Consider the following 287,563-nt stretch of genomic DNA (forward strand, 5'->3'; position numbering starts at 1 on the left):
GCTATGATTTATGCCGCAATCTCAGCCATTGACGTAAAATCGAGACGGTCTAAGTTGCACACTAAGTATTATTGGAGTACGAGGACCGTATATATGCCCTCTTTCACGGCTCAGTCAAGAATCACTGTTCTGCAGACTGAGATTCTCGACTTCCTTTTTTCAATTCGATCCTAGTACTTTACAATGTTAGTGATGTAATATCTACATTGCTAGAGTGACACCGCCGCTTAAAGGAAGTCAGAATGACATTTTTCCCCCTCTTTTGAACTTCTGACCATCAAAATGGGGAAAAAGAATCAGTAACAACTCTACTTTTTCTTGAAAATTCTATTGTAGACTGCGGCAATGAACTTGATGTCTCCGTTGTGGCCCTATTAATACAAAATGAATAAAAATTGACATTGATCACAAATTGTGGATGTGATGAAAACACAACACGAATGACTCTGTGAAATGACCAATTTCTGAGATGTGCAAATTTGATGGAGAAAAGGAATTGATAATAAATGTGTCCATTATCTCACAGAGTTCATATCACTAACGTTAATTATCACTTTCACCATTTTTATTTTGAAAAATACAAAATAGAACATGTTCTTCCATTGTTTCTTTTAGATTATATATTGGCAGAATATATGAGATTGTAACATCGCAGTTTTGTTAAAAAATTTACCGATGCTAGTACGAGAATTTGATATTCATTGCTAGAAAATATTGTCCAAAAGTTGTACTAAAGTCAAACCTGAATAGTTGTAAGACAGTATAATGAAATTTGGAAACTCGTGGATGTAAAGCGAGAACGTCCAAACTAAGGCAGACTCCACACCTCAGCTTTTTTTTTGAACCATAAAAATATTTTAAAAGTAATCTGCAGAAAGTTATTGTACCTTTACACAAAAACCCACAAAAGAGACTATTATCCCTTATTTTGGATAACTTTTATAGTTTCCATCTTCTGCCAACAAAAACGGTAGATGAATCTCTTCATGTCATTTACAGACCAAATTACAACCAATTAGTCTGTGGAGAGGTGTTTCGGCTTTGCATGATTTGGACCAAATAGGGCTATCGTGTTGTGCTGAGGCAATTGTTTGTCGACTCTTTCAACGTTTGTATAGATCTCAGCATCTTTGAGTTCCATATCTCCTTCTGGGATGGTATGGGTGGACACTGATGTTTTATATCTTGCCATTGTGAAAGGGCCATTTTTACTGCGAGGTTCATCTGAAATCAGCTGTAGATATTATGAAGATTTATGCTGCTTGTATGGGACAATCGAATATATATATATATGGGTCTATACATATTTGATGATCAACCTTTTTCAAACAATGGCGATTACATGTTTGTATCAAGCAGTGACTATGCCGAACTCAGAATAAACCATGAATTTAATCATTTTTCTTCCACACAAAGATTTATACAGAATTAAGTACATGATCAACATAATAGTGTTAACATGGTGATACTAGTGTATCTGAAGTACAGAATTAAGTACATGATCAACATAATAATGTTAATATGGTGATACTAGTGTATCTCAAGTACAGAATTAAGTAAATGATCAACATAATAGTGTTAACATGGTGATACTAGTGTATCTGAAGTACAGAATTAAGTACATGATCAACATAATAATGTTAACATGGTGATACTAGTGTATATCAAGTGCAGAATTAAGTAAATGATCAACATAATAGTGTTAACATGGTGACAATAGTGAATCTGAAGTATAGAATTAAGTACATGATCAACATAATAGTGTTAATATGGTGATACTAGTGTTATCACAGTGATACTAGTGTTAACATGGTGACAATATTGTTAACACGGTGACAATAGTGTTAACATGGTGATAATAGTGTTAACATGGTGATAATAGTGTTAACATGGTGATAATAGTGTTAACATGGTGATAATAGTGTATCTGAACCTCATGATATTACACAATGCTATCTAAAGACTTGTCAAGATACCGATATGATTTGCAATTATATAATATTTACACAAGCAGAAATAATGCTGATCATCTAGTTTTCCAGAAGAATCCATGTTATATTTATATGTAAGTTTTATGTGACAAGAGCTGTTTATGCCTAAATTCTTGTTTTTGTTTGATTTTGTTTGTTTTTTTTTTGTTTCTTTTGTTGTTGTTGTTTCCTTCTTTTTGGGGGGTAGTATAAGGAAGGCTGCATCGTTGATATGTCTGTAAATAAACCTTGACATTAATTTACGAAAATCGCATAATTTTTGCTGGTATTAAATTTTGATATGCTACTAGGATAGTAGACTAATGATAACATTTCCATCATGTAACGGTTTACCGGATAAAGTTTCTGTGCAAGTCTTGTTCCGGACCTTGAAAGGAATCCATTGCCTGATTTATTCTGGCACTTCCGGAACGCCATATTTATTGTTTCTAGAAACCGTACGCTGTAACTGTAGTCATGAAGTTAAAGCGATTTCTCCTCCGTTACTACCCACCAGGTTTGTTATATGAGTAAACATAGGAATTGATGTGTAAATAGTATATTTTGTATTTTTCAAAACTTGTTATATCTGATCACATACAAATTTGCTGACTTGAGTCTTATCTGCACAGACATGCCCTCATTCAATCAGAGCAGTCCTACAACGTTAGACATTTACCCTGATATTTATGTTTCAAGGGTCGAGGTCTTAATGCCCAATAACATGACTGTGTAACGTGTTTTGATATCGACTAACGTCGGAAAGAGAAGTAAAAGTTACAGGAATATCTCACACACTTGGCAGCCCATAAAGACGCTTTTCTGCAAATTAAATTCGTAATGTCTTTTAGTCAGACTTAGTCTGATGTCTTTCTTATAATAAATTCGAATAGTCACAGAACCAAACAGACGTTTTTTTCAGGTTGCGTTGACTTACATTTCAGTTGGCTAGAATGCAGTGGAAACCGGGAATGCCGAAATCGGATTAATTAAAAGTATGTTTCTTTAATGAAAAAATATAGGTAACAAGCTGATTCGGACCAGGCTTATTCTGTCCAAATTACGGGCTGATTCGGACCAGATTTTTGGTTGATTCGGACCATGTGAAATATCAATAAGTTTCATCTGAGATTTAAATGTGACACATTTGTTTTAGACACGATATTTCTCATTATTTCCCAGGTATGTTGAGCAGTTCAAATATGCATTTAAGGAATAGATCATTAATTTCCGTTTAACTTTAAGGAATCAATCATTAAATTGTATGCAGATTGTTGGGGACAAAAATCGCTAAAACAGTATAGGGCTTCATTTCAGAATAAAATGGGGACATCAGTTATCAGCTCATTAGCAGCTATAACAGCTGTAAAATACGACTTATAAAAATGACTACATTTTATTAGTTTATAGTTCTGAAACCAGGAAAGAAAAGTAATCTTACTGGATACGCCACCTTAGAACATTGAAACCAAGCAGTTTAAACCAAGAAGACTAGAAAAAGACAGCCATGCACAAATAACATTTTCTTTCAAATAATTCTCTAAATTTGCTTAATGGCCTATAATTACTACTATAACAATGAAATATCCTGGATATAATTTGTGCTTACATAAATTTACATAAAATAACAGATGTCATAATGGCTCATCAATTTCTAGGTCAATAAAAATATTTTCCGGTATCCGCAACAAGTTGAAATAAACTAGTTGAAACAATGTAAATTTAAATGTTTAATTCCTGTAGAAACAGCCATGTAAAGTTTTGCAAACATAACCGTTTTTCTGTTTTATTTGTTTGTCTTGTCTATGTTTTGTATTTGCCTTTGAAAAAGACTCATTAAGAGTTGAAAGTGCTAAGGCAAGTTAGATACTAGTTTTAGATACTAGTTTTTCACTGTTTGTTGTCAGTTTATTGCATATATATATATATATATATATATATATATATATATATATATATATATATATATTCTTTATTTTGGTTGAAAAAATCTAAATGCTTTAGTTAATATGGAGGTTCTGATTTCGGTTAGAAATTTTCAACAACTGTCTTACATAAATTTAAAAGCCGAATATCAACGTTTTATATTCTTTTAGTATGTCTGCAAAAACAATAATGACTATTAAACTAAATAATGTGTGTGTTACACGGTTTTTCTTATATAAGTTCACATGGATCGAATCAGCCAGTCATGTGGTCCGAATAAGCCTGTAATTTGGGCCGAATAAGCCACAGTCCAAGTCAGCCAGCATTCAAAATATAAACATATTAATATTAAAGAAAGTGTTTATAGAACAAGTCACACTGGTCATGTAAGCATTAAACACCAACTATTTCAGTAATAGGTGTCATTTTTTAGAATTTAATTGGCAAGTATTCATTTCATTTGGATTTGTATACATCCATATTCCTTTGGAAGGTATTTATTTTGATGCCTTGAGAGGTGCATATGGCAAAATCAATGTTAAAGTATGTAGAAATTTGTGGACAAAATTAACCTAAATGAAATCCTGGCAAACCAAGGGCAGCTGACCATGTTGTACAAGATAGCAAACAACCTAGTGGACATACCAGCGGACAAATACCTGACCCTAGCATATGCCATACTAGGGCAAACCACAGGAAAAAGTTCCATTTAAAGTCAGCATCGACAAATTGTTTCAAGTTCAGCTTTGTCCCATGTACAATAGGGACTTGGAACAAATTAACAACATTAATTGCAGAAGCTCCTGACTTGGTATCTCACAAGTTGGGGCGTTCCAAAATCACATTCTAATGAACTATTCAGCTACAGGTAAGACCTGGTGATTCTCAGGGCTATGCCAGTTGAGGTTCATTGTCTCCTAGCCACTTTGGTCTGAGTATAAAGGGACGAAAATGCACACTGACACTCTTTTACTTATTTCTGTCTTTCCTATCATTACTCTTCCGACTGTCCTATCACTTCTGTCTTTACTTTAATTTTGACCATGCACACCCATTGCTTAATAGTCAAGTGTGACTGCGTCAACGTATTTATAGATAGAAGGTGTGATCCAGTACAGTCCAGATTGATTATCATGTGGTGTGATGTCACAATGAAAGCTGCGCATATTGATAAACAAATTCGCACTACCCTCAATTATGACAATTCCACTTGAGGCAACCTTATTTTGACCCTTGTTTAGTACATGGCCACCATTGTAAAAGTCCATAGCAATATATAAATTTTCATCTGGAAGTTTCTTGGTGACAGTTAAGGTGCAGAGCATTCAGTAATCAGGATTGAATATTTTTAAAGAAAATGAGTGTTAAATTTTAAAGGAACAATGTACAATATTTATTTAAAATGAGTAAATGCGCATACATGACCCATGTACTTGTAATATAATAGATAGCCTCATTTTGTTCCAGATACTTATCCTTTTAACTGATTTCGACATTCCCAGCTTTCATCACTTTACCTATTATTGCACTTTGTGTTAAAAAGAACTCCGCAACAGAATCTAAGTGATAACAACAGAGTATGTTATACTATAAATTTTGTCATGAATAACTCTTTATACAGGAAAGCACTATTTGCATGAGAAATCAGTAAATACATTGGGTCAATTTGCATTACTTTTTGATAGTGTTGATATTGGCCTGATTTATGAAAAGTTAACTTTTATATTTTTGAAAGTTAGTTAGTTTGGTTATAAAGTCCAAATGCAATAGCTCATATCTATTTTGTTCTGAATTCAGCTAGAAATTTGCCACTGACTATCTGATACAAACTGAAAAGCCGAAAATCAACCTTTTACATTCTCATACTATGCAGGCGAAAGCGTTTATTAGTCTTCCATTGTTTTCCTTTTAATATTTCACATGCTCCAAATCAGTTTCACATTTGGATCGAATAAGCCCATAATTTGGGTCAATTCAGCCAGCATTCAACTGTGTTAAGGAGAGCTGTCCTATTATTTGTCGTGCATTTCATTACCATTAGTTTTAAAATGGCCATTTCTAGTGGAGTGTCAGCAACTTCAAGGATTTTATGCACATGCAGGCTTGAGTCATACATGTACTGTGCTGTACAGGCTTTATGAGGTTAAAAACTGTCAAGAGATTTGCTTGACTAAATCCAAAATTTGACAGTTCCATTGAGAAATACACAGGCTGAATTTCCAGCCTGTGCCAGTTTGAGATAACTGCAAAACATCTTTCAATAATAAGAGTTCATGAACACAAGCCATGACCAATTATCAAACCAATGTGACTTAAAATTTCTTTGTCGCTTCTGTTACATTTGATATTTTTGCTGTCATGGAGCCTGACTTGTATCTTGGGAGGAAAAGTTCATTCACACTTTGTGGCAGCCTGATGTTTTATCCTTTCATGTTTACATGAATTTTCCTTTGCTGATTCTTCTTTTAGGTCTTCCAAATATAGTTTAGTAAATTCACTGTATCAAAATAGAAAAGATCGCATCTTTTGAAAACCGCTTAAATGAAAGTGGTCATAACATGCATTTTGTCATTTAAATGCAAGCACATGCCACTCCTTTAGTGTAATATTTTTTGCTTAGGGTGCAATGCCACACTGATAACAACTTTTTGGTCTTAAACTAAGTAACAGAAGAAGCAGGTTTGGTAAAATTCAGTATACAGTTTAATTTCCACGAATACAAAATGAAAATTTAAAAATAACTTACATGATTGTGAATTAAATCCCAAATAATCCTGCAAGTTCTGTCACAAGCCCAGAATTGTAAAGTGTTCTGAGTGAATTCCTAAGGTGTTCTGAATTTGCTGAGGTACCAGTAGTTTCGATGTATCAGAATGATATAATCCAGAATATCTTTGAACAAGTTTTCAATGATTCCAAAACAGTATTTATGTCCAAACATTAATGAGTACTTTGTAATTGAAATGAATAGATTTGGTAAATAATTACTTTCCAAAAGTTAATGAGCACTTTGTAATTCAAATGAATAATTTTGGTAAATAATTACTCTCAAATTATAATTGAACAAAACTAAAATCTCTGACTATAGATTCCCAAAGACTGATATTAAGGTAGGAATAAACAATCTTGTGTACTTCATTCTTTAAACTTCCCCACTGAACCTATATCACAACAGAATTTCCTAAAGGAAACAAATACTCAATCATGTTAATGGAAAATAACACCAACTAGTAAATAAGTTCTCTTCTTGAACCTTCTAATGTCAAAAGGCCATGTCAACATGTTTATAGTTATCTTAAAGTATGATCTACAACCATGGACAAAAGTTAAGCACATAATATATATCCTCATGGGTAAAAGTTAAGCACACTATGTAGATATACATCACAGAATTTTATCATCTATGTCATCAATTAAAATGTTACAGACTTATTGCTGTCATCTAATCAGTTAATAAAGGAAGTGGAAATTCACACCATGTAGAATAAAATGAAATGTACAAAGTATTTCTTTTTTTAAAGGGTTTAACTTTTATCAGGTATCTTATATACTCTATTTCTTTCTCCTGCATGGTAACATCTATACTGCCTTTAGCAAGAACAGGAATGAATTTATACAGCCTTTAGCAAGAACAGGAATGAATTTACTGGGATTCAAGCTTTCCCTAACCTCTTCTCTCAAGACTTTATTAATTGACAGATACAGTTTTTTGCTGCAGGTCTGTTGAGATAATTAGCAATACGTTTACCAATATGCTTTACCTGGAGTATGCACTGCATTTTGCATATCAGAATGGTTTTTCATATTGGGCTAGGTTGTAGGCTGTGTTAAAGAGCACTCTCATTTCATTTTTTTTTCTTCATTTCATTCTCATTTAATTTCAAAATGGCCTTTTCAATTGCAGTTTTAGCAATTATAACATCAAGGATTTTCTGCATATGCTGGATAGTTAGTTTCGTGTATAGACTGTGTTGCTTAGGTTTTGTGAGGTTCAAAACTTATAAGAGTCTGACATGAGTAAACTATGAATTTGTCGGTTACATTGACATGTACAGTGGCTGCATATCCAACCCATGCCAGTTTGGGGTTTGTTTTAAAATATATTCATGTATCGGGCACTAAAAAATGTTTTTTTGACCATATCCTATAATATTTTTTTACCATATTTTATATTCTTTTACCATATCCTATGATATTCTTTTACCATATCCTATAATAGATTCCAGTTTTAGTAGAGTAGTAAAAAAATAAAGTGGCTATGGCTATAAAATATTGACTTAAATTTTGTCACAGAAACCTTTTCAGTTAGTCAAATGCAGAATAATCCCACAAATGCTTGCATTATTTTGATGGTTTAATTTTTGTTGTTGCAGGAATTATATTGGAATATGAGCAAGGTGGGAACCTGAAGAGCAAATCTATAGATCTGTTAGATTTAAAACCAGAGTAAGTTGGTTTGTACTAAGAGAACTGACAAGAACATTAATGTTTTATGTACATTTAATACATAATTTGATTAATTTTCAAGTTATGGTTGTCTCTCTTCAACACTGGATGCATTTTTGATCGACTATAGGATGCAACACTTGCTTGTCAGAATTAGACCTGTTCCGGCTGGCACTATTGCTGCTAGTTGACATTATAAAAGATTGCATAAGATCATAACGATGTACTCAGTCTACTATTGTCTTCTTCCCTGGGAACTGTGCACCTACAGTGTTTGTTGGAGTACATGTATAGCGTCGTCGCCTTTGGCTATGGTACTATACCATACCAAACAACATTATTGTAACAGAACATTTTTCCTGGGCGTAGGTATCAATAGAACAATATATTGTATGCATTTTTGATCTATTTCAGGCAAAACAGTGTTGGTTACCATTTTGGTTTGACCTCCACGCTAATGATATTTTCTTAGAATCTAGAGAAATTTAACTTAATGGAAGTTTGTACCTGTAGAAAATTTAATTTTTGTGTTTATTGATGAATAATACTCAGTTTTGTTAACTTTGCTGATCCGAAAAGAGCTCATGGGATAGTCTCTTTCATCACCTGTCTTCATCTGTTAACACAAGTTTGTTATCACTGCTCCTCTAAACTACTTGGGATTGCCATGCAGTTTTACTCTCCCATTCATCTCAGGGTCTTGTTGTTCCTAAATGAAATGGTCCATCAATGTCAGTATTTGTTACTTCTAGTCAAAAACTGCTAGACCAGTTTCAGTTTGTCTTGGCACGTAGGATCCTCGGAACATGCTCTCCTTGCAGTAATATGGTTTCCTTAGTAATCAAAATGGAAAACTTATTTTTGACTTCTTCAGAACAACTCAGCCAGTTTTGATAAAAGGTTGAAGGAATGTTTTTAGTATATGCTTTATTAAAATAATATGTGTGTTGGCTGTCCAAAGTAATCAGTTAAAATCCTGTTTGACTTTGCTAGAATGGCAGAGTTTGTTTCAGTCAGACTTGGTTGGAATGTTTCATAGGACATGCTCAATACAATTTTTGCCATGGTTCACTTCCCTAGCAATGGTATGGCGTCCACAGCAACCATATGGAAAACCTATTGTCAACATCTTCTCCAGAACAGCTAAGCCAGTTTTCATCAATTTTGGTAAAAATGTTTGTTAGAAATATGCGGTGTCAAAATTGTGTCTTGGGTGGCTTCTCTAGCATTGAGTTGGCTTTGATAGCAATCATATGAAAAACATATTTTCAACTATTTCTCCAGAAGCCAATTTTGACCAATTTCTCCAGGAGCCAATTTTGACCAATTTCTCCAGAAGCCAATTTTGACCAATTTGGTAGAAATGGTTCTAGTACATGCTGTATCAAAATTCTGTATTAGTTTGCCTACCCTAGCAATATTGTGGCTTCCTTTGAGAGGAGGTGGAAAACCTATTTTAAGCGTTTTCTTTTGTTGGCTGATCCAATTTTGAACAGACCTGGTAAGAATGTTAGGACATGCACTATAAAATTTATTTTCAGGATGGCTCCCATAGTAATAGTGTGGCTTCTTTAGCATACAGATTCAAAACTGTTTTTTACCACTTCTGCAAAATGGCTGAGTCAGATTTTGGTAGGAATATTTCTTAGTAGATTCTTTTTAATAATCATGTTCTGTATGGCTCCTGAGCAGTGGTGTGGCTTCTATATAAACATGGAAAACCTTTATTCAGGTTCATTAAAATTGCTTTGCCGATTCTGATCACACTTGGTATGAATGTTTTTAAGACATGTACCCTAAGGTGGCTCCCCATGCAGCAGTTTGGCTTCCATAGCAACTTTGTGGAAAACCTGCATACAAAACTTTTTGTTTTGTCCCATTAATTATGGCTGTTGCTACAAATAGATACATATCTCTCTCTCTATCTCTCTCTCTCTCTCTCTCTCTCTCTCTATATATATATATATATATATATATATATATATATATATATATATATATATATATATATATATATTAGAATGACTTTCTTTCAGAAAGTGTATTACCATATGATACTACATATGGCTGTTAGGTTCCTAACACGAACACCTTTGCTAGTCTAGTTTCCCAAATTAGAACCACAGTTCAAAAATATTTAAAATACAACCAGTTTCTACCAAATATATGGAATTATTTTGACATGGTTAACTTCCAACCCAATATTATTATTGCATTTATCTTTTGGACCTGTGTGAGTAATATAGAGAACATTTTCTTTTCCTATGTTAATACTGGATATATTTCCTCATGCAGTACCAAAAACATGTTATTTTAATGAGATCCAAAGCCACAAGTTAAAATATATCATTTTGAGTACAACAAGATGAAATATATCTGATAATAACATGGGAAAAGAAAATTGTCATTTTACTACTTACTCAACTGACTCTTTAGCATTAAATGCATACTTGCAACCACTTTTTATAAATTCAGATCACTTTCTCTGCCTAGTCATATGACTTAAGAAAGTGATATGATTGGATGAACTAGTCTGTTGCAGTAAATTACATTTTTTGTCCTTTTGTAAACTATTTGACTATTGCAAAATAGTGCACATCTAATTAAGTGATGCACCATAGCAGGTTGGTCATTGTTTTCAAGGAAGTAAGGGGAAATAACTTTGGAGAGATGTGAGTGGCATCTGGTTAAATTTCTTTATCAAAGATTAATTTCCATGTCTGAAATGCAAAGTAGTTTGTATTTATTTGTTCTGGCTCACAAACTACTTGCTCGTTTTTGTTACTGCATGTTCAGTTTTTGTGGGCACACAAAATCGATATTCACATGGCATGACGGGAAACCTTGAATTTTCACATATGAAAATATAAGGATATATTTTTCAAATGTGAGCATAGGATATATTTTTCACATGTGAAAATATAGGAATGAAAAAATATGAAAATTATTTCTGCAATAAGTCTTTTATTTCACACTTAAGTATATAATAAATAATGTTATTTGTTTTAACTGGATTACAAATGATGTAGAATGATGCTTAGTCAGACGTAGATAGAAGGGTAGTTGTTGTCATTAATTAATACTGTCTAACTTTGATTTATTTTAATATAGAGCAACTTTTTTTCATGCTAATTTGAATTGTCTTGAAGTTATTAATTATGTTTGCTCGTCAATGTAAATTTATTTTTATGTTTAGAACCGATGTTGATGCTGTTGTTGATGAGATAACGAAGAAGGAGCCACTAATCACAGCTGCAAAAGCCGAGCAAGTGCGAAAACTTATTGAGAGTATCCTTTTTAAATACAGTGATACAATTTACAGAAAATAATTTCATTTTTTAAGGAATATGGCACAAGACACCAATAAATATTATATCATCATTCATCTTTTTTGTGCAGTTTCCAGATTAAATAGTGGAGATCAAAATCATTTTTGTAAGATTCTCTATCACATACCAGATATTGAATGCAAAGAATAATCATGGCTGCCCAAGCCAGCCTGATATAGTGTAAATAGATGTAAAAGTTTTGCTGGTTGTTGGTTGTTATGGGGTAGTAAAATACAAAGATGAAATGGAGAATGGGGAAGATCACAAGTCTATTTAGGAAGGTGACTATTATTGCAGGTGCCCTGTCATTCAGCAGTTTTTTCAAGTTGAATGTAGCCAAAATAGAAGCAGTTTGAAATATTTTGAAGTTTTTTTATTTTCACTTTTTGGTATATATCTTAGAGGATTTTATTTTTATATTAACTTTGTACTTGTTATTGCCACTGATTATTGTTGTATAAAACTCAGTTTTAAGGCCATAGAGCTTGCAATCATTCAATACATGTCAACTGTGTAGACTGTATAACAGGTAGGAGTGTATTGCTTGTTCATGGGTATATATCAACTCTAGGTTATGAGTATATGTCGACTCTTAGACTTTATAAACAGATAGTAGTGTGTTGCTAGGTTATGGTTATATGTCAACTCTTAGACTGTATAAACAGATAGTAGTGTGTTGCTAGGTTATGGTTATATGTCAACTCTTAGACTGTATAAACAGATAGTAGTGTGTTGCTAGGTTATGAGTATATGTCGACTCTTAGACTGTATAAACAGATAGTAGTGTGTTGCTAGGTTATGGTTATATGTTAACTCTGTAAAGAGTATGTACTTATAGAAGTGTATTGCTAGGCTATGGTGCATTTGCCTGACTTTATTTAAATAGTTGTCATTGATCTTACAAATTGTTATTTCCTACTACACATAGATTTGTAATCAGTGATTATATTTTGCTGTCATTTGTGAATTAAAGATGTAAATCTGCTTTTCATTGTCTCCCTTGATTGTCTTCCATGTTATGAAGCACCAGGTGTTGGTTTATCTTAACCATCATTCTAAATGCATTATGTTATATTTTTTTCATATATAACCACAAGTATGGTATATTTTATAGAAAAGACTGCCATCCATCATAACGTTTTTGCATATGAGTTATTAGAGAAACTGTATGGAAGTTTTATCATAAGATTTTCTTTAACAGTTGAACAGGGTTACAGGAAAAAATAAGTCAGAAAGATGACCACCATTTCTACTTATTCAAGGTAAGAGTTTTACAGTACATCCCTCATTATAATGTTGGCCATGGGAGTCATAGAGTATACTGCCTTATAGTGAATCTGCTTTATCAAGTACTTGACAGTACTCCCTCATTATAACACTGTCCATGGGGGTGATAGAGTATACTGCCTTATAGTGAGACTATCTTATGACTGAAATTGATTCCACTAAGACTGATGTGAAGATGTAGAATTAGTACTACTGATATAAACAACATTTATATACAAAGCTAAGACACACAATAGAACCAGGATGAGGTTCAGATTAGTAAACAACTTGCTTTTAGAACATTCCTAATTTCTATAACAAAATTTGACCTTGAACTCAACAGCGGTAAACAACCTATTCTGTAAACAACCTATTTATAACTTACAAACAAGATAAAAAGATATGAGTAGTGAGATAGGCTTCTACCCTCAATTAAAGACCAAGGTCAACCACAAAATACAAATTAAATATACATAGTTTCTAACCACAGCAAATGCCAGCAAACAATACAAATTAAATATACATGACAAATACATGAAAGACATTTGATTTCTTTCATTTGTGAATTTTCCCTATATCACAGAAATTTCAGGTCATATTTTGGAAGTGTAAATCATCTATTTTCAACAATGAAGTTCATATAAGCATACAAATTTCAAAGGAACCTGTTTGTAGTAAACCAGTATGGACCTTTTAAATTTGTTAGTTTGTTAAAATAGAAATAAATACTTATAATGAAACATAACTATAAGATACACTCAATGGACCACACCCTTTTTGTCCTTTGTAGACATGCTTAGAGGTGAATTGTATAATTGAACTTATGAGCAGTTTTTGCTATGTTGTCTGCTATGAACAGGTGTCTGATATATGAACTTTGCCATTTGTGCATTTTTATTCTATTTGACATGCCTATTGACAGTCATGCTTAAAATCAGTACATGTACATCATTAATGTTCACTTTTATAAAATGTACTCTTCTGCACAGTGCAAAGTGATGTGTACTTTAGTTTAAATTATTCCATTATTGGGGTGGGGATTGGTCGTTTGAGGTTTAACATGATTCTTTAAAACATGATAGGCAGATGGAGGAAGAATCTGGGAAAATCCCTTGAAGAACCACCAACCCACAGGAAACTACTGGCTTGCTTTCTTACAGCCCAAGACTTGAACCCATGCGGACAAAATTGAGATGGCAGTGATTTGTATAGGCGAGTGCTTTTGATCACTCTGGCCACCCTGGCTCCAATGACATTAATGATGTGACATCAGTTGTTACTTAAGTGTATCACAGCACTATAAACTCTGCAATCAGTTTGATGTAAAAGAAAAATTGTGTGGGTTATCTCTTAAATAATGAAGAAGAACTATGGTTATACAATTTTGATAGTTACAGTAATAGCCGTGTGAAGAAAATAGTGAGAAAGTCAATGAAAAGTATTTAAAATCTTAGATAACCTTTTGCAATTTTTGACCTGTCCTAGATCAGCTGTTTAGACTTTCTGTCACTGAGAACTGATATGATCTCAACAACTGTCATACTGAATCACTTGCCAAAATATGATGGGTATTTGAAAAGTTCTGAAGTTTTTGATATAATTTTTTATTCTTTGAATTTGTCAGTAACTTGAATGCCTATAAATAGACTGTGTTCTTCAGCTGCATAGTCAGCAAATATATGCATGTGATGAAACATAGGTAAATGACATCAACTTCAAAATGGTGGAGAGAAATAACAATAGCAAAGAACATATTGTAAAATCTTGGCACTCTCATGGTACTGAAAGGATGACTTGGATAAAGTTTACAGATGTAATTGTCTGTCATATCCAATATTTCGATATTGTTTACTTGTTTCAAAGAAGGGGCCAAATCCATGGAAGAATACCCTTGTTCTGGAAGACCATTGTCTATGATTGGTGACCAGGAAATGGCTGCTATGAAAGGGGCAATGGATGAAGATGCTTGACACAGTGGAGGATATTTCTGTTTTCACTGTCATTAATTCATTGGTATTTTTTAGTATGCTGATGAATCATTTGATGCCCAGAAGGTTTGCTTAAGATGACAACTGATAAAAATGCTTTGGTTGAGATTGCCAAAATAGCTACCAGCGAAACACGATTTTATTGACCAGACATTTTAATGCGATTGTCAATGTTGAAGCATGAATTCACTTTTTTAACCTAATTCAAGAGAAAATAAAGTTTTAATCAAAGAAAATGAGCAGAGACCACTTGACAATGTCAGACTATCAAGTTTTATGTGCATCATTTTTCTACGCAAAAGATCGGTTGTCAAGGTACCTGTGCCTGACTCAGCTAGTGTACCTGAACATGTTATTTCTGCAGAGTATTGCCAAAAGTTGTGAAACCTGAGGGAAAGATGACGACAGCACACCAGCACATGAATCGGCTGTCGTGACAGACTTTCTGATGGAGCATCCTCTCCATACATACAGCCTTGATTTAGCTCCTAGTGATTTTTGGCTGAACCCCATTATCAGTGACTTGTGGGGTGCAGACAGTTTGAAAGCTGCCCATGCAGTTGGATGTGTAGTTTCCTGTGATTGAAAAACATACCAGAAAGTGAATATATAATTGGATAATCAGACTGAGCAATTGTATTGCGGTACATGGGAATACTCTGAATGGTATGCACTGGCATGCTGCTTACTAATGTATAGAACTTGTCAAGTACCTCTAGTACACTTTTCTTGGTGTATTTGATAAAATAATTAAAATATCATAAAGTTCAGATTTAATTTATTTTTAAGGACTCATATCTTTTATTATATGGACAGCTTTTGACAGGATACTCATTCCCACACCTATTTTATGGACCTTGAGCTGTGTGAAAATATCATTTTAAAAAAAAAAAAAATATAAATATAATGTTGTGCAATTAATTGATCATTCTTATATCTGAGAGGGTTTAATTGTATTTGATGCGGAACGTTTTACTGATTACTAGAGTCAATGATTTTGAAATCACCTGTGCAGGAATAATATATTCAACAAACAGTGATGAAAGTTTGTAGGTAGCAATTTTATTTTAGTCCAGTATTTATAGGTTACTGCATTTGTATGGGAAAATATGAATGAGTTTTTCTGATGGAAATACTGCACAACCTTGGCAGTGCAATATATCCATCTGATAAAATGATATTTTCCCATACAAATGCAGTAACCTTTTTATTATTTGCTCATTTTCTAATTCTACCTAAAGACTTAATTATGCAAACAAAAATACACTACATGAAACAAAGTAACTGAATGTATGCCGTATTCTGCACATAACTCTGCCCGGATAAATTTGAAATTAGTCACATACTAGACATACGTTTCGAAAGAAAATGCCATTTTGGTCTACTTAAAAATGAAATTTGGAGTCATATTGTGAATGAATGCCCATTACAGCAACTTTTTCATTCAATCCAGAGTGAATAGATTTTGGTATATTTGTCGTTTCTATGAAATTTCATGATTATGGACTGGATTTTTCTGAGCCAATTCTACATGAAGTACATCAGATTTCAGCAGCGAAGGAGCAGTGTGTTGACATCTGCAAGTGTGTTTCTGTTCTGTCTTTGAATGGTTGAAATTTTAATGTCTTAATGTGAGGAAAATATGAACTCTTTCAATTGCAATTATTAAACAGACATTATGGAATATAATGAATATAATGTTTATTTCATTTTGAGTGCAGTAAGGAGGATGTAAATGTGTTCATTGTTTGTTTACAATAGAAAGTAGTTCGTTTATGAGTGCTCTATGAAGTGCACGTGAGTTCAGTATCGTAAAATACTGAATGGTTCTGACAATGTAAAGTTAATGGAGAAAAAAGTGAGCATATAATAACATGGATTATGGTTTTAAAGCACAGTGGAAAATGTTATCATGGACAGAATTTTCATTTCATGAACAACACAGTTTATTTTATTATTATTTATTTTGTAAATTTTTCAGTTAGACCCTTATTTGCTGTTGACTGATGTTCTAGCAAATCAGGGATATTGTATTTTTTCTACTGTTTATTTATGACAAATTGCATTAACCCTGGTCTGTGTGATTAGGAAAGTACAAGATAGATGTAAGCAACATAAGGTGGTCCCTCACTATAAAGACACTTCATTGTACTACTAACTTGTTTGTGTGTATGTGTGTGATTATGATTGTTAATGTAGCTTTTTTTTTTTTAAATCAGTCATATCACTACAATGTCTGCAGTGTGGCAGTTTATAGTGATGTCTAGCACTGGGGCATCATGCCACAGAGGCATTTAGCATGATGTCCCACCCAGTCACATTATCCTGACACCAGGCTGACCAGTCCTAACACTAACCTCTTAATGCTGAGCACCAAGCAAGGCAGCTGTTAGTACCATTTTTGCACGTCTTTGGTATGATTCGGCTTGGGATTGAACCCACAACCTCCTGCATCAGAGTTGGACGCTGTAATCACTAGGTCACTGGAGCTACTTGTAAAATGCAGGTCCAGTCATGGATTCCATTAAAAAAAAATTAATTTAATTTTATCACTGATACTTGTATTGTTTGACTTCTTTTTATCTCGTGGTTTATAGGAATCAGTTACCGTTTAGACCAGATTAGTCAGATCCAATTACAAATATCATAGACTGTGATCTGCCATCACATATGTACAGGCAGATCAGGTCTTTGCTGCTTGTTCTACTGATTACCCCTGACCAACTGCATAGACCCAGATCTGTCAGTGCATTATGGATCTGTGCGGTTTGACTTGACTTTAAGCAGTATAGGGTATAATGGACTTTAACAACATTAGTTACCTTCTGGTTGTTGGAATACCCTTAAGTACAAGGTTCACTTGTGACACAGACCACTTGTTCTTAAGACTTCCAGAGAAACCATTTTATCTCATGGTAATATTTATTTATGGATTTAATAATTTATTTTATTATACATTTCATAATGAAATTTTGAAAAATATCAGTGGGAGAAAATTGATATTATCACTGAGGTGATACTATTTTTATCACTACAGTTGTGATGTCACTTTCTTCTCCCATTAGGAAATATATTGGCCCCTATGTATGATAGACCTGTATTTCTGTATTTAGACTAATTTCCTTCATTTTTTTCCTTCCTTCCTCTCTCTCTCTCTCTCTCCATCAAGATGAACAGACCTAAAGAAATTTCAAAATGGAATTCATAACAACATAATGTAGGCTTCAAGGAATAACTTTTTTAAAAATAGTTTTCCGCATGAATTGTGCAAATTGTGAGTAATTAAGCGTACATGACCGATTTCTATTTAGTATTCAGTGTTACCCATACACTATTGTATACCCTTTACACTCCACAACAAACAGTAGAGGTTTTTAGGGAAAATGTAATAAAATTGTTTAATTAGAGGTCTTAACTCTCAACACAATCATATCCATGTTTGAAAATGACAAAGAAGCCTGGGATCGAAAGAGTGTTAATTGCAAACCGATATGAAATGACACTTGAAATTTTGGAGCAGCATCTTTCTTTTAACCAGACTGTAAGCTTGCCAAGTCCATACGATTCAGAAAAATACAAAATAAATCCTTATAGCCAACTTACAACCATCTAAATCTTTTGTCGCTCAGTTGTTTCTATAGCACCCTTACCCCAACAATGTTCACTGTAAAAATCTGCTAGAAATGTGTTTACACAAATAAAAATATATTCATTTTCTTTTTAAAGCAATCATTAATTTGAAGAAAAAAATTATACAATTTGAAGCCTTAAATGTACAAGCTATATTTATATAAAGTTGTCCTGGAATTATAGTAATTTTTCAGAACATCTTTTATTGACGTAGTATTGGAACCATTAAATTACAGCTATATACAATGGAAGGAAAAATTCCATTCAAGGCAGTGGATTTTGTCTTAAAAAAATGGGTCATAAAAAGAAAGTCTACATTTCTGTGAGTACATATATTAGGAAATATTTAACTAATGAAGTAGAAACATTCGATGACACAATACAGTGTTTCCACTACACCTGCTTAAAGAATGTAGAAGTCCTCTATGTCTTTACTTTTTCACCTAAGAGAATTACAGTATGCAAACAAATGTTAAATCATTACATGTGTATAACTTGATTACTTATTCCATGTTGCCATATCTTTTAGTAACTTATTGTTATTTTACTTTTTATGTATTTTGCATGTTCCTTCTTTTACTCCAGGTGCTCCGTGCTCATATACTTCCACTTACCAATGTAGCATTCAACAAGTCGGGTTCAAGGTAAGTCCAAGTGTGAAAATTTATTATGTATAATTTTTAAAGACAGTTTACCACCATTTTTTTTCATGTCAATCCAGTTTTTGACAATTTAAAAAAAAATTGTCTATCAATTACATTACCAAATTTCCCCAGATATTATTGTTGAATTGATTGTTGCCAAATTTAATTTGTTCTCTTTTCTGGTATTATTAACAGAATTATGTCAGCCATTATGTATGATATTCAAACTTGTATTTCTATATTTAGGCTTATTTCATTCTCCATTTTCCCTTCCTTCCACTCCTTCTCCATCATGTGGCAAGCAATAAACCTTTGAATATTCAAAGAACTCAAATGAAAAAATGATAATTATTTTCCACTTGCTACAGATGACACTTTCTATACACCAATTCAATTTACATGCTTTAATTTTAATGCCATTTATGTTGCAGAAATAGCATTCAATTTGTGCCACTTTTCTAGTTTTTATTCCATAACTGGTGCCATCTGCCATGACTTGCATGCAACTGACATACTTGCATTTACATTGCTTTAGATTTAAGCCAATCATTATTTACGCCATAACCTCAGGAACACATCTGTAGCATAAATCAGATGTCAACTGTACATTGAGACAAATTAATGAGAAAATATAACCTAATTCAGGTAAAGCTTACCATAAGTTTTATTTCATCTAACAGGCTTGAAATTTCCAAGGATGACGAAAAGGTGGAACTTAGTTTATATTTTCCAGCAATTTCTCAACTGTTATGGATGTGAGTATTAATATGCAGTTAAGTTTTCTAGAGGTACTGGTAATATTTTATTGTAGTCGATTTCTCTTTTAGATTCATCACTGGCAGTTACGACAGGACTTGCAAAGTATGGGATACAGCATCTGGGGAGGAACTACACACCTTGGAAGGACATAGAAATGTAGTTTATGCCATAGCTTTTAACAATCCATATGGGTAAGCTGTTATTCAGAACCTCCTTAAATAAACGGTTTTGTAGGCATATTAATTTTGTTTGTTTGTTCTCACTGTGATTAATCATTATAAATTTTAAAAAATTAACATGCTTAAAGTTTAAATGAGACACTTACCATATATACTTACTTATAAGTTGAGTTCAGCTGCAAAAAGTATAGGTCCTGGTCTTCAGTTCCATAATGCACTGACAGATTATATCTGTATTGTTTGTTCTGCTGATTATTTTTAACAAACTGCATAGACCCAGATGTGATGATGCATTATGCGACAGTAGATCTAGATCTGTGCAGTTTGTAGTTGGACTCCAAGTATAGGTGAGGACAGATAACAGAGACCCATATCTGGTATCACAATATGCACCAGTAGATTAGAGATTGTTTTGTTTGTTATACTGATGGCTCCTAACAAACTAAATAGACCCAGATCTACATGTGCAGATTGCACTGGCATATCAGGATCTTTGCAGTTAGATTTGGCTTTTACTTGAATATATATGGTATGTTCTAATTGTCATATTGCTGGCTGTTTCCATGACTTTGGATTATGCAACATGGTGCTTTGTGATATGCTGTTGTGTGGTATAAGAGGTGTCTTGTATAATTTATAACACAGATACATGTATACTCACTGTTAAACAAAATCATCCCGTGATCCTTCACTGACTGAGGAAACATGTCACTGAATTTTGGAGCATTTCACAGTCTACATGTATACTCACTGTTAAACAAAATCATCCCGTGATCCTTCACTGACTGAGGAAACATGTCACTGAATTTTGGAGCATTTCACAGTCTACATGTATACTCACTGTTAAACAAAATCATCCCATGATCCTTCACTGACTGAGGAAACATGTCACTGAATTTTGGAGCATTTCACAGTCTACATGTATACTCACTGTTAAACAAAATCATCCTGTGATCTTTCAATGACTGAGGAAACATGTCACTGAATTTTGGAGCATTTCACAGTCTACATGTATACTCACTGTTAAACAAAATCATCCCGTGATCCTTCACTGACTGAAGAAACATGTCACTGAATTTTGGAGCATTTCACAGTCTACATGTATACTCACTGTTAAACAAAATCATCCCGTGATCTTTCACTGACTGAGGAAACATGTCACTGAATTTTGGAGCATTTCACAGTCTACATGTATACTCACTGTTAAACAAAATCATCCCGTGATCCTTCACTGACTGAAGAAACATGTCACTGAATTTTGGAGCATTTCACAGTCTACATGTATACTCACTGTTAAACAAAATCATCCCGTGATCTTTCACTGACTGAGGAAACATGTCACTGAATTTTGGAGCATTTCACAGTCTACATGTATACTCACTGTTAAACAAAATCATCCCGTGATCCTTCACTGACTGAAGAAACATGTCACTGAATTTTGGAGCATTTCACAGTCTACATGTATACTCACTGTTAAACAAAATCATCCTGTGATCTTTCAATGACTGAGGAAACATCTCACTGAATTTTGGAGCATTTCACAGTCTCACTTGTTGGGCTAATGTGGGTATGTGAGAAAGCTTGCCAGTAGCTTCTTGTGGGTCGGTGGTTCTTTCTGGGGTTTTCTCGGGTTATTCCTCCACCATTAATACTGGCCACCATGTATAGCCTATCATGTGCTGAAAAATGGGGTTAAACCCTACAACAACAACAACAACAACAACAACTTGTTGGGCTCAGTTTCTCACAGAATGCTAAATTTCTTTTGCTCTGATTTTTCCTTGTTATGTTTTTGAAATTTTTGTAAAATTGCCTGAATTGTATTGCAATAACATCAGGCAGGAACCTAAAGACTGTACTGTGCATTGTCAGGTGTTTTCAGTTTGAGTACACTCTAAGATGGAGTGTAATGACAGTTTGAGTACACTCTAAGATGGTAATACATGTATATCCTGCCATGGCTGATATTTAACAATGCTTGGCATGGAAAAAAATGAAATAATTCCATATTAAGGTATATTTTTAATCTTTTCCAGGGACAAGATTGCAACTGGTTCCTTTGACAAAACCTGTAAGCTGTGGAGTTCAGATACGGGAAAATGTTACCACACATTCAGAGGCCATACGTCAGAAATAGTAAATGATACCAGTCTGTTATTATGTTATTAAAAAAATCCTGTTAATCCCTCATTTCTGACAGATATAGTATCATTCATTTCAAAGGTCATTAATGAAAGTTATCATAATTAGGAATCTTTGTTAATTTCTTCAAAATTTGATGACAATTTAGACAGAGATAATTCAACATGTAGCATATGTATTGTGATGAATTCAGAGAAAAATGTCCAGAATGCTATGTTGTTTTATCTCCATCTATTTGGAATGCTACCATTATTTTTTTCTTCATATACATTACCTAACTATAATATTGTAAGAGATCATGCAGTATTCCAGCCCTTCCAAGTAAAAAAAACTATTTTTCCATTTTCTGGGTTACTTTAGCATTAAAAGGTCTAAAAATTATATATACTGAGACAGATTTCAGATAAGAGTGATCTTCCCTTTGATTGAAGGCGTAGTGGCAAATCTTGTCATTCATCAGTTGCTACATCTGCTCATACTTTAGCAGCACCCCACTTTAGAGCCCTCAGATATATATTTTGTGCCCTTTTTCCAGCCTGAGTCAGACTGCATATCCTTAATTCTTTGTTCTAATAGTCAATAGTACCATATACACAAACAACTGTAAACTGCACATACATCTACTGTCAGTTAATGTGCACCAGAACTAGTGCATGTTGTTTTTAGAAGTAATCAGTAGAACAAACAACATTGACTTTGATTTGCCAATGCATAATGTGCTGGCAGGTCTGGTTCTGTGCTGTTTGCAGTTGGACTCGACTTATAAGTGAATAAATATGGTACTTAAAGTTTAGTAATCAATTGTGTCACATGCTGTTTCAAGTAAATGATCCTTATTAGAAGAAATAACATTTCTGTAAATTAGGGCCCTGCTGGATGAAATTAGTGGAGACCTTTATCTCATCTTTCATTCTGTCCATCGATCCATCGGCAGTTTGATTTCTGAAACATTACTGGGAATTTGTTAGATTTAATTTGATATAAAGCTTTATATTGATGAGATCTCAAAACAGTTCAATTCAGCCTTCATTATTATCCTTTGGAGAAATTAAGGCCCCTGATTGCTCATTTCCTAGCTCTTGTTTCAACAGCTTATCTTGCTTGATTTTAATCAAATTTGGCATGAAGATTTATGTTGTCAAGACTCTGAATGACTTCAATTTCCAGCATTCAGAGACTTGATGGAGAGGAGTTGTGTCCCTTGAATACCCATCATTAGGACTTGGGTTTTACTTGTTCTTAAGACCCTTGCGAAATATTTTTCAATCTCGGTGAAAGCCAGACATCATCAGCTTGACCAAAGGATAAAATGTTCAGATTGCATGAGGTTCCATCTTCGCTTGGCTTATGGAGGCATCCAGTCCTCTTTGTGACGAGGTGGAACACCAAGTTTCCAACCTTTGTCACTCCAGGCGCAGACTTATTCTGATTGCTTCCCTCAGGTGATGGAAACCTAGGGAAAATAATCTCTTGAATCTAGCTGCAGACTCCCAGGAAAATGTTGCCATCTTCATGTCTGCTGAAACAGTGTGTATATAGATTGGCTGTCCTAATTTGGAAAATTCTAAACCCACCTGCCTAACTGATATCAAATATAACCCCCCACCAAAAAAAAACAACAACATTTAAATGTAAAAAAATTGAAATAAAATCTATTTAAACAGCTTATCTTGTTTTAATGCCAAATAAATCAAAGATATGGTTAACATCTTTTCCTTTGCTATATATTCTAATCGGTTAAGTATTATCAAAGAAACCTATTTTACTTTTAAAAGAATTGATTTTACATGTTAACTAGAAATAATGAGAAATGTAACTGATAAAATACCCTGTTGCTTATCCACAGGTATGTCTAAGCTTTAATCCACAGAGTTCTATGATAGCTACAGGCAGTATGGATACAACGGCAAAACTATGGGATATACAGACTGGGCAGGAGGTGGCATCATTAAATGTAAGTAATCCGCATCACCCTGTTCGCAAGTAGCTGACAGAGAGTGGAACTAGATGGCTTCAAATATTTAGAAATCTATACACAGAAAAATTGTTTCCATCTTTTCTTGTTACCAGTGTTTGATTTCCAAAAACTATAAAGGCTTGAGTTTAAAGTTTTCTCAAGCCTACACAGGAAAGGAACCTTATCCTTGTTTATTTAAGGTATGACGTGACTATAGGTGTGTTGATGCCAGTCCTTTGCATGTGAATCATAATCTTACAATTATTTTTTAACCTTATGTGAGGTCAAGTGCTTTGCTACAACAACAATTGTAATGGTGGGACTTGAATCCATGACTGTCAGATACTGATTCTGTAGTACCTGTTGCATGACCATGCTACCTCTAATTAGAAAATAGAACTATCGTAGCTTTTAGAAGTCTTCCGTGATGGAGTTCTTTCTTACTATATTTTTCACCTTTTGTATGCCCACCATAAGGTGGAGCTTATCATGTTATGATATTTTCCACTCCTGTCATCTGTCTGCCTATCCATAAACCTGTTACCTATTTTGTTTAAATACAATGACAGAAAGAAAAAAACTTTCTTTACAGAGACTTGATTTGTATACCAAAAACCTTGGCAAAAGTTGTAAATGACATTAGCATTATAAATAAGAAAGACTTATTGAGTTTGGGGTTTAAAAGTCAAAGTTAAAAGTCACATTGTTTACAAGAAGGAAACATGGTTTCTGAATTATATCTTGAGTTCGTTATCACATACTTTACCCAAACATTGTGACTTGTTTGTATTTAAGACAAGAAGTACAAAATATCAAAGGTCAAGGTAACAGGGAGTGAAAGAAGGAGAAACAATTGTTTCAAAACTATTTAAGTTCTGTACCACATACCTTGAGTAAACTTTCCATATCAGTTACATTTGTGAGAAGGAAGATATATGTTAGGTCTGAGGGATTCTTAGATGGTAGATGCTTCCTACCAAGTGACTAAATTCTGCTACCATGAACAACAGCCAAACTTTATGGGTGGCTTTCATTTGAGACAAGAACTCTAACCCTGTCAATTTTGGCTCAAAGGTCAATGTCACTGAGACTGAAAAGCAAGATGACTTTACATGGTGGACATATCATGTACTATTTATGGTACTTCTATTCAGTCTTGATTTCAGAATGCATTAAATATTGACAGCAATAGATTGGCCCAAAAGGAGTTACCTCATTAGATTATTGAGGTAAATGTGTTTGCATGTGACACAAATATAGTTTTGTGTGACAAACTTTAACAATAAGGTGTCAGTATACTTTGAGAAAATTTCACTCATGGTGTATTTTAACAGAATAAAGAAGTATTTGTTTTGAGGTATTTTCTTGTGTTTGCATGTTCTAATGTCAAGTATAGTCTGGAAATATCAATACACATATTTTGATGCAAAAAAAAAGTTCTTAATATTGGTCTAAAAGGTTCTTTTAGACCTGGGAATGTTTTCTTTCATGATTTTATGGCATTGGAATAAACAGTATAATTAGTGGATACATTGATATTCATGTTATTTATGTTTTGCAGGGCCACTCAGCAGAAATCATATCACTTTCATTCAATACTACTGGATCACAGCTCATTACTGGGTCATTTGATCACACTGTGTCAGTCTGGGATGTCAGGACTGGACAGTAAGTTCACTTTTAAAATTTCTCTAAACAAATTTCACTTTACATTAATAAATCAATGCAATAAATTTCAAGGAACAGTTTTCATTGTCAGATGGTTGGTCAAATGTGGGGCCAAGGTATGAGACAATCATCAGCATTTTTTTCTTCATGAGTCAGAAAATATGCATCATTGGTTCAAATTGTTTTAGAGGGCCTCCTTTAAAAGTTACTGGGAAGTCCAAGGACTCAACTTCTGAAATATTTCTGGCAGTATTTTTACTAAAGGTAAATTGCAAGAGCAGTGATTTAGAATGCTGAAGTAGCCTGAGGGTCTGTGAATCTATTCATCTGAGCAAAGTGGGGGTACTTCCGTCTGGGTCACAAAAAAATTTAGTCATCAGTTTTTATGTGTCCATTCATCTGTCCATTTATTTATTTGTTCCCTAGTTTGTTTCTGCACAATAACTCCAGTTCTTCACCATCTCCCATTCTCAACCTTTAGAGTCAATAAATCAGAGGCCAAGGTCACTGACTGAATGACAAAAAAAGGTTTCTGCTCAGTAATATCTGTTCTACATGACATACCTGGACCTAACTTTGTGAATGGCTTGCACTAGAGTTAAGGAAAAGCTTATCAGTTTTGGCTCCAAGGTTCAGGTTATTGTGGTTGGAAAAAGAAACATGGTTACTTAACAATATCATTTTCATATTACAGACTGGGACCTAACTTTGTGGATGGCTTGAATGTGAGTTAAGGAAAAGTTAATCAATTTTGGCTCCAATGTTCAGGTTACTGTGATAGTCCAAAGAAAAATGATTACTTCACAATATTAGTTTGACACTACAGACTGGAACACACTTTGTGGATGACTTGCACTTGAGTTAAGGAAAAGCTTATCAATTTTGTCTGCAAGGTTCATGTTACTGTGATAGGAAAACGAAAAATGATTACTTCACAATATCAGTTTCACACTACAGACTGGGAACAAACTTTGTGGATGGCTTTGTTACTAAAAATAAATGGGGTGGGGAGGCATTTTGAGCTTGTAGAATATGTACTGCCAGGCCAAGAAGTTCAGTAGGAACGTTGCATAAAAATCTCTTAATATTGACAAATGAAGTGTGGCCATCATATTTATGTGTAGTTAGCTGGTATGATTCGATTTTCAAGCCATTGCTGTAATAACAGTTAATCAATTTTTAGACGTTGTTGGACTTTTCTTGAAAAATTCCAGCTTGTTAGCAAGATTGGGCAGACCCGCTAGATTAATGAAATTTGATAGGCATGTTTTTATGCATATGTAGATGACCTGATGTGATTGTCATATCATAAAGTCCCATTTAAATAAGAGTTTGAATGTTTTGGACTTGGACTATTTTGGGGCATATGTGTTGTACAAACAAATCTAGTTTTTATAACTGGTTTGAATTTTTTAATTTATTTTATGAATCAAATGGAAATATACTATCATTTGAAAAATGTATTCATTTATTGTTTAATCTTTGCAGGCGGGCTCATACATTGATAGGTCACAAAGCAGAAATCAGCAGTGCCCAGTTCAACTGGGACTGTTCCCTGATTGCCACCGGATCCATGGATAAAACCTGTAAAATCTGGGACACAGCCACAGGTACAGTGACATAATAAAACCATTACTGGTAAACATTTTATGAGCCTGGGCAAGTGCCTGGCAATAAGGATAGGGTACATAAGTTGATTAGCGAATAGGATGAGCAAACTTTAGGTTTAATGCTTTTGAAATTCTGTAATCTGTCTTGTACCCATTTTGCTTTGATCCCTCCAAAGTCAATGGCATACATGTACTCATATGTTACTAAAAACAGTTTGCATTTCTAATTATAAGGCACTTTATCAATTTAGCTGTATTAGCCTTTTGGACCTTGAAAGTTCCAGCAGAACTATGTAGAGGGGCATAGCTGATATTATGAACTGAAGAGGAAATTATTACATTCAGTGTGGTTACCTCCCTTAATATGGTTTGACTGCTTATTGTCTTGAATATGGAGTGATTGCAAAAGAAAATATTCATGAATGGTAATAGTTTAAATATTTTGTCCAAATTATTTTGTTTTTAAATTTTAAGAAATAAAGAGAAGGAAAGACTTAAGGTATTCATGTTTCAGATTGCATGTATTTAGAGAGATATTAGAATTGCTTATGGTCATAAAAAACATAAACATGATGATCGATATCTGGCAAATTGTGTTCATTCCTTTGATCAGCTTTAATGTAACATATAAATGGAACCTTCCAGGTCAATAGTACTTGCAATACATTGACTAATATAACAACAGTACCACAATAAATTATCACATGCATGATTTTGTATGATGATGACTATACATTATTCAAGTGTATTCCTCTGTTGCTTGTTTTGTATAAATAGCTATAGGTGTTAATGATTAAGACCTCCACTGGACTAAGTTCATCTGTCCATCCATCCGTCCAACAACAGTTTGGTTTCTGCAGTATAACTTAAAAGGGATTGTCAGATTTCAGCTAAATTTGGTCGTCTGTGTGCAGCTTTGCCAGCCTTCTCTGTCATCATTTTGCAGGAGTTGGAGCCCCTAATTGCATATTTCCTCATCCTTTCCCAACTTAATTAAATATAGGGGAAATTGAATGAAGACATAAAAATAGGGATTGAAAATATAATCTGTAATTTACATGATTTTGGTTCTTTTTGGGCATGGTTTTTGAGAAATCAGCATGAATCCTACAATTGTGAATCAGACACCAAGTTGTCAGGAATGTATTTGTGCTTGGCACATGGCATTTAGTTATTTAAGATATTTGACTAGTTTCTTCTTAAAATTGACCTTACATGAAGAATTTGCCCATTAAATTATATAACCAAGGCAAACCTTTTGCTTGTTGCATTATCTTTTTTCTACATTACCCTCAACTTCATAAGTGTTGCTGTTTTATTGTGCAATGTTCCCAATGTACTTTTATCAGGGTGAGAAATTTTGCTGAAAGCATTGTTTGTTAATCATTGTCTGATCTTGTGATTTAAGCCATTGAAACGTGTTTCTTTGCTCCAGTGGTGTGTTGCTGTAGTATTTATCAATTGTCATGGGGGACCAATTTTTGTGGTTTTTGTTGTTGCCCCGAACCACAAATTTAAATCCCTAACGAAAACTGATCCACATAGGATGATGACCAGCCCCCCCCTTCTTACAGTGTTTCATTCCTGGAGATTACCACAGCTCCTAGTATTGGATAAATCAAGGTCAATACTGTAATCTGGTAATTAAATATTAGCTTTTACATGTGTTTGTTTTATTTTTTATTTTAACCCTTTGAAACAAGAATTATAAATCATTTTATATTGTTTCAATCCGCACGTTCGATAAAGTAGCAGATAGATGTAATTTTACACTCACTGCCTTAAATCGATATGTGAGGTAAGTAAGGAAAGAGAGGAAATAGAGAAAAAGCATAAGGTATTCAAACAATAGTCTATGAAAATTAAATTTAATACTTATTCAAATCGATCCTTCATTTGAGTACAACTATTGTTGAAATGTTCAAATCCTTCTGAAAGCACATTTCATTTTATCCATGCATTTTTAATTGAAAAGAACAACAATCCTGTCAAATACTATAACTATTTCTTCAAACACTATTATTAATGAAACACTGTATATACACAATTACAACAGAGTATTAAAGCTCACACTTCACAGATTTTTCAACAAAGCCACTGTATCAACATCATATCCATCAAGTCTCATGGTACTCACAGATGCTTCTCAGGTAAACAATCCCCAAATTGCTGAATGAAACAAGTCCAGCTTTCTCAAAACCACTGATAATTAGGTCCGATCTTTCACTCATTGTCACATGAGCTGCAATTATCCATTCAGCATGAATTGGCTTGATTAATGAGGTTGCCAGGTTTACTAATACTGTGCACTGGTTGTCACCAGTAACATCTTTTTCCGTAATGGTGTTGATTGCCTGTTTAGCATACCACTCATGTAAGTGTGACTTTAATTCTTCTTTGTGCTCTTTATTTACCATCAAGTCCAGTGGTTGAAGTCGGTGATTACAAAAGGCAGGCACAAACTTTAGCTGCCTGGTAAGCAAGTGCCTGCGCCGTGTTTGCAGCTTCCTATGGGTTAGGAAGTCCATGAACTGAGTGGGGGGGTCTAAGTTGAATTATACCACTCTTAAGCCACCGTGTTAACGCCATGATCGTCAGAAAGTACTGATGGTGCAACTTGATGGACAGTGGTTTAAGTAGCAGATCATTCATATGTACTTTAATATACCGATTGGCCTAGTGTTGTTGGCTGTGTTGGCTTCCTTTGATGTTGAGCACTCAAACAAAAACATGGCAGAAGTGGTTAATCTTGACAGGTGTTTTATTTGTGCTCATATAGATGGAGGTATTGTTTTAGTGTTGCTGGCTTCGAAAACATGGTGTAAGTATTGAACTTATCAGGTCTTTGATTTGTGTCATACAGGTGGTAGTATTGGTTTAAACATTAAATTGGCCGCCGTTGGCATCGGCATAGTTTTATTCTTTTGTATTCTTTATTTTGGATATTTGTAGAGGTTAAACCATGAAATTAAATACCTACTAATATGCAAACTTTGACAGGCAAAACCGCAAACTTAAGTACCGAACAAAAATAAATGATATTTCAGTATCAGATTTATTGTTCTGCATTTTTTTGCCATTCCTAACTGTAGTGCAATTGTAACAAAACACTGTTACTTTGAGTGTGAAAAGCAACATTATGTTACGTAGAAAAATTAATTATCATCAATTGTACAAGGCTTTTAAAAAATTTTACCTATTAGTTTGAAAAAAGTTATATATATAGTGGCTGTGTTTCCAGGAAGATGTATAGGAACATTGAGAGGTCATGAGGATGAGGTACTGGATGTCGCTTTTGACTACACAGGTCAAATGCTTCTCACCGCCTCAGCTGACAGTACAGCACGATGTTATAATGCCCTCACACACTCAGTCATCTCAACCATCACAGGACATGAAGGGGAAATATCAAAGGTTGGTTACCTCCCCAATCATATATCTGTATTCTGCAAATGTATGATATTCTTTTTACTAGGATCAAATGGATAGATTAGAACTATTAACTGTTTATTAAAGAAAAGTCATGATCCACAGCTTATGACTTTGCTTACACAGTAATACTTCCAATTTTTAAATGTCGGCCAAAATGGAGTACATAATGTTTGGATGTTGTCCATCTGTCTACTGTTTTTCTTCCATTCAGTAACTCAATTTTCCACCAACTGATGTTGCTACACTTTGTTAGTAGCTTGCATTTTGTCTAAGGAAAAAACTAATTGATTCTGGGCTTGCTACACTTTGTTGGTAGCTTGCATTTTTTCTAAGGAAAAACTAATTGATTCTGGGCTCAAAATGTCAAAGATCAGGGTCACAATGACTAAAACAGGAAAATTCTTACCATACAACAACTTTTCTTAAAATACCAGATACCTTGACCAGCTTTTGCAGATGTCTTAAATACACCTATTTATTGTTATTTTAGGTTTAACAGTCAAAGGGCAAAGGCAAGGTCACAGTGACTTTAAGAAGAAAAATGGCTGCTGCACAATATTTTTCAGTTCTTTATCACCTACTTTAACAGACTTTGAGGATGTCTTACATTTGAGACAAAGAAGACACCTTTTCCTTTTGGGATAAAAATGTTATAGTTCATGGTCAAATAGACTGCAAGAATTTCCACAAAACTACTTAAAAGAGAACTTGTCAACCTGCTTTGATTAAACTTTGTAAATGGCTTGCATTTGGGACAAAGATGTGTATTGATTTTGGAGTTGAGGACAAAGATCAGAGTCCGAAGAACAGTAAGAAGGAAAATGGTTTCCACAGAATGACTTAGAGAGTCATATGCCATAAAATATAACCATATCTTGTACATGGCTTGAATTAGAGACAAGAAAGACAATTATTGATTTGGGGATTAATATGTCAAAGGTATAAGTCACCAAGACTGAGAGAAAAAAAACTAGTTGCAGCAAAATGATTTGAGTATATACGGTTCTGTTGATGGTATTCTTCTTAACTAACATTGTTGTGATATAATTTATACCTCTTTTGTGAAATATCTTATAGCCCTAGTTGTGCTTTCTTTCTTTAGTTACCTTGGTTTATCATTTCTTTGTACCTCCCTTGGAGACTTTTATCTCCCGTTAAGACTTTTATCTCCATTGCAGCTTTTTTTAAAACTAGAAAGTTGATAACTTTATACTGTAACAGCCATGATTGATCACTTATTGATCTGTTGTGTCCAAAAAAGAATGTTATACATTTGTTCTACCTTTGTTATTAAAAAGTATTATATTAAATAGGCTTGACGGTGCCTGCACACTGAACAGATCTGAATTTCATCCTCAGATTTAGAGTATGGACTTACGTATAGTATCTAGTGATCTGACTCACTGAAATTTAAGTTTGCCTTAAAGTTGATTAAACTAAAATTGCCACAAGAATAAACTTAACCTTGATGTTTTTGTTGGTGACAGGCCAGTATGTTGGTTTGTAATTTGCTGCTTGAAATGCTACTTTGCAATTGTTAGTCTTTGGAATGCAGTTGAATATGGGAAGTCATTGTTTTTACATTTATGACAATGTAAAAATTCTGATTTTAGCACCACTCCCAAGTTAGCACCTTTCCATTTGAACTTGTCAAACGTTTCTTTAATATAGCGGCTTCAAAATTAGAAAATGTTGAACTAAATTATTTTTAAAAAAATATGCATAAACAGTGCATTTAGAATTTCAACATAGCTATGTTATTACAGTTTTTCAATACTGTTTCTAGTTATGTTGGAGATCTTAAGATGTTTTGTCAGCAATTCACTCATTTCTCATTATCAATAATTTAAAATAAGCAGATATCATATAATATTATACATATATTATACATAACATATATACTTATTTATAATTTGAATCCATCTGCAGACAACTTATACCCTGTTTTGCCATTACATATGTGCCATCAGATCAGGGTCTATATTGTTTGTTCTACTGCTGACCTCTAGGAAACTGCAGAGACCTGGATCTGCCAGCACATGCATTTGCAGATCTGGGTCTACGCAGTTTGTAGTATGGTTCAGCTTATAATTGAGCATATATGGTATGTAACTGTTCAAATATTTATTTTAGTTTGCCTGCTGTGTTAATTTAATGAATATTTTTTCACAGAATGTTTTCTTTGTATTATGAATGCAAAAGTATAGATTGACCAAAGAAATTACACATTTTGTCAAATTTAAAAATCTGCAGAAATTGTTAAACAGTTCTGTTATCATTTTTTTTTACCTCAAAAATGGTACTCACTGATCTCATGAAGGTGAAATCTCTAAAGTTGGTACCCTATAAATTTAAATTTTGTAAAAAGAAAAAATGACTATGGACAGTACTCTCACAATTAAAATAGATAAAATGGGCACCTGAATTAAATTACTTGTAGTATTTAGGGGACAGCCATCAAATACTTGAGGGTAGAAATGGTAATTGTACTGCCCGCAAATTGAATTGTACAGATGACACATTAGCAGAGCTGGTAAAATGGATATTTATGACAGTAAAACTTTCAAACACAAGACTGTTATTATCTCTGTTGTAAAATACCTCTAAACTTGCATGCAATTTCAGTCCAGCTGCAAACAACATAGACCATGATCTACCATCAAATAATAATATGCCAGCATATTAGGATCTTGTTTGTTTTTTTTATACTAATTAGTACAAAGAAACTGTATGGACCAAGACATATTGGCACATTATACGATGGTAGATCTAGATCTATGCAGTTTGCAGTTGGGTTTGATCTGTAAGCAACTATACATGGATCTTACAAAAATTCTTTTGAAAAATAACATAAAATGTTATTCTCGGTGATGTTGCATGCCATATCATCACAGAGGTGTCAGTATTTTGGAGAGTATATCCTGGATTTTCTGCAGAAAATATTGATGTTCAGTCATTCAAAATTTGCAGGTGTGTCGGGTAACAATTATCACTTGGATGCACTGCGGTCAGTTTTAAATTACGATATTTCCACAATTTACTAATGTGTTCAAAACATGGACAAATTTACAATCAGTGATGATATTTTGCAGATTTTAATCACAGAACAGAAAGCCTTATTTTACAAGACTGTGAAAAAGTTAATGAATATTTTAGAGTCTAAACCCACCGCTCTAGTGGTTAGAGCATACGCCCTGAATGCAGGAGGTCATGGGTTCAAACCACGACTGAGTCACACCAGAGACATAAAATTGGTACTAACAGCTGCCTTGCTAGGTGCTCAGCTTTAAGAGGTTAGTATTAGGACTGGTCGGCCTGTTGTCAGGACAATGTGACTGGGTGGGACATCATGCTACATGTCTGCGGCATTATGCCCCAGTGCTAGACATCACTTTAAAACTGCCACACTGCAGACATCGTAGCGATCTGACTGGAAAATTGTTAAAGCTACATCAAAAATCTATATCACACACACAGAGTCTAAACTCAGTATTATTTTCATTTCACCAGATTACATTCAATCCTCAAGGAACATCCGTTTTAACAGCAAGTGCAGATAAGACTTCAAGGCTATGGGACCCAGAAGATGGAAAGTGTAAACAAATTTTAGAAGGACATACAGATGAGATATTTAGCTGTGCATTCAATTATGAAGGAAATACAATAATAACAGGTAAATTCTTCAGTTTTTTCATGTTCAGTAATTTTTTTATTTCAGTCAGACTTTCTTATGTGAAATGTATTGTTTTAGAATTTACCCTGCTCATAAGGTAACCCCTTTTTTGTAGTCATCTGCCAAAAACAGCCCATAACAGTAGTCCCTCACTATAATGATGTTTAGGGAAGCCATAAAAGGGCACATCAGTAATAGGAAAGATGGCCTTACACTGAGGTAGACTATAAGCTGAAATGAAGTTCACCCAGTATATGGAATCAATGATTACACATGTGCATATTGGGGACCATGTTATGCTGAAGTGCCATGTATTAAATTACTACTGTACCTTATATTGAATTACCACTGTGCTTTATACTGAATTACCACTGTGCCTTATATTGAATTACCACTGTGCTTTATATTGAATTACCACTGTGCCTTATATTGAATTACCACTGTGCTTTATATTGAATTACCACTGTGCCATATATTGAATTACCACTGTGCTTTATATTGAATTACCACTGTGCCTTATATTGAATTACCACTGTGCTTTATATTGAATTACCACTGTGCCTTATATTGAATTACCACTGTGCTTTATATTGAATTACCACTGTGCCTTATATTGAATTACCACAGTGCCTGTAAATTTATGATAGGTCATTGTTATAGTGCATTGAAGAGGTGGTTTTATCAGAAGGGACTCTTTTTCACAGTAAGGTGAAATTGTAAACATCTGCTACTTTCATGTGGGATAAAGATTGCTTTATATCAAGGTTTGCCTGCCAGTGATCAGAAAAACACATTAGAAATTTTATTGAAGCTGCCAGGGCATATGTGTGTCCATTGTTTACCAAATGACATCACATGACACCACATTGTAACAATGTTCATTATGGCAGTGTATGATTGAGATGATCTGTTGGCTAAAACACTCCTTAGTTTCTCTTTGCAAGTTGCAGTTTACTAGAAAACTTCCTTTCATTATAATTTCATCAATGTATCACAGTCATTTTGACATGGCACTGTTCTTCATAGCATGCTTGGGCATATGACTGAATTCTGTGCCATTTTCACCTTGTTTAAATTGCATCACTTTGTGCATTTTGGTACAAACAGCTTCATTGTTCTGATTGGAGATGCCATGTGATCTGTCTGGAGAGAGTGGTACCATTTTACAGGATGTATTAAACCTGATGTCATGTAGCAGCTGAATATTCTGTTCGGTATTTTGTGTTGAATGAACAATGTTGCTGATGTTTGGTCAATATGGTACTCAAAAGTTTCCCTTGACCCACCCCCACCCCAAGTATATTTGCATCATCAAAATGAATGGGAAAGAAGTGATGGAAATATTAATAGTTATTTAGATACTTTTGATTGTAAATTAAACAAGCCATTGTAGTACTCATGTTAATTATCTCTTTGCAGGTAGTAAAGACAACACCTGTCGAATCTGGAGATGAGGTTTGGAACCATTATCTCACCTTTCCAGTATTACTGCATAATGCATCTTATTCAATACATGGTGCGTAACCTATCAGCTGCTGAAATAAGTGTCTTCAGCCATCATCTTTACGAAAGCTTGTAGTGAAGAATAATTTCAGACATGAAGAGCAGCTTTAAAGTTGATTGTGGAAATTGAAGGTTATGTAAAATATGAATTATGTTATTCAGTATGTTTTCAACAACATAATTTTCAGCTTTAAGATGCTCATTATTTCATGCTTGCTTAGAATACAGCCTTTCCTTGAGAGCAAATTTTTCTGCTTTCCAGGGGAAAAAATTAAATTATTGTTTGTGGTGTAGTTTTATATATTAATGACTACCAGTTAATAATTGATGAAAGAATAATCATTTTGTACCCATCAGAAGCCCATGGCATGCAGTCTTCTCTGCTGGCACATTTCTCTTGTTTGCTCTGTTTGTCCTTTCGCCTTGAAAAATTGGAGTCCAGTTGATGTAATGGAACATAACTCAAAATCTTAACCTGAGGAAAAGGTTATACTCAGTTATCTACCTTGACATTGACCACTTCTGTTTAGACTCATTTTAATACAGAATGTTCATAAAAGGCAATTGTTCAGATATTTTCTGTCGAACTTTTTTCAGTGTTTTATTTTTAAAGCAATTCTGAGATAGGAGCTAATGCAAAGAAAAAACTTAAATAGCACGTGTTTCATAATGATTTTGGTATTTGCTTGTGATGAAAAGAGAGGAATATTATTGTCAGTATTTTATGATTTATGTTTGTCCCTTTGTTGTATATTTACCCAACCCTCCAAGCCATTATTTTGATTTTAGTTTGTCACTTCACTTGTGAATTACATTTTTGGTGAATACAGCACCAGTGGCATTTACATTGCTGTCATTAATATAAAGGTGCTGTTTGAAGCTTTTCCTACATCATTTGCTGTGTTTGTCTGAAACAGTAGGAAAATATTACTGTATGTTTAAAGTTTGTAGCCAGATATGTGCAGAATTCCTGTCTGTCTTGCTTTAGTGGATAGCAATGTCATAATTGTTCATTCACCGGCAAGACATATACCTGTGGAGTACATGTCAGATCTAATTGGGGTTTAATATTTTGACACTCCTCCAAACAGCAACATTCACTAACATGCAGTTCTTTTGTCAGTTACATTTTGTCTGCATTTTCTAATTTGATCCCTGAATTATTTACCAAACAATTCCCCCAGCTGGATATAATTGGAAAATCTGATGAAATCTGGGACTTTTTCTTGAAAGTCTTTAGTTAGAGTAAATTTTTTGTGTTTTTGATATTTTTAGGATTCTGCATAAATTAAACCTAATATTTTTATAATCCAGTGTTTAACGCCTAGGTTTTACACTACAACTGTTTTAGTGCATCCATATGGGTCCATTTTAGCTGTTTGGTGTGGGGAAAATGCTTTTTTTAGTGTCAATTTATGTTTCTTATATTTATTTCAATAATTTGACTAAAAGAATTACAAACAGTTGTCTTATAAGAAATCCAGTTTGGTTTATATCATTGAAGTTTACAAAAATTAAGATAAGAAAATTGGGACTTTGATGACATTAGAACATTCCAGATGAAAGTGCCATTAAAAAAAATCAGCAAAATATTGAATTCTATTCATATTAGTTTTTATGCGTTAGACTTGAATGATTTCTTGCATATGCAAGCAGAGTTGAAAGTGTTATAATATTTTATATATGGTTGTGATCAAAACATTCCCATAATGCACAGTGATTTACCCAGTGTGCATCCATTTCATGATTAAAACAGTTTTTCCTTAATTTGCATTCCACATTTTTGTTTTTTAGAGATTGTTAAGTTATTTAGTGAAGTTTAAAATAATGTATGTCATGTTCTGGACATTGGGACCTGTCAGTACAAGTTTTGGGACTTGCTGGTACAAGTTTTGGGGCCAAGTTAATTAGTATTATCTTTCAAGGGTTAATACAGCTTGATGGAGATCATACTTATTTATTTTAATGATGCTTCAGTCAGTCAAGGGCTTCAACAAGCATTATGTGGCAAATGAGAGTCACAGTTCAGTGCAGCAGCAGCGATTGTAAAACAGTGTATATCAAAGAAAACCACCATGTCTTAGATGCAGTTTGTTTTGTCTTTAGTCATTTCTCTTTTGGCCATCTCTAGCTGACCAGAACTATATCACACTCCCACCATGGGTGTCATGTATGTTTTATCCATACTCCTAGATCATGTATTACATATAGCATTTCCGATTCCCATGCTATTCAGCCTTAAACTTTGTAAATATTATTAATAGTGACAGACTGCTGATGGAGACTGCCCTATTGCGTCAAATTTTAAACATAATAAAGGTTTATTTCTTTATTTCTTGTTGGTGTTGTAAAACAAAAATGTAATTGGTCAAACTATTTGCAGACAACAGAGTACAGATATACATTTGTTAGTTTTCATTTTTATTTATCATTATCTATAAATTGCTGACAGTGCATGTTTAAATGAAAGCTTAAATGAAATACTTTTTATATGTATTAAATTTTTAAGCATAAAATGTAGATTCTGTTTGTTAATATATATATATATATATATATATATATATATATATATGTATCCATCATCATGGAACATGGCTTTTAATGGGTGAACAAATCTTCACATATTTCCCTAACAAGGATAGTAAATATAGTTTGTTAAAAAATGAAATTCAGTCCATGTTGTGTTAGTGTTATACAACCATCAGTCTTGCATACTAGCCTTTTGTTCAGTCTGTCTATGTGCGGTTGAAGTTGTTCATCCATTTAAGCTGACAACCTAAATGTAGAAGTTCAAGAGAATTTACTTGAAAAACCTCAATAAATGAAAATTTTGAATATTTTTGCATAAATGTCCTTTATTTGAAATCCGTCCATATTAGAGGTGACAGTATTTTTTAATTTAAATTTCATGAGATTTTGTATTGAAATGTCTGTCAATTTTTTAAGTTGGCTCTAAACCACCATGAAAGGTTGTTTTGGTTCTGTCGAATGTTTTGGGTCATACTATAAAGACTCATAAGTGAATGCAACTTATATACAATGCCGTCCATGTAGGAAACATTTTATTTGTAATGTAATTTTTTTTCTTCCATTTGCATCTTGATATGTTAATTTTGATGCTGTCAGTAGAATTATGTTGACAGAAGATAATAAAACAATTTGAACTTTATATTCACATCAGCTCAGTGTTTGGTAACAGCTGTTCATTATGATAGTAAGATAAATCTCTCAATGTAAACATTTTCTTTGTTTAATTCATCATTTTTTAATCCTGCATGCTCTTCAAGTAATCTGTAAGAAAAATAATAGCATTAGTTGAAAGGTTTTAAGAGCAATATTGAATTTCCAAACTTGGCACATTAAAGTGTTATTTATCTAGAACACATTTTTTAGATTTGTTGATTACATGGATGAAACAAGTGTTTCCAGATGCACAAATTATTACACTGCCGGATTATCAGCTAATGAAACAGTTTATTATCTACTCCAAATCTAAGTCTACTGCTGGGTCTGAATAATCAAAATATTACTGTCCTTATGGGTCATGATAATTGACATGTTACTGTCCTGATGAGACTTGTGTTACTGTCCTGATGAGACTTGATGTGTTACTGTCCTGATGAGACTTGATGTGTTACTGTTCTGATGAGACTTGACATGTTACTGTCCTGATGAGACTTGATGATGTGTTACTGTCCTGATGAGTCTAGACAATTGATATGTTATTGTCCTAATGGGTTTAGATATTTGACATGTTACAGTCCTGATGTGTCAAGACATTTGACATGTTATTGTCCTGATGGGTTTAGATATTTGACATGTTATTGTCCTGATGTGTCAAGACATTTGACATGTTATTGTCCTGATGGGTTTAGATATTTGACATGTTGTTGTCCTGATGTGTCAAGACATTTGACATATTATTGTCCTGATGGGTTTAGATATTTGACATGTTACTGTCCTGATGTGTCAAGACATTTGACATGTTATTGTCCTGATGGGTTTAGATATTTGACATGTTACTGTCCTGTTGTGTCAAGACATTTGACATGTTATTGTCCTGATGGGTTTAGATATTTGACATACTACTGTCCTGATTGGTGTAGATAATTGACGTATTGCTACATAATTGCTCTTGAACATTTGTCATAAGAAATGTTTTCACATTTCCATCACTTTGAGAAAGATACATTATTTCTTACTGTTTAAGACTGCTGTTGCAAAATTTTATAAATTTCATGCAGTTGTCGTTTAATACGATTCAAATTTGTATTGTAGTTATTTATTTTCTTTGTTATTGTGATCCACATCAGGAGATTTCTGGTTTAAAACAACTGCATAACTTTGCTGTCATATGCATTATGGATGGTGAAAAAGAATTAGTACTTTATTGGAGTATATCTTATACCAATTACTATCGCCAGGTAATGTCAAATACAAAACAGAAAATTTATCTTTTTATAAATTTCATATGAAATGAGCATGCATACAAGATATTTTATTTGTAGTAAGATATTTTATTTATGGAGAAATATATGTAATGATTTATCTGGAGGAATGAGGCAATATATGTCTTTACCTGTATAATTACAGTATGGTTATTTATAATGTGTTATTTAAGCTTACCATTCATTGAGGCAAAGCCAATAATACTTGAATGTTTTACGTACATATTTTAGCTCTACTGATATAAAAACCATGATGCATCTCTCTTGTTATCACTACTCCTGCTTCACAGAGGATCAGGTCATATGGTGTTTTCACTATGAGAAGAAATTTAATATACATACCTTTTATCTGCCATGGTTCTTGTTTCTTGGATGAGTTTATCTACCTCATTATTGAAAAGAAAAAGTTGACATCCACATTTTGAGAATTAAACTTTTAATTGGCACTGTACAGCCAGGATTGTGCTGATGTACCACTAAACCCCGTCCATCCATATATACATACTCACTACCTATGACATGTAGACAGCCTGAAATCAAAAGGTGCCAATATGATATCAAACAAGACCGCAATGGTGACCATCTTTAAAATGTTTAGCACTACTTTGCCTCAATGGATGATATGAAAATAGGATTTTCATTGGAATACTTCTTATGTAGTTGGTCCAAAAAGGTATACGACCTTCCAGAATGGCAGCCATCTTTTTATGACCATACTTTTGGTGGCATTGTCCAGAGTTGTCACTTGAACACCTCTTGCATTATTTAATTGGTCCTGAATAAAAATAAGGCAAATCAGAATACCAGTATGTATGTATGTATGTATGTGTATATATATATATATATATATATATATACACACACACACACATACATACACACTATTGTAAGCAAGTTTGAAAACCAGCCAAGGGTCTCTGCTTGCATTTTTACTTTATTGATTGATCTTGTCAGTACAGTGACTTGTAAAATAAAATTGAATTTTTACCTGACTTTGAATATCATTGTTTATCAAAAGACAAGTTGATACTCAGCACTCAGACATTGGTTTCAAAGACAGAGGTTCTGAATCAGGATTTTATGTTTATTAATGGACAAGTTGATAGTTAGCAGTCAGACATTGGTTTCAAAGTCAGAAATCCTGAATCCAGTTTTTAATCTGATGGGTCGTCAGCATGGTAATGAACATGTATGAAATGGATTTTTGTCAAACCACGTTGTAGATACATGAGAAGAATACCTTAAATGCTGCCAGTAACTTTGATTTTTAAAAGAAACATTAATTTATAACTAAACCAAAACTTAGCTTGTGGATATATCTTGGCAGTATCTCAGATGAATCTATCCACAATATCAGATCAAAGGCCAAACTTTTTCTGTTGTACTGTAAACATGTTAACTCAGATATTTATGACAAAATATTGTGAGAATTCCTCAGGAATGTCTGAGATGATTTTAGTACTTATGAAGGAAAAAAAGGAAAATGGATAGAAGAAAAGAGTTCCCACAAATTCCTACCAATTCTTTTTGACCAGTAGAATATGTCCCATCAGGGGACACTTGTTTATATTAGTTTTAGTTTCAAAACATTTGAGTTTGACTATTCTTTACAGCTACGAGTTAAAAAAATGTGGGTTAGTATTACATTTGGTTCGTAATGAGCAAAATATTCTTTAAGACATTTTTTTAAAATTTCCCTTTCTATTCACATTTGAATGTATTCCAAGTATAGCTAGTAAAAAGCAATAGATTTTAGAAGAATGGAAAATGTCACACTGGAGCATATTGGTAAATGCACCCAGGTATATGTTTATAAGGAATGAATTGTCCCAGAGATGCACAGTCAGCACTTACAGTTTGTGTAATGATGTTTGCTTGAGAATCAGTTGCTTTTAGCAGCAAGTGGCACTTGGTTATGGTCTCGTAAATAAATGTTTTCCGCCAAAATTGTGTGCTTTGTCTTTTGTATTGTAATAAATAGCTCTGACACTGTCATTAAATGGCAGAATATTAAAACTATTTAGCAAGCATCCAGTTCCAGACAGATTAGACCCAACTCTACCATTGCTTGGTGTCCACAAACCAGAATCTACCCTGCACGATTGGCATGAAGTCAGAAAAGTAGCTAATTTTTTAAAAAATTATTGCTAAAGAATATCAGAGATGGCTATTACACTTTGTAGTTAAACGGAAAGAAATGGTCTTAGTTTGAATTCATGGAACAAATATTCAGCTTGTTATCAATAAGCTTTATTAATGCTAAACAATACATGCATCCTATGCAACCTGCTTCATGGGTAATGGTGGGGAAAAAAATGAGTTTCTAATTAACATATTATATTCTTATGCTAACCCAAACCCCTACCTCTACTTTATAGTTAGGTAATTTGGTTAACTGTAAAACCTTTTATTTATTACATAAATTAAAATGTTATAATTTGTGTGCAAGCCTATTGACGGTGACAGTTAATGATACCATTCTGATCTCCTTAACAGTTGGGTAATTTGATTAACTTCCTGACCAGGCATAGGCATCAGGCATTAAACCAGATTCATTGTGGGTTATGGATCAAAGGTTTAAAGGTCAAGGCCACAGGATGAATCGTTTTTATATACCTGTCATAAGACAGAGCATATTATGTTATATTGTGTCAATATACTGTCAACAACTATGTCAGTTGAGATTTTCTAAAAACCTAATTAAGTGCCCACTGGGTTTTGATATCGGACAAGCTGAAGCAATTGTTGTATGGTTGCACTAAATAAAAAGTGGTCCACCTTTTCTACTATCACATTAAGTTTTTTGAATTAAATAAAGGAGGTGGAATAAAAAAAAGTTAAAAGGCATACGAATCCTACATGCTTAAGAACCAATGGTCCCCAGTCGTATTTTGGGTAACTCGGATCAGTTGATCAATTGAACACCGTGATAAATTGTATTGTGTACATAATCTAATTAAATTACTTTAAATTAACCTACTCAATGATAAATGTGATTAAAGATAGCAAGGTAACCAAGCAAAATGAGTACTTTGTAAAATAGAGAGCTTTGTTTCACAGATATGGACCATTGTGGGAAAAACGAGTTTCAAAAAATTCCTGAATTTGCACGTAAAGATATTCTCAAGGATGATAAGAAGTATCACTATTACTTTCAATGAAATCACAGCATCAATAATTTACTAATTGAAAAATACAAAAATTGAGTTTCGACATAGACGATTGTCTCACAAACAAAATGTTGCGTTTTTTTTATAAAAAGGAATCTTGTTTGGAAGTGTGTCAACAGTTAGCCTGCTTCCCTGCTTTGTAGACTTCTAGTTTAGCTGAATACTATTGCATCTCACTCTGGGAAACAAGCAGCAGAGGGGGCGAATCCGACATTTTGTCCAATCGTTATTTTGCTTAATTATTACTTTCTGCACTCAACGGATCCGGTGTAGTCAGCGCTGGTAAAAAAAAAACGACGACGTCGTTGGGGGATCGTCGCGTCGTCATTTGGTTTAATTAACACCTTCTGCGCGTCGATCCCCAGTGTCGTCAGCGTCCGGTAAGCACATCGACGACCGCGTCGATGTCATCGCCCCCTCTGCTGCTTACAATGATCTTACAAACAGAGTGATCACTAACTCCTCCTCCTGTAGATCAATTAGGTTATTTGACTGATCGGTGAGTTTAAAATTAATTCTCGTTAAAAACCGATCATGGCATCGCATATAGACCGGATTAATCGGATTCTCAACGATTAAAAATCCCGGAGGGGCTGTTGGTGAAAATGAATAAAGGATATATCCCTGTTGAGCTTGATTTGATTGATTGGTATCTACCTGGTAACTCCCTTCGATAACATCACACACTAGATTGATTGCTATCACCGATGCGATATTTACGTTGTATGGAGCAATATGCCTACCACCATCTCCGTTATCGTGTCTGAGGATATAAGTTGATGGATCGAGAAAATCATTAAGAGACTTTCTTAGTTCTGGCGCGTTGTATCCTGGAAACTTGAAATCGGGTAAATCGGCTTCTGTGATATTATACCCGGTTAGGAATTTTTGTTTATTATCATCGCTGCTATCGGATATTACTTTAACGATTCGTTCATTGATATATTCCATGTCTGATATAAGTTGATTTAACACCTCAACATGTTTTTGTGCTTTTGTCTCTCGTAGCTGTTCTAGTTGTAATTGGTAATAATGATTAATCTCGGCAAACGCACCAGTGATATCATCTAAACGAACTGTGACCTTGGCTGACAATTCAGGAGTTTTCTTATACGGAAAAAACCATTGCATGGTATTCCTGTCTTGAAATATAAACTCGCTGGGTAATAACGTGTTTCTTATAATAGACAAATCATTCAGATAACTGGGATTAATCTCATGATACGATTGCACATTTGTGTGCAAATCCGCGGGTGGATTCTTAGGCCATCCTAGTATGGTTCTTATTGAACTGTTATAAATATCAACCATATACCCCGGTGTGCTTATTTCAATCGTCGATGATAACGTCGGTTCATGAACCGTAATAGCGATTTTTGATTCCTTTCCTGTGATCGATTTTATTCTGCGTTGAAATTCTTTATTGATTTGCTCTATTTGGTATGACCCAGTTGGTATTGTAACCTCCTCCCAGTCTGGGGTCCCATCGGGTTTATTTTTCCGTGTAAAAACCAGCGAGTTATTAGGTTGTTGTCCGTTAAATGCGTCCGCTCGAATATTAGGCCAACTGTGATATACTCGCAATTTTGCCAGCGCTATTTCCTTCACTGGAACCGGCGACGGGAAGTTCACACTGAATTCGGGTTTCGTTGACGTTATTGATATCATATTTGTTTGTACCGGAGTGGTGTTCTCCGCGATCCGCTGAAGTAATTGAAACCCTTCGGGGTTCAGCGACATTATTATTATTCGTTGTCTTTAGTGTCTAATTTCAGCAACCAGGTGGTTCCGGCTTCCAGTTGAAAATCCTCGATTTTTGACATCGCGGAGCTATACAACTGGACCATTGTGGAGAATTCAACATCGGATACGAACAAATTATCAATTGACAACGAGATCAACCCGGATAATTTCGAGTACGCGTCGGATACTATTTGATGTTTTACTGTATACTCGTTGAGTTTTTTTTGAAAACACGATGATATCTTCCTAGTGATTGCGTTGGCAACTCCAGCAACTGTTGTCATCGCGGAGACAGCGATTGGAACAGCGATCGGGGCTATCGTGGTCATTGTGGATAAAATAACACCGGCGCCAGCTACTATACCCGATACCGAGTACACGACCGCGTCGATGGCGGTTATTTTTCTGCGGTATTTTTTTATTTTTATACGGTATTGTTCGGAAAGCGTTTTCAAATTCGCGGAGAATTCTTTTGCGGTATCGAATCGATATTGATGTGATGTCGGTGATACCTCTGATTCAATTTCCTTGGTGGTCATTTTTATTTTAAAAGAACTAGTGTTTTTAATTACTTAGATTCGCTACAAATTCCACATACCATGTAATGTTCGCCCCGGCTAGATTTCTATCAACGGCATAAATTGTAAACTTTTCAGTTGCGTTCTTGTCTATAATTGTTGATATTGTATTGTTAAACCCGGATGAACTCGACGATAATATATTAAACTGCATCATTGAAATCAGTGTCAATCGATAAATGCCCTTAACAGTTGCGGTGATATTTACTGTATTCTGTGTAGGAGTCCAATCGAATGATCCATGCCGAATTGTGTATACTGTGTTGATGATGTTCTCATGAGGGATTTTTATTTTTTCGAGTTGCTCTGCCATTCTCGGTAGTCTGTCTTTAATCGCTTCAACATCAGTTATAACTATTCCTACTCCCCGCCAACTCGCATCTATATTATTCTTGTTCGCTGCAACATTAGTTTTGATTGTTTCTATTTCCCGTGTATTCTCGGTCATGCTTTTTTTGTTCGCTGCAACATCAAGTTTGATTGTTTCTATTTCATATGTATGTACGTCTATACCTTTTTTATTCGCTGCAACATTAGTTTTGATTGTTTCTATTTCCCGTGTATTCTCGGTCATGCTTTTTTTGTTCGCTGCAACATCAAGTTTGATTGTTTCTATTTCATATGTATGTACGTCTATACCTTTTTTATTCGCTGCAACATCAGTTTTAATTAATCCTATTCCCCGCCAATACGCGTCTACATTTTTTTTGTTCGCTTCGACATCAGTTTTGATTGTTCCTATTTCCTGTGTATGCGCGTCCACACTCTTTTTGTTCGCTTCAATATCAGTTTTGATTATTCCTATTTCCTGTATATGCGCGTCCATATTATTTATGATCGTCGTAACATCAGTTTTGATTGTTTCTATTTTCCGTCCATGCGAGTCTACATTATTTATGATCGTTGCAACATTAGCGCCGATTATTTCTATTTCCCGTTCATGCGCGTCTACACTCCTTTTGTTTGTTGCAACATCAGTTTTGATTGTTTTTATTTCCTGTCCATACGCAATGATATCATTTATAGTTATTGTAATCTCATCCGGCTTGGTATTTTTTTTACCAAAGAATTTATCAAAGTTGTCATCGATCCTGTTAACATTTTTTCGCAACGGGGGTAAATTGGCCGACATCGCCGTAAGTTCCGAAATAGCATTTTTTATTATTACAAGATTTGGTTCGTCTGCCGTCGGGGGTCCCCGAAAAAAACTATTGACAATGTGTCGCATTTCGCTGACGTGCGTTATCATCGACCTGAACTGTTCTCCATGAAAGTTAAATTCACCACGTAAACCTTTTAACGAATTCGACATGGTTATATAACTGTCGCCAAGTATACTTATTTTTCCATCTATCATCGATATATCTTCACCCGGTTTGAGTCGTCCGTCGCTGGTATACAGCGCGATAGCGTTCTCGGCGGCATCACGCTGTCGTATTAAAACGTCATTCAGCGACACATTACTGGATTTCAATTTACCCTGGCGGTCTTGAAACACAACTATTTCACCTGGGTCAACACTTGTTAAATTCAACGTATCAGCGATTTCATCCTCAATTAGTTTTTTTATGTCATCGGTGGCGGCCGTTTCCGTGGGTTTTTTCAGCGCCGAAACCGGTCGTCCCCAAATATCAATCATCGTTATTGTAAATGTTATTCTCTAAAATCCGTTGAGCTTCTACGACCCCACTAGTGTATTCGTTTACAACCACATGAGGTGGTTTCCGCGATGATGAAATCGCCGCGAGTACGTTCAATACCTCGCGGCCACATATCGGTGGGTCACTTAATTGCTGTGTTGGCAGCGTGGAATAAAAAACCCGGGCTGAACACGCCCGGATATACCGCATGAACTCTTTCGGCGGGGCTAACCCGTATGAATCAAAATAGACGATTGCACGCGGATCAATCGCGTATGCAACCCAATGAGTTCCCGCTCCGGAGGACCCATCGAGGTTAATTATGCCTGTTTCAGTATTCCTTGGGGCCGCCGGTAATTGATCCCTCATAAAAACACCTCTGAAGTTTTTTATCGCTAGCGCGTTTGCGGCGTCTATTAAATCAAAATTAGACATTGGAGTTAATAAACGGTTCCCGGTAGTCTTAGACCCTTTCCCGAGTACCATGAATACGGGGTTCCCGGTAGTCTTAGACCCTTTCCGGCCACGGGTCGTTTTTTTTTGTAGCCTTTCCCGGTTGCCTTCTTCAATGCCATCCCCGCCGCGGTACCAACGGCTCCTAACGCCGCCGCCTTAGCCACTGCTGGTGCGGCCGCGGCAATCAACGCTGGAATCGCAGCTAACAGCGGAAATATCCCACCGGTCTTTTCCATGTTTTTAATTGCTGCGGCTGAAAAATCTATTTGAACACCCTTTTTATTCTTCATCGCATCATTGAAATGTTTTATTTGACGCGCCGTCAACGATATCTTATGATTACCACCCGCCATCTGTGACGGCTTCAGCGTTATTGTGGTTCCACATTGTTTAGCCGACTTTGATCGTAATTTCCTGACTTGACCATCAGTCAACTCTACACTGACGACACTATACGACATTTATTGTAAACGCGTTTTGTGCTTTCAATTACATGTTTTCCACTGGCGCATCAACGATTCTCATTCGTCCACCAACACCTTCTAGCAGCATTGATTTATCGCTGAGAATGACAGCGACCGCTCTATAATTAACATTACCCGGGGCTATATGAGCTCGGAAGTGTATATCAACGACGGATTGTCTCGTTAAATCAAGATGTTCCAGCGAAAAATAATAAATCGGATACAGTTTTTTAAAATCAAGTTGTGATATTTGCAAACCGGTGTCGACGTTTTGATCACGACCCATATATGACAGCAATCGATGATACACACGTGCGATATGGTTGTCACCGTAATTAAGCTGTATATCCTCGGATGGTTCCTGTTGTCCGTTTATTCTCAGCGAAACATCCCTGACTCCTAATTGATCAAATATCATATGGCTGTGTTCTTGATTACCCAATCGATTCCTATTCTGTAGCGCTATGAATATATGACGCGGGGCTGAAACACCCTGTTTTGATGCTAGGTGCCATGTAAACGTATCGGCGACGTTATCCTCTTTAGCATCAGTTGTTACCGCTAGCCAACTCAACAACGATTTCCCTCCCTGTTCCATAAATGCTAACAATCGTGCTTCCGTGGTAACTGATGGAGTCAGCACCGGCATCCACAATGCCATTTTAGTTAAAATGACTTTACCGGCAGCGACGCCAGCAGCACGCCATATTGCATTGTTATCATCGCCCCTTCGCGTCAGCGCGATTGTATGCTTAGCCCCATAGACAACTTTTCTAACATTTCTGCAGAATCCAAATATGTGATGGAGTGGAATCGCGCATGAAAACTTTCGGCGTGGCCCTTGCAACATTCCTATTCGTGTTGCAAACCCTAGATTAAAATTATCGTTAGTACTTTTTATGATATTGAACTCAGCACCCGGTCTTGTTCTGCGGTCTGGGTTGTTTGCTTCAGTTTGATTAGGAACTGAAGTATCTCTTTCCACCAGCACGTTAATGTACTGAATATGATCAGCGTTATCGGTGGAGTCCTTTGCGAACATTATAGATGGGCCCGCCGATCTTGTATAATCATCCGAGTATCTTGCTAGCCCAATTATCGTCGTCGCAACATCAACCTCGCGTTCTATTGATTCAATTTCTCGCCCGTCAATAAGATATCTGGCGCTCTCAAATAACGCCATGATACCGTTGTTGACGAAGCCAACTCGAACACGATGGTCATCTGCGTATGGTGCATTATCGGCGGCATTTGTCACGAGTTCTCCCTCGATTTCGATAAACGCTTCACACGGCAAAAAATATTTACTGGTATCTTGGACTTGAAGTTCAATTCGCGATCGTAGGTCGGGTTGCGCTGCATAATAAGAATAATATTGATAATCACGGACAGAATCATCCCTGCGCACTGGGGCGTCCATATCAAACGCGGGATCAGCGGTACGCGCAAACATTCTATTATTTATCATGTTGATGTTTTCAATTGCGATTTTTTCGTCGTAAATTCTTTGAATTTAAACCACTCCACGCTATCGCGTTCATGAGCGCGTTGGTTGCCGCATCGGCGGATGGCGAAGTCGTCGCCAACGACTCTAATTTTTCTTCCACGGCGTTATTTATTACTTTACTGACATTTGCAGGCATCACTGTCGTTGATGGCATTACCGGTGGTTTCTGTTTTTTTCTCCTGGATTTTACCAACGACATTAGTTTGTCTCGTGCGGCAGAAAACGCCCTTCCGGCAACATCTCCAATGGCACTAATACCCTTATCACGAATAACATCAATAGCCTTCATTCCTAATTGTTTGGCTAACGGCGCTACTTTTGGAGCCATTCTTGTAAATAACCCCACAATGGTGCTACCGAGACCATCTCCATAGTACGCGCGGTAAATAGGCAATCGCGAGTTTACCACGTAGACGAGTACTGGTTTATCATGGTTGTAGTGTATGATCATCCTTATTAAAAACACCAGTTTTCCAATTAATCATCCACGAGTTCGTCTATGAGCGTTCGATATGTATTAATGTCTATGATACCGCCTGCAAATAACCGCTTGCAAATATCAGCAGCCTCATTGATTATTTCCGTAGAGTTATTTCCGGCTCGTTTTCCTCCAATTAGTACTTCCAGCCGTGATATATCACTGAGAACACTATTAGGGCAGGTAACGCCGTAGGATTCTTTACCAACAGGGTATCCTTTTCCTTTTTTTGGTGTTCTACTCTTAACTTTCTCGAGGAATTTATCGTAATCGGGATCACCACGATGTGGTAATGCTTCTCTATGTTTACTCGCTAAATACACTATTCTTGCCCAGTTCTCCGTCGAGGTTATTTTTTTCTTGTAACCTTCATTGATATACTCATCTCGAATGCTCTTAGTTGATGTTGTAGCAACAAAATTAACTAATTCTTCATCGTCGTCGATGTCTCTAATTTGATCTATTGCGGACTTTTTAAGAACATTACGGGGTATATTTCCCTCTTTCTTTTTTTCTTTCGATGTTTCTTCGGGTGTTTCTTCGGGTATTTCTTCTTCTGGTTCTTTCGCAGTAGCACCTAATTCTTCCTCGTCGGCCATTGTAACATAAGGTTCTTGTGGTTCGGTTATAGCGAGTGGTGGTGGCCTCCGTGTTGTAGCAGCCGCTATTTTTGCAGGGAGTGTTTCTAAAGACCTTTTTGTTTGTTTTGTCTCTGCCGCTATCTTTTCAAGCGCACCAAGAACGGGTACAGTTGCCGCTGTAACATCCTTAGTCGCTTTAGTTACCGGGGCAAAGAGTTGTTCGCTTCCAACAGTAAAATCGGTTTGCATTTGTTGTCGCGTTTGAAGTTTCTCTCTCACCCTGTCTCGTAACGGTATAAACTTTTTAAGCGCTGCTAGCCGCTCTCTGGCTAGCCGAGTAGTAAGTGATTCACCTACCATTATTGTAAATTGATCCGCAATTTTCTAATTTTCCGCTGAGTGTACCATCGGGGGCTCCACGGAGTTTTCGTCTATAATCCTTCTAATGTTTTTGATCTTACTAGAAATCTCCCGGCGTCGTTCATAAACACGTCCGAGTTTTTTTCGTATTATTTCAACGGCAGTGAATAGTCCAATGAATGCATTTGCGTCATTGTGGTACAGGTTCTCATTAATCGTATGTTGTAATCGTTTTATAAAAAAGTACTCGCGGGCCAGGGTAAAACGCCCCCGTTTCGACTGTTCGTTAATAATCTCATAATCGGATAATATTTTTTCACTGTCGAGACCATCAGATAATTCAATTCCTTGATTTTTTAATTTTGAAATCTCAGTTAATATATTATTGATGTCTTCGATATTCATTATTCTTATAAAACATCTTATTTCTAATATCAAAAATTTTAATAAATTTTAAGTTAAAATTTAATAAAATTATTGGGGGTCATTTTTGACCCCGTTTTTTGTATGGACAGTACAATGCCGTAAATCTCCACTCGAGTGTTGTGGCAGATTACAGGCATACATAGACGGTACAATGCCGTAAATCTCCACTCGAGTGTTGTGGCAGATTACAGGCATACACATATACTTAATTAAGGACATTCACATCTTGGAACCCCAAAGCATACATCTCCGGGAGGGAGGCCTAGGGTGACAAACGTCATCGTAGACCGCCCAGAAGATATGCTTGGGGGACATCACTACATGTACTTAATTAAGGATGAAATGATTGATGGATGATGGGACGGCACAAGACAGCACAAACATAAAACGGCGGGGCGGAACTCTACGGCCAATTCAACCAATCAAAAGCAACCCAATTAAATTAACCCGGTTGCATGATTGTGAACAAAAGACAACCACACGCCCGGGTCAAGAGCGTGGGTTAGTTTTGATTAGTTGAATTGGCTTTCGAAAGCCCCAGGCTTATAACGAGTCATCTTGTATATAAAGTGACTAATACAGCGGCGTCAGTCACAAGGTGTGTGTTAATTTGAATTCCCTTGAATCGTTAAACCCTTAAATACTTATTAATGGTGTTTCACGGCATTTAAATGAAACCAAATACTCAAATAAAACATTAAAAAAAAGAATACAGCTGTTAGATAATAGCGTGTATTTCATTAGTTTTCATCGTAAAATGATTAATTAATCGCAACATTAATTGGACTTCAAGGGACATAACTCTTGTCATGCGACGCTATCACAAAACGAGTTATCTCCCTTTGATGTTATATATGAAAATCGAATTCTGTGACCCGTCTTTTTTGAGATCGCTGTTTTAGTTATATTCTCCGCAACATCTAGAACTGATTTACTACAAATATCGAAGTATTTACCAGCCGCATTCATAGAGCGAAATATTTTTTCCTCGTGCGTTATTGTATCAAATGACTTTACGGGTTTTGCCTTTCTCATCCCTCCTGTTTTTCCAAATTTGGAATTTTGACTCGGTGTAACAGCTCTTAGATTACACAGTCTGTTATTTTGAGGACATCCATCAATGTGATCAATAACGAGACCGTCGTTGATCAGTCCGTTAAACGCTTCATACACCATCCTGTGAATAAGACAGATTTTTTTCCCAGCATTAAATCGCAAGTATCCGTGATTATTTACGGTACCAACCGGCTTCTTCAGTCTGCGGTTTCTAACAATACCGTCGCGAGATGCCTCGTAATTAACAAACACAGGGTGAGGTCTGAACTCTTGGTCCATTTGTATAATAATACTACTTGTCTAATTTATTATTTGGTTTAATTATAAACCTTGCAATGTAGTCCTGAGGAGTTTTGATGACGAAGTCTGCGGTGGGGTCAATGACGGCGTTTTTAATTCGCTTGTCATAATAGCGTTTTAGTTCCCTGTATCGCTTTCCGCCACAATTGATACACAACTGCGATTTTCCTCTTACACCGACGTGGCAAACCAAGCACGGTAGGGGGCCAAGAGAGCCATTACGAACGCTTTGTAAATGATATCCGCAGAATTCACCTCTACATGATTTATTGCACGGGGTTGTCGACCCAATCATCAACCATTTGCATTTATTCATTATACTATATTCTTTCATTTAAATACTTGTTTTAATTATATGGATGAGTTCGAGAGATTAGCAGTAATTAAGCCCCGGAAAAATATTAAGTTCAATCTCGATAGAGTCCTCAAGGACACACCAAAAGCGTTAATAAACGATAGAACCCTGTTGAATAAAATACGCGATTGTATCGATGAATTCAAACGTGATGGTGCATCTCATAGTTGGTCAACATTTCGAATTGATGGCGTTGTTGATGCTACCATGAGCGACAACCGCGCAGCAATGATAATATCACAACTTGACGGTAAAAGGTATTTCTTCAGAGTAAAATTCATTGTCCGGGTGAAATCAGGCGATTGGATCATACGTGATAAATTTGAACCAGTTCTCAGCGACAAGAAAACAGTCACTGTCAGCCGCGACTCCAAGCCGGGGTTGTTAACCGGAATTGATAGACCATACTATGAACGAGCGTATCCTGAAACAGCAGTTGTTTATGGAATATACCCGTTAAATAAGAAACCTGATATCGGAAAACTGAAACCGATGAAACAGTCAACGGGGATAAATTGTGTAGCAGAACGAATAATAGAACATTTTACAAATGCATGTCGAGGAAACAAATTGACTGATTTACGACGTAGCAAAATCAACCAGTGGGAACTAACCGTAAAAGAGCGTGGAGCGACCATCAGCGACATAGCGAGATTAGAAACGTCGTTGAGATTTCCAATAACCGTTACAACGATAACCGGTGAAGTATTATACGAATCAAAGTACAAATCAAATGGGGCCCCAATCAAAATTATTGATCATAACGAACACGCATGGACGCCCGCGATCACAATATTTCCACGGGATAGAACAGTAAAGTATATCCCGGGGGAATTTTTAGGAGAGGACGGTTTTCTCGCGGAGAGGAAACTATTTGATGCTATTGCCTACTTGTGTAAAAACGACCCTGTATCAGTGTGGTTACTTCGCAGCGCTGAAAACGATGCGGATACCTTTGATCAGTTTGTAAGACCAAACGGCGAATTATATCGCACTGAAGCATTTCACAACAGGATGAAAAAAACCGCAATGGAATTTGAAGAGCATGATGAACAACTGCTAACAAATTGTTTTACGATTCCATCGGTTGTAGCTCATGTTGCAGCAAGGAAAAATGCGTGGAGACCAACGCGCAAGGAATTTCTGCCGGATGTACAATCCAGTTGTTTGGAATACTATCACGGTGGACTATGGAACACTGAATACAGCCGCGACGCTATGATCTCGGTTGATATGGTTGCCTGTTATCCAGCGAGTTTTCTCGGGTATGGATCCGCCGCTGAGTATTTCAAACGATTTGGACACCCCAGACATGAAATGACTCGTGTTGCTATTAATGGACCACTGCCTGATTTTGATTTAACCGGATTCGCTCGCATAGTATCATTTGAATTCGCGGCAGGACTCCATCGCTGTTGCTATATTTGGATCGGTAGACACATGGCTGAAAAGAAGTGGCTGCCAATAGCGCTGCTACGGTATATGATTGATTGTAGCATGCTAGTTTCGTTGATTGTCAGTGACGCGATTATATCATACCGGGCGCAGACTGAAGTCTGGTTACCAGAACCGGAGCGTCTAGATAGCATAATTGACGAGTCCAGAAAAAACATTGATGCCGACGAGGAATATATCATCGAATGGTCCAGGAGGATATTTAACCAACGAAACAGAGAAGCAAAAGATCTCGGTAGAAGAATAATTGGTAAGTTTACACAAGGTGGAAAAAACCACGACTACAAACGATATTGCTCACGGCTGATTATAGATGACGCAGAATATGATTTCGTAATCAAGGACGCAGTGGCAAAAAATAGATACGTGAACTGCAAAACAGCTTTCTTGTCCAATGGAACAAGGTTGGGTACAGTTGTTACCTACAGCGACGGAGACAGCCCGGCGTATCCACATTTGAGGGCGTCTATGCTGGGTTATGCCGCTATCAATTTATTCTCGATGATAAATAGATTCCCCGATACCGCGGTTAGAGTAGCCGTTGATTCGTTTTATGTTGACGTAGCGTATAAGGAAAACGTAGCCGAGTTTACTAGTCCGGACGAGAGTTGGGGTACATGGAGAATTAAAAATGAAATACGACGCGATTATTCCCCGTCAGCAGATGTCACCGTTGAGAACAACTACTTACGCGGTGATAAATTGTCAGAATGGTCTAATGCACCATCGTGTTCTGATCCAATTTGTAGACACAAGACGGTTTATTTAAGCGGCTGTGGCGGGTCAGGAAAGACGACTCGGGCAATTGAATTATTTCGAACGCGGGCAAGTATAATCGTGCTTACACCGACCCATAGACTAGCGCGAGAGATAAAACAACGAAATGTTGACGCCGTTACTTATCACAGCTTTTTTCGATACAGCAGCGGTGAGTGGACTCCTGATCGAATGGGTGAAAAATTTATTCCTGAGGTTATCATCTGGGACGAAATATGTACTGTTTCGTTAGATACTTTACAAATGTTTCTTGAGTGGCTGCTGCGCGCGAATACAGCGGTGATCATGTGTGGCGACCATGGCCAACCACCACCATTTGTCGGCGAGGGTCCACATGAGTGGTTGAGCGGGTTCGTAGACTATTATGAAGAAACCGATACTGATTACCGAGCACTTGATGAACAACTGCGCGAGGTTAAAAAACTAATCAGATTACAGCCGGATAGAGTTCAGTGTGAAATAATCCGCGAGGTGATTCCGGAAACGCCGTTGAATGAATTCTGGGAAACATGGAGACCAAACGATTTGATTGTAGCGAGTAGAAAGATAGTCAGAGACACACTTCAGCGGAAGTTGTTTACGTTGCATAAGGAAAAGTTTCCAACGCGTCCAGTGCCGTTATGTTATAGACCCGCTGACACACGGCGGCAGAACATTGAAGTTGAAATTCCAGCCCCGACAGCGTCGGGGACAAAAAAACAAATTCTCGTGCTGAATGATATTGTGCTCGTTGATATCAGCGTCGTCCAGGACGCGCTACGTGCTGATAAATCCCCATGGACGCTAGGATACGCAACAACAATACATTCCTCGCAGGGACTAACCATCACGGACACAATTGTTTGGATAGTTGATAATCGCATCGAATGGTCGAATCTAGTCTATCTTGCAGTGTCCAGAGTACGAAGGATAAATCAGCTTCGAAGAATTGTTATTGACGAAGCCACCGACGAAGCCGGCGACAAAGTCACCATCGATGCAAGCGTCATTGATAGAAAACTCTCGGGTTACCGCCAACAGGATAAAAAAAAACAGCGGCGTTTTGATATTGATGCCGAATTAATAATCTCGCTACGACAACAACAGAATAATCACTGCGCGAGTTGCAATTGTATAATGAGTTGGCGTTATTCGGATAAAGACACTCGCCAATTTACCGTGGATAGGATCGATAACAGTCTCGGTCATGTCAAAAACAATGTGAGGTTGACCTGTCTTGAGTGCAATAGACGCAACGGCGCTAGTTAAGACCACGCGGGGGTAATTGAGTATCGTCAGGTATCACTTGTAGTTGCTCGCGTGTAAATCCGCGCTGAGGAGCAGTTGAATCCAGTCTATAGATCGGTGGTCTACCAGTTGATCGTGTTATCGTTGATATGTTATGTGTGGTAACACTCCAAATAGGATCAGTAGCTCTTTTTTTACCGCCTTCAAGCTCTCCTGGTTCATACAGATATTTGACAGTGACATCGCCGAGAATCGGCTTGGAAACGCTATCTATTTTTGATCTTCCGGGTATATACTCGTATTTAATCGCGTCGCTGGGCTTCATGTTGATTGCTCGGGTAATCTCGTTATTTAACGCTGCAATTACACCTGGCAACCTTTTAACCCATTCACGAGATCGTTTTTCTTGGATGAATTCCTTCGCGTATTGATATCCAAATAACCGTTCAGCGAGAGTCCGATTGAATCGTTCAACAATTGCCTGATCACGATGTAGCGCAGTATGACCTCGTCGTATCGCGACGCTATGATGTTTCAGCGTTGATAAAACAGCGCCGCGAAATTCACTACCGGGATCAACTTGTAATAGATTTGGCCAGCGCAGAGGGCCTCTTCGATAAATTCTTTCAAACGCAGCGGCTACTTCAGTTGCCGACTTTGTTTTTAACGGCTCCGCTTGTTTGTATCGACTCGCAACATCAACTACGGTTAGCGCGTATTTGTAACCGTTGTCATGCGGCAAAAATAGTATATCAGCCTGATGAACTTCATTAGGTACGCTGACATCAAAGCGCGAGAAGTTGATTTGTTTAGGCGGTGGTAGATAGATTTGCCATATAGCCTGTTTGGATAACCAATTAGCCGCAGTGGCCTTTGTTACCTTTGCAGCACTTGCAAGCTTACCAATTGCGGCCTTCCCCTTCCAGTATCCTCTCGGAGAATAATAGATGGATTTCATGTTGTTATTAATTACCAGCGCCCATCATTAATTTACCTTTCATAGCCGATTTTACCAACCATGAGGCCAATTTTTCTTTGACGGATTTATCAGGAATAGCATTTAATGCGTGAATTAATTTTACATCCGCGATATGACGCTGTTGCAGATCGCTACTTTTGTAAGCAACATCATGAGCATGACACGCCTTATCGATAGCGTTTATTGGATACTCACCGGGTCGCGGCTGATTTTGATCATCGAGTCTGATATCTAATCGTGTTCCGGGGCCACAGTAGCTATATCCTGGGAGGTGCTTTTCTCCTGAATACTTTGCCCACGGTGTTCCGGGGAGTTTTGCCAATTTGGCTGCGATGTCACCTCCTCGCTTTTTTTTAAAACATCTCCGGGTCTAATAGAAATAAATCTAAATTTCTTTGTACCGCATTGTACACACTTGCCAGTAAGCGCCGATCTATTATTCCTTGTTGTAACGGTTGTCATATCATTTGTGCCAGTACGCACTCTGCACTTCACACAATATAGATCCATAATTTATGTATAGAGATATGAATATAATTGATTTTTCGGCGACTAAAACAAGAGAACCAGTTAAGCATGTTGCAGCGTTACCAAACTCGATCCGGATGATTATCATCGGACCATCTGGATCCGGCAAGACGCAATTGTTACTCAATTTAATAATGAGATGGATGAAGTGGGATAAGTTGTATTTGGTTGCTCCTAGCGTAGATGATCAACGATGCTACGAGGTGTTGAAAGATTTCAACGAGAATGCATCAGCGATCGCTAAAAAAAATGTTATTGAGTTTATTACGGATATCAATGATGCACCGGGTATTGATGATATTGATGGCGACGTTAACAATCTAGTCGTGTACGATGATGTTATGTTAGATAATCAAAAAAACCCAGCTAGGATATTTTCCAGAGGCAGGCATAAAAACACTGACGTGATATATGTCACTCAACGATACACTCAGATTCCAAAAGTAATTAGAGACAACTGTAATATTCTTGCTGTGTTCAACGGCGTTGATACACACACGCTACGAAATATTTGGCAGACATGGTGCGGCGGTGACATGGACTTTAATGTTTTTCGAAACTTTTTTAGTCATGCTCAGTCGACCCCACATGGATTCGTAACGATAAATTTACATGATCCTCGCACACGATATCGTATCGGACTTGACCAAATATTCGGTTAGTTGTAAATAATTTTCATTGTAAATAACTTCTTAGCAGCAGAGGGGGCGATGACATCGACGCGGTCGTCGATGTGCTTACCGGACGCTGACGACACTGGGGATCGACGCGCAGAAGGTGTTAATTAAACCAAATGACGACGCGACGATCCCCCAACGACGTCGTCGTTTTTTTTTTACCAGCGCCGACTACACCGGATCCGTTGAGTGCAGAAAGTAATAATTAAGCAAAATAACGATTGGACAAAATGTCGGATTCGCCCCCTCTGCTGCTAAACAGACTAATCAACAAACCAAAGAGCCGTGACACATAAACATTTCTGTGAACCATGTTTGCTTGCTGAAATCAGCTGCAATCATGTTATCGATCTTTCAGATATTGGACATTTTAGAAATTATTGTAATTTATAGAGAATAACGAACAACTTCATCAGAAAAAGATGTTTATTGAAAAAATTTCTTGACTCGATAATAAATGGAGGATTCGGCCATTAAACAGCACAGCCTCCCCCCCCATCTGTTTTATGGAAGTCTAGCGGGATTCTTTTTTAGGTCACTCGGTAGCTCACGCCCTCGCTTATAAAAGGCAGCCTGTGTTTTTTGACCCCAATGTGCACGAGCTATCAAGGGAGAGGTATATTTGGAAACTTGGAACCACAGGTAGTCAACATTTACTGATGTATAAAAATATTCTTAATCAGTTTCACATGACCATTTAATTCCGATCTCAGTGTAGAAAATTCAGTCAATTCATAACTTCATAATTGGACTCTCTCTCTCTCTCTTTATATATATATATATATATATATATATATATATATATATATATATATATATATATATATATATATATATATATATATTTGCACACACACACACACACACATACATACACACACTACTCCCTCACAGTAAGATTCTTCATGATAAGAAGTATGCTCATGGACTCAATTTAATTATTATGAATGAAAGCTCAAATGAAATGCGTGTTTGTGTGTATAGATGGAGACAGAGAGAGAATAAATACAAGTTACTCATTTCAAAACAAAGTCCAAAAAGAATTTTAATGTCAATCTTTAATGACAGTATGAAATGATCACAGTTCCTTGTGTTAACTAATATTAATACATGCATATCTTTATCGGACTTGTTTCATTTGGCTAGTCACATGATTCAGCCTATGAAACAAAAAATCTTTTCTTAGCAGTGGTATCTGCTAACCAAGTTAAAATGATTATTCAATGTAGAGGTTGAAAATACTTAGAAACGTTGCACGTAGAATAGTGAAGATTATTCATTTCTATAATAACATAATTTCTTCCTTATGGATGCATTCTTCTTGTCGCTTCCTGAACAACTTATTTCCAAAGTGCAATGCTTATATAGGTAAGATATAGATACAGATAACACATATAATGCAAAAGGTCTTCTACTTTTAGTAAATTATGTCTATACCCAGATATGATATATTGCACTTGTTTTCCTGTGCAACCGATACAAGACCATGGCCTCCACGTGAAGCACATATTCAACTCATGCCCCATAGACAAGGGGTAGTTTGGTATAGTTAAGACGTTATGTTTCTTAGTTATTTTTCTTAGCACTATATTGAGACATCCCAAGATGAGCAGAGTCCATAAATGGTTATGGAAATATATTATGCACACAAAATTATCCACAATAAAGCATATTTTTAAAGCAAATCTGTGATTAAAGGTCAATGGAGCAGGTGTAATGCAGAATAAACTATCCTTGTTCCATAAAGGGACATCCCAAATATGAAACAGAATTCATCCAATGGTTAAGGAAGTAAATGAAATCTTGCCAATATCTGTTTGACAACAACAGTGTTGGTACCATCACTGAAGTGAGAGCTATGTCTTGCTTTTCCATTGATATTGCATGGCAATGAATACACACCATAAGAAAGTGTTTCACAAATACTAGTAAATACACATCTAGTACCACAAAAGTCTTGAATCACATTCCGTGCACAAGGGCAAAAAGCATTGATTTATTATCTCAGGGTAAGAAAGGCAATTAATACACATTAATATATTATTTTCTTTCGAGTTTTATAAGAATTTATATTGAGACATAATACTGCCTTTTCTAACTGTGTAACTTGACTGGAGACAGAAGATCACCTGCTAACCAGGAGAGGCTAATACAATTAATGTAATTATAAATTCTTTGATGGAATAAAAGTGTTAGAAAGCCATCAATCAAACTAAGTTAATACTTCAGATACTATCTGACTTGTTTACAAGTTAGGTCCAACCACAGACAACATAAACGCTAACCTGACCAGCTGTTGAATAATGAGCCAGACAATCAGGGTTTACACTGTTTGATCTAATTATTAATCCTTTTTAATAAAAACGGCATAGACCTGTATATGCCAGTATATTACATAGTGGCATATCTGGATCTATGCAGCTGGAACTAACTTGCATGCACATACATATGGGATTAGTGCATTATATTGTACAAAAGCAACTGATAATGAGCACAGCCCAGAAAAATCTGACAAATGACATGTTAGTTGCAAGATAGACTTGATAGTGAGAGATGGAAGGAATGTGGCTGCTGGCCATTAGCAAGTCTATGTTACATTCATATTCAAAAAACTCCAGTCGACTTGAAGGATGTATATAAATTTTTGAAAAAACATTGAATTATGCAAAGCAAAATGAGAGAGGTCAGTTGCATTTGTGCATTTTGTTCAGTGCTCTAAACACCCTGTGAATATGTATAGCATTTTTACTTCATTACCTAAAAATTATTGAAAATATCTCATTTCAGGCAATAATCATTAAAAAAAGATAAATTTTCAACAAGACCATGGAAGATGAACTTGGTAATTCTATGTAACTTCTATGCAGAATTAGTGCCAAGGTCCATACTTTTTTTAACTCTATTCCACCGGCCTGTTTAACATGTATTCTATTAGGTCGAAAGTCAACATATGCATCTGTACAAATCAAGTCATATAACTGGCAAAATAGATTACACAAAACTAAACCAATATACAAGGTACATGTAAGTCTATGGTTCAATGTTCATACAAAATTGTATCAGAATGATTTCTCAGCTTTGCCAGTTATAAGTAACATCCAGTGTGAAGATACAAGTGAACTGTCAAAGGCCATAGCTCTAATCCCAAATGGAGTTGAGACAAAATGCATACAAGACACATCTAGGTCTAGTCGACAATGTACATATTTATTCCATCAGAATATGCTGGTTCTAAAGATCTGTTATATTAGAGATTTGACACTGACGGAAAAAGACAATAAATCCTTCAAATTGGACCTGAACTAATAAAACCTTTGAAAGGCACATTATGTCTAATAAATTCACATAACAAGTGGCGGAGTCTTTGTGGCTACAAGAAGTGTGAATGTATCTACAGATAGTCTGATGGATGGATAAAAAAGTGATTACTATAGTGCTACTGCATTCCTAATTGCAGCCATGCAAAAATACCCCCCTTGCATGCACAATTTTGAACATAAGGGAAAACAGACATAGTCTTCCAATATTTACAGAGAAATAAGAAATCCACTAATATATGATTATGTTAATGACTGAGGTTAGACTACTATTGGTACATTTACTGGGCAATTTTGTCTCTTTCGAATCCAAGTCTGAAACAGTTTGTGGTCCCTAAAGTTTTGTAAGGATGGGATGAAGGCACTGTAGATAAATACAATGTATGAGCAAATTTCCATCTGGTTTTAAGTTTCACCATGTTGGAAGTACAGTAAAAAACTTTTTTTAAATCTGCCACAATGAAATTCTGAGATAGACTAAAACAATTAACTTGTAAAATTGTAACTTCCATAACAGAACATGAATAATTTTAAGTCCGACTATATAACTTTCCCCATATATGGTATTTCTGAAAGTCAAACATCAAGATTTCATTTGGATAATAACTCAAATTTTGAAAATAATACAACATTTACTATTCATGCATTTTGCTGTGTTCATGTAAAATAAAAAAGCAGCAATTGACAAAAAGAAATAAAAAGCACCTCAAAATCATGTCATTCTACAATGCAGAATATTTTGCTTCAAATTAATATGGAATATTAATATGGAATAAACTCAATATAAAAGACTTTTTGAATTTTCTCTAAATAATATTTTTTTAAATAAATAAAAAATCATCTTGCTTATAAAATTGCTTTCTACAATGCAAGCATTAGAAATGAAAGGAATGGACCAACTTCTTACATCTATATATACAGATAACAAGATAAGACTCAGTTCTTTGAATGTAGATCAAATTACAGTCAAATATTATTTGGGCTTCCTGGAAAACACTTCAAAATGAACTATAGGTCTAGAAGACTTTCTATTGGTCCAGATGAGTAAAATGTATAGATTATTGGAATTGATTCATTACTACATAGTTTTTGTTGATAAAGCAGATAGGAAGACAGGACTAAGCAGCCATATCTGTTAATAGCTACCTGACAACACATGAATAATATCAAGCAATATAACAAAAGCAGTCTTAATATTTCCATACAACTAAGGCTAGCCATTTTTTAATAATTGTTTTTCATAATGTAAGATCTGTAGTATGTAAAAGTCTTTATGCAAAAATAAAATAAGTTTCTTTGTTAAAAAATTCAAATGTTTGATTAATTGTTTTTTTATATTAAAAATGATCATTCTATTATACAATTCCATATTCAACCATTATTATTACACAATACCATTACCACACTTTTGATGTCAATCTAATATGCTGATTTTGTTAAATTAAGGAAAGCCTTCACCAAAAGATATTAGTATTATCATTCAAGTAACGATAAAATTGTCATAAGAAGTTGTCAACAAGATGAGCATAGAATTGTACAGTATAGACACAGGTACACAATTCTTCTAGATTCCTCACATGGCTTTATTTTACTAATAAAATTATAAAGTACAATAAGTCTACAAGAAATCAAGTACAGATTAACAAAAGTTTTTTTAAAAGGTCAGGCTGAAATAGTTTTTCAAATGCAGATTTGATTCAAAAGTTAAAGGCAAATTAACTTTAAAAAAAAAATATAAAATAAATAGGATATATTATGTTTGTGGGTATGTACATAATCTTTTTACAAAATCAAGTTCCTTTAACAAAAAAGTAAAAAAGAAATGAACATATTCATCTTCCTGATAACAGCACACACAGTGTGATGATGGTATGTTCAGAGTGAAAATAAATTCTGGGGAAAAGAAATAAGACATCTTCATAGGTTTTCTTTGGTAATAAATTTTTAAAAATAACTGTATTAAAGCCCAATTAACAACAAGATGTCCAAGTGAATCTAAGACAGCTGACCTGGCTGACATCTACTTAAAACTCAAATGCAAGCCCAGCTGGTCAAGCAATCTGGGTTTTGCTATGATGTATTGTAACATAAAAGATTATTTAAATAATGTTTAGTAATGGAAGCCAGACTGGAATGCTGATAATTGTGCAAACATAAAATACCTTATGCTATTCTTTAAATTTAGTTAATTCTATTCAGTGGTGTTTCATAAAACATCATTAAATGTTTTTTTTTCTATTTTTAGTAACAATGGCCATATTGAATAGTGGATCTGTATCATGTATGCACATCCTTTAAGCAGTTTTTGAGAAGATATTTTAACTGTTGCCTTTTTTTTTTAGTAATGCAGTCTGATTCAATCACAGAATAGTATCATTTGTACATGGGGTTCTTGCCAGAATGTTTTATTTTTATATCATATTCTGTTTGGCAGTTCGTATGCTTCCAGGTACGTCTATTCTTAGTGCCAGTGATCAAATTGGATGCCATATTGGCAACATCTGTAAACTTGAAGTCATAATGCTAGGAAGCTTTCTATCAAATTTGTCAAAATTCTTTTCAGAAGCTTCAAAGACGACGATGATTAATGGTTTATTAAAGTGTCAATAATGCAATCCATATTGATTACAAACTGGTATCATATGTACAAAGATCAAAAGTCTTTTGGACAAGATGCTATATACTAGACTTAGTTGAAACTGATCCTGCAGTTTAGATGAAGGAAAAAAACAAATACAAATTACTAATAGATAATGGACAGAGAAACTGCTGGGCCCATACCACAGCGCACTTGGCCTTATGGCTTTATTAATCAACACTCAAATTTTACCTTCAATTTAAAACTGAATGTGTACCGGATTTAATTTTGTCTTCTGTCATAAATTCATCTGCTGTTTTATCCTCACTCATTTGCAATATATATATATATATATTTACAATCAAGTCCCTAACAAGCTCTGGAAAACCACCAAACAAATTACGGATCATAATGTTGATATATCATGAAAGTAAAAAAAAAAATTGTGTCCAAAGAAGTAATGTGACAGATTATGTACAAAGGCATGAAGCCAGGGTTCGTATTGGTGATAGTTTACTCAAGATATAGTATCTTTTTGTAAGCAAAGAAATTATGCAAATCACTTCACAAATAGTACACAAAAAGAACCATAACACATGTTTTTGTTTCCCTTAAGAAATTAATGTATGAAGGGTTCAACACCACAATAATATAGATACCACTCGTAGAGTGATATCACTTGTATTAAGTACTAATCCATGAACATAATTACAAAGTTGTTCACTACAGTATTGCAAAGTCCCCAGTGATAATAGCTACCTCATTCCTTTTCAGACATTTATTTCATTGTCCATTAACTTAGGATGACTAGCACCCAGTTCTCATGGAATTAAAAAGACTTCTGTTCCTCCATCAAATCTGGTTAGGAATTAAACTTGTTTGTTTTACATTATATGATATGATTATCAATTTTTATGGAGATTGATCGTAAACAACGGAATATACAAAAGGCACATTCTGTTCCCCTTTTGCTTCAAACTTTGTCCACAATTTAAAACTACAAATTAAGGAAATACAACATTTTCCTTTTTTGACAAAGTGTCTAATGAAAAAAAAAGCAGTCTGATATCATGAGGGCATAATTAATCCCCACTGAAATGAACGACAATTACTGAAAGATCACAAAATAAATATTGTTGGTTAAATCGTGCATGTGGTCCCAAGAAGTCTGCAGATCAATATCATGTTCATGTGCACTAAATGAAGAATATGGAAGCTTTTGACAAAAAAGTATTCACAGCCTGATCTGGCAATAATAAATGCTCGCTGGATCACATGTAGACTGACTTTTTCCTTATTTTCACTACAGCAGAAAGCAAGGCAAATATCTATTGCCATGGATGAAGGCAAATAACTGTCTCTTGCCAAAGTTACATCCCCAGTTTGTGTCATACCGCTAATGATCTTGGACTTTTAGATAATACTATCAGAGCAGTTACAGTGGCAGCTATTCGGCTAATTCCCTTTTCTTCTAAGATATCATTAGCAGCACAGATTTGTTCCTGGAAAAGAGGTATAAATCATATAATGATAAGGACATACACAAGATTTAAGTTGCAAGAACAAAAATAATGGAAAGATCAAATGTTTGAGAAAAAAGGGTTATGTAGAACATGGTGTCTAACCTATACTTCAAGCAATGTATTTGATTAATAAAAACTTTAGAGCAATACTTTTAATACATAATCTTAACACTGATACAGCCTCTATCAGAAAACTGATTCCTATATCTTATCTAATTATGCAGTCTAGACAATAAAAAGTAAACATAAATAACCAAGTGGGCCAATGTAAAATAAGTGTATAATAAATCTTGATATAGTTAATAGTTAGTTTAGCAACATAACAAGGTACTGAATAAAGTTCAAGTGCCAATGTACTCTGTTAATCAATGAAATTCACTCGTAAAATAAACTGATTTTCATTTAAAAGGTCCAGTTCAGTAATTATGCATGCAAATAAATAAATGCTTTGTTGCCACTAATGCGACAAGTAGAGGATACTGCATCAGGATTGTCAAAATTTAGAATTTTGTCTTAAATGATTTTTTTAAACGAATTTTATATTTTAAACTCCAACTGACTATACGGTTATCAGACTAACTTTAATTCTTCTCACAAGTTATTGTCTTACAGCAATTTTTACTATATCGTCTGACTACAGTAAAAAGAACTAAATGTATCAGTGCTTGAAAAGTTCTAAGTTGTACTCATCTAAGTGGAACAGAAATAATAACATTACATAAATTCTGTTGATGTATATAACATGTGGCATGCTCACCTGACTTAAATAACATACCAGTTGACCTTTTCTAAGTCATCATACAAAACACGAGGCATACTCACCTGACTTAAATAACAGTTGACTTTTTCTAAGTCATCATACAAAACACAAGGCTTGCTCACCGGACTTAAATAACATAACAGTTCACCATTCTAAGTTGTCATACAGAATATGGGGCATACTCACACAACATAAAGAACGTAACAGTTCATTACTTCTAAGTCACTATACTGAACGTAAGGCATGCTTACCCAACTTACATAATATAACAGTTGACCATTTCTAAGACATTGCACAGAACATGAGGAATGCTTACCTGACTTTAAATAACACACACACACGAGTTAGCCATTTCATTTAAAATTGATTATAACAAAATCCTATGCAGACTATCTCCCAAAATGAATACCAGGTCAATTTGACCTATTTTACTATAAGCAGTGGGAGGCAAATATATCCGCTTGACCTTACCCATTCCGCATTTATCACACACTGAGCTGACCAGCAGAAAGAATGAATTTTAAATGACATAGATATATATGAGGCCATATGGAAAAGATATTCATTCATCAAAGGAAGTGAGTTCTTTCCAAGACCCGGAACAAATCCAGAATTTTGTATTGTATTATCTTTTAATTATGATTATATCCATATACATATAAAAAAACACACACACACAGACATTCACTCTGGTGCATCTAATATTAATAATCCAGCGATATCAATGAAACCACCTAAATACCTCCCAGTCAGATTGTGCAATATGTAACCAAGACAGAGTATTCATAATAAAGACCATATAAACCATGTGAGATTCAATAGCCATGTAATAAATACTTGTATCAAATGCCACATCACCCATGTGAGATAAAATGAGCATGTAGTAAATACCCTTTGTGACTTTTAAGGAGTATCATCTTAATTCAGACATGATGAATCCATGTAATGAGAACATGAAAGTCTCCCCGCCTCTCAGAAACTCATTCTCTGCAATTCTAGGCTTGATGACAGTTCAAACATATCCATGGGTGTGACTCAGAATCTGCTGCACATCCCAGGGTCAGTAGTTTTATCCAGTTTCTGTTTCCCTCTGACACCATTCTATGTAAGGACCTGGCCTTGAATTCATAAAACTTTCAAGACAGACAGGAACTATGTTGGCAGAGTGCTGAGTATGCCCGATTCATGATAAGGATAGTGGGTTTGAATCTTGACCAGATAAAGCAATGTCAGCCACCATACCGTGGACAAGACAATTTACTTAAACTGCCTTAGAGCAATATAATTTTTCATATTAATCACTATAAAGAGTCACAATGTGAAACTGCTCCAAAAATTCAAGATAATATTTTTCCAACTTATTGGTGATAACTTGATCGAATTTATTCTAGTCACTATTATTCATGTGTAACAATATTCTTTGATTTCATTGTCACTATAGTAGATACAATGAATGTAAAGACCTAATAAACAAAGATTATTACAAGGAAGCAGTAACACCCCTTCCCAAGTCCATCAATTTTGAAGAACCACTGAAAATTAAATTTTGTAAAAACTATAAATATTAGTACAAATAAAAAATAAATTAATTCACAGCACTTCTCCCTACAGAATTGTACCTATGCAAAGTTTTGCCACCTTTCGACTGTACACAGATCTGATTCTGCACAATTTAGTTTGTAGATGTTTTTTCTTCTTTTTTTTAAAACCTGAGCCCTCAAGAGTACATCACACAAACTGTCAAAACTTCTTGTACAATACTAACAAAGTAAATAAGGGTTCTTTGGTTGTACATCCATAGGCAGTGCCACTGACTAATGCATGATAGCACAGTGATCTAACAATGACTTCGTCACAAATAATTAATGTATAAACTCACATACAAATCGGGTCCCTCTACAAACTGCACACACCCAGATATGCCATTGCACAATTTGCCAGCATGTCTAGGTCAATGCAATCTGTCATGAATAATCAGTAAAACGAGTAACAAAGACCATAATCAGCCAGCACATTATGCTGAAAATTTCAAAACCAAGATTCTTAATTCAGTCATATTTAAACTGTTGAACTTGGTACATCATCTGTGAATGACGAGTATATATGGTTAATATGTCACATCTCAGCCATGATTCCTATCTCCTAACTAAATCATGGTCCTATATGTCTGTAACATTCAAGAAACTGTATCAATAAATATTAGTTCCAAATAAGGTTGAAGATTAACTTTTATTGCTTCAGAAATGTTTCATCTCCAGAATTTGAAAATTCATAACAGCATTATCCACAAGTTTGTAAACTACATAAAATTAGGAATTACAAGATTAAAAGCAAAAGAAAAGGTGAAAATTTCAAAACCAAGATTCTAAATTCAATCATATTTAAACTGACACGCTTCTGTTGAACTTGGTATGTCATCTGTGAATGACATGCCAATGGCAAGCATAACTGTGTATGCAAATAAGTCATGTGATGCTGACATATAAGGACAACAATTAATATTACTAGTGTATCAAAGCTTCTGTTGAATACAGCAACTACTGTAGAGGTACTTGGCTTTCATAACTCAAACTCGTAACCTTAACATTAAACAACAAGGACACTGTTATAGCAGAACCTGTCTTGAAAGACCACTTCTGCCAAAGTATTACGGTGTCTCAAGATAGATGGTCCACTATTATGGGTAATAACACTATATAATATGTCAATCTGTGTTTTAAGAACTTGTTCTCTCAATGCAGTGCTCAAGACAAGTTTTACTGTTCTACCATAAAGTGATGCCTATGTCTTGAGAAAGACAGGCAAGAGTATATATATTTACCAGCATCTAGCAACAAAGTAAACAATTTCTAGTAACAAACACAGGAAAAGAATAACATGGACAACAACAAAAAAATATAATATCAGTAACATGTTAATACTGCTATATTTAAAGTATCTGCTTCTCAAATACCAAATTGTACATTATACATCTGCCCCATGTTTAAAAGTCCTCCATGCAGGCATTCTTAGGGCAAGGTCAACTCTTGACTTTACTCTCATGTCTCAATGACCTTCTCAAATGCTGGCCATCTATGTAGTTTATTCAAGGCATACGGTCCAGAACTTGAGTAGTGACGTCTGTATAGTTCTTCTTTCTTTCATCCATAACCTGGACCACTTAACAAGAACTAGGTATCAATTACTACCCATCCACCATTCCACAGAGTTTGGTAAAAGTTGGTGATAGAGAACTTAACATACTGTACTGAAACCATTTCTCTTCAGTAGTCAGTGACCTTGACATTTAACCTTTAACCCTAATAATCAAAAGGTGTCTTCTCTCAATTACATGCCGTTTCCAAGGTTTGCTCAAGGTATCTGGTATACATGTCAGGTTACTGAGCATCAATTTTCCTTCTTCCATTCCTTGACCTTTGAATACCAATTTTGATAGGATTCTTCCTTGCCCAAATGCAGGCTGTTTGCAAAGTTTGGTAACAGTAAATGGTGGAATATTTGAGTGTTGTGAAGAGACAAAATGAGAAACAAACAAAAGGACTTGGATTTTTAAAAAATCATAGCTTCAATAATTTTTTCAGCCATATCACTATAATGTCTGCAGTGTGGCAGTTTATAGTGATGTCTAGCACTGGGGCATCATGCTGCAGACATGTAGCATCATGTCCTATCCAGTCACATTATCCTGACACCAGGGCGACCAGTCCTAATACTAACCTCTCATGCTGAACACCTAGTGAGGCAGCTGTTAGTACCATTTTTTAAAGTCTTTGGTATGACTCAGACAGGGTTCGAACCCGTGACCTCTCACATTCTGGGTAGATGCTCTAACCACTAAGCCACTGGAGTGGTCAAACAAACAAAAGAATGGATGGTCTGACAGCATCATAACATAGGGTACGTGTATGAAAATGAAAATTATTTTACAGTGTGAAACTTTATGAATATTATGCTTTATTGGTCCATCACTACCAACAAATAAATGCTAATAAAAATTATTCATAACAGATGACAATTTTGATTTCCAAGTTAACAAAAGGACTTTAATAACAAGAAATGATACAATGCAAATGCAGAATGTAAACAACAAATATCTAAATGCCACATCAAACAAAGTGAATTGATAGTCAAACAATTTTGATTCAAATTAATGTGAAGGATTAAAAGAAACTCAGTCACTATTAAAATATCAGTCCACAACTAGCAAAGTTAACATGAACATTTACTGCAAGCCATACTGAGTGAAGCAAGACTTAATGTGGACTGTTGTTGTTGTATGGTTTTAACGCCATTTTTCAGCACACGATAGGCTATACATGGCGGCCAGTATTAATGGTGGAGGAAGAACCCGGGAAATCCCCAGAAAGAAACACCGACCCTCAAGAAGCTACTGGCAAGCTTTCTCACATACCCACATTGGCCGAATCGGAGACTAGAACCCACGCAGACAGAGGTGAGATGGCAGTGATCCATAACGGAGAGCGCTTTACATCACTCGGCCACTCGGGGCCCCAATGTGGATTGTAATAAGCCATCCTGATTAAAGACTTAATATGGACTGCAATAAGCCATACTGAGTGAAGCAAGACTTAATATGACTGCAATAAGCCATACTGAGTAAAGCAAAGCTTAATGTGGTCTACAATAGGCCATACTAAATAAAGACTTAATATGGACTGCAAAGCCATACTGAGTAAAGCAAGGCTTAATATGGTCTACAATAGGCCACACTAAATAAAGACTTAATATGGACTGCAAAGCCGTACTGAATGAAGCAAGACTTAATATGGTCTGCAATAAGCTATACTGGGTGAAGAAGACTTCATATGGACTGCAATAAGCCATACTGAGTGAAGCAAGACCTAATATAGACTGGAAAGCCATACTTAGTGAAAAGGACTTCATATGGACTGCAATAAGCCAAGAAACATATAAATCAATTGCACACTGCATGAACTGCATTCAACAGAACAGTTCATGTTGTGAGTAATCAATTTTTTAACTTCACGACATCATGAAGCCTTTAAACTAGTGTTCAATTCTTAAAATTTATCATTTAGAATGATTTTTCAATTAATGTACAGCACACATGAATTAGAAATTCAAAACATACTGTATATATTCGCTTATAAGACAAGTCCATATGCATACTGCACAGATCAAGACCTGTTGTCACATAATATACCAGCAGATCTGAGTCTGTGCTGTTTGTTTGGAGTAATCGGTAGAGTAAACAGCATAATCTGAGATCTTCAGGCACATTATGAATCAGAACAGGATCTATGTTGTCTGCAGTTGGACTCGACGTGTGAACAGGTACATATGATATAAAATGGACACCCCTGCCAATATGATGATTATGCAGGGCAAAAGGTCAAACTGGGACTATAACTTCAGAAAACTTTGTTCAAAATTTTGAAATCAAGCTTGATGTAACATGACGTGATGGTTATACACAAGTTACACTATATAGCTAGTCCAAGGACACACCTGTGACATAAAAAAAAGAGTATGCTTAACCACCAAGAAAATTTCGCAAGTAAATGTAATACAAAATGCTCTAGTTTTTGTTTTATATTAAAAATGAAACAAACTTGCAATTAATGGTTGAACAAAAAAGTAAATATGGCTATTTCATTTCAATCATATTTAACAGCATAAATATACAAATCTTGTTGAAAGACTGTTAAAAAATAACACAAAATCAACACTAAAGAACAAAAACAAAAACAACCTTCATTTCTTACAAAAATGAAGAACAAAATCTTAAATATATTTAACTTATACAAAATATTCCATCATCAATACAACAACGCTATAATATTAATCATAATATCAAACACATTTCACAACAACAGCAGTCACAGCTGTATGTTCGATATAATCCCAATTTACTTTCATTAAGTATTCATAAGTACACTCTCCCTCGATATCTTGCGCACAACAGGGTCCACAAACATAGACCGCTCTAATAAGTGTGGTGTGACTTACCGAAGGACCTCCAAAAATTTTAAAAAATCGTTTTGACATAGAAACAACCAGGGGAGGGGCGGTATTAGGGAACTGGGCTGTTTATTGACCGAGTCCTCAATTTACAATCATGTCGATAAAGAATTTTAATAACATTCTTTTTCTAATGAACTTGTTCATTATTCTTTTTCAGTAACATTTATTTTCAAAATATCCAACATTTGAAAGATCTTTCCAACTGGTTTCAACAACCATTATGTGTACGCGAAAAAAATTGTCAATTACGCCACTGCTTTTTGTCCTCTTGATGAGTCTGGTTCCCATACTGGTGTTTAATATTAACCTACCAAACTGGAAGTCCCCAGAGCAGGGATCTAGAGTAACTGTTGATACACCACCAAACAAGATTTCATTTTTTTTCTCATAAAAAATACACTACATTTATTTTGTGACATAATCATCTATGTTGAAACTCAATTTTTGTATTGTTGAATTACTACAATACTGATGTCATAATTTCATTGGAGGGTATCTCTAAGTGCCAGAATTCTTTGAAACTCTCTTGCCCACAATGGTCTGTATCGGTGAAATGAAACTCTTTACTTTATGAAGTATACATTTCGCTTGGCTACCTTGTTATCTTTGATCACAGTTATGAAAGATTCGGTTAATATAATGTAGTTTATGTTACATACACAAAACATTTATAAGTGTTCAACTGATCAAATGAAGCGAGTTCACCCGACATACGACAGATGCCGCTAGATTTTAAGTTTGTTGGATTTTCGTGCCCTTTAACTTTTACTTTATTCCACCTCCTTTATTTGATTCAAAAGACAAAATTAACATGATAATACAAAGGAGGCCAGCTTTTATTCAGTGCAACACATATTTCCGGAAGTCAGTAATCAAAACACTGTCAGCACTTAATTAGATTCTCAGAGAAATGCTTGCGGAAATAGCTGTTACAGTAGATTGACGCATTTTATGTTTAATTACAAGAGGACACATTGCATTTATGATGATTACACTTAAAATGAACAATAGGACTAGTATGCAAATTTAAATTGATAACAAATTATTTGATTTTTATTTATTTATTAAAGTACTGCCTCCACTCGGTGTGACATTTTCATTGATCAAATTCCTTAAATATCATTAATTGCGGTGTACTAGGAATGTCATTTGGAAAGAAAATGTAAAAAATTGTATGACCTATTTTTAAATGATATTTCATAGTGTTGATTAAAATTTCCTATTCCTCTCTACCGTTTTCAATGATAAAACGAGTGATACATAAAAATTTCCGTTACCAAAGTTCCGTTGCCAATATTGATCAAAATTTTCTTCAAGTTCAACAAATAGGGATCAATTTTTGGAGTAATTTCTGGTTTTAAAAAATGGGATCCATGCTTTACCCCACGTTGTAAGTGGGTTTATGAGTTATCAGAACGCAAGTTATCGAGGGAGTGGTGTATTCTGCAGCATAATTTTTCAATACTGTTGATCACATACTGATACTGGGGATAGATGTCTTCCATTATTCTTTAAACAGGTTTGGAATCTAGATTTCTCATTCGACTGGAACGAAAAAAATGGTCAACAAAACTGTCTGAATTTTAGTACTGGATCAATTCCTTATTCAAATGCATTTCACATTTTCTATTACTATGTCGATGATTCTTTCTTCTGACTTTTCAAACTGTGTTCCTTTATTAATCATGCCAGTCCAACACATCTGTAATGTTACTTTAGATTTATTCTAGTAAAGAACTTCTTTGTGTAATGTTTGAAAGACATTATGGCAATGACCAATGAGTTAGCTTCCTCTGAGTATCAACTTTTACATACTAATAAAATATTACATTTCTTGTCATATTTCCAATGCACTTGAACAAATGATGGTCACATCAAGATAACTTCCTGTTCTGACATCATCAATTATGAAGACCGTGCATATTCCAATGACACACTATATTTGGCAAACACTGTGGATACCCTCCATGATTCATTTAAAATTTCTTCTGACATGTCTCTATCAGTGTAAAACCTTGTTTTATCATGTTCCAACAGTATAATTTAGGTTCATAATTATTATAATATATATATATATATCTATATATATATATATATATATATATATATATATATATATATATATATATATACACACACACACACACACACACATATATATATATATATATATATATATATATATATATATATATATATATATATATATATACACACACACACACATACATATTACATGATTTAATAACACCCAATATCAACATAGGACATTCTTATGATATCACACATGTCCTAATATAATGCAACATAACTACTCTTTGTCCTAAGAATCTGGCACTTCACTATAGTACACTACACTGCTGGTTTATTGAATAACATTCATACAGTGGTCCTTCACAACAAAGTACCTCTGTATACCACTTTACCTCTTATAACACTGTTATGTCCACGAATCCAGTTAAATTTCAAATTTGGTTTTATCATTGCCATTCAATTATTTAGTTCTCAGCTGATAAGAAACAAGTACAATAGGATCTAACATCAATACCCCATACATATTTGCATACAAGTCGAGTCCAACTGCAAACAACACAGACCCTGATCTGCCATCACATAATGTTATGCATATTGCAGTCTAGGTTGTTTATTGTACTGATTACTCTGAATGAAATGCACGGACTTAGCTCTGAAGTTGTTGTTGTTGTTGTAGGGTTTAACGCCATTTTTCAGCACAAGATAGGCTATATATGGCGGCCAGTTTTAATAGTGGAGGAAGAACCCTGGGAAGAACCACCAACCTAAGAAAAGCTACTGGCACGTTTTCTCACGTATGACTTAGACCTGACAAGAGACTGAGTAATGGCAGATCTGGATCTGTGCAGTTGCAGTTGGAATTTTAACTTGTAAGAAGGTATATGTGGTAAATACCCAGTGACTTGAGAGCTTGGCCCATAACAATGTTGGCCCATTACAGAGTCAGCCCTATACAAATTTAATTAAGAATCTCCCATAACTTACTAAGCTCATTAAAGAGTTGGCCTACAAAAAAATTGGCCTTACCTTTGTTATTTATTAACTAAATATTAAATCATTATGGATTATGCAAACTTTACAGGTTTCATTAACTGTGAGAAGTCACTTTCTTTTGTAAACTGGTATCTTGAGTCAAAACAAAATTAATCTTACATGAACCAATATATATATATATATATATATATATATATATATATATATATATATATATATATATATATATATATATAGTGCCCCCCAAATTAAGGTACATTAACTCAGATTAAATTAAATATGTAGTTACATTAACTCATGATTAAATTAAATAGTACTTGTTCTACAATTTATACTAATAGATCTTAAACAAATCCATTCAATCCTGACTGTTGAATCCTTAGCACCTTAAATGTCATAAAAAATATTCCAGACAACAATTGTTCATCCTATGGACTTTTACAGGTACTAAATCAGGTCAAGAAAACAGGTGAGCGAATATTTACTGCCGATAATCATTTTATATTTATTTACAGCTAGTACTGAGACAGGGAATAAGACAAGGCAAAAATGAGCAAAGATACAAAATTTTTAAAAAAATAATAATAAATACATAAGAATTTGAAATGTTTGCTTTGTCTCTGTGCTTTTTTTTAAACACGTATCAACACATATTTACAATCCACACAGAAGCAGAGAAGACACATGCTACCTTCAACTCAATAAACAACTAACATAGCAGCAGGACAAGAATGGTTTCAAACTGTTGATTATACAATATACAAGTTAATTAATCTTGGATTGTTGTTTTCTCCCATTATTTCTTTTGCAAAATAAATGACTGCTGAAATAATGTATAAAGATTAAAATGAAATGACCATTGTAAAAAAGAAAATTATATACACATTACTATTATATAAAACATGAAACAATAGGCCAAGTTATGTAATGGGCCGAGTACTTTATGGCTGATTTGGGTAGGCCAAGTTTGTTATAGGTCGAGAACATAAAAGTGCCGACTCTGCTATGGGCTGAGCAGTCCTGGAGCCAGACTATCTTATTGTCTTGTTTTATGCACTATCATGATACAGCCTAGTTATAACAGGTTCAGTACATGGTTCCCTCAGTTAAAACATGGGTCACTGGAATGGTTCCCATGAAAAGTGAAAATACTGTTTTGTTTGTTATGTGATTTACATATCTTAAATGTGTACCTTTTTCAAATGAAATGCATGGAACTCATTGAATAGTTTCATAAATTTCAGTTTAAATAAGCAGTTATGTAAGATTGTCTAAATAAAAAAAATTTAAATCTTGGACAACTTACCTTTCAAATATAACAACAGAGGAAAGGAATATACAAGGCATAAAGTATCACCATTTCTTGTTCTATGTTAATACAATGTACCATCTTTCATTCAGATACAAAATGTCTTTTTTAACATATATTTTTCACAAAAGCAAATTGTGAAACGTACAAAAACATTAAAAAAATGTTTTTAAAAAATCCAAAATTTAATTGACATTAGTCCATGAGTATTTATTTATTTAAAACTGAATATTCATCTTTTAACATATGATTGGTCTCTTAGTGATAAATACATGTATTTCATAATAGAATAATATCTACAAGGATTTCTGTTTATCTGCAGTATTATATTTTTAATAAAGACAGAATCACTCGACACATGATTAATTAATCAAGTTAATTAATAAGACTTTACAATCTATGGTTGAATTCTAACAATTTGTCACTAGCTTTTAAATTAATTTTTCTCATGATTTTAACAATCTCAAAACCTGAACTCTAAACTTAACACAACTTGATTCTGTTGTTGCTAACTTGAATATTAAGCACATGGAGAAAATAAACTTGAATTTAGAGAAAAGTCTGAAAAAAAGATTGTCCCACACATACTGCAGATGACCACTGTCCATACTTGCATACAAGTCTGATCAAACTGCACTGTCTCTGATCTGCCATTGCATAAGCTGGCAGATCTGGGTCTACGCATCTTGTTGGGAGCAATCAGTGGAACAAACAACATAAATCCTGATCTGCCTGCACATTATGCAACAGCAGATTAGGGTTTATCTTGTTTGCAGTTGGACTGGACTTGCATGCGAGTGAGCGGGTAAATGATTCTGATAAAAAAAAATTCACAACCTGAGCTTATTACATCCACTGCAACTGTATTCTTCAGCAACCATGTTTGGCACATTTATATAACACTTTTCCAAAACAGACAATATTATCATTTCATCACAAGTGTGTATCACAAATATTTTGTTCCCTATTTTATATCCTACCCTGATACTCTATCCTACCTGAAATATTTGTAATACAATTTCAGGAAAAAATATCACGAAAGAAAATCCGATCATGAAAGGCTCATCAGACTGCCAAGGCACAAATATCAAACTATACATACATCTTACGGTTTATCTGCAATGATCCGTTGAATTCACAATGGAATTTTCCAGTTAACATCCAATTTTTTTTAATGAATATAATAAATGAAATATTAATCTACTTAAATTCTATTTAGAATAGAAAACAGGAAGAAACCATATGATATTTCAGAATCAAATGTTCAATTTTACTAGCAAGGATTAAATATGGTGACTGTTGTTGTTATTGTTATGGGGTTAAACAACATATTTCATTACAAGATAGGCTTCGCAAGATAGTCAGCGTAAGAACCCAGTAAAACCATAGTAAAAACCAACACAGGGAAGTTACTGGCAAACTTTCTCACATAACCACAATGGCCAAGCCTGAGACTCGAAAACATGCAGACAGAATTGAGATGGCAGTGATCCATAACGGTGAGTGCCTCTGACCACTCAGCCAACCAGATCATGACAGTCTGACCAGTTTGTTCTACCACACTTGAGCAAAACATTACCAAACAAAATGGTACTTGTAAATAATGTGTTATGACTTCATGTTCTAATGAATATAAGTTATTATTATGTAGTGCAATAAATGATCATATAGTCTGTAGTCAATGTCATTTACATTCAGTGTCTTAAAAGGCTTCTTTACACTTGCTGTTTAATGAGTCTTAAATTTACTGTACATGCTTGCTTGTAAGTACAATTGCAAACTGTACAGACCCAGATCTGTTGTATTATGCATCGGTAGATCAGGGTCATGAAAGCAAACTACATAAACCTTGACTGGCAGGTGCATTATTCTGGATCTGGTCTTTTACTTGAAACCCTGGGAAGAAAAACTTTCAATGTCAATTAGTCACCCATATAAGCAATTAAAAAATTTCATATCATTTTCATATGCATCCAGAGAACCAATGCATTTTGTAAAATCTTCCTTCTCTAGGTACAAAGCACATTTAAATAAAAAGCCCCAAAATGTAAAGGAAGTGTGACGAATTGTTTCAATTTCTTCCTTATATCACAACTTTTCAACACAACAAAATGAAATTGGCAAGACAAATTTTAGGCTGAAAACATGCATAGGAATTATGATTCAACATGTGCATCACACATGCACCAAAAAACATATACTCATGCTCGCAGGTTAGTTTTGGTATGATGTATGATAAACAACATTCTACTGGCTATAAAGAGTTTCCAGAAATCCAAGACATCTTTTTTCTAAACTACCATATATTGAAACCATCTCCGATATTCTACAGAAACTCCAACATGATACCACATTCACTAAACAAATATTTCTTACATGTCAGAGTTAGCATGTTCACAAGATAGCTGTTAAGTGAAAGACAAAATTCTCTGTCATAGTCAATAAAACTGAACCTGATATCATGGATTTTAAACAAAAGTACCAAAATGTGAACAATATAGAGTTGAGCCCAAAGTAAATTAGGTCTGTGCACTATTTTCCATCACAGCCAATTAAATTTTGGGGCGTTTTAAATGAAAATTCTGTCCGTGCCATTCATTCAGTAGCAAAGCTGGTTGCTATGGTGCTATGTTAGAGGTCAGATATAAACAATTTTCATTCAAAACTAGATACATATTGCTTTAATAATTTTTTCCAAGTAAACTATGTCAATAAAACCATTGGTTCAAAAGTAGCCTTAAAAAGAAATTTCAGGATGGCTATGAAGGCAGCCATTTTGGAGACTATTATTTAATACAGAAATGTCTACTGCAAGAAAGAAAGATTTTTTTATAAATTACTGGTAGGGACATCCATTTAGGAGAAGTACCTGTTACTGGTAGGGACATCCATTTAGGAGAAGTACCTGTTAACCAGATATTTCAAATGGTGGGCAGTCACAATGGCATCATTGAGGTCCAACTATATGTAACGAGAACTGTTTTAGTAACTCCATTCTGATAAGACCAACTAGACAACTACATGTAATGAGAACTGTTTTAGTAACTCCATTCTGATATAACCAACTAGACATTAAAAGAAGCATTTTTGTCTATACCCCATGTAAATATTATTATCATAACAATGACCACCATTATGGATATAGTGGATGTCGGATAGACTCCATTTTCATTTCAGACCAACTAGGCACAAGATGAAGTCATTCACTGAAAACTCCACATGATGATGTGACCATCCATAAAGAAGTATTGATAACAAGATTTTCATGCTGAATACTGAAGAACTTGACATTTTAAGAGGCACTTAGGTGAAAATTATTGTTAATATAAGTAGCCATAATAACATTTCAAGACAGCTGTCACTGTGGCCATATTTGATATCAGATCTGTATAATTTTCATACAGAACCAAGTAAACAGTCTACAGAAAGCCTTCAGTTAAAAACCACACATCAATATGACCATCCATTCTGGAGTGTGATAAGATTTTCAAGATAACTGTAATGGTGGCTGTATTCAATATCACATTAGCATCATTTTTATTTAGGACCAACCAAACACAATAAAAAGTCTTCTGGAGGAAACCCCATGCCAATATAACTGTCCATTCAGGAAGGGGTGACTTAAATATCATTTTCAAGATGGCTGTCATCGTCGGCATAATCGATTTCAAACTAGAACATTTTCATCTGGGAGCCACTAGACATCATTATAAATATTTGGTGAAAACCCAATGTCACTATGACCATTCAAGAATAGCAAGAAAACTGTATTAGCTGTCCAAGCAACTTCATTTTCATTTAGGACAAACTAGATCTTGGGATGAATACGCATGTCTAGTGTCATGATGATCCACAAAGTAATTTAGGAATAACAAACTTGTACTGAGCCAAACGATGGACAATAGACAACAGGCCATCCCATAAGGTCTTCTGGACCTGGATGTAACATACTTAATCCATACTACTTACACATGGTGTAAATAAATACTGAATGATTCCAGTTAAAAGGTTTTAACTGAATAATGTTAACCATGTAATATATATGCGTAAAAGTTTTGCCATATTTTGCTGTGTAAAATGTGTAATTAATTATAATGCACATCTGATTTTTAGACTCACTACTGGGGTGCACGTAACAAAATGTACGGCACATCACCACAATCATAGCTATATAAAATTAGGTGACACTCCCCCTCTCTGAAAAGGCACATAAAATAAAAATAAAGGCACAAAGGAAAAAAATCCTTTTAAAGTAAAGTAAAATTCTCAATTTAAACTGAACTGATTTAAAAAGTCTGAGACATTCTTGGCTGAAACACCATCACAGGGCGAATGCCAGGGCAAATAAGAATGCATTCATCAGTTGCCTCTTACAATACACAGGATTAAGTAATGGCATTATAACATACAATCACACATGTATCAATCTCCCCATCAGCCCAATCCAGGAAAAGATTATAAATTCTACCTTATATCTGCAATGTGCACTGAAAAAAGTTATTACTTGGGTAAATTTCATGAGGCTGAATCACATCATAATAATCACACACCAATGATGTCATAAACAGTGTCCCCATCATGTGCATTTACAAAGTAGAAAAGTTAGCTCCCTATGACTCCTGTTAGGAACTCTCTGCATCTGGAGATTCATTCTCTCTCACAATATGGTCACACAAACTTACACACACACAAGGTGCATTTTTGGCACTGATTTCCATGCATAAAAAACAGGGCAATGATACAGGAAACATGCAGGATGGTAAGCTTCTCATGATACTGAAGCCAGATTCTTGCTGCCATTTTCCCGTAAAAAATGAAACTGGCTAGGATCAAGACATGTCCAATTAGAATCACCAATTTTATGCAAGTTTTGACCAAAATGCAGGATGGGCACTTTTTATGTTGATCATTAAGTGACTATTTGATCATTGTAACATGTGCACCCTGCTCCACAAAGCAACAATAACACAGGCATAAATTGTACATTATACACATCAAAATACGGTTCACTGCCCAATGTTACAATTGTTGAGTGTTACAATGCAATTGTGCACAAAACATGCTTAAACAGCTATTCAACAGCAGACACCGTAACTAAGAGTTTGTAGTAAAATATGTCCAATTTCTGTTAGTTCTCTATCAAATTACCAATCTGAACAACAAAAATGAAGAAGAAAAAAAAAGAAAATAAAATTCCATCTCACATAACAAATACTTTAAGTTACATCTGAGTACGCACTGTGAAAAGAAAACTCTTTCACAAATAAAAATAATATCCCCTGACCTGATTACTGATCAAGGTACAGCCGGTGGGCACACAAAATGTATATACTCATTTAGAAGTCAAATCCAACTGCAAACTGCACACACCCAGATATGCCATCATATAATGTCCAGGAAGAGCTAGATCTATGCAGTTTCTAAGGAGTAATGAGCAGAACAAACAAAGCAGACCCTTATTTGCCAGCATATTATGCAATGGCAGATAACAGTCTGTTGTATGCAATGGACTTGACTTGTAAGCAAGCATATACTGTAATCTCATGGCACTGTTTAATAATGGCTACTGAAAAATCAAATGGAAAAAAATCCAATAGTTATCACAGCTACAAAATTAAGAACACAAAAAAGAAAAAACTGACATATCTAGCTTGTGTTAAACAAAACAAATGGGACTAAAATGTCAGCTGACCGTGATTCTATTAAAAACATTTTCTGAATGTAACATCCACTATAAATATCTGCATACATAACATGTTAAAAAGCAATGCATAATCAATAGTGTTACATCAGCAGCAGTAAGATCTCTTTCCTCTAAGGAAGCAGAAGAGGTTAGTAGATGTTATTACAGGTAATTGTTATATAAGCCAGGCTTTGATGAACAGGAAGAGATAGGTAGAAACAAATATCATAATACAAAGGTAGGTTATGTAGAAATCTCTAGGTGTTAGTCGAGGAAAACGGACTAATTGGTGAACAGTGTGAGCAACTTGAGCAGGTCGCAATGTTTCTACGATGTCCTCGCATGCACATAGATCTTCCTGCAATGAGAGGAGAGAAGCCAAGGGTAGATATAGTTGGACATTGCCAGTAATTACCAAATTTACCATCAACAAGATGGAAAGCATGGTATGGCACTTGCTGTCAATGTTTAGTAATTAGCATACATGGCCTCTGTGACTTCAATGTTATAATAATTTTGCAAACTTTTCTAAATTTTTCACTTAATAAAGAGAAATAAAATGCTCATAATGCCTTCCATTCAAAATTTGCCATCAATTTTCCAAATTCTGTGAGATCTATGAGAATTCCAATTAAACTGCATATTACTTTTTATATCTTTACTTCTTCAGATTTTGCACAATGACAGACTATACCATATCCTTGGCTTCCCTTCTGTACCAACACAACACACACAAAACAGAGTTCCTTGAACAGATTGACACTCTACTTGGCAAAAAAAATCCTGGAATCCAAGATAAAACTGTTTCTTACTTTTAACTGCTTAGTGTTGAAACCTTCTCTGATAATCTGAATGATTACAAGATTTTCCAAACAGCTGTTGTGGTAGACATGCTATATGTCAAATTGGCACAGGTTTCATTAGGACAAAGCATAAAAGTCTTGATGAAAATGCCATGATCACCTAATGATCATCCAATTAGGTGGAGTGGTAACACAAGATTTTCATGGCAGCCAAATGGATGTGCAACCATTTTCAACTAGGTATCATAAGAAGTCTAACGGTAAAAATCCAATGTTGATAAAGACATCCATTTGGGAGTATAGATCATATTTTCAAGATAGCCACAATGGTGGCTATGCAAAGAGTTAATCATTTTCATTTAGGCCACACAGACACCATAACAACTGTTTGATGGAAACACCAGTCCAAATGAATCCCAAAAACAAGATTTCCACAAAAATGCCCAAATATAGGACATCAGATCAGCAAAACATTATAATTAGTCTTTCAGTGAAAGTCCCATGATGATATATGATCATTCATTCAGGAAATGAAGTGATAACAAGATTTTCAAGTGGGCACTGTGGCTGCCATGTCTCATATATTCCAGATCAGCAGCACTTTCATTTATGCCCATGCAGTCATCACAAAATGTCTTCTGGTTAAAATCCCAGGAGTAGAATAAAAAAAGATGTTCAAGCTGGCTGCTGTGGTGGCCATATTGGACCTCAAATCAGTAACATTTTTATTTATGACAAAGTAGACATCACAAGAAGTATATTAGTGAAAACCCCACGTTGATATGACCATCCATTCAGGAGTAGTGATAACAATATTTTCAAGTTGGCCACAGTGGTAAAGTTTCATGGAAATCCCCAAAGCAGTTTAGAAGGAGCTGCAATAACAACAACTGTGCTTATGGATGGACAACAGAAAACAGACAACAGACCATCAAATAATTTCTTCTGGTCTATGGCCAGTAGAGATAAAAACCCATTACACATATTAAATTTCATAAAGAAAGGCAAGCACTAATTATGTAAATTGCAGCTCAGTTTTATGCATTAACATCTAATATCAAGAGGATTTACTTACAGCAATTTTCTATACATTAATTTCATCAAAAATTATTTCAAATGGATGTTCTTTTTGCCCTTTGCTAAGTCAGAATTAGTATACCATTAAACTATCACTTTTGGCATCCTAAATCTAAATTTCACTTGAAAATTCCTTCAAAACCTGAAGATAGAGTCACCGCTATATAAACGTCACCTTCTCATAAAAGATAAAATTGATTCCATCCCTTTACGCTGCATTAATGTCCTACATAGTGATCACTAGAGAAGGATGAATGCCATCGACACATCAATAGATGGCAATATTGGCAATAGTGTATCAGGGTACTGACTCGATGTATTGATAAAAAGATAATAGGAGCATTACCGTATTTACTCAATTATAAGTTAATTCCAACTGCAAATAACATAGTCTCTAATCAGTCATCACATGCTCCAATGACAGAACAGGGTCCAAGTTAATTCTTATTATTACTCTTAATAAACGGCATAGACCCATATCAGCTGGAACATTATGTGATGTCACATCTGATTCTTGGACTTGGCTTTTAAGTGAGTATATATGGTGTGAAAATTAACCTATTCTTGATGTTTTCATATTCCTTTAAATGAAGTAAAAACAATGCTGCTAAAACAATGTATACAATCCATCTGTCTCCTGATACTGCAACTACACATGTGATATCTAAGGTATCACTACATTACTGTTTTAACTGCACCTTAATTTTTTTTTGAGATAGCAGATGTTAATCTCTAAAGCCAGCAGTTTTTTCCTCTACAAACAATCCTCTATATTTTGATTTATTCCATTAAATAGCTTTTTCCACTTGATTCTTGTTTGCATTGGTAAATTTGTCCAATAGATTTATTATTATTCTCTAAAACTATTTTCTTTAAAACAAATTTCTGAGTTTGAATTTTTTTAGCAAATAAAAGAATAAATGGTGTGTGTGTGTGTGTGTGTGTACACACTCAGTTATGTGCAAGTCCAGCTGTAAATATACAACCAGATCAACCACCACACAATTTGCCAGCAGATCAGGATCTCTGCTTGTTCTACTAAGATTTTTTTATTTAACATTTTTTTTTATAAACCTAGATCTGCCAGTACATTATGTGACAGCAGTCCTGGGTCTGCAGTTTGCAGTTGGTGTCAACTTACAGTTAAGTGTATACAATCATGATACAATCCTCAAGAAGGCAATTATTATCATGATGTAACATGGCCTGAGGCATACCCAGCTCTAGCAGTCACTGGCTCCAAGTGGATAGTTGTCACTAAAAATGGTCTTAAATACAGCACATCCCTACAATAAAGCACTTCATTATGACACATTTCACTTATCATGGAAGGTTCCCATTATGATGTAGCAAACTGCACGCTGCACTACTTTATAAGGTCAGTCTCATCACTACAGGTAAAGCAAATATTAAAAGCATGCCTCTTGTATGTCTTATGTGCATGTACTTGTGTGTGTTCGGGGATTTTTGTAATGCAGCTTTAACAATTTTAGTCATATTGCCTAGATGTCTGCAGCGTGGCAGTTTATAGTGATGTCCATCATTGCGGCATGATGCCTGAGACATTAGCATCATGTCCCACCCAGTCACTTTATCCTGACATAAGGCTGACCAATCCTCTGCTCCTTCGCCATATATACTCACAAGTGCAACTGCACAGACCCAGATAAAGAAAAATGTGCCAGCAGATCTGGGTCTGTGTAGTTTATAAGGAATAATCAGTAGAACAAGCAAAATAAACCCTGATCTGTAGGTACAGTATGCTATGACATCTCAGGATCTATGTTGTCTGCAGTTGGATTTGAATTAAGATGGTATATAACCTCTATGTAACTCTATGGATATTTTAATCAAAATCAGTACTTTGAAGAACTTTGGACAATAAACTGGAGGTAATGTTTGAAAGTTTCTACAACTGTGTGATAGCAATTCTCAATAAATATTTAATAACAGCACATAAAATCTGAATCCAATGGAAATATATACCAATCAGAGAAACATTTTTATTTTTATTTTCAAAACATCTTCTTGAAATAAGGACAAAACGTCTGTAAAAAAAACATTTTGTGTATTTTTGTTTTTATTATAATGAAAAGTGATTTCAAAATAAGAAAAATTGTTTCATTACAACAAAACCATACTTTTCATTATTTCAAAACAATGTCAAAATACACACAAAAAAGAAAAAATAAGTTTTAAAATGAGTTGATTTTCATTAGTTTGGATTATTTTTTATTTTAATAAGATTTTTAGCAACCCCCCACTTCTATAGGTTCCAGTCTATAGTAAGCAGTGAAGATATATGCCCCTTATCAACATGGTTACTTCCCTTGCCAACAGAGTGGATACTCCAGCACGTGATAGCATATGATTGAGGTGTAGAATTTCATGGTAAATTTTCAATAACTGATGACTAACAGAAAGTTGTATACTTTGGTATAGCCCCTGTCAGTTATAAAGGGGAAGAAAAAAAATGAGAAGAAAATCACCTTGTTAAAATAAGGCTGAAATTGTTGCACACAGTTGCCACCCTACTACACTTAATGTTAGCTGTACATGTGCAAGCAGATGCAATACATTGCATAGGCACAAAGCAAAGCCCTATATAAAGAATGCTTATAAGTCAAGTTAAACTGCAAACTGAGATTATGATCTGCTGTCATACAATGCACCAGCAGACCAGTGTCGATGTTATTTGTTTTACTGAATATCCTTAACAAATTGCACAGACCCAGATCTGCCAGCACATTATATGATGGCAGATCTGGATTTGTGCAGACTGCAGTTGTACTCGTCTTCTAAGCAAGTATATATGTTAAATAATTGTGTATTTTCCTCCCTGGTTTCGAACTAATTACATTTTTTAAAAGTCATATGGGGTGGGTATTGTATGAACAACACAAAAACAGAATCTTATACAAGTGGACCGACTCTTAATCATCAGGATGCAAATCAGACCTTTCTAAATGGATCAAATGGCTAAGGGACTAGAACCGATTCAGGGTGCGTTTGATTACATGTCTCTGCTTGAATTGTTTTCTCACAGTGACAGAGTACTATCATTTCACACATCCAGAACATGTACTGACTGCATAGTTTATACTGATTGAACATGACACTACACAACATTAAATGTACTTACAGCTAGAACAATACGCTTAGAACTTTGAAGTAAATGATTTAAATTTTTAAAATTGTTTTTCATAATTTGTATGCATTGTAATGTCTTTATTTATTTGAATTCAAATTGTCTATATGCAAATAAAATGATTATTTACAAGCTCTAACAAAGTACACTTTGCCCCAAGCTTTATACCATTCAACCTTTGCTTATTTAACTATTGGCTGATTACAACTTTTAAAAATACAAAGATCAATGCACAATATGCATAGTACATCAACATAACTGAACTCATCCAGGATTTTGTTGATATATACAAACCTTTTTACCAAGTTTTATTGAAACTGAGAGGTAGCTCTGTCAATCAAATCCAAGCTCGTCACATTAATATGCACAGATCTCTTTTATTTTGCAAAACCTCTCATGTACATTTATGATATAAATCCACTTACAGAGGTAACAAGCCCAGCCAAATAGATACAATATTACTTTATAAATATGTCTTAATTTTGTTTACAATTAAACTCATCTAGTACCTTGATAACATGAAACTACTTAAAAATCTGATGAGAAATGTAGTTCCAAGAGTGTTGAGAAATTACTCCATTTAAATGCAAGATCACATCATTAATACATATAGAGATCTTGACAATAGTCGATAGATTTATAATCACATAAAAGGTCCAAAATTTATCCTTTAAACAATACTAACAGAAATTGTTGTCAACCAAGGGAAGAATGCAAAAACATTGCAAAGAAATAATTTCATAATTAAACTATACATACACTGAAAAATGACAAACATTTCTAGCAAAAATACATATAAAGTAATAAAACAAAAGTGTATAAACTTGGAGGAAAAAAATAAAACAAGAGCAAAGAACTTATTCTGATACACACACAATTGATCTCATATATACATATATTGCAGAACGCAGCAATTCAAAATTGTACCTGTAAATACACTACTGATTATACTTTTACCAAATGCACATATAACTTGTAATGTGCTGTTCTTGACAGTGGACAATTTTATTGTCTACATTGTATTTGCACCCAAAGTCATCTGTAGATGAATATTTTGGCTCATCCAACTTAGTGAACATCAGATCTGTTTAGACCTCTAAATCATTTTATATATATATGTTTTATCATAATTCACTGAACTGGGCTTTTTTCTGACTCAAAAGCTGCAACTTTTAAGTGATTCATATAATTAGTGGCATCTAGTGCTATGTATTTTAAATGAATTTAGTACAAGTGCTAATCAGAACTATGCATCCTGCAGTTACACACTACCCAATTATATTTGCCTGTACTTCCATTCTACACTAATAACATTATAGGGAGACATAAGACTGGAGACTAAATAATCTTTGGAGAACTACAGTTTAAATGATAAAAACAAATCTGGAGAAAAGCTAATAAATGAGACTTCATGCTTTATGGATACTAGACTTAAGCATGACTATGTTCAGAGGGAATACTGTTACAGTGACTGATAATATTTGGGGTTTTGGTGAGATTCATTAAACAATGGACAACAAATCTAATGTTACAAAAAGAGGTGTTAAGCTATGATGGTCGACATACAAAAGCTATGATGGTCCAGATATAAAAGCTATGACGGTCCACGTACACAAGCTATGATGGTCCACATACTTAAGATATAACGATCCACATACAACAGCGATAATGACCTACATAAATAAGCACTGATGGGCCTCTACATGTGATTATTAATTTATTGATGCTGTTAAGGGGAACCTTTTTGCTAAGGTCTAATTAAAACCAATACAGCAATGGTAAACATTATATTAAACTAAAACAGCTTGTGAAATACACTTAGACCTCAATTAATTCTAGTACTGTCTGACAAACTGCAGTTCCAAACAATATGGAGCTTAATGGCTTCTTGCTATCTCTCAACCTGATGTATTCCACGTCTTCTTTATTTTCTTTAATTCCACAAGGTGAAGGCAATCATCTCTCCCACCAAAAGATAGACTCGAATCAACACATTATATCCAATAAATGTAATTGCTGCCATTGGTGCTTTTCCCCCACACAAGAATCTGGTTTATCCTTTATATTCATCTGTACTAAGAAAACTTTTAAAGAAGATTGTCACTTTTGTCTTCAACACATATAGCTTGTTGCATGCTAGTTTTAGAAAATTCTGAAGGCAACAGCTTGATCATATAGATGATTTGCAATGAACAAATATGTTCAGTTTAAAGCATTCCAGGTATTCCTGTAAAGTTATTCTGGTTCCCTGACCAACTCCACTGAATATGATATGAAAACCCAGCTCTGAATCAGACAAGGAGAAGCCACCATCCAGCTTTTACCACAACAATCACATTTCTGTAATTATTGCTTTTATTCAGTTTAAGTAGCTATTTTAAAGGTAATTTCATAAGACGTGGTTGAATAATAAGGGTTGGCAGGTCTGTATGATCATAAACATTAGTCACTCAAAGAGACTGACGCCCTAGTGGGTAAAAAGAATTTTCAGGAATTCAAGAAAAGACCATGTCTTTCTTTTAACTGAATGCATGTTGAAACCATCTCAAATATTCATCATAGATGACATGATTTGCATCTAATTCACTGCGGTGGACAGAATGAATATCAGATTGGGATGATTTTCATTGAGGTCCAAGTATACATTATTATAAGTCTCTTGGTGTCCCCCCCACCCCAAAATATCAATATAACCATCTATTCAAGGCACTAGTGACATGATTTTGCAGACAACATGGCATCAATTGTGGGTTTACTATTGGAATAAATTATATTTAAGACCAATTAGGTATCATAGTAAGTCTATAAGTGAAAAGTGCATGTTGTGATAGTCACCCACTTGGGAGAAGCAGCAATGGTGGTCATATGGAGAGTCGGTTGGTTTGCATCATTTCTTTAGGATCAACTAGACACTTAAGAAATCTTCTGATGAAAATCCAATGTCAACATAACTTTTCACTTAAGAGTACTAGCTATAACAAGATTTTTTAGATGGCCATATTGTATGCCACATCAGCACCACTCTAATATATTATCAACCAGACATTGTAAGAGGTCTTCTGGTGAAATATCAGTTCTCGTTTTCAAGGAGTAACAATATGTTCAAGATGACTATAATAGTGATAATAATGGATACCCAATTTGTATCATTTCCATTCTGGACCAACTAGACACTGTAAGAATTCTTCTAGTAAAAGCACAGTTAATGATATGAACAAGCAAAAAAGGTAGTGATAACAAGATTTTAAAGATGGCCATATTGAGGGTCCGACCATTTCATTTTATGACCAAATAGACATCACAGAAAGTCTTTCAATAATAACCCCATGCTGAAACAACCTTTCATTCATAATGACAGAACAAGATTTTCAAGCTTGCCACTGTGGCAGCCAAACAGCATGATATTGGCAATTGTTCTCATTAAGGCCAAACTAAACATCACAATATGTCTTCTGTGAAAACACCATGTGACTTTTCTTTCAGAAGTAAGAGTGAAACCAAGATTTTCAAAATGGTCGACTAGCCATCTTGTGAAATCGCATCGTGTGACTTTCCATTTAGAAGCAGTAGAAATAAGACAAGATTTTTAAGATGGCCATGGTAATATTGGACTTCACATCGGTACCATTTTCATTTAGTGTCAAGTAGACATCTCAAGACATCTTTTCGTCAGAACCCCATGTCAATCTGACTTTCCATTCAGGACAGTTAGCAAAGACAAAATTTTCAAGATAGCTGCTGTGATAGCCATATTGGACATCAGATTGGCACTATTTCCATTTAGGACTGACTAGACATCATAGTAAGTCTTTTAGTGAAAAGAATGACACTATTTTCACTTAGGACTGACTAGACATCATAAGTCATTTAGTGAAAATCTTCTCTTAATATAACCATCCATTCAAAAAGAGTAGTGACAATATTTTCAACATGGAAGCTGTATAACAGCCATACTGGATTTCAGCTCAGCACCATTTTCATTTAAGACCAGAAAGACATCTTAAGACTTTTTTGGTGAAACATCCATGACACTAAGACTTTCTGTTCACGTTGTGATATTTTTTCAAGATGGTTGCCATGGTATCCATATTGGATGTTGGATTGGCACTATTTTTATTAGTAGCAGCTGCACATCAGTCTTTTAGTGAAAACACCATGACAATATGATCATCCATTCAATTAGAGTAGTGATGAGATTTTTAAATATGGCAAATGTGGCAGCCATTCTTGACTTCAGATCAGCATGACTTTCATGTAGATGAAATATTTTCATGAAAAGCCCATGTTGATATGAACATCCATCCAGGAGGAGTAGGAATAACAAGATTTTCAAGATGTCTGCTGTGATTGCCATGTTGGATGCTGCACCATCTTAACCATGAATGTAAAGTGTCATGGCATTCTGCCAAGCAGTTTAAGAAGAGCAGCAATAACAAAGTTGTGGCAATGGACAGATGGACGACAGACAAAAGACCATTTAATAAGCTCTTTTGGTCTATGATCAGTGAAGCTACAGACAACTTTGTAGCTGCTATAATGGCCTCAAAGTCTGTCATTTACACATAAATACAAATATGCCCACAAAATGTAATTTGCCTTCCTAACTTGGTCATTGCATAATGCTGCTAAGATGTGTTTTGTCAAAATAATCAAAACAGTTGGAGAAAAAAAAAAAGAACAAAGAGGTTAAAAAATGAAAAAACTATTATAATGCTATGAAAGTCTAATAGGTCATTTACATTAGATACATAAATGTTCACAAATCTTCGAATTTGTACACACACACACAAATGCAAGCAGTGGAGTATAAAAGCAACAGCTTGAAATTCTGCTTCAAATCAGTGAACTGAAAATTTATTAGAATTGTGGTCATACATACACAACAAATTTTACATTGAAATCCCAACATTAAAAATACTTTCAATGTACAAATTGTGGCAAATGTAAAACAAGACACCATATCTGCACTCAAAAGAGAGCTTCTTTCAAAGTTTATGGTCTGGTATCAGGGAATCACTGTAAACAAGCAAAATAAACAGTGAATACAGCCAATATGACTGGTAGTGGTAAACATATCATATATACATAAACGTATCATAGCACTACCAAAAAGTTAAGAAGACACTGGAAGTTTCATGTCTATAATAGGATTGAGTGCAGCAATCTAAACTGCAATTCGAAAGACCATAGAAAGGATTTAAATATTTTAATTCATATTGTACTGATACTTACTTTTTTAACTCCTATTTTCCTACATGCATCTAAGAAGTTGTCTACATTTCTTCTACATTTGGCTGTTGTTAACTTTGGCTGCAACAAAATAATCTTGGTTAAAATAACTGACAATATTTTTTTTAACTTCAGGAATACCAAGAAATTCAATTCAAATATGTGCAATAATGAAGGGTTAAATACCTGTTGATTTCTTGTCCTGTTTATATTCCTTAATCAGTAAAGTATAACTTAAAGAAGAACTAGAGTTAATGTTAAGTAACAAAAAAAAACTCCTTCTAAAGCATAAGTGAGTTGGATATTAAGTGATGTTGCATAAACACTTACTACATTATTTGCCTGTTTTGCATTTAATAGTCATCTATGTACATAACCAAAATTTTTTTGCAGAAACCATTATTTAAGTCAGTTACCTTGACCTCTGACCCCATCATTTATAGGCTGCTTTCTTATTGTAAGTGCAAGGTATCCACAAAGTTTGTTCATGTCCATGATGCAGAACTAATGTTACTTTGTGGAAACCATTTGTCTTTCAGTCACAGCAACCCTGACTTTTGAACTTTGAACCCCTAAATTGATAGGCTGCCTCCTTACCCCATGTGCAAGCCATCCACAAAGTCTGTAGACAGAAAAAACTCAACATATCGTGCAGAAATCCTTGGTCTTATTTCAGTCAATGACCATGACCTATTCATCATGAAAGCTAAAGGTTCTTTCTTACCTAAATGCAAGTTATCCATAAAGTTTGTTATTTGTACATGGTGGAGAAATCATCATTGTACAGAAATAATTTTTCTTCTTTCAGTTACAGTGACCTTAACCTTTGACTTTCTGACCTCAAGTACATGCCATGCATCAAGTTTTGTAACTGTAGACGGTGGGTGAAATTGGTAACAGACAAGTGGATGTACTAATGGAAAGAAAACATCCAAACATAATTAGCTTTATCTAATGGTAGGCATATAAAAAGTAAATCACTTTGACCTCGTTTTTGTAGCCGACACATGCTCATCCTCAGATGCACAGAATGGTACTAGAATTTCAATCCTATTATAAACCTGAAGCAATGCTAACTAAATCCTAAAATGTGGATCAACATGATCATAATGTGTCTTCATTCCAGTATAAAACCATATTGAAAATTTGAAGCAAAAAGATGTATAAAAACAAAGCCTGATTCTGCACATCAAGACTATGATCAATGCATTGCTGTAAAAGAAATGGTCAAAAGGTTGAGCATATTGCAGAATTTGTCTTAACTTCATGTTTCTGTTTAGAAAATAAAAGCAGAAACAGAAATTTAACCAAACTTCATATGCACATTTGCTATGACCATCAAAGGGGTAAGCCTGTGTCACGATATTTGTCTTTGCTACTGATTCATCCCAAGTATGAAGAAAAAAACAACTTTCAACATTTTCTAAGACTGTGACCCTGAATCCAAGGTCATTGGGGCTAGCAATTTTGTTGCAGAATGAAGTATCTTACTTTTATAAAGACTCATGCCAAGTATGATGAGAATCTATCAAGACCTATTTAAGGGAGGTTGCTGTACATAAATGAAGAGTGGGGGTGTGACAATTAAGGGTTTATTACTCACTAATGATAATGCAGAATGCTCAATCAAACTCAGTCATAGTCACACTGTGATCAAGCTGCATACTAAATCTGATGTGTGATTTGGATTTGGACTGTTAATGTTGCTTTAAAAAAATTTCAGTCATATGCATTGTGGTAATTTATAGTGAAGTCTAGCACTGAGGCATCATGACTTAGACATGTAGAATCAAGTCCCACCCAGTCCCATTATCCTGACATCAGGCCTACCAGCCCTAACAGTAACATTTTAATGCTGTGCGCAAGGGAGCTGCTCTAACCATTTTGGTAAGTCTTTGGTATGACACTGCCAGGGTTCAAAACCACCGACTCCTGCATCTGAGGTAGACACTCTAACCACTTAGGCCATCGGAGTGGTCCATACTAAATTTGGTTGAAATGCAAGTATAATGAAGGCAGTTAGTGGACAGTTGGAAGGATGGAAAGCCCAATTTAATATCCCCTGTTCCTCTGATTTTGCAAAGAACGAACAAGTCAGACATGTGCCTACAGCAACTATGTACATAAAAGACTGTATTAATAATCTGTATGTAAAATAACAAAAAACTCATTCAAGATTAATGAGAGGAAACTTACCACTGCTGGGGAAGGTACGTGAACACTGGCTACAGATCTTGGCCTAATTTGATTGGCAAGATGGCATAACAACACTCCATCACTCAAAGCTTCAGGTAAGTTATCTGGGAGAGACCGTTTTAACCTTGTCTCCATTGTCTGTTAACAAAAATAAAAAAACAATGCACCTTGTAGAAGAATATATAAATATATAACTTTTCCTTTAAATTTTTTTGAATACTTTCAAACTTGGAAAATAATTATAGTCTGATTTCAAGTAATATGTAGTATTAATACTGTTTTATTTTTAAATCAAGACAACATACAAAATACAAGTACAGTTATACCCAATAATGAGAGACCTCTAATGCAAATAAAATCTGGTCACTCAAGTGGGTTGTTTTCACATTATAAATCATTATATTATATAAAAAAAGTTTTATTCTTTGCTGAGGTTGATAAATCCATAGAATAATCCACTTGTTCTCGTAAGTACTAGCACAAGCTATTACTAAACCTGCTACTGAAGAAAAAATACAAAAGGCATCCGCATTATTGACCTTGATTCAATTGTGTTTTCTGGACACCTATTATCTGATCCTGTAACATCAGTTGTAAGTACTGACAAATTGAAACCAGCCTGCACTCCCTCTGCTAAGTGTTTAATAGTAGTGAAGAGTGACAGCAATTTGCCTGCATAACCTTAATAAAAAGAGATGGAAAACAGACTTCTGAGAGAAAACACTAACTTTCAATGATCAATGTCTCCAATATTCTTAATGAACATCCTTTTCATTAAAGAGAAACAGAGATCAGCCCATAACCAGTATATGCCTACTCTGGTACATGACTGGAAAATTTGCTTGACCATTAAGATGTTCTCTCATGACAGGTGGTCTTCCAAAACTCTTTTTCTTTCAAGACAGATTTTACAGAAGTTTATTCAAAATACACATCAAAATGTTCAGTAATTATTTTTTAGTAACCTAACACATTTATAATATGAGAGGTAAATTACTTAAAGATCTATGTGTGTGTGATCTGGATTTTTAACATAGCTTTAACAATTTTTCAGTCATATCGCTACAATATCTTCATTGTGGCAGTTTATAGTGATGCTTAGCACTGGGGCATCATGCCACAGACATGAAGCATGATGTCCCACCCAGTTACATTATCCTGACACCAGGCCGACCAGTCCTAACACTAACCTCCTAATGCTAAGTGCCAAGTGAGGCAGCTGTTAGTACTGTTTTTGTAAGTCTTTGGTATGACTTGGTCAGGAATCAAACCTGCTACCTCTAGCATCCAAGACGGATGCTCTAACCACTAGGCCACTAGAGCGGTTCTTAAAGATCTGTCACAGAACTAAAGTATCATAAGTATTTATGAAAGCAATTTCATATGGAGATGTCTGGAAATTTAAAACGAAAAGAAAGGCTAATTTCAAACTCTGGAAAATATCCCAATTAATCAGAACAGAGAAAATATTGTGAAGACCAAAACATTAACTGACCACATTTGCCCTAAACGATTTGACTGCATATCAAAAGTGTGTTAAATGACTACAAAAACAACTTTAAAACTATCTTATTTACACATAGATTTTTAAGACTTAAAAAAAATAATTACGGATTAAATCATAAACTTCAGGGAGTTAAGAAAATCTTGAATGCAAAAAGAACTGAAAATGACTGAACTACTTTAGAAAGAAATACTTTCAAATGCCATTTACATTCAAGTATAAACACTTTTCTTCAGTTGTGAAAATGACCTTTACATCAATAATTACATTTGTGGACTGATGAATGGGTTTCATCATTTCAGAAGGATCATTGTTCAAAAGGGTTTTTAAACTTTTAAACTCAACAGATTTGCATTTTACTAAGACTTAAGTCAATTGTTCATAATTCTATAGCTCTACTAAAGAGCCGGGACAAAATATACATAAAATGATGTGTGGTCTGGATTTGCCTTAATGATATGGATATTACAGGACTAGTTTCATATCTTCCTGAATCTTACTTTTCTAAGCATTTCTATATGTTCCATTTCATCTTTCTGATGCTCCTGTTGCCTCGGATGCTCCTGTTGCCTCTGATGTCCCTGTTGTCTCTGCACTGGTAAGCTAGGATTATGATTTTTAAAGTCTTCTATTTTCATGTTGGAATCAGATGCACCTGGAATAGTTAAGACACAGATTTATATATATTGTCCAATTTTCAAGGTTACATTAAGAAATGTTCCAACTGAGCAATATGTGATCAATTTACCTGCATATGCTACAAAGAACGAGTGTTTTTTCTTTGAACACAAATGACCCTTAAGATGCCTAAACAGAAAACTGGGTAGAAGAACAGACATACTCTATATATATATATATATATATATATAGACACACACAACATTCATGGAGGGACATCATGGAGGGACATGGGAGTAGAAAAGTAGAAAATAGTTTGTTCTGTGATTCAGACCTGTTGATATGACCAACCATTCAGTGACAAGATTATCTGTTCACTGTGGCTGTACTTGGGGTCACCAGACATTATAATCAGTGTTCTGGTGAAAACACAATGTCAATAAGATGGCAGCCACACTGTCCATATAGGACATCAAATCAACACCATTTTCATTTAGTGCCATATAGGACATCAAATCAACACCATTTTCATTTAGTGCCATAAAGGACGTCAAATCAACACCATTTTTATTTAGAACCAACTAGATATGATTACTAGTTTTCTGTTGAAAACCCAATGCTGATGTGACTTTTCAATTAGGAGGAGTAGTGATCAGATTTTTAATATATATTAGTAAAATATTTATTTAAGATCAACACCTTAAGAAGTCTTACGGTAAAACCCCTCACTGATGTAACTGTTGGTTCAGAAGGAGTAGTTATAACAAGATTTTCAACATGGCTGCTAAGATGGTAGTATTGGACATCAGATCGGCACCATTTTCATTTAGGACCAAAGCAGACATCATAAGAAGTCCTTCAGTGAAACCCCAATTTGGCATGACCATCTGTTCAAATGGATTTTCAAGATGACTGCTGTGACGGTCATATTGGCTGTCTGAACAGTACTGTTTTTATTTAGGACCTATTAGACCTTGCAATGAAAGTATTAAGTTTCATGACAATCATCCAAGTAGTTTAGGAGAGTAGTGATAACAGATAGATGAAGATCAACATGCCATCCATAAGCTATGACCAAGAGTGCAAAAAATGAGTATCTGAAAATCATATCTGCTCTGAGTATAACAAAACTTGTAACCTTCATGTTAAAAATGTTCAATCAATTAAATATTCAACTTCTAAATCCATCATCATGACCAAGCATTTACAAAATGACTTGTAGGTGAGTGAGATGCTTTCAGTGACTGTGTAACTATTAAAAGCATTTGACTAATTGTAATATATTGGGCATGCCGTTTTCAGTATTCTGTGGTAGTGTCTCTGCAATCCTATGCAGTTCTAATGTACATGATATACAGGTGTAGGATTGTCATAACAGTCATAACATAAGTCACTACTACAAATGCAAATAAACAAGTGTATATTTTAACAGTACTTATTAAAAGTTATTTATCACACACATCTGAGTACTACAAGGGATTGAGGGTTGGGGACCATGACTATGAAAAGGCAGAGCATTTTGATTCTAGAGTCTAACAGCTATTCCTTCCAGGGATTTGGACCTATAACCATACAGAAAACATTTACCAAGATTTTTTAATGACCTTGACCTTGCTTCAGGTAGAGAAAGGTGGTAAGTTGCATAGATATGAAAATCGATTGTTTACCAATTCTGCTATCCAAGTATGACATCAACATCTGTAAAGGTTTGGGACTTGTGACCCTAAAAATTTCAACAAAAGAACTTTATAGAGTTTCTAACTGCCTTCAACTTGTGCGTGTGCATGTGTGTGTGTTTGTTTGTGTGTAGAGTTAAAATACAGTGCTTATCAGTCATGTTGTTAAAAGTATGAAAGAAATCCCTCCAAGAATTATGGACTTGTGACAATACAGAACAAATTTAACCAGGACCTTATCTGATATTGCCCTCTATGCCACCATCAAAATGATGGACCCTTCATTTTAAACAATGACAGAGCAGAGAAGATAATAAACTCATTAAAGATGGTCCTATTTATCCTCATTCAAAGATGGTTTCTCAATTTGAAATAAGATCTATACCACTGTTTGCCAAACTCTTCAATAGCAAATTATAGGATTTTTATGGGCCAAAGATCTACTTATCTTCTCATTTTACCTTCAACATATTTTACATAAATTTTGCTGAAACTCACATAATAAAGTCAAATCTTGTCTTTCTGTAAATGAATAATCAAGGTATCTAAACTGAACAGTCATGAACGTCCTCTGGCATCCATTTTTAATCTTTTTTCTTTTTTCAAGTTAGAAAACTATACATCTATCTCACTTAATGGTTTAGCATAACAGAAGCATGCACAAAATTATTAATTAAAAAAATATTATTCTATTAAAACAACTCTATGACTCTAAAATTATTATTTTTTTGTTGGATCTTTTCTGGTAAACTAGTTTATGGCAACTTGATGTGGGCAACATCTTAAACTATATTCTCTCTAGAAATTAATTTTTAACACAATGATAATCTTATTTTTTGCCAGCCACTACTATTTAAAATAAGTGTCCAACCAGCAAAATTCAACTGTTCTATCCAGTTCTCTCTAATCAACTGTTGCTTGATTACACTGTTATGATTATAAAACATTTTCTACATGCTGTAAACATGCATCAACTTCAGATAATTGTTCCAGTTTTTGGTTAGATCACTTATACTTTTGCAGAAGAATAGGTTTTAGGTTGTGCACTAATTGTCTTATGTTGATACAATGGGATGGTACCAGAATGTGCTTTGCATTTGCTGTGTCATCCCTCAATGTATGTAATACATATACTTGTATTCTGAATCCTGTTCCCCGAATTACTAGAAATCTTCTCACACCTTTATGCTTTCCTGTCTGACTGTAAGATGGTTGTTGAAGGTTTTCTGGATTCCACTCTTTTTCTTTAATCAGGCTAACATTTTTTAAAAAATGTATTATTCTAGAGTGAGAGAACCCAAAGTCATGACATTCCAAGTGGTCCCACTCTTATTGCTACCCCTGACCCAACCCAACCAGTAGCCAATCACTATATCTTGCCAGACTTCCATGGAACCAACGAGTCTGTGTTCAAAAGTACCCCAATGAATAGTAACTCCACTAATGTGGCCAGCGGCTGGCATACTATTGCAAAAAATTCAAATTTACCACTACGAAGTGGCCACGTGATGTTATTTACAAATAGAAATCTCATTAATATTTGCTGATTGTTAGGTTCAACACACTGACATTTGATCCAACATGCCGATAAAGTAACCTTTATCCACACAAAGAGGACAGTTATCAGATTATCCCTAATGCTGTGCGTTCCTTTGGTCTTAGGTTTTTTTTCCCTTTCATAACTATTGGCCATTATTACTATTGATAATTATCAAGATACAAAGCACAGTATTGTTCAGTTCAAATTAGCATTACATCCAGTCACCAAATAGTGAATGTTAGTCATTTTGGCTTATCTTTGACAGATTATGAAACAGACTTGAATTAGTACCAGAGTACAAAAATAAAAATAAAAAGAAAACTAATCACATGACAAGCTCAAGTTCTTTGCAAACACTGCATCTCACTGTAATAACTACAAACTGACATTAATGGAATAAGTTGTTGCAAACAATAAAATATTGTCAGACATTCTCAGTTTACAATGAAATGTGCAAGCAATTCAATTAAATGAAACCTGGGGCAGTCTCTTGATCACTACAGTGAAATTTGATGTCAGAAAGATTCACATGAACTTTGTCAATATACATTCTACTGCTTGGGAAATGGAAATTAAGGACATGGAAAGTTACAGCCAGATGTTTGTGCCCAGATTGTAATGACATGGTGGTTTAGTATGACATTTAATGATTATTCATAATTTTAAACAACAGTTCATACAAGTGTTACCGCAAGTTTACAACATTCTTGTAATTTGTAAAGGAAAATGTTGAATATTAAAAATAATTTTCTTTTCATACTTATATGTAGTTATTATGCACATCTGTGTGATCACCCTCTAGAAAGGCCTCCCCTCTTATAAGGCCACTTTCTTGCTGCATAACGGGTGACCACATAAGAGGGGGAGACCACTATATCTAAATTGTTAATCTATTATGATAAAATGAAGACACTATATGCATTGTACTTCTTTATATTGCTCTGTGAGAGCAATCTTCCTCAACACTGTAAAACTGTGAATTATTATCTTCCTTCTAATTAGCTATTAGTGTTGAGAAATTCTGGCTGTACCAACCATTAAAAGACTACCAGTAGCAAATAACATGTCAGGATTCTGATTAAATCGAAACACTCTTTTTTGACCAAGTATTTCTGCTTAAGACATTCAGCTATCAATGCAATGTACATATGGCTGCACTGGCCAAACTGGAAATGTGTCTTAAGGATGCAAATACTCACGTACAAGTCTGATATGAGCAATCAGAAAAAAATCTGATGAAAGCCACTTTAGAATGAACTTCATATAAACAGATCACAGTGATCTACTTAGAGAGAATGGGGCTGTGGTCATGGAGATGCATCTTGTAGCCAAGCTTCATTAATGTGGCCTGAACTTCCACAAATAAAATTATAGTCTAAATGTCATATGGGCACACACACACACACACACATACACACACATGCACACATGCAAACACATGTACACAATGTGCATGGATGCACATGCATACACACACACACACACACTGACTTTAAGAAATGTAAGACAATGGATTATATACTACAAATGAATGCATTAAATGAGAAAATAAAACAATATTTTAAGTATGCAAATATACATATATATATCAGTCAATGGCAAGTCACTTAAACACTGCAAATAATGCAAGTCAGCGATGAGGACAGTTATTTCCTTGATGGAGTAAGCTACTCTAGGGTAATCTGTACAAAAAGACACAAATGCAAATAAGCAAACTACGCATCACGAAATCATCCGATTTCAATCTAGCTACCAGCATTTGCACATAAAATCAGATATTGGGCAAGACTCGAGAACATGTTGCAACTAAAATCATTTTTGGAACTTCCATTAAATATGTACTATACTTCAAATTATGTCTATCATTTAACATCTGAATTTTACTCATTCAAAAATGAGATTTATTTTTTTTTGTTGTTGCAAGAATGAGGAATTTGTTTACTGAATATACATCCAGGTTTAGAATACTATTACAATAACCTGCATCATTATTTTTCATATTTTTACATGTACCTCATATGAAAAGGTGCTGTCAGAAATCCAGTGTGATGCGTGATTTGGATTTTGTAAAGTAGCTTTAACAATTTTTCAGTCATATCACTATGATGCCTGCAGTGTGACAATTTATAGTGATGTCTAGCACTTGGGCATGATGTTACTCCCAGTCACATTATCCTGATACAAGGCTGACCAGTCCTAACACTAACCTCTTAATGCTGAATGCCAAGCGAGGCAGCTGTCAGTACCATTTTTAGAAGTCTTTGGTATGACCCTGCCAAGGGTCAAACCCACGACCTAACCACTAGGCCACCAGAGCAGTCCAGAAGGACAATAAGATAAATAATGCAAATCTCAATTTGAGGAAATATATTGAGAAATTTTAAAGTAATGTACATCTCAGTGACAAAAAAATGCTGTTATGAAAATTATCTCCCTTAGCTTGAATGCCAGCTGGTGCCATGCACTGGGTTTATGCAGAGATTGCACAGCATAATTGTGTTTTTGAATGCGAAAATATGCTTGGAACATTTCATAGGTACAAAAAAAAGACATACACTTCTTCATTTCCGATGAAAGACAATGGCATATATGAATGTAATAATTACAAACAACGATCTCATTGTGAAGTCTTTACTGACAATCCTGACATTACAAAAGTATGCTCTCTGGAACAAAGTTAACAAGACTTTGTTGGTCAGCTGGTGATGGCTATACTTCCTAAATTGCAGTGTATTGTTTTGCCAACTTTAATCCACTGTTTTCAGTGAATGTCAACAGCCATGAAAAACTCTATCTTTCTACTGAAAAGATAACTTTTCCATTGTTTTCATTTGTATAAGTTTTTTTTCCCTTTTTGTGGTTCCCTTGCTTACATATAGTTTGAAAAGGTGGGATGTTGGGTGTGCACTGGCCTTACATTATATTTTTGGCAATGGCAGACATGATTCTAGCATATTATTTTATAAAAAATAATAAAATCTTTTAGTAATGGAAGACATGATTCACGTAGGTTTAAAAAGAAGCATCTCTCAAAGGGACTGATACTACAGAGACTAAAAAGGATTTTCAAAAGACAATTGTTTTCTTTTAACTGCTGAGTCTTGAAACCATCTTTGAAATTCTTCAGTGATAAAAAGATCTTCAAATTAGCTGCTGTGGTGGAAATACTGGATATCAACATGGCACTCTTTTCATTTACCATCAGACCATCAAGTATTTCGTTCAAAGCACAAGATCAATAGGACCAAGAAGTAGTGATAACAAATTTTTCAAGATGGCCAGTGTGACACTCATATTAGAAGTTGGATCAGCACTATTTGCATTTATAACATACCAGACATCATAGGATATCTTTAATTGAAAACCCTATGCTAATATGACCATTCATTCTGGAGAAACAGAGTTCACAAGATTTTCAAGACAGCTACCATGGCAGGCATACTGAATGTCTGAAATACATCAATAGGACCAATTAGATATCATTAAGTTGTTCAGATGCAGTGATAACACTATTTTCAAGATGGCCTCTGTTATGGCCATATTGGACATGTAACCAACATTCTGAACCAACTATACATCATTTGAAGACTTTTGGTGAAAACCCCATGGCAATATTATTTTTCATTCAAAAGGATTAGAGATAATATTTTCAAGATGGCCACTGTGACAGCCATATCACCAATCAGATTGGCACCAATTTCATTTAGGACAAACTAAACATTAAAATTCTGGTCAAAACATCAAAGTAATACTATATCTGGAGAAGTAGTAGTAAAAAGATTTTCAAGATGGTCACTGTGGTGTCCATACTGGACATTAGAGTGACCCATTTTCATTTAGGACCAATCAGACATAAGAAGTATTTCAGTGAAATAAAATGTCGACATGAACACTCAATCAGAAGGAGAAGCAATAACAAGATTTTCACTGATGACTGATTTAAGTGGCCATTTATATTGGCCATCAGATAAACACCAATAAACTAGACTCCACAAGAAGTTTTTTGGGAGAAAACACCATGCTGATTTGATGATCCATTTAGGACAAATGGGGGGATAAAGTATTCAAGATGGTCAGTATGGCAGCCCTACTTGATGTCCGTGCAGCATTTTCATGTAGGACCAACAGGACTAGGGCATGTATGTGTGGATGTAAGGTTTCATGACAATGCTCCAAGTAGATTAGGAGGAGTAGCAGTAACAAACTTATGCCAAATGACAGATGGACCAGACAACAAGCCATCCTGTAAGCTCTTTTAGTCTATGACCAACAGTGCTAAAAGAAAGAATGGGCATAAAGATACGTTTAACAAAATCTAGTATGCAAGACATTACTATTTATCTATGTTTACAAAGATAATTAAAAAGAAAAGATGACTGATTTCTAGTCCCAATTTTTTTCATGAAGTTTATATTAATTTAAAAACATCAGAAATATTCTAATGTTAAGAAACAAAGATGAAATTTCAAAGTCCACTCTAAACTGAAAAGCTGAAATATAATGAAGGGTATAGCAGAATATTTATTAAAGAAAACACAAGAAGACAATCTCAGGAAACCAACATGTACCGAATATGAAGTAAGGTGCATTTTAGAGTTTGAATTCTCATTTTTTCATTGTAGCTCTGGCTGACTGAATCTGTTTCAGTTTTAAGTAAAAACAATTAGAATGCATAAAACTTGTTACATATGAAACTGAAACAACCAATTACTGCCCTCTAGTACATGTAGTAGTAGTAGTAGTAGTAGCAGTAGTAGTAGTGATAATTTGGAGTTTAATGGCATGTCAGCACAATGCTGGCAATATTGTGCTGATTAAACATAAAATTCTAAAATTGTAAAAATAAAAAACTGCAAAACCTGCAACATGATAAACCTTGAAAAAAAAAAAACATATAAACATGAAGTACTAAATGACAAAAGTTAAAAGTTGAAAATAGTCCAAACCTAATATTTATTTCCCCTTGTCACTGCCATTAATCCCCCTGACCTTCAGATCTTGCAGTACCAAGTTGTTTTCAGCATGATTTTTGAATGTCACAATTGAGGATGAATAAATATTTTAAAACTGATGGTCATTTACCAGTTAATACAAAGTATATATGCATAAACATAAACCTCATGAATGCTATAATATATATATATATATATATATATATATATATATACACACACACACACAAACACATACACACACACACATGTGTGTGTGTATGTGTCTGCACATTACAATGTATAAACAGTAACTGGGTGGCTTGGGTGGGTGTGCACTGAAGTCTGGAATAAACGTTTTAATGTAAATGCAAGGAGGCATATTGCACATAAGCAAATTAACAATTTAGCTGTTCTGGATTCAAGAGGATCTGCTGATTCTTGTTTGAACAATTTTACTGTTGGTAGCTGGATCATAAGAGAGATAACTAATGATTCTGTTGGCTTGTTGGTAGTTTCTGAAAATTCACCCCTCTTATCTTCATACAAGATAAAATACAGGTTAAATGAAATACTCTGAGATCTTGCTTTCTGATTAATGAAATAAATACTATATGTACTTTCTTCTAAGTCAAGTCCAACTGCAAACAGCACAGACCCAAATGTATCATAGCATAAGCCACTGGCAAAATTGGGTCTACTCAGCTTGTTTGAAATCATCAGTAGAACAAACAACACAGACCCTGATCTGTTGGTACATTATGCAGTTGTCTGCAGTTAGACTCAACAGATAAGCAAGCATGTAAAGACCTAAAGAGGCCAAAGGCATATAACTGCTAGTAAAGCTGCACACTATACACAGATGACCATAAAGATCAAAGACATGTAACATTTTTGTTGTTTATATTCAGGATGTAATTTTCCATATTCCAAACTTAATAATGTCTGTCTACAAGAAGTTCTAAGTATAAAATATATATTACAAATGAGGAAGCAAGTTTAAGAAATAAGGGTCAACTTGATGCTTATTTTTAAGGTTATCATGTTACTGTGAACCATCTTCACCCTGCATTTTAGGACACTCAAAATTAATATTCTTGTATGGTCTTTAAAACTTAGGACAAACGACAACAAAACTGACCAAAATATTTAGGTTGGGTTTTGGGGATGGGGACAACTGACTGCTACCTTTGTTTCTGGAATTGGCTAATTAGCGATTATGTCTACAATGTGATACAATGAAATCACAATCTTTGCAGCTGACATATAAATTCTTTTAACACATTATACCTAAATACTGCTGTTTATACAAATCCAAAAATAATCACATCCAAAAAGATGTCGAAGTTCAAACTGTCAGATCTGCATTACTTTACCATTTCACTGTGTACCAGATTAGGCTGTTTCAGAATAATTGGCAGGTGGAACTGAGATTGTCAAGGACTACTGAAGCTTACATTAAAAAACATCAGAGAAATATTTCTTACTTTATTCATATTTCCCAGTTATCACCCCAAATATGACCCTCTATGTTGTGTGGTGCCATTTTCATATCCACTGAACAATTACTAACCAATCGGTGCTAGAACGTTTAGGTCCAATGATGATGTGGCATATGTCGTCAAATTGAGATGCAACTATTATTGTTGTGTCTTATTATTAGAATTTAAACTTCATGCTGATTATCTAATTGGGTATGTCAGTATTCAGCATGGTGAAATATAATCCAATTTTCGGATATTTTTCTACAAAATATTCATGTAAAACAAAGGCCGAGAATCTTAAAATGGCAACAATTGATAATCTTTTATAAATAGCATGCATCATCATTTGTTCTCATTTTTATTAAATACTGGGTGCTATTTTAAATTACCTTTCTGTTTCTTACTGAAATTGGTCACTGATTTTAATTTATCAAAGATTAGGGCCAAAAAACTAAATTACCGGCCACACCTGTCCAAAAAACTTGGGATGCACATCAGGCAGGCATGTGCAGCCTATGGCCTATGAGCAGCATCCAACCTACAACTTGGGTGTTATATGGTTACATTTACATTCTACTGATACATTTAAAAATTAGAAAGAAGCCCTCACCCTGAAGGATGCTGCACATGCCTGATTTAAGGGATGTCCAAAAGAGTAGAGCAAAGATGGTAATGCTCCCTGACAATCTGCTCCATTGATCAAACCACATCAGCATCACTGATTTGATCAGTGAATTAAACTTTCAGATATGTTCAGTGCAAAAGAAAATCAATGCACAATATAAAAGATGCACATTATAATAAAACTAATCTATAACCAAAAAGATCCAAGGATGGATTATACCACTAATGGATTTGGTTTAGGGATTAAGAAAAGAACTTGGCTAGTTTACAAGATGGTTGACCTGCTGATAGCATAATGTCATAGTTCAAACAAATTAGTTCTAAAACATGCACTTGAATATGTGTGTCATTCAAATAAAAGTAAACTGGTTAAAAAAAGAAATTTGTCAAGTATGAATAATGATTCTGAACAAAGTGTTACATGGGACTGTGAAAAGTTTGGAAAGGATTATAAAAATTTTGAACCACAAACCCTTCACCAAAAATGTGGTCATGTCATGCATCGATTTCAAAGCTTTCAATGGTTCTGAATACACTGTAGATATAAAGCCTTTGTTCAGTATCAGCAAATATCTAATAAAATTACCCAATTTACTATATTAACTGATCCAAACATCTGAAATATTCAACAGATAAATAAGGAAACAACAATCACAATGTCTGTAAAGCAGATCATTTATCAGAACCAAAACTGAACCCTCCCTACAAGTTTGGTCCTAAGAAGTAAATAATAAAAACTTGTTATCTCCCTTGATGAAAGGCAAAATAGGAAGATATACAAAATGGACAATTGAATGAATGTCTTTGAAGCTATCAGAATAGTGAAATCTGCCTTCAACAGGTTAAGACCAAACTTAGTTCCTCATTAAATAAACCAAAGCTAGTGAATTTTTTTTACCAACAAACAAAAAGATTTTTTAAAACAAAAGTAAAATGCTGATTATCAAGGAACGTTTTATTACAGCATATCTTCAAATTCTGTGTACACCATTAAAAAATAAAACTATCCAAAAATATTTTAAGTGATAATAAATATATATAATATAAAATATAAGAAAACAATTTTTTCTATGGTATAGTATATGCACGTTCCCATGCACGTGTTTAATGACATGTGATTGTACATCAAAGTCTGTCCTTCATTTAAATAAGTCTGACAGTTAATTTAAAACAATAGTTTTGTTCATCTGCAAGTGAAAAGTAGCATTTTAAATTGTAATATCTGTAATAATGACGTCTTCTGTTTTAACAAGATTACTGAAAGGGAATGTTTTAAAAATAATCAAAACCACATCTGCTGGGTTCGAAAAACAAACTTTTTACTTGTCAGATATGTAGATTTTTAAGCAATTAGGCAAAAATCTTTTTTTTTGTGGCAAAGTCTTTTACCGATATTAGGCATGTGAAACAATATTCCATCTGACAAAATTTCCTGGCTGTTTTGGCTTGTCATAAAAAATAATTTTCAAGCCCTAATGAAGAATATTTACCAAGATTTGAAATCTCCACAATATTTCAAACCTTCCCTTTAATGTTAAATAAAGTATAACTTAAAACTTTAAGGGTACTATGGACTTCACCTCATTTATTTATTTTCATTTTGATTTTTTGATTATTCTAATTTTAAAAACATGGAATTTTTTAAAAATCTTCCTATTTGGACTGATCAAAATCTTCAAGTGATGCCAACTATCTGAATGTTTGAAGCCTGATATATACAAGTTTTCTTGTATATACCAACTGCTGTGGCGAAGTGTTCATCCAAGGAAAAAAATCAAAACAATCCATTTCAAAAGCTCCGAAACGGCTGACAAAGGAAAGCTTACCCATCTCAGGCCATGCAGCAAGGTAGAGGGAACATCAGAAGCAGAAGCAAGCGGAGACTCGGCAGGAAATAATAACAAAACAAAAACACCCTACCTGTTCCTGCTGATGGCCTTCTGCCACGGGCAATACTGGGATTTGGCTGCAATTTGGACTGACCAGAGGGTGCAGCAGGTTTGGACAAGCCTGCAGATTTTGATGTAGTACTTGCCACTGCCGTTTTTGACACTTTTGATGTGGGTTTTGATGTGCTGGTTGAGGTTTTGGACATACCTGTCCTGGATTTTTGTAAAGATGAAGTTGATGAAGCTGGCGAAATTGAAGACCTTGCAGATGATGGATGCTTTTTGTCGTCCTCACTACTTGTGCTTCCAGATCTCTGTAACAACATAACAAGCCATGAATCTGATTACAAGTACTGTAAATATGTCATGTCACTAGCCAAGTCTTTTGCCTTTACTGTTATTTCCACTATTAGAAATTTGTTTTCAACACTAATCAAAATAAAAACCAAAACGTCTTGCTCAAGATTAACATATTACCTGAAAATTATTACTTCAATCTAAATAACTGTTTTAAAATGTGCAGCCTACAGATGTTTGGCACAAACTGCAAAATGCATGTCTCAAGGTCCTTCCCCATAGCAGCACTTGAACCTTTCATGAATCTCAGGTTTCTTGAATAAGCAATCTATTTAAACTTTTGGAACTTCAAACTTGTATTTCAGATCATAATTATAAGAAAGTCTTTCTTTTTTTTTTGTTTGAATTTCTTATAAAATATATATATGTGCACCTCTGTCACAGTGTACATTTATCAAATGAATGCACGTGTCACTAAAGTGTGTGTGTGTCCATGCACAAACTTATACAAGTGTGTGTCTGTTTGTCAGTGTGTGTGTGTGTCTGTTTGTGAAGAATTTGCTTTTGTATACAAATACAGACTCGTAATACAAATGTGTGTCAATGTGTATTTTTGGAAAGAGTTTGCTTTTGCATACAGATGCATACTATGGATATGTGTGTGCATAGAAAGAGAGGATGAGTTTGCTTTGGTATATAGATCATAATACAAATTTATGTTGAGACAGAGTTTGCTTTTGCATACAGACTCATAATATGGATATGTGTGAAGATGGAAAGATTATGAGTTTGCTTTGGTATATAGATCACAATATGGATATTTGTGTGGATGGAAAGAGAGGATGAGTTTGCTTTGGTATATAGATTATAATACAAATTGATGTTGAGACAGTTTGCTTTTGCATGCAGAGTCATAATATGGATATGTGTGTGGATGGAAAGAGAGAATGAGTTTGCTTTGGTATATAGATTATAATATGGATATGTGTGTAGATGGAAAGAGAGGACGACTTTGCTTGGATTATAGATTATAATACAAATTTATGTTGAGACATGCAGACTCATAATACAAATTCAAGTGTGTTTATCAAAAAAGAGATTGCTTTTGCATACAGACTGGTAATACAAACAAACACAAGTGTATATGTCAAAAGAGAGTCTATTTTTAAATACACTCACACAAAAAATGTGTGAAGATACAAAGAGAGGATGAGTTTGCAAGTACAGACACATAATACAATATTTATGATAGATTTATGCTCATGTGCAACGAGAATGCCTTGCTTATCTAAATTAATTTTTTGACAAATATTTTCCTCAAGTTCTACCTGAATATGGCAGCTGACAGTAGATGAATATCAAAAAGATATTCCCGTGTCTTTCCATTAGCAGACAATACAAAAACCTATGCAGGGTCCATAAGCTGTAGGAGATAACCACAATTGTAAAAAAAAGGAAATTAACTAAAAGCAATCAACTCAACTTTTGCTAACATATTAAGTGTCCTGCAACCAGGATGCTTTCTTCTGAGATGTTGTTTACAGGTTTTACAATGGTCTTTATTCATAGCCATATTGGACACTAGACCAGCAACATCGTGCAAACCTGAAAATCTATCATCCCATAATGATCTCTGCAAAATCTAGTTGAAATTGTTATTTTTTTAATTAGAAGTTGAAAATAGTCAATGTTAATGGGTGTCACATGATGCACTGGACCAATGAAAGATCACTACCATCAATTCATTTGGCTTTAAGGCTAATTAGGTGAGCTACAAATTCACATTAGGGAACTTGCACCTTATTATTTATATTACAGAAATTTTGTTCACCTTTGTCAAACTTCACTCCTGGTACTCCTTTTCTGTGTGGTCTCCATGGGGCTTTTAAGGATAGTGAACATAAGAAGACAACATCCTTATTTATTAAGGACCATGCAGACACTATCCAACATGCTTGGAGCTGACACTCCTATGCTTCCATGAGTATGATGATGACATGTAGTGGACTGGACCACACGTTAACTTGGTTGTTACGTGCACCAGTTAGTATAAATGCACATCCAGAATGTCAACAGTTTTGTTTTGACTGCAGTCATAATCTGTGTCAATTAACATAAATGTGTCTTAATTCTCCCCTCACAAAAGATGTATGTGCATGTTAGATTAATGAACTGTAGGCCTTGTGACTACCTCACAGCTAAAAATTAGGAATATACTGAGGAACTTTCACCATAATCACACAATTCAATGAAGAATCACCTTCACAGTACTTTTTTGCTTCATGATGCAATACTTTTGGGAGGAAAGAAACTGATGCTGATTATGGGAAAAAATAACTATTTTGGGGAATAAAGTTTCACCCCACCATTCCCCCACTCCACCCTGCTGCCACTGGACTATATCAAAACAAGGAAAATTCTCTCAAAATGAGTGAAGGAATAATAGTTTCAACAAAAACTAAATTTGTATACAGGGAGTATATATAATACAGTATTTCCTTTGTAGACAAAATAAAATATTACAATTATTCTGCAACACTTGGGAAGTCTTAGAAACAACACAGAACCTGAACTGCCAGTGCAAAATGTGCTTGCAGATCAAGGTTTGTGTTCTTCATTCTATTGATCACTCCAAACAAACTGCAGATATACAAATTTATCAGTACATTATGCAATCACAGATCTTGGTCTATAGAGTCTGTACTTGGACAGGACTTGTACACAAATATACAGTAAGTGTGAAGCCATGCAACAGTTTATGATGAAATTTCTCATTCTACATGACTATTTGCTCAAATGACTCCATGCAAAACTCACTGTAAATTTTCCCTCTTGAACATGTTTGCTTATACTCTGGAAGAATCGTTTTTCACATATGCTAAGAACTTAAATGTTGAATAAATCAGAAAAGTAGCATGTTGAAAAAGAATATAAAAATATTCTTATTAAAACATATGTATAGAATGTATCCAACTGCTGTCAGTGCCAGTCAAATCCTGCCGTCACATTATGTACCTACAGATCAGTGTCAAGTCTCATTTGTTAATTTTTAGTGAAAAGTTTGACCATAATATGCCCGCACCTAAATGTGACTGCAAATATGGCCTAATATTTACCAAACCCCTCAAGTTGTGTGAACGCTCAATTCTTTTATATTGAAATAAAACAAACAACCATACTATACATCTGAAAGTAAAAAGATATCTTGATCAACGTTGCTCAATAATATAGTCCATTATTTTATGAAAATCTAACATAATGTAATGAAATACAACAAAACTATACTTGAATTTTGATATGCATTCAAGCTCAGAAGTTTTGATGATTTCCAGATCATGGTCTTGTATTCTTGAAACTTAAAGCGCAAAACTCAAAGATGCAAACCAATGACTTAATTAAAATAATGTTAGAATCGAAGCACTTGCAGGCTTTTCTTAACTTGGGTATTTCTCCTTGACATGTCTATTTAAATGAAGTTTATGAGCTAAAATTACCAAATCTTAACGGAGCATGAGTTGTTAGGTAAAGTTTTGAGTATACAGGACCTGGATCAAAGCTGTTTTCAGTATGATATGTATTATACACAAGTAAAAATTGTACAGAATCGTTTAATGACTATCAAATACAGAACAGACCGGTTTAATCGCTATCAAACAGCAGTTCCGTATTTTGCTACATATTCGAAATTGGTCTGCAGCTGTATTTAATTCTATTCCTCAAAATGTTAAGTTCATATACCATACATACTTGCTTATAAGTCGAGTCAAACTACAAACAACAAAGATCCTGATCTGCTGTAGCATAATGCACCTGCAGATCATAATCATGTTTTTCTCCTTACAAACTGCACAGACCAAGATTTGCTGGTGCATAATGCACTGGCAGATCTGGTTCTATGCAGTTTGCAGTTGGACTCATAAGTGAGTACATATGGTAGTTGAAATATAATGAAAAATATGTGCATAAAATGTGCTGTTCAATTCATTAGCATGTCCAAAAATTCTACGTCCATTGTATAAGAATGTTTCTTTATATTATAAAAACAAATGACTAGGCATACAAGTCCTAATTTATCACACTCACAATGTAGTTTCTAAATGGTGTTTTTACACCCTTTTCAGTTCAAAGATGATTTGTGAAATATGGAAATTGTGCAGGCAAATGAGATTGCAAGCAATGGCTGAAGCATGTGTTAGCACAGTGCATATCATTTCTGGAAGCTAAATAATCTGTCAAGCAGCATACATGATAACAACAGAAGCACACAATTCATGCATAGTGGGAAGCACTGGAGCATCAAAATGAGCTGGATATAGAATCCATTTGATTTCTATGAAAACCCTGTTGTTTTTTTTTTGTTTTTTTTAAAGTTTGATCAAATCCAATATTTTTAAAATATTTTTTTTGTTGTGATCAATATTTGTTAGCAAATTCTATGCGCTGTCCAAGTAGGTTAAGACCACTTACCTGAATTGTCAATTTTATGCTTGCATCAAGCCCCACTGCCTTGTACCATGGTCAATAGGGTACACCAGTATATGCTTTAAGTGCATTGCTGGATTTATAGAAGGAACCATATCAAATGTTGATGGTATAGTCAAAATTTACAACTATAAAAATAACTTCACACAGGTAGTCAAAATGATTTTTTATATATGTGTAAACAGAAAATGTATGGGAATGCAATGATAACTGATTATGCTGGGGAGGAAAACATACTTTCCAAATTAAAATCTGTTAACACGAGTCCTCTGTCTTTTGGCACAACCCATGTACTGCATAACCAATTCATGTGTGGAATGGCATATACCTAAAGTAATATGGTCTCTGGTGCACAACAGTAAACAATGCTGTGTGCATAGTTTCAAGAAAAAGGCTTCCACAACCTTCATAGGTTTTTTCTGCTTTTTTATTTAAATGCACTTTTAACAAATTACTGTCTATTAATATCATACAGTATGATGAGGAGATGGAAGCTTAATGGAAGCTAAATTCCTGGATGTCCTGGGTAGGTATCAAACCCACAACTATTGGATTACAAATCCAATGATCAACCAAATGTGCCACCATGGCTCTCTACCTTTACAGAGAAAGCTTTTTGACAAGTTATTTATGGGTGATAAGATTTGAAAACAGGTGATGTATAATTTTTTTTAATGTTGAATAATTATACATACACCAATAAGACCCAAAAATGTGGTATGAAAACACTGCTGCACTTAGTGAATTTCGAAACATTTGGAAAAACAGAGTTACAATAGGAATCAAACAGTATATAAGCTGCCATGTAAATTGGTAAATGTAAGAATTTTACAAACCACTGTACTTGTACGAAAGACCTCAAATAAACTCTCCTAATACCAATACCAACATATATATATATATATATAAACAAAAGGCCACTTTTAAGCAACTGGTATATTTATAGATATATACAGCATAACTAGCTTGTTATATCATAAGTACCATATATACCCACTTACAAGTCCAACTGCAAACTGCACACACCCAGATCTGCCATCACATAATGCAACAGCAGATCTAGGTCTATGCATTTTGTTAGGAGTAATCATTATAACAACACAGAGTATGATCTGCCAGACCAAAATGTGATGACAGATCAGGGTCTATGTTATCAGAAGTTGGAGCAGACTCATGAGTATATACAGTACTACCCTTGAAAACTTACACTAGCTACAAAGCTATTAACAGCATCTCTTTGTAATTGTTTGAGTCTCTGTTCCTCAAGACGACTCCTAAATCGCTGAGCCTCTGTCTGCTGTAGATTTTTGATATTTTGATGCTGATACTGAAACTCCTCTTCCTACAGAAAAACAGAACATCTAAGAGAACAGATGTCATTGAGTACATTCATTTATCAGCATAAGATTTCTCACCTACTCTACCAAGGCATAACTAAATGAAGGGTTTTACTTTGTTGGCTTTAAGGTCACTTTTAAAAACATAATTGGCTATAACATGCCAAGAAAATGAAGCTAAGTGCCTTGTCCAAGTTCCATACTAAGGCAGTTTCATCTGGGCTGGCCTGGTCAGGTATTGAACCCACAACCCTTGGATTACTAGTCCAATGCTTTACCTAATGAGCTACTGCAGTTCAGTAAGTACATGAAGGAATAGAGGCTACAATTGCTGAAAAAGATTTCCAGGAATCCAAGAATAATTTTTTTTTTTAAACTGTTGAGAACTGAAAACACATCTGATATTATTGAGAAACTCCAACATACAAAATCTGATAATGAAAATATTTTCCTACACATCCAAATTAACACATTCACAAAATAACTTAAGCACAGGGCAATGTTCTTCATCACGGTCATAGTGCCTCAAGCTGATAGTTGGGACAGAGAATCATTAAACTTGTCTCAGACAATGTCAGGATCAACAAATGTTCTAGGTTTGTTTAAATTTATACAAGGGGGGGGGGGGCAGAGAACACCTTCCCCTTCCCATAATTAAATGGTAGTCATCAGATTTATCTACACACTAGATTTGATTAAAATAAAATATATTCATACTTGTTTGTGTTATCATGTTCAAAAGCCAATACAGCTAAAAGCCGGAGTCAAGACTTATTACCTTATAATCAGTGTCAGGATTCTATCAACTTGTCCCCTTAACTGTAACCAAATATAAATCTTACAAGTCACTGTATCCATGAGCTTGGTGAAGTACAAAAGTCCAAGACGAAGCATTTGTCTGACTCTTAGGTCAACTGGGTTTGCTTTTCAAAATTCCTTTGCAAAAATGTGAAGATTGTAATAAGATCAGAACCATTTTTATTTTTCAGATCCCATTTAATATTGGAAGAGATCTTTTAATGAAAAAAAACATGTCAATGACACCATTCAGGTATGAGCAATTGATAATTAGCTTTTTGAAAGGTTAGATGAGAACCATTTTTCTTCAGAAGCAGCTGCATACTGTTACAATATTTCAATGAAAACTTCACGTGAATACTATCACTCATACATGCAGAGTAGCCATAACAAGATTGTCAACATGGTCACTAGGATACCATGTTAGAGGTCACACAAGCACAATTTTCTTTTAGAAGCAGCTAAATTATGCTAAAATAGTGTTTTCAGAAAAACCACATCAGAGACAATTTCTATCAAAAGTAGCCATACAAAGATTTTGGGATGGTAATCAAGACAGTCATTTTGGGAATTATATCGGCATCATTTAAATACTAGAATAACTACATACGGCAAGAAAGAAATTTTGTTACTGAGGGTACCACTGCTACTGACAGTAAGTTTGTGTCATTTTCATTCAGGACCATGTCGACACTGCAAGAACTCTTCTAATAAAATCCTCATGTTAAAATGACTTTCTGTTTAAGAGTAGCAACAACAAGATTTTCAAGATGGCCACCATGTGCCCATATTGGATGTCATATCAGTACCATTTCAATTTAGGACCAACAAGACAAAAAAAGAAATATTTTTGTGAAAACCCTTTGCTGATACATATTCCAATTTCAGAAGAATAAAACAAAGATTTTTTTAGAAGGCTATCCTAATGTCTCTATTAGTTATCAAATGTGCATCATTTACATCATAAAATGTATTCTTGTGAAAACACTGTTGAAATAACCAGTCATCTTGAAGAAGTAACAATAATAAAACTTCCAGATGGTCACTGTGGAAGCCATATTGGAGATCAAATAGGGACTATTTTCATTTATAAGCGAAAATGGAAACTGTCTTTGTCATTCTAATACGTTTTCATAATATACATCATAAGAAGAAAAAAACATTCAAAAATTTAATGTTAAGATTATTTGAAGCCATGCTCATGTTGTTTCGTTTAAAAGGATCATGATGGTCAATGTAGGTGCTCTTTGTGATACCAGATAAATGTAAATTACACACACAAATGTCAATTATTGTACTTGCCTTGCAACAATTAAAACTCAACTATTTATTGTTAGAACTCATACTAATCAATGTGCATTTTGGATGCAATTAACCAGTTGCATTTGGAGACCCCACTTTTTTATGATGATCCAATATTCATTTTATTTCAACATTAACAATTTATGGCTGTAAATAATTAGGGTAGATTCCTACCATAATGAATATTATTTAAAATGATTAATAACTAATACATTTTTGTATTAAAATAGTCATTTAATGCTCATTACTATGTTCTGAGAAATATTTATGTACCAAAGTTTTAATTCTACCTGAATAAACTTTCATTAAAGCTTATTAATCAAGGGGCTCTTCAAACCTCTGATCTGAGAGCTCTGAAACAACTTATCATCAAGTATGCTAGAAGTAAACATTTTTCTGTCTTTCACAAACACTATAAAGCCATGGAAACAGATTACAATTCAAACAGTGAACGAAATGTTAATGAGTACACCTGAAATCACAAAAAATTCAAAGTGACTACAAGTACCTGTCATAGATTTTAATCAAAGTATTGAGAGTACTGCTGACCTGAATAGTAGAAATACACAGAAGAACTAAACAAATATCACTACTCATTGTGGAAAACATGCTGCTATAAATAATCTTTATAATATTTTTCTAATATTTTTTTTAAAATTTTAAATATGTGAGTAGAAAATTTATAAAAACATCTGAAACATTTGAGAAATTATTTTTTATTTCCTTGTGAACCCAATTCCTATTCAAGTTTCAACTATGACCAAAAGTGGAACTTCCAGTAGAAATTACTATCACAAATGATCAATTGCCTACATTTGATTTGCCTCCCTTAACTTATAAATTGCCATGAAAGGCCAATGGAACTAAACTTTTAATAATTTTAATAAGAACATAAAGTTTGTTATACCTGGTAAAGAATTTGGGCAATATGCTATAAGTATGGAAAACCAGAACCCCACCCCCTTTTCCCAAAGCCAAAATAGCTATTGTTAGGAAAACAAAGGAACATTCAAGTCAAGAAAGAACATCATGCAAATGAGCATGTGGGAAGATTTAGTCATCTGACAATTAGAAATGAATGCATAATTGATATGAAAAAATACCTACATGCAAGATCTGATATACAGGTCAAAATTAGTGCAAAATGAATTTATATTACTAAATTTAAGTATAGTATAAAGTGAATAAATTTTTTTAGTGTACAGTGTGAATGAAAGTATCAAAAGAAGAAATGCATGTTATATGAACATTATAATAAGTGTGATGCAAAAGTTGTGCAAGTTTCATCAACTATATGTGAAAAAAGGTATTACATCAACCATATGTGAAGAAAAATGTTTGAACTGTACATAAATTTTGTTAACCAGTGTAATCAATGATTACATAGCTCACCTCTGTGAAGCTTTTAGTCATCTGCAGTAACCGCTGTAAACATTAAAAATCATGCAGAAATTTCATATTAAATGTTATCTTTACATTTTTAGAACATAACTTTTAATGAGTACTATATACACATTATTCTGCTGACATGCCATTAATGGATGGACATATTGTGACAGGGAATAAAAGACAAAAACAATTTTTAAAACATTCTTTTCCATATCAAGGGAGAGATAATACAAGCTGACAAAAATAAAAAACCAGAAAGATTAATTCTGTTTGTCCCTTTTTTTCAAATCATTATTCTTAAAATCTGCAAAGATTTACAATTCTAGAAGCCAAATTTAACTGGTTGAAAGCAACAGGCTTTGAGAAACCATTTAGTGACAGCCAGTAATTAAGGCATAACAAATCCATTGCCTGATAGCTCATGATAATTAGAAGTTAATGATGATCAACTAATATTCCCAATAGAAAGCAATGTTGGGCAACCATGCATCAGCAATAACCCTGATAAGACACTATAGCCAAGGCCTCACGTTAAAACATGCAGCATGAAGTCTAATTATCAATTTCCTATACTGATTCACATGTACAAATACATGGCTAACGATGAGAATACCTATCACAATATACAATGTGTAGTCATTAATACGGAAAGTTGACCACTGAATTAACATATTTCTTCCCAATTCCAAATGTACTGGTAAGAAACAGATTTTTGAGTAGGTTGGGATGAATACAGGATCAAGAATCTGTGATCCAAAGACAAATACATAACCTATGTAAGCAAAGCCTAAAATACATGTTGCAGGAAACTTCTCTAGTTGCATCCAATTATCATGCTTCATGATTGGAACAAATACAGTACACAGTAAATGAACTTTAAACACATTTGAATCAAGTCACTCAAATATAAAATACAACTCAAATTACTTCTTTTTTCAATATAGTGTAGTATTTATGAAGATGTATCATATCACAAAATTGTATGGTTCTTGGTAGGACAGCATACATAGTGTATGCCATAACCTTCTGTAGTCACGAGATAAATGCATATATATAACCAATGACAGTTAAAGATGAAATACTGGTCAAATTAACCTCTTTTTCTCGCAAGGATGTGCTACCAATAAAGATTCATATCATCTCTTTCAAAATTCTAACATGAACATAAAACACAACATTTAACTCGCATAAGTGAAGTATAAAATGTGGACATAATTACCTACTAGTGAAATGAGGTAGTAATACACAGCACACAAAACACCTATGTGGTCACAAGTTAAATGTAAGGCAAAAAGACCCTTTTTTGCACAGCCATGGTACTTACAGAGATGTATAGAATCATCAAGTTTAATGATACAATCATAATCAACTGAAACAAATGACTGAATTAAGGTCAGTAAAGCATGAATTATGGGTCACAGTGATTCACTTTTGTGATGAGTGTGTAGTCCTCATTAAGATGCATCCCCTCATGAAGTGGCATGATTCCATGTAAAACAGCATGTATATAGTATACTTAAAACCTGAGCTAGAACAAAAGCATCTCTAAAAATGTACAACTAACATACATGTATATACAAAAAGAGTCCTATTAGCCCTCTCCCAGGGAGGGGGTGCTACAAAACTCACTCCATACAACTGCATAGGACCTAGGAAGAAATAATGGTTGCTATGCAGTTAAGACTGTACACAGGTATATATACTTCGAAGAGGTGAGCTAGAAAATGCATTATTTAGCTGAACTTGTCACAAAATGTTAAAAGAAATGCAGAGAAAACAGAATAATCAAGACTTCTCTTGCAATTTTCAGTTGGTTGAGATGTAATGGCTTAAAGTGAATCATTCTCACCCTCTCATGACAAAAAAATTAACTGTGAAAATTCTTACTGAAGTTAAATGATTTTTCCGTGGAGCTTGTAAACCACTGGTTCTCGCTGTTGTGGACCCTGCTGTGGCTCTACCATGCCTGTCAGCTGTGCCTATCGGTCGTGCTGAAACTGTTGACGAGCCTGATGGCAATTTATCTGTTACCTTTGTTCGCCTTGTGCCCACTGATGCTGAACTTTGTGGAGTTGTAGGGCGCGAGTCAGTGGGTGGAGCTCTGGTGGGTGGGGCATTTTGAGCAGAGTGAGGTGGTATAGAATCAAGCAAGTCAAATGATGTATTTGGACTAGGGCATACTGAGGTAACTGGAGTTGTTGCAGGAGAAAATCCATTTGTGTTGTCTCCATATGGACCACTGCAAAGAACAAACATTTACTGAATTGGGATATAAAAAAACCCAACACAAACGCCAAAAATTCAGTGCTACTAGTTTCACATTTAATGCACAAAATGTTTTGAAAGAAACAGATGACATCTTTTTATTTTAAAATAACAATTACATCATTACGTATTGTCAAAAATAATATGAATCATCATATCAATTTTATATACATATATGTATATATGATGGGATCTAAAAGATACACGTGTCTCAAATAAAACCTGAATCAGTAAAATAATAGAATAAAATAGAGACAAACAGTCATACATATAATTATATTGTTATAAAGGATATACAATTTATCAATAATTGTCAAAGATATCAACTGTACCTTTATAAGCAAGCAGACTATTTTTATGAAACCTGGTAAATCATAGTCTCTTTTTTAAGAAACCAGATAAAAACGTATACAGACATAGTATCTTTTTTTTAAGCCAGACAAATGCATATAGACAGTCTCCTTTCTAACAATCAGGTAATACATATAGACAGAGGCTCTTTTTTAAGAACCAGATAAATGCATATAGTCTCCTTTTTAAGAATCAGATAAGGTGGCACTCTACAGTTTCGTATTTTGCATAGGTTTAAAGAAAAAGAATTTCCCCGGCTTTCCTCACTGGTTATACTGGCTATTTAAAAAAGACCTTGTATATCTTAGGTATAATTCAAAGAACCTTTAATTCCCTTTATTTTGATGTACGATTGATGGGTGTATATGGGTTATAGCTTGGCCTTACTCCAGATGTGCACCTTTTGAAAAAGTGCTAGCTCTAATTGATCATTTTCACTTCCTGAACTTCAGAAGTAAATTGTATAAAAGAGAGCTGATAACTTTTTTACATTTTATATATTTGGTAATTCATTCATCACACTTTCAGAAGCTGATATTGTCTAGTCTGGCAAAATTCATTTTCCCTATTTTAATAGCTGCAATGGATAGTGTACTTTAGACTAATTCAGGCCGATTTTTTTAGCACAAGAGAGCAGCCATTTTAGTTAACAGTGTGCTTAAATATATGTACAATTTCCAAAAGTACAATATCATCCACATTACATTAATATAACATAGACGTATGCCAACATTCTCTCCATTGTGCATGTTTTAAATGCGAACAACTTCACCTTACAAACGTCACTCTCTCAAAAGTACAAAACTGGTGAACGCCTCCTAAATGCATATAGACAGTCTCATTTTTTAAGAAACCAGATAAATGCATATAGACAGTTTCATTTTTTAAGAAACCAGATAAATGTATATAGACAGTCTCATTTTTTAAGAAACCAGATCAATGCATATACAGTCTCTTTTTTAAGAATCAGATAAACGCATATAGACAGTCTCTTTTTTAAGAAACCAGACAAATGCATATAGACAGTCTCTTTTCTTAAGAAACCAGATAAATGCATATAGACAGTCTCTTTTTTAAAGAAACCAGATAAATGCATATAGTCTCTTTTTTTAAGAACCAGATAAATGCATACAGAGTCTTTTTTTTAATAGAAACCAGATGAGTACTGACTGTCTTAAAAATAAACTGCTCTCAAACTTGATCACATTTGGAAACTTTAAAAGTTTGTAGCCCATATTGATTGCATGCAAAAAAAAAATGTTTGCAATCTGTCCATTCAGCATATTTTACAAACTTACTGGTATCCTGCTGACTGAATTTTCATGTCCCAAGAAAAATGGTATTAATGGCTGACAATAATGCAACTACAAGAACTGAGCATATTGTTGTTATACTACAATACATGTGGATAAGATAACATTTGCATTGTAGATAGGGGCCCTGAGTGGCCGAGTGGTCTAAAGCGCTCTCCATTATGGATCACTGCCATCTCACCTCTGTCTGCGTAGGTTCAAGTCTTGGATTCGGCCAATGTGGGTATGTGAGAAAGCTTGCCAGTAGCTTCTCGAGGGTCGGTGGTTCTTTCTGCGGTTTTCCTGGGTTCTTCCTCCACCATTATTTCTGGTTGCCATGTATAGCCTATCGTGCGCTGAAAAATGGCGTTAAATCATACAACAAAAACAGCATTGTAGCTAAACTGCACAGAAATTTTGTTTTCATGTCACAAATGCAAGATACTGTTTTGACAAATATATTCTAAACTGGAAAGGTTATTACAAACCTGTTTTGTAAATGTTTGAGCTGTTTGTTGGGGAAAAAAAACTAACTAGTTGTTAGCATTACTCATGTACTACTCATGTACAAAGAGGTAATCAATTAATTATACTATAAACTTGCACAGATGCCTGTTCACTTTCAGCATTTCATATTATCACCTCTGTGTCTAAATATTAAGAATAGTCTCCTATATTTTAATCCATGACAATTATTTTGTAAGATGAGAAGTACCAACATGAAATGTAATTACTTTGTGATAACTGTGGGTGCAGGAATCTGGGGGCTGGCGGGACCGTTAATCTGTTGCAATCTATGAGCCGAATCTGAGACTGTCCTGCGGTATGGAGTAATACTGTTTGTTTTACGTTCCTCCTTAAAACTGCCTGAAGTATTTAACCCAGGTTTCCTGAAAATGAAGTAAAGGCTATATTGAGTAAGATTGTGAACATACAGTACATAAATATGACTAAAACATTTGGAATAAATAAAAGAAAAACAAAACGTGTGAGAAGGAATGCATTCTTTTAATTAGCCCAACCTACATATTGCTGGCATCTAATAAACAAAACTCATCTGATCAGTATCACTCAAAGGTCTGTAATGTACATGGTAGCTGGCACAGTTTGTGTCAGACAAAAAACATCTGGCACGATATTCTAATGATAAAAAAATAATTAAATTTAAGAAATCTTACGGTGTTGTTTTATTTTTGGAGCATTAACCACCAGATCAAGAATTGTTAAAGTGTAATAGTGCCTTAAATTAAGTTTGTAAAATTACAGCTGGAGTTCCATGACACACCATGCATCACCTGTAAAACACAGTACAGTATATTTCAACATGTACCCTTCCCCAAAATGAAAAAATACTTTACCAAATTAAAAATGCCAAGTTATTTTGTGCTGGTAAACAAATTTCAAGTTTCAATAAGTGGTATAATTTGCTGTATAACGGTATTTAGTCCATCAATGCTTGTGCATACAGAGGTATTAAAATAAATATCTGTACTTCTTTATTGCATTTTTAACCCTCATTTTATTCAATTTATCTTAATCCTGATATGGATGATTGTATATGGTTTGGAGCATATGATCGGCAGGGCAAATCTGATTAATTAAAACAATGAAAATTGCATTATACTTTTAAATTGTTTTTATTTTAATTAGGCTCAGTATTCTGCTCTTTGAACATATTTAATTTTGATATATCACTGAATGGGTCATGCCATCTATTTTTTATCCAACCAGCATGTGCATCTGACTCGTATTTAACACAATTTTGGGCTCAAAATCACTCACTTTTGTCTGTATTAACGCTTTCCCAGTTCTAATAATCTCATATACTTCCTAACTTTAAAAATTATTGTCATCATCACTATCATCAGCCAGTATTTGCCAAATGAAATCGTAATGAACCATGCCGGGAATCAGGCATTTTGGGTTTTCTAGGTAGCCTGTATTTTAAACACGCATTTGTAAAACTTTGTTCATGAATGGTTCCATCTACGATATAAATTTTATTCCTGAGCACGTTGTTTTAATCAAATTTAATTTCACAACCATTTATATTGTGCTTGAAAACCCAGAAGTGGAACAGCTGCTACCAGAAAAACAGATGTCTCGACAAGAATGGTTAAATAAAAATTGTATACTTCACGGAGCTCTTTTTCATATCTGGGGCTTTCAGAGAATTTGTGGGAGTTTTTATGTTTCACTGTTCTCCATGCACATGAATTCGTACAAATTTTGCATACTTTGCACAAGGGCACACCCCGACAGCATCTTCGCTTAAGTACTGGACATATCTAATGACTTTACCGCAGAGTCTCTCTGTTGCTGTGCTAATACTTCCTGTTTGTCACGCAGACAATAAGCTACAGATTTCTGATTGGTGGTTATTGTTTAACCTAGAGTGGAACAAACAATAACAACAAAGAAAGATCTAAAAGTTCAAGTGTAACTTATTAAAAAGAAGATGAATCATTAGCCTGTTTGTCACGTAGAGAATAAGCTTCATTGATTTCTGATTGGTAGTTATTGGACCGGAACAAGCAATAACAACAAATGAGGATTCAATGTTATGTATTTCAACGTACAACACACTGGTAGCATAGTTTTCAAATCAACCAGAGTCAAGATACTATTCAAAGTAGCAACCCTGCATGAAAGTGATTATTAAATGATGAGTAAAAAGTACTTCAATAAACATGTGTTACACGTTTGGAATGTATAGTATATGCTGAACATACTTCTGGGTTAAGATAATTAGAATGAAGGGGGGGGGGGTAGATTATGAACCATGTCACTTGTGTTAACTTGTAGATGGCGAGTGGGTATTCTCAAATAATCTTTTTTCATTTTTGCTAATAAACATGAGTGCCTGTGACTGCAAATGCTGTTTCAGATGGATTATAATTTTACAGAATAACAAGGCAACTAATAATAACGATTCATGACTGCTGAAGACTATAACATGCATACAGTATCATTTTGTATTGATTCTTCGCCTCTTGTATCGATGTGTATCATTTCAGCAAAAGTATCAATGCATGAATATATCGTTTCACCCTACAAATCGGTCATTTCTATATGTAATTGTGGGTAATTTTTTGCAAAAGCACTGTGGGTAAAACTGGCATAATTTTATATTTAGCACTAGTCCAAATGAGAATCTAATTCCAGTCAAAACAACAATATTTTGCAGACAAGTACCCACAACAACTTATAAAAATGGAGATGATTTGTACTGGAATTTCCATTACTGAATCCTATTTCCACAACAAATCATACTTATAAATGACAACTGATATTCATTTACCCACTCAAAATAATACCTCTCATGCTGCCAAGATTTGTAGTTATCATTTTAATTTTGGGAATATTTTTGTCTTCTCTATAAAAAAAAGTAATGGAAGCATATACCACTAAACCATGCTATAATAGTTTACTGCCTTCCCCTGAATACGACTTTCAAAAACTTGTTAATCAGTGTATCCCCCTGGGGGTGTAAAATTGAGGGTTATAAAAAAAAACTGGTGTCAGAAATAAGGGTTAAATAAAAAATGTGGGGGTCAAATATGTGCTGACAAATTTTCATCTGACTATTTTTTCAGCATGAAATAGGATATTGCAACTTGCACAACATACTTTTATTAGTTCATTTTCCTTTTAGTTTAAAGTCGTACTTTTAAGTCTCCTTATAATCCTTTTGTAGCAATATTATAAACCAACCCATTACATATAAGCCAATCCAAAAAGTCAAATAAATCTTTTTAACAAATGACAGTTAATTTACCGCCTGTCATAAAATGTGTACTAACATCAGTTTCATTGCACTTCGTCCTAAAACACATTTATCCAAAAATCAAAGAGGCTAATGATTCATTGTCTCTTTAATAAGTGAACTTTTAGATCTTTCTTTCATTGCAGCAAAGGTAAAAACCAACAAAATCTGCAATGACCCACTGACTTTGTAATCCAAATAATGGATATGTCTCTACAAGTTTTCTGATTCTTTGCTGTGAAAGAATGTCTCGGGTGATAATGTTTTCTACAGATATCTTGTGGTGAACAAGGGCAGATTTCTTACAATTCTTAAACCATGTCACAAAGGATGTCTTTTGCAGTCTTCGCAACCATGCAATCAGAAGTCACACCAGTAATCCCAATGGACGTACCGTATTCCAGTAAAGGGAATAATTTTCTGCATTTTTCATTAAAGTTAGATCCATAGTTACTCTTTTGTGTTCTGCTTCTTTCAATTTTGTGGCTAATGATTCTCTGAAGATCACTTTCTAGTTCATGGGATTAGGGGAAGCTACTCCATCATAACATTGCCTATACTGGTCTGGTTCTCTGCTTCATATGCTCCATACAGCGGAGTGCAAGGCAGGGAGCATACGAAACAGGGAACCAGACGATGCCATCCCTCATCCAAAGCATAGGATATTAAATAAATCCTGATTGCAATTGGCAAATACTTTGCCACAAAAAACAAACGCACAGCAACAAAATGTGTGCCTCAATTTTCTTCCGCATGCATCCATGACACACAAATGTGCGTAAAGGGAACACTATTGTTCGAAGAACTTCACCATCAATCCTGGAGGAGTACCAGTAACCAGATTTTCAATAAGGCTAACATGGAGGCCATTCAGATGTCAAATCACCATTATTTTCATTCCGGACAACTAGGCACCATAAGAAGTCTACTGGTGAAGAGTAGTAATAATAATGTTTTCAAGATGGTGGCCAGATTTACAGCCAGACTGGTACCATTTTCATTTTGGACCAACAAAGTATCATAACTAGTAGATTGTTGAAAACCCAATGCCTATATAACAATTCAGCTAGAAGGAGCTATAATATGATATTCAAGATGACCCACTAGCAGCCATATTGCACATCAGATAGGCCAACCACATTTTATGAGAAGTCTTCTAGTAAAAAACCATGATGAAATACCATTCATTCGGGAGAAGTAGCAATAGCAAGATTTAGATGATCACTGTGGTGACCATACTGAAAGTTCATGATGCACCATTTTTTTAACTACACAAAAGTCTTCTGGTGAAATCGGATGCTGACATGGCCATGGCATTCATACTGTATGTCAGACTGGTACCATTTTCATTTAAGACCAAACAGACATCATAGTCTTTCAGTAAAAAAGTATTTTATTTTAATAAAAAAACTATGTAACAAAAATGTCAAGATTGCTGTTTTGGTGGTCATATTGGACATCAGATAGGCACCATTTTAATTTCTGACCAAATACACATCACAAGAAGAGTTCTGGTGAAAACATTATGTATAAACAGTAGCAAAAGCAATATTTTCAAGATGGCTGCCATGGTGGTCATACTTTATATTGGACTGGCATCATCTTAATTTAGGACCAACCAGATAGCAAGTGAAAACCCCACAATGACTTGACCCTCTACAGGAAGTAGCAATAAGATTTACAAGATGGTATGCATCACCATTTTCATTTCGGAGTGACTAGACCACTGGATGAATGCCTTTGTAAAGTTCCATGGCAATCCACCATGTCATTTAGATTGAATACTGATAAGAAATTTGTGTTAATGAAATGGACAACAGAAGACTGAAAAATGAAAACAAACGACAGGCCATTTCACAAACTCTTCTGGTCAATGACCAGTAGAGCTAAAAAAAACTTGCAGATCAAGTATTCAATAGCACCACAGCACAAAGATGTCTCCTTATATGGTATTGCAAGAACCCTAGTACAAATTCAGGAAATACTGTGCACCTTATTTGTCCAGTGATAAACCCTACCTCCCCTGCCCCCATTATTTTTGAAAATGTCATCAAATATTTACAAAGGATATATTTGTCTGATAATAGCCCATCCCCTACTACTTTTTGACAAATTTGTTATACTGGCCCCCTAGTCTTATCATGGGAGAAATAATACAGTTCTTAGAATCCAATTATTATTGTGAGAATTGATCTCCATCTTTATACATTTTGTGTTATTTTCCAGAAACATAATCGACTTCCTAAAATTGTAAAGTGAATCTAACATAAATACTTTATGACATGCCATTCAAAATTAAACACAATACTGAAAAAAAAAATTAACAACTCAAAGAAGTGATATAAACATATTAAACAGTAACTTTGAGGTGTAATATAACATTCAGTATGGCTTCTCAAGAAAGCATGCTGGTGCTACATAAATGCATGCTAACAAATGTTCAAAAAGACAATTGCCTGGAAAATGTGCCACAATCAGAAATCAATGGGATGGGGGGAATGGGGCAGTTCAGGTGAATTAGCTGCTTTTGTCAATTCAACTTTGCTTCAATACACAAGTTAACTTCACCCTGCCAGGAATCAGTGCATAACCACCCCTCTATTTCCCTTACTGAATCCACTGACAATCTGTCAAAAATACTGAATCCTATGTTTTTTTAAAGACACTGTAATAAGTGTACTGGGAAAAACATGCTTCAAAACAGGTATATCTGCTGATTTTGTAGACTCTGGTGTACTCCAATAAGCATTAGGTTTGATTTTACAGCCGACCACAATAAAGTGAACAATATGAAAATGCATGAAAAATCCCAAACTTTTATCAATCCAAAACCAAACACCATATTGTGAAAGAACTTTTGAGGCCATAACCTTTGAAAACTAAAGGTTAATAAATGTATCCAGTATTCTGCCTAAAAACATGGAATGCAATGATTTGCCTTAAATTATTATTAGTTGCCTATTTTCAGGACAACAGTCTAATGCTTGTAACACAGCCATGAATCAATCTTACACATTGAAGAGTTTACGTTTTTACTATTTTCATATATTTGACAAGTATTCATGCATTTGGATACTATTTAACTTCAAAGAGCCCATACAACACCATTTGCTGATGAATTAGACTGCTATTAGAAAATGTGACTGCTGATCTGTATTTTTTTAGCCTGTTGGCATATTTAGACAAGAGGAAGTAGTCCCAATATGTCTAGTGTAACCCCTGTATAATGCATGACTTGGGAAAACTTTTAAAACATCTAAAATTTTGATGAAATCACTCTTGGAAAAAGTGATAATGACAGCTACTTACTTCGCTCACAATAGCATTTCCCCTCCACACACACACACACACACAGACAATTTTTATTAAACAAAGTAGTACATATATCCCTTTTACATACCCACCTCTTCTTTTCCACGACCATGAGTGAGTGCAAGCTAGATTCCATCATATAGATTACTGTCTCTGGGCTCATACAGATCTACTGTCGTGCCTTAGGCCAAAAGGTTTGAAGATGTTTCCAAAAATAAATTTTATGAAGAACACGAAAACAGACTGTCCTATGTTTTCTCACAGTACAGAGTTAATTTGATTTAATTCTAGGATAGAATGACTGGTCATTCCCAGGTTCTTGGCTTATTCCAAAATTGTTCAAAAATTGGGTCACAGCCATCATCAAAAACCATAGTTGAAAATCTGCAGCCCTTTTTAACCTATTGCTACCTGCAACATGATTTTCTTCATTTTTTTACAAATATGCATAAACAAGAATGCAATGAAGCAAGCTATTAATATCATCAAAACAACCCTTTATATCGATCGATAAATTACTGTGCTTGGAAGGGAAACTTTGATTCATTCAAACAGCATGAAAGGTCATGCAAATTTATGCATATCCAAGAAAATCTAGTTGCAGGATGCCACAGGTTAAACCCAAGCACCAAAGATTTTCACCTGTGACATGACAATCAGAGCACACAAAACGTCACTTGTGAACTTCACACCATAAAAACTATGAAAAAAGTAACACTACTCCCTTGAAGGGACTGATGCTTCACTTTTCCAGATTAGACAATTTCTTTTTTTTGTTGAAACCATCTCAAATATTCAGGGTTACAAGATTTTCAAGTTAGCTGCTGTGCCAACGTATCAAAGATCAAAACAATTTTCATCAGGACAAACTAGACATCATTAAGACTTCTGGCAAAAAACCCATGCCAATATTACCGCTGATTCAGACAGACCAATGTCAAGATTTTCAATGTGACTGCCATGGCAGCCATATTTAATAAAAGATTGGCACCATCTGTATTTAGTAGCAACTAGATATCCTATGAAGTCTTTTAGTGAAAACTGCATGTTGATGGAAACATCAATTCTGATGGAGTAGTTACACAATTTTCAAGACGGCCATTGTGGTAGCTATACTGAATGCCCAGAAGGCACCATTTTCATTTAGGTTCATCAGAACATTATATGAAGTCTTCTAGTGAAAACTACATGTTGATATGATCTTGTGTTCAGGGGTACATGTAATAGAGAAAACTAGATTTTGATGATGGCCTCAGTGATATCCATATTGAAAGTCACATTGTCACAGTTTTTCATTTTGGACCAACAAGGTATCATAAGTCTTCTAGTAAAAAGTTCATGTTGATATGACCATCCATTAAGGAGGAGTAGCAATGATAAGATTTCAAGATGGCCATTGTGACAGCCATATTGTATGTCCAAGCAGAACAATTTTATGTTGGACCAACAAGACATCACAAGTCTTCTATGGACAACCAACCCACATTAATAAGAATTTCTGTTCACAAGGAGAACTGAAAAGAATTTCAGGTCCAAACAAGATGTCATATCACTGCCATTTAATTTAGGACCAATCAGAAATCATAAGAAGAGTCTTTTAGGAGAAACCCCATGTTGATATGACCATCCATTCAACAGTAGTGACAAGATTTTCAAGATGGCCACTGTGGTGGCCATATTGGATGCCTGAGCAGTACTGTTTTTATTTAGGACCAACTAGACCTTGGGGTGAATGTGTGTAAAGTTTCAGTTTTAGGAAGAACAGTAATAACAAACAGTTAATTGATGGGTGGACATCACACAGATGATGGACAAGAGTCAATCCTCTAAGATCTTCTAGTCTATGACCTGTAGTGCTAAAAATGTATTTCTTGCCATCTGTCAAGAAACTGTAAATATTGTATGTGCAAAGTCTGGTGTTATGTCCAACCAATGGCTAAGGAGGAGATAGAGATATCATCAGTGGAATGAATGGGTTGAAAGCCAGTCACCCAGATAAGGTGTATCACATTATTTCACCTCCCACTCTGCACAAAGATGGATAAAAATAATGCAAATGTTACTAAAACATGCAAAAGAAAATTTAAACTAGAGAAAAGAACAAGAAAAGATTCTGCTCAAAATGTTAGCCCAATGTACTTGTCTACATGCTGACATAGCCTACCTAGAGTCATAATGCATGGCATAAGATGGGGCGGAGACATAAGGTTGGTTGGCAGGTGTCATGCCAGCCTCCTGATATGGGCTGCTGTATTCCTCCTGCACTTGCATGCCATGCTGAGGTATGATGGCCGACCAATGGGAGGTAGTAGAGGAATTGTTACAGTTACTGTAGTTACCATAGTTATCATAAGAGAAACTGAAAATAAAAAATTTGTTAGGTAAAGGCATGCCTCGTTAGTATGTCCAACAACATGCACAGCAAAGGAAACATACCAGAAATTATAAGCATTCCTCATAAATAAAAAATAAAATGCAGAAATTCTTGGCATAAAGATAGCATGAAAATAAAACTCCAATTTCATTTTAGACATGTTAAGTCAATACTATGCATCTGGAATGTTTTTTATATGTTGACATTTTTTTATGGCAGGGGAAGGAATCCTATAGCCGTAAACAACAGAATAATTACAGCATCTCATATTTCGTCATAGTTCTGTCTCTTTCCAATGATTTTATTATTCTGAATTTATTCAGTGATTATTGAAGCCAGCAAACTTATCTGAACGGCTACTGTTAAATGAACAACCAGTTAACAAATTCTGGATAGATGCTATACATAGCAATACTGAAAAGTCTCATCTGAACAAGGCAAAGTACTTTGTTGGGGAAAGTACAAAGTCTAGATTTGAGAGCAATTATGACCAACCACCTGAGTCAGTTAACACCTGTCACACTAATATTTGCCAAATCCGGTTTGTTTTGACTTATATATCTTTTGAAATATTGTACTTGGCAGGAAATCAAGCCTCTAAGTTTCAAATTAAGTTAATTAACTGTAAATCTCCCTGTGGTAAAGCAGGGTGAATGGTAGTACTAATACTACTATTATATTAATAGTACCACTATTTCATGAATGAGACAACAACTTTTTGTTACCAGTTAAATTTTAAAGAAATGCTGAGATTATAAGAATTAATTTCACGTCTCAGATAACTTTATGACCTAGTGGGCTTATTTTGTAATAACAAAGCTCCTTAACGTCACTGCACATTCAAGTTAAAGAATCATCTTTTCAGAAAAAATATATTTTACAATTTTGGTAAATTTACTTTACCAAAGATATATCCAATAATTGTCTTCGCTGGGGAGGTCACCCACACTTATCTCCTGACTGGGCAAGGGGGGGGGGGGCAATGTCTAATGGTAGCTGCTCTGCAACAACATACCTTGAGAAAGAAAATGACATTTTGGTCTACTTAAAATTGAAATTTGGACCAATACTGTGAATGAATATGCATTGCAACAACTTTTCCATTTGATCTGGAAGGAACAGATTTTGGTACTTTTGTTGTTTCTACGAAATTTCGTGATTATGGACTGGATTTATTTGCAAATTCTACATGAAGTACACTGGATTTCAGAAACAACGGAGCAGCGTGTTGACATCTGCAAGTGTGTTTCTGTTCTGACATTGAATGTTTCAAATCATAATGTGTGAAAAATATGAAGTCATTCAATTTCAATTATCAAAAAGATGCTATGGAATATGTTTATTTCATTTTGAGTGCAGTAAGAAGGATGTAACTGCACTTGGCATATAGTCCAAATTACAGTACAATTTTGAAATGCATAATCAAGCTTGAGAACCCATGACAAGGGTCTTGTAATTCAGATTTGCAGAACTAAGAAAGTACATTTTGAGGAAATTCAGGATGTAAAACTGTAAGTATATTTTTTAGCCATTCTTATTACCAGCTAAAGGAGGCAGTTTATGCCTTGTAACTTGCATGTTACTTGTAGGTACCCAATAATTTTAAGAAATCTGGTGTCAATCACCAAAATCCGAAACAATGTATCAAAAAAGTTAACGCAGAATGTAGTAAAGCAGCTGGTATGTGGCAGTCCACAAAACATCTCCTTTAGTTCATTCAGAAATAAATTTAATCAACCAAAATGTAAAGCATCTGCTACACGAGTGTACATGATTTGTTTACAAAGTAGTTCCTAATACACCGTTGGGTATATGTGTCCTGCACATGAGTGCAATATGAAGGTGTGCAATATCATAAAATATTGCATGATTCTGACAACGTAAAGTTAACAGAGAAAAAAAATGAGCATATAATAATCTCTGATATTCTGGAGTGATATGGTTTTCAGCAACTGTGGATGCAAGATCAGCAGCATCTTCTTTTAGGACAAACCAGAAACCATTAAAGTCTTGTGGTGAAAACCCCATGCCAAAATAACCATCCATTCAGAAGATTTGGTGACAAGATTTTCAACATATTCATTGTGGTAGCGATAGTGGATATCTCTGGGACAACAAATATCACTGAGGACCAACTTGATATCACAAGGTTTTATTGGTGACCATCAATTCTGTTGGAGTAGCAATAACAAGATATTCATATCAGATGTCAGCTCAACATAATTTTCATTCATGACTAACCAGATACCATAAGTGTTCCGATAACCTCAAGTCAACATGAATTTCCATTTAGACAGAGTGGTGACAAGAATTTCAAGATGACTCCCATGGTGGGCAAATCTGCAGTCAAATCTGTACAATTTTCATTCAGAACCAAGAAGATCATAAACAGTCTTCTGGTGGAACCCCTACTCAATCTGACTTTCCATTTAGGAGTTACAATAACAACAAGACAGCTGCCATGGTGGCTGGTGGCCTTTCTGGACGTCAGATTTGCGCCATTTCATTTAGTACCAAACTAGACATCATTACAAGACTTCTGGTGAAAACCCAGTATGGACAGTTGCTGTGGTGGCCATACTGAATATTGGATCAGCACAATTTTTTGTGGAACCAACTACACACTAGAAGAAGTCGTCTGGTGAAAACCCATGCTGATATGACTTTCTGTTCAGGTATGTGTCTGTGTGTCTGTGTGATTAGCATATTTTACGTAGCTTTAACAATCGTTTAGTCATACTGCTACGATGTCTGCAGTGTGGCAGTTTATAGTGAGTGTCTAGCATTGGGGCATCATGCTGCAGACATGTAGCATGATGTCCCACCCTGTCAAATTATCCTGACACCAGGCCAACCAGTTCTAACACTAACCTCTTAATGCTGAGCGCCTAGCGAGGCAGCTGTTAGTACCATTTTTGTAAGTCTTTGGTATAACTCGGCCAGGGTTCGAACCCACAACCTCCCACTTCTGAGGCGGATGCTCTAACCACTAGGCCACCAGAGCGATCTTTCTGTTCAGGAGTAGCAAATGGTAAGATTTCCAACATGGCTACCATGGTGGCCATGTTAGACTTCAGATATGAACCATTTTCATTTAGAACCAACTGGACATCTTTAGAAGTCTATAAGTGAAAACCCCAAATTAATATGCCCATTCAGTAGGGACAAGATTTTCCAGATGGCTGATATGGCAGCCGTTTTTGATGACTGAGCAGCACTATTTTCATCATGATGTCTTCTAGCGAAAAACTCGTAGGAATTACTATTTTGAAGGAACAGCAACAAAAAGATTTTCAAGATGACAGCCACTGTTGCCCTGAGGTCATATCGGCATAAATTTCATTTATGACCATCAAGATACCCTAATTAATCTTTCAAAAACCCAAATGACAATTTGAATTTACCATTTTTTCCTTAAATAACAAGATTTTCAAAATTATCTGCTACGGTTACCATAATGGATTTCAGATCAGTACCATTTTTATTCAGGACCAACTAGACGTCATAGAAGTCTTATGGTGAAAATACTATGTCACTATGATTATATATCAAATTGTCACCATTTTTTATGAGGAACAAACTAGACCAGGGGTCAACAGACAACAGGTCATACCATAGGCTCTTCTGGTCTATGACCAGCAGAACTAAAATATGCAAAACTGGTACACCCCACCCCCAACTATGACTCCAAAGTAGAAGATGCAGCAACAGATTCGGGGGTTGGGGTTGATGCATTGGTCAACCAAATATCTCCTCCTTTTTCTTGTGAAGGGAGTACATTTTTACTGAAAAACAGAAAGATGTTCAGTTTTTGCAAAACAAATCACCCCTTTTCCAAATTTAAGCCTTCTAAATCTGGATTTACCGATGGAGATAAATGCAAAATTAGGCTATGATACCAACTTGTTTTTCTGTTCTTGTGCCTCCTCAATCACCCTCAATGCTTCCAATCTCCGCAACTCCTCCTGCCTCTGTGTCTCTGCCTCCCTCTGTCGCAGTTCCTCCTGTATCCTCAACTCCTCCTTTAGCCTAAACTCCTCCTGTACCCTAATCTCCTCCCGCTGCCTTTCCAATAGTGCCCGCTGTTCTTCTTGAACACGTAATGCTGCTCGCCGACGTTCCTCCCTTTCTATTTCTTCCTCATGCTGGAGTCGCAGCTGCTCTGCGGCTTTCTTTTTGCGTTCATATTCCTGTTTTTGTCTTTGTAGTTCCTACAAATATCAATGTTGATATCACAATTCTGAAGACAATTAAATTATGCAGAGAAAGAAAATAGCATTGCGAAATGCATTTAATACATACAAAAACATTTCATTGTAAAAGGAAATATGTTTTGCATACAAAATGCAAGATCAATTTATGAAATTTTCCAGGAATAAACCTTTCTATCACTCAACTTATGCACATGCATGATATAATGAAAATTAAAAAATTGTTCTGTGCAAAACAACAATATCCAATTAATATTAAATACATTTAATCATTAATAATTGTAAGATAACAATCACTTGTAAAACTAGAGCCATGATGCAAGTCTCATTGGTACCATATTCATTTAGGATCAGCAAGATCTTTGAAGGCTGAAGGTGAAAATTCCACACTGATACAACTATTCATTCAAAACGAGCAGCAACAGCAAGATTTTCAAGATGGTCACAATGGAAGCCATGCCGGAGATCACACTGACATCATTTACATTTCATGCCATAACATTTATATATGAAGTCTTTCAGTGATAATTCTATGCTGATATGATTGTATGTTCAAGATGAGAAGCAATAACAAGATTTTTTAAATGGCTGCCATGGCGACCATACTGGCTGTTATAGGAACACCATTTTCATTTACGATCAACTTGACCTAGGACAAAATTTCCAAGTGTCATTACTTTCTTCTAAGCAGTTTAGGTAGAATAGTGATAACTACTACCAACCAACAGATAATAAATGCATAGGTGATTTTGGCTTTCAACTGGTACAGTTAAAAAATGACAGAGTCAAGAAATACAGTGGACAAGGCAAAATATATTAAAAGGCATGAGAAAATCAAAATATGCTGAATGCTCAAAAGCTCAAGCCATGTGAAGTGCAGAGTGAATTGTCAACAGCCAAAACTCTGTTAACTAGGGGCCAAGTCTGAGATTACACCTAACAAATAGGATGCATTCTGTTGAAGTTTCTCCAATAATCTTGATTCCATATTCTATGAAGAAGAAAAAAAATCATGGCTTTTCTATTATTTTTTTTGTATATTCATCTTATTTGATGGTACATCAGCATCATTTAACCAAAAATTGAAAGGACATACACCAGACACTTTATGTCAATGATGGTACATGGATGAAAACTGAAATTCAAGTGCAGACCCATTTCCCATTTTCTAATCACAGTAACCATAACATTTTGATCTTTTGACCTCAAAACAGAAAGCAATTTTCCTCAAATCCAGTACAAGCCAGTGACAATGTCTGGTTTGGCCTGTGTGGAAACTAATGTCTTTGTGTAGGAACATTTTATTCTTTGTCACAGTGACTCTGACTTGTGACCTTCTGATTTTATCTGAAGAGGCATTAACCAGTTTTCTTCTTCAGTCAGTGACTCTGACATTTGACCTTTTGACCCCAAAATATATAGGGTCCTTAAATACCACAAATGCAAGCCTTCCAAAATGTCAAGCAACTCTAGATGGCAGAAAAAATAATTTTTCCTTCTTCATGAATTAGATTTCTCCAAGAAAATTTGCCTGATCATGTTAATGTTGAGAAATAAACTTTGCTACCTCTTGAATCATGCTCTCTATGACAAAAGAAAATTTAGTCTTTCCCATCTGTATACCATAAATACACAGGGAGGAAACTTTCACCAATTACCTCCCTTCCCTCCACTAGGTGGCTAATCATATACTGAATATTAACCAGTTTGAGCCGAGTTATACTTCCAAATGGATGCCTGCATCGGCAAGAATGTGTGGGAAGGCTTTATCATATTATGACTGGGTAATGCTCAGAGAAACAAGTTACTATATGTTTACTTTCAAATTTTGTATACTATTAGTATTTACTAGCATTTATAATGCTTCCATTTTCATGTTAGTCCTAACAATCTGTATTGGAATTAATATTTTTGTTTTGCTGTATAAATACTGTTTGACGCAGTAAAAGTTTTGATTTAAGCTGTATTTTCCTTTTCCATAATTAGAATTCTAATTCCCACGGTTTCTGCCTCTGCATGTGACCTGATAAACCCTTGGCTTGTAAAGGCAGGACTTGCTTGTTCTAAAGTTGATAATCCTTTTGATGGAGTTGCGAATTTAGTACATGTACTTGTTCTGTGCCATGCAGAGTTCTACATCCTCCAGTGAATGTTTGACCTTAATGCCTTTTAGCTTGTAAAGGCAGCACCCTCTTTATTTTTGCATGAGAGAACCCTTTGATCAAACCACAGCACTGAATGCAAAATAACAGACAGTAGTTATCTGAACTCTTTGATCTCATCGCAAAAATGACACATGTTCAGTTGCAACCTTTCATAGATTTCAGACTGTGTGATCATAGTGTTATTTACAGAGCCTAAGCTCAGTCTTTACATAAGCACCCACAAATGACACTGAAACCAAAGAAATGGAGTTTGATGATATTCACAATGTCTAGAAAAGATGATTTACTAGATGATGATGGAAGATTTCAGAACTTTATCAGACACTGACGATTTGTACCTGATGACATTAGTTAGTGACATGTATATATGCTACTGTGAATTTGTTAAAAATGTGGACTTTCATTCTTTATTTGTAATATGTGTGGAAATCAAATTGTAAATCAAGATGGATTTAAATGGACTTAATTAAATTGTAAATCAAGATGGATTTAAATGGACTTAATTAAATTGTAAATCAAGATGGATTTAAATGGACTTAATTAAACTGTAAATCAAGATGGATTTAAATAGACTTAATTAAATTGTAAATAAGATGGATTTAAATGGACTTAATTAGGACAAATTGTAAGTTGTCAATTTATCTATGGCCAGTTCCTCTCAATAAAATGATTGTATTTTACATTGGTTCTGTCATTTATTTTTCATATATATCAAACCATCAATCTATGCTTGTCTATTTTTCCAAAGTGCAACTCTGACTCCTTGACAATATGATTTGCAAAATACACCTTGACTTACAGGCAGATCAAAGCGAATTGGCTCTTTGTAGCCTCAGAAGGGGAAGGGGGATTTATAGTTGAGTCGACTTATAAGCGAGTATATACAATAGATCATTCACCCAAGAATTGTCCCATCTGAGAGGGGCTATCAGAACCACTTTTTGTGTCTGGCTCAACTCCAACACCAATTTTCTGTATCAACTTTCATACCAGAACAGTTGGAGGGAAGAAACAGCTCCAAACATATGACTGAATGAGCCTGTCAGAAATGTACCTGTGCCAGAAAGCACATGCACAGAAAGCCCCAGATCTTCAAACATAGGTCAAGTGACCCCAATTTAATGTAGTAGATCACCACAAAAGAGTCATCTGACATTATGATAATTACTCTTCCAAAAAGCTGATCCTTCCTTAAATATCCAACTGGGGCTTTTCCAGAGGGATTCCTGCATAAATCATTGTTTGTCTTACTATTAATGCAGGAACTGCCTATCTCAATAAGGATCATAATTCAATAATCAAGTCTACCAGAAAAGGTGTTCCACTAAGCCAGTAAAACCATTTGAAAAAGGTGCATGAACAGGCAGATGTGAATGATAAAGACATCTGTCACACTGAGTTGCAGAAACTGTTTTATGGAATCCACTCCCTCTTGGAAATTGACATTCTGAGCTCAATAATTCACAAAATGTACAAGGACAGGCAAGGTTGAAGTTGGTTAAGAATTCAACACCCGAATGGATAAGTGCTGGAAGGAAATGAGACATGACTTTCTAATTCACTAGAAAGAACAACAAAGATATAAGGAAAAGACTCCTGCCCTTCTTTAAAGTTAAACTTACCAGTGTTTTGAAGGCTGCTGTTTAAGTACATTGCAGTCACTGCTGAAAAAACCGACCTGAACAGCTGATGTTCTTCATAAATGCCCACGGACTGATGCTGAATGAAGGTCAGGAAACACACACACACACACACACATACATATATGGAACCCAAATAGACTGCTGTCTCCATTTTGAACCTTAGCACAGCTATGTACTTATTTGACTGGTGGAGGACTATGACTGGTTTGGTCTGAGTGTCCCAACTGACTTAGGGTACTGGAAAAAGCCCGAAATAAAGCCAGAGAAAGTTTGACTTTTAAGCCATCTCCTGGGCTCATCTTGGGAGTAAAGTGCAAATTTCTTCGTACAACTTCTGTTTTCTCAAGACCAAAGAAAGATGCAAAAGGTAAGGAACTGGATATATTATATGTTAAGCCCTTATAAAACGATTTGGATCACTCATTTTTATCGCTGAAAAATGGTCCATCTAAACATGCCAAAAATCTATCAACTTTGGTATACTGGCTCCAGAACCTAGGGGCCTGCAGCAACCTGTTTGGACTTACACTGTAATTGCTTCTGATCAACCATCACTTATACTGCCAATAACTGATAAGTTTCTTCCTTCTATCTATATGGCATGTAGATGGAAATAATGAAATTATTATTTTTTCTTCCAGAAGGCCTGAATTTAAGAGGTAGCAGATTGTTCTTTTCCTAACATTAATGTGATTGGGGAACAAATCTGTCAGAGAACTTAAGTTACTGTGTGAAAACTCATTTTTCTTCCAGTCACAGTGACCTTAATCTTTGACCTTTAGACTCCAGAATTGAAAGTTTTCTTCCTACCCATATGTGCAAGCTATCCACAAGTTTGGTAATGGCAGACGGTGGACAAAATAAATACGTGACTGTGTGGAAACGAAATTGTAATGCAGACAGGTCGACAACATCACGGCATAATATGATCTTTCTTATGGCAGGCATATGACAAATTAATACACACAATGCACAAGTAACAACAGAAGCTTCTTCAGAATATACATGCCAGCAAGCTTCTAAACAGCAAGTTAGTAGAACAAGCACAGCAAAGACATGAACAAAGATTATGTCTGCATAATAAAAATAAAAGTATAAGCAAATTATGATACACATTGATTGCAAAATTGTCATTTATGAAGTAAATCATAGATAATAAATGCAGATTAGATTAACAGCTGTTTATAAAGAAACCTACTAATTTTTATCTGCTACTCATTCCCCGATATCCCCATATCATAGCTTTATTTCTACAAAACAAATCAAATTCTCTTTCTTTTTTAATACTTTTTTGCAATTTACCATACTATAAAACAGATGCATGGAAAATGCAAGCAGGGATACACAGATGTAGCACAATCGGAACAAAACTGTCAACTTCATACTGCCTCACTATTGATATTCCTGGAACTTTTTGCCCACAAGATCAGAGCTCTAGATAACATGTGCATCTGCATATGTTACATACACAATTTAACTGAATACAATTTTATTTTTAAAGGTCTTTAAATTATGCTAACTATTTGAAGCATTTTGTCAAAAGTTGCCAGCATACTTACACCTGCTGTAAGCACAGTGCCTGTTGTATATGTGTTCAACCAATATAAACTATGTTATTAAAGACCCGGATATTACATATATGATTAAAATGACAGGACTTTATAACTGCGAGAAGACTTATTTAAACGGAGTCATGTGATCAAACACATCCTCAACCAGCATTGATCACCAAGCCATGTGATGTATTCAGAAGGTAAGATTAACATCTTTATGATTAATTAAAACTATTCTTTCTTAGTTCAGTTTTGTATTTCTGCAGCGTTCACAAATCCCCTCCCCCACAAATACTTTCAAAAAATACAATTTGTTCCAAACGAGGAAGTAAAATGTCAAATTCATTACATTTGTAATCTACAGCTCTGATAAGACTCAAGACTCAATCTCTACATCCATTCTGTAACACTGATTATAATAGGATTAAAAGACACAAAAGCATTCAGGATTGCTGTAAACAACTTCCAGGAATGTCTTATCCTTGCTTCCTTGGTTCCAAATAATGTACAAAATATGATCCAAGTTTTCTATCTGATTTTAGTGCCTCTGGTTTCAGCTCAATGATCTACAAGAATATGGGGCTAGTACAAAGGCCAAGCTAATCATGTGCACCCTGATTTGAAATAATGTCTACATAAGAACACTTGCCATATATTCATGTAGAAGTAGAGTTCAATTGCAAACAACATAAACCATGATCTGCCATTGCATAATGCACCAGTATATCAAGGTCTATGTTGTTTGTTCTACTGATCACTCCTAACAAACTGCATAGTCCCGGACCTGCTAATGCATTCTGCAAATGTAGATCTGGGTCATTGCAGTTTACAATTTGAGTCAACTTATAACGGAGTATATGTCGTATTTAAAATTATTACATAAAATAATATGTCACCGTTTATTAAATGAGAAAACTGCTAAAGTGTAGGTCTTATCTTTAAAAGTTTAACACATCAATTGTGGATAATATTAAAACCTGAATTCCATCACTGGTTGAATAACTTGGTATTAGTTTCAATGGATAATGGTGTCATTAAAAACATTTTTCAAAATAGCCAAACATAAAAGAGATCCTTATTTCTTGTTTTTTATATAGTTTCCTATATTTACATATTTTTTCCAGACCACAGAAACTGAGATCAATTCATTTGTTTTGTTATGATGTTTAAGACTGACCTCCTTCTCTCCTAACAGCTACTGAAATAGACTACAACTTTATTTGGAAAACTACAATCTAGATTCATCAAATCACATTAGTTTTCATATTGCTTTCATTAAATGACAAATTTTGCAACCAATCTGAGTTACATTTATCCAGAGTTTTATGGGCAGTAGATCAAGGAAGAGACTAAAACAGCAGAATCTTCTGCTTCATGATAAAGTTAGTAAATGCATGCATTTTCTTGTGGACAGAAACAAACTATGTGAAACTTGGCAAGTAATGTCATCGTCAACTAATTAATGTACTTGTTATGTGGAATTCCTTTGCTTTAAGACTTAATGAAAAGTCTAACATTGTGTGGACTTGTTTGGTTTGAATTTTTTGTGGTTAGTTATCAGACAAGGAATGAAATATTTTTGTATATTTTGAAAAGAAAAAAGTATTTTTGGCCACCCAAAAACATGCAGGAAATATGGCGCCTGGTCTACAAATTGTTAAATCATGGTGTCAAATGATTTTTATTACATAATTTCAAAACCCAAATGAAGGTGAGTGCTATGCAGTAAATATTAATGAAAATAATCTATGTCTACAAACCCTAGTAAACTCATCTTCAAGGTTTTCCTCAAAACTAAGCATCCCTGGTCCAGGCCCCTGTTGTGTGGGAGGAGTGACAGGGATCTGAGGATTAGGAGGGTAGAATGGTGTAATGGTGACCGGACTGAGTTGGCTTGTGTTGGGACTAGATACTGATACATAGTGGCCACTAATATACGCCGATGCTTGCCCGGGAGTAATGTGACGTGGCAATAATGATGTTGAACTCTGCTCGCTGGGCAGGGGTGCTGGTGCCAATGGTGACCTCTCATGTGTTATTCTGCGATGCAAGTCTACGTCTGGGACTGGCCTCTGGTCCCGGATAACCTCTACAGGTTTGAAAGCTTGAGTGTTGTTCTCTACAGAAATTTCTCCATTTACCTGTAAGATTGGGTAGGGATAGAGGGCATGCTGTAGTAGTTACAGTAAGAAATGATAGTGAAATACAAATCTGTTTTTGTCTTGATGGTCACCAATTTCTTGTCCAATATTTTCATGAGCCTTTTAGGAGAACCTCAGCAGGTTCTTGATGTGGCTTGATTTGAATACAGCATGTCAAGCTAGGAAGAACTGGCTTTTGGTTAGTCATGACATTTTCACACATTTTGATTAGTTACGGATTTTTTGCCTTAAGTGGACGCTAACAACAGCAATTGTTTCAGAGATGAGCTGCAAGTATTTGTAAGTTTAACCACCTGGTCTTTTGGCTTCCAGTTGAAGATCATATTGTGATGATGACATGATAAGGCTTTTAAGGATACTTGAAGAAAACAATGCTTCCATTATGGCCAGTATCGTTCTCAACACGCCAATAGTACTATGTTGAAATGGAACTCGTCTCAAGGAAACTTTATCAGTTCCAATATATACCATATATAGTTGCTTATAAGTCTAGTCAAACTGCAAACAACAAAGATCCTGTTCCCCTGTAGCATGATGTGTCTGCAGATTATGATCCACGTCTTTTTTTTCTTCAACTAATTACTCCTAACATACTGCAAAGACAGATCTGCCAGTGCATGATGCGACCACAGATCTGGGTCTGTGCAGTTTGCAGATGGACTCTTCTTACAAGTGAGTATATATGGTATGCATCTCAAGAACCAAATCTACCAAGTTTAAAGTCAACCCGTTCAAAAGCTAGAAGAGTAGATTTGTAACAAAGTATCAAAGGTGCACAACTTTGCAAAAACTCATCAGATCATTATGACTCAACAACGTGTAAACTTGTCTGTGTAAAGACAAGTACTGTTTTGAGTAAACAATTAGAGTAGTTGGGCCCTTAAGTTCTGTGATTTACAGGACAAACAACCTAACAAGAAGCATAATTTTGTAAAAACTAAAAGTGTTAATATGACTGTATGATAAGTGCATATATGAGTCATATAATGTTCAAATAATTTTAAGTCAACCCAATGTTAAGTTGCTGTTGCAATTAGGCATACATGATTTGAGATAATTAATGAATAGGCATATCAAAACTCTTTATGTATTCAATCAATCTGATGGCATTAGTCCAACAAAGCAATCTTCTGCATCAGTAAATCAGACCTTCTTGTTTAAAGAGATGATAACAGAAAATGAACAACAGCACAAATTAGACCCTACTTGTGTAAAAACATGTCCATAGAAAATGAAGAACACAGCAAATAATTCAAATTTGGAAACCTTTAGAATACAGCACATAAATGCAAAAGATTTCTATCAAAGATGTTATTCATTCCACCGTAATTAATAAATGCATGTTTAAAGCAAGAAAGACCAAGCATTGTACCCTGGTTAGGTGGGAGTGGGTATAGTTAACAGCAAAAATAGTATTTTCAGATTTAATTTTAGTATTGTGGCTCAAGGAATGGCTTTATTCATAAGAAAACCAAGATCAAAAGAAGAAACTGATATTTTTCCATATTTTTCTCATTTACCTTTTGATAAATTTTAAACCCATAAAGGGAATGGAAACATTTTGCAGACAGAATAAGCGTACTGTAAAGGATACATTAAATAATGCCTGCCATGTTGTAAATAGTATAATTGTTAACTTATTTTAGGTACAACCTTCTTTTATTGGTTGTATATTCAACCTTGAGAATCTGAAATCAACAGATGCCTTTGTCTTATATGCTAGGCATGCACAACATCTGGTCAAGGTAAAAGATGCAAAGCTCCAGTTATTTGAAGAAACCATTTGACCTCTTTCAGTCATGGTGACCTGGATTTGTTACCTATTATACCCCAAAATCTAAAGATGCCTTTCTTGTCTCAAATTGATGCCATCTACAAATTTTATCCCGTTTGTTACACAGCACAGGAGCTATTTTTTAAACAGTATTTCTTCTTGGAGTCCCTCTGTGCTTCACCTTTGACCTTTAAAACCCCAAAATAATAGTTGTCCTACCTCTGATATTCAAGCATCTACAAAGTTTAATGAAAACAGGGGTTACAGGGCTTAAGCAGTTTTGTGTTAAACGTGTTTCCTTCTCTCTATCACAGTAATCTTGCCCTCTGGTTCTTATTACAAGCAATCCAAAAAGCTTGGTCAAAGTTGATGATAAAGAATTTTTGATTTACTGTGCAAATTCTATCTTCCTTGAGTCTCTGTGACCTTAACCTTTGGCTTTTGTAATCCAAAATCAACAGGTATCTTTTGTATGTCAAATGCAAACCACATCTACAAAGTCTGATCAAGGTATCTGGTACTAAAGTCAAGTTATTGTATGGAAACAGTTTTCCTTCTTCCACGGACCGGTCCCTGCGAACCTGACATCAGACATTTTGTACCCATAATTAGATGGACAAACACTGTAACAAGATACATTCCAAATCTTGGCAAACATATACATTTGCTCCTACTTACTTAATAGTTCATGATGAAAAGGGGTGTGAAAGAGGACATAAACAATGGAAACAAGATGCAAGGTGACTTTTCTAGCAAATTATGAATTAATGCAAACAGAAATTGATAGACCATAAAGACTTCAGACTCAACTAAGGTAACAAACATCAATGCATACTTACATAAAAGGAATAGAAAAATACACAATGTCTGAACTAGATTCATGCATGAAAAGCAAAACCAAACCCATTCTGTACAAAATTATGATTATTAGGCTCAATATTTTTCTTTGAAGTTAAAAAAATATTTTTAAAAAAAACCCAGAAAAATGTTTGTATGTATTAGTGTCTTAAGACACCTAAGCACAATAGTGGCTAGATTATGACAAATAAAGGCAAGGTTTGATTTTTTTTAAACTGATAATAAAATCTTTAATAACACAGTAACATATTGTCTTCCCAGATTTATTGGCAGTGAAATGATGGCAAAGATTTATACAGATTTGTACAAGAATTTTGTTTTGTTTTCAAGTTCTAGCAAAAATACGAATTGAACATTAACAAAAAATAAATGAAGTGCAGAAATTTGATAATTTTATGAAAATCTTATTCTCCACAGTAAATACATATACAATACAATTTTCTATCAAAACAAAGTTTTTAACAACTATTATTATTCAATTTATCAAGGATTTTTGTATCAGTACTAAATTATTATGTAATTTAGTGCTTCAAACTCAGAATCAGGTTTTGGTATCTTTGAAAGTCCATGCACATCATGACAAAGGTAGCAAGGCTGGACATGCATCAATCTAGACAGACAGGTTATTTCCTACTGCGTTCCCAAATACACACACACATATACATATATATGCACACACGCATACAAAATACAAAGTTACATACAGATACCAAATACTCTTACCGTGGACCTAAATTAAAATCACATCCATATAATACAATATGTAAACTAAGGAGTCTATTTTTGTATACATGTGTAAGATTGGTCTGAGCATTAAAAATCTGTGTTTCATAATGGGTGGTATCCAAAAGAAATCTAATTTTAATAATGGGTGGTCTCCAGAAGACAGCTGTCCAAGAGATCAGGTTTGACTGTAGATTTTATTCTTTCTTTTCACCTATGATGCAAATGCAAATTTTTATGAACAATTCATGAAAATTGAACAGTTTTCAAAATGCACTAATGCCCCACCAATGTGCCTGCAAATGACTTGCACAAACACTTACACAAAGTGCATCAAACGAAGAATGGTAACATTGTCTGACAAAACACCAGAATGGCAAAAAATTAAGATCTCTATCAATAATGGAAATTCCTGTGTCTAGGACCCTCTGCAACCCTCAATTCAACTTTTAGCTAGAGTTCTGTTTCTAATTTACCATGACTGAAGAACTTATTATATCCCTACTAAGATGCTTTATTCAATGTCAATGCAGAAAATAATAATCAAAGAAAATAGTTAAAATATTAAGGATAGTTCACAAAATTAAAATTTTGCAACTTGCAATACATGGTTCATAAAGCCCCAAGTTTAACCAAAACTGTTCAAGCAGTTTTCAAGGAGCAGTTTTCTTAATAAAATTTAATTTTCTCCATGTTTTACTTTGTTTCTCTCTGCATAAATAATCAGAGCTGTAGAAGAAAGAATAAATATATAATTAGAAGACCTGCCAACCTAAACAAGACCTCAGTAAGGCAGTCAATATTTTTTAATTATGTCAGACCAATTGTCAGTAAAGTGTAATAAAATGTAATGTACTGATATTGTCAAGCTGACAAACATGCATTTAGAAACTTCAGAAGTGTAATTGGAGACCAATGCTATGATGGTAAACATTATGTTCAGGTAAAAAGTTTTTCAAGTACACAGACCTTAATTACCTCCAGTAGTTGTTCAAAATGCAGTTCCAAACCTGTGTAACTCAATGGCTTCTTGCTATCTCTTAACTTAATATAATCCTTTGCTTTTTTAAATTCAGTTTAACATGGCAATGGCAATCACCACTCCCATCCCAAGACATACTCAAATCAACACCTAATGTCCATTAAACATAACTGTTGCCCTTTCAGCTTTTTATTCCCAAGAATTGTCCATATCCTTTCTAATTCTTCTGTTCTACTTGAACTGTTTAAGAGGCTTATTGTCCTTTTTGTCTTGGACATGTATCATTTCTTGCACACCAGTTTTAAAAAATGAAATAAGCAACAGCATGATCATGCTGACATTCTGCATGAAAAAAGTATGTGCCGCTGAAATCATCTGAGGTACTCATGTGTGGTTAGTCTGGTTCCCTTTCCAACTTCATTTTGCCTAATCTGAAACCCAGATCCAAATCAAGCATAGATATGTATACAGATTTTATCAAAATTGCATTTCCATAATTCTTGCTATTAATCACAAGACTGTATTTAGAGGTCCATTTCAGTAATACTTACGGTCAAATCTTAAGGTTGTCAATTCTGAATTAGCGTGCCATGACATCTACTCCATCTGGTAACTACCCATGTCATATATCATTTGATCCACACAGTTATCATATTTATCATTCTGTCATATATCATTTGATCCACACAGTTATCATATTTATCATTCTGTCATATATCATTTGATCCACACAGTTATCATATTTATCATTCTGTCATATATCATTTGATCCACACAGTTATCATATTTATCATTCTGTTGTATATCATTTGATCCACACAGTTATCATATTTATCATTCTGTCGTATATCATTTGATCCACACAGTTATCATATTTATCATTCTGTCATATATCATTTGATCCACACAGTTATCATATTTATCATTCTGTCGTATATCATTTGATCCACACAGTTATCATATTTATCATTCTGTCATATATCATTTGGTCCACACAGTTATCATATTTACCATTCTGTCGTATATCATTTGACCCACACAGTTATCATATTTACCATTCTGTCGTATATCATTTGACCCACATAGTTATCATATTTATCATTCTGTCATATATCATTTGATCCACACAGTTATCATATTTATCATTCTGTCATATATCATTTGATCCACACAGTTATCATATTTATCATTCTGTCGTATATCATTTGATCCACACAGTTATCATATTTATCATTCTGTCGTATATCATTTGATCCACACAGTTATCATATTTATCATTCTGTCGTATATCATTTGATCCACACAGTTATATCCTATTAACTAATTTTGGAAAATACATAAATAAAATGAATTCTTAATTTAAAAATATTCAGTTTTAATGTTTTGTACTCTAATTCAACCAGTTGTTAAACAATTGCAAGGACTTTTAAAGATAAAGCCAAATTCAATCCATTTTCAAACCAATCTTCAAATTCTAGGATTTTTCATTGTTGTTTAAACCTTGCTCTTTACACTTCTCTGAATATTTTGAACAGTTGGAACATTCCTTCAAAGATGTCATAACTGAAACAGAGGTTGTTACCAATGTTACCTACTTTAATGTCTAATTATGCTGCTTTTCCTTATTCAATAATTCTTTCTAATTGGTTCCAGGTGATAAAGTTTGGCATTTCTTTTCAGAATTATAAACATTACCCATGTGATAGGATGCCAAGGGTGTAGCTGAAGCTCCTCTATAATCTACTGAACAACAATTCATGCGGCTTGTGCAAGTTAAATGAGGACAACTGACTGTAACAGTTCTCTGTGATGCATTCAAAAATTGCTGTGCTGGAAACACCCTAAATAAACAAAGTCAGTTGAATGCTATGTTTTGGCTATGAAAAGCACCTAAATATACCATCCCCATACACAACTTTAAGCAAAAAATCTAAATACAAAACTGTAATGTTGGTAATGATGGTGTCTATACACTTGACTCACAATGTAACAATATAGGCAGAAGAAATACCCCCATCACCTCAAGCTGTTTTATGCTTAAGTTTACTTGAATGTAACAAAAGAAACTGTACCTCTGATGACCAGCCACATTTTTCTAGACTGTCAGTTGTACTGTATCCAGAATCGCTACTAAGAACTGTGTGCCGCTTCCATTTGTTTTCTGGAGAATCCACGAGATTTCTAAACTCATCTGAAGAACTGAAATGAATGCCAACAAGATTCTGATTTATTTTCATATCTGGTCATCTTAAAATTGAGGAAGTATAAAACAATTGCTGAACTGGTAAAATCTGAAAGTAGGTCAAACAATCTGGGAGTATATAATGTACTTTGCCATAAAACAAGAGATTCCCTCAAAGGAATCATACATTTTAAACAAAATTATTTTTAAAAAAGCGAGGGCCTGCATTTCAAACTTACAGTCAAAGCAGTGTTATAAAATGTGTCACCTTGACCCCAAGGTCAAAATGTTCAGCAAGCATGTTGCAGGAAAATAGTTCTTAGCAACATAATGTTTCATCCAGAGTATGGAGACAATACATAAAGAGGTTTAGAACACACATGTAAATGAAAAACCTAAAACCAAAATCATAATACAAATTTTCTATAAATATGACCTTGATCCCAAGGTCCAAGGATGCACATTTATCTTCATAATAATGCATCCAAAGTATTAAGGAAATCTATCCAGTCATTTAGGAAATATAAACAAATGAAAAACTTCAAACAAAACCCTAATGCACATTTTCTTGGTGGACTCCCGGTGGCTGAGTGGTCTAAAGCACTCTCCTTTACCGACCACACTGTCTCACCTCTAATTATGTGGGTTTGCGTCTCCGACTTGGCCAACGTGAATATGTGAGAAAACATTTAGGAAATATGTGCAAATGCACTTTTTTAAAACTAAACCATAACAAACTATTGACAGTAATGACGACAATGAAACTAGTGCTGGAAAAGTGGCCAAGATGTCAAGGTCCTACTGAGTTTTGCTTAAAAAAAATATCACTGCCGATACCCCCAAGCTGTCACAATGATACAAATTTATGATACCAGTTATTACTCACGTTTATTATGAATTTACAACATCCCTTATCAAAGGAGGCAACTACTTGTAATCTGTATTGGTAAAGACAACACACAGAATATTCAGTTGTCTTTCTTTTAATGTGAAATTATCCTACAGAATGAGTACTGCTTGCTTTCCTCTAGACTGCAACAACTGCAAACAAGAGATAAATGCACAGCTGCATTTCCTCATAATAAACAAAAACAGAAATAACAGCATGACATGTTTATGTGGCTGCTCCAAAGAAAAGGGTAAAAATATTCCAAACAATGGTAAACCCAATATTTATAAAAGTCTGGTCAAAATTCATTGTCACTGTATTCATAATCTCAGTGAAGTACAAAATTGCAGGCAGAGACCTCTATAGGTCTGGCTTTCAAACTATTACACAACAGTGCAATATGATGGGTAGAGATGCACCATTTCATCTGGGACCAATTACAGAACACAATGCTTTAATGAAAACCCCAGGTCAATGCCCAATTCCTTCAAGTGGACAAGTGACAATATTTTTTAACTGGCTGTTGCGGTTACCATGTTGCAGACAAAGCTAAAAAATCATTTTAATACAGTACTGGGGGCCCTGAGTGGCCGAGTGGTCCAAAGTGCTCTCCGTTACGGATCACTGCCATCTCACCTCTGTCTGCGTGGGTTCTAGTCTCCGATTCAGCCAATGTGGGTATGTGAGAAAGCTTGCCAGCAGCTTCTCATGGGTCAGTGGTTCTTTCCGGGATTTTCCCAGATTCTTCCTCCACCATTAATACTGGCCACCATGTATAGCCTATCGTGTGGTAAAAAATGGTGTTAAACCCTACAAAAACGACAACAATACCATACTGCATACTGAAAAAAGGGTCTTCATGAAAATTCCATGTCAATATGACCATTTGTTCATCAGCTTTTGTTGTTGTTTTAGGGTTTAAATGCCATTTTTCAGCACACGATAGGCTATACATGGCGGCCAGTATTAATGGTGTAGGAAGAACCCGGGAAAACCCAGGAAAGAACCACCGACCCATGAGAAACTACTGGCAAGCTTTCTCACATACCCACATTGGCTGAATCGGAGACTAGAACCCACGCAGACAGAGGTGAGATGGCAGTGATCCGTAACGGAGAGCACTTTAAACCACTCGGCCACTCAGGGCCCCCTGTTCAGAAGCAGTAGTCATAATAAGATTTTCATGATAACTTCTGTAACAGCCATATTAAGAGAACATACATGCAACACGTTCACGAGTTCAAAAATTATTTTGTACATTTAGTATCGATTAAAATGCCAAAATCATTAAATTGTTAAAGTGACTGTTAAAAAATAAAGATCTGATGTGTACTTACATTGACTGCTGAGGAGGAAGAGACTTTCTGTATCTTTTCAACTCGACCTCATTAAGGATTCCCCTCTTCTTGTCCTCCCTAATGGCTTCATCATGAAGATATTTCAATATATGTTGGCGACCTTTGGTACATACCTAAATGAAAAGAAGTCAACACAATACATACTTGCTTTTTGGGGTTTTATGGCAAATGTTTCATAATAGACCTCAACTTGTCAAGTTTTCTGCAGAAAATCAAAATAAATCTTTAAAGTTTGCTAGCAAGCATATGTGAAAACGTCCAATTCACTGATTACAGATGGAGATACAGCTGATAATTACAAGCTTTCAAAGGACAAGCTAAAACAGAAACAGCAAGAACTGCTTTGGCAACACTCATAATCCCTTTGCTAGTTTAAAATGAAAGAAAGGTACCAGAGGAAAAAAGAGGGACATGTTCTTACATTAAAAATTGGTATTTTCCTCCTTCTGAACTGATCACTATTGGGCTTGTATTTTTAATATTTTATGGAGTATGAAAAGTTCTTTGAAATATATTAATTTCTAGACATAATCCAACAAGCTGATGTAATATTTGAGAGGACTTTGTCACAGTGTAAAATATACCCCACAGCAAGGGACAGTATAATTCACACAATACTGATCCATCCCCAATTATTAAAGTATAAAAAATCCTTTAAAATGAATAAAAGGAACATCAATGATGGCTTGCAATTGCACATTCCCATGATTTACTGCACATTTCTATCTGCTCTCATCCCCAATTCCATCCTAACCTCCAATAATGACAATGCAGTATGACACAAAATCTATCCAAAAAATGTGGATTCAAGTTTGATTGTGACATATATGAAAATGTCATTGTAATTTTGTGAATCTGATCTTTAACCCATCCTAGGTTGACTATTGGAGAGGTGCAAAGACTATACCAACCTCTCAGACGGTTACCACATTGACAACATACATACAAAGTTTGTTCCATCTCCACTCAGGATGATACACAGTTACAGATAAATAGACATAGGGTATCAGATTATCCTCTATTAATGCATGGAGGAAAATATGCTGTGTAGTGTCCAAAACCAAAATATAGCCTTGCCTCTAAATACAGCTCATTCTGTGGCAATATGGAAGTCAAAACAATCATGGTTCTCAGCCAAAAACATTAAATGAAATTGAAATCAATGGCATCTCTTGAACCAGTCATTGTAATAAATACTTGGACAAACTTGTACACTACAGTGAAAATGCTGTAAATCACATAAAATTCATGTGTACAAAATTTCATGCTTTGGAACAAAGACAAACATATTTGTGTGTATTATATATGCTCATGTAAATGTAAAGTTCAAAAGCAATAACACAGACCAAATATACCACCACATAATGCTCCTGAAGATTAGGGTCTATGTCAATTGTTCTACTGGATACACCCAAACTTGCCAGTACATTATACGATAAAAGATCTGGATCTGTGCAGCGTGCAACTGAACTCGACTTGCAAGAATTTATTAAGTATTAAATTTCATGCATGTGTCATGAAAGTAAGATAAACTAGGAGTCATTGTAAAAGATAATGCCATCATTTAATTCCATACATAAGCAAGCAAGCAGGCTTAATCCCTACTGCAGTAATTGTGTTTATTAAGTTTTTCATTGCTAACTCAACATAAATAGAATTGCTCTTAATCTAAGCAATTGTTGATCTTCTTTTCTGTGCATGTACAAGCTAAGAAACTTAGTTTCTCTGCTGTAATCTGCAGTATTAGGAATTTCAGTGTTTAAGTTAAAGACCAAATCAAAACAAAGCTCACAGCAATTACGGATTAGGCACTAAAACAAAGACATTTCATTTTCTTATTTTCTTGAACTCTGATGCTTTTATCTTTCTCAAATTTCCTTGGATTACATGATGTTTAATGAGTATTCATTATTATAAATGGATATGATATAATATGAGCCTCAGGACATAAATCAAATTAAACTGTTAAAATTGTTAAAAGTAAATATGCATTTATTACAATGACACGAGTCATTATGCTGTTACAGAACTTTAGTTTGCAATAGCTGGCATGTGAATTAAATCATAATTGGTATTAATGATCATCTTTTACCTTCATATTACAAGAAATATATCATATGCATATTGGGTCCACATTAACGAATAATGTGGTGGTTGTCAGCTTGGTTCATATTTCATTACAACCCTCTGGTGTTAGACATCAATATGAACAGATTCATAAGTTGCACAGGGTTATATTTTTCAAGAAAAAGAATTTCCGTGGTTTTCCTCACCGGTTATGTAGTTGTAGGGTTTAACGCCATTGTTCAGCACAAGATAGGCTATACATGGTGGCCAGTATAATTGGTGGAGGAAGAACCCTGAAAAACTCCGGGAAGAACCACTGACCCACGAGAAGCTACTGGCAGGTTTTCTCACGTACCTATGTTAGACAAGCCTGAGACTCAAACTCATGCAGACAGAGGTGAGATGGCAGTGATCCATAATGGTGAGCGCTTTAGGCACACTCCGGGCCCCCTCACTGTATATACTGGCTTTCTTAAAAAAGATCTTGTGCATTTCAAGTATAGTTCAAAGAACTTTTAATTCCCTTTATTTTGGTGTAAAATTGATGGGTTTAAAATAGGTTATAGAGTATACAGCTTGGTCTTACTTCAGATGTGCACCTTTAAAAAAACTGCTAGCTGTTCTTGGTCATTTTCATTTCCTGGACTTCAAAGGTAAATTGTAAAAAAAAAAGCAAATAAATATTTTTACATTTTAAATATTTGGTAATTAATTCATTGCACTTTCAGATGCAGGTATTGTCTAGTCTAGCAATATTCATTTTCCTTATTTCAATAACTGCTAAAGATGGTGAACTTTAGACTAATTCAGGCTGATTATTTTTAGCACAAGGGAGCAGTCCTTTTAGTTAGCTGTGTGCTTAGGTCATGTGTGTGTGTGCGCGCATGTGATTTGGATTTTGAACATAGCTTTAACAATTTTTCAGTCATATTGCTACAATGTCTGCAAAGTGTCAGTTTATAGTGATGTCTAGCAGTGGGGCAATATGCCGCAGACATAGCATGATGTCCCACCCAGTCACATTAGTGTGACACCAGGCCAACCAGTCAAAACACTAACCTCTTAATGCTGAGTGCCTAGCGAGGCAGCTGTTAGTACCATGTTTTAAAGTCTTTGGTACGACTCGGCCATGGTTCGAACCTGAGGCTTCCCTCATTCGAGGCAAATCTTCTAAGCACAAGGCCACTGGAGCGGTCTGCTTATATCATGTACTCTTTCCACAAGTACAATATTTAAAGAAATTTCAGCCACAGTCCAACAAATATAGAGGTATACAAACATTCTCTCCATTGTGCATGTTGCAAATGTATACAACTTCACCTCACACCCACCACTCTCACAGAAGTTCATAATATCTATAGTGCACCCCCTTATATCAAAACCAGCATTCTTCCTTCCATGACCTTGATCTTTGACACCAAAATCTACTGGGCACTTCCCTGCACCATGTACAAGCTACCCACAAAGTTTGGTAACTGTAGACTGTGAACAGCTCAAGGTACTGCATGTGGAATTGGGGGATAATTATGTGGCCAAGCTAAATGGATAACATTGAACTGATTTGATAATCTCAACCAAGTCAAACTTACATGTGCTGGTGGTAAGGTTAATGGATTATGGTCCAGGACAATTTCTTCTATTGTTTCAATCTTCCGAAAAACTGTTGGAATCCTTGATATCCTATTACAGGAAAAATCCAGCTTTCTTAAATTCAATTTACTAATTTCTGAAATAAAGAAAAGAAAACATTTAATTTTTTGCATGAAAACTCTTGACAGGAATAAATATTTAATTCGGTTTTTGTGAAGATTAGAGTTTTATTTTCTGCTCTTTATTGTCTTTAACTTTTATCCATCAGCATATTTCTTTGTAGAAATGTATTAAAGTGGAAGTAAAGGGCCACAATTCTCACAAAACTTGAGTTCAGTACATAGACATAATTGCCAAAGCTGGTACATTACACACCTACCATATCATTGTCTTGACCTTTGACCTTCTGACCCCTAAATCTATAGGCTTCTTCCTTATCGAGAGTGCCAGCCACCCTCAAAGTTTTGTAAAGGTAAATGATGTTAAAAAAAATTACTGTGCAGAGAGGAAAACATTTAATTTAAAAATCTCTTCAAAGATATTGTCTTTGTAAGGAAAAAAACTATGTTCCAATAATTTTAAAATGTTAATCTGGACATCATTTTAAATAATATGCAATGATGAACACAAGGACATCATCTTTTCTTCAATTATTAGTTCTATTTACATGTACAATGGATGTCTGGACTGGAGAACATCTGAAGGTTTGTGACCCTTCTCTGAATTATCTAGGTCTGGGAATTAGTATAATTTTGTGGAACACACAAATTTAGTACAAGAAATGTCATTTGGACTCACTATTGGCAGCGAAATGAGCAATGAATTGACTGGGGTTTGTTCAAATCAATTGATGCATTTACAAATGGAACTGATGCAAAATCTAATGTCTTACCTTAATCTTTGAAACATTCCCCTTTCATATGATTTTTCCAATACATATAGAGTGTACTTTTTGTTTATCACAACAAGCAATTCACTACCAAGAACTTACCAAGAGGAAGTTCTACAAGCATGTTTCTTCTGACATTGAGAGATTTTAGGGACTTGAGGTCTCCTATTGTTACTGGCAACTGGGAGATCTCATTGCAGCTGACATCCTATGTAACCAAAAACAAAATGTACAAATATAACAAATTAAAAACAAACAGACTGCAGTTTATGATCTTAACAATTTTTGGAAAAAAACTAATTCATTTAAATACTTTTCATATCAATTTACACTGTACACACTGTTACAAACTGTGGCCATTAAAAATGTTTTATACAAATATGACATAAAATACATTCTCAATTTGTCAATATTAAGGTAACTTCATTTCATATTTAAATATGATTAAATTTCTTGTTTGAAACATCTGATTTTCATGGTACTGGTTGATAAAATTAGACTTACTGAATAAAAATCTGTGAAATTAATGATTGCGTTCTATAACCAAAAAAACTGACATAACTTTAAAGAGTTTTCAGTAAAACTGCCTTTTCTGTGAACGAAATTATGATCATGCTTAGGGAAGCTTTCAAGAACTGCTCACATATCAGAGTACAAACTTTAATATTCTATCAATTATGGTATTGAACATGGTGACTGATGTACAAGATATGAAATTTTCAAATGATTTTAAAGTAACTGTGAAGTTTAGAAATAAAACTTAGAAATAATAATAAAAAGGAATCTTGACATTAACAAAGATGAAATTTTTTTATCAAATCTGTAGCAGAATTTATGAGCATTTACAGGTTTTTCAGGAAAGATAGCTCATCAAAAACTTATCCAGTGATGCTGCCAGGAATGTTCTTAAGAGAGTGAGGTCCTGCTCACCTACCACCACAGGACAGGGGGAGGGTGGCCAATGCTGAATAGTTAGCTGATGGGTAACAGGATTATTATTAGGTATATGCACACCTAACTTAAAACAAGCATTTAAGTGGCGCTCTACAGTTTCGTATTTTGCATAGGATTAGGATTTTAAAGAAAAAGAATTTCCCTGGCTTTCCTCACTGGTTATACTGGCTATGTATAGTGTACTTTAGACTAATTCAGGCTGATTTTTTAACACAAGGGAGCAGTCACTTTAGTTAGCAATGTGCTTAAATTATGTAAAATTTCCAAAAGTACAATATGCAAAGAAATATCATCCACATTACATTAATGTAGCATAGAGGTATGCCAACATTCTCTCCATTGTGCATGTTTTAAATGCGAACTACTTCACCGTACATACGTCACTCTCTCAAAAGTACATAATAACTGGTAAGCGCCCCCTTAATGAATTTATATCACTTCTCTGACAACAAATATACAAGGTAACTGCATACTTAATTCAGTTTGCCAAGATGTTTTCTCTGCTTCCTATCACCCAATTTCTGCAAAGCCTCTGAAAACGGGAAATGGTCTACAAGATCCCCCTGTATCTAGTCATCAGTGTTTCTGATGCTCAAAATAGTATGAATTCTATTTTGTGAATTAAATCCCCTCCCACAATCTGTTTGTACTGGGAGAACCAGTGCAAGTCTGGCCAACTTAAGCAAATTATGGAACTGGTCTTCATTATATTCAAACATACTGTTCCACAACTTGATCATGTTGTCCGTGACATTTTTGTTGTGGGATCACATCTGTTGCACGACAGTATTCAGCCAAGGTTGCAGAACCATCAATGACAGCATTACTGGTTGCATTACCAATTATCTTGTCCTCTCCAAAATGTTGTACGAGTCCCCATTTCAGTTAGGCCATGATCAGCAACATCTTCTTTAGAAAGAAATGACCGATTGTTTAGTCCAAAGGCTTTACAACTTGTGCCTACTGTTGTATCTTCTGATGAAAATCGTTTTCATCTGAGCTACAAGATTATCACAAAAATCTTTCCTGGCCTGATTAATTTCTTTGCTAACTTCCATCAAGTTCTTTTCCAATTTACCTTCTTTGTTCCAAGTGTAACACCCTTAACAGAAACATGTTTACCAGCATGGTCCATCTTAAAAGTTCATGAAGAATCTGATAATGGCTTTTGGCTTACTAAGCTCAATATAGAACCCATCCGAAACAGGTATTATGGCAGATACATCAAGGTGCTGCTTCTGAAACAAGCTGATAATGCCAAATATTGTATAAAGTCCATCAGAAATTAAACCACACCAACAAACTTGTGGCACGTGAGATTCTCATATATCTATATGCATATGTTTTGCTGTCCATTTTTTGTTTTTCAAATTAGCAAACCACAGGTTTCCATGAATGGTAAACCGCATAACCTTTGCAACTATTTTTGCTAGAAAGTGGATTATCTTGCTTATATTCTCATTAGAAAACACATAACATCCCTCCTTTTGGTTCTTTCCTTAACCAGTTATAGGTACTCAACAACTTGTCTTCGAATTTCAGTTCTTTCTTTTCTCACCTTCTGGTTCCTTTTCTACGTGCCCTGTGGATGAGGTGCCGACTATTTCCTTGTCACTTATTTGTGCAACACCTTCAGTTCATGTCAGAACACAAAAGCTCTCCTCTTATTCTATAGTATCGACCATGGAAGAAAATCTTGCCATAAAGAAATCAATTATCATCCATTTACACATTCATAAAACTCACTGCTAGTTATGCCCTGTAAATTCCTGTTATGGCTGAGCAATGGATCAGCATGTAATACCCCTCAAGGAGGCAATGAAATTGAAACCCCTGAGACAGTTTCTGTGACCTTTCCCCTATTGGTTCTGAGAAGTTGCATGATTAATGATCATTGTTGATAGAAACTTGCAATCCCATGGCCAGGCAGCATCTCTGCTTATTTTTCCCCCCGATATTAATGGCATTAGAAATGTGAAATTCCAATTTAAAAATAATTGACGTTTTCTTTAATAACACTTAAATCCTCTGTTCCTTTTTCCCCCAATAAAACACATTTAAATCAACATTAATCTTCACACAAATAACTCTGTAATGAAGAAATAAATTTATGGTTTCGGTGCTTTTAAATTATTAAAATAACTACACCATGATCTGCTACATCTTTCTAATGAAAAATTACATCAAAATTACCTTTAATTTATTTGTCTTAAAAATCAATAATTTCTTATCCAATTCTTGTTATAATGTAATAATTTCTGCTGTTTATGTTTTGATATTTATTTCTAAACATGGGTGTTATTGTCATACTGCACCTTGAAATTGTTAATGTCATTGTCACTGAAAACATGGGACTCACCATTTACTGGCAAACATATCCAAGTCATTGCATTCCTCTATTCACAGCTGCAGCTACTGATATTACAGTATGGAGGATTTATCTATACATATAAAAAAAATTACCAAGAAAACTCTAGGTTTTCATATTAGTGCTGGAGGGGTGGGGTGGAGTGGACCATTTAAAGTTGAGATCTTTCATAAATCCATTTGAGATTATATTCAAAGTCCTCGAACAATCCCCTCATTCAAACTTATTTTGCCATTTAACAGTTTCTCAAAATAATGTATGTTTCCCATTTGCAACATTTGCTAATTGGTTGTCATTTACAAGCAATGACTTATTAAGCACAAGATTCCTGTGGAGATTTGATTGCAACTGAGTGGTTGGCTGAAACTTTGGAAAAGATTCTTTCAGTCTCAGCTCCTAAAACAATCTTGAATAACTGTTTTGTTCATAGGTTTCTCTCTGAAATAGCAGGTGATCATCACTTTTGAGAATGTGTGAAACCCAATGGACTCCACATCTTCTTCTGCAAAATGCCATAAACAAAATCTAGTTCAATGCACTTATTTCTGAAGGAAAATCCATAATGACAACTCATAACATTGCCCGCTACTCCCTATCTCTATTGCTCCCATCCACCTCCTCCAGCAGAATAAAACTATGATATACTGCTAAAGGGGAACAAAGTATGGTGCAATTCCACTCTCACAATCAGATTTATAAATTTCAAACTGATTTGAGTATTATGGTCTTTACCAGTTCCATAAGCTTGTCAAGGATTCCTATTTCCTCAGGCAGTGAGACAAGCTTATTGTTGCCAGCTATCAGCACCTCAAGGGCCTGTAGCTGTGAAATAAAGGAAGGGAGGACACTAAGCTGGTTCCGGCTGAAATAAGAAAATAATTATGTTTCATCCTTAAGATTTACGCATTTGTTGTCTAGCATAGGGTAATAGAATATTAGTTAAAGGGTCCATACTACTGGGACATTTCAAGTAAAATAGTCCCCCCCCCCCCCATATGTGTCATTTTGATGTCGAGGTGACATTGACTTTCTTGAGCTAACAGTTTCACTCGCTAATTTTTTCATTTAGATCTTGAATGCTTTCATATTCTTAATACAATATCAACTCATCTTTTTACGTTCAACAGTTTCAACATAGAATTTTTTAAACTGTTTTTGTCATTGTTCGTGTCCATTTAATGACTATTTATGTCTGCAATTCAATATCAATCCATGTGATTCCTACCCCAGAATTCACACATGAAATCTGAAGTGAAATTCCATGGATTTAAAGGTATTGCCTGGCCAACTACCAATTATTACTCCATGCAAGGTTATAGGTTTCTTGCTATCAACGGAAGACAATTTTAAATCACACTCATCTATTAAATGTAGCAAACAATGATTTTACCTCCATACATGGCACCTATCAACAGTTTTACCAAGTACAATAACATATTTTTAAGGTTACAATGTTTTACTAAAAGAAATTCATACAATAAATTTGTGCTGTATCAGATAAAAGAAAAATTAAATATTTTCAATGAGTGTAATGAGATTCATCTTGTCTTCTGTATTTAACATGGATCAAAATTTCAATAAACACCATTTTAAACTCAATGTCAATTTCTACCACTATTCACTCACTTCTCCTTATTTTTTCACAACTTCACATTATTCTGGTTGCTGAAAAGTCACTTCATTCAAAAGATTGAGAGTGCAGCATAGTCTCTGCCAGTTAAATTGCTAACAACACAATCCTTTGATTTTAAATGCATCGTAGATCATATGTAAGTGAGAAATCTAATAATTCATAGAGATGCTAAAAGTAGTAATTTTAACAAGCAAATGAAAACAGAATAGTTAATGAAACAAATGATAAGTTTTTGGTATGACTCAGTCGTGGTTTGACCCTGCAACTTCCCACATATAAACAGACGTTCTAACCTGTGTGCTGGTGTGCTTGTTTAAAAGTTTCGTTTCTGACTCAGTGAACTTATCTGCAAAGTTAAATTTATCATCTATACTTTCAAATGGACAAAACAGCTCGTTCAGTTCATTCACAAACAAATCTAATCAACAAAAGCCTAAAGTGTCTACTGCATTAAGTGTACATGGTTTGTTTACAAAGTAGTTTCTAATACACTACACTATTTTTATGCACATGTATTGTGCACAAGCGTGCAATATCAAAGTGTTCAGTATCGTAAAATACTGCACAACTCTGACAATGAAAGTTAATGGAGACAAAAATGAGCATATAATTAATACTGACATTTTTTTTCCCCCTCTCAAAATAGGTGGCCTCATAAGAGGGCAATCACTGCAAAATCTTTCAATATATTTACCTCAAGTTCACATATGTGAGAGCCTGTAATTGAATAAACACTTCTGGAATGGATTTTATCACATTGCTGTAGCAATTCAGCCTTTCCATAGACACATATTCACAGAGTTCTTTTGGTATCTCTGAAAACCTATTTTTGGAAAGATCTGAAAAACAAAAATATTAAAAATTAGAGATTATTTAAAACTATAATATAAATTGTATTCTGACATTTCACTTCCAGGCATACAGGTTAAAATGTGTTAATTGGTTTGGTGTGGGGTTTTATGGTACCTGAGCTAAAACTAGTATGAGAAGAAGCAACTGATATTGTTTATGGGATCATGAAGTCACCTTTTACATGCACATGAACAACTGCTATTACAGCTTCTGCTTTGTAGATGTCCCCAAATGTAAAATGGCTTTTGAGTTGTGCCTGATACTCTCCATTTTCATTTGACTCAAAGGTCCCTAAAGCATAATTTTCTGGTACTGAGAGATAAGATAATCCCAGAATAGTAGCATACTGCACATTTAGAGTTATGGCCCTTGTTATACACTGAGATGCATCTTTCAACTGCAAGTAATTAATCCCACTGATAAGCTGTGCAGATCCATGTACTAAATCCCTTACACAATCATATACACTACCTTGCTTGGCTTGTTTTAAGTGGTTAGGTGACATGAAAAACATGATTACCTCAGCTGTTTTATTCCTAAAGGTAAGGTGTTAACAAACTGCAGGAATAAATAGCTACAAGCAATGTGATTCTGATGGTAATATCCAAGATACGTATCACACTTAGAAATATTTTATTTTCAAAGGCACTCTGTATCAGTTTTCATGGTTTTATAAAAAAAATTAAAAAAAGAAGAAAAAACATTTTTGATGGAAGGCATTCTATTGTGCATATGAAGGACCATTGTTTGTTGGGTCTTTAAATATGTGGTGTGCAGTAACCAGGAAATCTGAAACTAATAGTGAATTCACAATACATCTACTATATTGACAGATCCGATACTACGAAAGTATGTGAATCAGTCAATCATAGCACAAACTTTGCAGTAAGTTGGTCAATATGTCACAATAAGTTGAACCAAATTATCAGTAAGGTCTAATGCAACAGCACGTACTGCTATTGTCAACTGCATTTAAACGGTTCAGAAGCGTTATCTGATTTTTTTTAAAGGCAAGCACAGCGTTCAAGTAAAATGTATGTAAAGTTCACTTACATACATGTAATACTATTTACCTCCAGTACAGTTTCAGAACTGCATTTCAAAACCCTATGGAGTTCAATGGTTTCTTACTAGATCTCTTAACTTAATGTAACCTTTGGGTTGTTTCTTGTAATATGACTATGCAATGGGTTGTTTCTTGTAATATGACTTGCAATGGGTTGTTTCTTGTAATATGACTATGCAATGGTTTGTTTCTTTGAATATCACAGAGCCATGGCAATCATCTTTCCTGTCATACTTAAATGAATGCAGTGTCCAATAAATGTACTTGTTTTTTTCTGCTTTTTCTTCCCAAGAGTCTAAATATTTATTTTTATAATTCTGTGCTGATTGTTTAAACTTCCTAAGAGGGTGATCGAAACATTTGCCTTCAACAGAGACATTTTAAGAATATCCTATCAGAAACAGCTCAATCATGCAGGCATTCGTTTGAAAACCATTACAATAAAGCATCTGTGGTACTCATCTAAAGGTAGTCTGGTTCCCTAAATAAATCCAATGAATCTAACATGAAGCTTCTATCAGGATCAATCCCAGACAAGCTAATATTCAGATTTGACTCCCCTTTTCATATATTTTGTGCTATTATTACACAAGTCCATTATTTAAGGGTCATTTCTGTAGGACTTACAGTCGAATTGTAAAAGATGACGGGTCTGACATCCTGGAAAAACTAAGGACACCAAAAAGATTGGGTGACAAGAAGGAAGTAGGCAAGTGAATAAAAAGTTACATACATCAGTAAACAAGGAAAATAAAAATGAGGCAAAATTCTTAATTGCTTTTTCTAATACATGTACCAATATTTAGCTTCATACAACAGCTACTGCTGACTTTTTTTACAATATGCTTTTTTTTTAAAAGACCAGGACAAAAACTAAGACCCAAAAAACAGAGAAGTGACCTTGTTCCCATCTATTTCTCTTTATATTTCAACAAAGTGCCAATTGTTATAACAATAATTATAGTAGGTAGTAACCTACTCAAATTAGTCACGTTTCATCATCAAGTCAACTTAAATCATAACAACACATATAAGGCAGTGGGTGACTAAGTAATGAGCCAATATATACTTATTTACACTACACACCTTCAAATGGGACCAATGACCATACTGGTGTCTTTGTGTAACACAAGTGGCTCAGCTATCAATGCTCCTCTTTCATTTAAGGAATGTTCATTCCTAGACAAACACTTCAGGACTTCAATAAAAACGCTAAAGGAGGCAAACGATTACAGCTGGAAAGCATGTTGTACTAGCAACTGTCTCTAAATCTAGGCCAAGTGGAAGTGGCTCATACATATTTTAATAAGGTACTTCACAGAAAAAAAGTGATTCTATTTACTGTTTCACCCACAAGTACGAATGCTGCTGTATCATGAAGAAATACTTGTATTTTTCCAATAGGCTGTCATTCTTACTTGAAAGAACTGATTGTCATTTCCAGTTCTTTTTAATGTGGTTAGATCATGAATGATTTATTGTGTGGAACATATGGAAAATTACATTCTGTTGACAACAGTAAATCAATTTACTCAGCTTTTTCAAAAACACAGTCAAATTTATAACAATTCTGCAAACTTTCTTCTTTGTGTCATATGTTTTATTACAGTAAGGGTTACTGTAATAAAACATCTATGTTATCATAGATTTCCTATCATTCAATCATGCAGAAACTTTAGGCTTTTCTCCAATTTTGTGCTACATGTTTGGTTTTTGCAAGCTAATTCCCTCCTCCCCCACAACACTTGATTTCCTCAAAACATAGTGAAACATGTTTTTAACTGCACTGCACTGCCAGCACAGAACAGCTACTTCAGTATGTCCTTGAGAAAGTCACTTAGCTGCCATTTTCTCCTATGATATAGTCATTAATGTGTTAAAACTACCCAAAAAAAACCCAAAGTAAAACAAGCCTGTTGTGGAAAACAGCATGCCTCTAACAGCATTATCACATGGTCTATGATCAATGGTTATGATAATAGTATACATTTAATATGAAAAAATATGATCCAAAATGTAAAACCAGTCCATGTTGACACTATAAAATTGCACAAACTGTTTATTCAAATTTAAATGGGTATGATATATACCTACTTATAAACCAGTTCAACTGCAAACAATGAAGACCCTGACTGGATGTTGCATAATCTGCTAGCAGATCAGGGTTTATGTTGTTTGTTCTAAAGATTACTCCTAACAAACTACAATACCCAGAAACAACAACTGTATCAACGGTGTTGAGGATTTTCCCCCACAAGGGAATGACATGCAATAGGCATGGCTTGTTTTTATTGGTGGCAGAATCATCTGATTTCTATGTGACAGAAAAGGATTATAAATGAGAAACACACATGCTCACAGGGACAGTTGCATGAAATTTATAAAAATGTCGGTGAGAACCCAAATGACAGTGATGACTTGTCATCTAAGAAGCTTCATTTTCAATACAAGCCATCATTAACTAACTCAACAGCAATGTGCAAAAAGTGTTCTTGTTGATTTCACTGGATGAATAGAAATGGGGAAAAATCATTTTAACAAACGACTTTTACATGATAAAAGAAAACACTAAGTGAGTTACAAAACAGCAGTGCAATACCAACTATAAAGTCTGTGAAAATGAATAGGTATTTTGACCACTTAACAAATTCCGTATTATGTTCAAGGGGTTAGGAAAGTTTATGGACAGATCAATGACTCTATGGTCTTAAACTAAGTAACAGAAAAGAGTGAAAAGCAGAACTTTTGTAAAATCCCACAAATAATTTATTTCCTTAGAATACAAAGTGAAAATTTTAAAAAAGGACAACATATAGTATTGTGAATTTAATCCCAAACAGTCTAAAAAATTAGATCACCACTCCTAACAAATAAGGTTCTAAGTAAATCCCAGTGGTGTTAAAAATAAGACCCAGCGGTAAAAGTGCTGATGTGCCTGTAGTCTTGTACTGTAACCTCATGGGTCTGGAAAATTACTCAGGATTTCAGCTTTATTTTTCAGACCTTGAAGCTACAAGGATTCGTCTGACTTTGGCAACAGCAATAAAAACAACAATAAAGAAAGATTAAAAATCCAGGACATATTTATTCAATCATTTCTCATCTGTATGGCTTGGTAAAGCTTGCAATGTATTGAGAAATTTCTGCATAATATTAACAGGACAAACTACACTGCATTAGTGGCTTCACAACAATGGCCATAAAATCAAACACTAGACATTCCATCTCAATACTGGCATCCTGATACCTCTTGATTTAAATGTGATTTGCTCTTTACCATCCCTTTAGGGTTTGTTATAATTACAAAACATTACAGGTTTGGCATGTATTTCATATCTTCTATACAGTCCCAGACCAACACATAAATGGTACCGAGGATGCAAAGCCACAGGTTCGGTGTCTTGAAATCACCCATATGGCTTAAATCACTTCATAGCTGACCATTTCATTAAGCAGGCTTATGTAATAGTGTAAGAACACGTGAAATGTAAACCATCTCCAAAACTTTACGTCATCTTATCTGTACGCATTTTACAAAACTATAATAAAATTTCTATCTAAAAGATTTAGACATAATTAATATGCAGTTTCTTGCTCATGATCAAAAGATCAATGATACTGATGGTGTGTGTGTGTGTAGTTTGGATTTGTAATGTAGCTTAAAAAAAAATCAGTCATATCGCTACAATGTCTGCAGTGTGACAGTTTACAGTGATGTCTAGCAATGGATCATCATGTCGCAGACATGAAGCATGATGTCATACCCAGTCACATTATCCTGACACCAGGCCGACTAGTCCTAACACTAACCTCTTAATGCTGAGTGCCAAGCGAGGCAGCTGTTAGTACCATTTTTGTAAAAATCTTTCGTATCACTCGGCCGGGGATTGAACCTACTACCTCCCATATCCAAGACGGATGCTCTAACCAATAGGCCACAGGAGCAATACATTACTGGTGGTAAAAAAATTCAATAAATTCTGTAGGGATAAGGAGTCCTGCAAAACAAATGCAAGATCACTGCCTTAAACTATAAAATGATATGAAGTTTTGCAAAACAAGATCACCAAATACTGAATTGTGTAGAAATAGTAATTAAATTTGCACTCTGCTTTTCAACTGCTTTTATTTAAATTACTACACACAACTGACAACTGATATAAAAAGTTATATGAGAAAGGATCATTGATGTCTGAACTTCATTATATGCATTGAATCACATACATAATTTTCTATTTGTACTTGCAGGTACAAATAATGGTGCAATAAAAAATTAATTTTGCATTTCATCTGTACATTTTTTTCCCTATTTAATAAAAAAGTTCAAGTATGTCTTTAAAAAATTACACTATTCATTAGTGACTCGACCATATGTACATGCATGTCTGTAACAACATTATATCCCAGGTGTACAATAGGTAAGAGCTAACATCCAGTTCAGGAATGCCATAGGTAAGTTTACACCCATTACAGTAATAAATGTTAACAAAACTTTGCAGTTGTTCTTTATAATCTAGTAGATGTCTGTAATCTCATGTCCTCTTAAGAGCTTACAGTCGCCTGACATGTTCATTACCTTTTCAAGTGTCACTTGCTAAGAATATTAAGAAACGTATCCCCACTCAGTTTTTTGTTTTTGCTTATGTGGCTGACATCACAAATTCAGGTAACCAGTAAAAATCTCTATTTTTTTGGCACACTAAACCCAAAGTCATAACAAATGCAAAAAAAAGTTTCTGCTCTGACACACTTCCATTTTCCCAGTGGCTAATGTTAATGAAGTCTGCCCCATTAAATCTCAGTCTACGTAACAATTCATTTGGTTTATGACCAATGCAACGAAGTCTCCTCAAAAGAAGAGAATCACCTGAATAGTTTATAGTCCTGGTATCCTCCAGTTCTGCATTTAGTTTTTTTTTTAAAACAACACCAAATAAGGAGTTGACTGGAAAGTTGTGTGTTTAGTCCAGCCATGTACATTGGATTCGTACACAACAGTATTTCCAGACTCAAAATTACACACTGGCATTTCCAGTAACACTTTCTCAATGTCAGTAATCTCATCTACTTCAAAACTTTCAAAGTCATTGTCATCATTACTATCATCAATCAGCATTTGCAAACGAAATCATCATCTAACGATGAATTGCATTTGGAGTCAGCCATTTTGAGTTTTTCATGTATCATATGAAAAACCTGCATTCATAAATCTTCTTCACTAAATGCACATTAACACTATGACAATGCTTGTTCCAGGGCCTAACAAACCAATTAAATTAGTTTCACAACCATTCACATCAAGCTGCAGTACCCTATGTGTAAACAGTAATTTGTCTTGAAGAAAAAAAAACTCAAAAACAGTATGCAATGGTGGTACCACTTATGCCACTTCAATTCACTCTAGCTCATTAATGAAACAATCGATGATCCTACTGATAGAAGCATGTATTCTAAGTTCAATCAAAATCAGGTTACAAATATAACTTCCACAGTTGTAACAAACTCAGCCAACATTCCATCATTAATATGCGTGGTATTCAAGTCAAAATTTCATGTTTACTATGCTCAATCAACCTGAGGTAAGATCAACATATTAAAATGCATGCATCTCACACATTGCTGAACTGGTACAAGATATTAATGACATACATGTAAACTTATATTGCAAGTTTGATCAAAATCAGAACAGAAATGTGGCCTCCAGAGTGGTTACAACCCAGCCAATCATATCCAAGATCAACTCATTATTATTTGTGGATCACACTTATCATCAAACCCATTCAAGAACATGATGATACAAGCATAGATTCCAAGTCTGACCCAAACTGGATTAAACACTTGGCCTCAGGAGTTGTAACATGGTCAGTCAATCAGATGCATGGATTTCACACACTGGCTGAAATCGAGACTCGAACCCACATAGACAGAGGTGAGATGTCAGTGATCTGTAACGGAGAGTGCTTTAGACCATATGGGGCCCCCCTCTTCTAACATAACTCTACATCTAGTGTAAGCACAAAACTCCATGCAAACCATTTCCTAACCTTTATATCATATACATTTTACCCATCTTACTACAGTAAAAAAATATCCATAAATAAAGGCATAATTACTACATGTGTATTTTAGAACTGAACTAAAGATCTTGATGATGTAATGGCCAAAAGGGATTTTTTTTTTAAATGTATAAGGCAGAATGGAGGAAGTAAGTCTACACGTACCAGTATCAAGTTTCTGTTTAGCAAGAAGTTGGGGGTGAGAATTTTGAAAACAAAATAATATTAGGAACAGCTAATAAGGCAAGTTGTGGGATTCAGGAAGTCATGACAAATCTGGATAACTGGGTCATATTCTTCTATGTCAATTATCATGGCAAATCTGGGTAACTAGATCATATTCTTTAAGGCTATTTTAGCACCATTTAGTTATGGGATCTCTGTAAGGTCTGTCCTTCATTCAGTCAAGATTGGCCAATTATATTCTGTACATAAGGAAATTGGGTGCTGTGTGCTATGTACCAGTAGTATATATACAGATGGATTGAAACAGAGATAGGAGATACAAGATAGCACAAGGGAAATACAGATAGAGATGAGATAAAAACTTGATAGAAGGATAGAGGTGGACAAAATATAGAGAGACATAGTATTAGTAGTTATTGATCTATATATAATGGAGAGATATATATTATCGGAGGGGACAGCTATATCATGTAACCATATAGCTCAACTGTAGCCAGTTAGAGAAGCCTGCAGATTTCAAGGTGAGGTGATATAATTTAAAAGCACTAAGCCATTTTGGCAAACTATTGTCAATACATAGCTCTGTCTTAAGTTTTACACAACAGTTCAGCTACATGGTTTCATGATATGGTTGTCCGCTCTAATATCTTGCTAAATAGAAACATGATAATGGTAACTGATGTTACTTCCTCCATTCAGCCTTATACATTTTTTAAAACTTTTTCCCATTAAAATCCTTTTGTTCATAATATAAACCTATTTATAACAGTTTATCCAAATCATTCAAGAAATATAGTTTAGAGATGAAGCAGCTTAATTCAATCACATGCTAGATAACTCATCTATAACGGCAGATCTCACTTTTTAAAGATGCCTGTCTAAGACCATGATGATAAAAGGAAACAGTGAATTCTGAACCTGTTTAAAACAAGGCTAGGGGTCCACAGAATTGGAAATTTTTCTGCACAAATGGCCATACAAGGAAATTTGATGAAACTTTTAACACTTAATTCACATAATTTGGCAAAGAGGAGATTTTTGAACATTCACAGAAGTAAAAAACACGACTCATTCTATAGTGAGATTCAGGCATAGTCATTTTGCCTAAAATAGGCTCAAAAAGGGAAATTCACTGCCTTGCAATATTTTTACAACATTAACCCACACACGTTTCCATACAATGCATTACTAATAAAAGTCAAAATGACTTTAACTTCAATTTTTGTTTCAAAGGGGGAATGTGGAAAGATAGAAAGTTGTATGCTCTGCAGTCACTCTGGTGCTAATTTGATGATCATAATAAATACCAGAAATAACATTTCCTATCTTATATTGAATTCCTCCCAAAATTTCATCTACAATCCTTAAAGAAAAAAACCAAGTGAAATATTTAATTTTTGAAGTCCCATCAGAACCAAGATATGGCTTAATGGACACACCCAGGTCCAATACTAAGAAAATTAATAATTTTATCTAATATTTTATCATACAGATGTATAAAAAGTGGATTTCAACTATGCAAATTGTTGCTGATTTTTTTACAGTAACATACTTTTGAGGTGCCACTGTATATTATACAGCAACTATAATAATGCAAATTAAGACATATTTGAATATTCTCATAAAGTTTTAATCGGACTTCCTAAGTATTTAATCATATATCACGAAAATAGACAAAACCAAGTTTAAAGTAGCTACTTGAATCATAATACATTCATGATTTCTGCCCTATTCTGGTTGGAAATAAGTCATTTGGCCCAAAATTTGTATGGACCCTGTAATAAATTTTGGCTAAAGGCAACATGGATTCTCTGGGTCTCCTGCTATACTTGATACAGTAATTCCTGTCACAAAGTCAGAATAGTCAAAGACATGGATTTTTTTAAAAAGTTTTGACTGGTTTTTCCTTTTACACTAAAATTAGGAAAAATAAGAGTTTCTTAAAATGGGAATGGGGCTGAATTTCAGCATGACCCCAAAACAAGCCTAGAACAAAAATGTGGCTTATCTGACCAAGTACATGTATGAGCAAAATCCAATTTGGTCTCCAGAGTAGTAATATGCTCAGTTCAGACTACATCCTAAGGATCAGTAGGTCTTGCATATAATCAAACTTATCCAACATATTAATGATACAAGGCTATTTAAAAACTCTAAACAAAATCTGATCTTAGTCACCAACATGTTCAGCCAAACTGATCACCTCACTGATGTGTGGATAATGCTGGTAATCAAACTTTTTATAATGATATTTCATCCATACTCCCAAGTCTGACTACAACAAACTCCAACCAGAAATTGGCCACACGAGTTGAAACAAGCTTAGTTAATCTGATGCAAGATCATCCGAATCATATGGGGATCTGTCCATTATCAAACGTATCTAAAATATCAATAATATTGGCTAATATTCCAAGCCTGATCACCATTAGACCAGAAATATGCCGTCAGAGTGGTAGCAAGCTCTGCCAACCTTATACAAGATAATCTCATTAACATGTTGATCTTAACTTGTGACAATTTTTCCACTTCATGAGTGAAACATTTCTTTATATGTACTTAAAAATGACTTTTTAAAAATTATGTATTGTTCATGTGATTTGCATGGACTTGTTTCTCCATTCTGTGTCAAAGTGATTAAAAGCTGCATTACTACATCAATAAAAAGAAGTTCCAAATGTTTACAACATTTTAGGAAAATGACTTTATACACATTTAGATGGCACATATAGTGCTTCATAATGTGTATTTTATCAAAGGAATGGTTTCACATGAAAATGAATAGATTTGTATTTTTAATAATATATTTCTTGCAGATTTAGAAAGTGAACATAGCAAACAACATTGCAGGATGGGGCTACTACATCAACATGACAGGATGCCCCAATGGGCATTACGGCATTAACACCAATAAACAGATTTTAATAATTCTGAATTAACTTGAAAAGATTTTGGCTGCTATTTTGTTTAATCTGGCATTCAGACATGAACTAATGTGATGGCAGACTTGCAGTCTATTTCAGCTTGCAATAAACACTAACCAGTGCCTGATTTCTTCATCATATTCAGACATAAATATGTGTATTAAGTACTGTTGACTATTTTCCTTAGTCCATTTGAAATGCTGCATGTTTTCAAATCTGCAGGATGATGGGCACTGTCAGGATCACATGTACAACACCGCATGGACGAATCAGCAAAATCAAAGACAAAAAAGAACCATATCTGTAAAACATAAAATGCAGGTCACAATGATTGTTTTTTTTGTTTTAAGGTTAAAGTAGCAACTGAGTTGCATCCAATTAGAAAGTTTTAGGATCAGTACATAAGGAAAATCCAATAAATTCTTTTAAGATAAATTTTCCATGAAATCAATTAATCAGAGACCTCTTGTATCAAGATGTATGGAGAACTTGTCAAGGTGCGTTCACTTGCCAAGTTTCATGATTATAGGTGGGACAGTATGCATCTAACATGTCAACAACATTTGTGACCATGAACTCAATGCAAAGTCCATCAAAGGGACTGATATTCTAGTGTCCGAAGAGAATTTTCTGAAATTCAGGATAAAACCAACTTTTTAACTGCTTTGTGTTAAAACCATTTTGGATATTCATGGGCCAAAAAGCTATTAAAAGGATGCAAGATCAGCACCATTTTCACTGAAGACAAAACAGATACCAATAGAAGACTTTAGGCATTAACTGCATGCCAACATGATCATCCATCCATTCAGGAGAATTAGTGACAAGATTTTCAATAGGTTCATTGTGGCAGCTACAGTCTGCAGGGCACCATTTTAATTTAGGACCAACCAGCTATCATAAGTAGTCCTTTGGTGAAAAACCTATTTTGATATAATCAATTCTGGAGTAGTAATAACAAAATTTCAACATGGTCACTTATGGTGCCCATATCAGATATCATCTTTTGCAGCATGTTCATTCAGAAACAACACGTCACCATAATGTCTTATAATGAAAACCTGATATGAATAAGACCTTCCATTTAGAAGCAGTGACTAGAAGATTTCAAAACATGTCATCTTGTCCACATTTCAGGATCAACTAGATAATACAAGTCTTTTAAAATTTGAAAGCCTTAAAAATCCTAAGCTGGTGATCCTTTTTAAAAAACAATTCATTTATTTATTTAATATTTTTTCAAATCCTTTTCCTTTATATTACATCTCTTAATATCACATTTTAGAAAATGAAATAGAATAAACTGCATAATTTAAGATGACTAGTTTTTGATAATTTTTTTCATAAAGGTTTTGATTGTCTTAAATTCCTTTATTTTAATGATTTTGTGTCAAATTAAGTTTATCTGGCATAATTATCATCCATATTATATCATAAATAAACTTAAATATGAAATTTTGATTGTCTGCCTTTATTTATTGTTTAAGACCTTTTTATTTGCGCTCAAGATGAAATAAATAAATCACACTTAAAACCCTGTATGGTTCTGAAAAAAACCTTGAAAAAATATGAAGGGTTACAAAATCCACTTGAGCTGAAAAGTATGGGAACCAACGGGCTTTATAATGAAAATAAGATTTAAACCACAGTTGTGACGAACAGCAGATGTTTAAACATATTTTTTCAAAACCAATGTATTCTGTATCGAGTAGATCTGAAAATTTTGATATCTAATAAAAATGAAGAGCCTGAAAAATAATTATTGGAAAATGATTAAAAACATGACCAACATTTATACTTTCTCTACCTGAAACAGATTAGGCAAGCATACAAGCTACCAAAACAAACAAAACTATGCTGTTGTTCATGAAATTCAGTTTATGTGCATAGTCCAATAATTTGATGCCGTTTGCTGTGATGGAAATAACAGCATAAGAAATGAAATGTTAATTTCTATCTGTATCTGTGTATGGTGCATGACCACTGACATTATTGCAACAGAAAAAAGATTTTTTTCCCTTTTAAGTCTTCCACTAATTTTGAACAATATCTGTATTTACACACAGTTTCATACTTATCATGTACACAAGTACAAAATAAATAATCCACTAAAACAAAAGTATAGTATTCATGATGTGAAAACAGTTAGGAATGCTGGTAAAATTATGATGAATCTTGCTTCCAAATATTTCATGGAGGCAACAAAAATAGACAAAATTAATCCTATTGTCAACATAGTTAGCTAACTCTGGTAATGTGTGTGTGTGTGTGTGTGTGTGTGTGTGTGTGTTTGTGTGCGATTTGGATTTTTAACATTGCTTTAAAAAAAAAAATCAGTCATATAGCTAGTCTAAAATAATTTCATATTCTCTGCTCACATCTTTCTGTACATCTGTCTATTCTACCATAATTGGTATTCAATTAATTGATGAATCTTGATTTTAAATCTCTGATCACTTTCCATGTATCATAGTATGGAGTTTACCCCACACACACACACACATAAAATGTAGCACTTTGGTCAAATATTTCCCCTTTATGAAGACCATCAGCCACATGAAGCCATGTCCTTGTATCCTGCTTTTAAGGGCACCTGTCTTTGCAAATGACCACACTATACCATGATAAAAACTAATTTATTTAGTATTCAAATATTATACCTCAACACTATAGAAATAGTTATTTACCACAAATTCAGGAAAAAGGCCACTAAGCCACAACTAACCTGTACATTGTGACCATGCTATAACATGGCAGTTGAGGTTCAAAGAACCAGACTGTGTTACAAACTATTTTATAAGCAACCAGGTCAGTTAGCTCAGAGGTCTCAATTGGATTTTATTTTGGGAAATTTTAATTTTCTAAATTCTTTACACTACTGACATATAGCTCTTGTTTGTCTATTAGAGTTGAGACTGAATTATGTCAGGCCAAGGAAAGGTCTTATTCCAAGCACTAAGCAAAGCATCACACACCTTCTTATGTTTGGCTACTGTTCCATGTGAACCAGTTTCAGCAACTTTAGCACTCTTCTGAATCTCATTACAATTGTCACCAATTTGCCGTTTAACCCCAAAATACTTATCCAAATTTGTTAACAGCATTTTGTCCAAGTTTCAATGTATCTTAATTTCAAGGTCACATGCAGTACTTATTCGTCTACACTTGGAAGCAAACAAAATAATAAAGTTGTTCATTCGATGTACTCTTATTATGATCACATGTATATCACTGGGTCTTTCTGCCACTGAATTAAGTCATTGCAAATATCAGCATTTTCCCACGACTCAGCAGCTACCTGAAGTATTTGAACCGGCCATCTAGCTATTGCATCATGTTCTTCTTATGTACTCTTACAATGACAACATGTACATCTGTGGGTCTTTTAGCCACTTAATTCCCTCACTGTCAATAACAGCACAACTAAAATGATCAATTAACCAACATAATTTCACATTCATCAGGTGGCTGAAGCAGGACTGACAAGCCTTTGAATTTGCCATCTAGCTATTGCATACATACGGAGGACTCAAGTGATTATCTGCGTCTCAGATGAATAAAAAAATTGCATCCAAATAATCATTTATGAGACCTCTGCTCAGCTGAAGAAAATGATACATGTGCCAAAAAGAGATGAGTGGGGTGTAATAAAAGTGATCACAAAATATGTGCTTTTGACTAAATGAAAACAAGACTAGTCTGAAACATACTTGTATACAGACAACTTGCATTCGTGTAGTATAGTCCATAATGCATAAAGTACCGTACATGCATATCAAAAATCCAGGAATTTGCATTTAGATCACATTTTAAAATTGGGCATCAGTCACATACTGTTAGAAAACAAAAATAAGACATATAAAGAATGGTAGTCCTTGTCTGATCTGCATCCTATTGTCAATAAACAAGTGTAACTAAATAATTCACTATGATATTGTCACCAGTAGCATGTGGCTATAATTATTGACATGCTACATGCAAATGTACTTAAAGTGGTCTAGATTTCTGAGTGATTTTTTTATTGGCGCCACTGTTGGCTGTTTAAACTTGTATATACAACCACTGCTTTGGAGTGGAGAAATTCAGAGGCCCCATGAAAGGAAGCCACTGGATATAAAATGCACTTAAATGTATCCATTGTTACATAAAAAATTCTTTGTCCATATTGACAAACCATCATAACAGTGCATTGTTATATCATAGTCTGCTTATCTTGACATCTAGCATGAGTACTGTAGGTTGTGAGTTATCCGCTTTTTTCTTGTTGGAATTTCTGGTAACAGATCAACGGGATGAGGCATTATCTCGTAATATATCTTTCCCTGGATTTTCAGCCACTCACTAGTAATTAATATATTTACATAAACATTTTTGTGTGTGTGTGTGTGTGTGATTTGGAATTTTAACAAAGCTTTAAAAAGAAATCAGTAATATCGCTACAATGTCTGCAGTGTAGCAGTTTATAGTGATGTCTAGCACTGAGGCATCATGCTGCAGACATGTAGCATGATGTCCCACCCAGTCACATTATCCTGACACCAGGCCAACCAGTCCTAACACTAACCTCTTAATGCTGAATGCCAAGTGAGGCAGCTGACTAACATTTGTACATGGATGGTAAGTAAAATTCATCTTCCTTTTGCTCAGAATTAAATCTTTCAGAACACTCAAATTTTCTGTAATAATCCCCGTCATCAGACCAGAACACATGCATCTCTATCGTACAATGACCCTTTGTTAAATTTCTGATACATGCGTGGAAGGCAACATCATGCAGCTACCACAAATGTAAAAAAAAAAAAACGTATTAGATTATTCAATAGGCAGGGAGAAATAGTACCTAGAATAGACCAAACGACAGCCAATTTCTTTTTAAAAATGTACAGAGATATAAATAGTTTGCTGAAATTTCAAAGGAAACAGATTACCTTTGAAGCTAGTTAATTGAGGTTAAACATCTAAATAACATTTTGCTGAGCTCGATGGAAATCACATGAGACCTCACGAGGTATGGGGAAACTACTCTGGCATAACATTGCCTATGCAAATCTGGTTCCTTATTTTGTATATTCCCTGCGTTGCACTCTGCTATACGAATAAAGGAGCACAAACAAAGCAGGGAACCAGTCAATACCTATGCGCAAAGTATTCATGATGCCATCCCTCATCCAAATCATTGAATATTAAATAAATCCTGATCGCATTATATGAATCCTTCAAGTAAAAAAAAATGCACAGCAGCAAAATGTGTGCGTCAATTTTCTCCAGCATGTATCCCTGATGCACATATGTGTGTAAAGTGAAACACTGCTGCAGTGTGACAGTTTATAGTGATGTCTAGCACTGGGGCATCATGCCACAGACATGTAGCATGATGTCCCACCCAGTCACACTATCCTAACACCACACCAACCAGTCCTAACACTAACCTCTTAATGCTGAGCGCCTAGCAAGGCAGCTGTTTGTACCATTTTTTTTGGGTATGACTCGGTAACGAACATCGAACCCACGACGTCCCGCATCCAAGGCAGATGCTCTAACCATTAAGCCACCGGAGCCATGTATATTCAAATTCAAGTCTAGCTTGACCCCTGATACAGTGAAAGAAAAGAAGTCAAATGTAAACAAGCAAATAAGTCATTTAATAGTATTTATTTGTGGAACGATTTGGAATCCTCTTTGCTATTATCAGTATCAACCACAACTGTCCTTTCAATATGTAAAGTTTGATAGCCATCAGATTACTGGTATGCATATAATATGATTTTCAGTCAAGGGACCAAGTTGACTGGAAGAAGACCAGCATGGCAGCCCCATGTCCTACCTGTAAGACCTGATGCTGATATTTATGTTGTGGGCGTCAGGGTCTTACAGCCTAACTAACGGCTCTGTGTAGTGTGTTTTGATGTCGACTAACATCGTTACGAAAGTCACATTTTTAGGAATATTTCACACAGATGACAACTAAAATAACAACACTTTTCTACAAAGTAAAGTTATAATGTTTTTGTCAGACTTTTTACTTACTATGATGCCTTTTCTCGAATAAATTCAAATTCTCACTAAAGAAATGGACCCGTTTTTCAAGTTTCTTTGGCCTACATATCAGTTGGCTGGAAAGCCGAGAATGCCGAAATCGGATACTGTTGTGATATTAATTTTTTAACAAAACGAATAAAAAATATATTACGCCTATTGGAACTGTAAGCAACAGTTCGTTTCGTTCAAAAAACAGATCCCCAACATGAACCTACTTCAGCATACCTCAACTACCGTCGCATTGCAACAAATTCAAATGTATGTCAATGGAACATGAAAATGCATCCATTTGCTAGTGTCATATTTTCATTCCACAAGGATAAAGACAGCACAGTAAGTATATTAATTACACATAAATTAGTGGGAAAATGTCGATATTGGCTGCCAAGTGTGTGAGATGTTCCTGAAACTCTGATTACTCATTCCGATGTCAACGACATCAGAACACACTATACAAGGCCATTATTTGGATAGTAAGACACAGCACCTAAACAAAATCAAAATGTGCTATGTCTTACATGTAGGACTAGGCAGCCCCCACTGAATGGCTTCATGGTATTTGCCTTGTAAGCAAGTCCTGATGTATATAAAAATGTAATGCTTGATGCATCTCAATTAGTCTTCATGCAACAAGATAACTACAACGAAGCTCTCAATACTCTCTCAGTGCCATGATCTACTGCTGCACACAAATGCAATATCCAACTGCATAAATGTAATTTACACATAACATATTTTCGTCAACATTTAAATGAGTTTCTGAAGTTAATAATTTATAGCTTTTCATTTATTATGTAATATGCGTTATATTTGTTTATATCACACACACATAAAAATCCTACATATCAATTCATGCAGACATTCTGTCCGGACTATTTTAAGTAATAGGTGTATTTTAACAATTTCATTAAGCATACCTTTAAAAGGTGATTATTCACTTTATTTGGTTCCTCTCCCATTCACATTCCTTTGGAAGGTTTTTATTTACATACCCTATCAAACATGTATGGCAAAACCCAATGTTAAAGTACATGGGCATATTTGGACGAGGTCAACCTGAAGGTGTGGTCCATTACAAACCAGTTTGAATGTAGCATACACTTATGATGTCAGAATGAAATTTATGCATGTTGAAAAAAAATTGTGCTACCCTATATTGTCACCCACTTTAGTACCTGGCAACCACTGTAAATTTACACAGCGATCAAACATTTTCGTCTGAAGTTCCTTGATGACAGTTAATTTGCAAAGCACTCATTAATCATGATAGAATAGGCTTTGGTTAAACTATATTAGTATTAAATTTTAGATAAATTGATATTTAATTTAAAATGAGTAAAGGAGCCTACATGACCACTACATCGACATACACTGTAAAAAAAAAAAACTAGTATTATCAATAGTCCTTACAATTACAGGTCATGTTCCGTGAACGTTTCAAAACCGAGCTATGTAAAACAAGCAGCCTTGGATCAACATTTGCAAGATACACACCAGAAACTATTGTAACTGTAAAATGCACGAATAAGAATGTATTATGTTAGTGTGTTTGATTTCAAAGTATTTTCTCTATTACTCTGTAGAATGTTGCTGCGGATGGGGAGGATGGGAAAACCTACCAGCCGATATGGTGTCAGCCAAATCATACTTGGACGCTATCTTGGGATACTCTCTTAATTTTCTGCCACTTAAACTAATTTCTCCTGTGTGCTGGGCTTCTTCGAAAACTCGCTCTATACTCCGTGAAAGTGAGTTAGGGCTCTGTCCCCCCGCTCCGAAAGTTGTCGCCATTTTGAAGCATTTTACCGGACTACGCATGCTCTTGACTCAATCACATCATTTGGAATATCTCTGATATCTTTGTCCGGACTACTTTCACAATTTTTGTATGGACATGTGCATATCATTTACTGTAATTCATTGCATGAATCATCCAATTTAGCCTATCCCTGCCAGCACGAATTACTTTGATAATTATGTCTAACTAGTGAAAATAATATTAGTTTATGTGTATTCTGTTTCAAAGAACTTGCACCATTAATCATGCCATTTTACATGACTCAATGTAGCAAGCTTATTATAAAAACACTAATTACATTTCATAAACGAAAGAAAGAAAGACTAAGTCAATGGTGCTTGCGAAAGCTTCTTTCTTACAGTTAATGATACTTTTAAGCATAACCATATGCGACAACAAAAAAAAACTTTTTTTTGCGGGTGTCAAATCCATTAAAATTAAATACTCAAAGGAAGAGTTCTTCGTATCCTCTTTGGCACATTTTGCATTAAAAAGCCCACCCATTTCTAAAAAGCCTTTTCATAAGAAAGATTATATATATATATATATATATATATATATATATATATATATATATATATATATATATATATATAGTTCTTGTAGTGCAGATAATATTTACCGAATTTCTATGAAATCAGTTTTTAAAATTTTAATCTTCAACATTCTGACAAAGTCATGTTTGTAAAAAACGGGTTTTATTTTTTTATTTTGGGGTGGGGGTGGGATGTTGACAATCTATGCCGAGTGTCAACAATAGTTTCGTGAAACACAGGAGAATATTTGTGAGCTTATTTTCATAACATTTTAATTATTTAAGTTTTTATTGACAACCCTGTCATCAATTGCACCTGTATATTAAATTTAACATATACTTTGTGCTTCATACATACAGTGCCGGAATAAAACCTGTGGAGGCCCTTAGGCCCTTAGACAGTCGAAATCTTGGGGCCCTTCTCGCAAATTATCTTCTAATACGTTTTATCAATATTATTGTGTTCCTTTTTCGTGGGGCTCTTAGGCCGGTGCCTACTCTGTCTATTTGGTAATCCGGTACTGCATACATATTATTTATTTAACGCAAGATTGAATTTATAAATGTTCTCTTTACCTGCATGCAACTTGTGCCTTCGATGTGAATAGGTTCCTTGAATGATCACACACACACACACACACACACGCACACACACACACACACTTAGTTCAGTCAATTCAAGAAAGCCCCTGGAACGATGCCATTCTGGGTTTACTGGGAATTTCATGTTAAACATACCCATAGGTTTAACACTGGATGCCACTCTGGGTACAGGAGGAATTTAACAATTTTCAAAAGGATTAAAACCACAACACTTGTTAAATTCCGTCTTAGGATTAACAGTTTGACACTGGTTAAATGGTCATGGAACGGTTCTGTTAAAAATGTACATATGTTTAACATGAGTTTAACATTCAGGGTACATGTTGAAATGAAACATTGAAACTTTGCTTACTACACGTATAAACCAACACTCTGTCTGAGTGATCAAAAGCCGCCTAATCTACTAACCAACATATTCACTTGATAACCATCATATGCATAAAAAAGAACTGAAACCCCCTCTAAGAAAAGAGTAAAGCCTCCTAACACCTTTTATAAACCGTACAAACCCATAGAGACAGTAAATCTTGTTTGGGACCTTATAGGTTTTTAAGTTTCTTTTTATAATAAAATAATAGCTTGAATCAGTTTCGTCCAACTGTTCTTGGACTTGTTCACGGATCATTCCTAAGACGAAATTGGTTTGAGCCACGACACTATTCTATACTTAGTCGGATGAATGTTTTCTTCCAAAGCCATTTCTCAATGAATGTCGTGGTCTAACTGTGAATTGCTATCATCTGACCGTGAAACAACATAATTTATTGCTGGGAAACTCATCACATAATTGTTCAATGTATATTTAATTTGGGTTGTGTGTCGGCTATTCTCCATGATTATATGTTATGTATATCGATATTGTGTGATTGACCTTGGTCAGTAATAGAGTTTAGGCTCTACCTAACTAATGTCTTTTTTGTGTAACCAATATATTACATGTTTAATATTTGTCTATGATTTTGGATTATATTTTAAGATCAAAGTTACTTTTAGATAAACATGTTTACAAATGTTGAGCTCAAGGTCCAGTTTTTACATAACTTAAGAATGTTGTAGAAGCAATAGATGGAAAATTCCATTCTAACTGACTTAGGTCGAGGGCATTTTGTTGTGTCGTAAGTCAGGTGAGAGTCATTATGTTAGTTTGAAGTAAAAAGAAATATTCCATATTTTAACAACAGTCTTAGTTGAGTCAGTTTTAGGTCTTTTCAGTTGAAAGGATTCTATTTAGTTATTTTAATCATTCACTGAAATTACAAAGTGATCATTGAATTAGGACAAAATCACTGTTTTAGGATTCTTGCGAATTCATTCGAGGATATTTTGGATTACATCATTGTGATACATCAAGACTGTTGGCACATTAACACTTTCAAGACTAATGGCAGATTGCACATTAAAAATTGGAATTCATTCAGAACACTTCTGGAATTCACAATGTCATCTAAAGTGGAGTCCTTTATTTCAAACCCTACCCAGGAGGCTTTTTAGTCCTTGAGAAAAGATAATGGAAATGTAAAAAGAGACAGTAATACAGATACGAAATGAAAGAGAAAAAGAAGGAAAAGAACTGAAATTTTGATAAAAGAATTAGGAACTGTAAAAATATAAATTGGATACACTCTGTCTAATTTAAAAGAATAATTAGTTGATAGGTGTTGCTTGACCAAGGAGGATGATCAGGATTACGATAACCTAAGATAGCTCATTTTATATTTATTTGAAGATTTCAGCAATTGTGTCCATTGTGGCGTCTAGACCTATCCTGAAAAGTTAAAGATTGAAATGTTAGAAAATGTTGCTAGTACAGCTAACGATTATTCCTTGACTCGAAAAAGTTTAATTTGTCAGATTGTGGTCAAACTCCATCTCAGTCTCATACGAGTACTTCCAAAACGCAGTCTGGCACAACGTTTTAGGAATCAAACTACTGAAGACATATTGAAATCCGCATCTCTTCTTACGTGTACTTATTGGAAGAAAAAGGGTAGGTTCTTTCTTATTGTTAAATATTGAAATATAGGCAACATAATAAAGATAGAGTTATTCCAAATGCTCTTAGTTATAAGAGGACAAGATAACCGTGATCTATTAAAAACAAGACATTTGTTGGGTCAGAGAAATCCCAGCCTGATATTGTGATGGTGCTTATGCCGACATAGAGTCTGTTATTATCAGGTATGTTGCCTTTTTCTGAGAAGACTCCTACTCGTGAAAGTGTTCTTGACCAAGGCGTAGAGTTAGGCTTTGTTAACTTTCATCTCCATTGTGTAAATTTGTCATCAGACTTAGTCTTAGGAACATTGACAATCGGAGCAGTGTATTCTTTATTTATCGAGTATAATCATTTATTACTAAGCAATCACCTCGCTGGATTCGTTCTTATTGAAGATGAAATCTATATATATCCTGCTTGTTTCGTTACTTGAGTTATGGCAAAAGGAGGTCTTGGGAATTATGTTGATCAGGAAATCGTTCGTTTAGGTGACACATTTATTGGTCAGTCATTTGATGAGGTCACGTTTGTTCATGGTAGTGCCATCTGATATGAAACGTCCGCATTCAACGCTCCATCAACTGGTGTACGTGATGACATTTGGTTTAGATAGCTGTGATGCTTAAAACGATATCTCTATCATCTACACCGATACCTGGATAAATCACTAGGAAACCATTCAAAAATTCTTTGATCGACTCATGGATTCAAATTTGACAATTCATTTAGGTAAAGGTGAGTTTTGCCAAGCATGTGTTACAAGTTTAGGACATATTGTGGGACACGGCCAAGTTAAAGATATAGAAGTTAAGGTCAAGGCTATCTCTAAATTGCCTATCAATAATTACAAAAATGATGCAGTGTGTAAGTATGGCTGGACATTATTGTAAATTTCACGTTTTTCCATATTGCTGAACACTCGACTAACTTGCTGAGTAAGAAAACCAAGTTTAATTGGTTGGAAAAATATCAGGAGGATTTTGATACATTAAAAGCTATGCTTAAGAGTGCACCAGTTCTTTCAGCTCCATATTTCAGTCAATCATTTAAAGTGTCTTTTCATGCAAGTGATGTGGCGTGGTTTAGTATTGATTCAAGAAGACAGAATTGTTGTGGATCCTTTTCCTAAACAAATCAACGAATACCAGTTCTATTATTCCACGATCGAGATGAAATGTTTGGCTATACTATTAGTTTTACAACTCTTTGAAGTGTATATTAGTTCAGCTCCATCTGCGATTATTGTATCCAGTGGTTACAACCCCAAACTTTCATTAATAAAATTACAAACAAATCTCAGCGACTGTTAATATGGAGTTTTTGACGTTGCAGGAATAGAATAATGACATTAGGCATATTAAGGGAAAAGACAATTTGATTGGAGATGCACTTTCACGTGTATAGTATTGTACAATATTTCTTGAAGTATATTTTGAGCCATTATTAGGACATTTATGTAAAAGATTATATGTATATTTGATTAATTTGTGTTCTAGATTTCGAGGACTCCACACATCGACTCTTTCGTAATTCATGCTTGTTCCAAAAATATTTCTGCGTTTCTCCGTTGTTGAGGCAAGTGTGAGTTTCTGATTCTCCACCATAATAGTGTCCATAACGTTGAACGTGTGTTCAAGTCATCGTGATGACTCTGGATAAACAAATCGGATCTTGGTCATTCTCGATCTTAACGATACTTGTTTTGGAAGACAGGTGTTGATCCACCGATAAAACTTGGCGTCGTCTCTTGACTCTCTCTCTGTTCTGTCTTGGAGAGGATGACGTAGATTGTGTTGGATGGACCATGTCCTCTTCAAAATTACTAGGCTGAACTTCTGACAACACTTCTCTCAGAGTATAAACTATACAGAACATCTTCGCCGCTTGGCTTACGGTTTCCTTGAAAACGTATGATCGTTTCAAGATTGTTCGTGATTGAAGTTTCATTTGACTAGAGTTACCTCTCTCTCCAAAGAAAAGATAAATTAACGCACCCGTTCAGATTCAGTCAGAGAAGACGAAACAGGCAAAACAGATTACACTTCTCGTCAGAGATGTATAGACGGTCATTTAAAAAGAAAACAATATAAAAAGACTTTTGAAGAACTCCAAACTACTCCTCGCGAGAGAAAAATCAAGATGACGTTCGACGTTTGTCACGAGAAAGTATGTTGGGCAACATAACGTCCATAACGTTAGGGAAAAGGAATCTCCAAGATAGGATAAATCACATCCATCCAGAGGCAAAGGTAAATATACCTGTTATTAATGTGAAGAAAGTGCACATTGGTCTTCAGATTGTCCAAAGAATGTGGGAACAAAAGAAAGAAAGAAAGAAGAAGAAAAATAAACAGGTTGCGCGTTCAGTAGCATAAAAACCCGTTCCAGTGAAGAACTTCAAAGCAAGACAAGGAGACTAAAAAGCTGAACACACATCACAGAAAGTAAAAAGAACAAAACACGGACTTATGTGATGTGCTTTTAAAGTTCCTTAAAATTCTTATTCACGAGAATATACCAACACATGTACGTGTATCTATATCTTGATTTGTTTAAAATTGTTGTTAGTATTTTTTGTATATTCAAACACATAGACAAACGTTTCATGGGATGGGATTTGTGCAGTATCTTTTAAACGAGGAGACATTGGTGGCCTTGTAAAGGGCCATTGTTTTGTTATATAAAACTCGTGGACTGGAAAACATCATCTGTAACTGCCTTAAACCTTTTCCACGTCAAAATCCTACTGCTGCCTCTAATGTGTAGTTCTTGTGACATCTGACGTCTTAGTGGTTGACGTTGATGTAGCCATATAAGGTTTAAAATGTGTAGTTCTTGTGACTTCTTGCGTCGTAGTGGTGGACGTTGATGTAGCCATATAAGGTTTAAAATGTGTAGTTCTTGTGACTTCTGACGTTGTAGTGGTGGACGTTGATGTAGCCATATAAGGTTTAAAATGTGTAGTTCTTGTGACTTCTGGCGTCGTAGTGGTGGACGTTGATGTAGCCATATAAGGTTTAAAATGTGTAGTTCTTGTGACTTATGGCGTCGTAGTGGTTGACGTTGATGTAGCCATATAAAGTTTAATACTTTGGATTGTGAATATCAGATTGTCTTAGACTTCGCATACATTTCTCTTAGACACTTTAACTCAGTCAAAATGCTCTGTAACAAACTGATAGTTTTGTTTTTCCTTGCTTCCTTCATTCAATGTTGAAAGGTGTACTATCCTCTTGTTACTTTCTCTTTCCTTCTTCTTATTGTTTTCTGTAAACAAAAGTCTAAACGTTCCGTACTATCTACAATCCAATGCACTCCAAAGATGGAACGAAAAGGATGTGAGTGTATATACACCAGCGATGCCCTCACACAAATATACCCTACTATCACGCAAAGGTGGAGGTGTTTATAGACGCGTTATACGAGCTAGCACACTAATTAACGAAAAGCGTGGGAGCGTACCTTGTAATAACTGCTCATCTACTTACAGTATGAGTTTTAAGAAAGCTACTTGAATGTCAGGATCAGAAGAATGGAACATCCCACCCCGACGAGATTTAAAACAGGCTGATTTACAATAGTTAATCAAGATTCTATTGAAAGTTTGTAATCTTCATGTCGCATTTCACTTAAAAACAATATTATCGTAACCATAACAGACTGGACACTAAGAACTCAAACACGATCTTAAAAACTGTGTCCAGTAAGGTTCAGTCCCATACTTTTACTTATCAAACTCCACATGAGCAGAAGTTACTTCTCAGTTTCTATCTCCGTTTAGATTTTGCATTAATCGGTTTGCACGTGTTTTAGTCACTTGTTTTATCTGGGTTTGATTTTGACATGTGATATTACTAACCCCAAGAGATCTATCACACTTTAGATCCAAAAGAAGTAATAAATACTAAAGATGTTTTTCTGGATCAAATTGTTTGCTTGAATTTAACCCAAACAAGTGGAGTCCGATGGTCACACAATACAAGATGGGTTCCAAGCCTGCAGTAACTGCCTTAGCAAACGCTAAGCCCGATTAGGATCATTTTGTTGGGTGCCCCTGGATTTACGTGCTGACCCCGCTGTGGCCACGGCATTTGGAAACAAACTTTTAAACAAGTTTTATATGATATTGAGCTTAACATTTTCTTCAATCGCTAGAAACGTACTAACGCACAGGGTCCCTGTGAGTTTGGTCCACTCGGCTTAAAGCCGGCCCTGCAAGCTAAAAGCTACGAAACCTGCGTCTATTATATTATCTTATCACTGTACAAATATGTATGTATGTATGAAAGTATGTATGTATGTATGTATGTATGTATGTATGCATGTATGTATGTATATATGTATGTATGTATGTGTATGTATGTCAGCATAATAGTGGCTATATGGTACCATTACCTATCTGCAAATTCAGTTAGATTCTTGATAAATATTTTCTCTCCGTTGTTTTCCCGCTGGTTATTCCAAAAGCTGAAAGACAAAATCGTGATAAAAAATGAGAAAGTAACTATTTTAAGTACGTTCTTAATCTCAAACATGTGCTCGTGCTCTGTGTATTTCTGGTTGCCTTTCTTGTAACATTTGACCGAAAACTTGACCACCCTCCCCCTCCCATCACCTCCTTTCAGAAACAAAATAAACATAAATGTAAACAGTCGTGAAGAAAACTTCTGGATTTTGTTATATCATCTGATCAAGTGTCTCAGATGATGTCATATCATTTTGTTTCCTTGTATCTCGAAATTTTCATGCTTGTTCCAAAATTATTTCCTTACATGTATAGTAGATTGGAATGTAAAAAAAAAAAAAAAAAAAATAGCTGACGGAGACTTAAAATTATACAGCTCCATCTCTAAAATGTATATACAGTCATAATATTAGTGCTTGAAACAGTACAACTTTAAAAGTTCTTACAGCGGATAATTGTATGCTCAACCTTTTGCTTTGTGTGTATCGATTTCACAAGATAAGCAACGGGCTTTAAACACCGCTCCCTTGTAAGTCTCCACACGCTGTTACCTGTCCAAGATGGAGATGTTAAAATTAGTAACGTTTATCTCCTATCTTACGTTTTCTTCAGTTAATGGAGGTAAGAACCTTAATATGGTAGAATATAGAAATTATAACTTTTAAAATCTTGTATCAGTATAAATCAGCAAAATATTTATGCAGTGCAACTCATTCATAATGAAACCCGGTTTGGTCATTTTGCTAAAATAGTACTCTTTCACTTCCGAATTGTCATACAACCATTTTATTATTATTATTATTATTATTATTATTATTATTATTATTATTTATATTGTTATTATCATCATTGAAATACCGTTGTTATATTATTATTATTATTATTATTATTATTATTATTATTATTATTATTATTAAAGAAAAACAATTATTATTATTATTATTATTATTATTATTATTGAAATACAGTTGTTATATTATTGTTATTATTATTGAAAAACAATTATTATTTTTATTATTATTATTATTATTATTATTATTATTAGGAAGCTTATTTAGAAGTCATGAAGAACACGGCCTCACCATAAAGTTGGAATGGGATTCTGGAGTCCAAACCTCAGACGTGCCATTTTTGCCTATAGAGGCCTCATACTATAAAAATATTTCAGGTGAGTGAACCTAAATGTCACGTTATGTGAGAAAATTTATTAATAATTCCTGCTCATGTTTATAAATGTCTTCTGAGAGAATTCGTAATTCAAAGTACTTTGGGTAACGTCAATACGTGTTTTATAATATTATGACTTTAGACCCATTCTGAAACAAAGAAACTATCTGTCTGTGAATTAGCCATTGCGTTACGGTCAAATATGAGGTTACTTCGTTTGGAGACCTTTTCCACTGAGCGAGATTCTCGGTTTGTTTGCAATTAGCAGTGATGTCACCGGTCGACTTAGACTTAGAGGCCGGAAACCCGACATTGTAACACCTCAGTGATACCACCCCAGACCGTTGTCAAACAGACCACCACATCCAATCAGAATGTAGATAATATAATTTGGGCGGTTTTTATCACGCAGCCAGACATTATTCTGTTATTTTCATTGTGAAAGAATCACTGCACGTCTGGATATTGACGAGAGCAGGTCATAGGGAAGTTGGAGACTAGATTGCGATCCGAGTGCCTAAATTACGCGCTCGTTAAAACGGGGGAAAGGGAGTACTAAGAACTTCGGACGAGACTGGAACAAAGGCTTCTGAGGAAGATTTTTGGGTGGAGAAGTATGGTCTGTTATGGCAAGAACTAAACAAACTGCGCGTAAGTCCACAGGAGGAAAGGCTTTGTAAGTGGAAGTCACATAAACTTACACGCTTTTCTACTTATCAATTTTTTCTTTCTTCTTCTTTAACTTTTTTCACTTTTCAATTTTTGTCATTTTCACTTACATTTTCATTATTTTTAATTCATTGTTTTTTATTATTCTTATGTACAAGAACTTGTGAGAAATTGTGGACTGTAGTCAACACTAATTATTGGTTTACAAAGGGTAAAAAGTATAGGAAAATACAAAAATATACATTGGTGTGAGACCCACTTAGTCAAATTCATTTTCGAACTACAGTGAGCTAAACTCATACCAGAATGAATACTGATATGATTCAAGTGTGAGGTTACAAACGTGTACAACCGCCCGGTGCAAATTTGAATACGTACTTTCAAACAAAGCTAGAGGGGAGTGGGGAAAGTCAGAGGCATTTAGCGTTCCTTCCCACCCACCCCAGGGTGTCAAATATTGCATTTTGGTGATGCCCAGAATTGTCATCGGCAATCGGAAATACTAATGGCATTCAAAACACAGGGGATCAATAAAGACGCCATTGATGGATTACAAAACGCGGGGATAAACAAGTCCATCTTGTATCGCAAAGACCTTGAGACTCCAATCCTAGAGGCACAAAATATAAAAGTAAATGGAATGAGGGCACAGGTGGACAGGACTACACTAATAAGAGAAGTAGAGGCAACGGTGACGTATGTTTTCTTCTCCGTCTCCCTCTCGAGATAGAGAGTAAAGAAATAGTGGACCAAGTCGAGACAAAACTGAAAACTAAGGTAAAAAAGAGCAAAATGGCAACATTATGGGGAGGGGGGGGGGTTTAGAGAGTAAAATCAGGTTTAAGAATAATGGCGGTCCTCAGAGAAGAGGTAAAAAGAATACCGACGTACTTTTACGTAATAGGATTCTTGCTGAAAACCTGGTCTTGGGGATGTGCATTAGACAGGACTTGCCCATAATGTAGACAAGCAGGACACAGTCCTAGAGACTGTACAAACCAGCCGACAGTACAAACATAACCGAGGAAGGCCTCAAATAATCAAATGAACCTAAACGTAGATGAGAATGATGAATTACAAATAGAAATACTTATTGAACGAGTAAGAAAAGAAATTATACCCCAGGATACATCTGTACTCACAGAGAAGTGGTAGAAAACCCTAAAGAAAGAGGAAGTTCTCTAATGACAAATAATGCAGAGGAAACAGAGAAAGAGCCATGAGAAATAACATACAACACATGATTCCCCAACAATGACGTTACAGCCGTGATGGGTGATGATAACGCTCAGAAAAGTCAAGAGTGGGACAAATATTTAAGCCAGAAAAGAACGGGTAGATTACTAGCCCCTGGCAAGGTAGAGCACATACTGCTTAAAACAGATTTAATGTGCTGACAGAGGAGGAGAGCTCCCTGTAGGGTGAGTCCCCCTTAATAGAAACAGGGCCGGTGTACCTCATTGGACTGAAGCCACTGATGTCAACATCGATGACCAATAAGATTTAAAAAAAGGAAAATGGCACAATCTCTATCCATCTCCTTCCAGGGCAGTCATAATATACTGCCGGTGGACAAAGAATCACAAATCATACAAACCGAAAGGATGAAAACAATTGTCAGAAAAGGAGGGCGGATAAACCTCAAACTGAGACAAAAGGACAGGACACGAAAGTGTCATAGACAAGGACAAAGGAAGTGAAAGCGAGGACGAGGACGAAGAAAATGATTACACGGACATGGAAGTAGAAGAAAAGGAAAAAGAGACAGAGAACACAGACAGCAGCAGAGAGGGTGAACAGACCATAGAATTCCGACAAAACAAATAAAACAAACAAATAAAATCATCTCGTAGAAGGTCAAGATTTTACAAATGAACTTTTCCTTGAGATGTTTTATTTCTGTAAAGGACGATTATACTAATAAAACCTCAGTTTGAAATAGTATCTGAAAAAATAAAGTACTCTACGTGTTTATTTATTTCTTGTTTATTTTTTGACGACCAACGTTGGTAGTCACCCTCTTTGCTGCTATTAATTTACCACCATACCAAGTTTGATGAATATTTTTCAACGCGTTCTCGTTGTCGTTTTTCCTCATCTGTTTCATCTTCATCTGTTTCATCTTTATTTGTTCTATGTTTCAAGTAATATTCAAGTTCTGACGGTGGTTTTTCTATTTTTGGATTTATGTTCTTTCTGTGTTTATAATATATCATCAAACTTCTGTATCGATCTCCACCGCAATTTTTACAAATCTGATATAATCCTCTAACGCCGTTGTTACATCCAACACAACTTCGTGGACCAGCATGAGGATGTTTCTTTATAAGATAATTATGTTTCTTGCAATATTCTCCACGGCATTTTTTATTACAATTGTTAGTGGTTCCTTGATGTAACCACGCACAGTTGTTCATTATATTAATGATATCTATTTAATTCAATTTAATTTTATCATCACCCCTCTCTGCTGCTCCCCTGTTACCCAAATATTTTATCAAGACCCACACGATATCTTGTTCTTGGATCATGTAAATTTATTGTTATAAATCCATGTGGGGTAGCTTGCGCTCGTGAGAAGAAATTTTTGAATTTAATTATATCCATGTCACCACCACACCAAGTTTGATGAATATTTCGCAACGTGTGTGTGTCTACGCCATTAAACACAACTAAAATGTTGCAGTTGTCTCTGATCACCTTCGGAATTTGTGTATATCGTTGAGTAACATAGATCACGTCTGTATTTTTATGTCTCCCTCGGGAAAATATTCTGGCTGGATTTGATTGTTTATCTAGCATCACATCGTCGTATACAACTAAATTATTAATAAATCCGTCTATGGAATCTACGGATGGTGCTTCATCAATATCGGTTATAAACTCTATAACATCATTATCTTCATCCAGTAATCGTGCATTTTCATTGAAATCTTTTAAGTACATCATAACATCGTTGATCATCAACGGATGGTGCTACTAAATATAATTTATCCCATTTCAACCATCTCATTATCAGATTAAGTAATAATTGCGTCTTACCCGATCCAGATGGTCCTATGATAATCATTCTGATGGAGTTCGGTAGCGCAGGATGATGCTTAACAGGTTCTCGCTGCCGAGTTGCTGAGAAATCAATTATATCCATATATATTATAACATGAATTTATATTGTTTACGCTGTAGAGTTAAAACTCCAACCACTGATTTAGCTACAGTTATAACAAAAAATAAAAAAATAGCGTACGGTGGAAAATGTTCTATATGCGGTAGAAAGAAATTTTCGTTTTTACCTAATAGGCGCGGTGGTGATATTGCTAATTTGATGTCAAAGTTTCCAGGTACTCCATGGGCTAAATATCCAGGAGAAAAACATCTACCAGGATATAATTATTGCGGTCCTGGTACTCGACTCGATATCAGGCTCGATGATCAAGATCAACCAAAACCAGGCGAGGAACCAGTAAACGCTATTGATCGAGTTTGTCATGCTCATGATGTAGCTTATAAAAGTCAAAATCTACAAGATAGGCATATTGCAGATGTAAAATTAATTCATTCATTAAATTCTATAAAAAATAAAAATATTAGAGAATCATTAGCTAATTGGTTAGTAAGATCCGCGATGAAAGGTAAATTAGCGATTGGGGCTGGTAATTAATAATGGAATCAATTTATTATTCACCGAGAGGATACTGGAGAGGCAAAGCAGCAATTGGTAAACTCGCTGATGCAGTGGCGGTTAAACATTCTACTGCTAAAGCGTGGTTGTCCAGGCAGGCAATATGGCAAATTTATCTACCACGTCCTAAACAAATTCAGTACGCGTATTTCGATGTCAGTGTTCCTAATGAAGTTCATCAAGCTGATATTCTGTTTTTACCGCATGATACTGTGCGTGGAAAAACGTACAAATACGCGTTAACCGTAGTTGATGTTGCAAGTAGATATAAAGAAGCAGAGCCGCTATCAGCGAAAACATCATCTGAAGTAGCCGATGCGTTTGAACGAATTTATCAACGAGGTGGTGGACCACGAGGTGGTCTGCGATGGCCACAGCTACTACAGGTTGATCCTGGTAAGGAATTTCTTGGTCCAGTATCATCGCTGATGAAACAACATAATACCAAAATACGACGAGGTCATACTGCAATTCACCGTGATCAAGCAATTGTTGAGCGATTTAATCGAACACTTGCTGAGCGGTTATTTGGATATCAATACGCGAGGGAATTTATTCAGGATAAAAGATCTCGCGAATGGGTTGCAAGATTACCAGGCGTGATAGCTGCATTAAATAATGAGATCACACGAACAACCAACATGAAACCCATTAGCGCGGTCACAAAAAAAAATATACCAACACAACGAAAATATGTTGGAAAACAAAAAATATTAGGTGATGTCACAGTCAGATATTTATATGAGCCTGGTGAACTTGAAGGTGGTAAAGCGAGAGCAACTGATCCTATTTGGAGTGTTACCACACACAAAATATCTACCGTGACAAGATCCACCGGGAGAAACGTAGGCGTTTCCAGACCTGCAATCTACAGATTAGATTCGGCCGCTCCTCAACGTGGATTTACACGTGAACAACTACAAATAATTACCGCGGATACACAACTACCACCGCGATCACTTCAGTGATTTCGATCACTTAACTAGCACTAGCGCTAAGGGCGCCAGCGCCTCTACGTCGATTACACTCAAGACAGGTTAACATGGTATTTTCTCGTGTATGACCGCGACTATTATCTTTTCTATCTACGGTAAATTGTCTTGAATCATTACTCGAATACCGCCATAACATTATACAATTACAACTGGTGCAATGATTATTCTGCTGCTGTTTTAACTCAATAATAAATTCAACATCAAGATCAAAGTCACGTTTATTTTTTTTATCAGATTGTTTGTATCCGATTAATTTTTTTCTTATTATATCATCATCGATGATGTTAAATTTATCAACGATTTCAGGAATTATGATTCTACGTAATTGAGATATATTTCTGACCCTCGATACCGCCAAATAAACTAAATTTGACCACTCGATGCGATCGTCTACAATCCAGACTCGTGTATCAGAAATAGTTAATCCCTGAGACGAGTGGATTGTCATAGCGTATCCCAACACCCATGGAGATTTGTCAGCGTGTATTGCATCTTCGACCACACTGATAACAACGGCGACAATATCATTTAATACGAGATTCTGTTTCCTTGACTCTGTCAAGGGTCCTGGAATATCAACATTAATATTCAGTTTTTGTGTATCTGATGGTCTATAACACAACGGTACGGGTAATTCTGAATATTTTTCTTTATGTAGTTGAAATAACTGCTGTTGTAAAGCGTCTCTGATTATTTTTCTACTTGCTACGATCAAATCGGTGGGTCTCCATAATTTCAAAAAATCACTCATTGATGTCTCTGAGATCACTCCACGTATTATTTCACACTGAATTTTGTTTGATTGTAATCTGATTAATTTTTTAAATTCCTTCAAATTTGCATCAAGAGCTCTATGATCATCATCTATTTCTTCGTAATAATCAACGAAATTTTTTAACCAATCATGTGGAGATGGTCCAACAAAGGGCGGCGGTTGACCATGATCGCCACACATTATTATGGCGGTATTTTTTGTCAACAACCAATCAAGAAACATTTTTAATGTATCCAATGACACCGTGCATATCTCATCCCAAATAATTATTTTAGGTATATATTTTTCTCCCATCCGTTCAGGAGTCCATGTATCTCCGCGCCACCGAAAGAAACTATGATACGTACACGATTGTACTTGCCGCTGTTTCATCTCACGTGCGAGTCTATGTGTGGGTGTCAGCACGATTATATCTGAATTTCTAAAAACATTAATCGTTCGAGTTGTTTTGCCGCATCCACCAGGTCCATTGAGATATACTGTCTTATATCTGGTTATTGGATCACTCAACGATGGTGCTTTCGACATTTCTGATATTTTATTACCCTCACGATAAAAATCTCTCATTGGAACATCTGCTGATTCTGTATAATTGTGTAATAGTTCCTTTTTTATTCTCCACGAACCCCATCGTTCATCATTACTTGTAAATTTCATAACAGGTTCTAAATATTTACTTGAAATATAAAACGAATCTGTTGCGACTCTGACTGCGGTCTCAGGAAATCTATTAATCATCGATAAGAAATTTATAGAAACATAAGCCAACATGGAAGATCTTAGATGAGTATATTGCGGGGAGACGTCATTTATGTAACTAACGATCGTACCTAATTTTGTTCCGTCGGATAAATAAACATTTTCTCGATTTACAAATATATTTTTCGCCGTTGTGTCAGCGATTATAAAATCGTACTCGGCATCATCTAGAATTAATCGTGCGTGATGTCTTTTATAATCATATGCACCACCTTGAGTAAATTTACCTATAATTTTTCTACCGAGATCTTTTGCGGTTTTGAGTTTATTAGGAATATCATCTTCGGAAACATCCTTAAACTCGCTAATAACTTCAGAATCTGACATGGGCAACCAAACTTTGGTCTGTGCATGATATGATATAATTGCCTCACTGACCACCAACGATGTCAGTATCATACAATCTAGCATATATCGCAACAAAACTATAGGTGCCCAACGTTTTTCACAAAAATGTCTACCAAACCAAACATAACAAATCTTGTGAAGATTTTCGTTAAACTCGAATGATTCAATACAGGCGAATCCAGTCAGATCAAAATCAGGTAATGGTCCATTAATTGCCACTCGCGTCATCTCGTTTGTTGGGTGACCAAATCTTTCAAAGTACACAGAACAATCTCCGTATCCCAGAAAACTTCCTGGATAACATGCAACCATATCAACCGAAATAACATCATTGTAATTGTATTTGGTATTCCATAATCCGCCATGTCCATATTCGACGCAACTTGCGCGTACGTCCTCGAGTAAATCAAATCGTGTTGGTTTCCATGAATTTCGTTTTCTGGCGAAATGAGCCGCAACAGATGGAACGGTAAAACAATTAGTTAGTAATTTGTCAGTATTTTCCGCGTGCTTGTACTTGAAAAACGTCGCGAGATTTTTCATCTCGTCATGGAGGGATTCTGTGCGATATATTTCACCGTTCGGTTTGACAAACTGATCAAATTCACCCTCCTCATTACTTTTAAATAACCATACCGATACAGGATCGGTTTTACTTATTTCTTTAATAAAATCAAACATACCTCCCCCCATATCTGTGGGGTAAAATCTAACAGTTCGATCACGTGGAAATATTGTTACTGCGTTAGTCCATGCGTGCGCGTTATGATCGATAATATTTATTGGAGCTCCCTTCGATTTATATTTCGACTGGTACAGTACTTCTCCCGTTATTGTCGCCACAGTTATTGGAAATTTTAATATTTTTCCTAACTCAGCAACATCTTTTATTGTAGCACCGGTATCCTTAACTGAATCAGCCCACGAGTTTATTTTTTCACGCCTTAAATCAGTTAATCCATTTCCACGAATCACGTTTGTAAAGTGTTCTATTACTCGTTCGGCTACACAATTTAACCTTGAAATTTTCATCGGCGCTAGTTTATCAACGTTGGGTTTTTTATTTATCTCATAGATTCCATAAATAACCGCTGTTACAGGATATGCTCGCTCATAATACGGTTTGTCAATACCCGTCAGTAGACCCGGTCTGGAATTTTTACTTAATATGATAGTTTTATTATTGCCAAGGACAGGATCATATTTCTCACGGATAATCCAACTACCTGTTTCTGTTAATACAATAAATTTTACTCTGAAGAAATATTTTTGATTGCCCTCGTATTCAGCGATGTAGTTAATGATAGTTGCCGCTCGCTTGTCGTTCATTGTGGCGTCCGTGACTTTGTCGACACTGACTTTGTCAAGGCGTATGATCTTGAACGTTGACCATGTATGAGATGCACCATCCGTGTAAAATTCTTTCTTGGCGTCGTGAATTTTCGAGATCAGACTTTTATTTTTCGGATCAACCAAATCTCGTACTGGCAAGTCAGAAGATAATCTGTCAAGGTTGAATTTATATTTAACATGCCTAGTTTGGGATAATCTCTCAAACTCGTTCATATAATTAAAACAAATATTTAAATAAAGAAAATTATATATATATATACAATGTCTCAATGCAGATGGTTGATGATCGGCTCAGTAAATCGATGCAACAAATCCTGTAGAAAGGAATTTTGTTGGATGCACTCACAAAACATACGACGAGGAAGTCTAGGACCAATACCATGTCTACGGTGTGGTATTGGAGTGCGAGGAAAACAGAATTATGTGGAAAGTGCGGCGGAAAACGGTTCAGAGAACTTAAAAGATATTATGACAAAAAAAATAATAGCGGTGAAAACGCTATAAAATCCGTGAGGGATTATATATCAAGATTTCAGACAAACAATGATTTAAACGTATAATATTATTATAATGGAGCAAAATATATTTGTCCCACATCCTGTCATAACAAACTATGAATCAAATATTAATGGTATCATCAGACACTGCAAGTTGAAGAGACAAGTTGGTTATATTAATAATTTTGGTTATCTTAGATTTACAATTGGAAAGAAACATTATCTGTGTCATAGATTTACGTATGAATGTCATAATGGGATGATCAATGACGGTCTTGTTATTGATCATATTGATGGAAATCCTCAAAACAATAATTTATCCAACCTTCGTGTTGTCACATACAGCGAGAATAATACACGTGGTAATACAGGAAGATGTAAGACAATCGGAAAGAGGGCGGTAATTTCCACAAACATAGAAACTGGTGAAGAAATAATATTTCGTTCAATGCATTCAGCTGCAAAATATTTTGATATTCACTCGCAATCAGTACAAAGAGTGGCAGAAAATATATATAAAACAGCTTTATCGAAAAAATATAAGCAGAAAATCATCTTTCAGTATCAATAATTATCATCACCACATTATTAACTATCATCACCACATTGAATTAATTTTTTTAATTTATGTCACAGTAGGTCCTCCATACACTACTGAATTTTTGATTATATAAAAGGGAGATTACTTTGTAATATATAGTTTTCTTCGTAGATTTTTGGTTTTTTATGATCGTAATTAGTCAGTTTAACTAATTACATCGTAATTAATTACTCGTAGAAGTATTATTTATGGTTTTTAAATATTTCCCATCATACAACATTACGAGAGATCATGACAATGTTATTGATCCGCAGGAAGCTGTGTGTAGAACAGAAACCGTTGTCATTGTAATCGATCTGCAGGTGTGTTCGTGCCACTGTTATTATTGATTCGCAGTCTGCTTAGGAAAAATGCTGTTATAAATACAGAAACTGTTGTTATTCAGAAACCGCTGTTATAAATACAGAAACTGTTATTATTCAGAAACCGCTGTTTAGTGTAAATATTGGTTCCTTAGCTATATAGCTAACTATATATTAACTTCCAAAACATATGTTCGTAACAAGGTTTGATAGCTCAATCAGTATGGTATTGGACTGTGACGCTCGCGGTCCAGGATCAAACCCCCATGGCTGACAATTTGTCGGTGGTGTACGCATAATTGCGATTTTTATAATAGTGGGGGGGAACCGCAAACCCCCCCCCCCCCCCGCTCAGCAAAATTCACCCACAATATTGACTTGTGGTTGATACATATTTTCGTATCACCCACTGGATTAATTATTGTGGGTGGGTTTTTGCTGAGCGTGTATGTTTGTACTGTCCTTAGTTAGTTATATGTTTGTGCCGTCCAATGCATAATCTGAGCTCGCTAATACACTCGATAGGGGCTCTTCATTCATTGTATATAACCATTTCATTGTATATATCCATTTCCTTAGTTAGTTATATGTTTGTGCCGTCCAATGCATAATCTGAGCTCGCTAATACACTCGATAGGGGCTCTCCATTCATTGTATATAACCATTTCATTGTATATAACCATTTCATTGTATATAACCATTTCATTGTATATAACCATTTCATTGTATATATCCATTTCATTGTATATAACCATTTCATTGTATATGTTGTGCTGTCCCTGAAACATCCCGACGAACTCGCTAATACACTCGATAGGGGTTCTGGGATATTTTTTTTTATTTTAAAGATTTATATATTATATAATGAACCATGAAAATATCAATGATGTAATTGTTGCTATTAAAAAATTGAAAAAAGATGGAATTAATATATCTGATGAACTAAATCCTGAAAAAATAGTTTCTGACTTTGAGATTTTACAAGAACGTAAAACCCAGGGGACACACACACTATCATCTGAATACAGGCTCATGAAACGGATTCAGGCGGCAATGTTTCAGTCGCTAGCTACCGTAGAAGATGATCATGTGAAGGAGTTCGTTCCCCTCTCTGCCGCCGTAGAAAGAATTAAATCGTTATTATCCCACGAGTATGAGGCAAAGAAAACGATTAGTACTCGCATAAGACTATTAAGAAAAATTATGTTAGAGAGTAACTTCGTTACTGGTGAAACGATCCAGAGTAGTAATTCCGATGAAGATGACTGAGATCTTTGATCAGAAATATTATTTCTGAATTTGATGGGTTAGTTGGTACTTAGATTCATGCAATTTGCAATTTTGATGGGCTACTTGGTACTCAGATTTATTATTTATTTCTGAATTAATTTATTTATTTACTGAATTAATTTGTTTTTTTTTTACTGAAATTTAACAAAATTGTACAAATTTCTTAATTTTGACTACCATTTACCCCATCAAAAACATAAAATTGTACAAATTTCTTAATTTGACTACCATTTACCCCATCAAAAACATAAAATTGTACAAATTTCTTAATTTTGACTACCATTTACCCCATCAAAATCATAACATTGTACAAATTTCTTAATTTTACAAATTATTTATTTCTGAATTATTATTTTATTTCTGAATTATTATTTATTTATTTCTGAATTAATTTATTTATTTTTACTGAAATTTAACAAAATTGTACAAATTTCTTAATTTTGACTACCATTTACCCCATCAAAAGCATAAAATTGTACAAATTTCTTAATTTGACTACCATTTACCCCATCAAATTTACAAAATTGTACAAATTTCTTAATTTGAGTACCATTTACCCCATCAAAAACATAAAATTGTACAAATTTCTTAATTTTACAAATTATTTATTTCTGAATTATTATTTTATTTCTGAATTATTATTTATTTATAACTCTGATGGGTGAGTTGGTAAATCCTCCATTACATAAAGATCTACGATAAAAGTCTTACGACAAAAGTCTTACGACTTTACATACAGATTTATTACAAGCTCTTCTTCACGTATGTCAATTAAGCGATTAAGGTGGTCTGTGAGTTTAAAATTGATTCGTGTTAACATATTATTGTGACACCGCAAATACACGGGATTAGTTGGTTCTTGCACGATTAAACTTCCAGGGGGAACTTGTGGTGTGAACGTGTACAGGATGTATCCTTGTTGAGCCTGATTTGATCTTCCGAGATCTATTTGATAGCTGCCATCGATTACGTCACAAACCAGATTGACCGCGACCGTCGGTGTTATATTAACGATTCCCGGAGATATGTGTCTTCCGCCGCCGTGTGGATCATTATCATGTCTAAGAACAGCTGCTGGTGGAATTAATTTTCTCCATGCATCGAGTATTTTAGGAAAAAACTCATCAATGACATCACTGACAGATTTTCTTAACTCGGTTACACTATACCCGGGAAATTTAAAATTTGGTACATCGGCTTCTGTTAATTTATATTTATCTAACCATATTTTTGCAAAAGTTCCTTCAGAAAATCCTAAACTAAGCATTGCTTGAACTATTCGGTTATTAATATATTCCATATCTGATATAAGCTGATTTAATATTTCCACACGCGTGATGATTTTTTCACGTGATGACGCTGATATGTCAAAAATATGTTCGTTAAAATATTGATTCAGTTGATCTAGTTGTTTTTTACATTCTTGATTGATTTCCTGAAAATATTTAATAATCTCACTCCGATAAATAACAAAACTATTTGCTTTTTCCCCGGAATTGTTAAAAGCCCATAACTCATCAAAACTGTGAATTAAAACTCTGCTAAGCATTGATTTACCTTTTAAAATACGTAGTTTTTCCCCGTATGATGGATTAATTTCATGATATGATTGCCTATCCGTGACATAATCAGACTTTTTCGGCTCTGGTGGTATCGGTGTTATCGGTGGTGATATTTCAGGCCATCCTAGCACGGATCTTATCGTGGATTGATAAATATCAACGGCATAATCAGGCGAGTTTATTTCAATCGTCGAGGACAGGGTGGGTTCATGAACATTAATTGATATTTTTGATTCTTTTCCCGTTATTGATTTTATTCTACGCGCAAATTCCTCACTGATCTCTTCAATCTCGTAACTGCCAGTTGGTATTCCAACAACAACCCAGTCAGGTGTTCCATCGGGTTTGTTGTTGTTAGCAAATACGAGCGAATTATTTGCTGGTGTACCATTAAATGATTTTGATCTGATATTTGGCCAGCTGTAATATACTCGTAATTGTGCTAGTGCTATTTCTTTTACTGGAATTGCAGTAGGAAAATTAACACTAAATTCAGGATTAATTGAACTTACCGAGATCATCGTTATCTTTGGCGGAGTTGTGTTGGTCACGATCTGCTGGAGTAATTCTGTCATTATTGATACTTGTATCTTTAATACCTTCGTCGTATATTTTGGTTATCATTGAAAATTCGAAATCAGATATAATTCCATCACTGAGACTCGCTGATAACAACGAGGATAATTTCGAGTATGCTACCGTCGCTGTATGTAATTTTATTTTGTAATCGGATAATTTTTCGTTCGTACAAGTACATATTTTTTTTGTGATGATATTAAGCACACCTGCAATAGTTGTTGCTGCTGAAATACAAATAGTTACAGCTACTGGTGCCATCGTTGTCAACGCTGATAATATTACACCGGTTCCAGCAACAACAGCGGATACTGAATAAACAATCACATCAACGATAACCAATCGTCGTAGATATTTTTTTACTTTTACTAAATATTGATCAACTTGATCTTTTAGCGCCGCCTGCCATTCACGCGCTTGATTGTACCTGTATTGTGCACCGTCCATATATATTTTTATGCAGTAACCAATTGAGGTGTTTCAGCTACAAATTGCAAACACCACCAGAAGGATGTTGCGGTTAATTTCTTATCATCTGCTTCCAGAATAAATATTTCTTCGGTTCCGATATTTAATATAACAGATACAACCCCGGAAAACCTGTCGGTGGAATGACGCCATGGAAACGTTGTAAATATTTCAAATTTTGCAGCACTAAACACAGACAGCCTGTACACGCCAGTGACTGTTGCGGTATATTTGATAGTATTATTTTGCTGCGACCATGTTGCAAATCCCGATGATACCGTGCATACGATGTTTGTAATATGCCCGGGAGTTATTTCAGCTGGAATTTTAATCAAATTGGTTTTATTGACAATCTCAGGAATTCCCGCTACGATGTCTTGCTGTGTTTGTTTGATCGTGTCTAGGTCAGTTTTGATATCAGAAAGTTTCATGTTGATGACTGGAGGAGTGCCAAAGAACTTATCAATGGAATCATCGGTTTTTTGAAAATTTCTTCGAAGCCTTAAAAAACCGGTTACGTGAACATCATATTCGGCCCGTAACGTGGATAATTTACCGTCTACGGTGCCATAGTTGACGTCGACGTATTTTTTTGTTGCTGCGTCTTCGTCAGATGTTGGATCTCTTAAAACTACTATTTTGTTCCCGTTCATGCTGAGTTCACCCATCATTGTGTCACCGGTGTTTCTCACGCGATTAGCAACACTTTTTGCAATTTCATCTCTGATGGTTTTAAGTGACATACTTGAATCTCTGATTCTACCACCGTCAGTAAACACGGGAATATTATCCGTAATTGCACCGAGTACTCGCCGGACTATATCATTCCATTTGATATTGCTGGTTTTTAGTTTACCATATCGATCCTGAAAAATAACAACTTCATCTGGGTCAACTCCAGCCAGGTTCATGATATCAGCGAGGTCATCCTTAGTCACATACTTCGACAGATCAACGTCGCCGGGCTTTTTCTTAACGCGTGAATAAGATCTTCCGTAAATATCAACCATTATAATAAGACCCGTTGTTTAAAATGCTTTACGCGCAACAAATCGGTTGCTTGTATAATCGTGCACGACTTTATGTGGCGGCCTGGATGATTTTGATATAGCGTCGAGTACATTAATTACTTCACGGCCGCATATTGGTGGATCTGTCATTGTTTGTGTGGGTAGCGTTGAATACCAAACTTTACAACCAGAAGTTGTTGCGTGGAGTGGTGCGACATACTTGATAAATTCAACAGGTGGAGCTAACCCGTACGAATCAAAATAATCAATTCCACGTGGATCAACCGCGTATGATACCCAATGAGTACCAGGTCCAGAACGTTCATCGAGATTAATAATACCTGTTTCTAGTTTGTTTGGTTGTTTCGGTAATTGATCTCGCATAAAAACACCTCTAAAGGCAGATATTTTTAATTTTTTAGCGGCATTAAGTAAATCAAAATTTGATGCTGGAACGTCTAACGAAATGATCCTGGAAGCCTTAGGCCTCTCCCCCAACGAGATCCTGGCAATCTTAAGCCGCGCCCCTTTTTTTGTATCCTTGCCCTGTTGCTTTCTTTAGTGCCATTCCAGCGGCTGTTCCAACAGCACCTAACGCGGCCTCTTTTGCTACGGCTGGAGCAGCTGCAGCTATTAATGCCGGAATAGCCGCGAGTAGTGGAAATATACCACCGGTTTTAAACATGTCTTTGATGGCGCTCGGGGAGAGATGGAATTGAACTCCAGTTTTTGATTCTAGGGCTTTATTGAAATGTTTAATCTGATTATTTGTCAACGATAATTTGTTTGGACCACCACTAATATGATCTCGTTTTAGTGATATTTTAGTTCCGCATTTGTTGGCGGTTTTTGATTGAAGCTTTTTTACCTGACCGGGAGTCAGAGTAACATTAACATGACTATACTACATTTTTATATAAATAATATTTTTCTAAATAACACGATTAAATATTTTCCACCGGTGCATCAACGACCCTCATTCGACCACTACCACCTTCAAGTAACATGGCTTTGTCGCTAAGTACGACCGCGATCGCTCTGTAGAAGGCACCACCAGGTGGTGGGTTAGTAACATGAGCTCGAAAGTGTATATCAACAACAGATTGTTTGGATAAATCAAGATGTTCTAGTGAAAAATAATAAATCGGATATAGACCTGTAAAATCTAATTGTGATATTTGCAAACCGGTATCTATATTTTGATCACGTCCCATGAATGACATTAAACGATGATATGCGCGCGCTACATGATTTTGATCAAAATTTAACAATATATCCTCAGCCGGTTCTTGATGTCCATTTATCCGTAAGGAAACTTCACTAACTCCAAGGTTATCAAATATCATATGTGAACGTTCTTGATCATTTATCCGGTTAATATTTTGCAGTGCAATAAAAATATGTCGTGGTGCAGAAACACCCTGTTGTGATGCTATATGCCATGTAAATAAACCATTAATATTGCTTTGAGCAGCATCTTTGGTTACTGTTAACCATGATAGCAATGATTTACCGCCTTGATCCATAAAAGATAGTAATTTTTGTTCCTCAGTAATAGATGGAGTCATTACTGGCATCCACAGTGAAAGTTTTGATATATTTACTTTACCATCAGCAACACCATCACCTCGCCAGATTGCATCATTATCATTACCTTTTCTTACGAGCACAATTGTGTGTTTAGCTCCAAAGATGACTTTTCTAACATTTCTGCAAAATCCAAAGATGTGAGATAATGGAATTGCACAGGAAAAATTTCTATTATCTCCTGACAGCGTTGCTCGGCGTGTTGCAAATCCCAGGTTGTAATTCGTACTAACACTTTTTATAATATCAAAAGCAGCACCCGGTCTGTCTTCGTGTTCAAAATCAACCGGTTGTGGATTAGATGCAGTAACTTGAGGTGTCTGTAACTTAATATACTGAACATGATTAGCGTTGTCAGTAATATCCTTAGCAAACATCATTGTTGGACCAGCTGATCTTGTAAAGTCGTCAGAATATCTCGCCAGACCAATTATTGTTGTAGCAACGTCGACATCATTCTGAATTGATTCAATATTTTTTCCATCAATCATATATGTGGCGCCACTAAATAATGCCATGATCCCGTTGTTGACAAAACCAACACGTAAATTAGCAGCATATGGCGTATTAGCTACAACATTCGTTACAAGTCTACCTTCTACTTCAATAAACGCCTCAGCGGGCAAGAAATATCTACTTGTATCATGAACCTGTAATTCGATTCTCCCCGGCTGATTTGGTAGTCTTGCGTCATAAGAATAAAATTGATAATCACGTACCGACTCGTACTTAAGGACAGGTGCCTCCATATCAAATGCTGTGTCTGATTCGCGCCTGAACATTTTTATTATAGTTACCATTTTTCCAAATGATGATCATCGTCGACGAAGACCACTTCCTGCTATTAAATTTGCTGTTATATTTTTTTCTGCTTCTTCAGATATCGCCGCTAGTTTTTGATTTGCAGCCTGATTGATTATTTTACTTACGTCTGCGGGCATCACCTCAGTACTTGCCAGTTTCACCGGTGGTTGTTGTTTTCGTCGCAATAATCGTGCTAGTCTTTCTTTGATCGCCGAGAACGCCTTACCAGCAACATTGACAATTGCTCCAGGAGCTTTATCACGAACAATATCAATAGCCTTCATCGATAATTGTTTTGCAACAGGTGCTACTTTTGGAGCTATCCTCGTGAATAATCCCCGAATGACATCACCAAGTCCATTTCCGTAAATAACACTATAGATTGGTAATCGTGAGTTTACCGCTCTAATCTGTGCGGGTTTACGATGATTATCATGCACAATCATCTTATTTTATTTACCATTTATCTAACAACTAGTCATCAACGAGCTCATCAATAAGTTCTCGGTAAACGCCGATATCCATGATACCACCTTGAAATAGTCGCCGACAAATATCAGCTGCTTCATTGGTTATTTCTGGTGAATTATTTCCGGCACGTTTTCCTCCTATGAGAACTTCTAACCGTGACACGTCATTGATGATATTATCAGGACATAAACCAGATCCTGTTTTAGGTTCATCTTGAGATGTTTTAAATACTGGTGGTTGCATTACCGGAGTAAGTACTTCAGTGGTGGCCGGGGGTGATCCAGGTGGTGAATCTATCGGTATAAATGTCATTTTCGGTGCAGAAATTTTACGTAAAGGTGAAGGAATTTTCTTCGAGGGGGGTGATTTAAGTGACTCTTTAATCCTTTTAATTTCCGACTTCAACTTCAACCTTTGCTGCGGCGAAGAAGATTGCTGTTGTTCTATTTGTTGCAGAGGTGGAGGAAGCTGATACTGGGAGGACTCTCCTTGTCCTAGTTGTTCCCGTCTCCCTCTAAGTCTATTTACTTCTTCATTAAATCTTTCAAATTCTTGACCTCTAGCTTGTTTTTTATTGTGATATACGCGATATATCCATTTAATGAAATTATCATCACTTGTATTTTCATGAGAGGGTTTTAAAAAATTAGATTTATTAGATATATTATCTAATGTCATCTTAGGTAATTTCTCTCTTTCAGTTTTTCTAATTTCCTCAACAACTCCTTCGTTAAATCTTGCAATTAATTTTAAGCTCTCTCCTCCTGATTTGGATTTAGATGCAAGTTTTTCTCTCACATCGGCGACTTGAGTACGAAGTTCTCCAATACCTTCAAGTATTTCCTCACCAACAGGTGGAGGTTGAGCCGCAGCTATGTCAGTTGGAAGGTCTCGTAAAATCTTCTTTGCCTGTTTAGTTCTTCTTGCTATTTTTTCAGTCTGCGCCGCAGTTTGTTTTGATACCGGAAGAAGATCTTCTTTGATGACAGTTGTAACTTGTTCAGTAGCTGCAGTGACGGGTTTAAATAGTTTTTTAGTTCCTTCTTCAAGCTCAAATCGTGCTTCTTGCCGCGCTTGCAGATTTTTTCTGAATGAGTCTCTGACAGGAAGAAATTTTTTAATTGCTTCTAATCGTTCTCGAGCTGTTCTTGCAGTATGAGATTCTGGATGTATCATTTTATTATAACATAATAATTTAATTAATATCAGCAGAAGAGGAGCAGCAGAGAGGGTGACTACCAACGTTGGTCGTCAAAAAATAAATAAGAAATAAATAAACACGTAGAGTACTTTATTTTTTCAGATACTATTTCAAACTGAGGTTTTATTAGTATAATCGTCCTTTACAGAAATAAAACATCTCAAGGAAAAGTTCATTTGTAAAATCTTGACCTTCTACGAGATGATTTTATTTGTTTGTTTTATTTGTTTTGTCGGAATTCTATGGTCTGTTCACCCTCTCTGCTGCTCAGACGTATGACAAAGACGAACTGAATGTTAACTCTAACAGTGGAAATGATGTGGGGCCGGTGCCCCTTACAAAATAGGCAAAATTATCTACAAATAGATAAATTATTGAATTGTTTAATAACCATGATTATAAAATTATAAACATTATTAAGGAATAGTATCAAGAGATGCAGCAACCTGATGTGGAAAAATGGAAGGAAAAAGCTTATGTATAGCTTCAATAAATACGAATGGAATTAATAGGGATAAAATATTTAAATTAATTAAAGAAACCATCCTTTTAGTACAAGAAACTCATAATAATTTTTTCAAAAGAACTTGTAGCGATGATAGAAGATAAACTAAATGTTGTAGTAATTTTTAATAATTACAAACAGTATCATACGAGAAGGGGGTTGCAACAGTTATCAGGAATAGAAGGGATTTACGGCTATAAACTGCCACACTGCAGAAATCGTAGCGATATGACTGAAAAATTGTTAAAGCTACGTTAAAAATCCAAATCACACACACACACATACACAGTAGTAGAAAAATTTCAAATGTTTATTTTAAAGTAAATAAATATAAAAGTAAGAGTTTATAGATAATATGCATAAATACTTACTCAGTGGAAAACTGAAATAACAGAAGTAAAAATATCTGATCATAAATTAATAAACATAAATTTGTTTTAACAAATTAGGTTAAATGGAGAAAGGGGTTAAGGAAACACAATAATAAAATTTTAGCGGGGAAATACATTTTTAGAGATAATTAATAAAGAAACTGGAGAATTCATCAAAAGATGAAACAGAGACATTATTAGAGAATGGGATAGTTCAACCAAAAAAAATTTAAGAATAGAATCAGCAAGTTTTCGAAAAGAAAACGAGAACTGCAAAAAATGGAGAAGGTGGAAAAAAAAACAATTAAAAAAACAAAGGGAAACAAATACAGAGAAATGAAAACAAAATAAAAGAAAGATTAAATAACATTTTAGAAAAAGAAAATAACGAAAGGAAAATAAGGGCGGGAAGTTTACAAAGTTATATAAAATGCAGAAGGATTGTATAAATGAGAAGAACCGAGAAAGGGTTAGGAAAGACATCTAGAATAATTAAGGGATAACAGCAAAATGCTAACAGAGAAAACGGAAACAATGGATCACATAGAATATTATATTGGATTATAAACAACTCAAAATATTGATCCCAAAACAATAAATGAATATTTAAAAGGAATAAGATGTGAGAGAATATCGTTAGAGAAAAATGTGACAAATTCATCTCAAAAGAAGAAATGCAGAATACAATTAAACAACAAGTGAAAGTTAAATCCCCAGGTAGAGATGGACTCTGCGGAATTCTAACAAAAATTCCAAAGTGAGTTATCGCCAATCCTTTAATCATTTTTGTTTGTACAATAATATCTTTTTTAAAAAAATGAAACAATATCATCGTCAGTGAGGGAGGGTTTACCGGTAATCACATTAACCTAAAAAAGAAAGGGAGATAGGGAAGACTTGGAATATTGGAGGCCCATCTCCCTCCTAAATATAGATTATAAGATTTTAAGTAGAATCCTAGCAAATAGGGCAAAGATAGCAATGGATAACATAATAAATATAGACCAAACAGGTGGGACAAAAATGGAGGGATATTGAAAGTAAGTGTGAAAACAGTAATATGTTTTTTTTACTTGAGACAGGTCAAAAAGGTGCCATGGTACTTTTCGACCGAGAAAATGCTCTTGATACATTGGAAGATAACTATGTTCAGAAAGTTCTGGAAAAAAATTGGTTCTGGAAATTATTTCCAAGGATGGACTAAAATTCTGTACAATAAAATAACTTCAAGAGTACTGGTAAATGGTGCAGTCACGGAGAAATTTGAGATACAGAGCTCAGTGAGGCAAGGATACCTACGGTCAATGTTATTATACGTGATAACAATTGAAATTTTTAGCATAAAAAAAAACGAAAAACCAAGAAATTTTAAAGAAGTCAAAATGCTCCAACATGCAGATGATTGTACTAACTTTGTAAGGAATCCAATATCATTTAATCACCTGGTAAAAGATTTAGTCTTTTGGAAAAGCTTCCGGGTCAAAAATAAATCTTGTAAAAATGAGATACTAAAAGTAGGAAGCTGCTGAGGAAATCACCCCCACCCCCCTTCCGATAAAAGATGCAGTAAAAGCATTAGGACATTTTTACGGAAAAAAGATGAGTTAGAACACAACAAGAACATGATAAAGAAAATCAAAGAATACACAAAAATCTGGGCACTTCCGCCTCTTTGCATAATGGAGCGGGCCCAAGTGGCCAAGACATGTTTGTACTCAAATATAATCTACATCCTAAAATCAATATAGATTGAAAACAAGAAACTAGATAATGAAATTATTAAATATATATGGGGATATATGGCGAAAAATAGGGAGGACTAGCATTGCCCAGCCCAATACTACTGAAAAGTACCAAGATTAATGAATAGAATAAAAAGAATAAATACCGAACCTAAAACACCACAGGAGGCCCTGTATATATACTGGTATGGGTTTACAATCACAAATAAAGAAGACATATGCAAAAATAACACCCTAACAAAAGAACGAAGTACCTAGAACATTTAGGAACATCAAAAAACCTTTGGTTAAATATAAGAACATAAAGGAATAGTGGGCAGTGGATATATATAAAAATAATGAATGGTTGATGGAGGCTATTACAAAAAGTGTGTGGAGCAAAGTTGAGCAAGAAAATTGAAATATAAATTGGGTCAGGGCATGGGAACTCAGGTCAAACATCAGATCCCTAAAGATACAAAACTTAATATTTAAATAAATGCACAACTCATGGCTCACAGGGGAAGTAGCCGTGAGAAGGCCAATGATTAAAATAATGTCAAAGTGTCCGATGTGCAAGACAGCAAAATGCACAAATGTATATGTAACAGTGCAATGTGAAAAAAAAAAAAGAAAACCCGAAAGAATTAACTTGATCATGAAAATACGTAAGAGAGAGAGGTACCGGAGAAAAATGTATGTACCGGCCTGAGCACGTAGAGATTGGCTGTTGTGTGATGAAGAAGTCCCGAAGACGGAAACGAGGGTACCAGAGGTACCGACAAGGAGGCGAAGAGAACGGACACGAGGTTACCGGAAGTACTGACAAGTTGTGTCGCGAAACGGAAACAATGATACCGGAAGTACCGAAAGGAATACAACGCGGAAGTTACGTATGAGTAACATAGAAGGGACATTGGAAGTAAACCCTCTCAGTTTAATATCGCCGGATGAAATATATGGCAGTTTGGATAGGTCGTATATCGATATGGAAGCAATTGCATTCAAAATTGTTATGTAATTGTGGAATGCCATGATATAGTTATTAAATTTGTATACCTTTTACCTTATTAAATTTATGTTTTAACACCTAGATCTCGGCTGTTTAACCCTTAAATTGTTCGTCCTTCTCCGGGGTTAGTAATAATTCCTCAGGGGCACGTGACACTAAACATAAAACAAGGCAATTCAATTTAGCATTGAAATCCGGTTAGAGTGTGACGCTTGAAAGCAAATTTCCATCCATCACATACGTATGTCAGCAGAAAAGTAGATAGGTAGGTATTCTTTAACATCAAAAGTGTCATCAAAACTTACATGAAAACCATTTTATAACAATTACCATTTTATAAAACTCGCGACACCGTTATTTAGTCGGACATTCGCCCGTTTCAGTTTCATATACAGTATGTTACTATACCTGCGCAGGACTTTGTTAGGTATATATATATATATATATATATATATATATATATATATATATATATATATATATATATATATATATATATATATATATGTCTTACTTCTCTTCTTGTTTGTGTTTGGATTGATGGCATCTAAGTATGTGGGCTGATTACTGCAGTGTGATCCATCCATCCATCCATCCATCCATCCATCTATCTATCTATCTATCTATCTATCTATCTATCTATCTATCTATATCTATCATCTATGTGTGTGTGTGTTGTGGGTAGTAAATATAAATAGGTGTCAACCAATGACTGTAAGTGCCAATAAAATGGCCATTAGGAAAAAGTTAATTAATACAATTTGCAAGAATGATCTTCTTATATCTGTATAAGAAACAAAGCAAATGCAACATATATGGTCTCATTGGATAGTTTCGTAATTTGACACTTCCCTAATTTTTACGGTTGAAGGCATGCACCTAATTATCATAAGCCTAGCATTTATAAATTCACACAGAAGCTAAATCTGTAATGTGGTTTAGATTTACTCTGAGTTAGGCTTGAAATGGAACGGCTTGCTTGGTGGCTGCCTGTCACAATTAGACTAGCGCAGGAGATCAAATGCATAACTTGGGCTGCAAATGAACAGCCGACTTGGCCTACGTATTTGCGTATTTCTGCTGCAGAGGTAAATATATTAAAATCGCGATGGTTGATGGGTGATGAGTTATACTAATTTGTTATAGTACTAGTGAACTCTATTCATGCATAAGGTACATACTGATTCTTTTAGCTCCCTCGTCACAAGAAAATATTAAATATAGCTCTTTGCTGTAAAAAAAAAAATGAATGTAAAATTGAGGGGTTGGTGGCAGTGTTGGTTCAGTATAAAAGCCACCAGTTGTATCAGGAATTAACCAGATTGCCACAGCCAAAATCTCACATGCATGCTTTTTACAAAAATCATTGTTTCGTTTTAATTTATGTCTTCAGTGTAAAATTATTCTCAGTTTCTGCAATAGGTAATTTTTGGATGAAAATTCACCAGATAAACTGCAGTGAGACCTAAAGATTTGATTGAATAAAATCCATGTGTGTAAAAGGTGAAAACGTTTCGCTTTCATTTATACTGTAAGTACGCCTCATTTAATGGTTGATAATTCGGTACGTTTATAGATTTCATTTTGTTTTCCAGTTACATCACTGTTCAAGCGTGACACCCATCGGGCGGGTCATTCCACCATGACGCACAGTTGTGGTCATGTCCAAGGTGTTCCGAGTAGCCTACGGTCTGCCAGTGGAATCGGTCCGAGCGGACTAACCAATTTCTATCAAAAATACACTGAAGCTTATGGTATCCCAGTTGTTGGTAAATTAAACATTTCCTTTACATTTAATAGATATATAATCATATTTAGTTAGAAAATGGCGCTTTTACCAAATATGATTTGTAATTTTGTACCGATTTATTACTGAACAATAATTTAATTTAAACCATATCGTCATGAACAACATGGCCAAATTGCACAATTTTCTCCAAAAAAGGGTAGTTTTAATTTGAATAACTGTTACTAATTCAATGACCTTAAGTGGGTGATGGGTACACAATGTCATAGATTTCTTTCGTTCTCAGGTTTGTACCACAATTCAGTACAAATAAAACGTGAATTCCAGGTTTAATCATCAACACCGCAAGCTACGGGAAACAATCGGATACGATGCTTTGCCGCAGGCGATAAACGAACGTAGCGGATTGTTGCCCCTAGCTTTAGACAATGGTGTTTAATATTCGAAAGACGGTTATTGTTCACACGAATTTGCATTGTCCAAGATTATGTTTATTATTTATAGCATCGGAGAGAGTTTCAAATGACGCATTAAGGCGGGCATGTTATGTGTTGCGATTTTTACTGGCGGACCACTCGGGTGTACGGGAATGGTTTTACAAGATGTCAGGACGAGTCGCTGTGGTCGGAGCAAATGAAGAAACTACAGATATTCCAGAACATCATTTTCTTGACAATTCATGGAATGCGAGATCACGTGGTCTTGGGGCGACTGAACAGGCTCCGGTCTCTTCGGGAGGGGAGGAAAACCTGTTATGCCTTGCAAACGACAGATATCGTCCAGAAGATATATTCTTACACGAGCTTTCGCACGGAGTACATCTGCTTGGCGCCAAGTACGCTATTTCCGGTTGGGATAGTCGTCTGCAGCAAGTCTACAATCATGCCAAGTCTAGCGGGCTCTGGAGTTCAACTTACGCTTTGACTAATTACATAGAATATTTTGTATGTACAATTCTTGAAAATAATCAAGATATGTATATATGTAGTTTATTGGGTATCATTCCTTTCTTACTTAAACTGACATTAATCATTACACAGGAGAAGCAAAAGAGCCTCAGGGAAATAAAAACAACTGCTATACGTCTTACCTGATAGATAAGTGTTACGCAGTTATATTGAGAAACATTCATCTGGCTAATACATTTGATTTAACCGAGGAAATCATCACACATTTCGTTTTACTTTCTGTCAGTCTTGGGATCTAGTCCTCTACAGTAAATGGAATAATCATACGTTTTAAATAAGTTCTTTTTCTTCGGATTCAAAACGTGGAGCCTGGCGTTTATTTCCAATTAAAGCTTGAAATACATATTAAAAACAAAATTACTATGAGACTAATTTGCTGACCATGTTTCCCCACCTTAAAATAGATCTAGGATTCTATGAAACAGGCCTCACTCTAACATGAATGCGACGTCATACAACTCCTTTGACACCGTAAACGGTAGAGTATAAAATTTATAAATGTCTTTCGGTAGATTACATATATGTACAACATTTGTAAAAAAAAATTAAATATTGTAATATAAACCCCCGTGGATTCGTAAGATGTAGTCTATTACAAATTTCATAAAGATATATTTTTCTTAGTTGATTACTTTTTGCGTCAACATAAAATTTAACCAGTTTCTTTTCGCCTTACGTTCCATTCTACGACTTTGTAGCCTCCGTGAATGGGTGGGTGAGCTATAACAAAAGGTGCGGTTTTAGGGTTGGTTGTTGGTGTGAAAACGAGAGGTTTGTATTTTATTGAAAAAAGTGGAGGGGTGATACAGCTTTACCTCCGAGTGTATTTATTTAGGGTCTGACTAATATACGATAAATGACTGGACGAAATTAAACTTTATTATAAAATAAAAATCAAATGATTGGCATGTTGGTAGTATCCCCCAAAACTTTCTCCTAAACATTATTGTGTTTAAGATTTGTTTTAGTAGCGGAAGATGTACAGCTGCCATAACCAGTCAACAGCTGCCATAACCAATGTACACCTGTCATAACCAATGTACAGCTGCCATAACCAATGTTCGATTTCCTCCTTTTATTATCGGCTTCCTTGGTGATCTATACTTACTTGTAAAGACACAGAAACTCCAGCCAATGTAACTTTATGAAGATCTGTTTTGTTGCAAGGACAAACTTCTAAGTCAAACGGCGTAAAAATATTTAATAACTGTTTTAAACTTTGATTGTTCATAATAAAATCAAATGTTGTCTTTTAATAAGCATCAAGCTACATTTTCATTTAATTTATAAAGCTCTTTGAAATTTAATAGAGCAAATGAAACTTGTAAAACAAGCCAACCATCCTAACTAAAACGGGCCATAACACAATGGCTTTTTAATAGAATAGAAATTGTAAAGAAAATCGTTCATTGTTCTTGCAAATTACCCAATGGTCGCAATAAGTAATTACTGACGACAATGCTAATAAAACTAACATCCTGAAATACAAATAAAAATATCGATATAAAATATCAATGTATATCTTTCATCTTTTACAGGCTGAAGGTGCCCAGAGTTTCTTCAATTGTAATGACTATGCCCACCCACCTAACGGCATTCATAATGAGATCAACACACACGACAAGCTGAGACCATATGATCCCCAGCTTTTTCAGTTGATCTCTGAGGTCTTTCCGTGTGGGAATACGTATCTCAAGCGATGTGAGAGCAACAGAGGTAACAGCGAAAGTGAATGCACTGAAATATGTCGCATACCATTACTGAAAATGCGCAATGAAATTTTCATAAATTCGATTTGGTTATCAATTATGTGACCTATACGTTTAACGTTTCGGATCATTGGTTAAAGGTTCTCCTCAATTATTTCAATACATTGTTGTTCTTTTGCGAACTCCTTGAATTCAGTAAACGGTCCACTAAAATGTATTACACACACACACACACACATGATGCATGGGATGAAACTTGTATCAGATTTCTAGTTTTTGCTTCATGCTTCCCGAAGTAAACATTTCAACCGGTTAGAAAGATCTCACATTAGTGAAATTATAAACCTTTGAGTTTTTAAAACACTTAGAATCTCTCGGAATGTTTCAAATTCCCAGGCCTATTCAAATGAATTCACAATATGTCTAATCAAAGCGATATTTTATAAATTCCCAAAAAGTCAAATCAGCTGGATATTTAATAGATTCATTCATATAATCCATTTGATAATATTCAGTTTCCAACAGATAAAGAGGTAGTAGAAAAGGATGGAAAGAGCAATACCTCTATAGTTTATAAATTTAGCACTTTGGAATCATTGCATTCTTGAAAAACACAACAGTTGAGGAAATCCTCGACTTGGGAACATCCTAAAATTTCCAGCGCAGACAATACAAGGCAACTTTCAGACAGATTCCAGTAATATTTCGGTTATTTAATCCGTGATGCATGTTCAATTCTTTTGTATTTTTAAAAAATTAAAGACAGGTTATGAAATATGTTTTTAAACTTCAGTGTGAGGAAGAGTTTTGTGATATTGATTGGAATTTGGCGCAGATATGTTTCCAATATATAACTCCGATATTGTAGCATCATGTTCTTATTTTTTGGTGATGTGTGCTTATCCGTGATAGTATATGTACTGGTTCGCGCAGGTATGGGAATGGGTGCAGCTACTCCTAGTTTTCAGATAAGAGGATTGCATTGACAATAAATTAGTATCTTTGTTGATTTTACTTCAATCCCTTCATGACCAGTATATGATAATAGTTTATATTTCGTCATATTACCACCACACAAATATGGCTCTTTTCTTAAGTTTATTTATGTTTAGATATTATATTTGACTGTTACTGTGTTTTGAAAAATAAACAATAGTTTGGAAAATTACTTTTTTTTAGGTCCTTAGTTTTTGCGTATTTATTCGCTAGTACTGTCAACATTAAATGTACGTTAAATGCATGCATTTTTGCGGTATGTGACTACTTGAATATAACAGTTTAAGTACGTATACATTTTGTATTCTAGATAAGGAGAGTGCACAAATCTTAAGAATGAACTGTGACCATGCGAGTGGAAGTGGTACAGGAGGGAACACGATAACGACACCTACGAGTGGTAAGATATGCAGGCTTGTAGGAAAAGGATGGTCGAATATCTCAGTTGTATAGCTGAAAATATAATATTTGCTATCGTTAATCATTTCTTGTCCTCCTTTTCGTAATATAACTTGTTATCCTGGTCGTATGCTAGTGTTTGGGTTAGGTCTTGGCTTGTGGTCTGGGCTACATCAGGGCTAGTGGCCTGGGCTTGATCAGGGCTAGTGGCCTGGGCTAGATCTGGGCTAGTGGTATGTGCTAGATCAGGGCTAGTGGTCTGGGGTAGTGGTCTAGGGTAGATCAGGGCTAGTGGTCTGGGCTAGATCATGGCTAGTGGTCTGGGCTAGATAAGGGCTAGTGGTCTGTGCTAGTGGTCGGGCTAGATCATGGCTAGTGGTCTGGGCTAGATCAGAGCTAGTGGTTAGGGCCAGTGGTCTGGTCTAGATCAGGGCTAGTGGTCAGGGCTCGATCCGGGCTAGTGGTCTGGGCTAGATAAGGGCTAGTGGTCAGGGCTCTATCCGGGCTAGTGGTCTGGGCTAGATAAGGGCTAGTGGTCTGGGCTAGTGGTCGGGCTAGTGGTCAGGGCTCGATCCGGGCTAGTGGTCTGGATAAGGGCTAGTGGTCGGGCTAGATCAGGGCTAGTGGTCTGGGCTAGATCATGGCTAGTGGTCTGGGCTAGATCATGGCTAGTGGTCTGGGCTAGATAAAGGCTAGTGGTCTGGGCTAGATCATGGCTAGTGGTCGGGCTAGATCAGGGCTAGTGGTCTGGGCTAGATCATGGCTAGTGGTCGGGCTAGATCAGGGCTAGTGGTCTGGGCTAGATCAGGGCTAGTGGTCTGGGCTAGATCATGGCTTGTGGTCTGGCCTAGATATGGGCTAGTGGTCGGGGCTAGATCAGGGCTAGTGGTCTGGCCTAGATCAGGGCTAGTGGTCTGGGCTAGATCAGGGCTAGTGGTCTGGCCTAGATCAGGGCTAGTGGTCTGGGCTAGATCTGGGCTAGTGGTCTGTGCTAGATCAGGGCTAGTGGTTAGGGCCAGTAGTCTGGTCTAGATCCGGGCTAGTGGTCTGGGCTAGATCAGGGATAGCGGTCTTGGCTAGATCAGGGATAGTGGTCTGGGCTAGATCTAGACCCGGCAGCTCTATCAGAGATAGAAAAAAGGTTGTTATTCAAGACATACGATAGTGGCTGTTTGACATGAATTTTGATTTTGACGTATTTTCTCTAATATAAGCATGGTCAAAGGTTAAGATCATCCGTAAAGCTACACAGGTACCAGTCTAATGTGCTAACTTCTGTTGAAAACATTCATTCAAACTGATACTTAACAGAAATTAACTTTTGTATTTCATAAATGTTATCAATTCTTGTACTAGTGGATGTAAGGATTAATGGTCATGGTTACAGCAGATCGTCATATCCTACAAAGTTAAAAGAATTAAATTAAAAAATTTGCTTTGCACAATAATTTTCTTTTCTTGCGTGTGTGCATTTTGTCTCGCGTAAGCTCCTGTTAACGGTTGAAAAGAGGGAGTTAACTATTTTATTACTTCATTGAGAATAAAGCTACAAAGTCCAACATAATACTAGTTAAAATTATGGACCTAAGTGTGCATGACGTGAATATACGATCTTCGTCATTAGTATGCAATCTTTCTTATCTCCTTGCAGTATCAAATTGAGTAACGTTTTAAAGCATTGATTGGCTAAATAGCTTTCACTGAACGATGAAGAGACATTTTATTACATAGCAAAGCCGGATATTTAAAAGCTAGCATCCTTTGATAATGAATATACTGACGTATCTCAGTCAGACCTTTCAGTGTGCACCGTACGTCTGAAAATGTATGTATGTATGTATGTATGTATGTATGTATGTGAGAGTTTAATGTTGTTTTTTCTAAGTTTATCGTGGTACAAACTGTCAGTTGCCGAATCGCACAAAGAGCGTGTTAGTCGGCAACTGACAGTTTGTACCACGATAAATTCAGAAAGAAAAACAAAGTTAAACTCATAACTGCAATTATTTGTAATTTTGTTATGAAAAAGATTTCGTGTATCATAACCTTCTTTTCAGTTCTTGCTATGAGATGGAATTTGCCCATGGTGTGTGTGTGTGTGTGTGTGTGTGTGTGTGTGTGTGTGTGTGTAGCGAGAGGTAACGGGATTGACTGTAAGGAAAGACAGAGCTGTTCTGACTCTCGAAGAACGAATTTTGTTTAATATATATATATATATATATATATATATATATATATATATATATATATATATATATATATATATATATATATATATATATATATATATATAATACTACATTCTAGAGATACATCTATAAAGCCTTTATATTTAAAATACATGAAATACATATAAGATTACACTTTTTCTTCGAGCTTACAAACTTTATACAATTGTATAATTTCTGCCTTTTAGAATAAAATACAGATAATTAAATGTCGACTAAATTCATGATAGCCAAATATTATACAATTCAATTGTTGCGATTAATAATTTTTGAAGAAATGTATTTTGCTAAATTTAAAAAAGAATACTAATTTAGAATAGATTACTAAACATTTTTCTTTATTACTTAAAGAATCTTTTATTTCCAAATTTAATCTAAAAATGAAGTTGGTAGCAAATTCGTCTTTTCCAATAATACACATCATAAATACAAGTGAATATAAACTCTTTGAAACAATTAAACATTCCATTTCAATATCAAATAGAAAGAAGTCACAAAAATGTTGCAAAAATATTAACTTTACCGTTAAAATCTTTAAATAATAAAAAGTTAAGTGTTTCTTCATTGGTGCCAGCAAACAAACACTTTAGCCATTTCATTCGGAATGCCTTCGGATCGCTTCCGGAATTCTGAAGAAATGATAGTACATTTAGTATGCTATTCTAAAAATACACAGAATTCTGTAAGTTGTTTTTAATTCTTTTACTTTATTCGATTTTTTTTATATTAGGCAAATAAATTTATATCTTGGAATATTGAATGCTTGTTGAGTTATACCTTGTCTTATAACATAGTTTAAGCCCCTAGACGTAACTATATATCAAAGTTTGCAAATTATTTATAACATGAAGGAAATGTCTATTGTTAGATGCATACATGTATTCGAATACGACGATAATGAAAACTTTAATAAATTGCTGAATTCATCATTGCTTTTGTAGTAATACATTTACGAAATATGTTGTATTAGCACATTATCTAGCATAAAACTACGGGAAATTTCTCCTGAATTCATGGGAAGGTCACCTCCAACCTCAGTCTTGTTTTTCCACCTTGCATCATTTATGCGGGAAATGAACTGTAAAATGGAATGTCTTGGCAGCAAAACTGTCAGAGAGATAAGACGAAAACCGGTGAAAGACAACGTACATTACTCCTGCGATAAGACGAAGATCGGCGATTGATAGTGTACATATCTACTCCTACATTAGGAAGTGATGCAAGGACGGTTGTACTCACAACAGCTATTTTTAGCAAAGCTTGTCTAATTTTGCAATATTATTAATAAATATTATTTTAGTAGTAGTAGTAGTAGTAGTAGTAGTGTTAGTAGTAGTAGAAGCAGTAGTAGTAGATTCATCGTTGTGGGTATATTAATAGTACAGTTGGTATATATATGTGCACATGTTATCAAGAAGATGCAATAAAGAAGTGTGCATTTCATTTAATGAGAATGCAACAAGACTGATGTATCTATAAGTGTCTCCCTCGCCATTATTGACTTACAGAATGATACAGAATATCCTCTGTACATTGAATTGGTAAACACTTAGATCGGAATGTGTAACATAATCATTTGGAAATATCTTCAACAGCTGCAGTGAAACCGCTGATGTTGGAAATTGGATCAACAACGCGTATTGAAGCGCCATTTGTAACTGGAATGTGGGAAAACGAAGGAAAAAATGCAATAACCTCGATGAACTAAATACACCAATATAAATCTCCAAAGCAATGTGTTTTCCGTTTGTTGTTTTGTTGCAAAATGCATGTATGTGGCTATTAATTACTACAATTCTTCAAGGTGGCGACACTGTTACATTCCAAATTTCGAATACCAGGTTGGAACATGTTCAGATGAGGCAAGTGCCTACCCAATGGATAAAATAAACATTACGCATTTTTCATGTACTAAAAGAGAATGGAATTCAGTTCATCAGAGTTTGTAATCAGGTCAGAGTTTCTTAGTAACGCGGGGAATTGTTTGCATGTACACCACTGATTGATGATGACGATATTCTATGAAATGTCTGATATTTGCTACCTATAAGACAGCATCTGTTTGATGTTTAATGTGATCAGGAAGATTCAAATTATAGGATACTTCAAGAATATCAATAGACCTGATATTAAAACCATAAACAGAATCAGTTATTCTTAATTAGATTTTCTTGCGCTTCTTTAAAAATCATATTTAACACATTTATTTTAACAAAATTAATTGCTTTATCATTTGAAAAAAAAAAAAAAAAGAACGAATAATTCGGTCAGATTTACCTCCCATACAAATAGGTGTCCGCCATCTTTGTAGTCAACCTTTCTTGACATCACCATGTAGAATGTTAGACATTCAGGACGTAAAATTGTATTGCACATAATACTAGCTATGCTGTTATAAATAGCACGTTACTTTGAAATTATCCGAGTTGATGGTGACGCAAAAGATGTGCGGTTGTAATGACACGGGAAGTAAATATGATTCTCTGTGACATCGTATAGAAAATCTATATTCTTTATCGTGTTTCTAAAAAGTAGAATAAAAATGTTGATGTTTATAAGGATTAACGTATTCAAGCAATGAGTCCTTTGACCGGTGGTTATATGTGATGTCATAATGTCAATGCGGTCCCGATTATTTGCAAAACGTTTTCCATTTCTGTACGTTAGGACGGAGCAGTAAAGCACGTCTTTTGGAAACCATTCTCGGCTCTTGATAAATAATAAAATAATCAGCGAATAGTCTGACCAAGTTTCATATAACACCCATAAATATACATCGTAGGTCGATGATCGATTCACCATTGTTCATGCATTATCACAGCTGTCTTTAGCTATTTGTATGTAGGGTTGACTATCGATGTACCATTATTTCTAATTTGTTCGTTTATTATTTTATTCATAATGTGATATCATCAAACCAGGTATAAACTCAATGATGAATACAATCTTGGTATTTACGTATAAACCCAATGATCAATACGATCTTGGTATTTACGAGTAAACTCAATTATCAATACGATCTTGGTATTTACGTGTAAACTCGATGATCAATACGATCTTGGTATTTACGTGTAAACTTGATGATCAATACGATCTTGGTATTTACGTGTAAACTTGATGATCAATACGATCTTGGTATTTACGTGTAAACTCCATGATCAATACGATCTTGGTATTTACGTGTAAACTCGATGATCAATAGGATCTTGGTATTTACGTGTAAACTTGATGATCAATACGATCTTGGTATTTACGTCTAAACTCCATGATCAATACGATCTCGGTATTTACGTGTAAACTCCATGATCAATACGATCTTGGTATTTAGGTGTAAACTCAATGATCAATACGATCTTGGTATTTACGTCTAAACTCGATGATCAATACGATCTTGGTATTTACGTATATACTCAATGATCAATACGATCTTGGTATTTACGTATAAACTCAATGATCAATACGATCTTGGTATTTACGTGTAAACTCCATGATCAATACGATCTTGGTATTTGCGTGTAAACTCGATGATCAATACGATCGTGGTTTTTACGTGTAAACTCAATGATCAATTCGATCTTGGTATTTACGTATAAACTCAATGATCAATACAATCTTGGTATTTACGTGTAAACTCGATGATTAATACGATCTTGGTATTTACGTCTAAACTCGATGATCAATACGATCTTGGTATTTACGTATAAACTCAATGATCAATACAATCTTGGTATTTACGTGTAAACTCGATGATCAATACGATCTTGGTATTTACGTGTAAACTCGATGATCAATACGATCTTGGTATTTACGTGTAAACTCGATGATCAATACGATCTTGGTATTTACGTGTAAACTCAATGATCAATACGATCTTGGTATTTACGTGTAAACTCAATGATCAATACGATCTTGGTATTTACGTATAAACTCAATGATCAATACGATCTTGGTATTTACGTGTAAACTCAATGATCAATACGATCTTGGTATTTACGTACAAAATCAATTATCAATACGATCTTGGTATTTACGTGTAAACTTAATGATCAATACGATCTTGGTATTTACGTGTAAACTCGATGATCAATAGGATCTTGGTATTTACGTGTAAACTCGATGATCAATACGATCTTGGTATTTACGTACAAAATCAATTATCAATACGATCTTGGTATTTACGTGTAAACTCAATGATCAATACGATCTTGGTATTTACGTGTAAACTCGATGATCAATACGATCTTGGTATTTACGTCTAAACTCGATGATCAATACGATCTTGGTATTTACGTCTAAACTCAATGATCAATACGATCTTGGTATTTACGTGTAAACTCAATGATCAATACGATCTTGGTATTTACGTGTAAACTCGATGATCAATACGATCTTGGTATTTACGTACAAAATCAATTATCAATACGATCTTGGCATTTACGTGTAAACTCAATGATCAATACGATCTTGGTATTTACGTGTAAACTCGATGATCAATACGATCTTGGCATTTACGTACAAAATCAATTATCAATACGATCTTGGTATTTACGTGTAAACTTAATGATCAATACGATCTTGGTATTTACGTGTAAACTCGATGATCAATACGATCTTGGTATTTACGTCTAAACTCGATGATCAGTACGATCTTGGTATTTACATATAAACTCAATGATCAAAAATACGATCTTGGTATTTACATATGTGCAAATGCTGTACATGTAATATTATGGTAGCGATGTTTTATTCAAACATCATTTGATCATCCAACTAGCTAGGTATTACAAGTTTTATTTTATCATTGAACTTTGTATTATCGTCCCTGGCCATATTAAAATTTCACACCAAAACATAAACCTGTATTCAATGTATTCTTTACAGGGGAGAGCGTGAACTTGTTGAGGTACCTGCCTTAAATAGGTCATAATTGTTTTTATTATGTTGGACCAATGTGTTTTTTTCTCTCGTGTCTTAGGTACCTACGCATTGATTCATACCAATTAGCATTTGTCCTACGACAGTCAGAATTATCTGGGTGATTTAGTGATCTATTTGAAAATAGCCGAAACGTTCAAGTGTTAAACGTATTCTGTGTAAAGCCAGTTGTTCGAAAATCACTTACAAAGATTTTCAATATTAGGAGGATATACACTGTAAAATTGAATCATCTCCCTTGTTAACTCTAGAGTATAATGATCTGAGATGGTATCTATTGTAAAGATTTTTCACCTTTTAAAATGTGTCTCCGTGTTTTTTTTTTTGTTTTTTTTTGTGGAAATATACACCATTCTTTGTCTTACTGCTTTTAACTGATGCACCGTGTTGCTTTAGAAATTATTTAGTTTCTGAATAAAATGGGAACAATAAATAATGATCTTTGTAGTGCAGCAATTCAGAGAAAACCCCAAATTATTAAACTCTTGAAAAAAGGGGTCTTTCTTGAACAAAATGATGTGGTCGCTACACAAACGTACCATGTACATTAACGAAGAATCTACATCTCTATACTTTCGATACAATGAGATACATGTATTTGGTTCGTTCCTTCAGAATAGGTCAGAGGTAATTCGGAGTAAACGTTACGAGTCTATGCTCTTCAAATAATTAACAGAAAAGAGTGAAAAACAATAAGCTTTGTAAAATTTAACAAACATATATTTTTTTCTCCCTGGAATACAAAGTGAAAATGAGAAAAAAAACTTACGATGTTGCGAATTAAATCCAACATTAAGCCAAGAATTACAGACACAAGTATTGTAATTTAAAGTCCTGAATACAATTCAGTAAAAGTCAAGACAAAATCCCAAAATTGAAGTCGATGACGTGTCTTTGGTAGCTATCGAAGTGTTGATGTGTCAACAGTCTTTTGGTGAATCACAAAACTGTAAGTCCAGGTCTGAATATACTATAAATTCCAGTGAATGTCTCTATCCATGAATTTTATCAGAGCACTATTGTATTTCCAGAGAAAGTAATCACTTGAATTCAATAATTTGAACAAAAAACGATTCCAGCCCAAATCATCTGGTCGCAACACATAATACAACTTGAAAGTGCTATATGTTAAAGCACGAATGACCAAGTACTCACAATCACAAGACTATATAGTTTTCTACTTGACCTCAGGTCACAATTAGCATTTTCTAAAAAATAAATAAACATTGCCTAATGGAAAATAACCTTTTAGAATGATAATGATGTTTACACAATCAAAACCATAACCTGTAAAATTCACTTACGAAAGTCCAAAACCCTGAACAAATCAACATACTTACACTTCTTCTATTAATAAAGATCCTGATATTAAGCTCATAAACATAGAGAATAATTTAGCTATGTATTAGTTGTTGACATAAAATTAAAATTAGGTCTAGCAGAAATGAACGCAAATTTGTACAAGGTCAAGTCCAGCATACAATGTTATATTACAGTAGCATGTAATGAAATGAAAAAAATAAATAAAACTAACAAACAAACAATTAAATTAAATATACATGACAATACGCTTAGCGGATGTTCATTAAAATGGGTCAAAACTATAACTTGACAGAATATTCAAGAATCATGTGCGAATTCAGATTAAACATAAGCTTACACGACAAAACATAAGCTTACAAGGCATAACATAAGCTTACACGGCGTAACATAAGCTTACACGGCGTAACATAAGCTTACACGGCATAACATAAGCTTACACTGCATAACATTAGCTTACACGGCATAACACAAGTTTACACGGCAAAACATAAGCTTACAAGGCATAACATAAGCTTACAAACTTTGCTAGACTGTACCTTTCCTAATCTTGCTGTTTTACGTTTGAACACTTAGAATAGTTGAAATAGAATCTATCGCATAATTAAACTATCTGTCACATTAAACCTTGCCTTAATTGAGCGTCATTCGGTCATCTTTCACACACATGGAACTTAGGTTTAATTGTTCAATTTAATTTTTTACTAGATTGCGCTGACCAGCATCAGTACTGCTCGAGCTGGAGTAACGCTGGAGAATGCACAAAGAACCCCGGTTACATGCACGTTTACTGCAAGAAAAGTTGCGCTGTATGCTCTTCCCGTAAGTGTTAGACACCCTTCCTTCCACTACATTTCTCCTTCCATGAACTTCACGCACAACTCAGTGCCACTTGAATTAACAATATGTTTTAATTTTTTTTCGAAAATGGGTATTTTTGCATAGTCTACAATTAGCACTAATCAAGATGATTTGATCACGTAGCGAAACTATTCTCTGCTTCAACTGCATAGGCCCAGATCATAATACGCATGCTGATCTGGGTTTTTGCACATTGTTAGGAGTAATCAGTTGAACAAGGAACATAAACCCTGATCATCTGTCGGTACATATGAGGGTAGAGCAGGGTCTATGTTGTTTTGAAGTTGGACACAACCTAAAGGCGCGTGTATACGGTTGTATCCTAGTGTACATGCGTCAAGAAACTCATGTTACGTGTTTAGGCTCTAATAAACAGTGACAAAAGAAAGAGTGAAAACAACAAGCTTTAATAAATTAAGAAATAATTTATTTCCCTGGAAAAACAATGTAAAAATGAAATTAATAAGAACTTACGGTTTTTAACAATCAAATCCAAAAATAATCCAAGAACAAACCACGAATTAAATTTTAGAAGTCCTAGTAATGAAATGTTCTAATAAATTCAAGTTCGAGTCCCGACGAAAAATTCAAAGTAGAAGGCGATGATGTATAGAGCTGATGCGTACAATCCTTTTTAAATCCACACACAATAATATTCCGGTATTTGAATTTCCGAATAAAATTTAAATAAATGTTTTTGTTCAGGAATTCTGTATGAACACTCAAATATTTCCAGGAAAAAGAATTAATTTTTTAGAATCCAAACACTCTGAGTAAAAATCATGATGTAATTCCCAAATTGGTTACAAACACACACTTTCCAGTGTAAAGAAAAAGCCCCAACTGAGAGATCTCTCTTTAAGCATCACTATTAAAACTAACTAATGCACAATTTCGGAAAGCCCAGAATTGCGAAATGGATGCTGTTTACATATTTTTTAAAAATCATGTAGCCCCAGTGATTCTGATAAAAACCATTCATTTTACTCCGAAAATAAAAATAAAATGAAACGTTGTTTACTTCTCACTGATTTCTAAATCAAGGTCGGGAACTAGGCCAGCTTTATGTGATCACAACCGAAGAGTCAAGGTCAAACTAATTTTCTGGAAAATATCAAACTCCTAGTAAACAAAATTACATTGTTTTGACATATATATTATTAAAAAATAATGAAAAATTGTAAAACTTACTATCTGACAACTAAATTAAATCAAATATAAATTAAATTCAAACATACATAACATATCAGATATAACTGATGCCTCAAATAGTTGAGACAGTATTTAAATACCATACAGTTGGTAGGATTTTTGATTTGACGGAAGTAAGCATTTTAACCTTTTTCGAGTAAAATAAATCAATAAATTGGACACACTATTAAAATCAAGGATCAACACAGGATGAATGTAAAGTTTTGTGTGCTTCAATTTTCCAGAATCTTGCTCAGATCAGAACGAATTTTGCAGCAGTTGGGCGAATAATGGAGAATGCTCCAAGAACCCCGGGTACATGTTGAATAGCTGTAAGAAAAGCTGCCATGTTTGTTGATTTTCTTCAGGTGAGTTTTATCTACGGCTACGCACTAATATAAATTTAATTCTAATTTACATGCACGCATCGTTTTACCTTCTCATCTGAATCACATACAATTTGCTGATTTATTTTCGAGCAAAATATATTTAGATGCATTTTTACGCTGTTAAGCCGATAATTTAAAGTTGGAAGATAACAGTGTATGTATGGACAAGGGCACCTTAGTTTTCTGAATGGTCATCAAAGTTTACCGTCTAATTTGAGCTGTAAACCTATCGTGCATCTGGCATGCAAGTTATTCAGGTGTCTGCGACAGATAGCTTACACTGATGTAAAAGGAAAATTTAAATGGGTTTTCATACGATGTTTGTGTGCTTCAGTATAATGATAATGCTAACCGTCTAGGTAATTAAAAACAATATTTTGTATACTTTTATTTTAAAAGTGTACCTAGAGGCAACGATTTTCTCCAACACGACCAATCATTTTGCGTGCTTTGAACATGTTACCCTTGACATTTGTCAACTTATGCACCAAAAATAAATATTAATAGCTAGTATTAAAAGAAATCTTTTTTTTTTTCCAGAGCAAGTTTCTGAAAACTTCCGGTCTCAAACGAGGCCAATGGGATTGTATCACACTGCATTTAAATATACACTTATTATCATGCACATGTACTATATACTGAAAATAAAGTTTAGAAAAACATTTTCGTGCGTGACTTTCAATACTTTAATACATTTGAAAGTTTTGTCAGACGTTAAAATGATAAATAAAGAAATGTTGAAAAATATAAAGGATTCAACAAGAAGAGTGGTAGAAAATAATGATTGGGTCATAAATACATTTACGGATAATTACAAATTCGGAGAAGAAAAAGTTGCAAGAATGCTGTCGATAGTACTTTCTCACTCGTGTGTATCATTTCGTTATGTCCGCATGTTTCATTATGTCCATACGCAACAGAAACCTACATTGATGTAAAGAAAGAAGGTCGAATAATAATAATAATAATAATAATAATAATAATAATAATAATAATAATCAGAAGAAAAAGAAGAAGAATAAAATATTTAAATTATGTTTATGTTACAAATTTTATGAGTCACGTGTCAGTAGTAAGGTGGGCCACCTTACGTACAATGGAAATTAGCATTACAGAGACCCCTGGGCCACTTTACGTACAATGGAAATTTAACATGGCGAAAAATCGTGGGCCACTTTACGTACAAGGGGAATTAACATGGGAATAAATCGTGGGTCACTTTTACGTACAAGGGGAATTTAACATGGGGGAATAGAGTTTGGGCTTGTCTAGGGACAAGGGGAATTGAACATGGGATTTTTTTTTTTTTTTTTTAAATTTAAAAAAAGGGGTAGGCAATTGAAAAGTCATTCTCTTTTCGAGAAATATGCGTGGCCCTGAAAAGGGCCTTTGGGTTTTTCTTCTTCTGCTTCTAACTCCTTAACTTCTTCCACCATCCTCTTATTTTTTCCATCATTCCTTTCTTCTTCTTTTCTGTTTCCGGCATCCAGTCCGGGTGACCCATGGCTCGGAACTTGTTTTGGATTTTCATCCAATTGTTGTTAAGCCGCTCAAACTCTTCCTTTTTCTTTTTGTTTTCCACATCTTTTCTTTCTTCCCTCCATTTCTCTTTAATCTTCTCTACTTCTTCCTCCATTACTTTTCTCATCAGATCTTCCCCTTTCTTCACCTTGTCCAACCCCCATTTTACATTCCTCCACTCTGTCCAGTATAATATCTTTTCTAGGAAGCACCGGACTTGGATGACATGATCCAGTGCTTCCTTCAAACTTCCCACTCTGAAGTAAGGTGGGTTAATGAAGCCTCTTGACTTATTGACTTCTTCTTCAATCATACCTGCTATGATATCTCTTGCTGTCTTTAGGCCTTGAACTTGACTGGTTACAAAGTCTTTCATATCTCCATGCTTCCATTCCTCTTCTATTTTTCCTACAACATATTCTACATCCATTATCCAAAAATAGATGTCTCTCAATAGATTAAATAGAACTGATACTTGAGTCATTTTCTCTCAGTTATTCCTTAGAATGGTTCCAACATCAAACTTTGTGGGTTCTTATAGTAAAAGCGCGGACGTGAAGGAAAACATCCCCCAAAACATAAAATTGATCTTACCTAGATCATGACCAAACAACGCGCGGACGTGAAGGTAAACATCCCCCTACTTTCTCATTTCATATAATATAACCCAAACTATACTCTCCACATACGCTAAGAAACAATAAAGAAACCCATAATCTTCTATTCACACAAACTTACTTGAGCATTTACAAACACAAACACACAAACACATACACTCTCACTATCAATAAAGAGTTAGTGTTTATATTCACACTACTCAACCTACACACATTGGCAAATTGATCGTTATTTCTTTTCTTGAGTATTGGGTAGCCCTGAAAAGGGCTGTTTTTTTTGGAACTTCATGGACACCTGGTTAATGGTGGCACCTTCCAGGCCTGGCGCCACATACACATCTTGTTCCCCAGTTACTTTTTACTTTTTTGGGAGAGAGAGCAGAGGCAGGATATGTGGCTTCAGAATCCCAATTTTCGGTTTCTGGGATTCTGAAATTTCTTCTTCTCTCCTTTTCCTCCTCCTCTTCTTTGTTTCTTCTCTCCTCCTCTTTGTATCTTCTTTCCTCCTCTTCTTTATATCTTCTCTCCTCCTCTTCTTTGTTTCTTCTTTGCTCCTCCTCTCTCATCCTTCCTTCTTCCACAATGGCCTCCGCGGCCAGTTCGTTCAACAGGCGCCTGGCATATTCCAGATGCACATGAAGTTCCAACAGTTTCGCCAATCTCGTGTTCATTTTTTGGTGTTGATCAATCAACAAGGGTAGCTAGACTGCCGAACGAGTTTCAATTTATAGTGAAAGCGCGGACGTGAAGGAAAACATCTCCCTAAAAAACATAAAATTGATCTTACCTAGATCATGACCAAAAAAACAACGCGCGGACCTAAAAGAAACACTCACTCACTTTTTTATGCTACCCATCACTATTTTAAAATTTTTTATAAATCACTTCAATAGACTATTTACATACTCAAAGCAATCCAATCTAACCCCAAATCTACACCTCAAACACCAAAAAAACATTATTTTAATCTACTATCCTCACCAACTTACTTGAGCACTTACAAACACACAATCCTATACACAAACACATACCTCACATTTTTTAAAAAAGAGTTAGTGTTTATTTTCACACTACTCTACCTACACACATTGGCAAATTGATGATTATTTCTTTTCTAGAGTATTGGGGTAGCCCTGAAAAGGGATGTTTTTTTGTTTTTTGTTTGCTATGGCAATCTTTTTTAGTTTCTAAGAATGCGATGTCCTCTGAGGATAGACTTTCTGGCGATAGGTCTGCTTCTTCGGAAAGAGAAGAAGAACTCTTTGGTGTCGATACGACAATCGACAAAGCCTCTGTCAGCTTCAGGTTGCTGCTGTTGTTGTTGTTGCTGCTGCTGTTGCTGCTGTTGCTGCTGTCTCTGAAGTCTGTACTTCTCTGTCCATTCTTCTTTCTCCCTGTTCACTTCTTCTCTGAAGAGCTCTTCTATCAGGTCTTCAGTGACTTTTAACATTCTCACATTCTCTATTTCTTCTGGCTTCGGTATCAGACTGTGTCTGACCCTATGCAAATTCACGTAGGCTTCGTTGAGCTTAGCTAGTTTGGAGCACATCTTCGTAGGAGGATGAGTCGACAATGGATGGTTAGACTGGAATCAACCCGGTTCTTAAAGTCAAAGCGCGGACGTGAAGGAAAACATCTCCTACACGGTTTTCGAGTCGCAACGTTCAATGAGTGTCATGAGAGGGATAGTAAGAAATGAAAGAGCATCAATCCAACATTCTTATAGCTAAACAAAAGACAAAGGCATTTTTTTCAAAACACAACATTTTTTATTCAAAAATCACTTAACACTAAACAACAACAACTCTAACATTTTTTAACAATAATCCAACATGATAACATCAAACATTTTTTAAAAAAATGACAAACATTTTTTCTCAATTGACAGTCTACTTTAAACAGGGCTGACAACGTTGTGAATGAAATTGTGATTTCCACTGTTGGAAGTCATTAGGCCATTGATGGACACTACGTTTCCTAGCTTGAGACAAAAGATAAGCATAATGGTCACAAAACCATCGATCTACTTTCACATCGTTTCTAGTAGAAGAACGAGGATCAAAATGAGTCACTAAATGTTCTAAGGAATAGCCCAGGCTGCGATGATGCAGAAAATACACGCAATATTGTCCACACACCAAGGAATCTGTGCCTTGTAATTTCACATTATTGAATCGGGTGGTCTGAGCATTTCTTCTCATAAAGTCAATAATATCGTCTTCCAAAGGGGGCAATCCGTACGAATCGAAATATTCCACACATCCTTCTTGAGGAAAGTAAACGGCTACCCAGTGGGTTCCTGGGAGATGACTGTCGTCCGTGTTGATCACGTAAGCTTGATGGTCTTGAGGTTTGCGATGAGGGAGTTCATCTTTAGCACAGACGACAGGATTCCAAGAAGCCGTATACGAACTGTGGTTCAAAAGGTAATAAAGTTCCCAGGTATCCATGTTTTGTGTGTTTTTTTTCTTCTTCACAGGTAATGATAAGTCGTCAATTCGATCCTGACTTTTTGCTTGAAAATGTCTGACAAATAACCGTTTCTTCGTTTCGTCTCCTCACTTTGATTCAGGAGAGCTTCAATGCGATGGATCTCTTGAGTGGTTAATGGTGGACAAGAATGTTTACGCAAGTCTTTATACCACTGGTGCAACACGTCTTCGTCCGAGATGAGACTCCAAGCTTCGTCCAGGTACTCGTCTAATTTTTCTTCTTGACTTAACATCAGGCATTTATGGTGTTGAATTTGACTGGGATGATCGTTTTGACATCCATAGCAATTTTTCTTGATCAATTCCGTCATTTTTTCGACCAAGTGTTTGGCAAAACAGCAGACTAAATGGGCTTCTTGTTCTGGCCATCTCGACTTCATCATGATCACTTCTTCTTCCACAGTCTCCTCACATTTCATGTGCAAAGTTTCTCCACTAGGTAAAGAGGGATAACAGTCTTCCATAGCTTCTAGTAATCTAGAATGACTTCTCTCAAACTGTTGATTTCTATCGTATTATCGAATTCTGCATACAGGATGACGTTCACTGTGTTCTCTGGGGGTAGTGGACTCGCAAACTGAATTTCCACACGAATTTGGCCGGATTTTATAGGGTGGAAAGGTCCCTCGTCGCTGCCTTGGTCAGGAGTGAAATCGAAAGCCCACAAAGCATAGCCTCCTTCATAATCCTCGTACGTAATACCGTGACTGGTGTTGGTTCCTAACTGTCCCGTGGCTTCGTACAGGGACAAGTACGATCTCAAGTAATTCTTCGCGGCACCAAAGTTAGGCTCGAAAGGTCGGGTACACAAGGTCTTGCCATCGCGACTGACTTCAATCTTGGACACATTGTAATGATGAAAGTTGAAAGGATTTTCGTTGTAGGCTCCGTTGAAGGCTGCATTCTTGACGATACCAACAATCAAACGCTTGGGTAACTGTCCTTGGAACAGATGATCTTCGATCATGGATCGCTGTCCAGCAGGAATGGTGAAGGTTTTCACTTCCACGCGACGTATCGGATACTTGGCGGTCGTTCTGCTCAATGTCTGACTGATGTCGTTACCTACTTTAGGCAACACTTCCACACGTCGCACGTAGAGTCTGGCTTCTTCGATTTTGGTTTTGTAAGGGGCATCAGCAGCAGCCATCAAATGGAAAGCGGCACTGCTGCGATTCAGTCTCAGACTGATATCCACCCCGTTCAACAAATACTTTTCTTGCAACCACATGTCCAAATGCAAGCGATCCATCAGTTCTAAACTACGACTTCTAGCAATTTTCTTTCGTCGTTCTACAAATCCCGATAAATTTTGAGCATCCCCAGCAATTGTAACTGCGTTGAACCTATTCACTTGGTCAGGTTTCCATACCACGCAAGCATCCAGATGAGTGTTCTTGGCTTCTTTTCCGTACGTCAAGAGATTTTCCAGGTAGGCACGGTAAGGGTAAGTATCCATGCTGCTGCTGACTAGTTTGTTATTCAAGTACAAGTCCACCTCGCTAAACAAGAAATGCATGAAATTGTTGACGGGAGCTACTGCATCATCATCGGCTAGGTTATCGTTGGGTGGTTCGATCACTTTCACTTTTAAGTATAGGTAACTGCTATTCAGATCGATGTAATCTTCGGGTTGTCCTTTGATTTCAAACTCGATGGGAGCGGAATCCGTCAAAGAGGAGACGGGGTGAAATTCCACCCACTGCGATTCTTGCATCGTCATCATCGTGGGGGGCATGGCAAACAGGTCCAGTTCCGTCTTGGAACAAGCGCAAGATTCTCGGTGCATCATTTTTTTGTTGCTGTGTCTCAATAATCGAAAACGTCTAAGTCTCGAACGGTTATTCTTTTCTTGGCCTTTCTAGCTTGAAGTCTGGTGAAAGGGTGTTTTCTTCGTCGTCTCTTTCTGCCTTGTCCTTGCTGAATGCCTGACTCGGTAGCGTGCAGGGCATTTATAGGTGTGTCTCGTCGACCCAAAAGGTCTTTACCCGTTTGCAGCAAGACATTTTTGCCTGCCCTCATGAAGGCTTCTTTAGGGTTTTGTTTGTCGATGATGACATTTTGGAGAAATTCTTTGCCTTGCGTCAGTGCAGCATCTTTCAAGGCGTGCAATCCGCGTGTCACCATCGGTTTCAACACCGGGGCCACCGAACGAAAGGCCGATTTTAACATATCTCCTAAACCGTGTCCTCGCTGTCGAGCAACCCCTCGGTACACTGGATACATGACTTACGAGTCGTGAGAGAACCGTTTTCGAAAATGGAGTTTCACCGTGACTTTTCCTTTGGTGAATGGAATATTTTGTCCCAAATCTCCTTTTATAGCAATGTTGACCGTGTCCAAATAAGACTTGCTGACCGGCAAATAATGAGGATGTACAAATTCGCGGTGGACGTGGTAAGTGTTTCCACCTTCCTCGTCACTGGTCGTGGTACTGTCCACTTTGAAAGGAATGACACGCAGTAACGGCACAGAGGTGTGTCCCACCACGTTGTACTCCACTACATCGGAGTACACGAACATCAAATTCAGTCCTTGGTTCAGTTCTACCGGGGAACGAAAAAACTTGGCAAAAGACTTGTTGTCAGAAATGACTGGTAATTCGGGTTTTTGTTCTACTTTCTTCCTCAGCTCCATGTCCCCGCCCAACATGTCAAACAATTCAGGACAAAATACAATGGGCACGATTTTACTCGGCTCAAATTTCATCAAGAAGCGACGAGCTGCTTTGTGGTACTCCATGGTGACCTTTTTTTGGGTATTTTCCGAAGCTTTCAGAAACACGACATTAAACCTGGAGCTTATGGTGCTGACCAAATGTTGACCACTAAAATAATAGCCTGGGGGAATAAACAACTGGTAGGTCCACGTTTGAGTTTTCTCATTATAGGTTTTATTGTCATATTTGACATTATTCAAGTGCTTTTGCACTTGCTCGTCATGAACTTCCACCGTAAAAAAAATTTGATTGGGAAGGACATTTTGGACTTGGGTCGGGTAAATGATTTCCACTAAAGCCACTTCCCAATGGGCTTCGTGATCTAAGGGGATGGCTTGAGGTAATTTGGCCGTGTAACAACAAAACGTGTTGTGGGGAAACACCTGCATGGAACTGTCACTGGGTAAGGTTAAGTAAAATTGGTTTTGGTGACTCATAATTCCAGAGTTCTGTGGCTGTCCGAGGGTTTACTGGACGTCAGAGGCGTGTCTCCGCTCAAAATGGGGTTGTTGTTATTATTGGAGTGGTGACTGACACTGGCACTGGACACAAGGTGCCCGTGGTTCCCGTTGGAGGAGAATTTCAGGGAGGGATTGGGAAGCAGGTAACCGATGCAACTGCTCAATAAAATGGTCCACAATTGTTTGTCTCCTTGTTGCAAACTCGAATTGGCAATAGCTGCCCCGATGACACAATACACCACGAAGATTTGGCAGAAAAAGACGATTTGCGTTTTAGGCACACGTTCTCCGCACCACACCCACAAGGGTTGTTTTTGTAAATCTTGCACAGAAGAACTGGGTGAAGGAGGAGTGGTCGACGTAGCTGCGTCTGTGTGAAAGGGCATGATGGTCACTTCTTTTTATAGTCGATGACTTGCGAAGCGTCGATCCAAGAATAAAAACTGGGTGGATATCCTTTCCAACGTACTTTGAGTTCTTTGACACGTCGTTTGCCCACTTTACGGGTTCTGCGTTCGAGAATGCTTTCGATGTCGTACACGTCGTCTTCTTTTTTGGTCACACGTTGTAACTCGGGCAAATAAAACGTTCCTTTGAGCACTTCTCCGTTCATGTCTTCCAATTTATAGACGGTAGGATGACGGCCATGCACTCGTCCAGTGACGTGAAACAATTCGGTCGTCCAGTTAGGTAAGTAACCTTTGTCGAAAGTGCGTTTGGTTTTGCCAATGCGCACCCAATCTCCTACGGTCAACTCCCCACTTTTCTTGGGGACAGCCCTCGTCGGGGACGTACCAAACAGGTGCTCAAACACCAACACTTCGTTGTCGGGAGTCACTTCTTGCGGGGAACGTCCGATGCTTCGATGGTAAGATTGGTTGTACGCTTGCACCAGGTGCGGTAAGATGTCGATGTACTTCAGAGTGTGGTGATGCGTAAAATATTTCCACATGCGTTCTTTCAAAGTATGTTGAAAACGTTCCACGATGCTGGCTTTGGTTTCGGGATTCTCGGTGGTAAAAAAATGAATGTCACGTTTCTTTAATTCTTTTTGGAAAGCTTGGTTCAGAAATTCGGTGCCTTTGTCCGTTTGCCATCGAAGAGGGTGACGACCGCTTTGTTTCAACACCCGTTGCAGGGCTCGCACTAACTCGCTGCTCAATTTGGAAGTCAAGGGCACGACCCAAGCAAATTTGGAAAAGACGTCGATGACACAAAACAAATATTTGTAGCCACGATTGTAGCTGGCCAAATGAGAGACATCGGCTAAATCGGCTTGCCATTGATGATCGATGCCTTCCACTCGGGTGCGACTTCTGGCAAACTTGCGTCGAATGGGTTTGTGTAAAGTGTAGGTAGCTTGTTCTTGTAACCATCGTTGCACTTGAGGTAAACGGAGACTTTTCAATCGAGTTTTGGCAGCACTATACAATTTTTGAACTCCTGCGTAACCTGCAGGATGGGAGGGATCGTAGTAAATGCTGGCTAAGACTTTTTCCATTTTTTATTTTTTTGTGTTGATTGGTGTGTTAATAAGACACCCACTCTTGGAGGATGCTACTCTTTTTCTCTTGGGGTATTTTCTTGGATTGCAATGCTTTGCGTGTGCGACCGGCAATAGGTGTGGAAGAGGAGGATGTCTGAGCGGGGGATATCGGTTCTTGTTTCACTTCTGTCTTCACTTCTGTCTTCACTTTCTTTGTCTCTTGTGATGAAGAAGGGGTGGCCATCATCTTTTTAATCCATCCAATTCTGGATGTAGGTGGTGTTGTTAACTTGTGTACTTTTTCTGGTGGAGTTTGAAACCCTTCTTCTTCTTCTCCTTTTTCTGTCTTGGTCACTGGTACTGGTACTGGTACTGGTACTGGTGATGGTGCTGAACTTTTCATCAAGGTCTTAAAATCTTTCAGAGTGGGTAGAGCTGTTTCGTCTAAAGCTTTCTTGTGAAAGAGTTGCAGTCGTTGCAAGAGTTGACCGTACTTTTGCGATTTTTCTGTTTCGGACAAATCTTGGCGATCCATCAAGGACTGCAATTCGTGTTGTAACTGGGACATCTCGCTCAAATTGGGATTGGGAGGTAAATGCGGGGTGCGTTGTTCTTGCCACCGATGGTATTCCATCCATCGTTTGTAAGGCACTAAAGCCAGTTTTCGTCCTTCCATGGGGTTGTCAGGGGTCGATTCTGAGATCTAGGGACTTCCGAGGGCCTTTTTATCTTGCTCCCACCAGTCCTCCCAACATGGTTCCCAAGACTCCTTTCAGTATGGGACCTAACAAGAGAGGTAAAATGCCTCCACGTTGGACCAACATCTTCTTCTTTTGACGAATGGGAATTTTCCTTTGAACCATTTGGCGAAGAACGTGACGATGTTTGCCTAAGCATTGTTTCTGGTGTTTGGACAAAGGGATCGTGCCTTTCAAGACGTTCAAACAACATTCGCATACGGTATCGATGACCTCTTTGGAGGCCGATTGAATGAGTTTTTTTCGTAGGGGTATAGAAGCTTTGGACAGGACAGATAACATGTCCCCATGTTTGACTAAACGTGGTGGTAGTCCTTTCCTTTTCTTTCCTTGGGGTTTTCTGGAGGGTGACATCTTTGAGTCTTCAGGAGCACCAAAAAACACTGATACCCTACTTGGTCACACGCCTTTTTTATACTGGAACGCGTCGCCACTGATTGTCTTTACGTCGTATTAGTTTGAGGACAGGCATGACACGTCGTGCAGGGGTACGTAACGGACTAAATCGAGCCAGTTCTTGCTTGGACAAATCCAGTAAACTTTGTAACATGCCCGATCTTTCATGGACTTTGATTTTGGGAGAAGGTACTTTGTGAGCAGCAGCCACTGCCGCTTAATTGGAGGGTCCTGCCACTGGGGAAGTTCTTTTTGGGGTCATCAACGGAGAAGTTCTTGGTGTAATCAACGTCTCCAAGTACTCTTCAGTTCTTGGTGTCATCAACGGAGAAGTGGATGAACGTGAGGCTGCCGGAGACGCAGTCACCGCCGTGGCAGGTCGTGGTTTGCGAGTGTAAAGTTGCGTCCTGGCCGAAGTGCCTCTCTTGCGACTAGTTTTCTTCTGTGGACTTTTCTTTTTCTGGGGACTTTTTCTCTGTTTCTTTTTCCGGGGGCTTCTTTTCTTTTTCCGGGGTGGTGTCTGGTCAGAGGAGGGTCCCGCCACTGGAGAAGTTCTTCTTCTTGGGGACCTGGTCTTTTTCTTTTTCTTCTTGGGGCTTCGTTGGACTTTTTTATTGGGTATAACTTTGGGGGCATTAGGATCCCATCTTAAGAGAGAGCGAATGATGACCCCTCCTAGAGTACCGCTCCCTCCAGGTTTCAAAATGATTTGTTTTTTGGTTTGAGTGTCGATGCGGGGATCGGCCAGTTGGACCAAAGCGACTTTGTTTCGGTCGAAAAAGCGTTTGGTTTGATGAGGAATCTGAATGATTCCTTGGAGTATTTGACGTGCCGTCACCGTGATCGTAAGACTTCTTTGAGACTAGCTTCTAAGACACGAGCTCGTGTTTGTGGATCTTTTTCTCGACTGATGCCATACAAGGCACGAATCAATTTGACGGGAAGATGCGACTGAAGGGACGTCATGTTCGCACTGAGAGTGAGACAGACGAAAAAAGGGTCTGAGGTTTTTATAGATTTTTTATGGGGAGTGAAATGAAGTCGAGGACGGAGACGTGTACAGGACAGGCCCTCCGTCTTGGCACCAGTGGTGAAACAAGTGGGTACGAAATCGCAAATCCTCGGGAGTCGTAGGTTTCAAATCGACGAGTAAATAGGCGTGTGGAGTTTGAGTGGCATCGTCGTACGCCTGAGTCAGCCAAGGCGTTCCTAACTGTTTGGCTAAGACTTGCACTTGCGATTTATCTCGAGGGCTTTTAAACAAGACCACGTAATGCGCATTGAGACTGATGGTGCGATGGGCTTTACTTTGTTGAAACAAATTTTGGGTGATGTAAACGACACTGGCATTACGGTGATGCCCTTTGCGCGTGAACCACAGTTTAATTTCTTCTTCGTCTTCTCCTAACATGTCGAAAATGACCAAATGGGTTTGACGGGAGTCAGAGACGATGCCGTCGTCTTCTTTAGGAATGCCTTCCACAAACACGATGGAATCGCCTTGACTTTCTCGCAAGAGGCTGTACGCCAATTGCCACTCTTTGTAACACCACACGATCCGTTGAGGTGGCCGATCGATCAAATGATGTTTATGTTCGATCAAACGTTTGACGAATTCGGTTTTGCCTGAACCGCTAGGTCCAGCAATGAGCATGTTAAAGGGATGGCGAAGATACAAAGCCTCCCAACTGGCACGATCTAAGTGTTCGTCGATGACTTTGACAGTAGAGGAAGAGGGAGCAGAGACAGCAGAGGTAGCCATTGTGTGAGAAATGTCACTTGTGACACGAAAACAAACAAGACAAGAGTGTATATACTTTTTTCAGAACACGTTTATTGAATGTTTTTTTTCAAACATGAATACGAAAGCCAAAAATACATAAAAGCCAAAGGCTTAAGTACAAGGATAAAAGGCACATGATAACCATTAACGTGGAATAAAAACAAGTGTCTGTACAACATGTTTTGGGTAATGTTCTAACCAGTTCTATAGTAGGGGGTAAGGTCACACAAGTGTCCTCCCGAAAGGGTCTTTCAGGCCTGTCCACGACAGTCCCGTCCTGGGTGACGGGTTCTTCTGGCACCGTCACTAACACGGGTTGAAAAGTAACTTTTTTCCTTGAACAACTCTCGTGCATACTGGGCCACTTCTTGGGTCCAAGCCTCAAAATCCCATTCTTTCCAGGCACGGACATCTGTCCAATGGGGATGTAAGTCACAAGCTACACACACATCGTCATACGCGTCTTGGGTAGCTAAAAGTTGACGAATCTTTTTTTCCCGTAGAGGTCGAGAAGTATCCAGATGAAACCGCAAGGCTTTGAGCAAAAGGAGTTTTTCGTGACCATTTAAGGCCATTGAGGTGGTAAGTACTGATCGTAAAGAGTCCACAAAGAATCGGCTGGTAAACGAAATCCCAGAAAACAAGTCACTAAGACACACACCACTTGTCGACCCAAATTGAATGGATACAGTTCTTGTAATAATTGATGGTAATGATCCACGGTTTGAATATGGTCATTGAGTTCCTTCCACGGAATCTGTTCAATGACTTGTGACATAAGCCGTGGCATGGATTCCTGTTTTTGTACTCTCTTTGTTTCGGAAGCAATATACGTACATTCTACCCAGACATCTTTGTTCTCCAGAAGGAAATCTAGAATACTGTAACCTACAGTTCAAACTTCGATTAGAAGTTTTCTCTTCCACTAAGTAGATTCCACGTAACATATGTTAGTAATCCTTTAACTCGTCTTCCTCAATGCGTTGCTCTAGGTGAATCTCGAAGTAACCAAAATGATGAACATTTCGTTCGTTCACTAACTCACTAACAAGGTCTGACCACTGAAACAATTTGTGACGAATCAATTCTCTTATACCATTCAGGTACCAGTGGTTAAAGATCTGGTGACGTAACGGATGCAATTGTTCTTTACGTTTGACTTGTATTTTCACCAGCTCTCGGTAAATCCTTTCTCTCAACTCCTCAGGCAAGCCCAAAATGTTCTCTTGTAAAGTATCCATGAATAGGTCAGTCCGTACAATTCACAATCTTCTCCTAGAGCAAAAGTAATCCACATAGTGAGTAATTTCTGACCACTGCCATGCAGGGTAACGTCCAAGAATGTCACTGAACTCTTTTGATGTAAACGGTCTAAAGTAATACAATAGGACGAATGCACACTTGACCCAGAGAAATCTAACACACTGGTTGACTTTTTTCACTTTCCTCTTGTGAATTTCTCGACACAAAAGTTCTACAGTCACCCATTGAGATTTCACTCTGGCAAGTCCCTGCCAAACTTCCTTGTAAATCTTCTCTTGCAGTTCTTTAGGTAATGATTCAATATCGTTTTTGAAATGAAGTTTAAATACTGGTCTCGTTGATGTCCAACATTTGACTCCTAGCCAAACTGGTTTCTTCTTCGTCAACGACATGGTAAGTTACTTTAATGTCTCGGTCCCACTAAGGGTAAGTAATGACAATTCGGTGACCATCGAGCATGTTCTACGTAGGCCGAATCTTGCGGTTTCCAGTAATGAAGTGACACACCGCAACTGAAGCACTTGACTTTATCTCCTTCGCCCAAGTAGAATAATCCTGCTCTGGCTAATTCTTCGGGGGTCGGACTCCCAGATACTTATGCCATTTTCCTTTGAACGATTGAAGACGATTTTCAAAGTCGCAGTATTCCGACAAACGCACAGGGAACGAATATTCGTCTTTCACAGGTTCGTTTCGATGAGGGTTGGGTGACATGGACAGGAGTTTGCTCAGGGCTGGATGACATCCGTAAGGGGGTAGATGTGAAGGTGAACATTCCCCTTTAAAACGAAACCCAGTAAAATGTCCAAGAGGACGAGCGGCATCACTTTCGCATCCCTCCGGTTTGACACGCACAGCATCCCTTTCCATGATAGGGGTTGTGAGAACAAAGTTCCCATGATGCTTTACGGCATCGCTAAGGTCACAACGTACAGCATCGTACCCATCGCAAGGTTCACAATCGCATTCCACTTCCGAAGCCCCACACTTGAATTGTGCCTTTCTAAACAACTTGTTTTGTGTTTCTCTGAAAGTATTCATCTTGTTCGCTCGGTCTTGGTAGTCACAATGAACTATCGATTTTGACCATAGCCCTTTTTATACTAGTCGCAATGCAGTCTCCAGCTTGTACATCTTTCCTTTTTTACGTTTTTTATGTCTTGTTCTGGAAGGTACCGTCTCTAAGGTACCGTCAACATTGTACCGTAGTGTGATGGGTGGAAAGGCCATAGAAAGGTAAGGGCAGTGCGGAGACCATCGAGTATGTTCCAGAATAGCTGAATCGTTATAGATACATAGATCCATTCGTAACTTCAGTCCGCAAGCGAAACAATGTACCTCGTATCCCAATCCTGACTCAGGTCCCAAGTAGACAAATCCTGTTCTAGCTAAAACATGCGAAGAAGGTAATCCTTCCCTATCCGTAGGCCATTTCTGAAACGTGTCCAATCGACGGGCACAATCACAATAGTCAGGTAAGAAGACTGGAAAATGGTAGGGTTTGAACTTGGAGTTCTCATCGGGTTTCTCACTCGATTCTTGCTGTGGCGAAGTCATCCTTCTAGCGGGTGACTATCCTCTTACAACCAATGTTTTATACCACGTGTCCATACGGTAAGGTGAAATGATTGGGAAGTCGAACTCGCTTCTGGTACACGATTTGATAGACTTTTTCCAAGGGCCGACTGACGATGTGGTGAGTGGGTAAACGTACAATCTTGTTCGGTTGATAGGTGGTCACTTTAAAGTTTCCATCCTCTTCCGATTGCAAGGCTTCTTTCAATACCCCAAAGTTGACCACTCGACTGGTACGATAATTCAGAGTCAGTCCTTTCACTTTGCACGTCGTGTGCACTTCTCCTTGTTTGTCCCGGTATTCGTAGCCGTAATTTTTGGGACCGCCACTGACGAAACTTAGAATCTTGTCGTCGGGATGCTCGTCTGTCCAGGCTCCTAAACGGTCTCCTTCGATGTTAGGGGTGCTGTTGACTCGGGTGATGGATGTAAATGCAACTGTCCGTGTCAAAGTACAGGACGCGTTCTCCTAACAGTTCTAAAGCTTCGTACAATTTTAAGCGAGCATGAGCTGTCACGTAAGCCGCAATGATGACATTTCCAAAAGGGTCGTCTTGTACAAAGTCCAGATCTTCTTCGTAATTGACCAAGATCAAATTCTCGCGAACGACGTCCACGTGTTTCATGTATTTGGTTTTGTCGTGAATCATCTGGAAGTAGCGGGAAGGTTCTGTCAAATATTCCGTCTTGGGTAAACACGGTCGTTGTGCCATTTTACCCCACAAGCAATTTAACATCACTTTGGCAAACGATCGCCTGCCTTCGTTTTTCTCGATGTGGTCTAAAGAGATGCCTTCTTGTTCATAGTATTTCTCTTTGAATTGTATTTGGTCTTCGGGAGTGTGACACCAGGAAGGATAGCCGCTGGCTTCTTGCTTCAGTTTCAAAAAGGCATCCACGTAGTCAGCGAAAATGCCTTTCTGACTGGGATCACCCTTGTGGTATTGTTGTGTCTTGGGAAAGTGGCAAATTTCGTACACTTCTAACAGTTGGTATCCCATGTCCAGAGGTTTGAACAATTCTACGCTGACCCAGGTTCCCGTCAAGGCCCGTTCTTCCTGGGTGTGCTGACAAGGCTGATCTTGGTTACACGTTTCGGCACAAGTACGGCACAAGGGAAACATCAGTTTGCCTTGACAATGGTGAGGTAAGACGGGATGGTATAGGTTCGTGGGAGGCAAAACTTTACACTTGATCAAGCCTTCGTATTGTCGAATGTTTTTCAGTGTGTTCCGTCAGCAATTGTGGGTGACCTACAGGAAAGCGACAATATTTGCACACGTAGGGATACAGCGAACACACGTCCAAGTATTTGATTTCTTCTCCTTTCTCTTCGTCGGCTTGGTACAGCAAACAGGTGGCATTGGTCCTTCCTCCGTACAAACTATCCCTCGGGTTCAGCGGGTCCATGAACTGGTAACTTTCCACGAGGCGTTTAAACTCGGGATCGGTTTTCATACGGTGATCGTACTCGTGTTCCCACATTTCCACCACTTGGTATCCTTCCTGTTCCAACTTTAGGCGCCGCTGACAAGTGTCCTGGTACAAGTCTTCCATGGTTCGTTGTAAAAACTGATTTTTAGTGCTACGGTCAGGGTAACAGACGGGACATCCGTGAAATAAGCAACCGTTAAACTCGTACACGATCTTGGGGTTTTCTAAGTCCCAGCCATCGACCGAATACGTTCCGATGGTCTTTTCGCCCCCTCCGTTGCGGGCATGCTGAATCCACTTGTCTTCCTTGTCGCACAAGTAATGTAACCAACGTAGGGCTTTGACCTAGTATTGACGTTTGACAAAGTGGATCGTTTGAGGGCTGAGGGCTGATGACAGCCACGGTGTTTTCAGGCATGAATCGTTGGCGGTACACTAAGGAACACGCTTTGGCAATGGTGCAAGCTTCTTTCAAAGGATCGACCCCTCCGTGTTCCATGAACAGTTCTCGAAATTTTCCACAGCAATGCCGTAAAATGTCCACGTCGGATCGACAATACTTTAACATTTCTTCCTGAAAGTCGAAAGGGTCCGAGACGTGAGCCTGGTACCAAGCGTAGAAAGCTTCTCGTTGTTCGGTACGCATGTTGTCGGGGTCGTAATAGTGAACCTCGGGTAAATGGGGTAGAACGGCATGTTGATTGGCTTCCGTATTGAAAAAGTGTGGAAAGTACCCTTTAGCCATTTCTGTCATTCCAAACGTTTTAGGCATTCGACTCAAAGGCATGGCCAAATAGCTCATCGAATCTTTAAACTGTACTTGTCCCACTTGCATGAAAATGATTTTGGCTCCGTTCAAAGTCACTTTAGGACGCTCGGTGCCTTGTTCCGTATAGTATCTGAGAAGAAACTGTCCATCGTATCCGGAGAAATTGTGAGCCATCACTGTGGCATGACGATGACAATCTCCGTAACGTTCGATGTCCTCTTGGCTCCACATCTTGTCGATGGGGTCTAAGACCCATTGTGCAAAATCGGCTAACGTGTTCGGTCCCCGAAAGATTTTTTCACGTCCTCCAGGAATCTTGCTGCAGTGAGGGCAATGACTGAAGATAGGTTCTTGAATGCACTTCTCGCACGCTCGATGAGCCACGCAAAAATTAGGAATGTGAATGCCGGTCTCTTGCATGCATTCGAAATCGAAAAAGATGAAATTGCCTTTCTTCTTGTGACCATCCTCTTTCTCTGGTGGGGGTTGGCATTTTTGCACGTAGCATTGGTGTTCCAAGTCCACGATGTGGTGACAAATGTGACATTTTTTCTTTCCTCGACATACGTGTGCCTTGGCATTATTGGTAAGTAGGCCTTGTCCACACGTAGGGCACAATCTCAGCAGTTGACAAGCACATTTCTTCTGTGAACCTTGTGTTTTCAAATGTTGTTGGTAATAGGTAGGGCTGACAAACGTGCGCTGACAAGTTGAACAAGGAACTGGTTCTTCGCTCAGACAGGGTGGAGAGGCCAAACATCCTGGGCATTTCATACCACAATGCTTGTGTTGCTCTCGATTGTTATAACCATAATCACATTTCTCACAGTAATATCTGTATCCCAGGAATCCGGTGATGGTGGTAATGGTATCGAAATGGTCATCGTGATAATAAACATGAATGTATTTTCCGTCCTTAAAATCTTGGCCTCGAAACAACAGAGGTCCGCGCATTTCTTGAGGGTGCACTTTCAAGGTGTAGCGTGGAGCTAGGACATCTTGCGATTTTTGCATCTCAGGAATGCCACAGGGTGTGTCTTTGGACAGGCCAGCTTGTTGCAACAGGAGTTCTGCTTCGTTTCGTTGTTTGGCTCGATAGGAACGTTGAATAGTGTTCCAGGTTCTTTTCCATTCTACCGTGTCGTTCTTGTTGGCATAGGTTCGTCCCACCACGATGGCACGGGCTAAACACATCTGGTCATGAGTGTTGTTAATTCGGACGAGACTCTTTTTGGTGTTGCGAAGGTCGTCCACCAACAACATCTTTTTGAGTCCAGTCCCTTGAGGAGGAGAGACGTGGGTCATGTCCAGTGTGGCTTTTCCATCGGTGATGTCAAACTGGTCATTAGATTGTTGTAGGTGTTGAATCTTGTCCATGACTTTGGAAGCGGTCAATTCTGCAGGGGTGCTAAACTCGATCCAAACAGGGGATTTCAAACCGTCGTGTTGTATGGAAAGTCTCAAGCGATCGTCTTCTTTGGGTTGACATTGTCGCTTGAGTGCAGTGAGCAAAGAATCCCACACCCCAGTGATAAACACTTCTGCTTTCTCTAACGGCACTTCAGCCTTGAAATCTTTAAACTTCACCGTGTATTTGTAAGCCGTGGTTCTAAATTTTCTAGAGGAGCGCTTTTCCGTCTCTCGAATGGAATAGTATTTTTCAGGGTTGACTAAGGGTGGTGAACTTGGTTTAGAGGGTTCGGATTCTGGTTCACTCATGTCCTCTTCAAAATCACTGACATGAATTTGTGCCAAGATTTCAGCACTGGTACGAGGCGATAGATCACGTTTCTGCCTCTTACTTTCTTCTTCTTCTTTCTTCTCTAATGAATAGGATCGTTTCATCTTGAGTGTAAAACGTCAAATGACTCAAGTTTAATCACCATAGACTAATTTATAGTCATGGCAGACCAGCGTATATAAAAGGGTGTGTGTCTTGTCCTTTCACTATTCAATTCACTCTCAAGCTGAGCACAACGATGGAAGAGACTAACCAAATCGAACGTTTCGTCAGAGCTTTGCGAGGGGTCATTAGAAAATTCTCTTCAGACCAGCCCACGGACTACTCTCCTTCCTTTCGAGATAAAAGTCAAGATACTTGCTATATCTGTCAGAAGAAAGGGCATTGGTCTTCAGAGTGTCCAGACCGTCAAAAAAGAAAAAAAAAACAGGGACTAAAAAAGACAAAAGTCAAGATACCTGTTATTATTGTAAAGAAAAAGGACATTGGTCTCCAGATTGCCCAAAAAAGAAACAAGAGGAGTCAGAAAAAAAGAAGGATTCTTCAGAAGAAGAGAGGGATTCTTCGGAAGAAGAGAGGGATTCTTCAGAGGAAGAAGAGGAAGAAAGAAGACAATTCTATTTACAAGAGGCAAAGAAACAGGAGAAGAAAAGAAGAAGGGAAGAAAATGAGGAAAGACGGTGAAGACATTTAAAAAACAGAGAGACTAAACAAGGAGAAAGAAGAAATCAATGAACTTTTTTAAAGTGTTCTGTTGTGAATTGTGAATTGGATTGTAACAATGGATAAAAGAATAAATTAATGATATAAGGTAAGTGTCTTTGAGTTATGATTTTAACATAAGAAGCTACACTCACGCGCTCATACAAAGACACGTACTATAGGGGTAAAATGTTTTTTTTTGTTTTTTTGAGTTATTGGCAAATTGAAATTGTATTTCTTTTCGAGAAATGTGGGTGGCCCTGAAAAGGGCCTTTTTATTTTGGTGTTAGGGGTGAGTTTAAGCAATCAACTTTAACTGCCTTAAGCCTTTGCCACGGCCAAGGCCTACTTCTGGACTGCGTAATGTTGATGATGATGATGATTGGGTTGAAATCACTAAGGGTGGTACGGTAGGCTTAGTCACAGGGTTAACGTGTTTAGCTCGGGAAGGTCGTATTCTCTTCGGTCGTAATAAAGAAGTCTGATACATTTGTTTCAGACTTCTTAACTCCGCTAAAATGTCCAACAGTACCGTGACCGTTTGATTTTCACCCTCTTGTTTCTTTGCTGCAACTTCTTCTTGCTGTTGCTACTGTTGTTTTTTTCTTACCTCTTCTTCTTGCTGCTGTTGCTGTAGGAGAAAAGCTTGTTCCGCTTCCTTTTGTCGTTGTATAAATTTCTCCAATTCTTCTTTCTGTCTCTGTCTAAAATTCTCCACTTGCGGTAATGAAGAAGGTAACGAAGGTTCCGGAACAAATTCTTGCGAGGAGAGAAAATCCACAAAATCCCAATTCACCTCTTCTGAAAGTAAGTCCGGGTTCCCTTGGGCAGTCTCTCCTGTTGGTACACCCCAATGGATCGTTTTCTGAGTTTCCGTCATGTTGAATCACTGTCGCATAGATTGACTGCACACAAGCGCTAGCGAATCTATATAGACCAACTGACGTCACAGACTACTCTCTTCGGATTGGATGTGAGCTGACTGAATTTTGTAACGCGTGTTTGGATTGGTGAATGAACTCAATCCGTTTCAATCCTTCCTCTACCTATAAATAAGCGCAGTTCACTGCATTGATTCACCTGTTCTCGTCGCTTCAAGATGTGGACCACAGTCGAATCATCCACCTTTGTGTCTTCCATGATGTTTAGGACGGACATGCTCATGTATGTCCGATCCAAGTGGACCGTTGTACACAGGACAAACACCAGTCTGTGGATACGTAGGATCTACGTAGAAAGACAAGGATGCCTCAAAAGAGTGCTGATTTACGGGACAACAGTGAGACCCAGCCTAAGGACAAGAAGAAGACCAATGCGGTGCCCTTTATGTTAATGGATACATTAACATAAACCCAAAGGCCCTTTTCAGGGCCACGCATATTTCTCGAAAAGAGAATGACTTTTCTATTGCCTACCCCTTTTTTTAATTTTTTTAAAAAAAAAAAAAAATCCCATGTTCAATTCCCCTTGTCCCTAGACAAGCCCAAACTCTATTCCCCCATGTTAAATTCCCCTTGTACGTAAAAGTGACCCACGATTTATTCCCATGTTAATTCCCCTTGTACGTAACGTGGCCCACGATTTTTCGCCATGTTAAATTTCCATTGTACGTAAAGTGGCCCAGGGGTCTCTGTAATGCTAATTTCCATTGTACGTAAGGTGGCCCACCTTACTACTCGTGTCAGATGTGTTTCTTCGCGGAAGAAGTCAGAAACTCATACAAAACCTACATTTGACCAATAATTTACTGGTTAACAATTTTCGGTAATTAACAGAATAAATTGTGAGAAAAAACGGTGAGAAATGTTCCAGCAAATTGACCATAATTACGACAACAACAATAATTATCCTTGAAAGGATCGGTAGAAGAAGAAGATAACGATCTTCTTCCTGCTGTTACTTCCTTCATTTCTTCTGATGTCTCTATTACAACTACTGCTATTACTACTACTATGTCTACAACAAGAACAACAACAACAACTACTACTATTTTTAAACAACATATCCAATAAAATGAAAGAAGAGAGGAATTCATCATAAAAAGGTTGATAATTAGGAGCTATTAACAAGCAGGAAAGACGAAATAAACGGTATGAAGAACTCTTTTAGAAAAAAAGAGATATTAAACCTTTATCACCTTTTCAGACAGTAAATCATTTGAATGTCATGCATGACACGGGGAATCATATTTTCGTCATTAATTTGGCCATAAATCAAATTTATAGATATTCATCTGATGAAAATGAACCTTATTGTCTAATATTGACAACAAATTCTCGTCAACAGAGGATGTTAGTGGCAGCAGAGGCCGCAAGCAAATCAAATTCAAAATAATGTTAATTTGTCAGTTGACATGAGCTACAAGAATGCTTTCTTAGAAGCTGGTATTGGATCCTTGGACTTTAACCTAAAATTTTGTCTTAAAGTGCAGAATCGAGACTAAGATCCACCATGTTCTGCGTGGTGTCCTTGGAGAATTTAATCAAACATGGAGGATCCAGGCGTCTATTCAAAAACGCCACCGGTATTATTTTTTTCATCCAAAAACTGACTAATTTCTTTGACTACATCATGCGCCAAATAACCTTAAATTGATGTATGAACTGATACGACTGAACAGGCAAATATGTGACTTTCAATTTTGACTTTCAGTTACATATTGTTATGTATATTTGATTTATTTATATCTGATTTAATTGTTTGTATGTTCTAAAATCTTTTTAAAAAAAAATTCCATTGTATGTCAAAATAATGTAGTTCTCTTTGTTAGGAACTTAATACTTTTTTTAAGGAAAAAGTTTGACCATGACTGTTCATTTTAGTAAATAACAGGTGTTGACCTAGATCCTGACCTTGATTCAAAATTAGTAGCAACCACGTAAATAAGTTCTATTTTTATTTTAAAAAGGTTGGTTGTTGTCGAGGTCATGATGGAACTACGTGATTTAAGATGTAAACAATTTTTTAAAGTTTATTTCTTAGAGTAAAATGATTGGGTCTTATCAAGGACATACATGGGCTACGTGATTTTTTTAAAATATGTAAACATGACCAGGTGACCCTTATCCGGGGTGTAAAATTAGTTTTAAACCATCGTTTAGAGAAGTAAACACAGTTGGGCTTTTTCGTTACACTGGAAGGTGTTGTGTCATTTGGAGTCATTTCAAATTACTTGGATTCAAAAAGATTATTTCTTTTTTTCCTGACAAATACGTGTGCTCATGTGATTCTTGAGTAGAGACAGCTCTTATAAAAATGTATTCAGATTTCCAAGACAGGAGTAATATTTCTTGTTTATACAAGGAAAAGTAAACTTCAACACTTCAGATTACAACATACGTCATCGTCTTCCATCTTGGATTCTTCGTCGGGACTCTAACTTGAAGTCATTAGAACATTTTATTATTAGGACTCCTAAAATGTTATTCGTGGATTATTTTTGGATTTGATTCTTAAAACCGTAAGTTCGTATTTTTTCATATTTTTACAGAATTTTTCCAGGGAAATACATTATTATATATTTTCAAAGCTTGTTGTTTTCACTCTTTCTTGTGTTACTTTTTATTTGAGCCTAAACAAGTAACAATATACATCACGATTAATTCATTACTGTGTGTTAAAATCTAACCAGTTTTTGATGTAAGAAGTTTTGATTTCTCATAGTGTACTTGCTATTAGCTGACATCTGACCTAATCATGACCATTCAGAAGTAAGTCCTGAGTCCGGATCCGTCCGGTTTGCTATTAGCGGACATACGACCTAATCATGCCCATTCAGAAGTAAGCCCTGAGTCCGGATCCGTCCGGTTTGCTATTAGCGGACATACGACCAAATCATGGCCATTCAGAAGTAAACTTCGAGTCTGGTATGGGTGTTATTATGTTTCTACTAAACAATGTCATTAAAACAAAACTATGAGGCTCTCAAAACCTTGGTTGGCTAATATAAAGCACGTATCTTTACAAATTGCGCAAAGCGTGGATACAGAAGTGAACATAATATGCAAAGTGGTCGAGGAAATCATAATGTATCGTTAAATTCCATTAATGAAAAAATAAAATAACTCCCTTATGAAAGTTCCAAAAACATCTACCAATGTATCCAAAATATGTATTAAAAAGTCACACACACACACACACACACACACACACACACACACACACACGGTTTAAATAACCACACGCCGTAAAAATGTACTTTTCGCACAATTTCTTAAAAAATGTTTAGATTGTTTTTAATTTAAAAGCTTAAAACCATGTACCTTAAACTGCCTTGATTTTGTATGATCCATGGAATAAGTTGACCACTAGGTCAGCTGAAACTACATTCAGGTAGATGTGGTGCGGGGATGTCGGCAAAATGAAACTAAATTCAGGTCGATGTGGTACGGGGATGTCGGCAAAATGAAATTACATTCTGATAGATGTGGTACGGGGATGTCGGCAAAAGAGTCTTCAGTACGTCCAATTAGGTTTATGAATTTAGTCAGCTAAATCCATTTCATCCCATTTATGGACGTTTTCAGTTGAGACAAAATCTGTATTATTATGCAAAAGCAGTTTGCTAAAGTGTTCTGTTCTCAGATTGTGTCCATTCTAAAAAAAATAACTTATGTTGCTTACGGGAGAAGGCAATAGTTAAATCACGTGAAGGATAAAAGAGAAGGGTTTCATTCTGACATGACGTGACTTATTTGTTATCAATTCATTGGTTAATCTTAAATTGTCTTAATGCGTATCCAACATATGGATCATAAACAGGTACTTACAATCTAGTTTTCCCTCTCCAGATATAACAAAATTTCAACTACATTACTTCGGCAAAGTATAGAACTGATTAATTTAATTAATTAATTTAACATTATCATATATCAGGTCAAAAACGAAAGTAAACAATAGAGAAAATACACAAGCAGTTATATCAACTGATAGCAAAGATCGGCAGCATGAAGCCACCTCACCTCCACAACCATCACCACCCGAACAAAAAAAAATGTAGCATGCCCAAAACATATGAATGTTATAATATTACACATATTTTAGAAAGACACTTTAAAAGTAGTTTGATTTGTTGTATCTAAATATATTGTATTTCTGTTAACAGACAGAAAAATGGATAAAGAGCGTTCTTTTTACATGGGTTTTGATAATTTTGCATGCTCTTTTCCCAGCTAACGAGAATAATTTTAAACCGTTCTTTTCCAAGCAAACGCGAATGCTTTGATAATCTTAGACCGATCTTTTCACAGTTAATTTTTGGACAGTTGTTTTCCCAGTTAATGCGAATACTATGATAATTTCTGGACTGTTATTTTCCTAGTTAATTCAGATAATATGACAATTTTTAGACCGTTCTTTTCCCAGTTAATGCGAATACTATGAAAGTTTTTGGACCGTTCTTTTTCCAGTTAATGCGAATACTATGATAAGTTTTGGACCGTTCTTTTCTCAGTTAATGCGAATGCTATGATAATTTCTGGACCGTTCTTTTCCCAGTTAATGCGAATACTATGATAATATTTGGACCGTTCTTTTCCTAGTTAACGCGAATATTATGATAATTTTAGACCGTTCTTTCCCAGTTAACGCGAATACTATGCATTTTATTCACCTTCAGAGGATCAAGGCCTTCATTCTGCAACTTATCAGCACCCGGGAGGAATATCCAAAAGCTGCAGTAACCATTTAGTTGTGATCTCCCTTGAATAATCATTCAATTTTGTCATATTTGTTGTAATCAGCACTCATTATTGTTTTTCTGTAAAAAAATAAATAAAAAAACATTAAAGAAAAAAAAGATTTTTTTTATATATAAATCAACTCAAAATATATCAGATAAAATGCTGCAATAGACCGGAAATCAGCTGTGAGGTTGTAGCATCCAAACTTTACAATGTAAAAGCATCTCACAACCTGGCGGTTTTATTATCGAGTACATAGACTTCTACCCTGAGAGACAGGGGATTTTGAGGTGAAGGAAATTAAGAAACTTTTTATGATGTACCACCAGTAACAATTTCTTTGTGTTTTTGAGGGAATGCGGTTCACATGCAGACAATGTTTTTACCTTTCATGTTATATCAGATCATTTTTATGTTACATTTATATGGACGGGTTTTCTTCTTAAAGTTTCTGTGCAATTTTTATATTACATTTGTAGAACTTTACATTAAATCGGCACCAGACTGCTATAACTGTACTGATGTACTGTTAATCCCTAATACATACATGTTTAATCCCACGACGAAAATGTTATGCCGTTCTAAATGCCGATGGAATGTGCAATACATTCGGTCAAATATTATGAAGATCTGCTCTTTGAAATCTAATAAAAGTTGCATAGTTGTTTATTTTTTATCCACCATGTAGAAGTTGACATCCAGATTTTTCATAAAAAGATTGCAAAGTTTCATAAATAAACTGGAAAATTTGGAAAGCCGATCTCTGCCCTCTCTGCCTATAATTTACATTTATCCAGATTTATTAGATTCCGGTGAAGAAACCCGTCCAGAACTGCAATTGCATATTCTAATAGTGGTTTCATATATGTTACGTACGTTGGAAAAAATATTTTTTACTTTTGCTAAACTTAAGTTTCCTTAGGTTACCAGCCTAAATAATATTGATTTCATCGCGATTTATGAGTTATTCACTTATCATTTCTCTGCCTCAAGCAGTATTTGCTTTATCAAGGACAAACATAGATTTTGACTAATAAAGTGTACGTGATTTAAAATTGTTAAATGTTCTGCAACTATAATCAGATCTATTTAATATAAATATAATATTCCTCACAATTTCTTCTGTGTAAGTAGGTGAATTTTAAAAAATTGTACATACAAGGTTTTACTAAAAAAAATGTGTTAGTCCTGAGCCTAAATCGCTCAAGTTGTTTTTAAATTGAAAAATTGCAAAAACGGTTTAAAACTGAGGTCTAATTATCTACCTATGACAGTAATAAAGTGTGTACATGTTCATGCCCCAGGATGAAATAATTCTGTGGTCGAAGTATGTGCAGACATATGGATATACAGCTGCAACAATGCACCTTTTCTACTTTCACAGTAGGGCCATATCAATATCAGTCACTAAAAATATGCTAAGTTTTTTTTTAATATGATCTGAATTTATCCGATAATGCTATATTATTTTCTTTACTTCTCACATAATTGTAGTAGTTTGGAAACTTAAAAAGAAAACAACATATATTTTTTTATTTAAGAAAGCTTTTATCTCGCTTAGGACTTTAAATCCCTTACCAAAACATTGAAGCACATCATTAGTGTTTAACTTAATATCATTAAAACGTTAACAAAATATGTGCATTTTCGAGTAATTTTTAAACAGATTTTTTTTCTATAGGCTTCTAATATTTTGACATTTATATACCATTTTATAGGTATATTAAATTCCAGAGGTCTCTTCATGGTACAGATAATTCCAGAGGTCTCTTCGTGGTATAGGTAATTCCAGAGGTCTCTTCATGGTACAGGTAATTCCAGAGGTCTCTTCATGGTACAGGTAATTCCAGAGGTCTCTTCGTGGTATAGGTAATTCCAGAGGTCTCTTCATGGTATAGGTAATTCCAGAGGTCTCTTCATGGTACAGGTAATTCCAGAGGTCTCTTCGTGGTATAGGTAATTCCAGAGGTCTCTTCATGATATAGGTAATTCCAGAGGTCTCTTCATGGTACAGGTAATTCCAGAGGTCTATTCGTGGTATAGGTAATTCCAGAGGTCTCTTCTTGGTATAGGTAATTCCAGAGGTCTCTTCATGGTATAGGTAATTCCAGAGGTCTCTGTACTCAGTTTCTTTAAAATATGAAGGTCTTAAAATTGGCAAGTTTAATGTCCTTCGTACGTTTTCTCGTGTTTTTTTTTTTTTTTTTTTTTTGGGGGGGGGTAAGAAGCAAAAGTGGTTACTGTGTAGATACTCTGCTGTCTGAAAGTGAGCACTTCAGAGCGTTCATCATTAGATGAGTACAAAATATATCTAGTGAATACGGATTTTGTGAATTTTGGGATAAAGAACTCATCCAGTTTCTTATATTCTCGTAATCATTGAATGCTCATCTGGTTCGAAAGAACATTATTATTATTATTATTATTATTATTATTATTACTATTACTGAGTGTATCTAGAACTCACAGAGAACACGTCATGGCAATGAATTGGACTCAAGAACCATCAATGATATAGAACACTATTATTCGATGGAAGCATCGAACTACAAAAACGCAAAAGGTAAGTGTATGTTAAAACACGTTTGACTTGATTTGTTTTTCTTCTTCAAAAAGATGTACACAATGTATGGCAAATATAGGCAGACAAGTGTAGACAATTTTCCATATCTCGCATGTGTATGTTTGTTAGTAGGTATGTATCGGTACAGTATATACGTACCGGTACATAATGTATGTATCGGTACAGTATTATGTATCGGTACAGTCCTGGCTATACGGAACATAGTAACAGTTAGATAATAACAACGGTAAATTTAACGAATTAATAAATTTCTGGAAGATAACCACTTCTCAATAAAGTAAACATTAATTTATATACGATAAAAAGCAGATAAAGATGTAAGAATTATTTAAACGTGCATGAAAGATAAAGATAGAAAAACTAAAATTCCCCTCAGTGTGTGTGTGTGTGTATGTGTGTGACGAACAATGCCCTGTGCAGTACACCTGTTCCTTGCAGATACACGCTGCTGTGTACTAGCTGCGATGCACCCATATCAAAGTTACCGGGGTTAACTATGGCAAATTATGGCTACATCAATGTCATAAGTTCAACATTATGTACATTTCTTTAAAAGAACGAAATTTCATCATAATCAAATTTAAAATGATGACATGATTAAGGATTCTGGTCTACTGACCTAGTGTCCCTTTGTAGTTAGCACCTCTCTTTACAGAGCAAACCTGTGCAAAATATAAATTGACGATTCTCAATATGGTATATATATATATATAATATATAATATATATATATATATATATATATATATATATATATATATATATATATATATATATATATATGTGTGTGTGTGTGTGTGTGTGTGTGTAGGCGAGTAGATAGGTGGCTGCGTATATATGTTCATAGGTAAGTTTTGATTTCGTTAAAATAATTCCTTAAAGGCTGTATTTTTACTTATCAATTGGTTATATTGTTAGTTCAGTTAGTATGGTTTTTGAAGATTCTAAAAAAACATGTAATGTTCTTTGTCGGCTTTGGCTATGTACATAGTACTATACTAACGCCATATGAAAATTATAAAGTTAATACATTTTCTTGTTTGTATTGTTTTATCTTTATTACAAGCTGAAAATTCAGCATAGGTGCAATTATCTCCTAAGATGACTCCAGTATTGGCACTACTTACATAATAGTACATATCCAACATATAATCTGTCTAAGAACAACCATATAAAGCAAATATTAATAGTCCAATGTAAACATTTACATATCAATCTACTGTGAAATTCATAAGTTCTTGTCTATTGAAAACCGACCACTTCTTTTTAGGCATTATGATATACCTACAGAGTATTCCTGCATTTATTGTGGCTATGCATAACCAATGACAGCTAACTGCAACAAATGGCCATTTTAAACTGTGAGGAAAAGTTTGAAAACGACATTAGACAAAATGCGAAAAAAGTATGTATAAAGTATGTCAAAACGAAGACTAATGCAATGCGTAAATGAAGAAGAGGCGAATGAATTCATGCTGGAAAAGGGTGAAACGGTTCTATTTCTAAATCGAATGGACCACAGGAATGTGAGTGTAGTTTGGTTAACTGTTCAGATTTTAGTATACTGTTGCATTTCAGTTTTGTTATTCATTCACAACACAGTTCAAACGTGCTACACAAAGAGTGGTTCATTCCAATATGACGCATAGCTGTGGCCATATCCAACGCGTTCCAAGTAGCCTGCGCACTGCCAGTAGAATAGGTCCAAGCGGACTATCCAATTTCTATCAAAGTACACGGAGGCTTATAGAATCCCTGTTGTTGGTAAATTTCAAAATGCTTGAAGAGACTATCGCTTACGTCAAGCTCTTTGATAAATTTATAGCTATAATTACATTTTTTTAAAAAAAATGTTTCCCGTGAAATCATGGTTGTTGTCGTGTATTTACTTCCTGTTTCCAAATTCACCATTTCCGGTCGAATCAGTTGTCTGCAGCAGGCATACAAGCATGCCAGTCAGCGGACTCTGTAGTTCAACTTACTTTTTGAGTACATACGAAGAGTACTTCGTAAGTTCATGTAATATTGTTTGCTAGCAATCATCATTAATGAATGACTATATGTAGTTTCTTTTTATATCACTAACTTTTCAACACTTAAAGTGTAAATGGATGAAAGACACCTTTAGATCGATCGATCTTAAATTCATCAGCTATGTTCAAGGTATTTTTTAATATTTTATTTCCATGAGTAATTTATACATTTCGGTTTCATTGCAGCCTGGATATTACATATTTAATAGCTTTCTTGTCAGCAATGGGAGAATTTCATACTCTAAGATATAAACATTATTTAATACCTAAATGCCATACATCCCAAAGGAAAGGTGTTGTTCAGGTGTTTTCAGATGTAAATAAAAACGCGAACAAAACAATTTCTCTAATGTAGGACGATTTGTCCTCGATAGTAAATTAGAGTTTACCTCATTTTTTACTCCTAAATATAAGCATAATTCAGGAAAATCAAAATATTTAAACTTGTTATAATGTTCAACTTTTATTATAAGCGGTATTGTCCTTGAAAACACCATAGCAAGTTAAAAATAGCAAAATGCTGCAAAGTTTACATGCCGAAAATGATACATGGGTGACTCAGCGCTGAAGACGTTGTAGCAAACAGTAGTAATCGTCAACTAAAACAAAATTCGAAAAATTAAGAATTATACAAAAAGCCTTGGAAGATAACTTCTTCTAAATAAATGTATATACCTGAAGTACAAGAAGAAGAATATAGACTGGCGTTTTGTAATATCGCGGTATTATCGACTGTCACTATTACAAACGATTTTAAATGACTCGCATGTTAATAAGTTGGTTGTTAGTTTATTCGTTAATGTTTTTTTAACAATTTGTCACGAATATTTGTGTGAGCGCCGTAAAGGTTTTTAGTTCATTGTCCGTTCCGTAAAATGCCAAGAGACATCTATTATTTATAAAGGGAGGTTACCATAATGTAGCGCTAAATGATTACTTCTCTGTAAGGTGACTCAAAACGGAAAAAACACAAAAGAAGAAATGAGAAATAATGTATAAAATAATAAGTTTTTCCCAACTGCTTGTAAAATGGTGAATGTGAACACTAATCAAATGAATACTAGAACATATTTACAGGAAATGAACACAAGAACATATTTACAGGAAATGAATACTGGAACATGCTTACAGGAAATGTACACAATAATATATTCACAGGAAATGAATACTGGAACACATTTACAGGAAATGAACACAAGAACACATTTACAGGAAATACTGGATTATATTTACAGGAAATAAGCACAGGAAATTATTTATAGGACAAGACAAGTATTGTTCTGTGAATTATTTCACGAGGAGACAGCGAGGATACCTCAATACGCTGTTTTGCCTTAGACCTCTGAGCAATAAATAAATCAAATGAGAACAAAAATGACATTTCTCCCAAGTAACAAAAATTAGTTGATGGCTTCCAATAAGCTCCTTATGCCGGTTCTTACTGCATACACAACACGTTTCCTTCTCTATCACTGAGCTGGTTTCGCTATGAGTTGTGACCTCGGGTGCACAACAAATCATTGGCAGATCTTTTAGGCTAGGCCCGGATTTGCTAGGTATTGTATCTTTATCGGCACATAAAGAAGTGCCTTCTATGTTCTCTTTTTTTCTTTCTTAGGTCCTGCTACTTTATCATTAGTTATTGTGTTGAACTTTTTTGTCTCTTTACACGTGAAGCCAAGGTTTCAGTGCTTCCCTTCCTTAAGAGCTTTCCTGTGATATAGAATGTACATCAGCTGCTGCATCAGTGGCCACTTTAACCTGGGTATCAGAGGTCTCGTCATTTAGAGAGCTCGGATTATCCAATGATATTTCGTCTTTCTCAAAACTAGATTGTATATGATGCCAACTGTGATACAGAAACAGTCCGGCTGTTGAACGAGTAGATTCTTGATTTACAGAATGCAGAACAAATATTTTTAGAGTATAGTATATTAACACGGGGTTTTGCTGTCTGGTAGGCGACCTCGTATCTTATTATGGCTATGTCTGTAAATTTTTGTAGATACAGTTTGTATTCGTTGTAGTAGTAGTACTTTAAGGTACCAGAGTTGCTAACATCTAAGAACTGAGTGAAATGGCTTGTGTGTGGAGGCCTATTTTTTTCCTTCAGTAAGGAAGCATGTTTAGAAAGATGATCCATCACGTAACTCTCAAATATAACAGTTTGACCATCGTGTTTGTGACATCTTGCCAGCATATACACGAGTTCCCAACAATCACTTCATCTCTTGCGGATCCCCCCCGCACCCCATAACAATGAGGTCTGTGATTTCCTGTGGCATTTGTTTCCGCAGTAAAGGTAATTTTTGACGATCTGGCTGATGTGCCGGTCTATAGTTTGCTGTTCTTTGCATTGACAATCGTATTTGTGCCGATATCATTTTTGTCGATTTTGTATATCCTGTCGAGTGTGTCTCTAAGCCCATTTCCTCTCAAGTATTTGTGTATTATATCCTTTGATGCTGTTCGCTTTACATATGTGTAACTCTGGGCGTTTCCAAGTTTTCCATCTGTATATCGCTTCAAACATGCATAAAACCAATTATGACTAAGGTTTTTCTTCGGCTTTAAGCCACTTTTCTAGGGACTTTGCGAAGCCTGCGACAATATACCGGATATTGCTCTTGGTATACCGTAACCAATATTATTCATATACTTGATATGGTCTAGACGTATGCCCGGACCTGGAGTTCCATCTAATGGTGCATTGGATCGTGTTTTATCTCTAATGTGACAGACAGGTCTAGGTCGGTAGATGGACATTTCAGAAAGAGTAGCCTCACACGTTTTGATGACACTGGTCGTATCGTTAGATTTCTTGGCTAATGCTTTGCAATCCTACAGATAAAATAATATTGTCTAGACTAAATTTCAAAATGAGTCACAATCTAATACATTATATGTATCATATTGTTAACTTGTATATAGTTTCTTCTGTGACGATGAAAATGACATAGTTTTAGTACGGTAAACAAACGTGCAAGTTTAAATCGAATTATATTTCTCATTTTTCTATCGTGCTTTTCTTCGCATGACCGAACAATAGGCTGTCACGCAACAGATGCATCATCGACATCCACAGACATACAGACCACCTGTTTCTGTCAACTGGGAAAATTGTTTACTGCGTGTTTGGTAGGAATGCTGTGGCGAAAGAGTGTATACTGTGGGGTGGGAGGATTCCGTTTTCATTGTTTTTCTTCTATTTTCTTCTTTTTTCCATTATATATATATATATATATATATATATATATATATATATATATATATATATATATATATATATATATATATATATATAAGTGGTCTACTGAAATTCAGGAAAGAACGGCCGTTTATGCAGTTTGCAATTCATTTTTAAGCTTAGAGACTTCACTAATCCTGTAAAATATTAAATTCAGTTCTTACAATTGCAAATAATTATAAATACGATAAAGAAAATCAATCAATAAATATCAGAAAAATAATTCAGACTTTTTTCCGATTATTGTCAAAGCACACAAGAAAGGCGCATGAATAGATAAGTAGTCAAATCACGCAAGAAAGGCGCATGAATTGATAAATAGTTCATTTTAGGAGTAGGAATTACAGTTGTTTGCGTAGCATGATGTGATTCTAACCAATTTAAATGCTTGGGATAAAGGATTAGTAAAAATGTTTCATTATACAACACTCGCACTTTGAAGTACAATCGTAAATTATTATACTCGCCTTAAATTTACAATAAGTATTGCAAATACTATATAATGGAAAACTATATATAACAATGTTAATAACAAACATAACTAATTTACAATTTGAATATTTTACTCGTAGAAACATTATTTAAGTAAATAATTTTACGACTTACCGTAAATTGACCACGTTTAACGTATCTTGCAAGGTAGTGTGTTGGCCTGTCTCTTGCAATCCACAATATATGTAGCTACCAAATCGATTGAGGCATTCTGTTATATTTGAGGTCACAATCGCTAATATGCTTTTTTAAAAGAGACTCAAGTTTACCTAGCTAAATTAAGAAAACGTCTAGATCTGTGACTTGCTGCCTCCGTTAATTTTAGTATCATGTTATTTGCATGTTGCATACTCGACATTAGCCGCTGCTTTATTTCACGTATGGCGGACTACTTGTAATCGTTTTCTTTCTTTTATTCAATAGCTTGTATGAGACAATAATTTTACAAATCTGGACGTAAAGCATGGAGAAATTTAGTAAAAACGTCTGATCCATATTAAATCCCAACTGAATCCAATTACATAAAATCCGAGTACAAAGACGATCATGATATATTCATGCCCATAGGGACAGAATTCCAAGCACTGTATTCCCGCTGTCTTGGAGCTAATAACCGAAATGTGCCGTCAAGCACCAAACCAAAGCAAACATTGCCACACTGTAACTTAACACTTAACAACGTTTTGTTGCAACTTCATCTCGAGTAAATTAAACGTCCTTCACTTAAGGACCAATCCCTTAATCTGGGAGGTGGGGAGGAAGGCCTGAGATTTTTTTCAAGAAAAAAATTCGCCTCCTCCCCCCAATAGCAGTAAAAAAAATCAGATTTGCAGACAAAAATAACTGACTCTGTCCAACATATTTTATTGCAAAAATAGTATATGAGATAAACGGTAAAATAATAAAATAAATTGATTGGAAAGAAAATCCCAAGCCCACCCACCCCTTTTCCCAACATAAATTTCAGTGGTCCTTTCGTTATGCGATCAATATAGTCTTGTTCACCAGACATGAAATGTATGAAAATCATTAAAAATACAGTATGACATCAATTATGATATTTAATATTACTGAACTCAGATAGTAGATTTCGTATCTAAGTAAACGTGCATATGATCAACACCCCATATAAGGAGAACTAGCAATTTCTGAAGATGAACTGTGATCACACTACTGGACGTACCACTATAACAACAACAACAAAAACACTGATAAATAGTGAGATACAGATACAAGTATTTTATAAAATTACAGAAAGCTATTTAAATGATTAGTAATGTTTACCGTAGTCAGTCATTTTGCGATTTTTTATTTTACATATTGGTTTAAACAAAAACTAATTCCCTGATGGGCATGAACAGCACGAAATTGCCTCTGTGTAAGACCTCCACCGCCATTAAAGTCCCAAATTTTAGATAGACTCTTTAGTCATCGACCATTTTTCTTGGGGATCGTTTTTTATTTATATTTTTTGCTGTGTTTAATATTAACATTTTTGCTCTGTTCAGCTCACTTATTCTACCAATCGCAATGTATTAGCCGGCCAAGAAAACATCTTTTACAGCGAGGTGAGAATATTTTGCGGCTCCGATGAAATTCTCTGACTGGCCACCCCCACCCCCCGCGTCTGCGACAATTTAACGGTAAGCGCCTTAGTTTCAAAGTCATTTAAAACTTAAACCTAGATTACATATGATTTTCTATACAAGAAAAGAAAAAGATACATGTATAAAAAGGATTTGATTAGTGAATGAGAATGATACGTACATTGACAAGGAGTAGATCAGTATTCAATATCTTTGAGGAGATACGGGATAAAGGTTATGTTCCTTCACCATGGGTCTGTGATCATTCGGGATAAAATTATATTTACTCTGCAAGTAGTATTCATTCGAATGCGTTAAGAAAACTGTCAGTGCACAAAATACGCGAGAAATTGGTCCAAATCCACCTTAAATACACAACATATCAACGTATTCCTTGCTAAAACGTTTAATCACCTTCAGTTTTACTAGCTGGAGGCTTTTTTGCTTCCCTGGATGACCAGTTATCTTATGAGTTCTTCAGTGCCTAAAAGGCAAATTTGGGCCTCATGCTAGTGGTCAAACGAATTGCAACTTACTCCGAGCAAGAAATGCCCCAAGTAATGATACAATCTTAACACTACCCGGAGATTTGATAGTTCCACGGCTGTACAAACGCTATAGTCTGTCGGTAAATATACTGACTTTCAATATATAAAGTGATGACACTTTTAATTCTCATTCATGTAGATGTAAAAGAGTAATACTGACAGTTGTAAAAGCATTATCTTATTCTTCTCCGTGAAATCATTCAGCATTAAAAGCCGACATTAAATGTGGTATTTTTGAAGACTGGCAAACATATATAGTTACTGGGTATAACTGACTATTATCGAAATTATCTGATCGAATTGGATCACATCGGTATAGATCCAGCGTTTCGATAATTTGATTGTCCAATAATTCCTTTTACTCGGTAAATCGCCTGACCCATGGTGTCGATTCATGCATTGCAAAGCTTTTTTTTATCTTTGTTCCTCTTTGTTTCGGAATAAAATAAACAAAATAGAATCGAGTCAAATCTGAAGCATTAAATTTCAACTTCACCCTCAACTTCTTAGGAAACAATTTTTTAAAAAAAAATTTGTTTTGACAGATGTCAGCGAACAAATAGGCGGAGAATCAGTGTGCTGGTGGAAACAGTAGTGAAAGAACAAAAACGGTATATGTAAATAGTGTACAAATAATCAGACTTCTTTTAATGAACGTATACCGACAAATAATTTGGTACATAAATGAAAGTGATTTTCTTTTTTTATTAATCGAATGTCCAACGAGATCACTGTGTATACCAAAATCAACGCTGCTCAAGCTGGAGCAGCGAGGGAGAATGCACTGGGAATACAGATTACATGCTGATTTATTGCAAGAAAGGTGGTGATGTATGTCCCACAGAAAGGGTCTCTCTCTCTCTCTCTCTCTCTCTCCAATTTAACCATCGTACATCAATGGATGAACAAAAATATGTTTTAAATAAGATGAAAAATGAGCATCTTTTAAGGCGGAGTCGTTCAATGCGAATTGTAATGTCCTTTTAAATCTTTCATTACAAATTGAGAATGATTTCTTTTTAAAGCAAATATAACTATGAAAAATAATATATTTTTGAAATGCATATACATATGAGAATGCATTAAACTATATAAATAACACAGCAGAGGAAACGAATATCTCTGAAATCTGCCGTTCGAATCCTTTTATTACATTTTTAGAATATATAGCTTTCCCCTCGTAACTGACACGTAGTGTCCGTAATTGCACAGGAATGATATCTGTCAGGAACAGGTGATTAGGTAATATTATAATCATTACATAGGGTTGCATCAACTGAAACATGTATGAAATTTTAAAGCAAAATAAGGTTGATGATACTGAGAGAAACAACATATACGATTCCAAAAAGAAAGAAAACGAAAAAGAGAAATATTCATTGAAAGCGAAAGTGTTAGGCCAGGTAGATGTAGTCCATCCTTGTTCAGTTGTTTCTTCCGGTTTTCCGATTTTTCTCCACCCCGAAGACCACAATACGCACACACCCGCGTTGCTCAGTGTGCCTTAAGATTTGCATAATTAATGTAAAATAGATCAAGTTAAAATTTAGAAAGACTTACAGGATAATACGCGATAGAAAATGTAACGCTCTTATTTTCCTCTCAGACATTTGCCCAGACAAACATGAATAATTCACCAGCTGGACAATTAGCGGAGAATGCTTCAACAATCCTGGGTACATACTGGAAAACTGTAAGAAAAGTTGCCATGTTTGTTAATTTTCTCCAGGTAAGTAGTATATATGGCTACACATAAAATATAACGTAAATTCCTATTAAAATATAATTTCAAAAAAGTTCCTTTACGTTCTGAGTTGCATTAATATTTGACTGGAATTTTTTTGCATTACATTTTGACTGGTGTTTAATGCATTATATTTTGACTGGGTTTTGGGATTATATTTTGACTGGGTTTTGGGATTATATTTTGACCTTTCTCAGAAAGAATCAATTTATGCAACTTTTCACACTGTTTAACTCAAGTTAACTGAGTATGATAAAAGGTACAAAATTCCAGTAAGTAGTGGTAAAGTGAAAAGTTAAAATATTTGGGTGTGCAGAAGTAAACGTGACTATAAATCTTATTTGAATTGTTTCTAAACAAGGATCATCTCATCAATCGGGTTCCTTCTGAATTAATCCTGCTCTGCTTGATTTGCAAATAGACACAGTAACAGATAGTGTGTTGTTTTTATTTACGTCTCCATTTTCTAGTTTTGTTAGATTATAGTGACTATTTCGTTGATGCTGGGGATCGGTGCTTTGAAATTGTTAAAACCGAGTAATTAGCCATGGCATTTGGTATGTGCGTCATTCATACTGAACTGTATTAACCTGACATAATATATATTCAGGATATTTTCAAGTATGAATGTTCAGAAATTTGAGATAGGAATAATTGTATTTATTATGTATTTGGGACCTGTTTAGTAGTATATGGCATTAAATACCGATCTACGGCTTAGAATTGCGTACTGATAAGTCATAACAACGTGAATCAAGAAGAAACATGCAAACGTGAAATAAGGATCTCAAGAATGTGTGGTCCTAATTTTGATTAGAGGTAAAGTATGCGTGCTATTAGCGCGTTTAGTAATTCTCCAGTTGACAACGATATCAAGCAGTTCCAGCACCGGGTTTTGTTTTTTCGCTCGGTCTTGTATTAAACTTCGGCATTGACCATCTCTTCTTTGGGGAGAAGGGGCAAAACAAATTCCGGCCCCCATAAAGCTTCCAAACACATACTCTTGCTCGGTTTTCGGGGACAAAATATAACAATTTCTATCCATCGTATAAGTTAAAAAGGTCAATTTTCTCAATGTAAAATAAAATATTCCTTGTTGGACGCATCTGCCATGTAAATTCAATTGTCGGTCCTTACACAAACCGATTGTAGACACATGACATATTACAATACCAATCACGACCATTGTTTTTGAATCTATTACTACTCGCCTCAGTTAAAGAAGGCATAGATGGAATAAGTAAAATTCAACAGAGGTTAAGTAAGTATGTGTTAGTAGATATTATTGGTGTATATATCGATCATGAAAACTACATCATCTTGAGTGCGTATCACATATTCACCAGAGATAAGACAGTTTTCACGATCAACGTAGTAAATTGATCACAGTTTTCATGATCAAGGTAGTAAACTGATAACAGTTTTCACGATCAACGTAGTCAACTGATCACAGTTTTCATGATCAAGGTAGTAAACTGATAACAGTTTTCAAGATCAACGTAGTAAACTGATCACAGATTCACGATTAACGTGGTAAACTGATTTCAGTTTTCACGATCAACTTAGTAGACTGCTTACAGTTTTCACGATCAACGTAGCAAACTGATTACGTTTTCACGTTCAACGTCGTTAACTGATTACAGCTTTCACTATCAACGTATTATGCTTATTACAGTTTTCACGATCAATGTTTTAAACTGATTAGAGTTGTATTATATACCTTTAAAAAAAAACATGCATTTATTGTAATTAATTGTTGGAATTGCTTTTTAAAGCGTAAAATGTTTATTAATTTGATAATGAATTGTCGCATGAGGTGTACGAATATTCTATCCTATTTCTGTATGCACATTATACACATTCGCATTAATGTGATTAAGTTGGATTTCTCGTCGACTGTATTCTTCTTACTTGACAATGATACAGCAATTGATACGTTTTGCACATCGAAGCATTTCACCGATTTTTCTATTGAAACAGGATACAAAGGATGTAAAACTTAAAGACGGTCAGGTATCACCACACGATAACTACTACGTCGTAGTTCCGTACGCTTTTAAATGTTCACGAATAATAACTGTTGAATGTTAGTTGCTATAGGAACTTAAACATATGCATTCTTATTTGAATTATACACGTGCTTTATTTTTATACGCAATGTTGATTTGTCGAGAATTGGGTTGATTTTGGCCATCTTGGTGGCGTCTTAAAGTAGTTATAATTTTTCTGAATGATTGGTGTTCAGAAAATGTTACAGTACTATTGTCATAAAACTATTGGTTGGAATTATACACCAATTATTGGTATATATTGAAATGAAATAATTCATGAGTAAAGTGGAAACATTGTTATGTCACGAGTGGAGAAGCGTTACAGTAAACAGTATGTTCACTTCACAAGTGAAATATTTCTTCATATCTACTAAACAAACGTAGTTTTGCTTTCTATTGCTTCTGTACAAATACTGAAAACGTTGATTTACATTAACTTTAACTGTCAGTGCCATTCAATGTTAACATTGTAGACGAGTAAGCCCTTTTACTACATCAATTAAAGGAAGTCCCACTCTTTTAATAATAATTACGAATATAAACTGTAACCAATTTGTACCCAACATATAATACTTTAAAATTGTGTCTTTTATTCGGTGAATTAGTGTTTTATACAAAAGGTGCCGAATATTTATTTTTTCGGCAACACATATATTGCATGCATTGATAGAAGAAACATTGTTTGGATGGGTGAAGCGTTATCGTAGATAACTTTCGACAACCTTCTGGGTATAGCATATTATTTATTAACTTAAGATTTGAATGCTTGTGAGTTGACTTGTTATGGTTATTGTGTTTTTATTCTTTCAACTTTTGCTATTTTTGCATGGACTTAAGAAGCTGTCAGTCTATTTCCGTAGAACATTCTTCATCCCGATTTCGAGAGGCATTTGATTTCGATTTTAAATCAACATTAATCCTTGTCGATAATTCCAACTCGGTGCTGGTTCGGAACTGATTAATAGACCCAGTTCAACTTCTCACCATATCGTCAAAGGCTACTGATGGAAACAGTTACTAATGGGTCTTCGAATAGGGACCGAATCGATACGGTTTCGAAGACTACCATTATATCAACCAGGGACTCTGATAAAGTGTTGATATTCTTGGGCAAGCGCTTTACTAGAGTTGCGTCAGCAACAAATAACATATATGTGTAGTTGTGCCGTAACAGATCAACCAAACCAAAATCAGCTAGACTTCTCTAGCGCTTGCTAGCGCTTGCAAACATAGGCATGTAAGTGATGAGACGAAAAATAAATAACTGGTTAACCAAGCTTTAATAATATATTAAACGGAGAGTTTTGCCTTTCAACTTTTATCGTTTATCCTAAAATGTATTATGTATGTTGACAATAGTGACACTATATAACAAGCCATTGTAAGTTTTGTCAGAAACAATCTGCATGATTCAACTGGAAGATTAATTTAAATAAGCTAATACTAAAATCTATCTGATGTGTGTGGAAGGAGGGGACGTTTTTATTACTGGATCCTCATCATTGCTTCACAATACCCTCATAACTGTACAGTGTATGCACATTTATTATCCGTTTATACTGCTGAAAGACAGAAGAAGACATAAGACAGAAGAAGAAGAAGACAGACAGACAGCAGAAGAAGAAGAAGAAGAAGAAAAAGAAGAAGAAGAAGAAGAAAGACAGACAGACAGACAAACAGGCAAGACAGACAGACAGAACAGACAGACAGACAGAAGAAGACAGACAGACAGAATAAGAAGAAAGACAGATAGAAGAAGAATAAGAAGACAAGACAGACAGACAGACAGAAGAAGAAGAAGAAGAGAAGAAAGACAGACAGACAAGAAGAAGACAGACAGACAGACAGACGAAGAAAAAGAAGAAGACAGACAGAAGAAGAAGACAGACAGACAGACGAAGAAAAAGAAGAAGACAGACAGAAGAAGAAGACAGACAGACAGACAGAAGAAGAAGAGAAGAAAGACAGACAGACGAAGAAGAAGAAGAAGACAGACAGAAGAAGAAGAAGAAGACAGACAGACAGACAGAAGAAGAAGAAGACAGACAGACAGACAGACAGACAGACGAAGAAGACAGACAGACAGAAAGAAAGACAGCACGAAGAAAAATGAAGAAGAAAAAAGAATGACTAAATCAGTTAAAAATTAGCAATATATCTTATCTAAAGGAACATTAATGTGCTAAATGGGGAAAATAAAATTCCACAGACGATATTTCCAAAATGGCGATATCGGTTTTTCTCCCATTTTAGTATCACATTATCAAGAATGTAGTAAAAAAATTGTTATTAAATATATCTAAGCTTACATATCATGTACGTAGTCGAGTATCGCTGTAGGCTATCTATGATATATGTATGTAAAAAATATTCCACACGGATTTTTCTTTCAGGACACTATCAAAATATTTACGGACATCAAGGAACATTATAGGCGTGATTTCATTTGAATCAAAAGAAAATAGTTCGATAACGTAATGAGTTGTTATACAAACTGGAGGAATCCTTAGTGATATATATAGTCTAAATATCGGACGTCTTTGCATGGGAAAGTGTATAGATAAAATAGGTTAATTTATAAACTTCAGAAATATGGCATTGCTTGTAAATTTCTATGATGCCTCCAAAGTTAATGACAAACAACTACCGAGATTTTCTATCGAAATTCAGTGTCAGCAAAATTTTAACTAACTGCTCTTTGCCCCTTGCTATTTTCTCGACTATATCAACTACATAGCAGTCAGTTAAACTCGCTTTGAGAAATAGCTTCTTAATGACTCCCCATCATTTCTTGTTTTGGGGTTTTTTAAGTTATTTTTAAATTATTGTTTTTAGCATATGATAATTTTTGGAACTTTTTCGATAGATATTGCACAAGTACAAAGGATTATAAACTACGATCTTGTAAAACGTAGTGTGTAGGCAAAAGGCTGGTTTGTTACGTTAAAAACTTGGAAACCATATTTTGTATCGATTATAAGCAGGTAAACTGATTTTCCTTTCTGAAGTTCTCTTTTAAAGATATGAAATTTATTCCCGTTAAAAATCGCAGACTCCACTGATTTGCACTTTTTCTGATTATAAAAGGGATGGCCATATTAGTATGAATATTGATACGCATCATTCAATCACGCGGATGCAAACCAGGCAAAATGAGTTTTACGCACCACATACTTAAATATGCTTTTAATTAAATTGAAAAGTATTTGTGAACATAAAGTTTAGAAAATTATACGTTTCCAGTGTTACGCTTTAGACAATTGTTTTGTTGTTGATATTTTACTGTAAGAAGGTCAAATATTGAAAATATTGAACAAGCAAATATTGAACAAGTCAGAGTACTTAACGTGCACAAGCGTGTTCAAAATAACGATAGTGGTTTATAAATACTTCTCAGCGTAATGGAAACTACTCGAGGAAGGATCTGCATGAACGCGATTCTTACGAATGCCAGATCATTTGTAAAGAAATTAGTTTAACCTGAACAATCTGCAGTTTAACACGCAATTCATTTAGTTTTATTATCCCACAAGACGAATGAACTACTTAGGGCTATCAAGTTACATTGAATGAAGAAGAGAAAAAAATCTCGGGTCTGTGGCGTTGGCATAAATTTTAAATCTAGTTCATGAATATGAGTGGGGTTTTTTTCAAACATATTTTACTGTATTTTTATCAAACAATGTGTGGAAAGACGGAGCGAAAGAGAGCTGTTGCACTAGACCACACCGAACCAGTTTTACGATTATAATATTTTCACTTATTGCTCTTACGTTAGTTTGAATGTGCAAATTCTTTTTCTTAAATGAGCATGTTGAGGTTTGATTGCAAATGAACAGACGTCATGGTTATTAAGGTAGGACTAACACAACACTAAAATTTTCACTTTCCTTACTCTTGGTTAATACCAAATTCTGACGCCATTCTCTTCGCAAAAATTATAGTGACTATTTCGTTGATGCTGGGGATCAGTGCTGTGAAATTGTTAAAACCGAGTAATTAGCCATGGCATTTGGTATGTGCGTCATTCATACTGAAGTGTATTAACCTGACATAATATATTTTCAGGATATTTTCAAGTATGAATGTTCAGAAATTTGAGATAGGAATAATTGTATTTATTATGTATTTGGGACCTGTTTAGTAGTATATGGCATTAAATACCGATCTACGGCTTAGAATTGCGTACTGATAAGTCATAACAACGTGAATCAAGAAGAAACATACAAACGTGAAATAAGGATCTCAAGAATGTGTGGTCCTAATTTTGATTAGAGGTAAAGTATGCGTGCTATTAGCGCGTTTAGTAATTCTCCAGTTGACAACGATAGCTGTGTTGGTGTTCTGTGAAACATAGAAAACAACGAAATCAAGCAGTTCCAGCAGCGGGTTTTGTTTTTTCGCTCGGTCTTGTGTTAAACTTCGGCATTGATCATCTCTTCTTTGGGGAGAAGGGGCAAAACAAATTCCGGTCCCCATAAAGCTTCCAAACACATACTCTTGCTCGGTTTTCGGGGACAAAATATAACAATTTCTATCCATCTTATATGTTAAAAAGGACCATTTTTTCAATGTAAAACAAAATAATCCTTGTTGGACGCATCAACCACGTAAATTCAATTGTCGGTCCTTACACATGCCGATTGTAGACACATGACATATTACAATACCAATCACGACCATTGTTTTTGAATCTATTACTACTCGCCTCAGTTAAAGAAGGCATAGATGGAATAAGTAAAATTCAACAGAGGTAAGTAAGTATGTGTTAGTAGATATTATTGGTGTATATATCGATCATGAAAACTACATCATCTTGAGTGCGTATCACATATTCACCAGAGATGAGACAGTTTTCACGATCAACTTAGTAGACTTATTACAGTTTTCACGATCAACGTAGCAAACTGATTACGTTTTCACGTTCAACGTCGTTAACTGATTACAGCTTTCACTATCAACGTATTATGCTTATTACAGTTTTCACGATCAATGTTTTAAACTGATTAGAGTTGTATTATATACCTTTAAAAAAAACCATGCATTTATTGTAATTAGTAGTTGGAATTGCTTTTTAAAGCGTAAAATGTTTATTAATTTGATAATGAATTGTCGCATGATGTGTACGAATATTCTATACTATTTCTGTATGTACATCATATACATTCGCATTAATGTGATTAAGTTGGATTTCTCGTCGACTGTATTCTTCTTACTTGACAATGATACAGCAATTCACACGTTTTTCATCGAAGCATTTCACCGATTTTTCCATTGAAACAGGATACAAAGGATGTAAAACTTAAAGACGGTCAGGTATCACCACACGATAACTACTACGTCGCAGTTCCGTACGCTTTTAAATGTTCACGAATAATAACTGTTGAATGTTAGTTGCTATAGGAACTTAAACATATGCATTCTTATTTGAATTATACACGTGCTTTATTTTTATACGCAATGTTGATTTGTCGAGAATTGGGTTGATTTTGGTCATCTTGGTGGCGTCTTAAAGTAGTTATAATTTTTCTGAATGATTGGGAATCGGAAAATGTTACAATGCTATTCAGCTACTTCTAATAGATTGTCGGAAAACTATTGGTTGGAATTATACACCAATTATAGGTATATATTGAAATGAAATAATTCATGAGTAAAGTGGAAACATTGTTATGTCACGAGTGGAGAAGCGTTACAGTAAACAGTATGTTCACTTCACAAGTGAAACATTTCTTCATATCTACTAAAAAAAGTAGTCTTGCTTTCTATTATTTATGTACAAATACTGAAAAAGTTGATTTACATTAACTTTAACTGTCAGTGCCATTAAATGTTAACATTGTAGACGAGTAAGCCCTTTTACTACATCAATTAAAGGAAGTCCCAATCTTTTAATAATAATTACGAATATAAACTGTAACCGATTTGTACCCAACATATAATACTTTAAAATTGTGTCTTTTATTCGGTGAATTAGTGTTTTATTAAAAAAGGTGCCTAATATTTATTTTTTCGGCTACACATATATTGCATGTATTGATAGAAGAAACATTGTTTGGATGGGTGAAGCGTTATCGTAGATAACTTTCGACAACCTTCTGGGTATAGCATATTATTTATTAACTTAAGATTTGAATGCTTGTGAGTTGACTTGTTATGGTTATTGTCTTTTTATTCTTTCAACTTTTGTTAGTTTTGCATGGACGTAAGAAGCTGTCCGTCTATTTCCGTAGAACATTCTTCATCCCGATTTCGAGAGTCACTTGATTTCGATTTTAAATCAACATTAATCCTTGTCGATAATTCCAACTCGGTGCTGGTCCGGAACTGGTTAAAAGACCCAGTTAAACCTCTCACCATATCGTCAAAGGCTACTGATGGAAACAGTTACTACTGGGTCTTCGAATAGGGACCGAATCGATACGGTTTCGAAGACTACCATTATATCAACCAGGGACTCTGATAAAGTGTTGATATTCTTGGGCAAGCGCTTTACTAGAGTTGCGTCAGCAACAAATAACATACATGTGTAGTTGTGCCGTAACAGATCAACCAAACCAAAATCAGCTAGACTTCTCTAGCGCTTGCAAACATAGGCATGTATGTGATGAGACGGAAAATAAATAACTGGTTAACCAAGCTTTAATAATATATTAAACGGAGAGTTTTGCCTTTCAACTTTTATCGTTTATCCTAAAATGTATTATGTATGTTGACAATAGTGACACTATATAACAGGCCATTGTAAGTTTTGTCAAAACAATCTGCATGATTCAACTGGAACATTAATTTAAATAAGCTAATACTAAAATCTATCTGATGTGTGTGGGAGGAGGGGACTTTTTTTACTGGATCCTCATCATTGCTTCACAATACCCTCATAACTGTACAGTGTATGCACATTTATTATCCGTTTATGCTGCTGAAAGACAGAAGAAGAAGAAGAAGAAGAAGAAAAAGAAGAGTAAAGAAGGAAAAAGAATGACTAAATCAGTTAAAAATTAGCAATATATCTTATCTAAGGGAACATAAATGTGCTAAATGGGGAAAATAAAATTCCACAGACGATATTTCCAAAATGGCGATATCGGTTTTTCTCCAATTTTAGTATCACATTATCAAGAATGTAGTAAAAAGTTGTTATTCAATATATCTAAGCTTAGATATCATGTACGTCGTCGAGTAGCGCTGTAGGCTATCTATGATATTTGTATGTAAAAAATATTCCACACGGATTTTTCTTTCAGGACACTATCAAAATTTTTACGGACATCAAGGAACGTTATAGGCGTGATTTCATTTGAATCGAAAGAAAATAGTTCGATAACGTAATGAGTTGTTATACAAACTGGAGGAATCCTTAGTGATATATATAGTCTAAATATCGGACGTCTTTGCATGGGAAAGTGTATAGATAAAATAGGTTAATTTATAAACTTCAGAAATATGGCATTGCTTGTAAATTTCTATGATGCCTCCAAAGTTAATGACAAACAACTACCGAGATTTTCTATCGAAATTCAGTGTCAGCAAAATTTTAACTAACTGCTCTTTGCCCCTTGCTATTTTCTCAACTATATCAACTATATAGCAGTCACTTAAACTCGCTTTGAGAAATAGCTTCTTAATGACTCCCCATTTTTTATTGTTTTGGGTTTTTTAAAGTTATTTTTAAACGATTGTTTCTTTGCATATGATAATTTTTGGAACTTTTTCGATAGATATTGCACAAGTACAAAGGATTATAAACTACGATCTTGTAAAACGTAGTGTGTAGGCAAAAGGCTGGTTTGTTACGTTAAATACTTGGAAACCATATTTTGTATCGATTATAAGGAGGCAAACCGATTTTCCTTTCTGAAGTTCTCTTTTAAAAATATGAAATTTATTCCCGTTAAAAATCGCACTTAAATATGCTTTTAATTAAATTTAAAAGTATTTGTGAACATAAAATTTTGAAAATTATACGTTTCCAGTGTTACTCTTTAGACAAATGTTTTGTTGTTGATATTTTACTGTAAGAAGGTTAAATATTGAAAATATTGAACAAGCAAATATTGAACAAGTCAGAGTACTTAACGTGCACAAGCGTGTTCAAAATAACGATAGTGGTTTATAAATACTTCTCAGCGTAATGGAAACTACTCGAGGAAGGATCTGCATGAACGCGATTCTTACGAATGCCAGATCATTTGTAAAGAAATTAGTTTAACCTGTACAATCTGCAGTTTAACACGCAATTCATTTAGTTTTATTATCCCACAAGACGAATTAATTACTTAGGGCTATCAAGTTACATTGAATGAAGAAAAGAAAATCTCGGGTCTGTGGCGTTGGCATAAATTTTAAATCTAGTTCATGAAAATGAGTGGGTTCTTTTCCCCAAACATATTGTATTGTCTTTTTATTAACCAATGTGTGGAAAGACGGGGCGAAAGAGAGCTGTTGCACTAGAACACACTGAACCATTTTTACGATTATAATAGTTTCACTTATTGCTCTTACGTTAGTTTGAATGTGCAAATTCTTTTTCTTAAATGAGCATGCAGAGGTTTGATTGCAAATGAACAGACGTCATGGTTATTAAGGTAGGACTAACACAACACTAAATTTTCAATTTCCTTACTCTTGATTAATACCAACGCCATTCTCTTCGCAAATATTTTTACTTCAGTGTTTCTGGTATTTCTTTGGTGATATTATGGTTGAAGTAGGAAGATAAACTCAATATAGGCTTACCAATACTATCCAGAAGAATGGGAATTCATTTCACCGCACCTGGCTGAAGCAAGATAATAACCGTAGTCACCCATAAATATGCTCTGTTGATGTTATACAGAAAACAAAACAAAAATAATAACAAACAAAAAAAAATAGTGTTATAGTTATTTGACTAGAAGAGTCGTAGAAGTAGATTACGTATAAATGTATTATATATCTGAAACCTTTTGATCATTGTATTATTTTTTTTCAATCATACTGAATGTCTAGCAATGTTTTCTCATTGTATTTTTGAATTTTGCTGACTGTCTTAATAATTTTATTATCACTGTATTTTTTATCTTTCGCCTTTTACCTTCTTTCATGAATGTAATTTTTTTCTCTCGAGCCCCGAGGACTCGGCGCAAATGACCCGGGGGATATTATTAAGACAAAAGTTTGGAGTAAAAGTAATAAGTTTGAATTTTTCTCTAATTGTATTGAAAGTAATTTTTCATTGAATCACATTGAAAGTAATTTTCCACTAAAATATATTGAGATTAACTTTATCTATTTCTGTATTACTACTGTATACTATTTTAATAAGGATTGTACTTTGCAAGCAAGAGCAAAACCCATAAAAAATTAATTTTTCTTGTATCCAAAGCTCAGCAATTTAGACTTGGTGGGAAGTTGCTGAACAGGAAAATGACTAAATTCCTAGTCAATGAGTACTCTAGCTGGTTAACGCGTTTCCCGTGGGAAAGGACGAGAGACTTGTTCTGATTCAAAGTGTGCAGAATCAAGCACTGCGTATAAATTGAGAGCAAGCTTGTGCAAAATTAATTCGTTCATCGAGAATCAGACGGCTCTGTCTTTTCTTACAAGTAAGAATCGTCTGTGTTCGTAAACTTCTTTAAAGAAAAGGCACTTTTTAATATTTGAGATTTTAACGGTAAAGTTCATATTTTTGCAACATTCTTCTGAGTTACTTCTATTTTATATGATAATCTAATGGAATGCTTAATTGTTTTAAAGAGTTTGTGTTCATTTGTACTTATGGTATGTATTATTGGAAAAGACGAAGTGGCTACCAACTTCATGTTTAGATTTAATTTGGAAATAAACATTCTTTAAGTAATAAAGCATAATGTTTAGTAACCTATTCCAAATTAATATTCTACTTTAAATTTAGTAAAATAGATTTCTTCAAAATGATTGTTGCATTAAACACAACTATTGAATTTTATTCTCTTTGGCTATTATGAAATTAATCGAGATTTAACTGATCTGTAGTATATTCTAAAATGCAAGAATTATATAAATGTACGAAGTTGGTAAGCTGGAAGGAAAAGTGTAATTTTATATGTATTTCGTGTAGTTTACATATAAAGGATTTACAGATTATCTCCAGAATGTAGTATTATATATATATATATATATATATATATATATATATATATATATATATATATATATATATATATATATATATATATATATATATATATATTTAAATTATATTCGTTCATCGAGAAACAAAAGACTGTCTTTCCTTAAAGTCGCTCCCGTTACCTCACCTTTTCCTAAGTTTTGAGGAAAAATCCTTTCATCACAAGAATTGCTTTATTTACTCACGCAACGTGCATGTATAACCATCTTTTTTATATCCCGCCATACATTGGCATCATCCAGCACAACACGTGACACCTCTCGGAAAACAACAAATCCATGCTTAAAGAATACGGCAATATTTAACATCTTAGGAAAATAAAACCAGATCAATAGCACTAACTAAATTGATTTAGTAAATAGATTTGTAGTCTAGGTTGAATATTTCTTTTGCGTATGGTGTTTCTTTTCTATCTTTTGAAGGTTAGTTAAGATAAACCAAATACAAAATTTACACAGAAAAATAATTATAACAATCAAAGATTACGAAAGGCCCGGACTAAGTTGATTCTGTAATTAGATTTATACACTAGACTGAAAATGAACTTGGTGTTTCCTTTTTTCTTAGATTTATTTTTATTCTAGATAATCGTTGATATACATGGTGTGGGCTGTCATTACCAATGACAACCCAACGTGAAAAACTGCAGTCGCACGAGAGATATTCCGGTTAGTTTTATATCAATAACAAGAATGGTTTGAATACAGTCTTACTAAAATCAGGTCTCCATCGTCCTAGAACAATAGCGATCTGATTTTAATCAGACTGGGTTTGAATACAGTCTTACTAAAATCAGATCACCATCGTCCTAGGACAATATCGATCTGATTTTAAAAGTGGGTTTGAATACAGTCTGATTAAAGTCAGATCGCCATCGTTCTAGGATAGTATCGCTTATATTTTAAACAGAGTGGGGTTGAATACATGGTATATAGGATGCGAATACATCGATGCGTGTACTGGCATTGTTTATACGGGATGTTTCGAAATAGTTTTACACTTCTTAATTTTTATTGTAATTTTAGAACAAAAAAATAAAAATAAAATTAAAAAAATACGTTGCTTGTTTAAGTGACAGTTGATTAAACAGTTTTACCTATTTATAATTTCAATAGTATAATCTATGCACTCTCGTAATATTTAGGGTCCCCAGGTCAAGGCCGAGTGGTCAAAAACACTACCATCTCACCTCAGTCGGCGTGGGTTAAAGTCTCGGTCTGAGCCAATGTGGGTATTGAGAAAGGTTGCCAGAAACTTCGCGTGGATCGATGGTTCTTACAGGGGTATTCCCGGGTTCTTTGTGCACTTGTTAGATCGCTCCGGTGGCCTAAGTGGTTAGAGCGTCTGCCTCATATTCGGGAGATCGCGGGTTCCAATCCCGGCCGAGTCATACAAAACACTTATAAAATTGGTACTAGCAGCTGCCTCGCTTGGCTCTCAACATTAAGAGGTTAGTCTTGTGTCAGGGCTGGTCGGCCTGGTGTCATGATAATGTGACTGGTTGGGCCATAATGCTACTAACTGCGACATGATGCCCTGTGTTAGACATCACTATAAACTGCCACAGTGCAGACACAATAGCGATTGGGCTGAACAAAATTGTTGGAGCTACGTTACAAATCCATATCACACACACACACACACACACACACACAGAGGCTACCATGCACTGAGAAATGGCTTTAAACCCAAAAGAACAAGCTGTGCATTTTAATTAATTACGATGCGTTGCTCATTTAAGCTATATGTCCCAAAAACATGGAGTAATGGTCAAAAGTAGCACATAAACCTTAATAGTGTAAGCGTAATTGGCAGAATTACTTTAAGGTCAAAGGTCGTTAGCTCCGAGTTCGGCAACCGTTGGTTTGAGGCACGTAGAGAAGAAGTTGTCTTTTGTTTTTGTTTTGAATGACGGTTTTGATAACCAACATTTTTTTTTTCTTGGCATCCGTCCGTCTACGGGAGACGATGGCGTAGATCCAAAGTGAGCTTTTGTCTATCCTTCTTTCTAGCTCTCTTTTTCAGCTTGTTTTATTCTTCTCTCTTCCTCTGCGTTTTGAACTCCCTGCCTGACAGCTAGGCGCCAGCTGAAACGGTTGTTTGCACAGCTCTCCCAGTCGTTGACAGTGGTGTTTGCCGTCTTCATATCCTTCTTGCAAACATCTTTGTAGCGCAGATATGGTCGTCCAGTTGGTCGTGCACCTTCTGCTAACTCCCCATATAACAGGTCCTTGGGGATGTGACCTGGGTCCATTCTTTTGACATGGCCAAGCCAGCGAAGGCGCCTCTCGCTGAGAATGGAGAACATGCTGTTCATGTTGGCGCGTTCTAGAACCTCTGTGTTGGGTACTTTGTCCTGCCACTGGATGTGCAGAATGCGCCGCAGACATCTCAGGTGGAAGCTGTTGAGTTTCCTCTCGTGTCTTGCATAGGTGGTCCATGTTTCGCTGCTGTAGAGAAGTGAGCTGAGTACGCAGGCTTGGTAGACACGCAGTTTGGTCTTCTCTGTGAGGTTGCGGTTGTTCCAGACTCTCTGGTTAAGTCTGGCCATCACTGCTGCTGCCTTGGCAATCCTGCCGTTCACCTCAGAATCAATGGAGAGTGAGCTGGAAATGTTAGACCCGAGGTATGTGAAGTTCTCGACAACTTCCAAGTTGTACCCATCGATGGTGACAGAGGGAGGGGAGTCTGCGTCCTGCGCCATGACGTTCGTTTTCTTCAAACTGATGGTCAGTCCAAATTCCTTACAAGCATGGGAGAGGCGGCATACCAGCTGCTGCAGTCCATCTTCCGTGTGTGATGTCAAGGCTGCATCGTCGGCGAAGAGCAATTCACGGATGAGTACCTCTGTGACTTTAGTCTTAGAACGGAGACGGGAGATGTTGAACAGCTTGCCGTCAGCCCTGGTATGGATGTACATTCCCTCGCTGAAGTCCTTGAATGCGTACTGAAGAAGCATGGAGAAGATGGCAAAGAGCGTCGGCGCAAGGACACAGCCTTGTTTGACTCCGCTGATGACTGGGAATGCTTCAGATGTTGCGCCATTGAAGCACACTGTGCTGTGCATGTTCTCGTGGAACGACATAATGACAGCAAGCAGACGTGGGGGGCAGCCGATCTTCTGCAGGAGTCTGAAGAGTCCACTCCGACTAACCAGGTCAAACGCCTTCGTCAGGTCTATGAAGGCAATGTAGAGGGGCATCTGCTGCTCGCGACACTTCTCCTGCAGCTGACGTAGTGAGAAGATCATGTCTACAGTTGACCTGCCGGCTCGAAATCCACACTGGGACTCTGGGTAGACGCGGGAGGCTAGGATTTGCAAGCGCGCCAAGGGAACACGGGCGAAAGCCTTTCCAACGATGCTGAGAAGGGAGATGCCCCGATAGTAGTTGCAGTCGCTGCGGTCTCCTTTGTTTTTGTACAAAGTGACGATGTTGGCGTCACGCATGTCCTGTGGGATGTATCCCTGTTCCCAGCAAAGGCAGAGGAGTGTGTAGGGGCTGGAGCAGTGCTTGTTTTCCGCTCTTGAGGACTTCAGGCGGAATGCCATCGCTTCCAGGAGCCTTCCCACAGGCAAGGCAATCGATGGCTTTTCCGAACTCTTCCAGGGTGGGCTGTGTGTCTAGCTCCTCCATGACAGGCAGGTCTGGAATGGCGTCCAGGGCAGTTCCAGTGACATTGTTTTGGGTTGCATATAGCTCGAGATAGTGCTCAACCCATCGCTGCAGTTGTTTCCCCTGGTCTGTGATGACTTCGCCCGTCTTGGACTTGAGGGGGGCGGTCTTGTAGCTGTGGGGGCCTGTCGCCTTTACATTCCTCTTGTATCCCCCGTGTCAGCAGCTGTCTGTATACTGTTGCAAAGGTTCAGCCAGTAGGTGTTGGCACAGCGGCGGGCAGTCTTCTGGGCGTTGTTCCTTGCAATCCTGAGGGCTTGTAGTGTTCTGGGGCTAGGTGCAGCCTTGTATGCCAGGAGGGCTTTCCTCTTTGCCTCAGTCACGGGCTCCATCTCCTCCCAGTTTTCCTCATACCAGTCGACATTCTTTCGCTCCCTCTTCCCGTAAGCTGTGATGACTGAATTGCACACAGAGTCACGGATATGGGACCACTTGGAGTCAATGGTGTCATCAGGTGTCACTTTGGTGAGGGCTTCCTTCAGTTTGCTGTTGAACTGCTGTGTTTTCTCTGGGTTGCTTGCACAACAGGTGTTGATGCATGGGTGACCCTTCTTCTTGGCGTGGTGCAGCATCTTGGGTAATATTCGCACCTTGCTGGCCACGAGGGAATGGTCCGTGTCACAATCGGCACTGTGGTAGCTGCGGGTGAGGAGGACAATGGCCAGTTCTGCACGCCTGGTGATGACGAGGTCTAGCTGGTGCCAGTGGCGTGAACGTGGGTGTCTCCACGACACCTGGTGGATCTCCTTGCATTTGAAGAAAGTGTTGGTCACACATAGGCTGTGGAAGCAGCACATCTCCAGCAGTCGCTGACCATTCTCGTTGATCTTGCCCCTTCCGTAAAAGCCGAGACAGGTGGACCAGGCCTCATGGTCAGCTCCCACTCTAGCATTGAAGTCTCCTTGTAAGTAAAGGCTTTCATTGTTGGGGATACTGGATATTGCCTGATCCAGAGCCTCATAAAACTTGTCTTTCTCCTCGTAGGTGGAGCAGAGGGTTGGGGCGTACACGCTGAAGATGTTGACCGGGCCTAAGGATGTTGACAGCCGGAGGGCAAGGAATCTCTCAGTACCTGATGATGGAGGTTCAATGAAGGCGATTAGCGTGTTCTTTACGGCAAAGCCTACACCATGCTGCCTAGGTTCATCCGAGGGCTTCCCCTGCCAAAAGAACGTGTAATTGGCTTCCCTGATGGTGCCGCTGTCAGCCAGTCGGGTCTCCTGGAGGCAGGCAATGTCAATGTTCAGTCGGGAGAGTTCTCTGTCAATGACGGCAGTCTTCCGTGCATCGTCGATCTGCTGTAGGTCAGCGGTCAATCCAGGACACATGGTCCTGATGTTCCAGGTTGCAAAACGAAGAGTTGGAGTCTTCTTATTTCTTCTTTTAGTCTTTCCTGGTGCAGAGTTTTGTGGCCCACTTGTCGAGATGGTTCTCTAAGCTCCACGCACCCAGTGAAGCAGGCAGGCCATGGCGGGCTGCACCTTACTGACTGGGGGCTGCCCAGCTTGAGGCGGGCGGTAGCTGTCCAGTGAGACCTGGTGATCTCTCCCACCGTCAGAAGTAACCCCTGGCGCCAAGCTCTACGCCAATCGAGCTTTGACTTAGAACCGTTAAACTGCTACTTCTCGTGTTGTGCCGACGCCGTATGACGACGCTGGAGAGTCCTCTCCAGTGGAGCTATGAAGCCTGGGCAGGGTGGTATGGAGAATCAGCTGTTGTTCATTCAGCAGATCCCCCCTCTCCACGCAGCTGGTGTGCCCAAGGGAACGACGAATGCCGATACAGCTTGGCACCAACGGCGTCGCAGGAGTTGCCGGAATGACATTGAAGTCAATGTCAGACCGCCTTAGGGACTCCATCTCCGGATTTTCTGTCGGGGTTTACTCCCTTAACCTTTCCCATGAGTGGGTATAGCCACAAGGCAGCAGAGGTTTGGAATCGGAGTTTTCCTTCTCCTAGATGAGCTACCATCCAAGGTTTACGAGTCCCATCTACCCGAAGCAACTGGTTTTAAGGCGCCAGTGGGCCGCCTTCACCCTTCTCTTGTTAGTAGAAAACATGGTCTGCCGGGCTTCAAATCTAAGCCACTCGCGAAGGCCAGGAGCTGGATTTTAGTTGACAGAGGCAGTCAGAGACGTAAGCCGCATGGGGTATTTTTGGCAGGATTGGGGCGCTTGTCTCCCACTCCCACCCCGGGCAATGTGAACCTTAGACCACAAACCAACATTTAAAGCAATAATATCAACCCCTAATTCAGTTGGATGTCATATATTTGTGTCAGAGAGAGAGAGAGAGAGAGAGAGAGAGAGAGAGAGAGAAACGCTGATATATTAATAGGAACTTCTATCACAGAACAGACTGTCAGACACAAAATATAACGTCTGCTCATCATGAAAAATGTGAGTTTTACAACCGTCTTTATCGTGAAGAAAAAATATGGACAGAGTAGAATTTGGTATCGCTGATCGGTACTAGCTGCAAACACTCTCTGAATACACTAGAAGGTCACCTTTACGCATTTTGTAACTGAAAATATGAAGTGGCTGAACCCATCTCGCTGCTTTTCTAAAAATATTGATCTAAGCATATTACGAGTCAAGTTCAATAATGTGTAATCAATTATCGTTGATAAAATAATGACTTATCCCACTATACGGATGGAATAGCAATATTATATGAACAATAAAAACAAACAAGCAAACAAACACTGTATTTTTTTTTTAATAATATGACACTTCTTCCTTACTGCATATACTGTTCAATTCCTTGTAACCGGCATTACATGCGCAAGTCGAAAGGGTGCACTCTCTTGGCTTTGTGGACAATGGGCAGTAGGAGTTTAAAAACAAATTCGTGCAGTCAGCATTATTAGCGCAAGGTGTATCTAAACAATAAGACACAGTATAGAAGTCGAGTCCAATTGCAAACTGTACAAATACAGATATGCGTTCGCGTTATGAGATGGCAGATAGCGGTCTATACGATTTGTTTGGAGTAATCAGTATAACAAACAAGAGAAACCCTTGTCTGCCAGCGCATTATGCAGGTCTATGCTATTTGCAGTTTGTCTCTACTTATAAGCGATTATGCAAGGTAAATTTCGGTCCTTTAAATATGATTGAATGTAACTTTGCCCATTATGGCAACAAAAAATAAAAGAAAGGACAACGTGACTTTTTATTTCAGTTCAAGTGGTAGACATTCAAATAACAATCGTTGTCATTCATTGTATAATGATTCTTCAATACTGTCTGGTTAAAATCACAAGAACACATAACATGTTTGAATTAACATTCAACCAGCATATCTCTTCTCAGACAGATAAAATATATTTAAATCCATTCAAACTACAGAAATCCACGTATACTGCTAAAACTTACGTCTTTAAGGCACGTGTACTATTTAAAAAGACAAAAGTCGCATTTCAGAAATAAGAAATAAAAAAAATGTTATTTTGAACTAAGATGTTTCACAATTTATAAATACCGCAAAACATGTTTCAAGCAGTTTGCAAATAAAAGTTAAGAAATGAAAATATAGGCCTATATGGCTAAATGGGCCTTATACTTGACACTGAATCAGAAAGTCTGAATACAACGAACGAGAAACATATAATGGTCAACGAGAAATGAAATCTTGATATTAAATCTTACATAAAATCCAGTTTTTAACGTTGTTAATTTTATCAAAGGATTTTACATGATTTAATCATATTAACGAATAAAAAACAAACAAAATTATGTTTGAGAACACTATGCTGTTCAATAAATTCATTGTCAATTTAAAATTGTTATAAAGTTCAATAGTTTCAAAATAGATAAGCATTACTGGAAACACAAATATTCGTCCG

General features: G+C 35.6%; 3 protein-coding genes across 15 annotated transcripts; 2 read left to right on the plus strand and 1 right to left on the minus strand.

Annotated features, from left to right (window-relative positions):
• The first annotated feature begins 2,382 nt into the window (after positions 1-2,382).
• Positions 2,383-42,517, plus strand: LOC149800050 (uncharacterized). Its single transcript, XM_089959593.1, has 13 exons — positions 2,383-2,487; positions 8,270-8,342; positions 11,539-11,630; positions 12,881-12,933; positions 19,141-19,199; positions 20,027-20,149; positions 22,174-22,273; positions 24,126-24,233; positions 25,798-25,904; positions 27,393-27,514; positions 30,756-30,928; positions 34,457-34,619; positions 36,039-42,517. The coding sequence occupies exons 1-13, from the start codon at positions 2,448-2,450 to the stop codon at positions 36,071-36,073; spliced, it is 1,248 nt and encodes a 415-aa protein (XP_089815719.1). The 5' UTR covers positions 2,383-2,447; the 3' UTR covers positions 36,074-42,517.
• A 17,850-nt stretch (positions 42,518-60,367) lies between these two features.
• Positions 60,368-182,152, minus strand: LOC149800051 (uncharacterized). 12 transcript variants are annotated; one of them, XM_089959597.1, is made up of 19 exons: positions 181,958-182,152; positions 163,910-164,054; positions 162,315-162,444; positions 158,363-158,468; positions 157,371-157,507; positions 153,694-153,827; positions 151,358-151,484; positions 144,547-144,927; positions 137,118-137,425; positions 133,005-133,199; positions 124,497-124,652; positions 121,742-122,093; positions 119,858-119,890; positions 116,236-116,370; positions 110,281-110,563; positions 97,988-98,142; positions 95,984-96,121; positions 93,791-93,868; positions 60,368-66,724 (listed from the first exon to the last, which is right to left on the minus strand). In XM_089959597.1, the coding sequence occupies exons 1-19, from the start codon at positions 182,127-182,129 to the stop codon at positions 66,611-66,613; spliced, it is 3,279 nt and encodes a 1,092-aa protein (XP_089815723.1). In that variant the 5' UTR covers positions 182,130-182,152; the 3' UTR covers positions 60,368-66,610. The 12 variants fall into 12 exon arrangements, with proteins under 12 accessions (XP_089815723.1, XP_089815730.1, XP_089815724.1 ...); XM_089959604.1 differs by lacking the exons at positions 60,368-66,724; positions 116,236-116,370 and adding exons at positions 83,691-83,888; positions 113,364-113,399 and having other exon boundaries at positions 110,458-110,563; XM_089959598.1 differs by lacking the exons at positions 60,368-66,724; positions 116,236-116,370 and adding exons at positions 83,691-83,888; positions 113,364-113,399.
• An 8,093-nt stretch (positions 182,153-190,245) lies between these two features.
• On the plus strand, positions 190,246-230,868 carry LOC149800052 (uncharacterized). 2 transcript variants are annotated; one of them, XM_089959608.1, is made up of 9 exons: positions 190,246-190,356; positions 190,781-190,903; positions 215,057-215,230; positions 215,713-216,152; positions 217,715-217,892; positions 219,192-219,281; positions 228,472-228,585; positions 230,061-230,183; positions 230,745-230,868. In XM_089959608.1, exons 1-8 carry the CDS (start codon positions 190,296-190,298, stop codon positions 230,171-230,173), a joined length of 1,293 nt encoding a protein of 430 aa, XP_089815734.1. In that variant the 5' UTR covers positions 190,246-190,295; the 3' UTR covers positions 230,174-230,183; positions 230,745-230,868. The 2 variants fall into 2 exon arrangements, with proteins under 2 accessions (XP_089815734.1, XP_089815735.1); XM_089959609.1 differs by lacking the exons at positions 190,246-190,356; positions 190,781-190,903 and adding an exon at positions 191,402-191,578.
• The last annotated feature ends 56,695 nt before the right edge of the window (positions 230,869-287,563 follow it).

This window comes from Sinohyriopsis cumingii, chromosome 5 (genome assembly GCF_028554795.1).
Source record: "Sinohyriopsis cumingii isolate HCF-2022 chromosome 5, ASM2855479v2, whole genome shotgun sequence".
NCBI lineage: Eukaryota > Metazoa > Mollusca > Bivalvia > Unionida > Unionidae > Sinohyriopsis > Sinohyriopsis cumingii.

Bases quoted from the DNA above. Each gene is read 5' to 3' on its own strand.
- LOC149800050 (XM_089959593.1), top strand. From the start codon at position 2,448: ATGAAGTTAAAGCGATTTCTCCTCCGTTACTACCCACCAG. The intron at 22,274-24,125 runs GTAAATGATACC...GCTTATCCACAG, and splicing joins GAGGCCATACGTCAGAAATA to GTATGTCTAAGCTTTAATCC. The intron at 25,905-27,392 runs GTAAGTTCACTT...TAATCTTTGCAG, and splicing joins TGGGATGTCAGGACTGGACA to GCGGGCTCATACATTGATAG.
- LOC149800051 (XM_089959595.1), bottom strand. From the start codon at position 182,129: ATGGCGACAACTTTCGGAGCGGGGGGACAGAGCCCTAACTCACTTTCA. The intron at 133,200-137,117 runs GTTGGTATCATA...TTTTATTTTCAG, and splicing joins GCACAAGAACAGAAAAACAA to TTTCTCTTATGATAACTATG. The intron at 93,869-95,983 runs GTAAGTTTCCTC...ATTTTGTTGCAG, and splicing joins ACGTACCTTCCCCAGCAGTG to CCAAAGTTAACAACAGCCAA.
- LOC149800052 (XM_089959608.1), top strand. From the start codon at position 190,296: ATGGAGATGTTAAAATTAGTAACGTTTATCTCCTATCTTACGTTTTCT. The intron at 190,357-190,780 runs GTAAGAACCTTA...TATTATTATTAG, and splicing joins GTTTTCTTCAGTTAATGGAG to GAAGCTTATTTAGAAGTCAT. The intron at 217,893-219,191 runs GTAACAGCGAAA...TTTGTATTCTAG, and splicing joins GCGATGTGAGAGCAACAGAG to ATAAGGAGAGTGCACAAATC.